Below are 288,358 nucleotides of genomic sequence, written 5' to 3'. Positions count from 1 at the left end.
CCTCATAGGTTTCACCATTATTAACCACACAGTTTTTAATATGTTGACTCACCATGTTTACTTAATTAAACTTCATCTTATGGCGTAATACTCATAAAATCATAAGCTCTAGGTATTTATTACATTATTCCATATATGAAAATAAATATATATCCCTAATATTAAAAGATTTATTGTTTGAAATACTACCAAAACTCATTTCTTATGCCACCAGTGCAAACCAAACTTTGGAAACCATTGGATTACATATTTAAAGTGAAGGCTTGTTAGTTCACTGCTTTTAAAAGTCTGATTCACTCCGTCTTCCTGTATATATACCCCAGACTATGTAATTTTGCTCTTGCTGTGACCAGAATCCTGTCCAGAACATAATCCCTGTCCAGAACATAATCCATGCCCTTAGGCTTGGCCATGTGATTTGCTTTGAGTAGTGGGATGTCAGCAAAGACGTTGCAAGTGGAAAACAGCAGGCCAGGACTAGGGTGCATCAAGTGAGGTACGTAGGGTGCAACATTTAAGGGAGTCTTACTCTCAGGGTTCTGTGATTAGAGGCCTAAATATAAACTGCTGGACTTTTCTTTTGCATTTTTTCAAGATATGAAAAGAATATAGCAACTGGTCCCAGGAGAAAATATGAGACATATGTGGAGTATAGCTCCTTTACTAAGGGGGCATTAGATAAGTTCAGGCAAAACTAGGGCCCCCAGCCAACAAGTACAAGCATGAACAAGCCAGCCAAGATCAGCCAATCCCCAGCCAACTCTCAGCAGACCCACTAGATGCATAAACTGGAATAATAAATGAATAACATTTTAGCCAATGAAACTGGTAGTGTTTGTGATGCAGTAATTAAAATAAATGCCCACCAACCCAGGAATGGATTAACAAGCTGTGGTATATGTATACCATGGAATACTATTCAGCCATTAAAAAAAATGGAGACTTTACATCCTTCGTATTAACCTGGATGGAAGTGGAAGACATTATTCTTAGTAAAGCATCACAAAAATGGAGAAGCATGAATCCTATGTACTCAATCTTGATATGAGGACAATTAATGACAATTAAGGTTATGGGGGGGGGGAGCAGAAAGAGGGATGGAGGGAGGAGGGTGGGGCCTTAGTGTGTGTCACATTTTATGGGGGCAAGACATGATTGCAAGAGGGACTTTACCTAACAATTGCAATCAGTGTAACTGGCTTATTGTACCCTCAATGAATCCCCAACAATAAAAAAAAAAAAAAAAAAAAAAAAAAAAATTAGATATTTTCAGTTCTATAGTTTGAACTCATCAAAGGGAAAGCTATATTAAGTCTATGCTCAGCCAGTGCCTCATACTCAGGAGATGCTAACCAAAAAAGGTTAATGATTGATGCTATTATGTCATGTGGATGATTGTCAACAAAAGTCATGCAAATCCCCACATCAGGGCACTTGTACTTGCTGTTCATTTTACCTGGAAAACCTTTCCCTTGATATCCACACAGCTCTTTCTCTCACCTCCTTTTAGTTTTCTACTAAAATACTGTCTCTTTAGATGTCTTTCCTGTGATAGGCACACTATTTAAATTATCAATCACTAACCAACCTTATCACTTTGCCTGTGGTCCTTATTCTGGGATAAGAATGCTGTTATTCAACTTATTTCATATGTTGTTTGATACCCAAACTTCTGTGAATGATAGTGGAGTAGTCTTTGTTTTCTAATAATCCTTTAAACGCTATACATGCGTGATGTCATTATGTCACTGATTACACCTTGTCAGATAGGTGTAATCTCGTTGTGAAAAATAAAACACTGAAGCTCAAAACAGCACTATAATTTTATATGGTAACACAGCTAAAAACTGCCACCTCCTCAGCCTAAATTTGTTTCTTTCTCCTCTACTAGTAAGCTGCACCTTCATTGCCACCTATAATTCCACTACCAAAATTCCACAACCCTTTTTATATTTCCATTGCTCTTTGGTCACAAATTTAATTTCATAATCCACTATTCACCTAAAATTATATCATAACAAAGATTATTATCAATTGATATTGTTATCCTTATGATAGCTCAATAAATGTAAATTATTGAGCTGCTTCCCCTCTAAAATGTATTTGCTTTTATTAATATAAAAATAAGCATGTTTATGTATATCGTCCTTTACCTCTTTTGAAATATTTCCTTTAATTAAATTATAAAACACAGGTTGTTCAGGCATATTATATATGTGTTTTATGGGTTTGATAGATATTGCCAAATTTTTTAAAATGTATTATATCAATGCATCCTGTGACAAGTAGTGAAAGTACAAATTTTTTCACAGTTCTATGACATTAAATTTAATACAGTTATTAATATTTATTTAATTACCTATATAAAGATCATTGCTATGTTTTCTCACTTGTATTTTTTATTATTTGTTTATTTACATTATTTACACATTCTTTCAGTATTTCTACCTTTGTGAATTTTGCAGTTGTGCTTTTTATGCTTCTATCCATTGTAATCTTGATCTTTCTTTTATTGATTTGTATTTTTCCAACAACTCCTTTTCCTCTGATTGGAGTTCATTTAAACAATTCCATAAACTATTGTCTCTGCTTTGCATTTTACTAAATTTAAGAAGTTATATTGAAAATTAAGGTAATTCTATAGACGGCATTGCTGACTATAATTACTTTATAAGATACAATAATTATAGGCAAAATGTTTTACATATGAGTATATCAAAGAACTTGTAATTGTTTATAAGGCTTATATTCAAAGTATCTGTCCCTGAATCTGTTAGTACTATTTTTTTTCAAGTTGACTAATTGTTAGTGAAATTATCTGCAATTTGTAAGTTAAATGAAATATATTAACATTTAATGATTTTTTTGTGAACACAACTTCAAAACATAAAATCATTTTAGAATCCATAGATTTTTTAAACAGCTAATCATCAATTGGGTTAAATACTACTGAATTATAAATTTTGTGCTTATATATTATTTTTCTAGAAGAATACTAATTTGTGAGTTAATAGTCACACGGTTTTTAAAAACTTGTGATTTTCATTTTATTCATGCTTGAGCCATTTCCAAGGATCTCTTTAAGATGCTATCTGACAGCTTCAAAGGTGTCATGATGGTAATTAACTAACTCATAAGTTAAAATAATACCAGCCCTTTGCTAAAACCTTGGATTTGAAAGTTAATTAAGCAATTAGAAGCACAGGGGAGAATCGCCAGATGATGCCTCCTGGCAGAATTAAGTCAGTAGCTAAAAATGATGAATTCTATTAATATGATGTTCAAATTTTTAAAAAATTCTCCAGCAGCCTAATGTTAAAACCAAAGCAACAATCATGAAAGCAATCTGAGAAATAAGAGATTATTATTTTGGAAGGTTTTTTTATGTATATGGAAGTATTGACAAATACTCCTGATGAAACATAAATGAGCTAGTCATATAAGTTTTCACTTGGGACTCAATTTTTAACTGCTCATTTGAGCAAATCCTTCAAAATGCAGCACCAAATTAAAAGCAAATCCAGGAGACACAGAAAGAAAAAGAAAATCTTTAGCATATGTTTGGATTGTATTAATGAACGTTTATTCTGATGTTTTCTACCTATTGGTGAATTTCCCATTTTCATATAATCCAGAGAAGATTATCCAGTCCCAAATTCTCATTTACTGCAACTGACCCTTTTCCCCTTTTCTATACATCTCTTCAATATTAGCTCTCCATACCTAACCTCGGGAAGAGTTTTGGCACAATGATTTCATCGTGCAGTGTGGCTCTAAATACCCATTTTCCAAGTTTATAGATAAACTCTTTGGGTGGAGGGGGGAAAGCATTAAAACAGGTGCACAGAGAATGCATCTATTCAAATTTGTGAAATGCACCATCTTTGGTGATGTGGGTTTGCAATGCTATGGACAAATGGCTTGGAGAGTGGAACCCAGAGGATAACCTGCCCTATCCTGTGTAGTGGCCCTAAGTGAAGAGATAAGAAATACATCTTGAGGACGGTGCTCGTGGCTCAAAGGAGTAGGGCGCCAGCCCCATTTGCCAGAGGTGGCAGGTTCAAACTCAGCCCTGGCCAAAAACTGCAAAATAAATAAATAAACAAATAAACATCTTGAACAGTTTTCTCTCTCTTTGCTATTCCTTTGAAAGGGGGTTAGATCCCTCTTATCCTTGAGGAACATAACTCTTCTCTCAGTAAATGTAACTCTAACGTAGGGTAGATGAGAAACTAGGAAAAAGTAATACTGGGCACTTAACCCTGAATCTGCTGACTCTGACCCATCCCTCTTCTAAGATACTTTTGATTCCATCTCCCAGAGACTGAGAATTTTTTTTTTGTTTTGCTTTGTTTTGTTTTTTTTCTTGTACAGACAGAGTCTCACTTTACCACCCTTGGGAGAGTGCCATGACGTCACAGGACTCACAGCAACCTCCAGCTCTTGGACTTCTGCAATTCTCCTGCCTCAGCCTCCCGAGCAGCTGGGATTACAGGCACCCGCCACAACGCCAGCTATTTTTTTGTTGCTGTTTGGCCGGGGCTGGGTTTGAACCACCCCCCTTGATATATTGGGCCAGCGCCCTACTCATTGAGCCACAGGCTGAGAATTTTTTAATGAACTTTGGTCATTGAGTCTCCACCAATCATCCACTTAGCTCACCAGGTTGAATACAACAGACCGTGCCTTTGACATGAATTTTCTCCCTGTCCTGCTTTTCAGAAATCTAAAGATGTATGTTGGCAACCAGTGTCAAAGAGTTATCATGATGGAACCTATACTTAGAGAACCTGGAAGCATTCTTCTAGAATTAAGTATCAATCGCTGATGCCCGTATTAAATGACTATACTTAGCTCGGCACTAGTCCAAACCATCTAGGAGCTATAGAGATAATCATGACAGGTTACTGAGCTCAAGTAGTTTGCAGCATAAATGCTGCCAAAGGTTCATGAAGCAATACAGTTGCAAAAAGTAGACAAAATTCAATGAGTGTGACAACGATGAAATGGAATAAAAACCTCCAATACAAGTTGAAAGTGACGCTGTTAAGGGGTAACTTTAAAGTTCCCTCCCCATATACAATATGCTCCATTTTGCAGAGTTCTCCATAGGTTTTGAAGGAAAGAGCATAGAGTAGATAATTGCATTCATGGAGAAAATGGTAAGTCAGAAACTCAGACCAGTGAATCAGAGCGTTAATTAACTAAAGTCTAACAGGTTTTGGGTATATGAAATCTCAAAAACTGGATCAAGGAAAGGCAAGTAGTGCATTGACTACCACCTATCTCCATTGGGAAGATTGCAATAGGACTCATAGCATCCTAACTGGCACCAAAAGAACCAAAAAATAAATAATAAATAAAAATTAAAATAAGTAAGACCAATTCTATAATATCTGCCTTCTAAAATCTAATTTTCAGAACCAAAGCTCTGCCTCTTTTAGGGGAAGCTTCACTTGGTGTTTCCAGTCCTATCATTTTGACAGCTAAGAATATAATTAATAACATACCTTTTTTATACCTTCAAGTTCACAAATAACTGAAATGTATGACACATGGAGGATGTGGCTTAGGTATGTGGCAAAAAGAATTTCTGATATTTCACCAATGCATTTTTATACAGATTTCTTCACCCACTTTTGACTCAGCTGGACAGCTGTAGCTCATCTCTTCACTTGCCAAAGGCAAATTCCCCCGTTTAATAACCTTACTACTATTAGAAAACAGACTAGAATGCAAACTCTCTGGATAGACAGCAGAACATGCTTAGATTCATTGCTCTATTTTCCAATCACATAAATTGCATCTAATCCTGGTGAGTACTGGATGATGGGAGAGAAGTATCAATAAATCTTATTTTAGTTCCAGTCCCTCATAACCACGTCATAGGTTAATCAAGTCCCACCTTATAGGCTAATCTGTTACAGGACCCACTGAATCTATGAGAAAGGGTATGTATTTTTTGTTAAACCTGAAGTGAGGCGAAGAGAGAGCTGGAGCAATAATAATAGATAATATCAGACCACATGCGTAGAATACTCTGACAGCTCTGTTCTGAGAACTTTCCATATATTAACTAATTTAGTCCTCAAAAAAAAAAAAACCATGAAATTGAATGATCCCCACTTTATCGATGAAAAAATGAGGTATAGAGGTGAAATAGTATCCTCAAGTTACAAAGCTAGTAACAGGCCGAACAGAGATGGAAGCCCAGGAATTACATTCAACTTTGTTCTTGTTCTCCTATCTTCCTACTCCCTTCCATGAGGAGCAGAAGACAGAAAGTGGAAAAGTGGTTTTCCAGTGTTCTCTGTCCTCTCCCATCTCCCCCACCTCTCACCCACATTGAGGCAGAAATCCCTCCACATTCTTCCAGAGGAGCAGTGAAACAATACGTTTGCTTTCCCGATCTCCATGTCTCTCCAGGCCCACAGGGCCTCCCTATCAGCTTCATCTTATGAATAATGAGTAAGGAAGTGTTGGAAGCAAGTCCTGAAAGCGTCTCTTATTCTCTGGCATCCCCGGGGAAGATGCAAACAAACCCCGTTTCTCACAGCTACTTTTTGTTGCCTGTTGGCTCATTTTTCTTCTGATTTCCGCATCCTTAGCATGTCACTATGTTTTTGAGTTGGAAATCTATCTGAAAACTTCCAAAGGAAAAGAAGAAAAGAATCAGCTGCTATTCATTGCGTATTCTCTTTCCCTTCCCTGGAAACTTGCCTTCAAAACCCACATGGTTTGAAAAAGAGCGCTCAGAGAAGGAAGAACAATGAAAATCCTAACTACATGAACCAAGAAAATGAAGTGTGAGTTTGGGAAAGCTGAGAACTGTGACCTGGGAGCTTTCTGCTGTGATGGGACCTGGGATTCTAATATCCAAAGAACAACCAAACCTTCTTCTTTTCTCCTTTTCCTATAGAGGTTTCCTCCAAAATTTGGCCCACAAATAAAATATTAATTATTTTTTACATCTAGTTTGGATTACTGCGACAGTCTAACTCTCTCTGGCTAATACTGGGCATATGAGAAGACCAATGACAGTTTATTTTAGGTAATGTGAAGGAACGTGGAAAGCCAACATCTCAGCCTAAACACACCTCCCCTAACAAACAGGAAAGAAAAGTCCTTAGCCTGGAAGACATAGTTTCCTTGCATCTCTGCTGATGCCTCCTCTGTTTCCTCGCCAGGGATGGTCTATCAATTTCTGAGCCAATGCTGGAACATTCAGAGGAGAGTGGAGGAGAGTAACTGATAATGATTAACCTTGAGCATCTGCACTCTATCAGGTAGCCTGTTAGTCATTATTCATTAGGGAAATATTATTAGCTCACTTTTTACAGGGAATGATTAAATAATGTCTGATTTACAGGAAATGGTTAAACAGAGACTAAGGCGACTGGGAATTATGCCATCCCTAGGGTGATCATACATCCTGGTTTTCAAGGGAGTCCCAGGTTACACTGACATTAATTATTATGTTAATTATTAATAACCCATCTTTTTACTCTTAAATATGACTTATAGGGCCACCTGCTCATCATTCCTATTTGTTTTGTTTTGTTTTGTTTTGAGGCAGAGTCTCACTATGTCACCCATGGTAGAGCGCCGGGCGTCACAGCTCACAGCAACCTCAAACTCTTGGGCTTAAACTACTCTCTTGCCCCAGCCCTCCAAGTAGCTGGAACTACAGGCACCTGCCTCAGTGTTCACCTGTATTTTTGTTGTTGTTGTCATTGTTGTTTAGCAGGCCTGGGCTGGGTTCGAACCCACCAGCCCCAGTGTATGTGGCTGGCGACCTAACCACTGAGATACAAGTGCCAAGCCTCATCATTCCTATTTGAACTGGAGCCCTGGGGCTCCAGAAATTCTGCTGAGTGTTCAGGCCTTTATGCCCCCTTTTTAATCTCTTACCTAAAGTCCTGTTTGCTTCCAGCCAAATATGAAATCTGATACCAAAAAATGGTGGGGGGCCTAGATGCCTCAGTAGGTACTATGATTTTTCTTCATCCTAGATTGGGCCAACTTTTAAACCTGAGCCCTGGTTTGGTAATTCTTCCAATGTTTCTGCCAGTTAGCTATCTAATTGTCAAACCTTAAAAAAATAAGAGCCTTCCTTTAACTAGTTGAACTTCTAGTAATCTTACTCAAGATCATGACCAAACCCTTGAAGAGGGATTAAAATTAGCTTCTATTGCCCTTAAACTATTTGGGGAACATTTCTTATGCACACAGGACCCTGCTGCTTTTAATTGAAGTCTGGTTTGCTGTCAGTTTCTACATCTGAATTTAGAAATATGGGGCAACATAAAGGTAAAGATCCAACAGTATCATCAGAGGGAGAAAAATCTCTGTGTGAGCTAATAGGTGCTGCGAGGTGTTAAATCTACCAAAATGCTAATGAGATCTTGGGTCTGTATGAGATCATGATCTCTAAGGAAAATATGTAACATGTTCATGCTATGCTCCTCAAAGAAACCTGAGAAACTTCTTTTCTTAAAGAGAAGAGCCTCCCTGGATGTTAAGAAGATCAAATGACATGATCAGGTGACAATTCTCCATTGAATTTACACTGTGTTATAGATATTGTGACAATGCTGGAGGTACAGAGTTTTCTGCTCTGTAGAGCAAAGTCTAATAGGGGACTGGCAAGGGCTGAATGTTTGTGTCTCCCCCAAATTCCTCTCTTAAAGCCCTACTTTCCCCACCCCCGTGATGGTATTAGCAGGCAGGCGCCTTTTAAAAATAATTAGGTTTGTATGAACTCATGAGGCTGGAGCCCCATGATGAAGTAGTGCCCTTATAAGAAGAGGGGAAAAAAAAAAAAAACAAAAAACAAGTGTTCTGTCGTGCAGCTCCTGTGGCTCAGTGGATAGGGCACCAGCCCCATATATCGAGGGTGGTGGGTTTAAACCCGGCCCCAGCCAAACTGCGACAAAAAAATAGATGGCCGTTGTGGCAGGCACCTGTAGTCCCAGCTACTCGGGAGGCTGAGGCAAGAGAATCACCTAAGCCTAAGAGCTGGAGGTTGCTGTGAGCTGTGACGCCACAGCACTCTACTAAGGGCAACAAAAAAGAGTGTTCTGTCTTTGTCATGTGATGATACAGTGAGATGCAGCTTTCTGCAGGCCGGGAAGGGGCACACACCAGGAAATTAATTTGCCTAACCTTGATCTTGTCCTTACCAGTTTTCAGAACTGTCAAAAATAATGTCTGTTGTCTTTTGTGATTGCAGCCCAGTGTGATGGACACATGGACATGGGCATTCATCTAGCAGTTACACAGATACAAAATTACAGACCATAAGAAGGGTAAAGAAGAAAATGTGCAATGTGCTTTTATTAGAGAATATCGGGGGTCCTGTGGGCAGTGCATGAGACTACTTCTCTGGGGAAGTGACAGTGAAGCTGAGCGCTGAAGAGCTGGTAATTAATAACTGGTTAAAGGAATGAAAAGCATTCCAGGCTGAGGAAAGTGTATACATGAAGATCTTAAATCAAGAAAAAGGCAATGGTTAATGATGAAGAAGAAAATCGAACCAAGGAGAGTGGCTAGAGCAAAGCAGTTTACAGACATGGGGCGGCAGTGGGAAAAGGTGGGCAGAGCAACATAACCTTTCCTGTGGAGGAGGAGCTAGCCTGACACAGCACTGATGTATGAGAGCTAAAGAAGCAGATTTTAATTTAAAATAAGGGGAAACTTCCTGAGTCAGCATTCTGAATAGTTGTGCTTCTATCTCCACAGCTATTCAAGTGCAGGCTAGATCACAACTTGGTTTGCATTTTGTAGACATAATTCAGGGTGTTGGAACTGCTGTGTTTTTAAGTCCATCTCAATAAGCAGATTTTGTGAATCACTTACTTTCATTTAAAAACAAGCTAGTTGACAAACTCTCAAAGCTGCAGATGCTGGTGTGGATGTGGAGAGAAAGGAACACTTTTAAACTGCTGGTGGGACTGCAAACTAATACAACCTTTTGGAAGGAAGTATGGAGAATCCTCAAAGAACTCAAATTAGACCTCCCATTTGATCCTCCAATCCCATTACTAGGCATCTACCCAGAAGAAAAAAAAATCATTTTATCATAAGGACATTTGCACTAGACTGTTTATCGCAGTTCAAGTTACAATTGCCCAAATGGTGAAACAACCTAAATGCCCACCAACCCAGGAATGGATTGACAAGCTGTGATATATGTGTACCATGGGATACTATTAGGCCATTAAAAAAAGATGGAGACTTTACATCCTTTTTATGAACCTGGGTTGAATTGGAACACATTTTTCTTAGTAAAGCATCACAGGAATGGAGAAACAAGAATGCAATGTACTCAATTCTAATATGAAGGCAGTAGATGAGCTAATCCAAGTTGGGGAGGCAGGAGAATGAGGGAGCAGGGAAAGGATGGAAGGGAGGGGTTTCGGGCGGATGGTGCATGGCACACCTCTTCGGGGCAGGATACAATTATAAGAGGGACTTTACCCAACAAATGCAATCATTATAACCTAATTTTTTGTACTCTCAATAAATCCCAAACAATAAAAAAATAAAATAAAATAAAAACAAGCTAGTCCTCAGGAGTAAACATCTGATAAAGGGAAATATCATATAAAATTTCCCAGAAGACAAAGGAATTTCTTGTGGTTATTTAATTTATGTATAACCCCTATACCTTGAGGATAATATCTGCTTGATTCTTTTCTGATAAGACAATTTGCCTTTCGAAAAATCTTGGCCTTGATTAGATTTACAAAGTCCCCGGAATACAGTATTTACACTTTAGAAGCTACAGGCCAATCTCGTTTTTTTTTTAATTTTCTTTTTTACATATACATGTGTTTATTAGGTTTCCCCTTTTGCCTTCACAGAATTAAAAAGGCTTAAAATTTAATAATAATAACAATGTTTAAGATAAGGACTAGAAACAAAAACCTCATAAAGAACAAATGACAATAAATACATTCAGAAAAGAAATATTAAGCAATAATAATAATAATTCAAAGAAAGTAACATTCACATTTTCAGATAAGAGTATGTCAGGCCTATCTCATTTTGTTGTCCTTCAGTTTATTGTTCTTCACAGATAATGCATGTTTATATATGGAAGGTTCATGCAACCCTGTGGTGACCAAGTATGCTGGAACCATTTTTTCAAGAGCATGTGTTCACTTTTGTCTCCATGTCACCGTTTGATAATTCTCACAATACTTCAAACTTATTCATTATTATTACATCTGTTATCGTGATCTGTGATCAGTGGTCTTTAATGTTGCTATTGTAATTATTTGGGGGTAGCACAAACTGCTCCCATACAAAAGTGATTGGTAAATGTTGTGTGTTCTGACTGATACACTGACTAGCCGTTCCTGGTCTTTCTCCCTCCCCAAAGGCTTCCTATTCCCTGAAACAAAACAATACTGAAATTAGTCCAATTACTAGCCCAACAATGTCCTCCAAGTGTTTAAGTGAAAGGAAGAGTCATGCATCTCTCACTTTAAATCAAAAACTAGAAATAATAAAGCTTTGGAAGGAAGGCATGTGATAAAATGGGCTGAAAGCCAGGCCTCTCATGCCACCCAGCCAAGCTATGAATGTAAAAGGAAAGTTCTTGGAAAAAAATTAAATTTACTACTCCAAAGAACACACACATGATAGCAAAGTGATAAGGAAGACTTATTGCTGATGCAGAGAAAGGGTTAATGATCTGGATAGAAGATCAAACCAGACACAACATCCAGAACAAAGGATGAAAGATGTAAGGAGGCTGCAGAAGGAAAGTGTGAAGTTAGCCGATCAACATCATGAGGTTCAGGGGAAAGAGCTGTCTCTGTAACATCACAGTACAGGGGGAAGCAGCGAGGGCTGATGCTGAAGCTGTACCAACTCACTTAGCAAACAGAGCTCAGGTAATTGATGAAGGTGGCGCCACCAAAAAAGGGATTTTTAATGCTATTAAAACAACTGAAAGCTATAACCCAGTTACAACCTAAGAATAGGGGGAAGGGGGAAAGGGAGGGGAGGGAGGGGAGAAGTGGGCAGAGGGAGGAGGATTGGTGGGATTACACCAGCCGTGCATCTCACAAGGGTATATGTGAAACGTAGTAAATGTGGAATGTAAATGTCTTAACACAATAACTAAGAAAATGCCAGGAAGGCTATGTTAACCAGTGTGATGAAAATGTGTCAAACGGTCTATAAAACCAGTGTATGGTGCCCCATGATCACATTAATGTACACAGCTATGATTTAATAAAAAAAAAATTTAAAAAAAAGGGACTTTACCTTAAAAAAAAAAAAAAAAAACAACAACTAGGCAGCACCTGTGGCTCAGTTGGTAGGGCGCTGGCCCCATATACCGAGGGTGGCGGGTTCAAACCCGGCCCCAGCCAAACTGCAAACAAAAAATAGCCGGGCATTGTGGCGGGTGCCTGTAATCCCAGCTACTTGAGAGGCTGAGGCAAGAGAATCGCTTAAGCCCGGGAGTTGGAGGTTGCTGTGAGCTGTGTGACGCCATGGCACTCTATCGAGGGCCATAAAGTGAGACTCTGTCTCTACAAAAAAAAAAACAAAAACAACAACAACAACTTTCTTTTCAAAGAAGTGGTCATCTAAGACTTCCATAGCCAGAGAGGGAAAGTTAATGCCTGCCTTTAAAGAAGCAATCAATGTTGAGTCAAGACCCTTGACTAGCAAAAAAGTTTACAATTCCTTGAAATCTCAGATAATTATTAGCAATTTTTATAATAAAGTAATTTTTAATTACCTTGTCTTTTTAAAAATAACATTAATGCACTTTATAGACTACGGTATAGTATGAACATAACTTTCACATTCACTAGTAAACCAAGAATTTCATGTGACTCATTTTATTGCAAAATTCGTTTTACTATGATATTTGCTTTTATTGCAGTGTTCTGGAACTGAACCTATAGTATCTCTGAGGCACACATGTATTTTATTTCTTGCTTTTCCTGTCCAGAAAAGATATCGGAAAATGGAAAATTTTGACTCATTCTGCTGATTGCCTGTGGTTAAAGTTAGCAACCTGCACGCCGATGAAGTGCAATGAGAAAACAAGAGTATCACAACATCGATATCCCTACAAAATTGTAAACACTGATTCCACTGTGGAATATCCACGTTATTCACCTAAAAATGTGGATGACCACAAGGGTTTGTAAGTCAACTCTAGATAAAATCATTCTCTCCTTCTTATTCATTCCCTTCTAATTTTGTATTTTTGAATGATCAGGCATTTCTAGAACTTTCTTTGATTGTGAATGGTATCGTGTACAGAGGAAGACTTACTACATTGCCCATTCAGTTATTTCTGTACAAGAGGATTCTTTCTTTCGCCAGAACAACAAGGAACACAAAGGAGTATTTTTTAATAAAATGGACAACAGTGGTTTGTCCTAGAATAGATATAAATACATCTCAATCTGTGGTTACAGTTAGTTTTTAAGAATCTTTATTTTTATGTATGTATGCTTCAGCTAACCCCATGCAAAAGCCCTGTGCACCTTTTATAGAAGCCTGTAAAAATTTCTTGCAAGCCAGGCTTTGGGGTTTTACAGAAACATGCCACTTTTTAAGTGCCTTCTAGCCATATGCATCTCAAACACACACACACACACACACACACACACACACACACACACACACATACACACAGACTGGCCTGAGGCCACACCAATTTATATGTAATGTCCTTATTCTTTGACCCAATAACCTCGAAATGGCTGTGGAATATTTTTTTCCTCTGACTCTGATATCATAGGTGATACAGGTTTAGATCCTGTTGAGAGAAAAGAAATATTAGTGTCTTTTCTATGCCAACATTTTTCTTCTTCATATATTGTTTTCTCCATATCTCTTTTCCTGAAAGAATGCTTTTAAAAATCTCACAAACTTTGGAATGTCCTAGCCCTTCTCAGTGATTAAATAACATCATTAAAGACCCTTCAGGTGACCTTCATTGCCTTTTCTGTTACCTTGGCTGGAAGACTGTATTGAGATCAAGCTCTAGATGAAAGTCAAACCTTCATTTAGTCAGGAAATTTTAAAAAACATTTTCTTATATTTCCAGCTCAAATGTAGGAACTGAGGATGTGATTGTAAATGGAGTTTTGCTGTTTTCAGGTAGATTGTAGGAAGAAAGCCTGGCAAGTACTAACAATGCAATGATACACAATGATAAATGCTAACCAATGGACAATATGAACAATACGTGTGCACGGAATTCTTCATCGTTTTTGGATGACAAATTCCTTTGAGAAAATGATAGGCATTTGTTACTACATAACAAATATCTTCTTGAATGTTTAGCAGCTCAAAACAATGTTAATAATCTCATCGAATCACTGAAGGTCAACAATTTGCAAGTGGCTTAGTTGGCTAGTTCTGGTTTAGGGTCTCTTATGAGATTGCAGGAAAGGTATCAGCTGGAGCTACTACTAGCTGAAAGCTTAACTGGGATGGAGAATATGCCTGCCAGGTTGCTCACTGCACATGGCTTTTGTCAGGACGCTTCAGGGATTCCCTACAGGCCGTGGCAGAAACACTCAGGGCCAGCTCCAGGGGCTTGTCCATAGGACTGATCATAACATGGCAGTTGGCTCCCCTCAAAGCAGCAATCCTGAAAGAAACAAACGAGGAGGCCATAATACTTTTTGTGACCAGTATCAGAAGTGTCACACTATTACCCATGCCGCATTCTATTGGTCATATCAATCAACCTTAATAAAATGTGGAAGAAGACTATGGAAGAGCATAAAAATCAGGAAGCAAGGGTCCTCAGAGACCATCTTGAGGTTGACTAGTACATTCTCCATAGACGTCTTTCCAGAAAAATCCACCACAGGCCCTAGGTTAAGAAAACCTTTAATAAAAGAGGACAAAAATATATGACTATGCTTGAAGCAGCTATAAAGGTTTTTACAAAGAGATTAGTTTAATCACATCCCTCCAGAAAAGTAATAATTTAGTCAGTAGGTGGAGTAGACAGGGAGATTATTCTGGAAGGTGAAACAGGAAATATATGTGTGTGTGTGTGTGTGTGTGTGTAATGTAACCCTATATTTGGGAAACCACAAATAGCCCAAATGATTAAAGCATAGAAAGAGGGAGAAATATAGGTGTGGATCAGATCATAAAAGACTTTAGAAGCCACGCTGAAGAGGATGGCTTTTGTTGTTCATTGTGGAGCTCCTGTGAAAGCATGCACAGAGCTGATCCACAAAACATAATTTGTATTTTATAAAGATTGCACTGATCATTATGTGGCATTAAAAAGCAGAGAAGTCAGCTGGGAAGCTATTAGCCCTGTATCGAGACAGGAAATGATAATGATGCGAGCTAGGGTATAAACAGTGGGGGAAAGGGAGGTCATTTCCAAGGGTTGTTTGGAGGTAAGATGTATAGGAACTGGCAATCAATTTGATGTGAGAGATGAAAGAAAATACTACATGAATGAGGCTTAGGAACTTTTGCTTTGGACAACTAGGGAAATAAGAGGAGAAGCTCTAATTGGGTAGATGAAAAAGTATGAGTTCAAGGTGTCTTTGGAACATGCAAGTAATCTACTGATAACTGTTTTCCAAAGCATCTTCACTGAAAAGTAGACATGTGAAAACTTTCAAGTATCATTTCCTCTAGTTAAATAGCCTTAGAAAACACTGTAAACATTATGCCTTAGGAGATTTAACATGCATACCAATGTATTAAGGATAAAAGGGATTCGGGGATTTTTTCTTTTTCCCAAGTAAAGAGACTCATACATTTTCAAGGTAACGTTTCCCAAATGTATTTGATAATGGAATCTTCCTTTGGCTCAATTTCTATTAACATTCTGCAAATCTGGCTTTCTGGATAATAATTTACAGTTTGTAACAATTTTGTTCGCCCAACTCATCACTAATTGTCTAACAAACTCGCCAGTAAAGACACTCCAACAAGACAGTTCATATGTCTTCTAGTTCTGCGCATAGTGAGGTTTTCAACAGCCAATTTTCATTTGAATTCACAAGGAAAATAAAAATGATTTTTATGCTGTTAGCTATTTCAGCATTTGCAGATCCGTCTATCAGAGCTAATACAAAATACGAATTTACATGCAATTATTTTGTGTTTTCAGCTACAAAATGTATCCTAGTTAAAAAAAAAATTAGCAAGCTTTTAGTGTGATAGAACAGTTATGTGCTGCTATACAACAAACATTTCTCCTCAAAGCACCATCTCATGTTGAGGTTTTCAAGTGGAAAAGACATCATGGCCCTGATGATAAGTGATATTTTAGCCAATGTTTTTCAAATGAGTGCTGCTTGGGAGAACCTGACAACAGGCTGACATCGAAGGTCTTTTTGGGGATCTGAGTCCCCATCTGGAAGCTGAGGAGAATTTTTTAGCAAGGCTGGCTATAATGCTGGAAATCCAAGATGGTTTCTGAAGCTAAAAAGAAGGTGTTTCTTCACTCATCAATAAATGCAGACACCAAAAATTGCCCCAGGGAAAATAGTATGTTTTCAACATATAGTGCTTTTTAAGCTTCATTTTCAAATTATAACCTCAAAGAACCCAGCACATTATGTGGAGAAGCAGCCCTGTGATGGAGGGCAGCTCTGCAGAGAGGTGTGACTGCAGTGAATCTCAATTCTACTCTACGACTGTGGAACTTCACAAGCGACATAAACTTGTGCTTGTTTTCTCACCTGTAAAATGAAGGTAATAACGCCTAAAACATGGGATCTTATGAAAATTCAAAGGATGACTCCCAGGAGCTTTACATGAATATAAGCTATTATCAGCAGAAAAGACAGTTCCCACCTAAAATCCAGATCACTCCCATGTAGAAAAATGATATAGATTTCACAACGGCAATAAAACAATGACAATGCTTCAGACTTGAATAATATTTTTAAGTAATTAAGAGCTTCCACATCTCTACCCCACTTTGACAATAAAGCACCCTTCTCTGTGGAGAATCGTATTAGTGAATCTGTGTCCAGCCGCTGGTGGGAGAAGGGTTAGCAGGATGAGCCAGGCAATCTCGGGACCGACAGCCATTAGTGAGAAATAACAGATGGTGTCTCAGTTTTTGCTATAGGCAAAGAGCCAAATGACATGACTAAATAGAAAGACAGCCCCAGAGGACTGTGCTTGGGCTCCTACTGAGCACGGAGCCTGAAAGGCAGGGACATTTTTAATAACCTTTCTTTGACAAGCTTAAAGCCATTTAATGCCTAAACCTGTCATACACATCTAGCTGGGAGAACAGGTCTCCGGAGAAAAACTCCCAGCACATGTGAAAAAATAAAAAAAAATTGCAAGCACACATAAAAAGAAAACATTATACAGCAAGGTCACCAAATACGAATTTTCTATTTAAATAAAAACAGCCATGGCCCCTTTCATGAATAACCTTCTAGCCCTGCTCCCCGTTCTGCATTAGATTAAATGTTGAGTTTCTGCCCAGTTATTATTCAAATAAAACAATAGGGGACCCATGCCTGCTTTAGCGGGTATTTTAGTTCAGTCTAATTAGAAGGAAGTACATTATACATTATGATGTGTTGAAAATCTACACCAAAAAAAAGAAAGAATAGAAAATGAACTCATAATTCTTTATATATTGGGTTTCACTTTTCATCACACTAAATGAAACAGCAAGTGACTGCTTTTTTTAACGGCTTTTGAAGTAAATGGAAAATAAGTAATCAATATGATTAAAAGTCTTTATCATTGTACTATTATAATGTTCAGTGCCAGTAAATGAGTAATTCTTCAAAAAAAAAATGCAGCAAATTTATTTAATAAATTGTACTTTTTTCCCAATGAATCAGCTAGTAAGAGCATTAGTGTGGACATGAATTTAATTTTCCCTTGAGTCTGTGGCTTCATCTTGTCCCAGCTGCTTCATTTTCTCCTCATCACCAAATCATTTGGTTATAATAAGTCTTTCTGCCTTACGTGTCTGTAGCTTTAAATGCATATAAGCACATTGGAAGTATTTACCTGCTGAATAGTGGTGTGAAGATTTGCAATGAAATCCTACCTTCAATGTACATCTATCAGGGGAAGGATACAGAGAAATATAGTTTGAAATAAGATTATTTTATTATTATTTAACAATATTATGTGAAAAGTAACTTATAAGGGCTCCAATGGGAAACAATCACCTTTGCAAAAGCAGTCATGATAATATTTGTTTAGTTCTGCAGATTAACTGAATTAAATAAATAGTTATATGTGTTGTTATTTCTAGAAAGTCCCAGAAGAACTGATGCCTGTTCCCTCTATATTCCTCAGGCCAAAAAAAAAAAAAAAATTCTTTCAAACAGAGAATATATGTTTACTCATAAATTCAATACATCTGTAAATTGTATGAATGAGATGCTTTTTCTTGTTCATTACAGTACCTCTATGGCGCCCCTCCACAGTTATATTCAATGACCATTTGTTGCTCTGTAATGAACTTATCTGCAAGAGTTGGATAGAACTGTATAAGCACAGTGAAAGAATGGAAGCAAATTAGAACACACTTTATCCTGGGAGTTCCAGAATAAGTTTGCAATTGAAAAACATACATCCCAATAATGGAAGGGAAAAATATTTTAGCTCATTCCCTCAGTGGGAAAATTCCTTGAAACCCTAGCTTTCACTTTCATTCCTTCTATTCCTCCCTTTTAAATGATACCTAGTGTGCCTCCTCCACTCTCCTGAGTATCCCAGGACATCCATGGTTAACCTGGTACTCCCACTTCACAATGTTTCTTTTTCTCACTTTGAGGAACCAAATGCTCACTTTGCTGATGCCACTCCTTTCTGTAAGCACTCCTGACTGTTGCCTGAACCTTATTGTTTCTGGTTGGGCTCTATAATAAATCTTTAGACAATGGGTGTGGGGCAAATGCATGGACTTCTTTTGTAGTCAGAAATACAAATGTTATTTATTTATTTATTTATTTATTTTTAAAGAAAAGGGTAGACTTTAATCTTTATTTACAGGACACTGCAAGATATGAAATTCCACATAGAAATAAGAAACCCTTTCAGAGGATAGGCTCCAGACAGTATGTATGTACAGTTCGGAACTGTTCAAGTATAGTTTTGTTGTAAAAAGTGCTGCAATTACAAACCACGTTTAAAAAGAGTTCGTAGTAGAAAGATAGTAAGACAAACTTATACCAAACGCAGTACACGACAACTTTGTGCCTCAGCTATACAATCTAAAAGTTAACAGTCCCAGGAGCCCCATCCTGAACTTGGAAGGTGCAGCCTTCAGAGCTAGTTTCTGGTACTACATTTTGATCCTCCTCTTCCTCTACAGAGAAATACTTCTCAATCAAGTTTAATGAAGCCTTGTACACTGACTCATTTTCATGGTTTTGTAGAGCTTCAATTTTGTCCAAACCTCCACATTCTCCAATCATTATACTAAGTTTCTCCGTTTCACCTAGTGTTTCAGCAGCCTGAAAGATATTTGAAATGGCATCCAGAATAACCAGAATAATTCTGGTATCTTTTGCAGTTAAGAGGTTCATCAATGGCTCTATTATGCCACAATGAATGAGGTATACAATCTGTTCAGCTGTTCCACCACTTGTATAGTTGGTCACAGCCCATACAGCTTCCTTTTGTGTCTTAAAGTCTGCCTTAGAGAGAACACCAACAGGTAATGGGACTGGTCCATGATTCACAACTTGCTGTATCTGGTCCTGACGGCCAGCTGGGATGTTTGACATTGTTCACGTAGCTTCCTTTTGAACATTAGTTTTGGGGTTGGTCAGCAGGCTGGGAAAGACAGTAAGTGCTCCTGCATCAATTACAACCTGAGTCTGTTCATCTGTCCCAGTGACAATATTCCCTATGGCTCTTAGTGCAGGAGTCACAATTGGCAATTCAGTAGCTCCCAAAAGCTTCACAAGTTGGGGCACAACTCCTGTTTTCACAACCATTTCAGTCCGTTCATTTGGACCATCAGTAAGGTAAGAAATAGCCCAGCAAGTATCTGCTAATACCTCTGGATCATCGTGATGCAGGAGACACACTAAAGTAGGAAGAATCTGCTCCACAGCATCTAGTGGGGGTGCGGGATTCTTGTTGCGACAAAGGTTTGAAAGTGTCCAGGTAAGATTACGTAAGTAACCACATGACAAAGATGACATATCAGGAATAGCTAGAAGAGCCAACAGTGGGTCAACTGCACAATACTTAATAACCAAGTCTCGGAAAACTGAACCATCACCTGCAATGTTTCCTAGAGCCCACACAGCTTGTTGACTGATACGAGCATGGGGAGACGCCAACAGAGAAATGAATGCTGGAGTAGCACCTCCATCTACCACAGCCTTAGTCTGTTCTGATGTCCCAGAAGCAATGTCAGTTAGTGCCCAAGCAGATTCAAATTGAATGGGACTACAATTAGTTCAACCCAAGAAGGACACAAATTTTGGGATCAAACCAGCTCGGATTATATTGTCGATGGGAGGCTGTTTTTCTCTAGAAGTAGTTTCCTGGCAGCCTGAGTAGCTTGGAGCTGGTTTTCCATATTGGTGCTGTTTATACCTTTGACAATGTCATCCACAGACCAATTTACAGTACCTGGTTGTTTCGGTTTTCCTGCAGTGGAGAAGTAGCATCATCAGGAAAAGAGCTTACATCTCTCCTTTTCAGCATCTGGTCATCTTTCTTAGCTTTCCTCAACTCCACATTAACTTCTATTCAGCGTCGCCTGATTTCTGTACTGTCTTTTCCCTTGTTCTTGAACCTGGTAAGTTGGGCAGCTGGTGAATTAGCATTCTCATTGGTGGACATGGCTATGAGACAAGGGAGCTAGCTGCACAGCTAGCTCAAGCTTCCACAGGAGGTGGTGCGGGACTCAGAAGATCTGAGTCGGCTGCCCTGGAAACGTCCACCGCAGCTCAGGCAGAACACGGTGTGAAATGTTATTTTTTTAAGAAGAAAATTATTCCTTCTCATGGTGAATCTTGAAACAAAAATTGTTAAGGAGCTTGTAACCAAATTGGGTTATATATACCCAGCTAATTTTTCTGTATATAAAAGTAAATATTTCAACATTAACTTAAAACATGTTAGTCCTATAAGATGCAACAACATATCCCATCCCGGGGGTTTTGAGACACATATTGCCTGCCTCCTGATGCTAAGTGGAGGGGAACCCTTTCCATATCAACTTTCTGTGTACCCTCCTCAGCAGCAAGGATTACATTATCAAAAATAACATAAGAGAAACAATGAGTATAAAAATACATGTCCCTTCTTCATTCTTTTTATGACATTCAAAATCCTAGTTGTCCTCTAGGCCTCCTCAATCTTTTTACCTCATAATTTGCTCTCTCTGTGGACCTCATACTCTCACAGTCCAGCTGAATTATAATAATGCCTTTTTTTTTTTTTTTTTTTTTTTTGCTAGAGTTTAAGTGTCTGGAGAGCAGGCAAGACCTATGTGTATTTGGTATCTATCATTATATCTCTTCATTTAACATAATGCCTAGTGATAGTGCCTAATAAAGGTGAATTTACTGATATTCAAACAAGAACCAGAGTCCACTGTCTTGTCTAGACTCTGGAGAAACTAAAGGACTAGAACATGGGCAGGTCACACCTCTGGTATCAGGTTTAAAATCTATCAGGCCTACGCATACTAAATGTAACAGTATCACTATGACAAGTCATAAACAACTAGTTTGATTCATGACAGATACTATTTATCATCTGACTCTATCTCAACATTTCTCTAGGAAAGAGCCCAAGTCTTTCTTATAACCTTGCATTAAAGCTAAAATAGTATTCAAATACAATGATGTAAGCAACTAATTATAATAAAACATCTCTATATATGGTTTTACACATATTTGTTTATCATTCACATCTATTTTCATGAGAACACTTCACAGTAAATGCTTCTTTTAATTACTAAATATTCATAGAGGCCTTACTCTATGCTGGGTACCACATCAGGAATGAATGAGAAAGAAAAATGTCCTGTTCCCACAAAGCTTATCATCCAGTGAAGGAAATGAAGAGATACAGATTGATTAAATATCTCTAAGGCAGAAAATTAAGCGCAATGATTTTGGAATTACAGAAAGCAAAAGGATTGTATGTTAGGGTCTTTTACATGTAAAAAGAATATTTATGTTCATTTTGTAATGAAAGAATATTTATGGAGAATGGTTGTTTTCTGTTACCATTAAGCTTTGTTTGGAATTGTACTTGCATTATAGACTCCTCTCCTTAGGTCCCTTTGGTCTTTTTTTAGAAAGTGGAGAATCCCAACTTGGGCTGATGATTAAATAAAATAACATGTATATAGCACTTGGCACAGTTCCTGAAACCCAGTAAACTTTTTTCTTGTTGTTTTTCTATGTGCCAAGCAATTGCCTTTAGTTTCGGTATTATCTTCGATTATAACAACTACCGAATAAAGTGGATATTATCATCATCAACCCATTTTAAAGATTATAATACTAAGTCTCAAAATTTTCAAGTAACTTGTCTAAGACTATCAAGAGACTGAAAATGATGAAGCCAAGATCTGAAATTTGGCAAGACTGAATCCAAGTATGTGCCTGCATTTCCTATGACACCCTCCTACCTTCGCTATCTCCTTACTGCTTGAGACAACCTACCTATCCCTAGATATGCACTTTTTTTTATGTCTGGATGTTTCAAGGGGGTCTGGACTTATTTCTGATTATCATATTTATGATGATTTCCTTCACTATGTGTATCCCTTCTTGACGCCCTCCATCCTTGCTGTACTTTCTCTACCTCCATAACATTTCTTCCAATCCCCTGGTACATATGAATCTCTCTCTTTATTGCCGAACTAGCCCTCTTTTGATGTTAATGCTATAATTCCTTTCCTATTAAAAGCATTACAACATAAAGTTTGGGACCAAAGTACTATAGTGAACTAGAAGAATAGCATAAAGGTTAATAGGAAAAATTTTGGACTCAGGTCACTATAAGTTCAAATCTCAGCTCTACTGCCTGTACATCTTTCTTAAATCATCTTGCCTCATTCTCTTTATCTGAAAAATGGTTATAATATAGTTACTATGAAAATTAAGTTAAGTAATGCCTTTAATTTCTTGGCATATGACTAGAATATAGTTTAAGACTAAATAAATGAAACTCCTAGTGAATATTACTATTCAGATATTTTTAGTGAAATAGCATGATAATATCTTTAATAATAAAAAATAAAATAAAGTTATACTCTCAATGCAGATAAATTCATGGCAAAATTTAAATAATATATATGTAACCAATTATTGATCTTTTATGCCACGTTTACATAAATATGAAGTTGGCTAGATCCCAAGCCATTTTTCAAGGTGGTAGGGAGGAGATTGGAAAATATGGTATCTAGCCTCCAAGATGGCTCCCAATAGAATCTGGCTGGCCTGTGTGACCCACAGAATACAACAGTTGTCATGGTGAGTGACATTCAAGGCTAGATCATTAAAAGGATAGCTTCTGCCTTGTTCTGTTGAGATTCTCACTCTGCCTCCATGTGAGAAGAAGTTCTATGGCAACATCCACAGGGTTAGAACAGCTCTCTATGACCAGCACTAACTTGTGGGGCATCAGTCATCCACCTTGAAGTATATCCTTCAGCTATCAAGCCTTCAGATATTGCAGCCCCAGCTAATACCTGACTTCAGTCTCATGACAGACCTTTAGCCATAACTGACCAATTGATCTGTTCTTTAAAACACCCTCCATGGAAACAATAAGATAAGTAAGTGATTATTATTGCTGTAGGCCACAAATGGTCTGCCACCGATGACCAATATGGAGAAAGGAAACTGATCTTATACCTCATCTCTTAGTTCAGTTTGTGAGGTTGGTTGACTTCCTATTGCATTCCTAGATAATTTACCTCTGTTTCCTGAAAAGAACCTCTATTTCCTGAAGGATCTTTGACTCAGTCAAAGATAGTCAGATATCCGATAGTGTCTCTTTACAAGTAGAAAATTTCTTATTAATATTATCATCAAATTTCTGCTAGATCTTCCTGCTAATACTTATAAGTCATTTTGATTCTTTAACTCTATTATTTATTTTTATTTTTGTTTTGATATTGTTTTAGGTAAATTGACACCATACTCTATCCACATCCTTTTCATGATCGAGTCTTTCTTGGGCCATATTTTCAGGGAGTGTATATCCCACCAGCCACCATTTTGGTCAGAGGGCCTTTTAGGAGTCCCTTGAAGTAGACGAAGGAAGGAGACAGGGCTTCCGTGTATTTTATTTCTTTGTTCATGTGATTATTCTTTCATTCCTTAGGGTCATGAGTTCTCAAGCTTTGGTCAAACAGAACTATATGGTTATTAATTGGTCTTACTTTTATTTTTTTTTTTTTTTTCTTGTTTTGTATCATATTGGTAATTCATTTAGAATGGGTTGTACAGCAGTTGTTCACATACTCGTGAACAGATAGGATGTCCAAAGGCTGAAGGGATCTGGAAAGTTCAAATAAGATGCCTAAGTGTTCTTGAATCACTAACTTTCACCTAGTTGGTCATAAACAATTAGTATAATTCAGAGAAAAATACAGGAGATGAATGATTAGAGTCGTATGACACTTTGCAAGAGTTGTTTAACCTCTCTATACCTACCATACAAATGTATAATAAGGGCAAAATTTAAAGTTTGTCTCAGATACTCCAAAATGGCACCAATTGTGAAAGGGGCTTTTCTCATGGCTAAGAATGGTACACATTTTCCCTTTAATTGCCTGTCCATATACAAGTACTTTATGTTTTATTCCTTTTAGAAAAATCACAGTCTTTTAGAAAATGCTAAGATGACTATTTCAATTAAAAGGTTGGGGATCCCTTGTAAAGCTTCGGCAGTGGTCCTAATTTTAGGTCAGTATAAATAACTAAAGGTGGGTGGCACCTGTGGCTCAGTGGGTAGGGCACCGGCCCCGTATACTGAAAGTGGTGCGTTCGAACCTGGCCCTGCCCAAACTGCAACAAAAAATAGTCAGGCATTGTGGCGCGCACCTGTAGTCCCAGCTACTTGAGAGGCTGAGGCAAGAGAATCACCTAAGTCCAAGCACTGGAGGTTGCTGTGAGCTGTGATGCCATAGCACTCTACTGAGGGTGATAAAGTGAGACTCTGGAGGCTTTACCTCTTTCATGTTTACATGGATGGAGCTGGAACATATTCTTCTTAGTAAAGTATCTCAAGAATGGAAGAAAAAGTATCCAATATACTCAGCCCTACTATGAAACTAATTTATGACTTTCACATGAAAGCTATAACCCAGTTATAACCTAAGAATAGGGGGAAAGGGGAGAGGGAGGAACGGGAGGGAGGAGGGTAGGAGGAGGGAGGGTGATTGGTGGGATTACACCTGTGGTGCATCTTACAAGGGTACATGTGAAACTTAGTAAATGTAGAATATAAATGTCTTAACACAAAAATTAAGAAAATGCCAGGAAGGCTATGTTAACCAGTGTGATGAAAATGTGTCAAACGGTCTATAAAACCAGTGTATGGTGCCCCATGATTGCATTAATATACACAGCTATGATTTAATAATAAAATAAATAAATAAGTAAGTAAAGGTGATTACAGGTTTCAAAAGTTACTATAGTTTATTGCACACGTCAAAATGTCCCTAATGCTGTGTGGTATATCCTTTGGCTAAATGATACCTATTAGTTAAAATCAGTACCACCTTTTTAAAAAACAGCATGAGTTATAGAATTTGACTTTCTAATTTCAGTTTCCAGCTTGGCCATGTACAAGCTTCATGATAAATTACTTACTTCTCTGAGTAATTACTTCTGTGTGTGTATGTGAAATGGAGATAGTCAAGGTAGCTACTTCATAGGATTTTTAAGGTTATTAAATATGGTAATATATGGTGAATACTCAGCACATTTCCCAGCACAAAGAAAACCTTAATAGTGGCTAATACTAATGTCCAAAGACATACATGGCTGCTGAGGAAAACAGGTCCTTTGTGTCGCCTTAACAATTTTTCTGGCTCACCTTTTTATAAGTAAATAGCCTGAGTTCTGCCTTTACCACTGTCATTAGATGAATACTTCCAAATAGATTCTTGTGCAGCAAGGGGTTTTAAAATGTATTTATAGTGCAATTAAGGCAACAACATCGTTTCTATTTGTAGCCCAGTTGAAGAGCATCTCAAGCCAAAGAAATCTGTCTCTTACTCTATCAGATTATTCTTTTGGAAGAAACTAACACTATATAACTAATTAGATATACCTCAAGTTTCTTCCCTACTGGATATTTGTTTCTGTCATACATCTTAAAAGGATATATTTCATCACCTTTGATGACATTGTGCTCTGGAAATTTGTTCCAGATGGTCTTTGGAGTTGATTTATTACCCTTTATAGGTTAGCAAACATATTTGAAAGCTTTTAAGTCCAAAGCTTCTGTATTAAATGAGTGGGGACTATGGAGAGTCTTCAGGTGTTTTCTTAAGAGTCAACCACCACTATTGAGTGATATTCCATCAGCAATCATGACACGTTCAATCAGGCCAGCACAAAGCCTCCAAGGGTAAGTTATCAGTGTGCTGTGTGGAATGCTGTTTGTAATATTCACCATTTCTCTCTTGTGAACACTATAACTCAAGTCCATGGCAAATGAACACACGGTCATGGTATGGTTATCATGAAAGTACATGTCATTATGTTATTAACACTGCTTATCTCCAATTTCATAAGAAGAGTTTGGTTAAACCAATGAAAATGCAATTATTTTCATACTGTTCATTCCATAATTTATGACTAGAACTTATATATGGAATTGGGAAAGGGAAATGAGATGACACACATCACTTTGATCCTATCAGTCTTTTAAACTTTTCTTCTTGTAAACTTTTAATATCATAGAAGAGTTAAAAAAAACAAAAAGAAATCCCTCATAATCCTCACTACCTACAAAACCCACATAATCCCCGTTGAGATTTATAAAAATAAAAACAATACCCGCACGTGGCTTAGAATTTCTAAGATACATTTGAAGGCCTCCACCCCCACCACCCAGTACCTCTTCCTGAAAGGAACATTGTTCACACTGTTAAGTTTCTTACATGTACATCCAGATAAAAAAAAATGCATATTCCAGCCAATACGTGGATGCTTTTATTTGAAAAGAATCTTCTTATAATTAAAGGATGACTTTTCCCCCTAATAAGTTGTTGTGGCGATCATTCACGTCGAAACAGGCATAAGTCATACCTCATTCTTTGTTAAGAACTAGTTCCTACTCCATTTTAGTCTATTTTAAGACTGTATCAAGATACATTTAACCAGTTCCATGTGGCATACACTGTGGTATAATTATTCTAAACTGAAAACAACACATTTCCCAAGAATTTATTTTTCCATTTTCTAAGACAACTGCTTAATAGTTTCTCTCTCTTCAAATATTCCTCTTTACAAACCTCATCTCATTATTCATTGAGAAAATAGAAGCTATCAAACAGGAAGGTTTGTTCTTTGCAACACACAATCTGTTACCCCACTTACATCTACACCGCTCGTTCTTTCCTCCTCCCAAAACACAAAAAGGTCCCTCTCTCTGCTGGAATTCCATTCCTCCACTTGTGCTCTGTATCATATTCCCTCTCACCCACTCAGACACAACTACAAAGTTAAAATACGTTGTAATTCAGCCCTAAAACAAGTCATGTTTCCCAGCCATTCTTCTCCCCTTACCTGCATTATCAGCCCCTCATTTTATTCTAGATCATTCCACAAAGCCATCATTCATTAATAAGCAAAACAACAAAACAAATGTTCATCTCATGTGTTATGGATTGAAATGTGTCCCCTCTTCTCCAACATTTGTATATTTAAGTTCTATTCCACAGCACCTCAAAATGGAACCTTATTTAGAAATGGGGACGTTGCAGATGTTATTAGTAAAGATGAGGTCATGGGGGAATAGGGTGGGCCCCTTACATAGGGGATGGACACACACACGCAAACACACACAGGAAGAATGCCACATAGAGAAGAAGGCAGAGATGGGAGTGATACTTCTACAAGCCAAGAACTCCAATGATTGTCAGAAACTATGGGGGAGACATGGAACCAATTCAGTCCCATATCCCTCGGGAGAAACAAACCTTGCCAACACCTTGTTATTGGACTTCCAGCCTCCAGAACTACAACACTTGATTTATGGAACTTTGTGATAGCAGCCCTAGGAAAGAAATCCAGTCACGCACCACTTAATATACTGAATAAAAATACATTCCGAGAAATGGCCTGGGAGGCAGTTTTGTCACGGGAATATCATAGAGTTTGCTTACACTAACCTAGATGGTACAGCCTGGTACACACTGGACACAGAGGCTATCTGGTTAGCCTGTTGCTTCTGGGCTGGAAATCTGCACAACGTGTTACTATACTGAATACTATAGGCAATTGCAACACAATGGTTGGTATTTGGTTAGTATTGTGTATCTAAACAAATCTAAACATAAAAAAGGTTCAGTTACAGTATGGCTTTGTGATTTTATGAAATCATCTTTCATTAGCCAAAAGGTCATTATGCTGTGTGTGACTGTATACCAGTCACCCCACCACCACCCACATCTGTCAACTGCCTGCTGTTCTCGTTCAATTTCTTGTGCCTCTATTCTCTTCAGAGTGTTTAACCTTTTTCTGAAAGTGCATTTGTGTATTTTTAGTGAACAATATAGTCACAATAGTTTTTTAAATGTTCTAATAGTATTAATAGGTTTATATTGGAAAATAACAAAACTCAACTTCACACTTGTTATCCCAGTTTCATTGCTAAAAAAAAAGTCAAATTTTAACTATTTCTGACTGTGTAAATAATGCTTTCTTAACATATCAACTATTTTGTCAAATGCATAGTAATGCGCTGAATTTTTCCATGGCTCACCCATATTAGGCAGGCATTCTGTAAGTTTTACTTTGTTTTAGAGATTTTTCTATCTGAACCTTCAAACTTATATGTCCTAAACAATTAGTTTGGAGGTCTGATAAAAACGTGGGACTTCCCTTGGCTGTTCTCCTATACTACTATGCTACTTTCCTTGTCTACCCCTTGGTTGCTATCATTTTCTCATTCTTTTGCAGAATGTTGTATTTTCTTACTCTTTTGATGTAAATTTTATAGTAGCAGCCTAAGAAGGGATGCATGAGAAAAATGTCTTGCAACCTTGTTTGAAATATCTTTATTCTTCCATCACACGCAGTTCCACACCCAGTGTGGCTGGGTGTGTTGGTAATCTCAACAAATGCTCAAAGTTTAATGGCTTAAAAACAAAAGCCATTTATTTACCCTGTGATTCTATGGTTTAGCAATTAGGGCTGGTATCAATAGGGTCCTATAGGGTTAGGCAGGGATCACTTATGTACCTTTAGTCAGCCGGAGGTCAGGTGGGGTCTCAAAGATGTAGATGGCTTTACTTGTATGACTGAAATCTTGGCTATAACACCTGCAACAATTTGGATTCTTTCCGCATAGTTTTTCATTCTTGTGCAACAGACTTCTTTCAGTGATGGTGGTCGCGGAGTTTCCATCTCCCACTCTTCTTGCATTATAGTGGCTGACTTAATATTGACCAGGGTTAGAGCAGGAAAGCACTGAAAGCTATGTGGCAGGGGGCCTTGAATTCAAGAAAAAAATTAATTTGCAGCTATTTTCCCAGTCACAACATTACATAGTCTGGCCACAGATATTCTGCATTACACATACCAATCCAATTCCAGAATTCCCAGAATCTCATCTAATGGTATTGATCTCAAAGTTCAAAATTTCATGATCTATATAATGTGTAGAAGGGACGAAGCTTTAATGCAGAGGTCTATGAACTAAAAACTGCAATTTATCTGACCCCACATTCCTAAGATACCAGGGTCAAAGAGAGAAATAGATATTCTCATCCCAGTAGGAGGCACGTAGGATCACTGCTCCATTACCATCCTAAAACCCTCTAGAGCAGAATTTGACAGGTTGCCTAGCCTGGGTCAGGAAATATCCCTTGAGTAGCATTCATCTGTTTCCCACTCAGTGGCTCTCCAGTCTTCCATGTTTTATACCTTCCTCAGAATGGTTCTCTAGTTCATTCTTCAAACATCTTGGTCCTGCACCCTGGAATCTTCATTTTTCCCTCTGAGAATTCCTTCCTTTTTCTAAGAAATATGTCTAACTTGCAACTGTGTCATTTTTTTATCCCACTCCTTCAGTTAAAATTTTGAATGCCTGGTGGCCTTTTTACAAGGACAGCAATTCCAGTCATTTTTATTTCAAGATGGTGCCAATACCCATTTCTTTAAAACTTTGTGGGCTTTCTATGTTTGCTATGTCCTCTCTATACCTCACAAGCCACATCTTTCCCTTTCCTGGCATGCTTTCTGCTCTTTTGATACATCAAGATGCTTCAAGACAATGCCTTTCAGATTCTTAGAAGTCCTTTTGTCTGGCTAAGAAGGTCAATTTAGCATTGCCTTAAATATTTCAAAGATAACAACAAACGAGAGTCACACCTTGATTTGATCGTCGTTACCAGGCCTCGTTTCACTTAAAAAATCATTTTCCAACCAGAAGATTAGAGTTTGAAAAATATTTTTTTTCCAACCCATCAACTCTCAGAACAAAGTAAAGAATTCCTTCTTTATTTCAACTCTCCATGCTGGCGCTTGATCACAGGCAACAAAAAGAAGCTACTGATTTTAAAATTCTGCCTTTGCCAAATTCAAACTTTTACTAGGCACATTTCTACCTTCCAAATCAACGTTCTTTCAGTTTGTTCTAAAGGACCATTATAACAGTTTTCATACACATGTGCCTTCTCCACAATGATCACTATTTTTTCCAGAGTTTGCCATATGACTGCAGTGCACTTTTAGTCTTTACTACCCACCCATTTTGAAAAATCAATGCCACAAGTTTTAAGTTTTCTTATGGCAGCGTTTCATTTCCAGTGCCCATTTCTACATGATTTCGGTTTACTGTGCAACAAACCACTCCATAGAGCCACAGAATTTTGCCATTGAATCTCCAGTTTCCAAAGTGCTCTGCTGAACACATCACATGCTCATTGAAGATTGGCTGAATGAAGAAATAAAATTTATACTCATGATCAATAAGAAGAAAATTGTAAGTAGAAAGGTGTTAGCCCTTCTTCCTATGAATAGAATCATACATACTTTTGAGTGTTCAAAACTCAAATGCCTACAGGGAACTAATAGGTAATACAAATGGGTGACTCTGGATAATATATAAGACAAAATCTACAAGGAAAGGTGATTCATATGTCATGGGTTTATAAAAACAGATAAAATTTAAATTGCTAATCCTAACCTGAAGTTCAAATACTTAGGTTCTCATCCAAAGATCTTATAGTACATTATAATGACTTTAATTATTACTTTTTCACAAGAGAAGATAGTTTAGAAGCAACTTTCTCTGGGTGCAATGCATTATAAAACCATCAGCAGTAATACCTAATATTAGAGATGGTTTGTTCTCTTTCAGTTACTAGGTTAATAATCTCTTATTTAATCTTTATAGCTACCTTACAAAGTAGGCATTTCTTTATAGCAGTTTACAAATGAGGAATCACAGAGTTAAATAACTTGGCCACGTGTGGTAATCAGTCCTGGGATTTAAAGCCAGATTATTCCAACTACAGAATTTAAGCTCTAAAAAATAATTACTATATAATCCCAACTCTCAAGGCCTAGTGGCTAGCTCACTCACATCCAAACCTGCATCTGTAGAGGCAATATAGCAATATGTAATTTTTAGATTGAGTATTCAGATAGACACTTCATAAATCTCGCAGTCTTACAATATGAAGGAAATGATGGTCTGTTTATAAATAGATTTTAAGGTTGTTTATTGATTATATAAAATGTTTTAACAATGTCAAACATTTTAAATAAGCAAATGCTAAGAATAAATTTTCTTCTCCACCACTGAATCCAGATCTTGGAAACAATTTTCTAACATAAAAAGTCAGTAGTTTTGAATACAGTGTTGCAGCATTTTTCTCCATCAATGTTTTCCCCTACTTTGTTTTTCTAGGAATTAATTATCCAACCTTTTCTTTAGCTCTTCATTTTTGCAGTATAATTTTTTAAAAACTTGCATTCATAGAAGTCTACAAAACATTTCTTTCTCCACCCAAGGGATTTTAAATGGGAGTTAATGTTCAAATTGATGACCCTCAGCAGGATAAAATTGCCTTCATCAAAGATTCAATGATACCTCCACACTTAAAAAGACAACCCACCACCCTCAGTTAAAAAAAAAAAAAAAAGCTATCCAATAAAAATACCTCATAACCTGAAAAATGCAAATCTTCTATCAAACCACTCAATAAAAAAGGCGGGGGGATAATAACAAGGGAAAATCCTAGAGATGGATAGGCTGCAAATTCAAAGACATGGAATCCAAATTCAGCAATGGTGAATCAACACTAGGCAATGTTCATTGCCTTGGCCAAAAACATTGGCAGGAAAAATAATTACTGTTATGAGAAAAGTATAACCTTGGGAGAAATTTTTCCAAGGGCTATGCCAAGGTCTATAATATTGCTATTATTTTCAATATAAATATATGTTCTGTAATATGGACCTAGGGTGATTTGATATTTAATTCATTAGCAATATCCCATGAATAACAGCTGAAACACAGACCCTCACAGAGCATCTAATCATGAGTTACATTTTACTTGCAACATTGGCTCTAACTAGAAGTGTCAAGTTATTAGTTTTGAGATTTTATAGACAAGTTTTAGTGGATTCATTATAGCCAAGGGATATAAATTGGTATTGGAACACCCTTACGGAATTTTCCATTGAAGCCTAACACAGGGACAACCTACATGTTAAGAGTTCACGTGTGAGGATGTACATATAAGCTTAAGATAGAAAGAGAGGGCATCTGCCTAAGAGTTCATTTATTTACTCATTCAAGGCATATTTGCCGAGTGGCTATGATATGTCATACCTGGCTCTAGACCCTGGGGATACAAACAAATAAAGGTGAGATGTGACACTTGGTCTTGTGTTAATAATGCTCTAGGGAGAGGAGTTTGGTGATACATAATTAGACCAATAAATGTATGAGACTTAAATTCTTTCAGTAGTAAGAGAAAAGAAGAAAAATAAATTAGAATGATGTGATATTAAATAATTGGTCAAAAGATGCATAGTAGCTTTCTGGAAAAGCTAATTAGAGTGAAGGTTGTGCTGCAGTCTACATGTGGAGAAATAGCCAGCCAAACATTGTCGCATAAAGTATGTTTACTTCCTTTTGAGCCACTTCTGTTTTGTGTTAGCCCTTTACCTTTCTTTCCCTGCCCCTCTATCCCATATAACCAAGGCTGTCTCCATCTGAATTTTGAAACCAAACAATGTGTGGTTCTAATTCATCCTTTCTAATTCTAATAGTTATGTGTTCTTCTGTAGCAAAGCCCTTTATCTAGACAGCAGTTTAGAAGACTGAAGGGCTCCTAGAATCTTCTAAGTATGTAACTGAAGGGCCTGGCAGCAAATTCTAACCCTGCAGTGGGGCGGAGAAGGGGGGGAAAAGGACTACAGCTTAAGAAGACCATTTTTTCCCTCTCTCTAGTTCTAAATGAGTAATTGATCTTGGGTCTTCTGCAGAATGCCAGCACATTATCTCAAAGCTACTTGTAAAATAGCAACAATTATTTTTTCAGCCAGAAAAAATAATTTTTAACAAACTTTGTAGTAACTCTTTAATTGCTGGAAAGAGAGGATTTTTACTGCAACACTACAATGTTAACTATCTCCCACCCAGATATGTTAAGGGTAATGGGAGACATAGAGGATAAAAGAGAGAAGATAAAAAGGCTAGTTAGCAGGGTGATGAAGGTGGGGCAGAGTCAGTCTTTCACCGGGGGCTGAGAGATTCTCAGCGGCCACCCCCTGGGTGAAAGTTGGCCCTGGTGCCCCAGCCACAACCAGGGAAAGCCCGCCCTCCCGAGTCTCACAGCCTCTGGGGGGGGTCAGTCCCAGATAGAGCCAGCCAATCCAACATGCACCCCTTTGTTCTCACAGCCTCCAGGTAGGGCCAGTCCCGGATAGAGCCAGCCAATCCTAAATTTCCTAAGTTACCTCAGTCCCTGCACAGGCCAACCCCCCAACTTGGTCCTGGTCCCCCCCAACCCAAAATTCATCATGCCAAAGAGTATAAAACCCACCATCATTTCTACCTTTGGGTCGTCCCCTCTCAGCAGAGTTCTGCCGGAGGTACAGCCCAAGCATGCTTGAATAAAGTCACTCCTTTGTTTTTTTTGCATGTGTGTCTGGTGATCTCTCAGTGGCGAAATTTGGTTTTAACATAGCTACCTAATTGCGTGAGTTGAAAATGCTTAAATTATATTCTTTTAGGAGTAAGATACTTTTGTCCTAGCACTGTACTAAGATATGGTAAACACAAAGTTATAGAAAATATAGAACAGATTCCTCAAGAGGTTGAGAAATAACACAAGAACTTGTATAATTAGAAGAATATTTCCATTTTTCAAATAATGAAGCATTAATGCCATGTTACCCAGGGGAAGCAAATTAATTGTAAATGCATTGTTTCACATCTGTAAATGCTCTATATATGGTACAAAGAATTTTTAATTAAAAGCAGAATCAAAATTTAATGGAAAAAATAAAGACACAAGTATTTTATTAATAGATTTGATTTGGGTATTTATGCTAAAGTAAATACTTGAGTCATGGAGTGGGATTGTTAACCTAACAGTCTAATAGTCTATCATTTTGATTCAGAAAACAGATTTATGGTTCAGATTTACATTTCAAAATGTTACGTTGGATTATCAAACTTTGCCAGTCTACAACAAAGTTGAAGTTCCTGCTTGAATAATTATTAGAGAAATAATTAAATCATGAAAAATTTAAAAATGTTCTCGAATTCCCAGAACTCATCATGGAAAGGATAATGAATAGAAGATATTTTCATTAAATATTCATATGCTTTCCTATTATGATTAAGGAAGCAATATATGTAGGAATTGAAACGTTTTTTATTTCTAGCTTTTATAATATTTTGTTGCTGACATACTCTGTACCTTTAATTTTTACAATTAAACTTCCTATCCTACTTGTTGGCCAAGTATATAAAATTTAACTTAATCATTTGACATTTAAACTTCCTCTATACTATATAAGAAAGCAATAAATGTCACAATTTCATTTTTTAATCATTAAACCACTCTTGCTTTTGTAGAGCTAGAGCAGACCATACCCTACTCTCTAGATTAGCTCATACAACATCTTTTTTTATTTATTTATTTATTTTTTTTAATTTTTTATAGTTGGGTATTCATTGAGGGTACAATAAGCACTCATACAACATCTTTTCCAGCCTTACTTTACAGTGCTTTCTTGTAGAAAAAGACTAGAAAGATTAAAATGGAATTTCTAGGGCTCCCCTGTAGCCAGAGTGCCAGGTGTGATATTGATTCTGCCAATCAGATGAACTCTGAGAGTACAGACCAGAAGCACCTGTTTATCTTACTGGTGCAGATCCAAGCGGTGGAACACAGATGCGAAGCCAACCTTTTGTAAAGGTTCTTCCTGATTCCCATATCACTGATAAGCTCTGATTTCCTGGAGCCAATGATGTGCTAGTGGCTGCATCTTCCTGACTGGATTTCAGATAAGCTGCTACAGACAGTAGTTGCTATAACAGTGTCTTGAATCACCAGTTTCCTGATTGTGGAAGTGATTTGCAGTCCTTTAGTAAGCTAGTTCTGCTGTTTATTCTAGAAGACCAAGGACTGAGCTTGCTCCTCCAGCCCTTCTAGAGATTTTGCAAGAAGGTAACAGGCTGTAGCAGAAGTAACAGGCTCCTTCTGTTCAAGGACCAGCTAGAGTCAGACTTCCAAATTGTCTAAGATGAAAGATGGAGGTGTTCTTTAAATTGGTTATTCCAAACTAAACTCTGTATTTCTGAACTTTTTTGTGAATGCAAGCAGAAATTAAATCCCAACACTGGCATATGTTTATTATTTTAGAAGTAGTAAAAAATAGTTTATCAATTGTCTTCTTTTTTTTAATTGCGAGGGAGAACATTTTATAAAAGCTTCTTAGTTAAGTTCCTACTCAATATTCTCAACTCAGTCCCTAATTTTGGTGGTGTTGATCATCGAAATTACTTCAGGGTCTGCCAAAAATTCTACTTATAAAAGGCTGTTGTGGCCCTTGTATGGAGTTTAAACTCTCAGCTTGCCTCCCATACCGGAGAAAATTCCTTGTTTTTCCCAAAAGAAAAAATATATACATACGAATTTCAGTGTCTAAATTATAGACACTGATTGAGCCTTACTTACTTCTTACTGGCTACTGGCCACAGCACTTGTATGCATGCTGTGCTGCTTGATAGGTAAACCGGGTCTTATTTCATCAGTGTAGGCCCAACCATCTCTGCTCTTTTGTCCCCTGCATATTATAGTACCATCTTTCTTCTAAGAAGAAAGATCCAGGCTCTTATTTTAGATCTCAAACCTAAGCTTAATTTCCAACAAAGCTTTTCCCAAATGCTATGTTAAGTGATACCAGACCCTTGACAAACTAATAAAGAAAAAAAAATACCTATTTTGCCATTGTTTGAATGTGCAGCTTTCCGTGGGCTTTTTGGGGCATGGAAAAGGCAAAGGTTAATTTTGTTTATAGCTCTGCTAGTAATCTGGAATTTTATGGACATATGGGAACTCACGACTTAGGCTACAAAATGGAATCAAATGGTTTTTCTGTGCCAAGATAAATATTCATACTTAACAAGATAATATTTGCAGGAATCCTTGACCTACTTAGGTAAAGATAATTTTAGAGCTGTCAGTATTCTACTTAAATCGCAAGAAAGTTAACAAAAGCAAGTATAGAAATAACTAGGACTTCATCACTTATTGAAAAAAGTAATGTTCTATTGAGTTCTCATTATTTTTTATACAATTATCCCTTTAAAATAGACGTTGTGTTTCCATTTTAAGCTGGTGAATCAAAGTGAGAACAAGTTCAGTTCCCCTACTGCTTGATAAACTGTGGTGCATACTTGATCAGTTAGGAAAGTATTGTAAACAAAGGCTAAAATGCTGAAGTCCTGAAGTCCTCCTTTAAAACAGCAATTTGAGTGTATGATCCAAGGTCAGATACTCTGTTCATTAGTTGCTTTAAAATATATATTAGATACACACACGCATGCACTCAGCAAGTTTAGACTTTTCTGGGTGGGAGACTTTTCTGCTCATTTTATGTTTTACTCCATGATTTACAATGATTTGCTAAAACTGGCTGACAATCTTCATCTATTTAATTGGTTGACTCATTTGGATCCAATTTGGCTATAAACACCTTAAAGGTAGATATCAATTTTATTACTTCTACCTAACATCAAGCTTGCCCCAATAAAATTCCAATGAAAGCATGTGGAATGAATGAATGGTCTGTCAATTTAATTTTCTTCCAGGTTACTAACATCAATAGTTCTAGCCGGTGCTTCTCAAGCTAATGTAAATATATGATCATCTGAGGATTTTATTAAAATTCAGATTCTGATGGAGGATCTAGGGTGAAGTTCTAGATCCTACTTTTATTGTAATTCTCTAGGTGATTGAGATGCTGCTGTTCCTTGGACCATATTTTCAGAACTAAGGTCTAGATTACTCTCCAAGATTTTATTTTTGTGAGGCAATGCCACATAGTCGTGAAAACCATGAACCGGAGTCAGAGAAACATGACTCCTACACATAGTAAACAAGTAAACACAGGAAAATTACTTAATCTCTCTGTGCCTTCATTTCTTTATATAAGGAATGCTGATAATACTAGGATCCTTTCATGTAAGTATCATGATATTAAATGGAATAATATATAAAAAATATTTAGCACAGTCCCCAGTATTTGGCAATCATTCATGATGTTTATTCCCTTCTTTTGCCTGGGACTAATGTTCAAAGAACTCTGTACATGAGGTTACACCTCAAGCCTAATCTTCCCAAATTGGATTCTCCTACAGAAACTGACAGCAAATGCAAGAGGGAGACTTGTGACGTAGGGTTGAGTAAGAAAGGGACACCCATGACAAAGAGACTCGGACATACCAGATAGTAATGTGGGGTGTATTAGTAAAAATGGCAGCTTTTATGTAAGCTACAGGAGAAAAAGTGTCTAAAGAAGAGCATATAAAAAGCCAACCATATCTCGTGAAAATGGAAAACATGTCCAGAATATATGAAACGTTATTTTAAATGTTTCTATTTGCTATGTCTTTGGTCACCTAGCCCAGAAGAATGATCTCTCATGGCTAAATGGTTTAGTAAAAACACTGTTGTGGAGGAAACCAGTAAGTGTAAAAAGCTGGTTAGAGAAGGAAGGAAGCCCAGGAAGGGAGACAGGTGCAGAGGTGTGCTCAGGCAAAGGGTTGCAGAGGGAAACTTCCACACAACAGTCAGAGCAGCACTGCAGTGTTAAGTTTTCCTCAATATTGTCTTGACTTGAGGAAAAGCAGCTGTCATTTTATTCATCAGTTGCAGGCTACCCCAGAACACTGGGGAAGCCATAAATTGAAATCTCTGCACCCCTTTAATTCTCCGCAAGTGCTAGCAAAGCAGTCCCTGGAACTCAAAAGTGATTTTCCAAAAAATAGTCACAGATATTAGATAAACCATACAGAAAGAAAATAGAAGACAAAAAAAATGATAACTGCTTGATAGTAAAATATCAAATTACAAGGGCGACCATAATGTTTACACCTTCCCAGGACAACTGTTAACAATGAAAGTAGTCAGGAAGGAATCTGTGACTGTTCAGTGCCTGTGAATTCTTATTGTGAGCCATTGAACAGAAAGGCCAATGTTTCCTGAAAGCAGGGTGATTATTCCTCTTGACCCCTTTGTTTGGCTTTATTTTCTCACTCTCTCCTTCCTTCCTTCCTTCCTTCCTTCCTTCCTTCCTTCCTTCCTTCCTTCCTTCCTTCCTTCCTTCCTTCTTCCTCCCTCCCTCCCTCCCTCCCTCCTTCCTTCCTTCCTTCCTTCCTTCCTTCCTTCCTTCCTTCCTTCCTTCCTTCCTTCCTTCCTTCCTTCCTTCCTTCCTTCCTTCCTTCCTTCCTTCCTTCCTTCCTTCCTTCCTTCCTCTTCAGCAGCAGAACTGGTGAAAACAAGCAAGATAGGGGAAGTGTTATTAAGCATGACCGCTATAAAGAGACACTGAAATGAAGACAAGCTACAGTCAAGTTGCTCAAAATCTTGCATTGTAGACCAGAGAGGAAAACCTCTAAAAACCACATGCTACAATGAAGGAATGTACTGAACCCAAAATATGGCTAATCTATATAATTTTTAAAAATTGTTTGCCCTTTTTGTTTGTATTCACAATTTCTGAAATGAATAAATCATCACAAAAGATGTACACCTGAATCAATGACATGATAAATCATGCCCAAATAGCTAGGCAAATGTGTATGTCATAACTTGACTGCAGAAACGCAGCAGCTGAACAAAGAAAGATGTTTCTTAGGGTAAAAGTAAACTAAAATGTTCTTTTAATTCAAGTGCTGACATCTAGTTCTACATTTCACGTGGCACACAAACTGAATCTGAAGAGAAGAACTGAAAACACTTGAATATACTTTTTATACTTATTACTAAAAATGCTGAAACAGGAAGAAAAGAGAGGATTACTTTTTCCCAGGGACAAGAAATATAGACCATTTTTCCTTGCAATTTTTAAAGCCCAATTATATGAGACAGTGTTAGATTAACCCTCAGACAGCTGAAGCATAAAATATCAACAAACCCAAATATGTATGTGTGTTTAAAATTAATGGACTCATTTTTAAGTAAAGATTTTATATACAAGAAAAACATATAAGAAATGATCGGGAGAAGTAACTTCCTTTTCATTGGGTTACTTAATACTTAAGAAATAAAAAGTACTTCAAAACAGAACCAAAACTAAAAAATTTTAGGAAGAAATTTAACAAAAAATGTTCAGAGGCTGTAAAGGAATAAGTCAAATGACATAACGCAAAAGATAAAATAATTAAATAACATAAAGAACATGAACATCTTTGAATAAAAAAAGAGACTGACAATTTTCCCAGATGGGGAGATTCAAACTTTACAAAGATATTGGCCACAAATTAAGATCAAATTCAAAACATCCAATCATAAATACTAATATGAAACCACTAGAGAAACAACTAAATACCCACACCACCCACATGAAAGGAAAACAAAATTCAAGTCAGGAGAGGGGGAGGAGAAAGAGAAGAGAGTGGAGGAGGAAGGGGGATCCGTAAACTTCACCTCGTGGGCACAATGTAAGGGTCTACAGCACACCCCCTGGGTGAAGGCCTCAGCTACAACTTGAACTTTGTGTGGCAAATGCAAACATTGTAACCTAATCATTTGTAGCCTCCTATTAATCTGCAATTGAAAAACAAATCCAATGATAAAGCCATTACAATCTAAAACTGTCACTTGAAGTAGAAAATAATGTGACAGAATAACTAAAAAAAACCTTGATCAAATAGTAACCAGATGTCAAGTCATATTGTAAATATACACAAATTAAAACAGTGGTTTTGGTGAAGTATTCAATTGGTAAAACAGAAAAGAATCTAAAAACAGTTTGTGGGGATATCAGTATATGAAAAGTTAACATTACAAATTGGTCGAAAAATATTCAGCCTTTCAAAAGAATTAAAACCTGTTATTTGTGATAACATGGATGAACCTGGAGGTTCAGGCACAGAAGCAGAAATACTACGTGACCTCGCTTACATACAGAGTGTAAAAAATTTGAAATCATAGAAACAGAGAGTTAAATGGTGGTTACCAGGGGCTGGGACAAGGGGAATTAGGGAGATATTGGTCAATAGAAACTATTTCAGTTATACTAGATAAATAAATTCAAAAGTTCGATTGTACATCATGCTAACTATAGTTAATAATAAGACATTATATACTTGACAATTTCAAAGTGAAGCTTTAAGTTTTCCCACCACTTACCTTAGTCAATTTAATTTAGTTTGACTAAATCAAGCTAATTAGTATATGCATAATCTCACATCTTATCATTGTGAGATAATATTATTATACTATATTATACTAATTAGCTTAATTTAGTCATTTAAGAAGGTACACATTTATCAAACATATATATGTTGTATACTATAAATACACAATTTTTACTTGTCCGTTAAAAATAAATAAAACAATGGAAGAGGATTTATATTGTAGCATTTTAATAGCAACAAAATAGAAACCTAAAAAAACATTACATATATAATGATCCATCACATTTCAGAATAAGATACAGCTCTTAGAAGTCAGGTCTAGATGAACAAAGATACAGCTCTTAGAAGTCAGGTCTAGATGAACAAAGATTGAATTATTTCCAAGATGTATAATTAAATAAAAAAAAAGTTTCTGAATAATATGTATGATTTATAGCTTTCTTTAAAAATCTCTTCTGTTTAAAAGGATACATTGTTCCATTTTGTCGGTAGAGGCTGGAGGAGGAGGTCGGGAAGGAGATATCGGGTGGTCAGCAGCCAGCTCGTCGCTACTTGTGGGCCTCGTTCGATCCGTGCCTCGTTTCTCCCTGGAAAGGGAGGGAGGCTTCGACATTGAAAGGAAGCCGCCGCCTCCGTAGTCCGAGCCTGGAGTCACTAGGGCTTCTCTCAAACTTGTGTGCTGAGGAGACTCAGATGTTGGCCTCAGCTCCTAGGCTGAACTCAGCAGATCAGCCCATGAAAACTTCTGTATTGAGACAAAGGAAAGGATCCTTCAGAAAGCAACACCTATTATCCTGGGCTTGGCAGCAAGGAAGAGGACAGGTAGTGGAAATCCTACAATCGGGAAAGCGGACTGAAAGGTGACAAGGAAGCTGAAGATGGGTGGTGGAGAAAGGTATAACATTCCAGCCCCTCCATCTAGAAATGTTAGTAAGAACCAACAACAGATTAATAGACAGAAGACCAAGGATCAGAATTCTCAGATGAAGATTGTTCATAAGAAAAAAGAAAGAGGACATGGTTATAACTCATCAGCAGCTGCATGGCAAGCCATGCAAAATGGGGGGAAGAACAAAAATTTTCCAAATAATCAAAATTGGAACTCTAGCTTATCAAGTCCCAGCTTACTTTTTAAATCTCAAGCTAATCAAAACTATGCTGGAGCCAAATTTAGTGAGCCACCATCACCAAGTGTTCTTCCCAAACCTCCAAGCCACTGGGTTCCTGTTTCCTTCAATCCTTCAGATAAGGAAATAATGACATTTCAACTTAAAACCTTACTTAAAGTACAAGTATAAAATAAGATAAAGTACTGTTGCTTATGGATATAGTCAACTGGTCTGAAACAGATTGACTAGGGAATCCTTTTGTGCAGAACTAATTATAAGTGAAAAGTATATTTAGACTTCATCTCATTTGCTCTACGTGTTGTGAGCACTGTGATGTAATAGTAGCAGCTTAAAGAAATTAATGATTGTATTTGGTAATATTCTCAACTGAGTATCTTATAAGTGAAACTATTCAAGTTTAGATTTGGGGAATGGTAAAGGAATCAGCTTTTTCTATTGTTGGGGGAAAAACAGTAATTTAAGATTATCATTCATGGGTCTCAGTAGATTTATGTGTTGAGTTAGCGACTAAGATGATAAGCATCTAGCTAAGACAGAGATTGAAAACTAGTTGAACATTTCAAAGTTAAATATACTAGAAACAACCACACCAGTAATAAAATCTGATGCACTGCCAAAAGAAAATGTGAATTTTTCTTAATAGTTGCATTTTACTAAATTGTACAGTGGTGAATGTGGAAAGGGTACTTGAGGTTTATTAGAATAAGGCACAGTATACCTCAGTGGCCCTAATTTTGAATGCAAATGGTGAGGTGTGTACCAACAAATGCACCAAAACAATTTTTTTTATAGAAGCAGTGTTTAATGGTAGCTTTTAAAATACATTTTTGTATTAGAGCACTGCATATGCTATTCAGACAGTGATCTGGCCTTGTCATCCCTGTAATGCCTCCGTAAAGTGGGGAGTTGTATAATGTGAAAGTTTTAAGTACCTAGGGAAGAAAAGAGCCATGTAAATACATGTAATAAACTTACAGCATATGTAAAGTTTTCTCAGCCTTTATCCTACAAAAATAGAATTATTTTAGTATGAATTTGCTAAATATAAGACCATGGACTGTTTTTATACTATGGCCTGATTTTAAAGGTCCAAAGTAATTTGTTTTTAAAGTTTACCTTTGTGCTGAAGTGCCAGTGTGTATGTTGATTGATTTGGTTGTGAGCTATATTTCAAAGTTACAGCCTCATGTAATAAGTTCTATATAATTAAAAAGATTTAAGCTGCTAAAACATTTTTAAGAGGTGAAATGCAGTATGGGCTTATTTTTTCCCCCTTAAGTCCAAAGATTAACCATTAAAGGTCCCCCCCCCCAAAAAAAAAAGAACCTTTAAAGATTCATTGCTTTTGCCAATTCTTACAACCTATAATAAAAAGATTGGTTAGTGTAAGGTACCATTGGGTGTTTGTTGGTTCAAAGTAAGTGCAACCCAGGGGACTGCTTTTGCAAAAGTTGTCATCTCTTGCGTAATACTTTGATAGCCTTGTTTTACCAACTGTTCAGGGGTAAAGGCTAAGTTTAACAGTTTAACCCAATAACAAGTTAAAACCGCAGGTCAGTTAAATTTGAATTATAAAAATCCTATTTCCTAATTTGGTACCTTTGTTTGGGTGTTTATAACCAGAATGGCTGTTGTAGTTCTCCAACTAAATTTATATGAAATAATACTGCCCAATTTAAATATTGGTATCTTAAATTCTATATAGTACCTAATGTATAGAAAACAAATTTGAAGCATGAAATTTAAAAATAAAATTGTTTTTTCTCCCCCCCCCCAAAAAAATAAATAAAAGGATACATCCCTAGTCATTAAAAGTAATTACCTCTAAAAAATGAAGAGAGTCTTGGTGTAAGTCACAGCCATGTGAAGAGGCATTTCATGATTTTTGTACTCTATAGGAGTTTAAATAATTTTTTTAATTAAAAAAATGAAAATGTTAGGAATATTTCCTGAGTTCTGAAAGCTGGGGACATACATTAAGTCACTATGAAATGTGCCAGTCTCTGAAATTCTGGCATAGCCACACTGAGATTCTGCAAATGCAACAGGGGCTAGAAAGGGAGAGGGACGACCCTTAGCCGAGGGCACCACAAGCAGAGACGTCAACTATCTTCGCTGGCACGTGGGGCCGTCCCATTACAAATGTGCTTTTTCAGCTAAAGGAATAAATTTCCTTTCAAACGAAAAAGCAAAAACAAAAGGACAGTCATGAACTCTGTAATACTTAAATGATAAAATGTGATAACTCTGGCATACTATATAGACTGCATTTTACATAAAAAAGGAAAATGTGGAGCCAATATAAATAAATCAAGTTTTACAAGTAATTTCTTTTTTTTTTTTTTTTTATTTATTTTTTTTTATTGTTGGGGATTCATTGAGGGTACAATAAGCCAGTTACACTGATTGCAATTGTTAGGTAAAGTCCCTCTTGCAATCATGTCTTGCCCCCATAAAATGTGACACACACTAAGGCCCCACCCACCTCCCTCCTTCCCTCTTTCTGTTTCCCCCCCATAACCTTAATTGTCATTAATTGTCCTCATATCAAGATTGAGTACATAGGATTCATGCTTCTCCATTTTTGTGATGCTTTACTAAGAATAATGTCTTCCACTTCCATCCAGGTTAATACGAAGGATTCCCATTCGATCCTGCAATCCCATTACTGGGCATCTACCCAGAAGGAAAAAAATCCTTTTATCATAAGGACACTTGTACTAGACTGTTTATTGCAGCTCAATTTACCATTGCCAAAATGTGGAAACAGCCTAAATGCCCACCAACCCAGGAATGGATTAACAAGCTGTGGTATATGTATACCATGGAATACTATTCAGCCATTAAAAAAAATGGAGACTTTACAAGTAATTTCTAATTGACTGCCTCATAGGGATCTACCAGAGGAGCCTACACTTAAACCTTATAAACACACACACAAAAATAACTAAATCAGCAGGACGGACCTCTTTATTTCAATAAAAGAACCATATGGTAGGTAAAAATTAAAAGAATCACTTCACCAATGTTGCTCTGAACTCCTGTCCTGGCTCATTGTGGCTGCATCACATCATCAAGGTTGTATGACGGCATAAAATAGTCATTACTAAGGGATCAGTAGGATGAATGAGCAGAGAGACTTTATTTTACTGGGACCATTTGATCATCTCTACACAGAAATATTTCTAATGAAAAGTTATAGGCAAGCCATAAGAACTATCTGATGTATATTTCCCTGATCCTTCATCCCAGTGGCATCAGCGGAGATTAATAACCATGGATTGAGGCCTAACGTGGTGTCAGAACCCTTTCCAACTCAGCAATTCAGGCAGTTTCTATCAAGCAAATAGAATTATTACCAATCTAGGTGAAAGGAAAAAACCATCAGTTTTCTATTTAAAACTTTCTATTACAATACCTCTTGCAGATCAAGATGTTGGGCACTGATGTTTATTTTACAAGTTTCATAGTTTTGATAATTTTAATATTTTAATTTTGATAGATTATGAAAGTAATAAGAGAATCAGATTCCATAGAAATTACTTTCATTGTAATTCTGATGGGATTTTTTATTCCACTTACTATTCTATGAGTTAAATAGAATTTAAAAATTCAGTGACTAACCTAGTATCACTCAGGGCTCTAGACTGAAAAACAAAACCTAAGAAATCTGTTACATTTTGTTTTTAAAATAGTTTTTTTCTTTTCTTTTTTTTTATTGTTAAATCATAGCTGTGTACATTAGTGCAATCGCCTGTACCCATTCTAAGATGCACCATAGATGTGGCCCCACCTATTAGCCTCCCTCCACCAAAACCTCCCCCCTTCCTTCCCCTTCCTTGGCCCTTTCCCCATAGTCTTGTGCTATAGTTGGGTTATAGTCTTCACGTGAAAGCTATAATTTAGCTTCATAGTAGGGCTGAGTACATTGGATACTTTTTCTTCCATTCCAGAGATACTTTGCTAAGAAGAATATGTTCCAGCTCCATCCATGTAAACATGAAAGATGTAAAGTCTCCATCTTTCTTTAAGGCTGCATAATATTCCGTGCTATATATGTACCACAATTTGCTAGTCCATTCGTGGGTCGATGGGCACTTGGGCTTCTTCCATGACTTAGCAATTATGAATTGGGCTGCAATAAACATTCTGGTACAGATGTCTTTGTTATATTGTGACTTTTGGTCTTCTGGGTATAAACCTAGTAAAGGAATTATAGGATCGAATGGCAGGTCTATTTTTGGGTCTCTAAGTATTCTCCAAACATCCTTCCAGAAGGAACGTATTAGTGGGCATTCCCACCAGAAGTGTAGAAGTGTGCCCTTTCCTCCACATCCACGCCAACATTTCTGGTTTTGGGATTTTGTTATGTGGGCTACTCTTACTGGGGTTAGGTGATATCTCAGAGTAGTTTTGATTTGCATTTCTCTGATGATTAAGGATGATGAGCTTTTTATCATGTGTTTGTAGATCTTGCGTCGGTCTTCTTTAGAGAAGTTTCTCTTCAAGTCCCTTGGCCACCCTGGCATGGGGTCACATGTTCTTTTCTTGTTAATACGTTTGAGTTCTCTGTGGATTCTGGTTATTAGACCTTTATCGGAGGTATAACCTGTAAATATTTTCTCCCATTCTGAGGGCTGTCTGCTTGCTTTACTCACTATGTTCTTGGCTGTGCAGAAGCTTTTTAGTTTGATCAGGTCCCAGTAGTGTATTTTTGATACTGCTTCAATTGCCTGGGGAGTCCTTCTCATAAAATATTCACCCAGGCCCATTCCTTCAAGAGTTTTCCCTGCACTTTCTTCAGGAATTTTTATAGTTTCATGTTTTAAGTTTAAATCTTTAATCCAGTGAGAGTCTATCTTAGTTAATGGTGAAAGGTGTGGGTCCAGTTTCAATCTTCTAAAGGTTGCCAGCCAGTTCACCCAGCACCATTTGTTAAATAGGGAATCTTTTCCCCAGTGAATGTTTTTAATTGGCTTGTCAAAGATCAGATAACGGTAAGTAGCTGGATCCATCTCTTGGTTCTCTATTCTGTTCCAGACATCTACTTCTTTGCTTTTGTGCCAGTACCATGCTGTTTTGATCACTATGGATTTATAGTACAGTCTCAGCTCTGGTAGAGTGATCCCTCCTGCTTTGTTTTTATTGCTCAGTAATGTTTTGGCTATTCGAGGTTTTTTCTGATTCCATATAAAATGAAGTATTATTTTTTCAAAATCTTTAAAGTATGACAATGGAGCTTTAAAAGGAATTGCATTAAAATTATATATTGCTTTGGGCAGTATGGACATTTTAACAATGTTGATTCTTCCCAGCCATGAGCATGGTATGCTTTTCCATCTGTTAACATCTTCAGCTATTTCTTTTCTTAGATTTTCACAGTTCTCTTTGTAGAGATCTTTCACATCCTTTGTTAGGTATACTCCCAAATATTTCATCTTCTTTGGCCCTACTGTGAAAGGAATAGAGTCCTTGACTGTTTGTTCGGCTTGGTTACTGTTGGTATATATAAAGGCTACAGATTTATGGGTGTTGATTTTGTAGCCTGAGACATTGCTATATTCCTTGATCACTTCTAAAAGTTTTGTGGTAGAATCCCTAGTGTTTTCCAGATATATGATCATATCATCTGCAAAGAGAGTGAAAGTTTGATCTCTTCTGACCCTATGTGGATACCCTTGATCGCCTTTTCTTCCCTAATTGCAATGACTACAATTTCCATTACAATGTTAAGGAGCAATGGAGACAATGGGCAACCTTGCCTGGTTCCTGATCTAAGTGGAAATGATTTCAATTTAACTCCATTCAATACTATATTGGGACAGTAACTGAGATAACGCCGGAAAGGCTATGTTAACCACTGTGATAAAAATGTGTCAAATGGTTTATGAAGTGAGTGTATGATGCCCCATAATCATATCATTGTATACAGTTATGATTTAATAAAAAAATTAAAAAAAAAATACTATATTGGCTGTGGGTTTGCTGTAGATGGCCTCTATTAGTTTAAGAAATGTCCCTTCTATACCAATTTTCTTAAGTGCTCTGATCATGAAGGGATGCTGGATATTATCAAAAGCTTTTTCTGCATCAATTGAAAGAATCATATGGTCTTTATTTTTAAGTTTGTTTATGTGTTGAATTACATTTATAAATTCACATATATTGAACCAGCCTTGAGACCCTGGGATAAATCTTGGTTATGGTGTATAATTTTTTTGATGTGTTGTTGGATTCTGTTTGTTAGGATCTTATTGAGTATTTTAGCATCTAGATTCATTAGTGATATTGGTCTATAATTTTCTTTTCTTGTTGGGTCTTTCCCTGGTTCAGGGATCAAGGTGATGTTTACTTCGTAGAATGTGCTGGGTAATATTCCTTCTTTTTCTATATTTTGGAAGAGGTTTAGTAGTATAGGTATTAGTTCTTCTTTAAAAGTTTGGTAGAATTCCAACGTAAAGCCATCTGGTCCTGGGCTTTTCTTTTTAGGGAGATTTTGTATAGTTGATGGTATTTCAGACTTGATATAGGCCTGTTCAACATTTCCACTTCGTTCAGGCTAAGTCTTGGTAGGTGGCATGCTTCCAGGTATTGGTGGATTTCTTTCAGATTTTCATATTTCTGAGAGTAGAGTTTTTGTAGTATTCATTAAGGATTTTTTGAATTTCTGAGGGGTCTGTTGTTATTTCATCATTACCATTTCTGATTGATGAAATTAGAGATTTTACTCTTTTTTTCCTGGTTAGGTTGGCCAAAGGCTTATCTATTTTATTGATCTTTTCAAAAAACCAGCTTTTGGATTTATTGATCTGTTGTATAATTCTTTTGTTTTCAATTTCATTTAATTCTGCTCTGATTTTGGTTATTTCTTTTCTTCTGCTGGGTTTGGATTTGGAGTGTTCTTCCTTCTCCAGTTGCTTGAGATGTTCCATTAAGTTATTAACTTCCTCTCTTTCCGTTTTCTTAAGGAAGGGTTGCAGTGCTATAAATTTCCCTCTTAAGAATGCCTTTGCAGTATCCCAGAGGTTCTGGTAGTTCATGCCTTGATTTTTGTTTAGTTCCAAAAATTTGGTGATTTCCTTCTCAATCTCGTCTATAACCCATCTATCCTTCAGCATAAGGTTGTTTAGTTTCCATGTTCTTGTATGGGTATGCAGGTTCCTGTTGTTATTGAGTTCAACTTTTATTCCATGATGGTCTGAGAAGATGCAAGGAATAATTTCTATTTTTTTTAATTTGCTGAGGTCAGATTTGTGGCCTAGGATGTGGTCAATTTTGGAGTATGTTCCACGGGCTGATGAGAAGAATGTGTATTCAGTTTTTTGGGGATGAAATGTTCTGTAGATGTCTGTTAAGTCCAGATGTTGAATGGTTGAGTTTAAATCTATAATTTCTTTGCTTAGGTTCTTTTTGGAGGATCTATCCAGCACTGCTAAAGGGATGTTAAAATCTCCAACTAGTATGGAAGTGGAGGAAATTGAGTTGCTCATGTCTGTTAGAGTTTCTCTTATAAATTGAGGTGTGTTCTGGTTGGGTGCATAAATATTAATAATAGAGATCTCATCATATTGAGTATTACCTTTAGCAAATATGAAGTGTCCATCCTTATCCTTAATTATTTTGTTTGGTTTAAAGCCTATTGCATCTGCGAACAGGATTGAAACACCTGCTTTTTTCTGCTTTCCATTTGCCTGGAATATAGATGACCATCCCTTCACCTTGAGTCTATACTTGTCTTTTAATGTAAGATGAGATCCTTGTAGGCAGCAGATATCTGGCTTGAATTTTTGTATCCAGTCAGCCAACCTGTGCCTCTTTAGAGGACAGTTTAAACCATTCACATTAATTGAGAGTACTGATAAGCCTTTGGAGAGTCCAGTGGACATTTTTAATCCTTTTGCGACTGTGGAAGTTGGAATTTGATCAAGATTTTCTGGATGAGTTTACTTTTGTGGTGGAGGATTACGCTGGTCTTTATGGAGGATAGGTCTGAGAATATCCTGGAGAGCTGGTTTAGTTGTGGCAAATTTATTCAACATGTGAATGTCATTGAAGTATTTAATTTCTCCGTCATAAATGAAGCTCAGTTTTGCTGGGTACAGGATCCTGGGTTGAAAGTTATTTTGTTTTAGGAGATTAAAAGTCGATGACCATCCTCTTCTAGCTTGAAAGTTTTCAGCAGAGAGTTCTGCAGTTATTCTGATATTCTTCCCCTTGTAGGTAATGGTTTTCTTTCGTCTGGCAGCTTTCAGAATTTTCTCCTTCATGTTAACTTTAGTGAAATTGATTATGATGTGTCTGGGGGATGTCTTCTTTGGGTTGAGTCGTGCTGGAGTTCTGAAACTGTCTGCTATCTGAATTTCGGACTCTCTTGCCATGTCTGGAAAGTTCTCCTTCATAATCTCATGGAGAAGAGACTCTGTTCCTTGTGAAGCCACTTTGTCACTTTCAGGGATCCCTATAAGACAAATATTGGTTTTCTTCAAATTATCCGAGAGCTCTCTGAGAGAGTGGTCTGTTTTTGCTCTCCATTTCTCTTCTTCTTTGAGGGTTTGGGAGCGTTCGAAAGCTTTGTCTCTGATGTCAGAAATCCTATCTTCTGCTTGCTCCATTCTGTTACTGAGGGATTCTACTGTGTTTTTCAGATCTTTGAAGGATGCAACTTGTCTCAATGTGTCGAAATCTTTGGTCATTTGGTCTTTGAATCTGTTGAATTCTTGAGATAACTTTTGGAATTCTAATTCAATCTTATTTGCTATCCAGATCCTGAATTCAATTTCTGACATCTCAGCTATTTGTTTGTGCATGGGGTCTTGTGCTGTTTCTGCCCCATTGATCCTTGGGGGAGTTGATCTACTCTGATTATTCATATTGCCAGAGTTTTTCTGTTGATTTCGCCTCATGATTGATTGTTTTTCACCATTGTCTCTGGCCGTCCTCAGAGCTGGGGAGGTGTCTCTCCAAGATTAGACCCCAGTGGGATCACTCTATTGTTGCTGAATCTTTGTAGGGAGTGACCCTGTGTAGTTCCTCTGGGGCTGCTCTAGCTAGGGAGTTCTGGTTGTGGAAGCAGCTCCGGTTCGTGACACACCCGGATCCAGCAACAGGGCTGGGGGTGGTGCGCATGGTTCTGGGAGTGCCAGGCACCCAGTGACTTTGGCACAGACAGCCCAAGGCTCCAGAAGTCTCTGGCCAGGAGAAGAGCTCTGCAAGAGGCAGGGAGGACTGCAAAGGTCACGCAGCTACCAGAGTCCCTGTCCAGAATGGGCTAGTGTGGAAGCTGGGTGGACACAGGAGGGAGGACGCAGGGTTGCGTGGCTCCTGCAGTTCCTGGTCAGAGAATGTGGAGGCACAGTGGGTGCAGGTCACCGGTCGGGGATTGTTGCACAGCTCTTATGGAGGTCTGGGCGGTGCCAAGCCCAGGAGTTTGAGGTTGCAATGAGCTGTGACGTCACGGCACTCTACCCAGGGCAACAGCCCAAGGCTCCAGTGTGCCAAAACCGTCTCACTCTGCCCCTAAGGATTAAGGCTGTAAGGCAGCTCAGTCCCTGCCTTTAGGCTGCTCAGTCAGTAGGTTGCTTTTACCCGCCCAATCCTTGCTCTGAGACTCTGAGGGTGGAGCTTGCTGGGACAGTTCTTTCACAATGGCTTCCTGCGCCCAGCTCAGTGGCTCAGTCTAGGGCCCCAGACAATGCCCAAAGTTCTCCACACTCCTGCTCAAGCTCTCCCCAAGGCAGTTCAACTGAGTGCCAAGTCTAAGAACACCGAAACAGTTCACAGGCAAGGCCTTTCTGGTTTGCAGTCTCACTGCTGCTTATACTTACGGTTGCCGGCATGATTAGGTCGATCGAACAAACACAACCACTTGCCAGTTTTCCACTGTTTTGTCTTCCTCTTGGGGCCCAGAAGTCCCTTGCTGGCTCCCTGTATCCTCAAAGGGATGATTATAGGCAGATCCCACTGGCCAGAGATGCCTGGAGTCTTGTTTCCCCAGACTTGCTGTTCCTTGTTGCAGGGAAGCTGTTACTCAGCCGCCATCTTTAATCTCCTTAAAATAGTTTTGATTTATATTTTCAAAGGTAGAATGATCTTTTTCTCACTCTATTGAAACTATAATTACTGAATATTTGCCATAGAAGATGTTATATTAATACTTTACAAAGCGCTTCACAAAGAAACATTATTTGCAAATGCTTCAAAACAAAAGCTATGAGGGTGGCGCCTGTGGCTCAAAGGAGTAGGGCACCGGCCCCATATGCCGGAGGTGGCGGGGTAAAACCCAGCCCCGGCCAAAAACTGCAAAAAAAAAAGCTACATTTAGTATGATGTTTTTGCCTCTTCTTGCTTTTGTCATTTTAATGCTAGCCCTTGGGCCATTATCACAGAATTTGTGCTTGCTTTTTTTCTTATTTTCAATACTTATAGAGATTAAAAAAAAAAAAAGATAAAAACTTTAGTACATTGTATTTATAATTTCTGCAAAATATGTTAATGGGTAGGATTTTATGAAAGGGAACAAAAAGGAATAAATACTTAGAAAATATATAACTTAGGCTCCTGGCTACATTTCCATTGTCAAAATTAATTATTTTTCAAGTTCCACTAACTCACTTGGTTTTAAGCTTCACAGTTATAAGTGAAAGAAATTTCTTTCTTTATTTTTTATGAAATAACCAACTCAAATTTTGTAGTTGTTGGAACTTAAGATAGTTTGTTGGCACAGTTTTTGTAAACTAAAAATCTTTTTTTTGTGTGTTTTTTTTGTCCGGGGCTGGGTTTGAACCTGCCACCTATGGCATATGGAACCGGGGCCCTACTCCTTGAGCCACAGGTGCCACCCAATCTTTTTTCTTAAATTTCAGGTTAATGTGTGGGTACAAACAACTAGGTTACAATGTTTGCATTTCTTAGGTAAAAAGCCCTTCTTGTACTTGTGGCCCGCATCCAAGAGGTGTGCCATATACCCTTACATTGTGCCCTTTAGGTGAGAGCACACCAAAAAAAATCTTAAACTATCTAGTAAAAGTGTTTATCTTATACATTTGCTAATTTATTATCATGATCAGACACAGCAGGAGTTATGGTAGCTTGTCGATTGGCTGAATGAAGAACTAGATACGTGAATGACAAAATGACTTTACAAAGTGTAGTTCTTTTGATAGATAGATACTATAGATTGAGGTAGATGTTTGCAGTCATTTAATTTAAAAGATGGGTAAGTATAGCACATTGTTCATTGATATGTCAAATGTATTACATGCACTTATTAAGCAAGCTAATGATCCAGTCATTCCTCTCTTTTCATTCTCTATTGCCAAAATAGATTCCCAGAAGTACGGAGACTCTTGTTTTATTACTAAATGAAACCCTACTAGTAAAAGTTAATTGTAAATAAACTCTAGAAGGGGCTAACTTTATTTACTTGGTGTAAATTTGCATACTTGCATGTTCAAGGTGACATGGAAATGGTGAACATTTCCACAAATGGCTTCATGTAGTTAAGGAACAGAGTAATTGTAAGACTTGTCTCTAGTAAGTAGTACTTCAGATACTCCCCTTCAGCCACCTCTTTATTCTGGGAATTAAGACGTAGCCAGAATTTTGTGTTGACCACAGTCACACTCAATATTGAATCATAATGATGAATGGTTTGCATGGTTCCGCCACAAAGCTGTTTTGGTCATTAAAATATGAAGAGATTGGACAAGTGATATGCATGACTGGAAATTTGGGACCAAATGTTTTATTAAATTCTACACTCCTACACACTCACTAGACACGTTATCATCTCTCACATTGTCACTTTTCTAGAATAACATACATAACAATGAGTACATAACTCTAGAGCAAAATGTTAGTAAAACCAGACTCTGAGGTTTGTTAATTATATTGTAAAATTAAGATACAAAGTCCAAATAATCTATTATGTTAGATGTATTTTAATATTCACTCAAGTATCACTTTATTGGGTATCATTTACATTGCTGAACTGTCTTGATACTCTTTCCAAGAGTAGTAAGTACGCCAGGAGAACTATTAAACCAATGCAGTAGAAATCCACCATCATTAATTTAAGTAAAAATCTTTATAAACACCACAGTTTAAAAGATAGCATATCAATCTACAGAAAGGTGCTTCACATCTAAACTATTTATCACATTTAAATGATACATAGTTTAAATTTAAGTGTATATATCACCAAGGGACCAGAAAGTCAATCATTACTTCTTCTGCAAATGGCCGAAGGACAATACGATTTGATATAATTCAGTTATTGTTTATTGTTAACTGAATATATTCTAAGAAAATTACATAAAATACTACATTATATTTACTGCGAGATTTTTACTTATGGAATTTTACTTATGGAGATTTTACTTCAGGAATATGCCACTGTATCATGTCTGGAAACCAAAACAGACAAATAGCTTATATTTCAAAGTTCTCAGGTTATTTTACCACAGCCATTTCATAGAAACCATAAAATTATCAGAGTAATCACAATGCAGAAATCATTCCTGTGAGCAAAAAGAAATATATCTGAGAAAGTGTTACCTATCCATTACAAAAAACAAATATAAATATATTGAATCACACAAAGGAGAATGACCAGATTAGGAAATTCATCATTAAAACCAACCCATCTGTCCCTAACAATACTAGTGCCTGAGATGTTCTGAACAAAAAATTATCAGTCTTATTTTAGAGAATTATAACATTTTCTTTCTGTGTATCTTTTACTTCTACATATGTTTATTTACTTTATATGTGTCTGTGTGTTTATTTCATATCTGTCTTCTCCATTAGTCTATAATTTCACTCAGGTCCCTAATACATATCCAGCCTAATCAAGATTTAAGTCCCCTATATTATCTGTTAATAAAATTAAAATTTTCTCCCAAACAGAAATTAATGATGTATACTAGCATGTTAAATGTTCTGACTAGCTCATAAGAAAATAAAATGATATCATTTTTAAATCCTATGTTCCAAGTTATCATCCTTTGAAATTAGTGTTCATAGAATTCATTTTGGGAAATTGAAATATTATGCTAATTGCAGCCTTTCAAATCTGACAATTAGTGTAGCCAATAGTAAGTAAAAACGTAAGAAAAGGAAAAATGACTATGAGGATAATCATACAAATTAAAATATATGTTTAAAGCAAAACTTATTTTTTAATCTACTTTCAAATTAAGCAAGCTGTGCTGATATGGTTGCTATATACTAATTTAGTTATTTGAATCAATGCACATATTGCTATGTTTATATGCTCTTATATTATCTTTTCTTTCTTTCTCTCTTTCTCTCTCTCTTTCTTTCGTTCCAAGATAGGGTCTTTATAGCCCGGGCTGGCCTAGAACACCTGCCCTCAAAGGATCTCCTTTCTGTGTAGCTGAGATTACTGACTAAAATGTACACTTTCAATTTTTATGGAGACCCTGACACAGGTTCAATCTTCTAGACTTTGAGCTAAATCTATTAAATATTATATGCATACTCTTTTGTATTCCAATTTTCTATATCTGCATATGTTTTATACATGCTTTCTGTGTACAGCTAAATCTATGAACAGTAATGGATATATTTATTTGTAAGTTAAGGTAAAATTCTAGTAATTTCTTAGTAATAAAGCAAAATATTGTTTCAATGTTTTATCAAAATTTATTCAGGGGGTATGTCAGTCAAATGGGTATATCTTCCAAAGATAGGAACAAATCATTTCCTGAAAACAAATAAATGTAAAGTAAAATTTAATTTTAAAGTAATTCTTTATATCTTTGATAAAATAATCTCATATTCCTTTCTACTTATGTGAAAAATATTCTACATGTGGAAAATGTCTTCTGTATTTTAATAAGAATAATTTACTTCTCTCTGCATTGTGAAGCATCTCAGAATAAATTACATTTTCTATTCTTTCATTTTTGCATAACTTTTAAGAAAATGTAAGTTAATGAAGAACTCCTCCTTAAATAATCCTTGTACACAGAAGTCTCAGCAGATATTAATTTTTATCTTCCCATATTTTATAAATTTAGCATGATAATTCATTTAACATCAACATGATCAAGAACATATATTTCGCGGCACCTGTGGCTCAGTCGATAAGGCACCGGCCCCATATACCGAGGGTGGCGGGTTCAAACCCGGCCCCGGCTGAACTGCAACCAAAAAATAGCCGGGCGTTGTGGCGGCGCCTGTAGTCCCAGCTACTTGGGAGGCTGAGGCAAGAGAATCGCTTAAGCCTAGGAGTTGGAGGTTGCTGTGAGCTGTGTGAGGCCACGGCACTCTACCGAGGGCCATAAAGTGGGACTCTGTCTCTACAAAAAAAAAAGAACATATATTTCTGTTCACGACCTAGAATTTTATCAGGACATTTCAATTTGAATTAATCTCTCCTTTCTTACATTATTACATGTGTTCTTTACTACTCTACTTTAAAATTATTGATACTACCTTCTTCATCAAAATGGAAATTTATGGCAGTACGAGAAACTCAAAATGTTCCAATTGCATTGCTAGGTATTGAACTAGGATGAAATATCTGAATAATTTTCCTTTACCGCTCCCAATGTCAGTTCCTTGACATTTTACATTGAAACTAATTTCTTAAAAATTGATACATACTGCACCATTATTTCAAAAATATGTGTTCAATTATCTTTTATTATGATAATGGTTTTGGCAATAGTTTTCTTCTTTAATTAAAAATTCAGAGATTCTCTTTTATAAGTTAAACTGAAAATAAATGAAAACATTAGTGTATGTAACAAAAATAAGTAAACTTTCTACAAATAAGTTGAAACTATAATTGACTCTTAGCTATTTTATCTGTTCTTAGATTACTGTCTGTACCTTCCATTGGAGTTATTCTTGTATATTGCATATGTAATTTTAGAATATCACTAAATGAGTAAGAGTCATATAGTCTAGAGCTGGGCTGTACAGTTGCCATTAGCTACATACGGCTATATTAATTTAACGTAATTAAAATTAATTTTAACGAAAATAACACTTCATTTTCTCAACTGCAGTAGCATATTTCAAGCACTCAAGAGTCACACGTGGCTACCACATTGGAAAGTACAGATTACATGTGTTACATCATATTTGCTTTAGAACATTTCATCATAAAAGTTTTAGAGTTGAGAGGAAAGTAATTGAAAGAACTGGAAGGAATGTTTTCTAAAGTAATAATGTTGTGTATAAATAATTCAATTTTTTATCTCCTCAATATTTCAGTGACAAAAGGAGCCATTAAGTAATAGGTAATATTTTATGCACTTTTCTCATAGATGTGACATGGAGGTGATGACTTCCCTATGTTTCTTTAGAGAACGTCATACTTTGAATTCATTGTGTACTATGCCACTGATTTCTAAGATTTTATCACTCTTGTATACACAAACATTTCACTGTGGTTGAAAATCTAATTTTTCAACTTACTTAATGTAAAGTAAATTACTTTTTGTGATAACTTGCTGCCAGAGAACGGGAACCTGGATTAGATAAAGCTTACTGATAACGAATGGTTGTATCACGAGAAAAAAATATTAGGATACCAAGTGCTTTCTCTCCTGTAATTTAATAGGAAAACTTCCTGCCAAGGTCTGAAAATCCTTTTAGTTTCACGAGTTCTCTCTTTCCAGATGGTCTTCTTGGTGATTATTTCATACCTTCTTTCTTGAGAACTCACTTCCTCCTCTTCATTCTCACATAGGGTGGGTAATTGTGTAGTGCTTCCCTGAGATCAAGGTCATTTACCCCTATATAACTCCTTTACAATACAGTTTGCTTCCACACACTCATGTCTATCACTCTCTTCTGCTATTGCTCTCTGAGATGAAGGAAAGCCTATGTTCTACTCCAGAATAACTTCCCTCCCCATTGTTTTTGAATTCTATCCACTCTTATTCCTTCCCTAATGTCTTGAATGTCTCCTTTTTGATTCCTTCTTGTATCAGTTAGAATTACACGGTGGCAAACAACAGAGTTTGTCCTTGGTCAATATATGAAAAAGAGCATTTCTTGGAAGAATTAAAGAAATAGTTAAAAAACAAACAAAAACCGGAAAGGCCTAAGGAACCAAAAAGGCTCTAAAGATCCAGACAATGAGCTCAAATCTGTCAGAACATCAAGATTAAGGTGAATTGGCTCCCATCACTTTTGCTCATATTTTAACCCAGAAGATAGCAGAGCCTGAACAAGAGCCCCCATGACACATGAAGTTTACTAGGCTACGCAAAAGCATAAATCCAGCGTGTAGGAGGTGGGTTGGTGGAGAGAGAACTACTTTATACAATCAGTGAACATGACCAACAATCATCCAGCTCGTAGTCCTCTATCTGGGCTACAAAGAAACTATGAAATATTTTGTCAGTGATAAAATTTGTCTATGGCTTTCCCAAGAATATTAGCATAGTAATCTTTACATAGATGAAACAACCTTTGTTTTTATGACTTAATCAATGCCTTGTACTTTTTTAAGTGTTCACCAAATCATCTGTTCAAAGTGGAAAGCATAATGTCTGTTTCTGTATTCTCCTATTTAGGCTCAGACTATGTAGAAAACACTGGAAAACTACTTCCGTGTTTAATAAATCTTGCTATTGAAACTTTATTAAATAAAAAATACATTCTAATAATTATTAAACTGGTGTCTTAGTAGGTTCAGGTTGTTACAATCAAATTCCTTATTCTGAGTATTTTTTTTTTTTAAATGTTTTTTTTTTTTGTAGAGACAGAGTCTCACTTTATGGCCCTCGGTACAGTGCGGTGGCCTCACACAGCTCACAGCAACCTCCAACTCCTGGGCTTAAGCGATTCTCTTGCCTCAGCCTCCCGAGTAGCTGGGACCACAGGCTCCCGCCACAACGCCTGGCTATTTTTTGGTTGCAGTTTGGCCGGGGCTGGGTTTGAACCCGCCACCCTCGGTATATGGGGCCGGCGCCCTACTCACTGAGCCACAGGCGCCGCCCTTATTCTGAGTATTTTATAAACAACAAACAGAAGCTGTGAGGCAGATCTGGTACTTAGTTTGTACGGGCATTAATCCCATTAATGAGGGCTCCATCTTCATGATCTACTCTCCTCCCCTAAGGTCGCACCTCCTAATACCATCACCTTTGGAATTATAATTTTGATATATGAATTTAAGGTGTGAGAGATATTCAGACCATAGCTGACAAATGGTAACAAGGTTATTGCAACTGGGGAGAAAGATTAGGCTCAATTCTTAACACAGCAAACACAGCTGGAAATTTATAGCCAAGGAGAAGAGTAAGGGAATCAGTGGTGGAAATTTATTAATAGGAGCCATCAGGGGTAGAGATTCTTGCTAAAGGGAGGCCAAAGACATACGATGCGAATGATAAACTTGATCTGAGATCAAGGGTGATCAGCTGTTAAGGGTAGGGAGTGACTTAGTGGGATTCTTTGCTAAGACTGAGTTGGGCAGGCCAAAGATAGGAGTGGGGGTTGATGTAAGTTAAAAGAGGGCTCCAAGAAGCCTGACTAAAATTTGGTCAGTGAGAGAGTCTTTTAAACTCCAAGTCAGACAGTTTAAGTTATTATTATATTTCTCTCTGATATGGTATGTGTTTGGGAAAAGAGAGAGGGAGAGAAGGAGAAAACCATGGCTGGCTGTGAATTCAGTGAATGGCAATATCATGGGTTTTTTCTTTTATTTCTCCCGGACTTCTTACAGTTATTTTCAGGACTTCTTATAGTTAAAGCTTAGCATCATTTCTCGTTTGAAATAGTCTTAGGAAAAGATTGTGGGGAAAAACTCTCAAATATTTTCTCTTCAAAATGCTATACGTTCCCATTTAACATGATAAATTATGTTAATGAGCAAATTACCCTCTGTGTGTAATTCTGTCTCCAAGAAGCCATTGTAAAACAAATATTTTTACTTACATCAGATATTCAGGATAGAATATTTAAAACATAGCAAACAGATCTATATTTACTCAGTTTAATGTAAAATAGGACAATGGAATAATTATTGCACTCTCTTTTATTACTTTCTTCTAACCCAAATACTGTGTATCTTTTTTTTTTTTTTGTATTTTTTCATAGCTAGGACATCAAAAAAGGTCGGATATTATTTGATAACTAATAGGTAATGTTAACCAATATGTTAACATTGGTTAACAAGTTTAGTAGTTTCAAAGCAGACAAGTCAGTAGTTTCCAATTTCAAAGTAGACAAGTCAGTAGTTTCCAATTTCTAGTTGCAGAAAGATGACAATTATTTCTGTATTTCTATCAATCTTTCTCAAAAGTATGTTTGAAAGGAATTTGGTTGGGCATCTCTATGTCAAAACTACTGACAACTCATTTTAAATTAACAGATCTAATTATAAACAAAGTATGTCACTCCTTCCAACCTTTAAAAAGGAAAACAACTGTAGCTAAATAAGCAAATTATAGGTTCAAAAAGCTAATTAGATGGAATTGCATACAGCAACACACGTACATTTTTTTGTTTATAGTTTAGCCAATTGTCTTTTTCATCTGGCTCCACTCATCTCATGCCTTCTGTTGTTACGCCTTCTGTTCACTCTCATAGAAGGCATAAATCAATTCCACGGGATCTACAGGTCCACATTTAAAATTCACCAAACCAATGCCCCACTGTTGAGAATAAAATGGATTTGTCTAGTCACTTTGGCGATGGTTACCAAAGTGATTAGATGAAGTAAATTTTATTGAAATTAAAATTCAATGGAGGGATTCAACAGCACAATGAAGAGGGCAGAGGAAATAGTCAGTGAGCTTCATGATAGAACAGTAGGAAATACCCAAACTGGAAGAGAAAATCATAGAACAGTAAGAAATATCCAAACGGAGAGAGAAAATCGGCTAGGAGTGGAGGAGTCAGACTCAGAAACAAAAACTCATGGACCTGTAGGACTAAAACAAAAGATCTAACACCATGTCTTTGGAATCTAGGAAGGAGAAGAGAAAGAGAGGGGAGCTGAAGAAATATTCCTAAGAAATAATGACTGACGTTTTTCTAAATTTGGCAAATGACATAAGCTTACTGATTCAAAAGGATGAGCCAGCTCTAAATGGGACAAAGTCATAGAAATCCACATCAAGACACATCAAAATCAAACTTCTAGAAACTACACATAAAGAAAAACCCTTAAGTAGTTAAAGAAAAATGAGATTTTACCTATAGAAGAAAATTAATTCAAATGATAGACTTGTCATCAGAAACCATGGGTGCCAGAAAGAAATAGTACAACATTTTCAAATACCAAAAGAAAAGAAATATCAGCCTCAAATTCTATATCTGGAAAAATTAGTATTCAAAAATCATGACCTTGTCAGGTGAAAGAAAGATAATGTCACGAACAGACCTACCCTAAATGATGGCTAACATTAGTTTTTTAAAAATGTTTAATTATTTTATTGAAAGAATATATAATTATTATCCTCATCCAAATTGTATAAATGACAACATGGAAGATTAATGAAAAATTTTATCCAATGTTGTTCAGAGATAGTGTTATATGATAAAGAATAAGTCCTCATGAAAGAAAATTAATTTAAAAAGTCTTTAAATCTATTTCCTCTTTTTGTCTCCTTAGCTACCTTTTAGTTCCCACAACATAAAAAAAGTGCCTTTTTGAACCTTCTTTGACTCTTGAAGAGAATTTTAAAATGCCTTTTAATTGTGTTATTATAGTAGTAAGTATAATATTCTATTCATAGAACAAGATTATAAATATGCACATAATACCTTTAACAAATTGCAGAAACCATATTCTCCAAATATCCTGCCTTGGCTAACACCTATAATGACAAACAGTGAAATCACTCTGAATCTACAGGGGCCAATTTGCTGGTGCACAGCGCAAGGTTCAGTGCTTTCCAGCTATAATTAGAAAAAGTGCCTGCTGTTGATTGGTTCTGGTTACTATAGTAATTCCATATACAACCTATCTCTGCTGACTAGTGAACTATGTCGTGTATCTTCTGTAAATTGCTCTTGTTAGTCACTTGTAATTTATTTTATGTTTTCAACAACAATTTCAAACTTGCAGTGTCAGAAACACATGTTTTTGCAATTGTTGGAAAAACGGACCAGAGAATATGCATCTCCAATCTCCCCTCACTTTGCGCTATTGATGTTTATGTATGCTACTGAATATTTTTGTAAATCATCAAAGAGTAAGGACATGGTTTTATGTTTTTCTATCTTAAAAATATCATATAGAAAACATGGTTTTATGTTTTTCTATTTTAAAAATATCATATAGAAAACATACTCCCTTTCTGCCAAGAATATTTATTATAAAATTATGAGATCCCTTTATTTCTAGAAGAGGTTACGAAACAATTTATAATCTGCATTGACTTTTCTATTAGGTATTTTGATAGACAACTTATTAATGAAAGATTATTTAAAATTAGGTATTTTGACAGTCAATTCATTAGCAAAATATTATTTGAATTGTGGATTCAGATTCAGTTACCATTTTTAAGGTACCTAATGTCCCTGGGATTAACAAATACTTTTTATACATTCTTTTTCAAGGGTACATCTGCGTTCTTTGAAAGGTGACAGCACACTGTTTTCTTATTCCATCTTGCCATCAATGCTCATACATACATGCATAGCCTCACACAGAGTATCTTCCAAAAAATATTGATATTATGTCAGATTCTTGGTATATAAATGAATATTTTAACAGCTATCCCATAGCTGTTCACTGTTGTCATCCCATAGAGCTTTGAACAATTATAGAAAGTAAAAATCCAATATTGATCTGTACATATATCTTTCCTTTATATATCACTTTCTAGATGTACTTTCTTTTAAAAAATGAGAAATTTGGTCTATACTGTAAGAATATATAAGCTATATAAATTGATTTGTGCTCATTTTAGGGAATTAATCATACCCTGATTTATGCTAGGTAATCAAATGTTTACCGAATGAATGAGTAAAAATTTGCAACATTAACGTAAAATTTAAAGCTTGAGTGTAAAGTGAGAAAGCTTTTGTTTATAACAATGAACAAATAACCTTACCTTTATAATAAATTTACTTTAAACATCCAGGCACAAAACACAATTTTAAATAAATCCATAAATATTCAGAAATTATCAGAAGCCTCATTTGGAGACTGATAATATTTGTATTATATATCAACATGAAATATAAACTTCTTATTCATTTAAAATTCCTGTGCTTGTACCTTTGAGTCACTGCATATAAAAAAATGCTAAGATTTAAGAGCTGCTCATTTATGAAATAAAAGGATATAACTGCAATGGGCCTTTAAAACACTGTAAGCTTTTCTGAACCTAGATATTAAGAGTAATGAAGCTCCAAGAGACAGTTGTATACCCATTAATTATTGCAATGCTTCAAGCTGCTTTCCCTTAGGCCCACCATATTTCTAAGGCAAAAGGGCATTCTAAACCCACTGCGACAATTAGCATCTAATAAATGATGGTACTGCCACACTTCTAATGTACTGATTGATTATCTCCAATTAGTTCCTGAGAGAAATCAATGGTTCCTTCCTAGAGCATTTACATTAATTAATTTACGTTAATAATGAACAGCCTATATCTACAATTTTTTTTGGGGGGGGGGTGAAGATAGGCCCTTTTATTTAGAACTGGTTTCTACTTCAGAGCTTTGTTGTATTATTTCAGAGCTCCAAAAATGTACAAAAGAGCTATAAAAATCAAGTAAAAATGAAACATTTAACCACAGCAACTAAATCTTGACATTGATGGATGCTGTTGAACCAGCTCAAATGACACAAAGAAGCTTTGGAAGATTTTTCAAGATTGTTGAATTGCAGCTTGAAAATGTTACCATATATGGGCACCCCCCTGTACTCTTTTTATTGGGATATACTACTTGTAGCCACTACTAAAATTATTTATTTTACCTAGAAATATGACCTAAAGGACAATGCTCTCATTAAATGTTTACTCCATTCCTATTCAATAATTACTGAATGTGTATGACTTATAGTGTGAAGGGCTTGGGTGTTTAATAAGCAAAACAGAAACAGTCATGCCCTACTCACTGGGCTTATGGTTCAGTGGAAAAGACAAACCAAAATGAAAAACAAAACTATAAATAATAGAGAAATATCAGAAGTAAATAGCAGGGTAAAATATATTTAAACAGAGATATTACAGTGAGAGGATAAAATTAAGCTGAGAGGTAGGAGACCTGGGTGAGAACATTATTGGCTGAAGGAATATTGTAAGCACAGGTGGTAAGACAGAAAAAAAGCTCTGCTTATTCCAAGAACTAAAACAACTCCTGTGTTTGGGGAGTGTGTGGACAGGAGGCTGGCAAGATATAAGTGAGAAGATGAGCGTGTTAAGATAAATAGAGCATGCCTTAACCTCAGAAGACAAGGAAAGAAAAATGGCCTTTATTTAAAGTGTAAGATTGATGAGCAGGTGAGTGAGATCATAAAACTGGCTTCATAGGGCAGCACCTGTGGCTCAGTGGGTAGGGCACCAGCCCCATATATCGAGGGTGGTGGGTTCAAATCCGGCCCCGGCCAAACTGCAACAAAAACATAGCTGGGCATTGTGGCGGGCGCCTGTAGTCCCAGCTACTCGGGAAGCTGAGGCAAGAGAATCACCTAAGTCCAGGAGTTAGAGGTTGCTGTGAGTTGTGTGACGCCACGGCACTCTACTGAGGGTGACAAAGTGAGACTGCCTCTACAAAAAAACAAAAAAACAAACAACAAAAAAAACTGGCTTCATAAAGCTACTTTACTCATTCATATAACCATTTGGCAAATACTTTTCGAGCTTTCACTTTGTGCTAAAAAATGTTCTAAACTCTCGATGTATATTAGTGAACAAAGTACTCCCTCTAAGAGAAGCTGATGTACTATGGAGTGAGGCAGAAAACAAATATTCATCAAAAAGTAATAAACATAATAAAAAAGTGAATAATAAATTAATAGCTGATGAAATAAATTTCTATGGAAAAAGAAAGGACGGAAGAGCAGTACAAGTAGGGCAATGAAGGAGACCTGTGGGGAAAGTGGGCAGGGTCTGGCGGTCAGAAAAATCACTGTAGTAAATGGAATGCTCAGAATGAGCCTTAGAGGAGGGAGCGTTCAGTGAGCGCTTGAAGTAGGTATAGAGAATTAGCTGAGCAGATAATGGAGGGAAGAGTTGTAGGCAAAGAGAACAGATCTAAGGCATGACCAGGCCTGGCATTTTGTAAGAGCAGCAAGGAGGGCAGTGTGCCTTGAACCGAGGGAGAGAGTGAAAGAGTAGGAAGAAAAACAGAGAGGTGACAGGGACGGTGCTGAGCAGAAAAAGCCTTGTAGGCCATCAGGAGGACTCTTAGTAAAATGAGAAGCCAACTCAGAATTTTAAAGAAATGACTAACACGATTTGTTTTAAAAATTGATCTAACTGCATTGTTCTGAATAGATAATAGAGAGTCCAAGATGAAGGCAAGAAGATCTGATTAAAATGCTATTGCAAATTAGAGCAAAAATGAGGTTCTACTACACGTACCTATTAGAATGGCCAAAATCCAGCACATTAACGACACCAAATTCTGGCAAGTACGTGGAATGACAGAGACTCTCATTCATTGTTGGTGGGAATGCAAAATGGTACAGCCACTTTGGAAGACAGTTTAGCATTTTTTAAGAGCTTGCTTTGTAATCGTCGAAAGTAAACCAGATATCCTTCAGTAGGTGAGTGAGTAGGCAAACTGTGCTAATCCAGAGAATGGAATTTTTTTCAGCACTAAAAAGAAATGAGCTATCAAGCCATGAAAACACATGGGGGAATGTTCTGTGCATATAACTAAGTCAGGGAAGCCAATTTGAAAATACTACATGCTATCTGATGCCAGTGACAAACATACGGAAATGGAAAAGCTACAGAGAAAGACCAGGGTTTCCAGGGTCAGGGTGGAGAGGTGTGATTAGATGATGCATAGAGAATCTTTAGGGCAGTGAAACTGCTCTGTAAGCTGCTACAATGGAAGCTACATGTTGTTACACATTTGTCTAATCCCATAGAATGTCCAACACCAGGAGTGAACCTAATGTTAACTATAGACTTCTGATGATAATGTGTCATTGTAGGTTCAATTCTAATAAACATACCATTTTGAGAGGAAGTCTATGCAGGTGTGGGGTAAGGGGCAGGGGAAATATGCTCAGTTTTGCTATGAATCTAAAACTGTTAAAAAATAAATACTATATAAAAAATAAAGGCATTGAAGTAATCCAAGTAAGAGATGATGATGGCTCAGACCAAAGGGTTAGCAATGGAAACATTAAGAAGCGGACAAATTTTAGATATATTTGTAATGTTGAACTAATAAGTCCATCAGTTTGGATGCACAAGAAATGACAGAAAGGAATCAAGAATGACTCCAAGATTTTCAGCCTGAGGTAAGTGAAAGGATGGAATTGCCAATAACAGAGATGGAGCAGGAGGTAGATCAAGTAGGTTTGGCACATGTTGAGTTTGAGGTCTCCAAAAGGAGGTCTTTGGAATGAAGTTGGACAAATAGGCAACGGTCCCCAATCTTTTTGGCACTAGGGACCAGTTTCATGGAAGACAATTTTCCACAGACCTGGTGGGTGGGTGAGGGGATGGCTTCAAGATGATTCAAGTGCATTACATTTACTGTACATTTTATATTATTATTACATTGTAATTTCTAACAAAATAATTAAAAAAATAACCATAGGGAAGGATAAATGGGAGCCCTGAGCTTGTTTTCCTGCAACTAGGTGTTCCATCCTGTATTTGCAGCTGCCTTAGCTCCACCTCAGATCATTAGGCATTAGATTTTCCTAATGAGTGCAGAGCCTAGATCCCTCTGATGTGAGTTTACAGGGGGGTTCATGAGAATCTAATGCCACCACTGCTCTGACAGGAGGCATAGCTCAGGCAGCCATGCAAGCAAGTGATATGGAGATGTAAATACAGACGAAGCTTCACTTGCTCACTTCCTGCTGTGTGGACACTTTCTAACACACTTGTGCTGGTTAATGGCCCAGGCCCGGAGTGGGTAGAGGGTAGGAGGTGGGTTGTGTTTGTGGATATTTGAGAAAGATGCTGAGTGGGAGAAAAATATGAGTCTCTGATACACAGATGAAGTAAAAGTCATGGATAGGCTAAGATTATCAAAAAAGTTCGTGTATATAGAAAAGAGAGTGAGCCTTGGGGCACTCCAATATCAAGAGTTCATAGACAGGAGAAAGATATTTTAAAGGAGTGACAATAAAGGTAGAAGAAAACCAAGAGAGGGAAGTATCCTGGAAGCCAAATGGAGGAACTGTAACAAGAAGAAAGGAATCATTAACTGTATCAAATTTTTTCTGTTTGGTTAATCAAGGTAAGATCTGAGAACTGACCATTGGATTAGGCCTAACGTGTAACACACTAGGCCTCCTTGAAAAGGCACGTTTGGTTGGAATGGTGAGGTTAGTTGGAAAGTCCAGATAGAAATAATCGTAAGAGAAAAGAAAGCAAGTAAGTGAAGAGGGTGTCTAGTATGTAAAATGAGGAGAGTTCCACTTGCTTTCTTTTTGTCTCAGGTGATAGAAATAGCAGCAGATCTGTACACTGGAGATGTAAGGGAGAGAGAAGGGAATTGCTAGAGCCATGATCTTGAGTAGGCGAGAAGAAGTGGGATTTTGGTGATTGTGAATTGAACTGTGGCAAACGTTCTCGTGCAAATGTATAGTGACCAAAACAGCATGATATTAGCACAAAAATAGAGACATGGATCTATGGAATAGAATAGAGAACCTAGAGATGAAAGCAGCTGCAAATCACCATCTGATCTTTGATAAACCAAACAAAAGCATACTCTGAAGAAAAGAATCCCTATTTAATAAATGGTGCCAGGAGAACTGGTTAGCCACATGTAGAAGATAGAAACTAGACCTCATCTCTCACCACTTACAAAAATTGACTCACACTGGATAGAAGATTTAAATTTAATATGCAAAACAGTAAAGACTCTAGAATAAAGTGTGATGAAAACTTGATATCGGCCTAGTAAAAGATTTTATGTTGCAAAGCCATTTGAATATTTGGATACAGCATGGAGGTCTGTAGTTTTAATTGATACTCTAAACAATTATCAGTCATCTGTGACCTTTAGGGCACCTTGAATTGGGTTAGGTAGGAGAAGGTAGATTTACAGCAATAAATGGTTGAAAAGCACTCTTTTAGCACTGGCTAAAATGAAATATTATACCTGACTCAATTTATATAATGTGTGACATACCAATAGTGATTATTAAGTATGCACTTAAAAAAATGTTAAACATAAAATCATGGTAAACATATAATAAAATCTTTTTTAGATACTTGACTTGAGCATATAGAAAGTAAATGTATTGATTTCCTAAACAAAAGGAAAATGTCTTAGGGAATGTCCTGAGTGGATGGTTGAAAATATGTGGAGAATGTACAGGTCCAATACAGTTTACCTCTGTGGCTCAGGAAATATTTCCAAACTAAGCAATGTAAATAAACGTCATTATAGTTTGAACCTCTTTACTTTAATAAACAAAATAAGAATAAACTTTAGGCCCTAGATCCATTTTTAGGAACATTTCTTCTTCAAATCACCAAATTGCTTTATTTTATAGACTTTCCCCTTTGAAAATAACTTGAGTTAGCAATGTGTAAATTTTAAAGCTAAAAGGACTTTTTCTGAAAAACTTCATGAGTTCCTACATGCGAATATAAATTGTGTTTGCACACTTGCGTGCAATTACTTTTTAAATGCTGCAGTAAAAAGTTAAAAAAAAGAAAAAGAAAGAAAAGTATACTTTGGGAGAATTACTTTCAACAGGTGCATACCAATCTGAGGGGTCAGAGACTGTAAAGTAGGGATATTTTCCAGGTTTCTACTTACTGAGAAATGCATGGGGAATAAGCAGGGTTCCATGGAGAATTTTAGAATTGTTTTGGACAAGTTCAATCTGACAGACAATCAAATGGTGATATTGGTCCTGATGCTCTGGGCTATAGATGTAAATTATGCAATTGACAGCCCCATTGGTAGATTTAAAACCAAGGAAATAGATAAGATCACATGGGATGAGAACTATACAGAGAAAAGTTATTAACTTCTGAGAAATCTCTAACATTTAAAGGTGAGGTGAGTCTGGGTGCCTGTAGCATGTTGGTTACAGTGCCAGCCACATACACCGAGGCGGGCAGGTTCACTGGTGGGTTTGAACCCAGCCTGGGCCAGCTGAACAACAATGACAACTGCAACAAAAAAATACCCGGGCATCGTGGCAGGCACCTGTAGTTCCAGCTACTTGGGAGGCTGAGGTAAGAGAATAGCTTAAGCCCAGGAATTAGAGGTTGCTGGGAGCTGTGACACCACAGTACTTTACTGAGGGCATGACAGTGAGACTCTGCCTCAAAAAAAGAAAGTGGGTGGGGGATAGGGGGTGAGGAGCCAGAAAAGCAGACTTTGCAAAAGCAGATGGAGCGGTAAGAAGGTGGCTCATGCATATAACCCTAGCACTCTGGGAGGCCGAGGCAGGTGGATTACCTGTGCTGACAGATTTGAGACCAGCCTGAGCAAGAGTGAGACCACATCTCTAAAAATAGCCCAGTGTTGTGGTGGGCACCTGTAGTTCCAGCTACTTGGGAGTCTGAGACAAGAAAATCACTTGAGTCTAAGTGTTTGAGGTTGTTGTGAGCTATGACACCACAGCACTCTATGGAGGGCAACAAAGTGAGACTCTGTCTCAAAAGAAAGAAATTATGAGAATAGAATTTCAAGTCCAGTTTCACGATGCTGGGGTGGTCAACAGTATCTTATGCTGCTGAGAGGTCAAATACCTGGAAACTAGAAAATTGAGTGTCCTTTGAATTTGGCATAATGGAGATGATTGGTGAGCTTGACAAGTCTTACTTCAGAGGAATGTTGATGCAGAAGTTAAGCTGTTAACAAGAAGTTAAGCTGGTGTAGCCATAGAACAATAAGGGTTTCCATTCTACCAAACAGTGCTAGCTATTACATAGGGCCCAGTTGCTATAAAACAAATAGATTCTCAATAAAACATACTATTAATGCTTTGTTGAGATTTCAGGAAATAAAGGAAATTTCCAAACCACCCCTTCATATCTATCTATGTATCTCCAACAGAGGGAAATATGAGTAATATGAAAATAAGATTTGAAAAATATGCTTTGGACAAGCCACAGGTAGGAAAACTGAAGCCGAAACTCTTTCATTAAACCAAAGTGGTCTTAAGGTAGGGAGGTTCCCTACTTCTGGCAGAAGCAATTAAAAATGCTCTGTGGCAAAGAATACACTTTATTTTTAGTTTTAATATAATTTTATTTGATTGACACATCAAAGATTTACATACTTTTAGGGTACATGTGATATTTTAATATATTCATATGTTTAATAATCAAATCAGGATAATCGAAATAGCCATCATTCTAAACATTTATCATTTCTTTATGAAACACTTATTCTGTATTAGCTATCTGAAACACACAATAGATTATTTACTCTAGCTACTTTACTGATTTATTGAAAACTATACCTTATTTCTTCTAACTATATTTTTGTGTCTATCAATCAACCTCCCTTCCTTCCTCCCTCCTCCTGCCTCTGGTAACTACCAATCTGCTTTCTAGTTTTATGAGATCCATATTCTTTGCTCCTTCATATTAGTAAAAATGTTAATAATATTTGTCTTTCTGTGGTGGGCTTACACCCTATTTATACTTGCAGGTTTCCAAAATTAAGATAAAATATATAGGAATTCAAAATAACAAATTATCGAATATGTAAAGACACAAACCATCATGACTATCAACAGAACCAGTTTTGATCCCCAGGGACTTCAGATTTTGAAATGATTAATAGACTATCAAATAACAATAATAAAAAATAAAAATGAAAGGATAAAAAAATAAGCGTGAAATATGAAATTGCCAAAACATAAAGAAATAATAGATACTTGAGGTGAGGGACATCCTAATTACCCTAATATCACTACGCATTGTATGCTTGTGTCAAAATATCATATGTACCCCATAAAAATGTAGTTGTGAATCCAAAATAATTAAAAATTAAAAACAATTAAAAATGATGAAGCACACTTGGAAGGAAAAAACATGTAAAACATTTAGAAGAAAAAACATGTTACAATTTAAAACTTAACCAATGATTTAAACATTAGACAGATCTGATAAAAGTATGAAGACCATACCAATAAAATACAAGATTATATCATCAATAATAGGTGATGTTGATAAGATATCCCTAAGAGTGACTTGGATAAAAATGAAGTGTATTTCTCTCCTAACAGGACAAGCTAGGCAGGTGGGCTCTGTTCTGTCATTCTGAACACGTGACTTCACAGTGATTTTATCTTTGGGTCTACCAGAATTGCTCCATGGCAACTGTTTCAGTCATCCTTAGCCATATGGATGGCTACTAGTGAGCACTGATTTTTCAGTCCCTTAAAAGGGAGAAGCAGAGCATTTAAGGCAAATAATTTTGTATTTCTCAGGTCTGAATCATAAGTTGCACAGATCACTTCTGCTTACCCACAAGTAGCCAAAATCTAACATTGCAGCCATACCTAACTGCAGGAGAAATTAGGAAATGTAATGAGTGGCTATTTCCTACTAAAACCTGGGAGTAGGATATTATTACTAAAATGAAGATGGGGGATATGGATGCTGGTAGATAAGAGCAGTTACCACAGCAGCATAGAGTGATGTGGAGATGCAAAGTAGGAAAGAGAGGTTACGTGTTATAAGAGAATGAGAAGGTCTAACATAGGCCTGATCAGAGTCACACGAAAAGGTAGAAGAACACTGGGGAAAAATGGCTGGAAATTTTCCAGAAGCAACAAAAACACAAATACACAAATAATGAAACACAACATAAAATAAGCAGGAAAAGGGGAGAAATTCACAATTAGATCCACCATAGTGACTTCAGATACTGAAGTAGGTACTATCTTAAAAGAAATCAGAAAGAAGCTACCACTTAAAAAAGAACTACAAGTAGACTGATAATAGCTTTCTTAACATCAACAATGGAAACCAGAAAAAAAGTATCTTTAACATGTTAATCTGGAATCATAGACCCAGTAAATCTACCTTCCATCAACAGGGAAAAGATGTAAGATATTTGCATATGTCCAGATAAAAACTGAAAGTGTACAAGCAAGAGACTTTCTCCAAAGAAATTTCTAAAAAAGAAAAAAAAGAACAGTATCTAAACTGACAACATCCGAAGTGAAATCATATGAAACTAAATGGAAATAGTTAAGAAGGTAGATAAATAAAAATGCAATTGTGTATATATAATATTATTAGTGTTCTAATTTGTGGATTTTTTTCCTTCAAAGAGCAAAACTACAAAACTGGATAACAACTTGTGATTTTGGAGATAAGAGATCAGAGTTACTTTCCTAAGTAAGGTCCACTGTATTGTTAGAAAAGGAGGTGAAGGCTATGTTAATTAATAGGACGTAAGTACTCCAATTTGTACAAATAATCAACACATTGACTCCCATAATGGCATAAATGTATGCATGATCTATGTACAAATGACTTAATAAAAAAATACTAATTTTTAGACATATTTAAGTTAAATATGATAAAAGTTTTGACAGTAGAAGATTAGGCATGGAACATAGCATCCCAACTAGGTGAAGGGGAAATAGAGGAAGTTGGAGAAGTGAAACATTGAGAAATCAAGACAAATAGAAAGCACAAATTAGGATAACAGAAAAAAAGTCAACACTATTAATAATGAAAATAGAAAAAAATACTTTAAAGCAGAAAAGCAATTCACTATAAATAATAATTTCAATTAAGATGATATAATTCTCTATTTGTGTGTCATAAAATTGCTCAAATTGCATAAAATAATAATTGATAAAATTTCCTGAAAATCATAGTGGGAGATTTTTCAATACTGAAGCCTCATTTAATATGATAAGGAAAAAAAAAAACCCACAAAATAAACATTTCTAGATTTTATCAAGTATTTTCCTACGTATAGTCTTTCTCTCACATTTTTCTCTCCCATCCTATATATAGATTCCTAGTGATATAATAAGATTACCATATTCAATAGCATCTTTTCAAGTCCTTAGCAGTGTGCAAAATAAGAGAAAGCATACAGGGTAAGACTCTAATGCTATTAATCGTTTCATTTATTCAAACATTAGAACCTACCACACGCCAGACACTTAAGCAGTTGCCAAAATAATAATAAAGCTTTTACTTTACTCTCATGTTGCTTTTGTGTGTACCTCTGGGCATTTTACTTATTTAGTTTGTGTTCCTAAGAATACTGTATCAATATGAAGATTATGTATGTAATAAATGTATCATGGACCTTAAATATGAGGTTAGTAAATGGTAAGTATAAAAATGTATTTTAAAAAGTCTATATATGATTATTTTTGAAATCATAGTGTGAGATATAAGTATAGAGAAAAAGTTCACAAACTGTTATTTTCTAAAACTAAAACTAATATTAAGACTTGCCATGGTAGAATTCTTTATTAGATCGTTTCTTAAAAAGGGACTGTCATGTAACATGTAAGAAGGAATTGACTTTATTCTTGCATTAATAACAAATGGAATCTAAAAGATGGTATACATGGATTAAAACTAGAAAAAGGAATCAGACCACAGAAATGAGAGTTTTACAGTGTTCACTCAAGATTATCTGGAAAGGTGTATTTATTGGTGTAATAATAGTTTACCTCTAAGTTCTACTACAGAATGAAATATTATACAAGATTACACATTTTTTTGCTCGAATTCCATTCTGGAATTAGAAAGGAACTTTTTGATAATCAAAAATATGTCTTCCATAAAAATCTTGAATGTAACCTGAATGTAAACAAAAACATCCTATCACGGGGAAATTTTATCTCCCTAATAAAAATGAATAATTCACTCTTAATTTTGGTTACTGGGAATCACTTTACCAGTTGTGGAGCAACTGGGTAAACTAACAAAGTTAGGCTGTTACACACAAATACTATAAACTGTCTCCATAGGGCAGCCACCAAGGGAAAAATAAGTAAATTTAAGTATTTTAGTTTAAACACTTAACATAAGGCAAATGTAACACTAAGTGATTGTGATTTATTAACCTAGTTAAGGAAAGAAGCAACACTAAAACCTGCATCTTCTAATTCAGAAATGTGATTTTCTTTTTTTACCATCGAATGCTAAATTGATATCCAAAGACAGACATGGTATATATCTGGATTTATCATGTTTTAAATATTTTGTCGTGTGAGTCAATATTATGTAGTCTTTTACTTTGATATAATAAGAATCTGCAGAAATGAGGAACAAACTTTCAGAATAACACAAGTTCAATGCATGTTGAGGCTGGTTAACTGGTGACAATACTAGGTTAACAAGGCCAAAGTCCAGGGTTTAAACTCCAAATAGACCAGCTTTCCAAACCAACATTTCTGACACCATCACATAGTGCTGGTCCAAGAAAACTCTTCACTTATGGGGGGGGGGGGGAGGGGACTTAAAAAAATAAATCATACTGTTAGAAAAAGGGTATCTTTTCTTTGAAAAGCAGATGTTTTCATCATACTTAGAGGCCTTTCAAAAGCGAACTAATGCTAATGGCACGGCTTTAAAATAGAACTTTCAATATGTCACCTCCTCTGCCAGAAAATCTATGGTACTACAAACCAAGTACTTTGCATATTTATTATTATATAACAAATCACTCAAAATTAGCATCTAAAACAATAATACTTGCGACACATGATGGCACACAAGACTTGGGGAGAAATACAAAATTTTCATTTTGTAAACTATTCAGGTACTTAATAAGAGCGCTGCCCATTGAGAACTGGGGCCTGGACTGAGACCTAAAACTTGTCTTTTCCTAAATGCAGTATCACGCACCACTTTGAAGGGCTAACAACAGGTCTGTCCAGATGCTAAGACCAGCGACTTCGAAATCTCCATCCTGAGCCTTACAAGATTTTAGGACAGTTAGAACTTCATCTTTCAGAGGTGGAGGGGCCTGACAGAGGCTTTGAAACCTATCATACAGCTCCTCCCAGGGCGCATCTTGGGATTCAGCTCCAACCCAAATGCCTTTTTGAAGGTCATAGTGCAGATGTCGACCCCAGTCTGTGAGCAGACCCAGATAGACACGAGAGAGCGTTGGGTGACGGCTTGCCACCAAAGTTAAGACGCCAGCTGGGAGGTGACGGCAAAAGACAGCCATGATTTCCGATTTCCCCAGAAGCCAGCGGACTAGCTCTTGACTCCCCTCTCCAGGTGTTTTGGGGCTGCCCTGCTCCCACACTTCTTCTCCGGGCCGCGGAGGCCCAGGGGGCTGCAACAGCGCCGCCGCTATCACCTTCAGGAAGTTGTTCTGGGGCAAGCGCTCCCACAAGCTGTTGAGAAGCCTGCTGGGCCCCTCCGCTTCGGACAACCCCACCTCCTGCAGACGCTCCAGCAGCAGCTCCGCCTGGGTCTTCATTAGAGAGTCCTCGGGAAGATTCGGGTTCTCTTTATAGCCATAGAAGCGCAGCATGTGCACGGCTGACCGGCGGCGGGCGAGGCAGGCCAGGCGGTCTTGGAACGTCTCAGCGTCCGGGACGCCCGAGCCCGGAAGTAGCTGCTGCAGCAGGTGGTGACGAGCGGCGTCTCCGAGGTCTCGGTTCTCCAGCAGGCGCAGAAACAGCAGGATGTCACAGTGTTCGAGGGCCTGGAAGTTCGTCAACCCCGGGACTGGACCCGGCCCACAGCCACCCTCCTGCTTCCATTGGTCGCACAGCCGCCGCTGCAGAGCGGTGCGGACGCGGCCATGGAGAACAAAGCGCCGGTGGACGTGGCGCAGGTAGCGAGCCCACTGCAGGGCCCTGCGCACGGTGACAGGGTCCCAGGTGCTGACATGGGTAGTGCGCGAGACCGCCAGAACCTCAGAAAAGCGCTCCAGGTGCTGCAGGAGCAGTTCCATGGGGCTCGCCGAGACCAACTTCCGCTTTCGACTTGGAGACGGCGACTCGCTGAGTGTGGATAGGAGGAGCCGTGAGATGGTACGCCTCTTCACAGTGCTATTGGTCAACGCGAATGTCAATCTCATAGCGGTTTTCCGGGTTTTTGGATTCTGGGAAACTTAAACTAGAGTAAGTCTGGACCGTTTTACTCTTGCGACTTAGTAGGGAAGTTCCCGGTGGAGGAAGATCATAGGGTATCTTGGCGAGATTCCCCAGAGCCATATACAAGATACTGCTAGCCCTGAACATCTTCACACATCTTTTCGCTTTGGAAATATCCCTAAATAGAAATTTTCTGAGCTTTGCCTAAAAGGGGACTCTGTATCCAGAGACATGTGAGGGAAAGTTATTAAATTAAATTTTAAGAATAATTTAATTTGGGTCACTGACCTCCTATTAAGGCCAGGCACTGTTCTAAATTCTAGCCCTTCACATTGACAATCCATTATTAGAACTGAAGCACAGATTAAATGAAACAAAAAGTAAATTGAAAGATTAATACTTCTTAAAATTTGCAAAAGAACTTAAGATCTTATTTTAAAATTCCACTTTTTGTCTTTGTAATTTCTGTGGCAAGATAGCTTAGTTGACTGTAACTTAAGACAGAAATCATTTCAAAATCAATGAACTAAAGGAAATGGCATTTGAAAATATATAGCAATGACAATTGTTTGTCTAAAGACGATAGAAAGAAAGAAGGGATGGGAAGAAGGGCCCATCTCTTGAAAGTCATCTAGATTATCCACGCATTGATTGGTTTAACAAATATTTATTTTCCAACTCCTAGGAGTTGTCTACAAAACCAGAACAATAGTTAACTTACTAAAGTTAAAGATTTAATAACTCATTTAAGCTGATTTATTTCCAATTGTAAAAACTTTAGTAAAAAATTCCTAGAATTATTCAAAAGATGTTTTATTTTACAAAAAGGGAAGAGAAAATTGGAAGCAAGGAGAGTCATTCTTCATTTATTAAAGTGAGCATTCCCGTACCTTTCAGAAAATAAAGCACTGGGCATCATACTGTTACTCAGTTTTATTACTGATTTTTATCAGTTACCCCAAACTCTTATTTAGTCCTGAAATAGTTATTTTACCCATGGATACCATGAATCTTAAAATCCTTTAGCTTGGTTACTAGAAACTTAGAATCAATTGAACAGCCTACTCTTAGAAAATGGATAGGCATCACTAATTCGTTCTTTATTCTTGTTTTGAACACGTGGTGTCACATAGCATGGAGTGCTATGGATTTTGTGGTAAATAAAATAAATGCAGTCCTTGTTCTAAAGTTCCTCTACCATTTAAGAGAGACATTAGACTAATAACCTCAAATGTGGTAGAAGATAAAAATGGAGTAGTGTCATTAAGTCTAAAGTGATAGGGAAGGCCTCTTTAAGAAACTGACTTTTCAACTGAAAGTTCAAATTTGAGTATTGAGCAACGCTTTCAAGGCCACAGCAACCAGTAATTATTTTTGTAGGTATCTGAGTGAGTTGAAAAAATCAGATCCATTCAAGGAAATGAAAACTATTTGAAAAAGCTTCACTTCAGGGCAGAGATGAAAGTATATGACAAGAATTGTAGATTCCTGTACAATCTAGAATCTACAATTACACTCTTGTAATTCTTGTAGATTAACATCTCTGGCTTTATAACTGCCTACTTCACTATTTAAAATTTTATTTTATTTTAAATCCTTCCTAGATCATAATGTGTACCTTCCTACATATTTCTGGTTAGCTAATTTTCATTACATGAACACAATATCTACAAAATTTTGCCCTTTAGAAGAAAGAAAAGCTTGGGGGTTGGAACTTCTCAGTATTCCATTTAATTAAACAAAGTTCAAGGAGCATTTATTAAGTTCCTACTATCAGCAAAATACTAAGGACTGAAAGATGATAATGGCATGGTTCCTTATTTTAAGAAACCTACATTCTCGAAGCAGGGATGGGGAAAGTCACAAGAACTATTACAATCAAATGAGATTTTATGTATTTAAAAAAATTTAAAAATGATACCATGAGAGACTAGATGCAAACTGAAAGGAAAGTTCTAGGAAGAAGGTAGTTGGTTTAGGCCTTGGAGTATTTGAACAGTGATGGGACAAAGGAAAATCTAAGTGAGAGAAATGACATTAAGAGAGCAGGAATGTGTGTACTACATGCTGTGAATACCAGGACCAATTTCCCAGTTCTTGGTTAAGATCCCTGAATTTCTAGGATACAGTAAATTAGGACACAAAGTGAAAGGTTAAATTTCAGGAGATTTTTATTCCAATAAGATATCATTCAAACCATAAGAGTTAAGGAAAATAAACAAAGATTAGTAAAGACGTTTTCACGAAACCTATCTCATAGGATCCTAGTGAGAATTAAATGAGCCATTAAGTGTAAAATACCAGAGTGGATTTTGGATATTGGGGCTGTCTTTTAATAACCATTCTACCACCCCCACCCCAACCAACATTGTCTAAATACCATGCAATCTGGAATACTGACCAAAGTTCAGATCAATGGGTGGGGTCTGATAATTTTGAGCCAATCATGTTAATCCCCCCTTGTCTTAACTCAGTAATTAATTTAGGCACCCAGCCTTTAACCCTATCCATGCGTAACATTCCCTAGTGGCAGATATTTGTTCTGAAATGACCAGATGAATTAATTCTAATTAATTAGGCCTAGAGGAGTCAGAGGAAACTTTTCTTACTTTCTTAAGAGTCAATAGATGAACATTGACTAATGTGAATAGCTAGCATGAGAGTGTACACGCTGAATATTAGGTGTACTTACTGACTTCTGTCTCTTGATATTATATTTTATTTATTTATTTTATTTATTAATTTTTTTTAGAAACAGAGTCTCACTCTGTTGCCCTCAGTAGAGTGCTGTGGCATCACAGCTCACAGCAACCTTCAGCTCTTGGGCTTAAGCGATTCTCTTGCCTCAGCCTCCTGAGTAGCTGGGACTACAGGTACCCGCCACAACGCCTGGCTATTTTTTTGTTGTTGTTGCAGTTTGGCAGGGGCCAGATTTGAACCCGCTACCTGGCACCCTACTCACTGAGCCACAGGAGCCGCCCATTATATGCTTTTATTTATTTATTTTTATTAAATCATAACTGTATATATTAATGCATTTATGGGGTACAATGTGCTGGTTTTATATACAATTTCGGATACAACAAACTGGTTAACATAGCCTTCACCGCACTTTCTTAATTATTGTGTTAAGACATTAAATCTATACTTAATAGATTTGACATGTAACCTTGTAAAATCTATACTTAATAGATTTTAAATTTTATAGATTAAACCTATACTTAATAGATTTGACATGTACCCTTGTAAAATGCACCATGGTTGTGGTTCCACCGATTACCCTCCATCCACCCATCCTCTCCCCACTTCACCCCTCCCCCTTCTCTTCCTCCTTCATCTTGGGCTGTAGTTGAGTTACAGAGTTCATACGGAAGTGTGGGTGATTATATATTGGTTTCATAGTAGGGCTGAGTACATTGGATACTTTTTCTTCCATTTTTGAGATACTTTACTAAGAAGAATATGTTCCAGCCCATCCATGTAAACATAAAAGAGGTAAAGTCTTCATCTTTTTTAAGACTGCATAATATTGATATTATTATGTTTGTTTGACACCCAAAGCTACCACAGACATCTCCTTTCCAGAGCCAACACAATCTCCGAATCTGAAGAAAAATTGGATTATGACAAATCTTAAACTAAGCTTATTTAGAATTATGAAACCCTTTTATTATATATTCTATATTCCAAATTACTTTTTCTTTTTGCCATTTTCAGGTTTACTTTCTATTGCTTTCAGCTAAATTCGACCAACTAATACCAGCCCTTTATACTCAATAAATACTAGCTACTGTTACTATTAATGTTATATAAGTTTCTGAAGTACACATATTTCCATGTTTTCTCCTAATTCTACTCCTTCAAATGTAAAAAAAGCAAATACCAACATCTCTATGGGCAGTAATAGAGGAAATTTTATCAAAGATGTAGCTTGCTACTGCAACGTTTATTCTTAGTTCTGAGAAGTTTCTAATGAAATGGAATATTAAGACTTGAAAATTGAGTTCATTTCATTCCCTATTTTGGTGTAATCTTTATTTTAAGAAATGTGAGAAATTATAAGACACTATACAACTGAGAGACCAGTGAAAACAAATTATTCTGATATCCCTTCATTTTACTCTGAGTGAGATTATATTCATACACTACCACATAATTTTAGCCATCTGCTTCATGAAATATTTTTCCATGTGGAAAAGCAGAACTAGACTCCACATCTTCAAGCAGGGCAGACACAGAGGACTTTTTTCCTCATCTAGGAATCTGTTTCATGGGAAGAGAGAAGAAGTGTTTTAACATTTTTGCAAGTAACTCCAAGTACTAATATTATGGGTAGCTTTATAGTTGAAACCAACTCCTTTACGTCACTCAAGTCAGAGGTCTGATAATCCAAAGGTAGTTCTCTCTATATTCTTTAGTAGAAACAGTAAGTACTGAGCTGGCACATCAGCTACAGAAATTTCTTATATAAAGTTTGCAAACGTTGTATTTGCCATTTTTGTGGCAACGCAAATGATGTTTCTTATAGCAGTGTATATTGCTATGCTTTGAATGTCCTGTTCAAAAAGAACTCTTGCTGAAATTTAATTGCCAATATAGTCATATTGGAAGGTGGGGGATTTTTAACAGGTGATTAGGTCATGAGGCTTCTTCTTCATGAATGGATTCATGTCATTATCGGAAAGTGGCTCCTTATCTCAGGAGTAGTTTTCAGACAAAAGTGACATATGTGATTCAATTTCCTCTCTCTTACCTTCTTTCATCATATGATGACGTCTGCCATGTTTTGAAGCAGCAAGGCACCTTACCTCAGACTTCCCAACCTCCAGACAATGAGTCAAATAAAATGAGCCAAATAAATCTCCTTTCTTTTCAAATTACCCAGTCTGTGGTATTCTGTTACAGCAGCAGAAAATGGGCTAAGACATAAATCTTAGTACATTTACTTCAGTAAAATCACAAGTTCTTCAGTTCATTATTTTCCCTTACAAAAGAGGAAATTCACCAAATGACTTATAACAGAGAACCTTAGGCATGTACAGGGGAATCTACAAGTACATTTCTAGTCTTGTGTCATATGACATTATAACTAGTCCCTGATTAAAGTGTAGAACTTCATATGAAATCTTAAAGATATTAAATTCATATAGCATAAGGGAAAACACACTACGTTAACGTCCCACACTTTTAGCATTGTTTAAGACTATAACAGACTATAACCAAACCAGTATTTTTCTGGATCGCGAACTTTCTCATCAGTGTGCAGTAGAATCGGGATCCAGCTGTATCCACGGGGATATTGATCACCCATGGTTTGGAATTTATGGGAGAGATCCAAGAGGTGAAAGTCATTATTGAGATGGAGAAAGGTCTGATAGTCCACCCTGTGGTCTTACTTATCACTTGGGCATCTACTTACTGGCCAGAGTATGTGTACATTATGACCCATCCTGGACAAGAGGCCTATGAAATAAGTGTAAGAGTTCCAGATGTTTAAGAAAGGCGGAGAAGAGCCTAATGAATTCAGAGCAAAGTAGTAGATGAGGAATTAAAGGAGGGGTCTCCATGCGGACGTGGAGGCCAATGATAAATACAATGTTTCTCACAAAACAGATACTACTTTCTAGTTTCATTGGATGTGACTCTAAGAGGCCTTAAAGCCAGCAGCAGAAAAACTATTTAACAATGCATCTGAACACCAGAGCTTCATCAACATTTTGAAACCTATGATAGGAAAAACTTTGTTTGAATTTGAAATTTATTTGTGTCAGAGTAATGCTTAACATTATTTTCCCATTATAAGGGAAAGAAGAGCTTTTATTGAAATTGAATTTTATTTTTTATAAATTTCGAATGGCTTTATAACCATTTTCACAAATTACATTTGTGAAGCAAGCTTAATTTTTGCCTTGAAAAATTCAGGTTTGTCAGGAATAGTCACATAAATTTAATATTGAAAATCACCTCTATTCACACAGTCATACAAAGAATCATGCGAACAATTTTTTTCCATGAAGTGTTTTGCATATTCCTTCCAAATCCTCTTAGTTGATTGCTTTATGCTATGAGATGAAAAAACTGGAAAACACTGTTCTGACTGGGTATTCTAACTCAATTAGCTCAGTAAAAGGGGCAAAAGAAAGACATTTTGATCCAAATTAGTCTGCCTTCAATTCAGTTCCCGTAAATAGGCCTGGGAGAAAGTAAGTTAGGTAGTTATTCTCCAATTGTCCTTCCCACTTTACGTCATCAATTTCTTCCTCCTCCCCACCCCTGCTCTGTGCAGACAAATGGCCTAACTTATACTGACTGCTTGCTTGAACCTTGTTCCCTTGCCCTCCAGCTTTCTATTGAATTCTCCAAGGAAGGCATAGGAAAGCAATCAGAGGCCGAAGAGAGAGATACAGGATTTTTCTTCCTCCACTTACAGCTCAAGTGCCAGGATTCTAGTTCTGTCCTCTAGAAGTTTATCAGTCCTCTCTGAACTTGAAGTAACATATATTACTCTCTGCAGCCCTCGGAACTTCCCACTGTTGCTAATCCCTGGAGGTCCTAACGTACCTTGTTGATTCCCTTGACTTCATCCACACTGCTAACGTACCTTGTTGATTCCCTTGACTTCATCCACACTGCTATAAATATTTCTCTATCAAATTGTCTTCAAAATCCCTGCTAAGTGTGTCCTTGTTTCCCGCCAGGACCTTGACTGACATAGTTGCCTGAATTCTCAGCCACCCTTATAATTAATATAAGTCTGTGAGTGATAGTATCAATCAGCATGTGTACAGGGACTGAGTGGTGAGTAGTCTAACACAGCGATTTCCAAATACCTGTCATTGGCATATTCTGGTGCCAATCTGTGACAAAGCCGTCATTGTTACAGTATTAAAAGAAAAATACATGATGGAACAATGTGTGGTGGATTCATAAACATAATTGATTAACATGAAGGGAAAAAAACTTTCCTTTATATTGTGGGAAGTGGTAGAAATGCTTGCAGATGGGTCCAGATTGTGAAGACTTTAAAATACTTAGCTAATGAATTATGTCTGTGTTCAACTGAAATTCCAATTTTATTGAGATTTTGAAACACAAGAGCAATAAGATTGTATCTATTATAAAGCAATGTAGAAAACTGATTGTAACCAGATAGAACGACTGATCAGAGATGGAGGTCCACTGGAAAAATACTGAAATAGTTTTGGTGAGCAAGAAAATGAATGGTCTCCTATGGCAGTGACAGAGGAGACAGGAAGGAGAAGTCTTGAGAGGGTGGTGTTAAAATTTGAAAATTCTTTCTGAAGAAGGATAAATAGGTCTTAATGGAGAGAAGAATCAAAGATTATTCTGCAGTTTCTCATTTAAGTGATTGGGTGAAGTCTCTTTACCTTTGGAATGGAATTAATAGAGATTTGGACTGCTGCCAGTAATTGGGGAAAAGGAAACAAAATGCACAGCAGAACATTGGCTCAGCGGAAATTCTCAGAAATGTGTTTTTCAGACCCAGACGACTGCCATTCCTCACACTCCTTAGGACCCTCTGGATAAGCCTGTTAGATAATAGACTAGATAAGTAGTGAATGCTACCGTATTCACAAGACATCGGGAAGACATCGTGCGCGCCCTCTCTCTCTGTCAGCAAACAATAAAAGTTCAAGCCTAATTTTATTTTATTTTGCCAGCATCTTGGACTTATGTTAACATTGACACATCTGAGAATTTATACAGAATGTAAAGAAAATTAGTTATATCCACTAAAATAATGATTTTATGTTTTTTTTTAATTGTTAAATCATAGCTGTGTACATTAGTGCATCAAGAGGTACAGTGTGCTGGTTTCATATACAATCTGAAATATTCTCATCAAACTGTTCAATGTAGCCTTCATGGCATTTTCTTAGTTATTGTAGGTAGACATTTGTATTCTGCCTTTAGTAAGTTTCACCTGTACCCATTCTAAGATGCACCACAGGTGTGGCCCCACCCATCACCCTCCCACCACCCTAACCTCCCCCCTCCCTTCCCCTTCCTTGGCCCTTTCCTCATAGTTTTGTGCTATAGTTGGGTTATAGCCTTCATTGGATACATTTTTCTTCCATTCCTGAGATACTTTGCTAAGAAGAATATGTTCCAGCTCCATCCATGTAAACATGAAAAAGGTAAAGTCATCTTTCTTTAAGGCTGCATAATATTCCATGGTATACATGTACCACAGTTTACTAGTCCATTCCTGGGTCGATGGGCACTTGGGCTTCTTCCATGATTTAGCAATTATGAATTGGGCTGCAATAAACATTCTGGTACAGATGTCTTTGTTATATTGTGATTTTTGGTCTTCTGGGTATAAACCTAGTAAAGGAATTATAGGATCGAATGGCAGGTCTATTTTTAGGTCTCTAACTATTCTCCAAACATCCTTCCAGAAGGAACATATTAGTGTGCATTCCCACAAGCAGTGTAGAAGTGTGCCCTTTTCTCCACATCCATGCCAACATCTCTGGTTTTGGGATTTTCTTATGTGGGCTACTCTTACTGGGGTTAGGTGATCTCTCAAAGTAGTTTTGATTTGCATTTCTCTGATGATTAAGGATGATGAGCTTTTTTCCATGTGTTTGTAGATCGTGTATCTGTCTTCTTTAGAGAAGTTTCTCTTCAAGTCCCTGCACCCCTGAGATGGGATCAAGTGTTCTTTTCTTGCTAATATCGGAGGTATAAGCTGCAAATATTTTCTCCCATTCTGAGGGCTGTCTGCTTGCTTTACTTACTATGATTTTGGCTGTGCAGAAGCTTTTTAGTTTGATCAGGTCCCAGTAGTGTATTTTTGGTACTGCTTCAATTGCCTGGGAGTCCTCCTCATAAAATATTCACCCAGGCCTATTCCTTCAAGAGTTTTCCCTGCATTTTCTTCAAGTGTTTTTATAGTTTCATGTCTTAAGTTTAAATCTTTTATCCAGTGAGAGTCTATCTTCGTTAATGGTGAAATGTGTGGGTCCAGTTTCAATCTTCTACAAGTTGCCAGCCAGTTCACCCAGCACCATTTGTTAAATAGGGAATCTTTTCCCCACTGAATGTTTTTAATTGGCTTGTCAAAGATCAAATAATGGTAAGTAGCTGTATTCATCTCTTGGTTCTCTATTCTGTTCCTGACATCTACTTCTCTGTTTTTGTGCCAGTACCATGCTGTTTTGATCACTATCAATTTATAGCACAGTCTCAGGTCTGGTAGCGTGATTCCTCCAGCTTTGTTTTTATTGCTGATTAATGTTTTGGCTATTAGAGTTTTTTTCTGATTCCATATAAAATGAAGTATTATTTTTTCAAGATCTTTAAAATATGATAATGGAGCTTTAATAGGAATTGCATTAACATTATATATTCCTTTGGGTAGTATAGACATTTTAACAATGTTGATTCTTCCCAGCCACGAGCATCATATGTTTTTCCATTTGTTAACATCTTCAGCTATTTCTTTTCTTAAAGTTTCATAGTTCTCTTTGTAGAGATATTTCTCATACTTTGTTAGGTATACTCCCAAATATTTCATCTTCTTTGGCACTACTGTAAAAGGAATAGAGTCCTTGACTGTTTTTTTGGCTTGGTTATTGTTGATATATATAAAGGCTACAGATTGATGGGTGTTGATTTTGTAACCTGAGACATTGCTATATTCCTTGATCACTTCTAAAAGTTTTGTAGTAGAATCCCTAGTGTTTTCCAGATATATGATCATATCATCTGTGAAGAGTGAAAGTTTGATCTCTTCTGACCCTATGTGGATACCCTTGATCGCCATTTCTTCCCTAATTGTAATGGCTAAAACTTCCATTACAATGTTAAAGAGCAATGGAGACAATGGGCAACCTTGCCTGGTTCTTGTTCTAAGTGGAAATGATTTCAATTTAACTCCATTCAGTACGATATTGGCTGTGGGTTTGCTGTAGATGGCCTCTATTAGTTTAAGAAATGTCCCTTCTATACCAATTTTCTTAAGTGTTCTGATCATGAAGGGATGCTGGATATTATCGAAAGCTTTTTCTGCATCAACTGAAAGAATCATATGGTCCTTATTTTTTAGTTTGTTTATGTGCTGAATTACATTTATAGATTTATGTATATTGAACCAGACTTGAGACCCTGGAATAAATCCCACTTGGTCGTGGTGTATAATTTTTTTGATGTGTTGTTGGATTCTGTTTGTTAGGATCTTATTGATTATTTTTTCATCTATATTCATTAGTGATATTGGTCTATAATTTTCTTTTCTTGTTGGATCTTTCCCTGGTTTGGGAATCAAGGTGATGTTTGCTTCCTAGAATGTGTTGGGTAATACTCCTTTTTTTCCTACATTTTGGAAGAGGTTTAGTAATATAGGTACTAGTTCTTCTTGAAAGGTTTGGTAGAATTCTGATGTGAAGCCATCTGGTCCTGGACTTTTACTTTTAGGTAGATTTTGTATAGTTGATGGTATTTCAGAACTTGATATAGGCCTGTTCAACATTTCCACTTCATTCTGGCTGAGTCTTGGTAGATGGCGTACTTCCAGGTATTGGTCTATTTCTTTCAGATTTTCATATTTGTGAGAGTAGAGTTTCTTGTAGTATTCATTAAGGATTTTTTGAATTTCTGAGGGGTCTGTTGTTATTTCATCATTACCATTTCTGATTGATGAAATTAGAGATTTTACTCTTTTTTTCCTGGTTAGGTTGGCCAAAGGTTTATCTATTTTATTGATCTTTTCAAAAAACCAACTTTTGGATTTATTGATCTGTTATATAATTCTTTTGTTTTCAATTTCATTTAATTCTGCTCTGATTTTGGTTATTTCTTTTCTTCTGCTGGGTTTCGGGTTGGAGTGTTCTTCCTTCTCCAGTTGCTTGAGATGTCCCATTAAGTTATTAACTTCCTCTTTCCGTTTTCTTGAGGAAGGCTTGCAGTGCTATAAATTTCCCTGTTAAGACTGCCTTTGCAGTATCCCAGAGGTTCTGGTAATTTGTGTCTTGATTGTTGTTTTGTTCCAAAAATTTGGTGATTTCCTTCTTAATCTCATCTATAACCCATCTATCCTTTAGCATAATGTTGTTTAGCTTCCATGTTTTTGTATGGGTGTGCAGGTTCCTGTTGTTATTGAGTTCAACTTTTATTCCATGATGGTCTGAGAAGATGCAAGGAATGATTAGTATTTTTTTAAATTTGCTGAGGTTAGATTTGTGGCCTAGGATGTGGTCGATTTTGGAGTATGTTTCATGGGCTGATGAGAAGAATGTGTATTCAGTTTTGTTGGGATGAAATGTTCTGTAGATGTCTGTTCAGTCCAGATGTTGAATGGTTAAGTTTAAATCTAAAATTTCTTTGTTTAACTTCTTTTTGGGGGGATCTACCCAGCACTGCTTAAGTGGTGTTAAAATCTCCAACTACTATGGAACTGGAGAAAATCAAGTTGCTCATGTCTGTTAGAGTTTCTTTTATAAATTGAGGTGTGTTCTGGTTGGGTGCATAAATATTATTAATTAAGATCTTATTATATTGAGTATTACCTTTAGCAAATATGAAGTGTCCATACTTATCCTTCCTTATTTCGGTTGGTTTAAAGCCTATTGCTTCTGCGAATAGAATTGTAATGCCTGCTATTTTCTGCTTTACATTTGCCTGGAGTATAGATCACCATCCCTTCACTTTAAGTCTATATTTGTCTTTTAATGTAAGATATAATTCTTGTATACAGCAGATATCTGGCTTGAGTTTTGTGTCCCGTCAGCCAACCTGTGCCTCTTTAGAGGACAATTTAAACCATTCACATTAATTGAGATAAGCCTTTTGAGAGTCCGGTGGACATTTTTAATCCTTTTGCGACTGTGGAAGTTGGAATTTGATCAAAATTTTCTGGGTGGGTTTATTTTTGTAGTGGAGGATTACGCTGGTCTTTCTGGAGGATAGGTCTCAGAATATCCTGGAGAACTGGTTTAGTTATGGCAAATTTCTTTAACATGTGAATGTCATTGAAGTATTTAATTTCTCTGTCATAAATGAAACTCAGTTTAGCTGGGTACAGGATCCTGGATTGAGAGTTATTTTGTTTTAGGAGATTAAAAGTCGATGACCATCCTCTTCTAGCTTGAAAGGTTTCAGCAGAGAGATCTGCAGTTATTCTACTATTCTTGCCCTTGTAGGTGATGGTTTTCTTTCATCTCCCTGCTTTCAGGATTTTCTCCTTCATATTAACTTTAGTGAAATTGATTATGATGTGTCTGGGGGATGTCTTATTTGGGTTGAGTTGTGCTGGAGTTCTGAAACTGTCTGCTATCTGAATTTCAGAATCTCTTGGCATGTCTGGAAAGTTCTCCTTTATAATCTCATGGAGAAGAGACTCTACCTTGTGAAGGCATTTCATTGCTTCCCGGGATCCCTATAAGACAAATACTGGTTTTCTTCAAATTATCCCAGAGCTCTCTGAGAGAGTGACTGTTTTTGCCCTCCATTTCTCTTCCTTTTTGAGAGTTTGGTAGTGTTCAAAAGCTTTGTCTTCAATGTCAGAAATCCTTTCTTCTGCTTGTTCCATTCTGTTACTGAGGGATTCTACTGTGTTTCTCAGATCTTTGAGGGCTGCAACTTCTTGTCTCAATCTGTCAAAATCTTTGGTCATTTGGTCTTCAAATTCATTGAATTCTTTTTTTTTTTTGTAGAGAGAGAGTCTCACTTTACCGCCCTCAGTAGAGTGCCATGACGTCACACAGCTCACAGCAACCTCCAAGCTTTTGGGCTTATGCGATTCTCTTGCCTCAGCCTCCCGAGCAGCTGGGACTACAGGCGCCCGCCACAACGCCCGGCCACCATCTTTGATTTCCCTTAAATGATTTTATGTTTTGACTAAATTATGTTTAATAGATATATAAGAACGTGTAACCTTATCCGTAGATTATTCTAGACCTATTGCATGGAGGCATCGTTTGGTCAAGCTCAGAAAAGAAAAGAACATTAAAAGAATGGCATGACTAATTTCTCTATAGCCTTTTATTCTCTAACTCTGTACTTGGAATCCTTCAATGATTTCTTACTGCTCACTGCCTAGAGTTGAGAGTTCTATGTATGTTTTTATTTTTATTTTTTGGCTTCACTTTATCTCTTTGCTTTGTTTTCCAACATTTTTCTAAAGGACTTTATATAATTATGGTTTGGTTTAAATAAATTAATAATGGTAAAATCATTAAAAAGCCTTCATGATTATTTGTTTGGTTTCCTTAATTCATGGGATTTAAAGGTAGACAGACTTGGTTCAAATCCTACCAGAAGACATCTTGATTGCATGATAAATGAGTTATTAGAAAACATGGATTAAATTATGCAAAAGGAAGAATTTAAACAAGAAGTCCCCCTTCCTTAAATAAATTCTAGTTCAATTCTGAGAATTAGAGATTTTTTTTTTTTTTTTAATTTGGCCGGGGCTGGGTTTGAACCCGCCACCTCCGGCATATGGGACCGGTGCCCTACCCGCTGAGCCACAGGCGCCGCCCAGAATTAGAGATTTTTAACTTGATACCTCTTGGATTCCTTTTTCAGAAACCACTTAAATACTTGAATTAATCCAATTGGAAGAGGATCCTCTGACATTTATCATTTTTATATTTTTTCCACTGCATGAACATCTGTTTTGATAAAAATCTATGGAAAAGGAACAATGAGATTTATACTGACATATATTATTTTGAAAGTATATATCAATACACAAGTTACAGACAAATGCTCTGCAGTATATATGTGTGTATCTGTATAGAAGTAGTTAAGAACAGGAATATATTTGAACTAAATAATTGAACTGAATTTATTTTTAAAATTTTATTTCCTTTTAAAATCAATGATTTTCTTTTAAATGTTCAAAGCACAAAGAAAAAAAAATATGAATTGGGTCCTGCCTTTACCTTTCAATTAGAAGTTGGATTTCATGCATGACAGCTATGTAATAAAGTCTGGATTTCTTTATTTTTATCCAACAGTTATCAGTATATTACTATATAAGTACCTGCCAGGAAGAAGTTTTTTTTCTGTTTCAATAACTTTTTAAGTGTCTGTTGTTCCCATTTTCAAGTCTCCAAAACTTTTATGTGAATTCTTTCAGCACATTTTTTTCATTATTGCACAACCTTCTTTTTTTTCTGGATGGCTGAAGTTTCCAGACATATAACCTAAAATGTCCTAAGAGAGTTAATATATATTTTTAAAAAGCTAAGGAAATGGAAAGCAAAGAAAAATATGCATGCATATTATGTGTATATAGATATATAAACACGTTTTTAATTTCCTTTAAAAGATAATGGATGAATCTAATTTTCATTATTATTCTCACTTAGTAGCAAATGTGGTGAAAAGGTATTAAGAAACATTCTTGTTTTTAATCACTTCCAGACCTAATCTGCGTTCTTAGATTGGACTAGTCTGTTAATATCATTAATGTCAAGGAGTGTTTTCCCTAGAGCCTCTGAGCATTTCAAAATAAACTGGCTGAAATAAGCAAAATAAATGATTAAAACAAAATTCATGTTTTGTTGGAATGTCAAAATTCTTTCTGATATTGTTTTTTATCAGTTAAATGCCAAATTTTAAGTATAGAAGAAAGTTTTATGGGGAATATTCCATCAGACTTGAGAAAACACTTCACCTAAGGGGCGAAAGATATTTGAAGTGAAAATTGCTGTTCCTGGTATTTTTTCCCTTTATTCTTTGCAATAGTTTAATGAATATTGTAATTTCCCATGTATTGCATGTCATAACTTAAATAAAGCCAGTGGGTGACAGTTCCTCTTTCTTGTAATCTCAGAATATGGTATGCCTTCACCTTTCTTCTAGCCAATATAATTTTAGTATCTATCATTTGTTTTATTGATGCTGTAGGAGGAGAGTAGCATCACTGTGAATAGGATGTACAATAGGTTGTACCCGGTTTCGTTTGAAGACGTTTTATTCCATGGCCAATTCTGCACGTCAAAAAATGCCAAGAGTTTAGAACAGCACACAATTATTGAGGGAATTGTAGGGTAGAAAGAGGACAGTAGAGATAATAATAAAGGAAAGATTTAAAAAAAAAAAACATGAGCAGGTTAAATATCAATAGGAAATAATTGAGAAAATTTTCAAAGTTGTTATCCCAAATAACAATATGGTCAAAATATTACAACATTCAGAGATTATAGGACATTAGATAATTCTAAATAGTAAAGAATGTCAAATTATACTATAAAAAATTTTGTTAGTCAAAATTATAAATTTTGAGTTGTAACATTCTTCACTTTTTCTAGTTTAAGTCAAGGTTTCTGTTCTTGTTGTTCTTAGTTGTAAAAAGCAATGTTTATTTTATTTACTTAGTAATAAGATGCAATTTAGTGTTCCTGTTTTCTGTCTAAGCAGAAAAATATCTGCAGTTCTGAATAATGAGAAATTACTAAAGTGAACACTAAGTTCTTCTCTAGCTTTCTGAAGTAACGATTTTAATTATTTTGTTTATAGATTTTAGCAGAAAGGAAAAAAGTGGAGCTTAATTTAATTTCAACAGAATGACTAATGTCTGTACAGTGTGCTTTAGGATCAATTTACCTTTTATTGCCTACATTGGCTGCCACATTTTTTCTCATTCTGCTCTGGGTTTTAGAGTTTAGAGTGCACTAAATCTAGCACTTGAGTTCTAGTAGTCCAAGTATTTTCATCTTTAAATCTAGCTATATGTTTCTTAATGTTATAATCTCCCTAGGTATATAACCAAAGAACATTAACCATGAGTATTCATCTGATATCCAAATAATAGGATATTGGAAGAACTTCTGACACAGAATTGAGGGAAATGTGCAATTGAAACTTCCAAAAGAAAAAAGTCTGTTTTGAGAAAGGCAGGGTATTTTGGAAACAGCCATGAACATTTGACTGTGTTAAATTGTGTCTGTAGGGCAGGTTGTTTGGAAGGTAATCCCAAGAAAACAAAAACCTGCCTCATACATCATGTACCATAAATGGCTGAGTTAAATACTGAGACGCTGATGGACTTGCTTTCTAATTCTCAAAATTTCTTCTCTCCCTTTCTTCCTTCTTTCTCCTTCTGTTTCTTTCTTTCTTTCCATTTTATTTGCCTTTTGTACACTCATCTGTTTTTATCTGTGCTCAGAATAAGGCTTACCAACTTTGCATGATACAAATATTCTCACACATAAGGAGTTGGAAAAAAGGAAGTTAATAATATTTACTGTTGTGTAGGATCTCCAAGCAGCAACAAATATATATTGGCTTTATTTTATAATGTTTCTTACAAAAATACTCTAACTTCACTAAATTGATCCAATTTTTTTTTTTCAGGTTTTGCCCAGGTTTTGAAGCTACCGGCATTTGGGGCCAGCGCCCTACTCCTTTGAGCCACAGGTGCTGCCCAATTGATCCCATTTCTATCACAGAATAGTCTTACTCTTTCCTTCCTCAACTGATTTGTGCCTAATGTTTCTTGCATCTGGAATCATAGTTTTCCTTGCTGCTTCCCATGAATCACTTCCTTCTATGCTACAATGCCCAAATCAAATCCCATTTAATTCAAATATTGCATACTGATTTTTACTTTTTATCATCCAAATGTTTTATGACATGACCCCACTGAATCTATCACCAAGCTGGACATATTTCTGTCCCTAGGATCCAGGAAGGATCTCTGAAACAAAAAAATAGCCCGGCGTTGTGGCAGGCGCCTGTAGTCCCAGCTGCTCAGGAGACTGAGGCAAGAGAATCGCGTAAGCCCAAGAGTTGGAGGTTGCTGTGAGCCATGTGACGCCATGGCACTCTACCCGAGGGCGGTACAGTGAGACTCTGTCTCTACAAAAAATAAAAAAAAATCCCCACATTACAATCTTGAAATATTAAAATACTGAATGTTGAAATCCTAAAAGCCAAATTCTGGGGAAGGGATTAGTTCATTTTTAGTTGTATGTGGGATAGTTTCATCTTGTTTGTAGCATTATATCAGGTGGCACTCTTACCTTGTTACTGTCTTTATTTGGAAATTAAGTATAGTTTAGGGAGATTCCTCTGGATGTCAAGTTAACAAGGGGTGGACTTGTGACCTTAATTTAGGTGTCAACTGGATTAAGGGATGCCAGGAAACCTGGGAAAACATTATTTCAGGTGTGTCTGTAAGGGTGTTTCCAAAGGAGATTAGCGTGTGAACCTGAGTGGACTAGACGGGGAGTATCTTCCCTCCACATCGGCAGGCACTGTCCAACCAGCTAGGGGCCTAGAAAGAGCAAATACAGAAGGTGGATTGGTCTCTCTCTGAGAGCTGGGACAGACTTTTCTTCTGTTGACTTGGACATCAGAAATTTGACTCCATGAAATACATTATTACAACCCTGACTTTGCAAGTAGGTATTGTGTGTGTACATGGTGTTAAAACTTCTTCAGTACATGCAGAGATTCCCTTTTTGTACATCTGCACTTGTGAAAGATAAAATTTATTGAGATCTCGGCTTTGGGGGCAGCTGCATAGGCAGTGGTGACACACCACAGTTTTTCATCAATCTTGTCAAGAAACTTAGGTCATTTGGCACAAAACTGGGTGCACATTGCTGCTAAGCATAGTGATGTGCACTTACATATTTCGCTTTTTGATTTCTTTGTGAATATGATTCCTCTGCTCATAACTGTTATACTTGTGCAGCTGCAAAAATATGTGTGTTAATCCTGCCCATTTTATTGTGAGAAGTGGCCTATGAGACATTCTGTTACATTTTTATATATTTCCCAAATAAATATCCTTTAAAAACTGTAATAAATATATTTTACAGTTCTAACTACTTTTTCCAGAATTACATATTCAGGATTTCACTCTTTTGAGATTTCAACATTTGGGATATGGCATTTAAGATTGTGCCTTTTGGGATTACGTTTGGGGATTATGATTGATTCCCCTGCCGCAGGAGACCCCTTGACTTCCTTGAACATTTGATTTGCAGCATTCCCCTGCCTCAGGGGCTTTGCACTGACTGTTCTTTCATCCAAAATGTTCTTAGGCATCTGCATAGCACACTTTATTTCCTAAGGATCTCTGCTCAGATGTCACTTGATTGATGTGGCCTTCCATGACATCCACCATCTCGCAGCACTCCCTGACCCTTACCCCCATTAATTGATGTACATAGCACACTTATTACCACCTGGTATATTATGTATTAGCTTTATTGATTTATTGACTTAATTGCTGTCTCATTCAAATATAAGTTCTTCATTTAGTAATATATAAGTTCTACAAAGTTAGGGACTTTGTCTCCTTTGGAAAGAATGAAGCACATCCTATTTTAATAATTTATTGCTTGTAGAAATACAGAAAATGAAATAGAGTAAGGCAAATATGTTTTTTGAAAAGAGATTCTTCTTGCTGTTCTACTCAAATGTGTGTAGGGAGCTGTAAGAACAGGGATGCGGTAATGAATGGCTGTACTTGTACGTAAGATTAGTTGAGCAGTCATAGGTCTTATGCATTCACAGGTGAAGCAGGTTGTGCAGACCAGCTACTCTGGTAACCTCAGTCATCCTGCTTTATTTAAAATAAGATACAACACAAACCCTTGCTAGTTTTTTTTTTTTTTTTCTTGTTTTCACATAATCCAGTTTAGTTTTATTCTAGGGTCTTAATTTGCACGGCAAATGAGGAAACTTACATTGCTGAGAGTAATAACATGTATGAGTGTTTAAATCAGCACCAAGGCTTCTTGTCTCCTGTTCCCTTGAAGGTGAATTTTACACGTCAAATGGACTGGGCCATGGTGTTTCCACATAAGTGGTCCAATGTTAGTCTGGGTGCTTGAATGAAGGTGTTTTAGATGAGATTAATATTTAAATTTAGTAGATTGGCGAAACTAGATGCCCTCTTTAATGTGAGTGGGCCTCATTCACTAGTTGACTTTTAATTTTTCTGAGGGCAAGACATGATTGCAAGAGGGACTTTACCTAACAAATGCAATCAGTGTAACCTGGCTTATTGTACCCTCAATGAATCCCCAACAATAAAAAAAAAAAAAAAAGTGACCTGTTTCATGTAAGAGAGAATTCCTTCTGCCTGACGGCCTACAAACCAGGCATTGACTTACTCCTGACCTTGGACTCAACCTGAAACTTTGGCTTTTTCTGTGTCTTGAGCCTGCCAGCCTTTGGACTAGGATAGTACTATGCTATTTGCCATCTCTGGCTTGCTGACTCACACTGAATATCATGAGACTTGCCAGCTTCATAACTGCATGAACAAATTCCTTATTATAAATCTCTTCTTTCACATACAAACATAAATGACACACACACACACACACACGAGACATATACACATGGACCTTCTGTACTGTTTCTTTGGAGAACCACAACCATTACACCTCCTTGTCAAGGTAAGAAAAGACATGTTAAACCTCCCTTATTCCAGGCCAATTTTGAGAATATTCTATGAAAATCTTACCTATGCTGCAGAATAGATATGAGAGACTTGGTAAAATCTTTAAAACTATTCTTCCTTTTAGACTGAGAGCTCCTCCAGAGCAAGGTGTGCAAATCCGTGTTTCCATAACAGGTACCTAGCAGGGAAGAAGCAGAGAAGGCTGCAGAATGAATGAATGAATGAACCAATCATGAAGCCCCTTGGTGTTTAAAAGAGAGTAAAATGGGAAGACGGGGGTAGAAGAGGAGAGGACGGTTGTGTAGAGTACTCTGATCTCTTGTAGTTGTAATCAGGGTAATGTCCTTATCTCAGGAGATTGTTGTTATCAGTCAATAAGATGGTTTGGGTGGCCAGCTGATAATAAAATATACAACATTCATTTCAAACTTGATATATGTCAGACACTAAACTAAATATTTTGCATGTATTGTCTTATATAACTCTCAAGACATGCCTGTGAAAGAGTGGTGTTTGTTAATCCCATTTACAGATGGGCAAACTAATATTTTAAAAGAGTAAGTAATATGCCCATAATTTTTAGCAAACAAGTGAAGAGACTAGAACTTGAACCTGATTTTGTCTGTCTCCAAATCTGGACTCCTAATTATTATGCTAATTGTAGTGACTATTATTAGTACAATTTAGTATGCCTGTTTTTGATGGATTCAGTAGGTATGATAGCTGCTGAAACTTCTTGCACATGGCTCTAGAAGCAAAGTATCCACTGTGATCACAGAAGGGTGGCAACACTTCCTTCTTAGAGAAAAGCCCCAATGACCCTGACCCTGTCCTTCACTGCTCTCTGACTTTAAGCTTGTGCTACCCTTCCGTGACAGGCCAGCTGGTCTACGAATTTCATACTGTGAAAACCTTTGATGAGATCATTTTAAGAGTCATTTCTGTATCTACTTTATATAAACAAGGCGTTTGCAAAGATTTCTTATTTGTGAAATGCTTAATAGTTTCAAAAAAGGAAATTTCAGCAAGTTTTTTCATCCTTTAATAAAGTAATTATAAATCTGTCAATATTAGTATCCTTAAAAATAAATGAATTACTGAACCAATGTCTACCTGTAAGAGTCGCAGGAAACCTGGTGATAAAATCTCATTTATGATGTAAATTGTTCTAACCACAAAGATGCAAAATTAGCAACTGGTGTGACCTTTACGGAGGATTTCCATTTAGTTCCTGTGTGATGAGCACAGCCCTCCTTCCCGTGACTCTTCATTGCCCACTCACACCCTCTTTTCTTCTTCAGATATTCACAGGTCAATGGTTCATATATTTATCTAATATTTAGTAACCTGAGATTTAGTATTATTACAAAGACTTGAAGTATAAGGATGAATAACCTATTACCTGCTCTCTCGACTCACAGTTTAAATGAGATAAATGCATACGCAAATAACCTTGATACTATGTTATAAATGAGAAATAAAAGAAATGGTCATGTACTTAAAGTACTGAACATAGAGACATAAGATTTATCTCTTAACCAGAGAGGGAGAAAGTGAAAAAAGAAAAGCTCAATTTAGTTAGCATGAGCAAAGGCATGGAGATACGAAGGTGTAAGAGGCTTGGGAAATTGTGACAACACGTCATGTCAAGTCTGCAAATGACAATAGATGCATGCTTTATAATTTATAATAAAACCACCTGTTCCCTGAGACCCTACCTCAATTTGTACTGATTTCCTCCTTAGTTAAGTTTCCTTATAGTCATGAAACAAAAAAAATTCTCCAATTTCTTTTAAATTAAGTAGCATAGAAGAGGTTAGGATAAAGTTATGTAGGAAAATATCAGAGTGTAATAAATAAGTAAGGTAAGCACTGTTTTTTGAAATATGTTTTCTTATGTGTGTCTGAGTGTGTTTTTATTTGTCTGTTCTATACTGTACTTTCATTGTGGGTCACAATCTAAAAAATTTGAAAGCCACTGCAGTAGTAATATTTTCTATTACTTTTCATTGCACTCATTTTGTATTGGTTATGATTAAACCTTGAGTCGAAATGAACCTTGGCTTTTAATGAAGTGACAAGTGACATAGACTGACCTCATTTATAAGCCTGGCAAACAGACCAGCATCTGGTTTAGTGAACTCTAGTTACATTTTACCAGATGAAATGATTCTAGGCTGGGAATGAAACCATCATTTGTAAGATTATTTTCACATTATTATTTTTTTTTCATTCTGAGTTCCAAACTACTAGAGATAATATATAAAAATATAACCAATTAGTAGTAAAATTCCTATGATACTAGTTTCTTTTCTATAATAATGAAGTCATTCATTCAGCAATTATTTATTGAGTGCCTACTATCTGCCTGATGATGATATTCACTGTGTTAGACAGTGATGGAAAAGACAGGCGAAGTTATTAAAATAAAAATATTTTACATTGAACATTTGTATTACATTTGAGCCTCTCGAAATAACAGGTTCTTTTTTTTTTTTTTTTAAGACTTAGAAGCAAATCACAAAAATGCAGGAAAAATTAAGGGAAAGAAAAATAAAAGAAAGTATGTTTAAAAACCCAACTCCTATTTAAACAAGGCAGTCACACAACAGAATGTATTTAAATATAGGATATTTAAAACTAGATGAGACAAATTGTATATTTCATAAAATGAGTTTATTCCTTATGGAAAAAAATTTTTTTAAATGCTCACAAAATAACACATATTTTGCCAAAATATGAGACTCGCACAGTAGGGAATGAGTATCTTAAGTCACTGTTGTGTTGTACTTACGAAGTTTCAAGTTCTCCACTGAGAGTAAAGCAATAGATTTTTGAAATTGCATATCAAATGGAGAGTGGACCTTGAAGTTTTCATATGAAATTTCTTTCATTTATTCTGTGTAGTTTTATATATGAATAGTGGATGAATAGTGGTAAAAAGTAATAGAATTTATCATTGAAAATTTCAGAAAACAATCCGTTTTTATTCCTAACACTCTCTGTAATTACCATGCGAGGATTTATAAAATTCATTCTTTTTGCCTTATGACATTTATAAACAATATTATAATATACATCATGATATATAGGTTGAGGACCTATATCATGGACTAAGATGCTAGGTAGGGAAAGATAAACATATTTTACCTCACTGATGAACTATTTTAATAAAATGTAAATAAATGTTCTAGCTTATTAGATCATTTCATATATTTTTTCACTATCATTGCACGTTTTCATACTGCTTTCCATATCATTATTTTTACTTGCCTACAAGGTTATTGCTTGCCATCTTTAACTGCCCTTTGAAGCTTTAAGAATATAAAGTTGCTTGGTCTCCTTTGGAAATTTAACTTACTTTAACTCAGTGTCTATTTCCATGTTGTTACATTTTTTTCAAAGTAAAATTTGTTACATGTTTTTCAAAAACAACCTCTAAGCTCAATCATCTATGAAAAGTAGCTTCACTTTTCTGAATAAGTCAGTACTGTACCTATAATTTGCATTTGGGAGCAGGAAAAGAGAGAAAGGGTGGGTAAACCATTGATGAGGAAAATGTATTTTATTGTTCATATTTAAACATTAAAAAATTTTTATTTCAGGCCAGGCATGGTGGCCCAAGCCTGTAATTCCAGCACTCTGGGAGATGGAGGCGGGTGGATTGCTTGAGAGTTGGAGGCAGCTTGAGCAAGAGAGAGAGAGAGAGAGCGAGAGAGACCCTGTCTCTAAAAAAAAAAAAAGAAAAAAAAGCCAGGCATTGTGGCGGGCGCCTGTATTCCCAGCTTCTGGGAGGCTGAGGCAAGAGGATGGCTTGAGCCCAAAAGAGTTTGAGGTTGCTGTGAGCTATGATGCCACAGCACTCTACCCAGGGTGATGAGGTGAGACTCTGTCTCAAAATGAAAATCAAAAAACCAGAAAACAAACAAACAAAATTTTACTTGATAAATGAGACCATTTATATTCAAGACAACGTTGAAGGTTTAAAACACATACAATGACCCAGTAACTTTTAATATTAAAGTCCTTGAACTGTGATAATTTGAAAAGAAAAACTAAATTGTTTTCTTCAAATCTGGCTTGCCTTTTCTTTTCTGTGGCATCAAGTTTCAATTTTCAAATGTATTAGACTTTTCTCATCTTATTATGTGAAGCATTTACTTCCTTTATCTTCACACCAGATAACTTCTAGTTAAGTCAGCTGGGCTATGGTTTCCTAACGTGAACAGTTTGGGTTGAGTCAAAAGCAAGGTAAGAAAATTCTTGGACAAAAGATCATCTTTGACAAACATATCACTGAGTGATTTAAATACATATATAGAAATATTGATTTTGAAAAACACAAGGTAAACATCAAAAGGGAATTACTACATATTATGAAAATACAAATAAAAATACTGTCTCATAGAAATCCTTTGTATGCCTTTATCTCTTGTCACTAAAAAAAAAAAAAAAAGAAAGAGATAATCAGCATAACTCTTCTCAGTGGTTCTCAACCTTCCTAACACCAAGACCCTTTAATACAGTTCCTTAAGTTGTGGTGACCCCCACACGTGAGGAGCGGTGTCTCGGTTCCTAAGACCATCGGAAATATGTGTTTTCCGATGGTCTTCGGCGGCCCCTGTGAAAGGGGAAAGGGTCGTTCAACCCCCAAAGGGGTCGCAACCCACAGGTTGAGAACCGCTGCTTTAGATGTTAAAGGAAGAAAAAGCATGTTCTATATTTATCCTGGTATTTTTCTTTTGGCTTTTTCTAAAAGGAAAGAGATTCTCATATCATGCAGAATTTAAGACTACCCAGATAAAATAGGCACAACAGAGGGAATAATTTTGAGCAATTATGCTTCTCCAACACCTTTGTAAACCTTTGTATTTTCCCAATATTATAAATATATTTAAATATACATAAATATAATATTGGTATAATTGATATATAATATCGATATATAATATGATATATATTTAAATATATTATATTTATAATATTGATATATTGATTTATAATATTGAGCAAAGTAATAAAAAGCAACATGTAAGGCAATTTTTGTTGATGCAGGGACAATCCTAAAGCCAGTTTGGGAAAATACAAAGACAACATATTTATATGTTGATTTTGAAAATATGTCTTTCAATATTTATAATATTGAACAATGTGACAAGTATTTATATCTGGGGAGGAATAAGACATAAGATATTCAGAGCTCAAGGTGCTAAATTTGTTGATCTCATTACATATGCTGAAAATGCCTAAATTAACATTTATTGACTAAAGTTTTGATCATAAAAAATTTTCAAGGATCTTTGACCTTTTACTTAAATTGTATAGGTTCAGACGTGCAAAATACTTGGTTGAGACTGTAGGTAAAGTCAGATCTAGTAAAGTTTTGAAAACTTGTGTTATTCAGATTCATTTGCTCAAATTCATCACCAATTACTTTTCTATACTTTATTGTTATTTATGTCTACCCAATAATGATGTTTCTCCTTAAAATGAGAAATGGATTGTTTTTTCTTTCTTTGGAGAAGCCAAGGAGGACTACGTAGTTAAGAGCCACAACATCAAACTGAACTAAAATAAAAAGATCACTGTTTAATGCCTCCCTTTCAATCTGTTTTCTCATTATCATGATTTGTTTTGCCACTGCAAGCAAATAATTGATGCCATTTCTGGATGTTCGAATAACCACTTTCAGATGAAAGCAATAATAACTGCAAAATTAATTTTTCGAATTATATCTAAAATTATCTGCATCACTTTGCTATTGTGGACCTACAGGTAGTTTTTACAGGAGGGGGTTTGGGTAACTCATCATTTAAAAAAATGATACCCAGGAGAGGGTCAGAATACTTGTGCCACTGCCACCATAAACATTGGATGGAAACATACATGAAACTGAAAAACATGAGAATGAAAACTAAGCAAAAAGTGTCACATATTTTATTTACCCTCCAGGGGAAATGGTAACTTAAGGCAATTAGTAGACAGCAAGAGGCCACTGTATATTAGAGGTGAAACATCTAATATACAGGGAAACATCTGACTACTGCATGGAAGACTTTTCATCTCAAAATACATGTACTAATAAACAACAGTTGGAGAAAATTGTCTCTGACATTCAACATAACTGAGGCTTAGAGAAGGAAGGGTGGAATTGTATTTCCTTTTGAAAAGCAAAAACAGCCGGGAGTGCAGCTTCTTCTAAAATCTGACATTTAAAGAGAATTGTAAGACATCAAAATGTTCATTTTGGAACGAAGAGTAGCTGAAGTTACTGGAAAGCTCACGCCTCTGTCTGCAAAATCACTGGCCAGAAAAGCAGAACTTTTCCAACACCCAATTTTAATATTGTGCTAAAGCCATTGACTCTGTTAAAACCCTGGAGTTAAATATGATCCCCTCCCCACCCTCCCCACCCGCTTCCTTTGTCTCTTAGGTTAGCGTTTGGGGGACAAGAAGGGGGCTGGAGCTTGGCCCCAAGCTCGGAATTGCTGCCAAGGGCTTGTAATACAATCTCTCCCCGTTTGAAGGGTAAATCAGTGTCAATTGCGTTTGCCGTCCACCAAAAAAAGTAAGCATTTTACTTCCGTTCGGTCTATGCAGACTGATGAAATGTAGGAAATCTGTTTCTGGCAGGGAGAAAAAATCGTTTTCCCAAACAGCACCGAGAGGAGCCATCAGAGAAGTATGAAGAGGGGCAGCGGGGCTGCAGTCGCTGCCGCTGCCGCCCGGCTGGTGGGGTGCGGGGACCAGCTGCTGCAGGACCTGCGCCTGGAAGGGGCTGGCCCGGAGCAGCGGCAGGAGCTCGATTCAGAGCCCGGGCGCCTCTGAGAGCCGCCAGCAGCCCAGCTCTGCACGCAGGGTGAGCAAGGAGGGCTGCCCACTTCCCGGTCAAGCCACCGCCGCGCGCGCGCTCTGCAGCCGGGGACTGCGGGAGCCCCTGCCTCCCTGCTACACCGGGGCGGCGGGGGAGGGGAGAGCTCGCTAAAAATAACCTCATGGAGGAGGTGGAGAAGGGTGAAGAGCTGCGGACAGTTGGAGAGACTCTGGCCTTAAGAGTGGGTAGTCGCTGCAGTGGTTGACTTTCTGAGTCCCTGGGAACAACCGGGTGTTTCTCGTCCCTATTGTGGACCAGCCCAAAAGACCGCAGCGCGTAAGCCCTCGGGGGCGGCTCAGCCAACCAGGGACAGAGTGAGGCTCTCTAACTAACGCTTCGATTGTAATGCGCGCATAGGCATTGGCGCACCAGGGTCTGCAATGCATGCTCAGCCTTGCCTGCTGTGGGGGTGGGGGACAGGCAGCGCGAATAGTCTTAACGGACTGATCCTGAATGTTTTCCTTGACTCAGGGAAGCCAGCCTGTGTGGAAAGAGCGCTGCACGTGTGATCTGGGATGACACTCACTGTTCTGGGTTGATGGGTTTGACAGATTTGAACTTAATGTGAATAAACAAACGCTAGCCTGTGTTTCAGCACTTTGGGGGAAGATTTTGCATAGTATTGTTCTTTTTGATCCAGTCCGGAGATAAGACTAGAATCTGAATTTGGGGAGCAGAGGAGCCAATTTGGCTTTGGAGGCATTAGTTTTGCAGGAGAAATCCCGTAAACTCAGTGTGGAAAATTGCCATTAACTTAACCCAGACATGAGAAGTAAGTTTCTATTGTCTCAAAGGGAGAAGGAGAAATAAAACAGAACAAACACCCCCCCCCCCAAAAAAAAGAGGGTTAACAGATTGTTTTCTGCATTCCAGCACCATTGGAAGCGAGGGAGGGTTGCTCAGTTCTCCCCCCCCTTAACCTTTTTGAAGTCAATCTTTACCCTCTCCACTTTCATCTTCATTCTCTCACCTTTTTTCAGCTTTATCTTCTTACAATCAAGTTTGCAAAACTTTACTTTTAAATTTACACCCCCGCCCCCCGCCCCAATAGCTAAATCAATTGTACATGGGAGGTCTCATGCAGGGGAAATATGATCTGCATGTACACAGCAACAATCACCGGGCAGGCTAGTGTTAAAATAAAGCCTGGGACAAGTTGGATGTGCCAGTCAGGGAGGAAATCCACCTTTCCTTCCCACCTGTCCCCTGGGATTCACAGAGGCAAAGCAAAGAACAAACCCTTCTGCTCATTGCTGCTCTCCCCCAACCACTTAGCAGTGTGGACGCTGATTCTCTGTGGCTGGGCGCTGATTTGCCCCAGCCTGTCTTTGAAATTGATCAATGAGCGCCTGCTCAAGGAATGCTTCCTTCTAATTGCCCAGAAGGTGGTGGCTGTGGTGGTCCTCTCCAACATGGGCATGCAGGTTTTGACTGCTTAAAAGAAGGTAAGGAACAGTCCCAGACGAGGCATGGGACAGTGTGTCTTTGAAGGCACATTGGAACATTTGCACAGAGCTGGCCAAGTGGCCTGTTAGACAGTATGGTAACTAGAATTTCAGCCTGTATGCTACTGAAGTTTGGCCTTCTTTCTTTATTGCTAAACACCACTCTTTAGTGATGTGGACTGTGCTTTACTGGGAAATAAAGTTCCCTTGATTGAAAGTTCAAGGGAACTTTGATTGAAAACAAATGACGAAACGATAACAACTTTCTTTTTTGACAGGGAGACTCTTGTTTAAAACTGCAGGGCATGTTGTAATGTTGTTTTGGTATTTTTGTGGTATTGATATTGGGGCCCAAAAGAGATCCAACTGTTCCTTTTAATTTCTCCTGAGCAACCATCAGGGTATTTCATTCAAGTTTTTTTCCTGACCAGAGAAAAAAAGTGGAGTGAAAGTAGAAAATATCTTTTGCCAAACGAGTGAGACACTTGTATAATTTTCTGTATTAAAAGTTTTCAGAGTCAGTTTGTGTGAGTTTTTACTAATTTTTTCCCCTTACATGAGACCATCATATATATATGTGTGTATATATATATATATATATATATAATTTCAACAGAATGTAGAACTGTGCTATCTAGGAACTATCTTATAATTAAATGCATCTTGGCATTATGATCCCAGAAAACCAAAATCTTCTCATGAATTAGGAATTATCTGGTCAACTTATATGAAATTTTTAAGTCCTTAAATAGTCTAATTGATTAATAACTATCAAATGGCTTTTGAGAGCCCCAACTATGGCCCCTTGACCAAACCCAACTTTACAGAATCCTTTATTAAAAGGATTTTGTTTTGTAAAATTTGAATTCAATCAAAAGATCATACTCAAGGATCCAGAAGAACCCCAAGGCTACAGGTTCCCCAATCCTGACTCAAACTTTGTTCCAAGCTAACCTGGTAGTGTTTTAAAACGTTGCTAAATTGTTTGGAAGAAAGGTTTAGTAGGAGTAAAAATTAACAACTTGGAAAAAAATGCCTAATTTCATGAAAATACAGAAAAATCAATTCACATTCAGTTTTTCTGGTCATAATTTGAGAAGGAATTTTTATTGTATGCAGATCATCACTTTATTCAAAACAAATTATCATTGGGCTTTGGGATAGGAAAGAGATGCCTAGAAGACAATATTATTGCAAAGTTGGGCACCAGGAGAGCTGAGCAGGACACCTTTAATTACTCAGACTAAATAGTCTTATTACTTTGGGCAAAATATCTTCATTGGCTACCATTCCCTTTTTAACAATGAAGAATTGGACTAGATAGATCTTCTAAGTTTTCAAAAAGATTTTATTATGTGACTAGATAAACTAGCCTTGAGTGTTATTTTGTTTTGTTTGTGGGTACCTTTTATTTATGAATAAGTTACTTTCTGAGCCAAAGGTGGAGGTTCCATTAAGGATATGAAATTACCTTTCTGATGAAATTATGGATTACATTTTTTCTGAGTAGACATTCAGATTGAGATTTTTCATTCATGACATTGGTAGAAAATACTGTTGCCTTCCCTAGAAATATCATTGGTTAGTGAAAATGAATCACAAAGGAGTGAAGAACTCACAATGGTGAAAGAGTCATCTAGAGCCATCCTGGCTGGTTTCTTCTTTGAGCTTAGCTTGAAAGACAGCATTGTCTCTTTCCAGATTTTTGATCACTCAGTTTGGAGCCTTGTTTGTTTTTAATTTAAAAAAATAATGTTACTGACTTTGCTAACTTTGTCTCTGTGTTCTTTGATGTCCTTGACATACAACTGAATGGAGGAGAGATGAATGCTACAAATGAGAGCAGAGGTCACCTTTAGGGACGGGGCTTGTGACTGTGGCTTGATTAGGACTCATTGTGTTTAGTGGCCACAGTTGACTTCTTATGTGTGGGGGAGGAGGGGGGAGGTAGTGACAGTGTCTTACGTTTCTTTTGAGAGGTATAGCATTTTCCAATGTTAATAGTTTATGATCTTTAACCGGTTAATCAGCATCTTGGAGGATGCACTTCTTTCAATATGAAGAAAACTTTGAATTTTCTATCATCAATGGTATTGTATCATTAATATTTTTATCTTTTTGCACTTCTGCCCCTTGACCTTTGTCATAATGATTTAGAGTTCTATATAATATTCCTATTTTGACACAGAATTGCTTTTCTCTTTAAGATAAGTCAGTGGAAGTTTTAGTTTGGGGCATTTCTGATGTTGAAGATTTACATTTTAACTAATATGAAACAGGTTGAATATAAAATATATGCCAAGCTCCGGCACAAGTGTTTAATACTCTTTAAGATGTTAGTCTCCACTGTGCAGAGTGGAGAACTCAGATAAAAGAGAAAAGTCATATGATTACAGTTGAAAAAGCTCCTTAATGGGTAAGCAGTGGTGACATTTTTTGACCCTGGACTTCTAATTCTAATTCCAACATTATAGCCATTAGTCAGGCTTCTTAGTGGAATCTCCAAGTAGATAGCAGTGATAAGTTTTCATCATTTTATTTTTGCTTTTATTACTAATTTATTTTCTATGTAATATTTCAGTACTTTTTCTCTAACTTGTCAGCAAAGTCTAGACATAAGCCAGAACTCATTGTGGTCACAATTAAAGCACACCTCTAGGTGGCATGGAAGAATACTTTTTCTTCTGAGTCAAACCGATGATGTCTTCAGCTGGGATTCTGGAACAACCAACTAGACAGTCTTCAAACATGTGATATTTTACTTGTGGAGTCATTAATTTTTTTTCTTCTTCTCCTGGGCTAGTTCAATTCTCATCATATTCATAATTGTTATTCCAGAATCCCTTCTACTATGGAAAGAAAGAAAAATACATGTACACACACAGTCTTTGAAGGATTTTGTATTAAATTTCTGCATGTTTTTCTCTTTAAGTTTTATTTTTCTGAATACCAAGCCTTCTGGGCTGAGTTATCCACTTTTAGTTATCTACCCAGAAAGTTTGGAGGAGCCGTAGAAGCCTTTTCAGTCTTCATGCCTCTCTCTAAAGTGTTTGACTTTAATGTTTACCAAGGTTATCAAGCTTTTTAAATATTTTGATTGTACAAATTTTGTTGGAAATGTTTTAAAGTATTTAGAAATATTACAAAAAATGTTTTTTTCTCTCTAACCTAATATTTTGCTTCCAGTCTAGTGAATCATTCATCATTTCATGTCCCATCTTCAAAAATTACCCCTAGCATCTCTTGTAATTTTGAAAATTTTTGAGTGAGTTCAAAAGAACAGAAGTGATCTGTTAGTTTGTTCTTCAGAATGAATTTAACTCATCTAGGTTGATCAAACATTTATTACAAATTCTAAGAAGGGTATAATTCCATAGTGGTCTCTTTTTTTTCTGGATAATATAAATTTATTTGCCCTTCCTTCATTATAATTTCTTCAAATGCAAACTACTTTACCTTAGGGTAAATCCTCCATATTCCAAATTTTGTTTCATGTTCATGTCTGAGCCAAATCTAAACCCAAGACCTGCAGGTAGTGACTTTTAGCTAAGCTATGGAATCATGCTCAGTTAGGTGCTGATTTGAAATATGAGAAAGGATCAGGAGAAACTGGATTGGCAATCCTAATTCTATTCAGAAGGGACTTAAACAGAAGAGTCCCAGTCCATGGCTGTGTCTTTAGGTTTCTATACATTTGTCATACATTTAATTTCTATAGCATGTCAGTTACCCACTCAGCCTTCTTTCTGTCACTTTTGCCTCTTGAGAAAATGTCACTGTATTTTTGCTTTTTACTAAAATACAAAGTGGCAAAAAAAATTGCTTAATTATTCTTATTGCTTTTGCTGAATGATCATCTGTAAATATTAGAAGATAGTTTGAGTTACATTGCTGGCAGTACACAGGACAGATTCCATGAGAAATAAATCTGCCACTGTCAAGGGAGATAAAAAACTTCACTGTTCAGTAGAAGTGTTGAGGGGACGGATTGTGTCCCTCTGGCGCACTGAAATTGTTATGTGCCATTAGGCTTACTGTAAACTATCCCTTGATGAATTCTTTGCTGGACAATGAGCTTAAGAATCTGAGGTGTCTTCTTGCTTTTTACAGAGCAAAGAGGACTCTGATGCTTAAATGGAAGTTGCAGAGCACATAATAGGGTGTAGGTAAAGTTACTGAACGACAACATCTCACTTTCAGGAAAGTAGTGGGAGAGATTGTGTCTTGAGAAGAAAGACATTTTAGAGGTAACTCTTTTAAGATTTCAATTAGTTATTTAAGTGTATAAATCATGTTGTTAAACATTATGACTTTATTATTGCAATGTTTGTTTCTGAGACTGGCTGGCCTATGGAACTTCTAACTAGGTACAGGGAGATGTTTTGTTCCCCTAGAATTTGACATATGTTTAAAAGAACTTGGGCTGAACAGTGTTTTAGGTTTTTGCTGTTTAATCACAGAATTTGGAGAAAACTTTAAGACTTATGTGCATAATATTATTAATTATGAAAGAATAAACAATGATAGTATTCTGATTCCTATACTGACAGTTCAATGACATATGACAAGGTTCACATTTGTACTGGTTGGCTAGATAGATATATAGAAAATGTTTTCAAATAAAATGATATTTTTTTCAAAAAATTACTCAGAAGAGTAATTGAATCCTAAATGAAATTATTTCAAATTGTATATTTAGTGATACTTTTTAGGTGTTTACTCACACTTCCAACAGTCTTTTCTAATAGTACAGAAAAATATTAGGGAGATGGTCATCTTTTGCATTTTTCTAAACATGAATATCTTTTTTTATTAAAGAAATTAGCTCAGGCTATGTGAATTAGGATTTGAGATTATATGGAAATGAATACTATGCAAGTTTCAAAAACATATAACCCAAAAGAGAATATAAAACATATCGATAGCTTTAGAATATCACAAATATTGAAATAGAGCTGAAAACTCTATGATATGGGCCTTACTTCTTGCCCATTACAACTATTTTCATTGTCATATAGTCGTAACACATTTGGTTATTTCATAAGCATATTTGCATACACACATGTGTCCTACATGTTGGGACACATTATTACTTTGTGACATTTCCTGCTTCTATGTTATCTGTAGGCTCAGGTGCTACAAATAATGTATTCAAAAGTGCTATATTCCAAGGCCAATTATATTTTCAGATACCTTTTCTACAATCCAAATAGGAGGCCATGCTACTTGTAAGATGATACGGTTAATGAAATTATCTCTTGTTTTATAGATATACTATATTTAAATACTTGTAGTCGAAAGATGCCTGCAAATAAAAACAAGTTTGTAAAACAGATAAAGTGGAAAGATTCAAAGCAAGAAAAAGGAAGCAGTAGAGAACAATTAAAAACGTCTAGCAGCATTTATCAAATTACAAATTACAAATTTTATTGATAACCCAAGTACAACTCTTGGGTTATCAATATGGGTTTTGATTATTCTACTTTGTATAAAGATGTTTCTTTATGGAGAGAGTATTGATAGTGGAGTGTGAAGACTCAGGTTCAAGACTAATTCTGCCGTGATCTAGCTGTAGGATCTTGGTGAAGTCACTTAACCTCTCTGGTTTTTGTTTTTGCTTTTGTTTTTTTTGGCTGTAAAAGAGAAATGTGGTAGAGACACTTTTCATGTGCCTTCTCCCCTGTCTCCCTCTCAATTTTCTAAACTGTGAGTCTGTAAATTCTTGGCCTTCTCCAAAGAACCATATACTGTGCTTGATCTCTCAGGCAATGGTCTTCATGACCATGTGTTTATACTCAGTTGTGCCAATACTGTCATTGCTACTGTTCAATCCGAAAATCCTATGGAAATCTATAGTTATAAATGTTAACCTAAACAATGAGAATTAGCAAATTGAATGCTAACATTTCAACTCAACCACTTTTTATTGTGTTAAATGAAACTTCTTGCTTGGGAAGCTGGCTCTTTCCAAATACGTTATCTCATATAAGCTTTGAACTTATTGTTTGATTTTCTATTTGACCTTTGATTGCTGTTCTTTCCTACCAAGTGGTTGGCCCAAAGTGAGAGGGCCAGTGGAGATAAAGCAAATAGTGTCTCACGGGGTTTAATAATTAATAAACTGACCTGTCACCAAAAGACCCAGGGATCTGCTTCATAACTGTGTCATAACGGCAGGATTTTAATGAAAGAAGCCTGTACATAAAGAAATTGTTCTTTTCTTTCCAAAATAGGTATTAGAAGTGGATAAATAATGTGCACTGCTCTGAACCCAAAGGTACGCGGTGGACCTGGCCTCTCTGATATGCATCAGTATAGCCAGTGGCTGGCCAGCAGACATGAAGCTAATTTGCTGCCAATGAAAGAAGATCTGGCCTTGTGGTTAACCAATCTATTAGGTAAGGTTATAAGATCTCGTTTTGTGAGAAAAGATAGCAGTTTTTTGTTTTTTGTTTTTCTTTTTCCTCCTGTAGTGTCCTACACCTAAGCATGTGAGAGCACTTTGGAAAGAAAGACTTCCATTATGTGGATTTTATATCTGGGAAACCTGAAATGTGGAAAATTTAAATGAATTTGCCACTGTCTCTCCCCTTCACCGTGCTTGGTAATTCCAGTAACAGGCATGAAAGGTGGGAATCTGTGGTCAAATTGCATCTTCCATCTATATGGCTGGGCTGATTTATTTTGGGCTTGCTTTTCGTGCGACTGTCCAATTTGACCTTTTTTTTTGACTTTGGACACAGGGTACATTCCCTGTGAAATCTGGCTTCTAATACTGGATTTCTTTGCCCTACTTTTATAGCACACCTTCGAAAACTGCTGAATATCCATACTCAGCAACAAAAGCATCCATCGTTTGCCCAGAGGAACTGACTAGAGTCCTCCAACCTTGAACTAAAATTTTTCTTTCCAATTTGCTTTTGTTTTTAAGCTCCAGTCTAGCAGTTTTGTGGCTGAGAAAAAGGCTACCTCCTGCGAAAACTGCCTTCCTTTTTGTTTCTGTTGTGTGGCCCAATGGTAATAGGATAAAATTCCAACCATGTGCAGAATGGAATCATACATTTAATGTATCACATATCGTGGCACTGTTTCATTAACAGTTTTTGTCAGACAATAAAATTGATTTAAGACCTGAGGAACCCCCCCCCCCATAGAGTTTATAAGATGTAAGATTCGAATATTGAGCAAACATGAATTTGTATGGAACTTTATCATTTGAAGAAGACATTTCACCAACACTATTTTCTTATTTAAGGACATAGTCAAGATAAGCCCATTATCTTCACTTTCTAGCTAATGGAATTGAAGAGCTTAGTGAGATACACTTTGTCCATCAGAAATTTGAGCAAGGTTTATTGGGGTCTTAACACATTTTAGCAGATGTTTTCCTTGCTTACCGTGGCTTTGAAGTTTTGCATGGCTTTTGTATTTATTTTCCAGTCTTTATTCTATGGTTTCTTTATCCTATGTTTCCTTTTTCTTCATTGTGTGCACAATTTTGGCAGCCGGTTGAGGTCTAACCAAGGCTACTGAATATGAGTATGCAAGTGCTAACCTTCACAAGGGTGCTCAGCCAAGGGATACTGAGGTCAGAAATAAGATACTTCCCAGCAAGACCTTTCACCCTACTGTGGAGATGTAACCACTAGGAGAAAGGGACTACCATTTTCTGGTAATTCATCCATATAATGGCCTATTTTTTATCTCCATTAGATACAGGGCTTTAGTTGTTAGCCTAATCAAAAGGATTTCTTCCCTTTCTTTTGTCATTTTTGGAATTCCCTAATAAATGTTAAATAAGTAGCTTATCAACTTTGAACTGTTTATTTTTAGATATGGACAATCACAGGTACGGCAGTAGAGAAGAGAAGTAAAGAGCACAGGCTCTAGAAATAGACTTGTGTCTGCTGTGTCTGCAGCCCAGCTCCCCCACTCATTAGCAAGGTGATCTCAGTACTTACCCTGTCTGGCCTCATTTTCTTCATCTATACACTGGGAGTAATTGTAGTATCTACCTAATAGAGTTGCTGTGGGAAAAAAATGATTAAAGTATGTATAGTACTGATAACAGTGCCAGGCATATAGAAAATAATATATAGGTTGTTAATATTCCATTTATATATTTCAGTGAAACTTTGAACTTGATTTTGTGCATAAGTTCATTCATTTATCTAAAAAGTATTAGAGTGTGCAGCAGCATAAGGTGTTGGTAAAAGAATGAATGCTGGAATAAGAGTGCTTCCATTGAAATACCTGTTTTATCATTTACTGTGTGATATGGGGAAAATGTCTTTTTGTACTATGCCTCGGTTTTATAATCTATAAAGTAAGTACAATAAAAGAACAAAAATTGTTAGGATTGTTGGAGATTTTAATGCAGTCATGATTTTTAGAGCAAGGTAAGAATCAGGGTAAGGATTATTACCTGGCAGGTAATAATCAAGCAATAGATAATAACTATTATGATTATTGTGCTCCAGACACACCTTGTTAGGCACTGAAGGGTAGAGGGATGAATAAGGAATAGACACAGTACTTCTTTCAAAGCTTGGAGTAGAGTCACAAAGAAATTCATTGTCTAAGTAATTACATATAGAATGCATTAGCTGGACTTGTTGAAAATACGTTGTAATTAGAATGCACATCAAAGAGTTGTGAGTAAAGCAAGGGGTAGGGGGTGGGGAGAACTTAGACTTAGACCAAGAACTAAAGAAGGGACTAGTAGCTAGCCAAACAAAGCATGGGATAAGAACCTCCAGGAGAGGGAAGGAATGAGCCTGGTACATTGGAAGAACTGAAAAAAAAAAGGCTAGTGGTAGCACAGAAACAGGGTGAGAATTTCATGAGACTTGTAGATCATATACAGCTTTGAAGATCATATTAAAGAGCTTATAATTTATGATGTGATCAATGAGAAACTATTGAGGTGTTCTAGGCACTGGAAGAGTTTGATTAGCGGGTAGCCTGATATTACAGGTGTGTTCCAAAGTCCCAGGACTTGTCATCAAAGGCATTTTATTTAGTGAGTGTGATCATTTACGAGCAACGTGATCAGTCTGAGCAGCCCAAGACGGCCTCAGAGAATAGAGAGTCAGTGTGTGTAATGGAAAGATCCTTGGACTAAAAGTCAGGAGACCTGGCTCCTAAGGGGGTGTCAGGAGACCTGGCTTCTAGTTCTGGCTCTGCCACTTAGTAGGAAACTTGCCCAAATTCACTCGGCTATCTTTTCTGGGCTCAGTGTCCTCAACTATAAAATGAAGAGGTTGGAATAAATGATCTCTAATGTCCTTTCCAGCTCCAAAAGTCTAAGTTTCCAAGAAATTCATCTCTTGAAACCCAGTTCAAGGCAGTTGAGGTCATCAATATGTGTAAACAAGGAGAAGAATATTTACATAAATGAGTGACCTTTCTTTTGAAGGTTAAGACTTTTTTGATGTTAGTTGTAACACAGATGCAACAGATGACTTGTGAAATTTTCTCAGGCAAGAAATCCTGAAAGACTCTCAAGACACAGAAAAATATAACCTTTGAATTGACTTGATTCATTCAAAATAAATAGATAATAGACTTTAAGTGAATAACCCTTGTGGCAACGTGGAAAGTAGACCAATAATTTGAGATTATTTTAAGTAGTAAGGAGGGAAGGAATAAATGTATGGTTATGTTAGAATGTATTTTTCTTACACGTAGATATATGTAGTATTCACATATTTTGAAAATTAAGTCATTAAAGCAAATTAAAAATTATTTATTACTGTCCATTTTGTCATCTCAGAAATACTTATAGATTTTGTATGCATCTTTCTTCCAACTGATGATTTTTATCTACTTGAAAAGTTAGAGATGTATTGAAAAGAGTTTCAGAATTGATCCTGTCTCTATATAAAATACCTGAATTCTTAGATACAGAAATTTATGTAACTAAATTAAAGGTGTTGATTAAGTTTTGCTATTATGATATAAGGCCATACTTGAGGAAAGATTTTTCTGTTTCCTGTTTAATTATCTAAAATGTAACTTTTCCTCTATCATGTTTTCCAAAAGGAGTATTAATGATACTCTAAATTCCTATATTTCTGATCCTACTATGAAACATCGGTTGAAAATCTAATTTCTTCTTAAAGAACACTGAATTCAGGCTGGGCATGGTGGCTCACCCCAGTAATCCTAACACTCTGGGAAATTGAGGTAGGAGGATCCCTTGAGCTCAGGAGTTTCAGACCAGCCTAAGCAAGAGAAGACCCTCCCTCCACTAAAAATAGAAAAGTTAGCCAGGTAAGGTGGTATGTGCCTGTCGTTCCAGTTAAGGAGGCTGAGGCAGGAGGATCTCTTGAACCTAGGAGTTTGAGGCTGCTATGAGCTATGATGATGCCACTGTACTCTAGCCTGGGTGACAGAGGAAAAACTATCTAAAAAAAATTACTCAATTCATATTCAGACTTTTTGATGGATAAAAATGATTTGATGAAGAAAGTGATTTTAAAGGCTTATAAACCAATATTTACACTCATGCCACATTTCTAGGTAGTATAGTGTAGTTTACAGGTTGTATGTACCTAATTGGTAACAACAATTTAAATTCTTAGGCACAGAATTCAAGCAGTAATAGCAAACTTTTAGGCTGCCTAAAATTTTTATATTAGAATATAAAATGCCAGTTATTATGTGATGAATTAACTAGTTAAGGTGAACAAATGCTTATGGTAGTTGAGATTTGTTTAAGGGGTAGCACCTTGCTACGAATTCATGAGAAAATCATCATATGATAATTACCGACTACTCAGATATTCTTGAATATATCTACGGACTTATAGAAAATATTCATTGTAGTCCTACTATGAATAATATGAATTATGAATAATAGCTGGTATCATGGAGTAGTTTTATGATAAACAGTCAGAAAAGAGAGTAAAAAGCCATGAAGATACCATCAGCCTTCTTTATAAAAAGGTCTTTGGCCATTGTCCTTTGTAGGCATTAAATATACACATTTCATCTTTATTTTAGGTCTCTGTCTTGTTGCCTTTGCTCATTTGTTGTTGAATGGTATCCTTAAGTCATATTAGAACATCAAATGCTTATACAAATAAAATTGTAATTGTCACTGTGAGCAAGCAGAATGTTATTAACAATCCTACATTATAAATCTGGAGCAGTAGATGACGCCTATAATCCTAGCACATTGGGAGGCCAAGGAGGGTGGATCACCTGAGTTCATACCAGCCTGAGCAAGAGTGAGAACTTATCTCTACTGAAAATAGAAAAAGTTAGCCAGGCGTGGTTGTGGGTGCCTGTAGTTTCAGCTACTCAGGAGGCTGAGGCAAGAGGATCATCTGAGCCCAAGAGTTTGGAGTTGCTGTGTGCTATGATGCCACAACACCCTACCCAGGGCGACAGAGTGAGACTTTGTATAAAAAAAAAAAAACCCAGATTATATGAACCATCTATAATTCAAATAGATTAGGTAAATCCTACTATGTATTAATTTTATGATTGTTAATAGATTTTTGAAGATTGTTTTTGGCTTGGCTTTGAAATGGGTATACCACACACATTTATTTCACTTGTACTTTTTAATAATCATTTGAGAAGGAAAATTTACTTTTATTTTCAATTAGTATTTGTCTAATAACACCATGTAACATGGGGATATGATTTTAGAGAGGATGATAGTTATTAATCTTCAAAGAAATTGACCTAGTTCTTAATGATCATGGTTCCTTAGCAGATGGGTATATGTGTTTGATTTTGTAGGAACTTTGTATAGATCCTAAGATATATTACAAATTAAGTTGTGCTGAATTGATTTTACTTATATTTAGAAAATAAATTATGACAGTTTACGTCATGGTAAATTTCCCTTTCTCTGACATTTCCACATTCATTAAAAAAATTCAGTTGTTTTTTAATATAACCAAGATATAATGTTTCCATTGTTTTCATTTATTTCAGGAGAATGATATATTTTCAGCATTAAAATGTTAAGCACTTATTAGGACTACTGGTGGTAAACATAATTGCTATCTAATGACTTTGGAACAGCTTTTTTTGTTTGTTTGTTTTCCTTAAAACCTTTCACCGGATACTTACCTTGCAAGGTTTTCATATTTTTGGTATGGTCAATAAAAATTCCTTAGGAAAGCTGGTATCTTGTGCTAGTTCAAAAATTTAAATAATCAAGATTATGTTTACAACTTGACACCTTTCAAAGCAGTTAGTGCCTAATTTTTTTACCTGATTTTTCCAGAACAGCTTTGTCTTTTTTTTTTTTGACAAAAATACAAGGTGAAAACTAGTAAATCAATATAGAACAGGTGCTGGTCTAGGGTTTCTGCATATAATGAATCATTTTCTACCTCACAAACCTCAAATTTCAGTTTCAAATCTGAATAATTTAATTTAAATTATTAATTTAATTTAATAATTTTATTTAAAATAACAAATAAGTTATGTTGAGTTCTCCACTTGGGGAAATTGATTGAAACTGAGAGGTGCAGTGAGGATGGGAGTAGAGTTTGATACTATCTGGATCTTATTTACGGATTAAAAATATATAAACTTTCTTCAGTAAATCAAGCCAGATTCCATAATGTGCCTTTATGATACCGTAAATTATCGTCTAATCTGCATGGTAGAGAGACATGAGTTTTCTAAAAATACTGTCTTCAACTAAGCCCTTCTTTTCTTAAAAAGGTTTCTGTATTTTTGAGAAAAATACAACTGCAATTTATAGGGAGACTCCATTGCTATAGGAAATAATGATTTGGGTCTTCAGCAAATATTTAAGTAGACAAGCATAGTGGCTACAGCATAGATGTGGATCTAGAAGTGAGTTAAAAAAAAAGATTTCTCTATGTGCTATGTGACCTTGGGCATATGACCTAATGTACACATCTCAGTTTTATTACCTGTAAAATGGTTACAATCGTATAATAGGACCTTTCTCACAGTCTTATGAGTTTAAATATATGAATACACATAAAGTGCTTAGAACAGTGCCTGGCATATAACAAAAACTCAAATGTTAAACATGATTATTAGGAATCTTTAGGAATGTGTTGGTCATTTAAATTCCTCAATTTAAAACATTCCTTTTTCAGCAATATGGAAGGTAAGCCTTTATGAAAATTATGGCAAATATACTTCTGACAGGAATGCACTGACATGTATAAACATGGGTCTTGATTTTAGTTGCCTAATACAAGATTTCAGGCAAATGTTTATTTCCGGTCATTGAGCCTTAATATTTTAAGGGGAAGTGACTAACTGCAATATTTAATCAAGCTTCCTAAACTTTATCTATGAGCAGATTGTTTGTTAATCATGGCTGATTTGGTGGTGCGAAGATCAAAATTCACAACTAAGAACTCAGGAATGAAAGAAACGTATTATTTCTACTTGAGGATAATCTAAATTAACCTTCAATCCAGTAGTCTTTACAATATGGTACCAGTTAGTACTCTAAGATGACTTAATCATAACCATCCCTTGCCCATCTTTCTCTAAACACATCAAAAACACTGAAAGGGTGGGGTTGGGTGAAGAAATGATTCTCAGGGGCAGTGCCTATGACTCAAAGGAGTAGGGCACTGGCCCCATATGCTGGAGGGAGGTGGTGGGTTCAAACCCAACCCGAGCCAAAAACTCTAAAAAAAAAAAAAAAAAAAAAAGAAATGATTCTTGGATTCAAAGATCCCGTTACTTCTTGTGTGTAGAATCTGACATTTTAAATCGCTACACCATTGAGATTAAAGACAATTCAATTCTGTTCAACAAATATTTAGCTTTGTGTGAACTTCACTGAGAAACTATAATTAGTTTTTTATAACCAATTCTTCCAGTTTGCCATAGTTAAATTAAACTGTTTTATTCTGTAGTCTCTCTCTAAATGTATAGGTATAAAATTTTAAGTACTGTTGGTAATATTAGTGCAATAAGGAGTGAGATAATATAAAATCTCATAAAAATCATAGCTGATTTCTATATAGTATATTGAAATGAATATTTAATAATTCTCAATTGTTGGATGGAAAATACATTATACATGAAGAGTTTTTTAAAAACTTCTCAGTCTTGCAATTTTTTTATTTGAGGCAGTAAATTTCAACTATAAACTATGTAAAAGTCTGTTTTAGCAAAAAAAAAAAAATCAGAGTCTCACCTTTCTCAGCTATAAAATACACAGAATTGAAAGCTGACACCTAATATATTTTTCATTAGATACAGATGTTCAGTGTAAAATTCTTTCTTCAAGTATTCATGAAAAGCAGGATAACTAAAAGTCTTCAGGTATAATGCATAAAAACTAAAAATATACCTTTTGGTAAATTGCAAATGACTTTTTAATGAAAGCCACTTTTCTTTTTATGATTTATAAGTTCTTTTAAGTTTATTGTGATCATCTTGTCACTTAAATTTATGAGTGGAATCTTCAAATTGCCATGGAACTCAATGGAATAAGACTACCTAAAGATCTCTTACAAATGTGGAAAATTGTTTAAGCAATTTGTAAAGGAATAATCCAACAACTTAAAGCTTACCTTCTTGAAATTTAAACACATTTGAAAAAATTATAATATAAAAAACCCATTTGTAATATTTATTTTTCATACCTGTTTGCAAATTAACTTTCTTATTTGTGAAGAATGCAGGATAAACTCTGTTATATTGGCTTTTTGTAGCTTGAGACTGCTACTTTAATTTCTGAATTGAGTTTAGCTGAATACAATTTTGAAATAAAAGTAGTTTTGTGCAGGCTACTTGTGTGGTGCATACTTAGAGTTACCGATGTTTTTCCACCTGCAGAAATCATTATCCTAATTGGGGGCTAAAATGTGAACTATCCAGTAGGGAAAAAAAGAATGACATTAAAAAAAGTAATTCTTTTTCTCTTTTTACCCATCCTTCCCTCCAATGGGGGAAAATCATTTTAAACAGATGTTTCTTAAAATCCAAATATATTACATATTGCAAGCTTTAACTCGCAAATAGTTTATATGTCTCTTCAGTTGGATTATATTTAAGTATTCATTTAATTGAGCTACATGCATTTTTTCTTTATTTTTGGAGTTCGATGTAAAAATATATATTTTTTCTTTTATTTTAGATTAATATTAGGGTATATACGATTTGGTTACATTGTTTTGTTTACAAGGTAAAGGTCAAGTTGTAGCATCCCACGTACTCAATACTAGTTGAAATTTGTAAATTAACAACAAGTGCACATGGAAGAGAAAAACTCAATTAAATTTGAGAAGGTGGGAGGGAAGAGGAGGTTTGATAAGTTCTCACCTAATGGTTATATTGCCTGAATAAAGGTCACAGGTGCATTTTTCTTAAGATAACAGATAAGTCTGTGAGAGTCTCAGTATAAAGTTTTAAAATACTTTCTCAATTTTTTTTTTGCTTTTAACTTAACTGCATTTTACAAAAATAACACCTAATGTTTCCTCAAAATGTTCCAGTAGTTTATTTCTTCATTTGTTAATTCACACGCTCACTAAACACATGTGCTAGCTGTCTGCTATATGAATAATATTATGCTTACCTTTGTAGGAGAAAAAAATATGTGTATATCTCAAGAGTTTTATAACATTTTGGAGAAGACAAGAGCTTTATATAACACCTGTTACTATGAGTAGAAGAAAATATTTGTAAGTGCCAAAATAAGTGATGTTTATGAGTATGACAATGGAGAATGGAGGTCCAGGTGCACTGAGAGAATCTCTTTCTGGGACTACTTTGTCACCCTCAGTAGAGTGCTGTGGTGTCACCGCTCACAGCAACCTCAAACTCTTGGGCTTACGTGATTCTCTTGCCTCAGACTCCCAAGATTCTCTTGTCCCAGCCTCCCAAAGACCTCATCTCAAAAAATAGCTACAGGTGCCCACCACAACCCCCGGCTATTTTTCGAGACGAGGTCTTTGCTCTTGCTCAGGCTGGTCTCAAACCCACGAGCTCAGGCAATCCACCCGCCTCAGTCTCCCAAGTGCTAGGATTACAGGCATGAGCCACCATGCCCGGTGCTGGCCATAATATTAAAGTTGCCAATGGTGGTTAATTGTATTGTTCTATTTTAAATTGAAGAAAAAGGCATGGTGTTCTTGTAATCAGACATAGGATAAACTCAAGATACCAGGCCTACTTTATGTCTGCCTTATGGGTTAGAGTAATTGAATGGGCCACTGAGGATGAGAATGGAATGAATCAGAGGCCAGATGGGATTATCACTGGTGAAGCCTGTTACATGAACTGCTTGGTCTTCATTTGCCTTATTACTAAGTGATGAAAAGTTTCACCCAGGGCATCATTTTATCACCTTTTATGTGCAATAAAATGTTTATGCAGTTAGAACTACATTATGAAAATACAAAATGTTGAGATTCTTGCAACCAAAAGAAAACATGTAAATCCAAAGAAACAGTTCTTCCCAGTAAGTTTCTATTCCAGATACGTAACTCAGCTAGAATAGAAATTTTGGTGATAAAAATTATGTCAAGTGTATTCTTTAGTGTGAATCTGACATTTGCGTTAGGAAATGACTATGCCTTGATAATGCTTCATTTTGTTGTTTCAGGGAAGGAGATTACAGCAGAGACTTTTATGGAGAAGTTGGATAATGGTGCCTTGCTTTGTCAACTTGCAGAAACTATGCAGGAGAAATTTAAAGAGAGCATGGATGCTAACAAGCCCACAAAGGTAAAAAAGATGCCAGAGTGTAAATCATTGCTTGGTAGAAGATTACATTTATAGTTGTCTATGAGTTGAGTGTATTTTGAGAGCTTGTTGTGAATGGATGCATCCAATCCAGGTCTACAGGAACAGTAAAGCACAGTGGGTGTTTTTTAATTAGGCATCATGTTATTTGGACTCTAATTACAGAAATTACATCATCATTTTTGTAAGTCTAATTAAAAGCTTATGGAAAATGATGCTATTAAAAGACTATCTTGTATAAACTGTATGAATCTGATGTATTGATTAAAACGTAGGAGATAAATATTTGTATCATCAGGTACTGAACAAATCTAGTCAAGAAAGAGTTACTGAATAGGTCTTTGTTTTCAAAAATATTGTGGAAGAATATTAGAATAATATATCTGGAGTGTAAATTTTTGTCTGTTTTAAATAAGTAGTAGCATCGAGCTAATTAACGTTGGATATATTATTTTATTTCTGATTGCTCAGATTTCTCTTCTGCAAATTCATTCTAATATTCTTTCCTAGTTATTATAAACACCTGACAAAAGAAGGATGTTTGCTACTTTTAGAGGAAAACAAAATAGATGATACTTTAAAAATTTTTAATAGAGAATGCAAAGAAATTAAAAAAATCAGTTTAAAATAATGTTGAAGACAGTTAATGCAGAAAGCAACTGTTAAACTATTTCTGCAACTCTGACAAAAAAGGCTAAAAGTGATGCTTTTGTTTGTGTGTATCAGGATTGTACTTAGTTTTGGGATTTTATGTATCACTCTGTACAATATTATATGATATACAAAGCCTCACCCTTACTTTTTAAGTCTTAAGGGCAGCTCTGTGAATGTATTAATTCAGTGGCTTTGTAACTTTGCTGCACATTGGAATTACTTGAGCACCTTAAAAAAAAAAAAAATGGGGCGGTGCCTGTGAATCGAGGAGTAGGGCGTCGGCCCCATATGCCGGAGGTGGCAGGTTCATATGCCCCAGCCAAAAACTGCAAAAAAAAAAAAAAAGTGCTATGCCCTGGATCCTATCATCGAACATTCTGATTTAATTATCATGAAGGAGACATGGAAATTGGAATTTTTAAAAAGCCCCCCGGGTGATTCTAATGTGCAACCAAGTTTGGTAACCACTGGATTATTTTTTAGTTTCTCCATGGAATGGATACAGAGTCTTGAGCGATTAAATTGACCTCCTAGTTAAGTGACCAAGTCAGACTTGACATAGACATCTTTGTTCAAAGTCTAGTGCTGTCATTCTGGCTCACTCTGGGTAACACACACGTGAAGAGACACGATGAAATGCTGCATGTCAAGGTCAACGCTAGGACACCAGTTCTTCTATAATTTCCACTGTAGTGTCACTGGCCACTGCTTCAGTGTCTTGGTGAAAAAACAATGCCTGGGTGGCTCAGTGATTAGGGTGCTGGCTCCATATACTGAGGGTGGCGGGTTCGAACTGCAACAAAAAAAATAGCCAGGCATTGTGGCCGGCCCTTGTAGTCCCAGCTACTTGAGAGGCTGAGGCAAGAGAATTGCCTAAGTCCAAGAGCTGGAGGTTGCTGTGAGCTGTGATGCCACAGTACTCTACTGAGGGCGACAAAGTGAGACTCTGTCTCAAAAAAAATAATAATAAAAATAATGCCTGATAGGAGACCAATTTGTATAGAAAGTTTACTATAAAACAATTAGTGGAAGGAAAGAAAATTACTGTGCCACACCTGTCTTGAGAGCATCACCTTCCTTCGTCTGGCACTGGTGCTGAAACCTGTACTTATATTGTTTGTATTGCTCGTTGTTGAGGACAGAGAGCTCACTGCCTCGTTAAGATCAGCAGACTCCTTCACAGTAATAAAGATGAAACAGTTCTGTTAAGGCTAGTGTACAGTCTTCTGGTTTGAGTTTGTTTAGAAAGCCTTCACTTTGTTGTTTGCTTGTTTTGGGCCAAGGTCTTGCTCTGCCGCCACGGCTAGAATGCAGTGCAACCTCAGATTCTTTGGCTCAAGGGATCCTGCTGCCTCAGCCACCCAAGTAGCTGGGACTACAAGGGCATGCACTGCCATGACTGGATATATATATATATATATATATATTTTTGTGTGTGTGTGTGTGTGCGTGTGTGGAGGGTCTTCCTCTTGCTCAATCTGGTCTTGAACTCCTCACCTCAACCAGTCCTCCTCAGTCTCTCAAAATTCTAGGATCATAGGCCTGGCCAAGTTTTTGCTTTTAAAAACAAAATCAAAGACCCCCAAATAGAACTGTCATTATTAGACTGTCAAGGGTAATGCAGCCTCAAAGCATTAGCCCATAGTTCAAAGACGTGGATATTATGTGCATTATCCTTGCATTCTAGTTTTATTGTTTATTTTTATTTTTACTTTGAGACAGAGTCTTGCTCTGTCATCCTGGATAAAGTACAGTAGTGTCATCATAGCTTGCTATAACCTCGAACTTCTGGGCTCAAGAGATCCTCCTACCTCACTTTCCCTCGTAGCTGAGACTACAGGCACATGCCACCATACCTGGATAATTTTTTTCTACTTTTTGTCCTTTCTGAATTGGACACTTCGGAGCATTAGTTTTCTTATCTGTATGTCAAGATTAATAATTATGTATATACACCTTCAATAGATCATTGCACAAAAATGCTCTTGATGAATATTTTCTTTTCCCTGTGTAAAAATTAAGAGATCCTGATGGGAATTTTAGATTAACTAGAAGAAAATACTTTATAAATGCTCATAGTTAGAATGAAAGCTGCTATTTGCCAATATATATATACATTTTTCCAAAATCTCTATAATAATATGTAATATTGAGAATATTTATGGGTCAGAATTTTTAGAGCTACTTTCCTTTTGAAATATTTATTTCAATATTATATAATTTTTATAATAAAACTATAAGTTATAAAAGAAACTAAGGGAATTTTCCTTTCAAAGTCAGGTGAATTGCAGTAAGATTTGTTAAACTTGAAATACTTCCTTGACCCTAAGCTATTTTGTTTAATTGAATACAAAGCTAAAATTTAACTGATTGTGATAAATATATTTTGGTATGAAAACTTAACTTTGTTATTTGAACAAGTATATGTTTAAAAATATCCACTGTGAACTCACTCTTCATGCTCAAAAAATCAAGTTTCATGTAAGTTAGAAGCTGACATGATTGCTTTTGACTGAATTGCCTTCTGGGTCCTTGGCAGCATTTACATATTTCACAACTAATTGCCCGTGTTATTCAGCTGAAATTAATAAAGCATATGCCGGTGGCACCTGTGGCTCAAAGGAGTAAGGCGCAGGCCCCATATGCCGGAGGTGGCAGGTTCAAACCCAGCCCTGGCCAAAATAACAATAATAATAATAATAATAATAGCATATGCCTTACTATGTATAAAATCCTAACAGGCTAGCTTTTTTACTTCTTGGAAGAACTTTTTTTTTAATTAAAAAGCTAAATGGTCAGTGTGTTTATGGATGTTATTGTTTGTCAATATAATTTTGTCAAATTAATAGTTTTCTGTCCATTTTTTATTCATAAACAAAGAGGATGTAAGAGATCGTATAATTTATTATTGTTAAATGTAAACTTAAACAATAATGGAATCACTAAGACCCAGGTAGTTAGGATTACAGGAACTATTACACACAGGAAAAAAAGAGGAGGCTTTTAAATTGGATATGAATAATCTGGGGTGACAATCTTGTCTCCTTTTGTGGGTGTGCATGCCTGCCTATGTGTGTGTTTACAACCATGTTCCACCTTGGTGTTTGGAAGTTTGGAACAATCACGGAGCAGTCAGGTGAGTCAGCCAATTCCTTCTTTGAGTCAGTGAGACTATGTATGTGTTGAAATGGAATTACTTTTAAAATTACCATCAGTGAGACTTGATCCCATCCAAAGCTGTGTCCCAGGAAACCCCTTGGTAATTTTTTTCTAACAGCTTAAATCTCATCTCCTCATTGTTAGGGCGATGTTTTTTATTTTTCCTGATTTGATAGTTAATTTGAGGATTTTACAGCTGTACAAACATAGTTGAGTGACTAGGTTATGCCTGGTACGTATGAAGTATGTCTGTGAGAAGAATGATTTAAGTACTATTAATATTTGAAAGTAAATTTTAATGAATGTGTGACACAGTTTACGTAGTTGATGTTTTAGATATAAATGCCGGACTCTTGTATATTCTGCTGTGGTTTGATAAGGTACTCTGAATTGAAATAAATTCTGTTCTGTGATTCTTTCTTTCGAGGCATCAATAGATCAATATAAAAATAGTCTCTCTGTTATGTAAGCTCTAAGGAGTTAATTTCTCACTTAGTGTGGGAGCGATTTAGAGACTTCCAGGAGTTAGGCAGTAGTTGGATGGAAGCATTTGAGACCCATGGACCTAAGTTTAATATACAATTTGATTTAATTAGTTTATATGTACCAAAATATTATAAATTTACTATAACTATAAATCTCAACATTCTTTTGGAACTGAGGACCTTTAAAGGCAACAATGGAAGTGAAACTGATCTTTTCAATGTTCTATTAGGAAGAGAAAACTCAAGCAAATGACACGTCTCTGATTAGATTTTATGCCTTTTAACTCTTTAGTTTCCTGACTCAAAATTGGCATCTCTAATCAAGACAGGATAATGCTACATTTATGCATAAACTTTCACTTCCTGATCCAAACAATGACCCCCGTGCAAATTCCTTCTTATTGTATATTTCCCTGTTCCTTTTTCTACCAATCGTAACTTTTCAATTCATGTAGAAGACTCTCTCAACCATGGGGTGTCAACCTGGGGCAAGACATTTAAAGGGTTTAGTCTCTTTTTCTGCTAACATTTCTTTTCATCTGTTTCATTTATTTTGAGAGTCTCTGGCTCAGACGTAAGAGTTTCTCTGGGTTCAGAGCTTCTTTTGGCTTCAAAAAACCCTGGGTGGTTAGATCACGTTTGAAGCAGACGAAGAAAAGACAGAGAAAGAGAGAGGGGGGAAACAAAAACCAAAAACAAGCACTTCTGTTACTTAGTAGAATGCTACATTATGCCCCAAGGAAGGAACTGAACATTCGCCATCTAAATGTAGAATCCAGTCCTTGTTCAGGGGAAAGAACATCCTAGTCAGATAGAATGCCTACAATACATTTGCCCATCAAGAATACCTAGTTCTCCGAACTAAAAGATAAAATGCCTCAGGAAGTTGTTTTGTAACATCTGGAAATAAAATAAGATGTAAGGATTATAGAGTTTTTCCCCTCAAAAGAAAAAAAATCAACAACACTTTTTGTTTAGAGAACATCTTATCAAGATTAAATTCAGAGAAATCCAGAGATTTGTATTTACTGATGATAACTCTGATAAGAGGAAGTATGAGAGAAGTAGTAATTTTTTTATGTGTGTGAAAAGAAAAAAACAATCTGGTATTTATCTAGAGTCATTCATTTCTGGGTATAGAACTAGAATGATTTATTATAAAAGAGTAAGTTCTAAAATGGAAATATAAAGCCAAAGTTAAAACATCAGAGAGTAAATCATGATGACGTGAGGAAAACATAGGTAGAATGATGTGGAAAAAAGTGATTTTTGATAGGCTTGTTGTTTCCTGGGGCTAAGGGATAAAGAAAAAAAAAGTAGAAAAGTTAGTGGTACAAATCATATCCTTATACAAAACAGTATAAAATATCCTCAAGCTTTAAATAGACTAAATTATGTCCCAGCATAAAGTTGAATTTCCTTTTCATTATTTTTCCAAGGCCTTGACTAGCTGGCCAAATCTTTCCCCTCTAGATCAGAGACAATAAAATGTCTTGTTCAGTTTATTTTTCACTGAGAGGTTTCAGTTCCATACCATCTCATAAATAGATGTCTAAATGGGGGTTTGATGTCATAGCAATACGTGTTGGTGTATCAAATGGAATAGTAAGAATAATCTGTAAGAGAGTCTCACTTTTGTTTCTCACCATAGTCAGCAGGTCCCGGAGACTCAATAATGGGGGATGTGTGCAGACTGAGGGGAAAAAAGCAGCAGTATGGAAACCATGGGCGCGAAAGGACATGAGTGTTGCACTCATGGAATGTTCGTAAATCTACAGGGCTAATTGAGCTAATCTCATATATGGCACTTCCACTAAAGTAGCTCTAAACACAATCAAAAATATGGGCAAGTGGATCACACGGCACTAAGTACTAAGTCCATGACAAACAACGCAAGTTTTATGGTCACTGGTGTCCCATGTTAGAGTTCTGTCTCCATCGGCCAACAATAGCAAGCTAGGAACATTTGCCTGGTATCCTTTCCCAGAAGGTAATGTTCCTAGAACTAGGCTCAGAAACTCCACTTACTTGCCAGGGCCCCCTTCCCGTGTTTTCATGAGAAATGCAGGTGTTTTATGAAGCTATGTAGTTTTTCCAATATTACGGCTCTCCAATGTCAAATTAGGAAAATACCATCTATAGCAAAGGAATTTGACGCCCTGTGGGATGTCGAAGTATCCACAGTCCCTGTTGGTTATGTCACAGAGTTAGAGTTGTGTGCAGGACAGGAGGATTTCTGTTATTTCTACCAAACATATGCAAACTGAGTCTGGATGTTTTTATTTATCAGATTTAAGAAAATTGCATTTTCCCGGACTGACATATGAATGTCAAATACGAGGACATTGACACTACAGCAACAAAACAAAACACATCTGTAACAGCAATCATGAGAAAAGGCATTAGTTTATTCTCATTTTCTTGCTGTTTTCCAGGTCTCATTGATCTTTTATATTGGCTCTGACTGAATGGAGATTTGAAAGAAATCATTTTCCTTGTGATCTTCAGGTCATAGATAATAGTGTGAATCTGTGACTTTTTGATAGGTCTTTTTCTATAGGTAACTTTTTTTTTGGCTGGGGCTGGGTTTGAACCCGCCACCTCTGGTATATGGGGCCGGGGCCCTACTCCTTTGAGCCACAGATGCTGCCCAATAGGTAACTTTTTTGTATTGCTATTATTACACAGATTCTTATGTGTCAGGGATATGAATGACAGTTATAGAGAATATCCATGCAAATTTTTCATTAAAAAAATTATAAATATAACCTGTGTTGTACTCAAAAGTATAATAGTCATAGTGTGGAGTGGACATAAGTCAAACTTCTACCTGTTATTTGATCCCCAGGAGGTATTTTTTTTTCCTAAATGCACAGGAAGCAGTTCAGGTCCCTTCAATGAAGATAAGAAAGAAGCTTTACAGGAAAGACTTGAGGTCATTGCTGCCTTTATTTCGTGAGATTTGGGTCCATAAATTGTCTCTGGTATGGGAATGGAGTGATCAGAATATTCTCTCATTGTTTGGGTTTTTTTATTATATAAAAGAAGAAATTAGGGAGTTGACTCTCAATTTACATCTGAGTACACGTGATTAATAAACTATAATCCGATGTCCAGTGGTTTAGGTCGTTCTGAAAGACCTAATCAGCCTGGTGTGTGTCCCGGCCACCACGTCTACCCGGCCTCTGGAAACAGAGTACCACCACGTGTCCCTGCCACTGTGAGAATCGCCGTTCCCATTAAAATGGAGAAGCTTCTGTTAATAACAGCTTCTGTCCTTTACTGGAGTAAAATGAGACAATACATTTAGGAAGTTTTTTTCACTCACTTACTCTTTAAGTCTTACTGAAACATGGAATCTCTGGGGCTCCACTGAGTGTCTATTCAAAGGTTTGCTTAGGTGAGCTGTACATCATAAATTGCAGCACTTCTTCAAGTTTTCAATTCCTTTATATTAAAGCAAGTGATTTCTGGCCTTATAGTGTCATATAGGGTGGGCAAACATCAGATCTAGGTTTGTATTTGCAAATGCTTATATGAACACCATGTATTATTATGTCGAGCATTCTTTACTCAAAATTGTAATAATCACAATAAATATTTAAAATACTATGTTCATTATGAAGAGCCTTTCCTCACCTCACCATTTATTTGTTTGTTTATTTCTTTCTTTCAGGTTAATATAAAGATGCAAACAACTAGGTTACAGTATTTGCATTTGTTAGGTAGAGTTCCTCTTGGACTTGTGTCCCGAGCAGAGGCAAATTTAGGATCATCCCTGGCTACCCATGCTAGCCTGTTGAATTCAAAACATCTTGTTAGTGTTGTCAGAGTAAATTAATTCTGCTGAACCTAAAATTTCATCCTGCTCTCCTCACCCTAGCACCCTCGAAATCTATTACATAGATCAAGAAAAATCCTACCACAGTACATTAGTGGCATTTAACATTTTAAACGTATGTTGCAGCTGAATAACTCGTTGGCCAGAAATTCTCAAATCTTGCTGTGAGATTAACTTAAATCCACCCTGAGCCAGGCTACAATATTTTGGCACCTGGTAGAGGCTGTCAGCTCTGGCTTAAAACATGGGTTCTTTATTCTGTGGCTGCCTGAGATTTTAAGAATAGAGCCATTGTTCCGGGAATATCCATGTTCATTAATATTCTTTTTTTTTAGCCTGGTCCAGGAAAATAGCAGGAGTGGGGGAATCCACAATGTACCTTCCTTATACACGGCAGGGAGTGCTTGCTTGATCTCTCAACTTTCCCTTCTTCTTCATGTCTCCTTCCCTCCCACAAATTAAGAATTTTAAGTCTTTCTCATTTGAGAACAAGACCTGGCAAACGGATAGGATACATGTGTGAGCAAAGCACAGGAAGCAATACCAACTACAAGTCATATTCTTATCTAACTTCCTTGTACCACAGCTACTCTGTGGAAAATTCTTCCACATCCAGCTCATAAATGAAAGAATCTTGATAGGTCTTCCCAAATGTGACAACAGAATTTTTATAAATTTCATAATTTATGGTATTCACCAATAGTTATGAGGCTGACAGAGATTTTTTTCTAAAAAATTAGTCAAAAATTTGTTCTAGTTAATTTGTTCTATATATTTTAAAGTTATTTAATTTATTATTTAAAAATTTGATCTAGAGGTCATATTCTAGTATGATTTCTGTTCTTCCAGTGCAAATACTTGTCCATGGTTTGTGAAAAGGTGATCAAAATGCATAAAACCAAAACTTTCAGGAAAGTTGAAGTAGGGTTCCACCAGGCAGTTAATTAATAAAACTATTACATTGTTTTCCTGTGTTTTCTGATGGTTCTTTGAGTTACTAATTTCTTATGCTTTGTTATAGTCAGTAAATATTTAGTTGCATATCTAATTTTTATTCATATTTATGTATCTCTTTTATGAAGAGAGCCCCCCCAAAAAGCATAAGCTTAAGACCCCATGAAAAACAGCTTTTTCCATCCCCTAGCACAGGCTGCTGGTTTTCCACCCCCAGTTGTGTTCCAGGATCAGTCTCAACACTAATTCCAAATACTACATGTGTTTCTGAGTCCTAGTAGCTGAACTTTACTCTCCAGTACTAAATAAATAAAAACAAAATCTGGCTAACATAAGCAAAAATATAATTTATTGGAAAGATAAAGGGTTTCTCTTAGGAAAAAGAAATTTGAAGGAAATTAAACTCAGGCTTGGAGGGCCTAAGAATGAGACGATTTCCAAGGGTTATGTAGCGTAATTACATGGACAGTCATTTTAGTTTGTCACTGTCAGAATTAATAATTTCAAAAATTTTTTAAAGAGGGCAGCTGAACAGATGTGGTTAATTGTGTGGACTCAGCAGCCAGAACACCCAAACTTACATCATAACTTTATAGTTTACTGACTTTGGAAAGTTACTTCTCTGTGCCTTAGTTTTCTTTTTTGTAAACTGTAGATACCAATAATAACAGCACCTACCTTATTGTTGTGAGTACTAAGTAAGTTCATATATACAAGCACTGACTAGTACCTCATATGAGTGTTCATTAACATTTACCTGTTAACTTTATTACATCATTCTTCCCAAGATTAGAATGTCAGCAAGCTGGAGCTGATAAACAGCCAACCCATCTGACCAGGACACACTGTCATATCTTGATTGACGGTTGCTCAGACTAAATAATAAAATGAGAGAAAGATTGATTTCCTGAGCAAAATGAGTATGTTCTTATCTAACAAAAGGAACAAGGATCCTGGATGTGTAGGGATGTCTCTGATCATCTCTACTGTCTTTTGGTAGAACTGCACTCCGTCTTTACAGTTTCCCATCTGTACATTATCCCCCCACACACACGGTATTGTTATACTCAGTTGTTTCTCATTGTTTATCCCTTTGCTAGCCTCATTTTTTATTTTTTTTTTTAAAGAGACAGCATTTGGGCAGCGCCTGTGGCTCAGTGAGTAGGGCGCCAGCCCCATATGCCGAGGGCGGAGGGTTCAAACCCAGCCCCGGCCAAACTGCAACAAAAACATAGCCGGGCGTTGTGGCGGGTGCCTGCGGTCCCAGCTGCTCGGGAGGCTGAGGCAAGAGAATCGCTTAAGCCCATGAGTTGGAGGTTGCTGTGAGCCGTGTAAGGCCACGGCACTCTACCGAGGGCCATAAAGTGAGACTCTGTCTCTACAAAAAAAAAAAATAAATAAATAAATAAATAAAAAAAAAAAGAGAGACAGCATTTTACTCTGTCACCCAAACTGGAGTGCAGTAGAATGCACTTAGCTCACTGCTGCTTTGAACTCCTAGACTCAAGTAATCATCCCACTTCAGCTTTCCAAGTAGCTAGGACTATAGGCATGCACCACATGCTCAGTTAATTATTATTATTATTTATTTATTTTTTTTTGTTGTTTGTTTGTTTTGTAGAGACAGGCTTTCACTGTGCTACCCAGGCTGATCTCCAATTCTGGGCTTCAAGACATTCTCCCATCTCAGCCTCCCAAAATCTGAGATTACAGGCATTAGCCACTGTGCCCAGCTAAACTCTAAGATTCTTGAGGACATGGGATGTGCTTTATTTATCTGTGGCAGTGTCTGGCATATAGATGCACAGCGTATGTGTTTTTGGAAGAATGAATGAATTAATGAATATCCCAATACCAAGTATAGGTATTTACTTTTAGGTCCAGAATGCAGTTATCTAGCTGGGGTTTAGAGTTTTAGCAATCCTGGATTTTTAATCTTGAGGATTTTTACTCTCAATAAATTTGAAATTCCTCCCTCTGCTAGTTTTGTTTTGCTAAAGAGTCTTTGATGTTAAAGATCATGAGGAACAAAGCTGACTTTTAGTAATGCAGAAGACACCATTGGAGAATTTTAGGGTTGTACAGGGAGAGAACAAGTATCTGAGGACATTAAAAATACTGACAAAAGACTGACAAAGTAAAAGATAATTCATATTTAAACTAGTTAGTAAAAAGTGAATCCTAGAGGAAGTTGATCATTTAATTAATTCTAGATGTTATTATACAGTTACATGATGCAGATTATTTGAGTTCAGAGCATTACTGAAAGGTAATAAGGTTGATATAAATGAGCGCATTAATATCCAAGTGGTTCATTCAGTTTGAGGATTATTTTTCAAGGCCTATTCATACCATTTGCCAAAGGTCCAATAAAATTCGAATCAGACAAGTGATAACTAGTGGCCTTATAAATGCTCACCATTGAGAATTACAAAAGAGAATAATTGTAGGGCCTTTCATGCACTAGGCTCTTCAGAGATGCTTTTGGCCTGAAATAAAGTGTTGTTACAGTAATTAAGGGTTGTCTTTCAATTACCAAAGGACCCATAAAGATGAAATCATTGTTGTTATTTTACTTTTGCATCTTTTCCCCAATAACCGCCCCTTTTGCCCAGTAAAATAGTTGGTGAGTGAAATGGGAATTTAAGAGCCTTTGTTTCTTCTCAGCCCCTAATTAGCCATCTTACCAAGGCACTGTTAAACAACCATGGTAAGGCTGCAGTTACTGTAAAACTGCAGGAGAGCATACAATTACAGTACAATGCACGATAAAGACCACTATTAGTTTTCTGAAAATGTGTTATTTTATTAACCAATGGGTAAACTCCCATAGGAGATAAAAATCATGGAGTACAGCAATTTCATCATTTTATTCACCTTTAATAACAATAATAGTACAAAATTACAAGTATTTTGTGGTAATTGGTTCTACTTCTATATGTTAGTTTAAAATTTGACACAAATTTGTTGACATGTGTTGGTCCTGAGAAAGATAGGTGTGATTTAAAGATAGTGTGCTCTGAAGGAATTTCCTTTCTAATTGGGAGTAATATGATATATGTAGTAATAAAAAGCTTGTGAGATCAAGCTTACAAAATGGAAAAAATAAATTGGTTGCAAGTGGTGGCAAGTCTTAAATAAGAGAAAGACAATGTTTTATTATATAACTGAATTTAAAGTGGAAGTTAAAAGATAAAATAGTATACACTAAAAGTTGTCACACTTAAAATTTAGCATATCTCAGCTTCCTAAATCAAAAGGAATATTAACTGAAAGTAAAAAATATCTACTTCATAATACATACGTGCTTATATTGGCAGCACTGTACAAACAACTTGGTAAGGTTCCATAACTTTGTTATATCTGTGTCTGAATAGTCGTGTTCATGTATCTGAATAGTCATGTCCATGTCAATGAGTGGCAGTGTCTTGCTGACTGGTGTTCATTATCATTGCATGTTTATGTGTCCCACCGTGAGAATGTCAGAGCTTGAATTAGAGCAATGAAAAACCTTAGTAAATTTCTTGTTGAACTTGGCAAGAGTGGAAGTGAAATCAGGGACATGTTAGTCCAAGTTTATGGGAATTATGCCATGAAGAAAATGCCAGTGTATAAATGGATTAAATGTTTTTCTGGGGGGAGAGAGTCACTGATGAAGAAAGGTCAAGGTGGCTAATAATGAGCAGAACTGGTGAAAACATTGCAAAAAATTGTCAAATTGTATTTCAAAATCATCAGCTGACTATGAGAAGCACAGGAAAATCTTCACTGAAAACCTTGGCCAGGAACTCATGGAACTTGCATCATGACACTGCACTGGTTCACACAGCACTGTCTGTGAGGGAGTATTCAGCCAGTAAACAAATAACAGCCTTGGAACGCTCGCCCTACTCACCTGATCTAGAAAAATGACTTCTTACCTGAAGTAAGGGAAATATTGAAAGGAAAACTTTTTGATAACATTCAGGACGTCAAAGTTAATACAATGATGGCTCTGATGGACATTTCCAAAAGAGTTCCAAAATGGCTTTGAAGGGGGGACCGGGTACTGGCATCAGTGCATAGTTCTCAAGGGGAATAATTTGAAGGTGACTCTAGTGATATTCAGCAATCAAGTACATGGCAATTTTTCTCGGACGAGTTCAGAAACTTAATTGTCAAACCTCAGCTATATAGAGTGGACATAAAGTTCATTTGTAATTTACTATGTTAAGCTATTTTAAATTGCACACTAACTTTGTGTCTACCCTGTATATACAGCGTACATTGCAGGGCCCAAGGTACATATAGATGAGGTTATTACAATAATTTTTAAGTGAGTTTTAATTTGACCATTCTGACTGCTCATACGTTATTTTATTGTTTGCCCTTTTTTATTATCACAAGGTTAAAATATAAATTATTCTCGATTGATTTTCCTCAATGAATCATAGAAGAAATTCTCTCTCTCTCTTATTATGGAACTCTTCTGTGGATATCAAAAGAGGCTAGTGACTAAGAAGTTGGGCTGAGTTTCTTTGCAAAAATTATTTAAAATAGTTTGAGGTTTGCAAAAATTATTTGAAATAGTATGAGGTTTGTCAAAGTATCTATAAATGGAGGTAAACATTGTATAAAACTATATTTGGAGCTTTTACACACTTAAAATTATATGGACAAGAATGTTGGTCCCAGTCAAATGGAAAGTGACGATGTGGAAAACGTGGAATTAGCCTTTGTGAAAAGCATTCACATTTGAGATGCCTTTCTCTTTATGTGCTAAGAAGCAAATGGCAAAAGTAAGAATTATTTCAGAATTTCCCTTAAAGTATAAAAAGGTAAACCATAATCTACTATTGTCAAGTTTGTCTTCCTTCTTCCTGTTGTAGGCCAGTAGCTGCTAACCTTTTTATATAAGCAAGAACAAGTCATTATTTCTCCAAATCCTAAAATTCTCTTTATACTGGGGTGTGCTTCTGATAAGGTCATCATGCTGAGCTGTGAGGGAGGGTGTAACGAGCCCTCTTCCTTACTGTAATTCTGAGAATCCCTGAAGTCCACAGCAAAGAGAAGCGATGAGCAAAGACTGGGGGAGAGCATCTAATCGAGAAACTTGCCTAGATTTCAGAGGCAGTAAATTATGTGAATCTGCCCCTGAAAGACCCCTCCTCAAAATTATTTTTTTCCTTTCAAAAGCTTAAGCCATGAACTATTGTTTGGCACTGTAAATCATGACTGCAATCAAGGCATACAAGACATAAATATAAAGTATTTAAATTGAGATTCCAGAAAGTATAATAATAATAATAATAAATGAACAAATTGGCTCAGTGCCCAAGCACAGTGGTTACGGCACCAGCCACATACACCAAGGGTGGTGGGTTTGAACCCAGCCTGGGCCACCTAAACGACCGCAACAAGAAAATATCTGGGCATTATGGTGGGTGACTGTAGTCCCAGCTACTTGGGAGGCTGAGGCAAGAGAATCGGTCAAGCCCAAAAGAGTTTGAGGTTGCTGTGAGCTGTGATGCAACAGCATTCTACCGAGGGCAACATAGTGAGACTCTGTCTCAAAAACAAACAAAAAATGAACAAATTCTGGATTTAAAAAGGGAAGTTCATATGCACACACACGTGCGCACATTTTTCACCTGCAGGCATTTCCAGTACCAGTTGAATATTGTTCCTTGAACACAAAAGTAAACCTGACCAAATTTTTCCCCAGCGACATCATCTCTTGCACTTATGGGCTCACTTGCGGCATTTCAACTCATGCAGACACACCAGCAAGACTAGACTGTAACCCGAGTGTCCCTGAGGGACTGTTTTCATGATATTTGATAGCACTAGCTGTGGCCACTGCTTTCAAAGTACTGTGGATATAGACTACTATACTTTCTACTACTATTACTTTGACATATCAAGAAAAGTCACTCCGACCATATGGAAATGGAAAACTAATTATTTTAAAATGAGCTGTTACTAAATATGTTTGAGAAATCCAAATCATTTGAATAAATCAATAGTGAATATATAGGCTATTTCTTAAAGGAGAACATTCATAGGTCTTATAATAAAAGTCTTTCGGGAAACAAAAATTATGGAAAAATGTTACTTTTTCCTTTAAAATGTCTGCAGATTGCTAGGTCATTTAAAATGTGAAGTGCTCACCATCTCTCTGTGTGTGTGTGGTCCAAGGGTTGTGGTACTGGTCCATTCCAGAGTGACGGCATAATGTTTTTTAAATGAGGTCATTGAGGTTAGAGTATGTAGACCTCTTTCAACTGTATCTTAAGCTTTCAGGGACTGATCGTATGAATGGCTTCTGTTGTTTTACTTAGCAGCTGAAAGTGCATTACATACCATGCGTGAAGCCTTCTAGTATGTGTTTTGTTTATATTCCTTTGCTGGTCATATTTAATTTCACACAAGCATGGGTTGCTTGACTAATGGATGCTTACCAGCATTACCATGCTATATAAGAAATAAAAAAAGTAGGAATTTTTTTTTTTACATTTTGAAGCAAAAAAAAAAAAATCCAAACAGTTCAGTAAACAATTGTTAAAAAAGAATTAAACCTTTGAAGTGAAAAGGAAAAAAAGAACTGTAAAATAGTCGGTTTTGTACTAGAGGTTATAAAAGATGTGAGGCAAGTAAATCATAGACTTTCTTTTCAGATGAGAAATACTTAACTGTTTTTACACCATTTCTTTTGGTGGTGGGGTGAAACCTGTAGATCCCTTTTTATAATGGTGTTTTAAATACCTAAAATAAAACAAATAGGATTACAAATACTAGTCCTCTTCCATACTATTTAAAGAATAGAAAATAAAAGAAACCAATTTTATTGAAGTGCAGTTATTATAATACTAAAATAAACACTGAAACGCTACTTTTAAAAAAATTAATCTTGCCTTGGTTCTAATAAGCCCTGAAGTTTGAAAGTAAAGGAGAGATAGAGGTACCATCTGTAATGTGAAATAAAAAAGTGAGTGGAATTGCTGGCTCCAAGTCAGGGAGATGACTTGCTTCTCACTTTCCTCAGGTATCTGCTCAAACACCATCTTTTGGCTGATGCCTTCCATGAGTAACCTGTATAAAGTATCCTTCAATATTTAGTTATTGAGAAGTCTAATAAATAATAGATATTTATAGATATTCATAGATATTTATTAAGTGCTAACTGTTTACGAGATGCTGATACATAAAACAAGAGTAAAGCTTTACTGTCTCTTCTCAAAGAGCTTATAGTCCAATTAAGCAAATAAAATATTAACACATAAAAATACAGATACCAATGGTAAGTGCTAAATAAATCGTACATACCAATTATTTTCAACTTTTACTTCACCACAGCATACACTGATAACACCCAATCAATTATTCAAGAGATATGTATTGAACACCTAAAATATACAGGGCAAGGAACTGAATATGTTTCTTAACCTTGTGGATTGACAGGAAAGAATATTGTGAAGCTAATAATCCAAAATGAAGCAGACGGTGAGTTTCAACTGTCATGGGTAAATATGAGAGGTTCAAGTACAGGAGCAACTTTAAAAGGAGAACCTAAACTAGCCATGTGGAGATAATATCTTAAATTATTTTGAAGTGGAGTGGGAATTAAGCAGACAGATTAAGTTCCAAATACAGGAAGTAGCATGTGTGAAAGCCCCTAGACGTGGAGGTGCACGATGGCTCTGATAAACTGAAGGAAGTGAACATGCCTGGGTACTGGCAGGTGACACAGGAGTGTGAAGAGGTGAGATGACAGCGAATGTTGGATGTGGACATTTATCCTAACAACTACATTGTGCTGTTGAAGTATTTTAAACAGAAGTACAATAGTTTATGTAAAAATGAAGATAGTAGCAGTGTAGAGCATGGAATGGAAAGGCCAGGTGAAAATGAGGTGGAATTAGTGGCCCCAGCTAGGAAGCTGTTACCCAAATCAGGTGTGAGAAAATGGCCACTTCGTCTAGGCTGGTGGCAGTGGAATAGCAAAGAAGTAGATGATTTTGACATCTGTTGAGATCTGGCAGAGTTGGCAGGACTTGGCAGTAAATTGGATAGAATGGGCAAGGGAGATTGATCCACCGTTTCCTACATGAGGAAATGGGTGGATAGAGGTGCTGTATTTTGCAATTGGAAAAGCCAAGGAAGAGGAGGATTGGGAAAGATCATAGGTTTCTATGCACATATGCAATATACTCTTAACGGGAAGGGGGTACTCCAGACATAACCTCAAATTTTACTTGACATAGTCCTTAAAATTTACTTCAGTTGTAAACTATTAAGATTATACGTTTTTAAATCATACATGTCTCTGGACTTAACTCACAGCTGACCTAGACACACCATTCTATATTGACTTCTGATGATATTCACAGCTGACTCTATAAAACTTCAGGAAAAAAATCAGATTTTCTGAATGCTTGGGGAAGTTTGCATCATCTAGACCTGGTGCAAACAAGTGGGCAGAGAGAAATTTATGTCAAGTACAAGCAAATATGAGGGATAGTGAATAGTACAACATAGTTATGTGCAGAGAATATGGAGGGAACTTTTGATATGAGGACTGGTGAAGCTTACAATCCTCAGAGATGTAAGACTGAGGCATTTGAACCTTGTTTTGTAGGCATTGAGCTAAAGAATGAGGGTATTCAATCTAATAAGATCAATGTTATGGTAATGGTACAGATTGGGTTAGAGAAATTGAGGCTGGAGACAGGGGAAGCATTTTGTAAAGTGTCTGTATTGGTTTAGACCTGAGGTGTTTGAGGGTCTGGGTAAGGATGTCAGTACTGTGTTGAAAGGGGCAGGATGATTGAAGAGAAGTTTACTGGAAAATAATGAGAATTGATTTGGTTACTTACTGGACACAAAAGGAAGGGTTGAGGAAAGAATCAAAGCTACTATGATTTTAGGAGTCTGAGAAACTGCGGTGATAAAGGGACAAAATAAAAGCAAACTCTGGTTTGGGGTAAATAAGACTTGATCGATACCTCATATGGCCTAATATGTAGATTGGAGTGATGGATTTTTTTTTATTGTTTCAGGTTAATGATGGTTATTTTTGAGATTGTGTTTATGTGTTTTAGGGATCATAAAAGTCCTCAAGGGTTTCACTGCTGCCCAGAGTGAATTTTACTTCAATTTGTTTAAATTTCTTTTGCTTCAATTTTCTAACAAACACATATTTAAAATTTCACTATGTGCCAGGAAGTATTTCAAAAACTTCCCATCTAAACTCATAGAACCTTTGCAGCAACCCACACAGGGGTGCACAACCTTTCCTTTTTTTTTTTTTCTATTGCTGGAAATTGGAAGAAGAGTCATCTTGGGGAACACATTAAATACACAAACTCGAAGGAAAATTGATCAGCAAAAAAAGGGTCCATGCAATACTTTTCATGATATTTGACACCACAGCGAAGCAAAAAAAAAAAAAAAAAAAATTCTCACAAAAATCATCAGGCAGCCACTGGCCACAGGTTGGCCACCCCTGATTGTAGATACTATTATTGTGCCACTTCAAAGATGAAAATAATTTGCCCAAAATCAGAAAACTAGTACTTGAAAATCCAGGATTCAAACTCAGGCAGTCTAGTCCCAAATGTTGTGCATATAATCACACTGCTCTGCTGTCTCTATCCTCAAAGCACTGAGAAGTCATTGAAGATTTTTAAATAGATGTTCAATCGAATTTGCTTTTTGAAAACTGCACTTTGATTTGAGTGTGATCAGAGGTGAAAACACATCATGGTAATGAAAAAAGTTAGAAGATGGAGAAAAACAAACTAATGAAATCATCACACAAATGTAAAGCATTTTTCTTAATTTTTTATTTTTCCTATATATATCTGGATGAGCTTGTAATTACAGGGACAAAGATACAGCTAAAATTTGTCAATTTGGTTGATGTACTATAATTAATAATTTCTAATACTGCTGTGGTGGATCTGAGGGAATGGCAGATCTGCTATCCAAAACTCCTTTCTGTGAGAAATCTTTCATACTCCATTTTATTTTTCACTCTTCCAGTCTTGCTCCCCTGGCTGTGATATAGAGGTTTTCCAAATGGAGGAGGCAGAGGAATAAAAATTTTTACTTTTCCCTTCAATCTATCTTTGACAACAGTGACATAATTATTTTTCCAAAGAATACAATATGATTGAGTTGCTTCTTACGTTATGACGTTAAAATCTTTTGTTCACTCTTATAAATACTGAGATTATAAATTGGCAACCACAAGCCTCTGCCTATATATCCAGTTGTTCACAGTTGGGGTTTTTGGGTGGGTGCAGTGGCTCACACCTGTAATCCAACACTATGGGAGGCTGAGGCCATGGATTGCTTGAGCTTGGCAGTTCAAGACAAGCCTGAGCAAAAGCATGATCCCATCTCTACTAAAACCAGAAACAAAACAAAACTAGCTGTCCGTAGTGGCATACATCAATAGTCCCAGCTACTGAGGAGGTTGAGGCAAGAAGATTGTTCAAATTGAGAAGTTATTGTGAACTATGATGCCACAGCACTCTACCCAGGGTGACTGAGTGAGACTCTGTATTAAAAAAAAAAAAAGAAAATTGGGGTTTTCACATTAAATCATTTGGATTTCCTGATTTTTCTGAAAAGTGGGAAAAGTCAATAATATTGGGATTTTACTTCTTTATGGCAGCTAGGTGTTAGAACTAAATTTGGCTGCCCATGCCAGACATGACATGAGCTCTTCAATATTTTACAGTCACCCCATTCCGTGTAGTCCCTGGAGCTGCCACGCCAGTCTTTCATTTGATCTGCCTGGCCTCTTCTGAGCCTTTGAGTTTAACAATCCTGATTGTGATTACTATATTAGTAAACTGGTCAGACATAAGATGCTGTAGGGATCCTGCCCCAGTCCACTCTCCTAGTCTTAACTCCTTGGAGTTTGTAGCCATTCATAACATCCCTGCTTCCCAAACCTCTGACAGGTTCACTTTCTGAAATGCACTTCCCTCCATATTAGCCTGGTGAATTCTCTGAGAATCAATTCTGTAAGTGGCTGTTCCTTTGAAAGGCTTTCCCATACTGATGCCCAATCAACCCCTCTGCAGAGTTAAACAAAGACCCTTAAAGTTCCCAAAGAACTAAATTTAAACCACTACTTACACTTCTACTGTAATTCTTACCATATGATGTGATTTTTTTAAGTCTGGTCTGTTTTTTAACATGACACAGAGTCTCCAGAAAATACTCCTGACCTTTTTAGTCTTTCAGTCCCCAGTGCCTGGTGTTACAACTGGTGCAGAGTTGCAGTTTAATGATGATTGGTTACATCGGATCAGCTCACTTCTATTTAAAATTGTTAAGTAGCTGAATTTTAAAGTGTAGAACTCAACTTTTGGAAATTTAAAAAAGCTAATCACAGTCTACTCATATGTAAACCAGTAGTTGGGAGAAAAGAAGCTTTTCATAGGAGCATAACATTTTGATATTAATTCCCAACCATGTGGATGTATATATATATGTATATCATAAATACACACTCACAGACACATATATATTAGGTATAATGTATATAAAATGAAAGGAATGTATTTGTCAAACTTCCTATATTTCTCCTTTATGAAGAAGCATTTGGTGCTTCTTAAACTATACATGAGATATTAATTTTTTGTAGATTTTATGTTTTAGTTTTAGTAAAATATAGTTGGCAAAAATTATATATATATTTATGGTATATAACATGAAGTTTTGATATATATAAATATGAAATGATTCAATTGAGGTAATTAAAATATCCATCACTTTATGTATTTTTTGTGATGAGAACACTTAAAATCTCTCTTAGCAGTTTTCCTCACATGGTTGCTAACATTTTTTATTTTAATGGCCATCCTCATGATTCTAGAGGAAAAAAGATATGCCAAAATCATGCTGTGAGAAACCATTCTTAAATTTTTTTAGTTATGTGAATTTTTTATATTATAGCATGAAGATTATGCCACAATTTTGATATAAGACCTCTCCTCTCTCACGTGGAATTTATCTTGAAGAGGGAAGAAAGAGAGAGTGTCCATTTTGGATTCAAGCTTAGTACATTCAGTTGCTTCTGTATTAAATTATAGCTTATTGCTAGAGGTGCGAGGTCTTATTGGAGAGTCACTAGGAGCGGGTCAGGGTACCAGAAAGGTTTGTTCTCTCTTTAAAGACATTTTCGTAATTTTGATTTTAAAGATTATGTTTTCATTATTTCCAAGGTCATTTGGTAGTTATATTTAGATACCTTGATGCTGTGAATGTTCAATGTAATACTTTCATTGAAAGAGATTATTTTTCAATAAAATATATAGTTAGTAAAAGTAGCAAGGGAATACAAGTGGAAACATTAATTCCATCAGGGAAAGAGTGACTTTATTGCGTGCATATTTGAACAGTGCATTCTATGTACCCTTTGGAAAAGGAAAAATATTAGTTCCTGGCAAGTGCCCCATCTTTTATGTATCTCTTCTGTTTTATATCTGAAATGTCTATTTGATACAGTCAAGGGGAATAATGTCACTAAAACTTTTGAGAAGAATGAATTATTTTAAACCACTAGTATTAAATTTTCAGTTCACAGGACACAGAGAACTACAGATGTCATTTTCCCAGTCTTTTTTTTTATTGCTGGCTTGACTAGGTAAAAGGGAACACATCCTTCTTTATTTTAAAGAAACCTGACCAAAATTTGGGGAAATAAATCAAATGCTGAAATATATAATATAAAGATCAAGGCATTGGTGAACTATCGTAGAATAGCTGCAAGTGTATGGGCATGAGGGATAATGATTTGAATTCAACTAGGTCTGAGCTCAATTTCTTTATCTAAAATGATACTCTCGCCTACCTAGTTCACGGTGGTTTTTTGAGAAATAAATAAGACAATCTATATGAAAGTAACTTATGTTTTCTGAGAAATAAATAAGACACTCTATGTGAAAGTAGCATGCTGAGAGCATGTTAGGTTCTCAAAATATTAGTTCCGTCAATTGTTACCTCAGCAAAAGTTTCAGAAAACTGTAAGTCCTTACCTTAGACATGACGGCAGTGGAATACTAAATAAGATCCTCATTCTCCAGATATAGATTATTATAACATTGTAAATGGAATTAGTTGCTACTTTTGAAGCTATGGCATCCACAAAACCATAATTAGGACACATTTACTTTGGACACTGAAGCAGATAAGTAAAATCTTTGAGTGACCAACACACTTGAATGTCTTAGTAACAACCCTAGTGAGACTACTGGATTTGAGGGGAGTTGAGAGGCATGGAGAGGTTGGGAAGGAAGGTAGTCAGATGGTCAAATGTCAGACTCTATAAAACGCTAAATAATGGTTGTCTTTCCCATCTATGAATATGCTGTCTAAATAATGGTTACTGGCCATGTGTGGCGATATAAATTTAATTTGATAAACAAAATACGTTCTTCAAACACAACACAGTTCAAATGCTTAATAGCCACTTGGGACTCGTTTCCATATTGGTTAACATTGATACAGAAAGTTTCCATTATTATAGGAAGTTCTATTAGAAAACTCTTCTATGCAGTAAAAGCTGACGTTCAAGTAAAAGCTGAAGATAGGAAGAAGTAAATGGTCTGCCAGTCTTTTTTTTTAATTCTTGTACGCTTAATGGAGAGACGGCAATGTTGGCAACAGAGTAAGAGAAAAGGAAATCTTAGGTAGTTCGTTAGGTCTTTACTTGCTTTCATGACCTTTATTGAACACTTACTAATAAATTTCAATGATATTATTGAGTTTTCATTCCTATCCACATAGCCACTATGTGCTATGTGAGGTGTGCACTGTTTTTCGTGTTCGTTGTACACAAGAGGATCCTGAGATGCAGATTTTATATAAATTTCCCAAGATATCATAGCATGAAGGTGATATACCTGTGTCTGAACTCAGGCAGTTGGACTTTTGAGCCCCAGCTAGTGAGTAACCTGAGACACAGGGGATTGAATTCAAAGCCTTTAGAAGAAAAATTGAATTCATTTGTTGCATCCAGTCTTGGTTGTTGTGTGAAGACAATAAGGGACACACTTTCAGAATCCTTAACTCTCATAGGTTAATTAGTCAATCTGTAGGTATTTTAGGGACTATAAGTGCATATCTTGGGTTAACCCCACTGATAGATACAGGGGTAACCAGTAGAGTCAAGATATGAATTTAATATTCATTCTATGCACTGCTTGCACATGAACCCAATCATTTATTGGTAGTAATTTCTCATTTAACTATTGAATTCTACACCATGAAGGCTGATGTAAAAGACCAAGACTCTTGCTAGGGAGTGAGTAACCTTAAATTTCTATATCATTAGTTCAGCCTAATTGTCTTCTACTCATAATTTCATATTCAGTCACTTTAAAAACAACATTGAAGGTACTTCTTAATTTTTTGGTTATAGTTTTTGGCACTTAATGAGGGGAATTTATGTATACTTAAGCTGTAAGCATATGAATATTGAAGGCCCTGTAAAAATATCCCCTGTGGATGTCAAAACATGTTCCTTATGGATGTAAGAACACAAATACAGACTATTTGGTCCTGTTCTCGAGTTGATTGTGATCCAGTTTGAGGGAACAAGTCTTACCATTTTCCTTCATCCACCAATCAGTTTTTGAGGACACAGTACATATAATGGCATTTTCTGGTAAACCTTTCTTTATTAAAAGTAAAAGTATAATTTAAATGCTGTAGGAATTGAGAATTGAACAGTAAAGAAAAAACCAACAGGAGAAACCTATCGGGTGAGCTATGTGTGGAGGTTCTCTTTCGAATTTCCACTGAACAGAGATTAGTTATATGTGACGGAGGTTATAGACACTTTGTGTGAGGGTCCATGAATCATTTGGAATTATAGGTTGACTTTTAAAAAATCTATCAAGTAAAATGTTTTATCTGGATGGCAACTGGAAGCTTCCATTCACACTGTTTACTATTTCCCAGTCTTCAGCTTAATCTAACAGCTCCAAAGCAGAAACAAATACCTCATAAGTTGCCTACATCCCAAGTGGTTAGGTCATTGTTACTGGTGAATTCCTCTGCATTGGGAATCCCCAAGTCGTGAAGTATCAATAGCCAGCTTTCATTTTATTTATCTTGAAATAATTTTCATGTCTTTCAATTTGATTGCATTGAATTTTAAGTTAATATTTAGACTGTGGTATATGATGCATAAATGACTTTTTAAAGACTACAAGCTTGTGTGGTAAAAATATTGTTTTCAACCTGGGTGGCTATTCTTGTAAGTTTTTTAAGAGTGGGCTCGAATAATTTTTAATAGAGTTGCTACTTGTGAATGGATATTCTTTCAAAATGTGCCCCTTGGTAGATTATCAAATCCATCTCTTGCTTCTCCAGTGCCATGTGGATATTTTATTTCTTTTTGCCACACAGATTAGCCATCTGATGCCCTTTAGCACACTCTTAGCTGTGTCGAGTATTTTATGGTTCCTAGAGTATAGTTTCTGTGTGTAAACTCCATCAGTGGTTTGAAGTGGGTTCATAAGTCCTCTCCCGCCCAAAGGACATAGCTGGTAGGTTTAAAGTGGCTCAGTGTTTAGAGACCTATTTATGGTCTTTTCTTAAAGATGATTTTGGCTTTATTTACATCATAAAGTTTTATAGTCACCTATTAGAGATTTTTACTTTTAGAAAATCCTTTCTATAAAAGCTTTTGGTTGACATAATGTACCTATTTTTATTTTTTAATTCAAAAATATGGAGAAAATATAAAACTCACTGAAAATCCTACTATTTCTTTTGGAATTATATAAAATAAGAAGTGATACTCTATGCATCAATCCATCCCCTTTCTCAAAGGTAATTGCTGTCATTTTGATATATGTCCTTCTTGAGCTATTCCTAAATTTAGATTCCATAAATACATAAATATTTGTATGCATATCACAACATATTTATATTCAATTTAACTTTATGTATGACCATCTATATTAAATATGATGTGTATATTCACACTAATGTGTATGTGTATATACACATCATAAAGTGAAATCATGATACAAATAGTGTTTAAAATTTGTTTTGGCTAAGAGTATAGTATGAGCATATTTTTGGTTCCACATGTATATGTTTGTCTTATTCTTTACATATGATGGCATAGAGTTTCACTATTTATATAGGTTATTCCCCTTGTCCTCTGGGCATACTTTTATTTCTAATTTTCATATTCAGTGTTGTAACAAATATACTTGTGCATGTATTTTAAGCGCTAATGCAATTATATCTGTGTAAGAAACTTCTAGAAGTGAAATGCTAGATCTAAGGATATACACATTTTGATTTTAATAAATACTAACTAATGTTTATGAATATTTTACAAATAACACATATCATGCAATTTCTGATTGTTGTATAACCCATGTAGGAAAGCATTCTTTTTAAACCTGTTTTGATATCAGGATCAAATTAGTTAGGCGACACTGCTACATACGTAACCCTATATATGATTTACTTAAATAGTGCCAGTATTATATAGCAGTGTAAATATTTGGATATTTATGTAAAAACATTGATTATGTCTACTCTAAATCAAATTCAGTCTGCAACAAAGAGAAGGATTTTTGAAATTAGACAGGGCCAGCATTTCTTTTTTTTTGAGAAAGAGTCAAGCTATGTCACCTCAGCTAGAGTATAGTGGTTTCATCATAGCTCACAGCAACCTAAAACTCTTAGACTCATGGGATCCTCTTAGTAGCTGAGACTACAGGCACGCAGCAGCATGTCCAGTGAATTTTATTTTTTTATTTTTAGTAGAGGTGGCATCTTGCTTTTGCTCAGGATGTTCCCAAACCTCTGAGCTCAAGGGATCTTCCCACTGTGGCCTCTCAGAGTGCTAAGATTACAGGCATGAGCTTTGCACCTGGCTCTATTTTATTTTATTTTATTTTTATATCTATTCTTTTAAACGAGATCAGAAGTACACAACTTTTTGGTATATTTGCTAGTTCACAGTCAATAGAGGATATACCCTGTGTACATTTAGATCACAAAATGCTTCTCCCTTGATCCTTTTTGCTCTTTAAGGCAAAGTTCTTTGCAGTTAGGATCATCCAAATACATCCATAGTTGACCACTTCCCTACATTGACTCCCTCAAGTTGACCTAATTTTCATAAACCCGTCATGCCCTACACGTACGAAGACCTAGCTCTTTATGTTGACTAGTTTGTTACAGTCCCTTGGGTGGTCCACTTACAGAGGTTCTATTTGGCTTAGTCTTTCACATCACATGGAATCACATAGTTCCATGGAATGCCATGGAAATGCCAGGTTATAGTCTATTCAATAAATTTTTTAAATTTACAGTGCCTAGTATGGTGCTATGGGAGATTTCCTGGCTGTAATTTTATGAGATGTGGTTTATAGGAATGTCTCTTCAGGTTCACACCCTTCCTTATCTTAACCACTTTATCCCAAAAGAGAAATACTCAATGTGCAGAATATCTTTCCAGGTCAAATAGCAGAGTTCAGACCAGAATTATGTTTTATTCTATAGTATAACTATGCCCTATGGTTTAAAGGAAAGTATTCTGGAAGAAAGACTACTGAATGTTATGGTTAAAAGATTTGTACATTCATCCTCTCTTGGTATTGGTAATTGAGGCTTGTGATGTCAAATGCTTATTTCTTTTGACTTATGTTTGTGTACTTTTTATGATGTGTGTATACGTGTAAGAATGCAGGTGTCGGTGTTACACATATATCACATCCTACATTTGTGTTTCTCTCATTTCTCTTTCACAAGTAAGAAATAAATTTAGAAATGCTGTATGATAAATACTGATAGAATGCTTAGGTGATAATAAAGGCCAAAATAATAATAATAATAATAGTAATAATAATAATAATTATAGAAGAGAGAAAGAAGAGGCCACCTGAGACAGGAAAGCGACTTACATATATTTACTAGTTTACCCAGAAGTCAGGGACCTGTGCCGGCAGGTACAAATTGTGTCCTAATGCCTGGTAAGTTCTATGGTATTGCATTTCTTGTCTTTAGTTTGTCACAAACTTACCTATTGACAGGAAGTTATTCCAAAGCATTTTATTGTAAATATACATGTGTTTTTAATGTGTGACTGTGAAGACGTGGTCAAATATTCCACCAGAGTGAATTTCTTTATTTTTTAGACTCTACCACTGAAGAAGATTCCATGCAAAGCCAGTGCACCCTCGGGCTCCTTTTTCGCTCGAGACAATACAGCAAATTTCTTATCCTGGTGCCGAGATTTAGGGGTGGATGAAACATGTCTATTTGAATCAGAAGGTTTGGGTATGTATTTCCTTCAGAATTTTAGCAGATAGAATACTCAAATTATCTTTTGTCTTGGTCAGTATAGCCAGCAAAAGTTCTTTGTGTGAAGTCTTTCCACAGATTATTAACAGAAGAAATCTGAGTTTATTGTCAACTTGAAAGGTTACTGTAAACTTGATCCCTTGAAGACAGAAAAATGCATATATCTTTTTTCTATTGATCACCTCAGGGATAAAAAGAGAAGTAGCACAATTCTTTCCAAATTAAAAGTAAGGGCCATTAGGTACAAAATTAGTAGGGCATTTGGGAAAACACAGGGCTAAATTTTATCACCAGACTTTACTCTAAATTAGAAGGTAGCTAGCCATGGAGAATACTATTTTCTTTTCAGCTCAGTGTGAAAACACTATCACCCAACAATCAGCTCCATCTTTTTTGAAACCGAATTACTTCATTTATTTATCTGTTTTTGAGTGAGTTAAAAATCAGACCTGCAAGCAAGATTGAGATAATTGAAGGTGTTGAAATAAGAGACAGATTCCTTAATGTCCAGGCCCACTCAGATTACTACAGTTTGTTTTGTTTCTGATTGAATGTTGGCAAATCCACTTCTAGATCATAGAGTAAACTTCTTATATTGTTGGGAAAAAACATACACTGGAGTGTTCAGTGTTTCAACAACACTTGATACTCCAGGATTACATGTTCAAAACTCCTATATAGTTGCCACCACAGGACAACTCTGATGTGGAGAATATTAGAATTATTGAAAATGGAATCAGGTAAAGAAAGGAGACATTAGGGAGGGAAAGCTTTGGTTCTTTTGCTCAAGGCTTAAGAAATGCAGTTTATAAGATCACATAATACTGTTAACATCAAAGGAAGCTGGGCATCCTTTGAAAAGAACATGTATACAAATTACCTTCCCAACAAAGTAACCATTGCTCCTAGGCTTCACAAAACAATGTTCCCCCATGGACTCTAGAAAACGGGTGAGAACACGTAAGATCTCACTCATTTTATGTGCTTAAGAAAATTTGTTATTTGTTCCAAGAGGAGTTGATGTGATATAGAAAATAATGCCTCCAGATTTCCAAGAATTCTCTCAGCAAAAGTAACAATAATGTGATTTCAGACTGAGAAAACAGCCAGGGGTGTCCAACCTGTGGCCGTCAGGCCACATGCTGATTTTGTGAGGATGGTTTTGCTTATCTGTGGTGTCAGAGATATAACTAAAAGTACATACACAATTCTTTTTAGCTGTTCAGATTTCCTTGGTGTTGGTAAATTTACTGTGTGGCCCAAGACAACTCTTCCAGCATGCAACTCAGACACCTCTGGTAGACCTGAAAATGATACCCCAAATAGTTGTGCCATAAGTATGCTCTCGGAATGATAATTACATAAATGGACTTTGATTGTTCTTACCATTTCCTCATGTGTGTGCTAGATAGATGATGCCTATTTCTCAGTCCCTGGTAATTTTACAAATAGCTTTTAACTTTCAGGTTTGCAGGAAATTACATGAGCTGAGGATTATACAAAGGGTGTGTGAGGAATTATATGCAAACACTAATCTTGTAAATGTCCATTAATATATTTAGGTATGTAATCGGATCCTAGTTACAAGGAGTACACACTGCACGTGTTAATGGTTAACATCACAATCGAAAATTCTGTAGTTCACCTTAATTGTCAAAGAACCACTATATGGGGAAACTGCTTTATTATTAATTTGTTCATTGTACAGCTTTTTATTAAAGAAGCATTTTTTTTCCTGCAATTACTAAGTGGGTTGCTAAAAACTATGAATGTAACTATGATCTGGTCTCAATTTTCTCACAGTCCATGAGTTCTTTTGTTACTTAAACTAATAAAATTTTCCACTGGACACCAAGAGGAACCAATCTAATACTAAATGTTCTCTGCCAGAAATACCACTGTAGCTCAAGGTTGTAGTGTGTATTTAATGCACGTTGCTTATTTTAATGGCTTTTAAAAACCACAAATAATTATAAATATATTTTCAAAGAATAAGTAATACATTTTATCCTAAAACTATAAAGTCTAAAGCAATTTATATAATGACCCTGGTATATAAATACATACTCTGTAGCATTATAAAATTAAATCAAAAACTTCTAGATGGCCTACTTCTTCAAAGTGTTTGATTAAAAAATCCTGGCATTATAAAAAGAAACTCCATGATAATTTATATATTATATATATAACTACGAGTATTTTGTTAAAAAAAACTTTAACGTTTATTATCTTCTGTATTACAACTTAACTTATAACTTGTAATTAAAATTTATTCATATATTCAAGAAGGTTTAAGAGGACCAATTTGTAACCTCCGTACCAAACTAAATAAAATGATTAGGCTTTTTAGTTGGCTGCTCAATGGGAAGATAAATTTGAAATCTCTGCTGCTCAGAATAGGACCTGAGGTGATATATAATAGGCTCTGGGGCGCAGTGGAAGGGGGCCAATATTATAGCATTGACTTTAGGATTAAGTCAGAGAAAGGAAACAGCTGTGCCCATCGATGTTAACGGTAATCAAGAGGAAGGACAATGAGAAGTTCCATTTCCGCAAGTGGGATCCTCTCTCCTTGGATTTTTCTTATTATTCACTGTGGGTGAGGAAGTGGTTGAGCCACTGCTGATGGCCTTGGATTCTGTACTTGCCGAATTGACTTTCTTCAACAATAACACTGTGTACTCTGCTTGATGTCTTTTCACACTTCACTTTTGAAAGGGAATGTAGGGCAAGGTTTTTTTTTTTTTTTTCTTTTAACCTCAAGATTTCATTTCAATAGCTCACAAGATGAAGAACCTCCTTTGTGTCCTAGTGTTTTGAACAGCAAATAAAATGAAAAGATGCCCTGATGAAGGGGGGAAATGAGTTTGAATGAATGATAAAGGAGATAGCTGCACTGAGCGTGCATGAAGAGGCTTCTGTTTTTAGCTATTCAAAGGTCTTTGCCTGCATAAAGCATCCTTATCTTTGGGGCAACTGATACGCTACCCTCTGTTCCAGGGCTTTCTGTACAATTATTTGTCAGAGGATCTTGATTCACAGCTCAATCTGTCCTCTTTCCACAACAGCTAATGACTAGAAATCTCAGTGGATACAGAAAGATGTGCTAGGGATGAACTGGGCAGTATGGATAGCAACTAATTCCTCATGCTTCTTTCATGCTTCCCACCTTTTTTATTCTTGGCAGATAAGTTCCCATCCCACGTACAGGTTATCACCTACAATTTATGATCTATGATATTCTTGAGGGATTTTTTTTTTTATTTTGTGAAATGTCAATTCTTAGATTGCACGTTTCAAAAACGAACCAGTGAAAAAAGGATAAAGGTCATGAAGAACTATGTCAAGACATAAAAATGTTGGCTACCCATCACAAGAATGGAGAAGCATGAATCCTATGTACTCAATTTTGATATGAGGACAATTAATGACAATTAAGGTTATGGGGGGGAGGAAAAGCAGAAAGAGGGACGGAGAGAGGGGGTGGGGCCTTGGTGTGTGTCACACTTCATGGGGGCAAGACATGATTGCAAGAGGGACTTTACCTAACAATTGCAATCAGTGTAACCTGGCTTATTGTACCCTCAATGAATCCCCAACGATAAAAAAAAAAAAAGTTGGCTACCTTAGTGATAAGGTAAATGTGAACAAAAACTAAGAAAAACTAGAAAAATTAAGAAAAGTACATATTTAGCATTGGTGAGTAATTAAGCAGTATCTTTTATGCATTGCTGAAGAAAAGGAAAATATGTATGCTTTCTTTGGAGGATAACTTGACATTATTATTATTATTTTTTTTATTGTTGGGGATTCATTGAGGGTACAATAAGCCAGGTTACACTGATTGCATTTGTTAGGTAAAGTCCCTCTTAAAACCGTGTCCTGCCCCCGAAAGGTGTGGCGCACACCAAGGCCCCCCCTTCCCTCTCTCTGCTTTTCCTTTCCCCCCAACTCCTTCTTTCTCTCTCTGCTCTCCCCTTTCCCCACCCTCACTCCCACCGTGACATTATTTGTCATTAATTGTCCTCATATTCAAATTGAGTACATAGGATTCACGCTTCTCCATTCTTGTGATGCTATACTAAGAATAATGTCTTCCACTTCCATCCAGGTTAATACGAAGGATGTAGTCTCCATATTTTTTAATAGCTGAATAGTATTCCATGGTGTACATATACCACAGCTTGTTAATCCATTCCTGGGTTGGTGGGCATTTAGGCTGTTTCCACATTTTGGCGATTGTAAATTGAGCTGCAATAAACAGTCTAGTACAAGTGTCCTTATGATAAAAGAATTTCTTTCCTTCTGGGTAGATGCCCAGTAATGGGATTGCAGGATCAAATGGGAGGTCTAGCTTGAGTGCTTTGAGGTTTCTCCATACTTCCTTCCAAAAAGGTTATACTGGATTGTAGTCCCACCAGCAGTGTAAAAGTGTTCCCTTCTCTCCACATCCACGCCAGCATCTTCAGTTTTGAGATTTTGTGATGTGGGCCATTCTCGCTGGGGTTATATGGTGGTTTTGATTTGCATTTCTCTAATAGATAGGGATGATGAACATTTTTCATATGTTTGTTAGACATTTGTCTGTCTTCATTAAGAAGGTTCTATTCATGTCTCTTGCCCGGTATATGGGATTGTTGGCTTTTTTCATGTGGATTAATTTGAGTTCTCTATAGATCCTAGTTTAAAAGCTTTTGTCTGATTCTAAATGTGCAAATATCCTTTCCCGTTGTGTAGGTCGTCTATTTACTTTGGTTGTTGTCTCCTTAGCTGTACAGAAGCTTTTCAGTTTAATGAAGTCCCATTTGTTTGTTTTGTTGTTGTTGCAATTGCCAAGGCAGTCTTCTTCATGAAGTCTTTCCCCAGACCAATATCTTCCAGTGTTTTTCCTATGCTTTCTTTGAGAATTTTTATTGTTTCATGCCTTAAATTTAAGTCCTTTATCCATCTTGAATCAATTTTTGTGAGTGGGGAAAGGTGTGGGTCCAGTTTCAGTCTTTTACATGTGGACATCCAGGTCTCCCAACACCATTTATTGAATAGGGAGTCTTTCCCCCAAAGTATGTTCTTGTTTGGTTTATTGAAGATTAGGTGCTTATAAGATGTTAGTTTCATTTCCTGGTTTTCTATTCAATTGCAAGTGTCTATGTCTCTATTTTTGTGCCAGTACCATGCTGTTTTGACTACTATGGCTTTGTAGTATAGCCTAGAATCTGGTATGGTGATGCTCCCAGCATTATTTTTATTATTAAGAACTGCCTTAGCTATACGTTTTTGTTTTTTTTTCCTCTGGTTCCATACAAAATGCAGAATCATTGTATCCAAATCTTGAAAGTACAATGTTGGCATTTTAATAGGAATGGCATTGAATAGCTAGATTGCTTTGGGAAGTATAGACATTTTAACAATGTTGATTCTTCCCATCCATGAGCATGGTATGTTCTTCCATTTGTTAATATCCAAATATTTGCTATTTCCTTTCTGAGGATTTCATAATTTTCTTTATAGAGGTCCTTCACCTCCTTCGTTAGGTATATTCCTATGTATTTCATATCCTTTGAAACTATGGTGAAGGGAGTTGTGTCCTTAATTAGCTTCTCATCTTGACTGTTATTGGCATATATACTGATTTGTGGACATTGATTTTATATCTTGAAACATTACTGTATTTTTTGACAATTTCTAGGAGGCTTGTGGTTGAGTCTTTGGGATTCTCTAAGTATAAGATCATGTCATCAGCAAAGAGGGAGAGTTTGACCTCCTCTGCTTCCATTTGGATTCCCTTTATTTCCTTGTCTTGCCTAAATGTATTGGCAAGAACTTCCAGCACTATGTTGAATAGGAAAGGTGACAGAGGACAACCTTGTCTGGTTCCAGTTCTAAGAGGAAAAGCTTTCAGTTTTACTCCATTCAGTAAAATATTAGCTATGGATTTGTCATAGATAGCTTCAATCTGTTTCAGAAATGTGCCACCCATGCCTATACTCTTCAGTGTTCTAATTAGAAAAGGATGCTGGATTTTATCGAATGCTTTTGCTGCATCTATTGAGAGGATCATATGATCTTTATTTTTGCCTCTGTTAATATGGTGGATAACATTTATGGACTTGCATATGTTAAACCATCCTTGCGTCCCTGGGATGAAGCCTACTTGATCATGATGAATGACTTTTTTGATGATAAGCTGTAATCTATTGGCTAGGATTTTGTTGACAATTTTTGCATCTATATTCATGAGTGAAATTGGTCTGAAATTCTCCTTTTGGTTGGGTCTTTTCCTGGTTTTGGTATCAGGGTGATGTTTGCTTCATAGAACATGTTCGGGAAGATTCCTTCCTCCTCAATTTTTTGGAATAATTTCTGCAGTACAGGAATAAGCTCTTCCTTGAAGGTTTGATAGAATTCTGGTGTAAAGCCATCTGGACCAGGGCATTTTTTTTGGTTGGAAGCTTTTTTATTGTTTCTTTAATCTCAGTGCTTGAAATTGGTCTGTTCAGAGCTCTATTTCTTCCTGGCTAAGGCTAGGGAGAGGGTGTGATTCCAAACATTGACTCATTTCCTTCACATTGTCAAATTTCTGGGCATAGAGTTTCTGGTAGTATTCAGAGATGATCTCTTCTATCTCTGTGGGATCAATTGTTATTTCCCCTTTATCATTTCTGATTGAGGTTACTAGAGATTTTACTTATTTATTTCTAGTTAGTCTGGCCAATAGTTTATCTATTTTGTTTATTTTTTCAAAAAACCAACTCCCTGTTTTATTAATTTTCTGAATGATTCTTTTGTTTTCAATTTCATTGATCTCTGATTTGATTTTGGATATTTCTTTTCTTCTATTGGGTTTAGGCTTAGATTGTTTTTCTTTTTCCAATTCCATAAGATGGCTTGTGAGTTTGTTGAGGCACTCTCTTTCTGTTTTTTTGAATGTAGGCATCTAAAGAGATGAATTTTCCTCTCAAAATTGCTTTTGCAGTATCCCACAGGTTTTGGTAGCTTGTGTCTTCATTGTTATTATGTTCAAGGAAGTTAATGATTTCCTGTTTTATTTCTTCCTGCACCCATCTGTTATTCAACAAAAGGTTGTTTAATTTCCATGCCTTTGTGTGAGGTTGAACGTTTTTTTGGAGTTGAGTTCCACCTTTAGTGCCTTGTGGTCTGAGAAGATACAAGGTAAAATTTCAATTCTATAGATTCTGTTGATGTTTGTTTTGTGTCCTAGGACGTGATGAATTTTGGAGAATGTTCCATGGGGTGATGAGAAGAATGTATATTCTTTATCTTTGGGATGGAGTGTTCTATATGCGTCTATCAAGCACAGTTGTTCTAGCGTCTCATTTAAATCTCTTATATCTTTGTTTAATTTCTGTTTAGAGGATCTGTCTAGCTCTGTAAGAGGAGTGTTAAAGTCCCCTGTTATTATGGTATTGTCAGATATCATATTGCTGAGACTGAGTAAGGTCTTTTTCATGAATCTGGGAGCATTTAAATTGGGTGCATAAATATTTAGAATCGAAACGTCTTCTTGTTGTATTTTTCCCTTGACCAATATAAAGCGACCATCTTTGTCTTTTTTGACTTTAGTTGCTTTAAATCCACATGTATCTGAAAATAAGATTGCAATTCCTCTTTTCTTCTGAATTCCATTTGCCTGAAAATTTGTCTTCCAATCCTTAACTCAGAGTGTTACTTTGTCTTTTGAAGCCAGGTGTGTTTCTTGCAGCCAGCAAATGGTTGGCTTGTGTTTTGTAATCTAATCAGCCAATCAATTTCTCTTCAGTGGGGAATTTAAGCCCTTAACATTTATTGAGATAATTCATAAGTATGGTAGTATTCTATTCATCTTATTTTGTGAGAGTCCATTGCTTAGTTTTATCTTTTGCATCAGTGTGGAAGTTAGGTTGTGTCCTTTAGTTTCCAAGTTCTTACTTTGTTGCTGATCCATTGTGATGGTCAGTGTGTAGAACAGGTTGAAATATTTCCTGTAGAGCTGGTCTTGTTGTGGCGAATTTCCTCAATGTTTGTATATTCGTAAATGATTTGATTTCTCCATCAATTTTAAAGCTTAGCTTAGCGGGCTAGAGAATTCTGGGCTGGAAATTGTTTTGTTTAAGTAGACTAAAGGTAGATGACCATTGTCTTCTTGCCTGGAAAGTTTCATTAGAGAAGTCTGCAGTCACTCTGATGGATTTGCCCCTGTAGGTCAACTGGTGCTTACTCCTGGCAGCTTGCAGAATCTTTTCTTTTGTCTTGACTTTGGACAGGTTCATCACAATGTGTCTTGGAGAAGTTTGGTTAGAGTTGAGGCTACCTGAGGTCCAATTCCCTCTGAAAGCAGTGTGTCAGAATCTTTGGTGATATTTGGGAAATTTTCATGTATAATATTCTCTATTATGGCTTGCATTCCTCTTGGGCATTCTTTTTCCCTTCTGGGATTCCTATAACTCGTATGTTGGAACACTTCATAAAGTCCCATAATTCTGACACTGTATGTTCTGCTTTTTCTCTCTTCTTTTCTGCCTCTTTAACTATCTGAGTTATCTCAAGAACTTTGTGTTCTACCTCCAAAATTCTTTCTTCTGCGTGGTCTAACCTGTTGCTGATACTTTCCATTGCATCTTTAAGTTTCCTAATTGACTGCTTCAGTTCTTTCAGCTCCACTATATCCTTTCTATATTCTTCATATCGTTCATCTCTTATTTGATTCTGTTTTTGGATTTCCTTTTGGTTATTTTCCACTTTATTAGCAGTTTCCTTCATTATTTCCATCATTTCCTTCCTTGTTTTTATCATGTGTATTCTAAATTCCCTTTCTGTCATTCCTATCATTTCTTTATAGGTGGACTCCTCCACAGTAGCTACCTCATGGTCCCTTGGTGGGGTTGCTCTGGATTGGTTCTTCATGTTGCCTGGAGTTTTCTGCTGATTCTTCCTCATGAGTGATTTCTTTTATCTGTTCCCTTTCCCTTATTTTCCTTTCACTTCTTCTTGCTCTTTAAGTTCCCATGCCTGTGGACTAAGGTTTCGATGGGTCCTTTTGGTACAGGACCAGAAGGATGAGAAGGTTGAAGAGCAAGAAGGGATAAAAGAAAGAAAAAAGAAAGAAAGAAAAAGAAAGGAGGAAAGAAAGAAAAGAAAAGAAAGGGGGTGGGTGGGTAAAAGGGAATATTGACAAAAAGAAGAGAGGCACAGAAAGCGGAAGACAGCAATATAGGTGTACAGTAGGGTACTTGACACAACCTTAAGAAAAAAAAAACAACTTCTGGGGGTGCCCAGTTGGGTGGGTCCCTTGAGCTCAGCAGCTCTTTGCTAACCTGATCGGACATAGTACCACACCTCCACCAAGTAGAGAGGAAAGACAAAAATGCTATATATCAAACCAAAACAAGCAAACAGAAAACTTTATGGGATAAAATTGGGTGAAAAAACAAATAATAGGAGTAGAAACACTAGCAAAAATGAAGTTCCAATTATTGAAAAAGGCAGCAATGGGAAATTGTATTTAAACTAGAAAAATGGAGAAAGAAAAGTAAGAAAAAAAAAGAAAAGAACAAATCTGTACAGAAAAGGTTGAAATTAAAAAACAAAACAACAACATAATAAATAAACAAACAAACAAAAACCCCAAACAAAGCAGTATTTATATCTTGTTGAATATTGTCTGGGCAACAGGTGGTCTTCTGGGGTATGAGATGTTAATCACAATGCTGATATGACTGGAGGCCTCCACTGATTTCTCAAACCCCACAGGGTGGAGACCCTAAATCTCTCTTCAGCCCTCTTAAAAGGCACTTTAACCTTCTAAACTTAGCTAAGCAGAAGCTTTCCCAGGAAAGTGCTTGTGGCTGGGATCACTGCTAAAGTGGCTATCTACTTACACAGTGTGCCAAAACTGGTCTCATTCTGCCCCTGAGGGTTAAGGCTGTAAGGCAGCTCAGTTCCTGCCTTTAGGCTGCTCAGTCACTAGGTTACTAGCTCCCACTGATCCTTGGTCTGGGACCCTGAGAGCAGAGCTTTCCGGGGCAGTTCTCTCACAATGGCTCCCTGCTCCCCCAAACACTATTAGCTCCACCCAGCCCAGTGGCTCAATCTGGGGCCCTAGATAACGCCCAAAGTTTTCCTCACTCCTGATCAAGCTCTCTCCAAGGCAGTTGAACTGAGTGCCAAGTCCAAAAACACCAAAACAGTTCACAGGTAAGGCCTTTCCAGTTTGCAGTCTTGCTGCTGTTGTGCTTACAGCTGCTGGCAGGATTAGACCAATTGAACACACGCAACCACTTGCCAGTTTTCCACTGTTTTTGTCCTCCTCTTGGGGTGCAGAAGTCTCTTGCTGACTCCCTGTATCCCCAAAGGGATGATTATAGGCAGATCCCACCAGCAAGAGATGCCAGGAGTCTTATCCCCCCAGACTCATGGTGCCCAGTTCCAGGGAAGCTGCTACTCGGCCGCCATCTTGCTCTCACCTCATAACTTGACAATATTTATCAAAGACCTCAGAAGTGTTTATATACTTGGATTAAATTGTTCTTCTTCAGTATTTTTTCAGATGGAAATTAGTAGAGTTAGGCACAAGAATATACCTTGAAATATTTTTTTAAATAAATATAACCAGAATCTATGATTTTTGATAGTAGGTTAAACAGATGTAGTCACCCATCGATAACCAATGAAAAATAATATTTTTTAAACTAAGCATATGGAAAAATAGAATACTGTGATGCATATGGAATACTGGAAACATGAAGTCATGTATTTATATCCAATATAGAGCAATAAACTTCCATATTCAGAATGAGAAAAGCAGTGATTTAGTTGTGATATTTCTTCAATTATTTATTAATGAACTTTAAGGTAATAAATAGTTATGGAGTGTACAATTTTTTTTTCATAGTAAAATGCAATTGGCCCAATTGGGATACAGAATAATTTATTGATATAAAATTTTCACATCATCATATCATAAAGGAGGTTAAACTGATGCTGCGAGTGAGTAAGGAATGGAATAGTGCATAGTGATGGAGAGCATAGATTATTGCATGCTCTCTAGAGCATATTCTAACCTAGGGGTCTACATGCAGTGCTCACCCTGACCCCTTCTGTTCAAATGACATTTACAGATAAGTCAGTGTTGGGAGGAGATTTCCTTTTACTTGACTCTGATTTATTAAGATCAATAATTGGTTTTATTCAATTCCTTAAAAAATATTTAGGATTGTGCTTCAATTTTAAAAGGTGGGCATAATTATTTCCTTGAATTTGAAAGTATGCCATTGGATAGTCTTAAAATAGTACCACCATAACTGCTTTCAAAGTGATGAACTTCTTTTAAGTGTGAAGTTCAAAAGATAGCCAGAAGGCTCAAGGTTTCCAAAGCATTTTTTGTTTTCAGTTTCACAGAGATGTAAAAGTTATTAGACTATGTGAATAATTAACAGTTAATTTAATGATTTTTTAAATGTTAATTTAAATCATTCCACCACATTCTAAACTCTGAATGTTTTCATATGGCTCATTTTTACTGTTTAATTTTTTTTTTATTAAATCATAGCTGTGTACATTAATGCAATCATGGGGTACCATACACTGGTTTTACATACCATTTGACATATTTTCATCACACTGATTAACATAGCCTTCCTGGAATTTTCTTAGTTATTGTGTTAAGACATTTATATTCTACATTTAGTAAGTTTCACATGTACTACTGTTTAAACTAAGATCAGAAATCTATAATTTATTTTCAAGCTTATACAAAGTCATAAAATTGATGTTTTTATGTATTTTTTCCTAAGATACTTCAAGTAATTAACCATTTTCTTCAATTAGTGATAGCCTTATTGATGCAGTTTACCATTTATAATTTATGATGGCACACTTATTTAGAAAACCTCAAGTTAATTCAATTCTTTCCAGAGCTTTGCTTATTTTGCTTTAATGTATATATTTTGCTCAGCTGGGTGATGAAATAAAAGGGATTGGGGAAATTGTTTGAAAATACACACGTTTTTGCTTGCTATAATTGTATCAATATAATATGTTATTGAATAATTATAGGATTTGGAGGCCACTGACTTTTCTTCATCTATTTCTCTGAGAATGAATCTACTGAACAAGAAAAGAAAGGGTTTGCTCTCTGCTGCGTAGCATGTCAATGTGTGTGATTCCTTTGAGTGCAACTTTTAAAAAATTTTCTACTTCGTGTTGGTGTTTGCTGTGTGGAACTGTCTTCTTTTGATGCATCACTCTAATGGGCACAGTTTTGCAAAATACTTTGCTCTATAGAACACCAGTCAGCGTTGTGCTCCAGAAGCAAACATTAGCTAACTGTAGTATTGGTCTGATGTTACACAAAAGTGAAAAGGATTGTGTGTGGATTTTCGAACATCAACGTTTTCTATTTTGCACTTTAAAGTCACTGTTGCATCAGAAAAAGAATCTCTGCCTGCCTTCTAGTGTTTGGTGAATTGTTCCTTGTTCCTGTTCCTGTTCCTGTGCTTGTTCTGGTTTTTGTCTATATTGAGGACTATAAGACATTTTTAAGGGAAAAAAAGAAGCCATATTACTATTTATTATTCATGTTAATGTAGGATAAAAATTTCAGGATACCTATTCAGCTGAGTTGTTGATATTCATCTTATTTCTTTCCCAGTATCATTTTTAAGACTTTTTAAAAAACATCTTTTTGTTTTATGAAGTACTTTATTAACATCTCAATTTACCTTTTTTTCTTTTTTTTAACTCAGAAAACCCTGTGTAAATCTAGTCATTCACCTTGTGCCAGGGAAAGGGTAAGATAGAACAATGTTGGAATTGATTCTGAGAACCAGTGTCTCCCTGGAACGATCGGTTCATCAAGAACTTGGTGGAGCCAGGGTCAAAGTAGGAAAGCAGACTACTTTCTACCTTTTCTAGACTCAAATTTGCACTCTACCAACATTTAACAGTTGTAGGCTTGATTACGGGTAGCTATTCAGTGCACGTACAATACCATAACTACTCTCCCAATGCCGTTATTTATAAATAAGAAGCTGAGACTTCAAGAACAACTAAATCACTTGCCCAATATTACACAGCTCCTCCATAGCCCAGCCAGAATTGAAGACAGCTCCATTCACCTCTAAACATCATGAACCACGTTACGGAAAGTTATGCTTTATTTGAGTTAATTTGAGATGTATGTGAGATTCCTTCAAGAAGAAGGAATAATAAAAACTAAAGATATAAACCAACTTCAAAACCTCTTGTGATTACTGTTCTGAATGGTAGTACCTTAATCCATTAATTTAACATGAGTGTTGGCTGATGGAGAAAGAAAGGTCCCTTCTTCCAGCTTAGGAGAAAAAGTAAGTAACAACATTCTCTTCTAAAGAGCTTTTATTACTAATGAGATTATGAATGGATAGTCCCCATCTATATAATTTATATAGGTGTGATATAAATTATATTTTAGATCATTCTAAGAAATTTTGGGTCTCAGACACTCAGCATTAATGATCTTGTGACATTCTTCTGTGTTCGCTTTTCCCTATTCTTAGCCTCAGATCAACTTCACAGCCCTGAAATTGCTATCTCAAATCGTTATGTTCATTTACGCTCACAGATTTCAGAGTGTGTCTTACTTGCGGTGACATGATATAGGGAGAACTTTGTAACTATCCCTTTATAGGGCAAGCAGGAAAGTTCTTTTATATCATATAGTTCATGGCAGAAAAGAAATGCTCATAATATTCATTAAGGGTCAATCCTAGGTACATATTATTTTTCTTCCATTCATCATTGTCATTACCCCTGTTTTCCATCACATTTGTAAGACACCTTTCACGTATCAAAGTGCATTTAAATATTTTTAGGAAAATAGCTGCGGAAATTATAACTGATGTTTATAATAATTATCTCAATGTGTTATACAGCACTCATCAAACTTTAATGTACATACTCACCACCTGGAAAGCTTAAATGCAGTTTCTAACAAGTAGGGCCGGGCACAGTAATTTGGTGGAACAAGCTCCCATGTGACACAGCACTGCTGGTTTGTGGACAACACGTAGCAAGGGATTAACATTTGGTTTTTACCATGTACCAAGTGCTCTAAACCATATAATTGGCTTATAAGGTTAAGAGCAAGTAGAAGGCATGACGTCTGTTTCAGAGATGAGGTAATTAGGCAACCTCACGTAGAACCCAATTCTTGTGACTTACACTTTACCATGTCTTCTACTAACCCACCCACCTTGTTTAGAACCTTTTCTCAATTCTGAGAAGGCAGGCGGTCAGTAATTTCTGACATTTTTACAATAAACAACATTTAGCCAAAATAGAATCGTTTTAAATCTCCCTCCTAAATAAAACGTTAAAAAGCAGTTTTCTTCAAAATTACCATGAATTTTGTAGTCTCTAGCTGTATAGAAACCAAATAGCCAACACAATTTTTCATGCTTTCATTTCTCTGCCCATCTGTTAAAAGTTAATAGACTTAGTTAAACTATACATTCACAGTCTAATGCATTTTATCCTTGCAGAGTCTGTGACATTGAAACTCTACCCTTGCGTTAGTGGAAGGCCTCCTTTTCTATTCTTGTAGCGAGCAGCAGCATTCCATCTGACATTTGAGGCCCATGAGATTTTTTTTTATAGAATCTAGGTTATGAGTTGCTGGCCACATATTTTTGAATGGAAATCTGTGTTACTTTTCCCAGAGGTGTTTTGTTATTCTTTTCATTGAAATGGTTTTGATTATTTAAAAAGAAGCCTCCAATGATAAAATCTTTCACATAATCATCACCATTGACTAGAGAACTTTTTGTTTGTTTTAGAGAGAAATGTTCAGAGGGAAGAAACCAATAGCAATTTCCTTTTCTGCCTCTTAGGTCAAAGCAAAATGCTGTATTAATGTAACAGTGATAAAGTGGGAAAAATTTAGTATAAATTTCAGTAGAAGTAGAAGTTTCTTTTGAAAATACAAATGAGTAAGTATGTTCAGAAGGAATAGTACACGTGACTCAGTGCAAGGCCTATCGAAGGCCTATTGTTCAAACACAGTATGATAAAATTGAATGTCTAATGATCCTCACAAAAGATGTGCATTCAATTATTTGATTTCTAAAGTATGCCGTACATAATTAACATAGATAATAGGTTAAAAATTGACTCAGTTGAATTATTTTATTTTCAGAGATGGTGATAATTAATGGCAAGATGTTTGGTATTTTAAAAAATAACATATGTTGGCTGGGTGCCTGTAGCTCAGCGGTTAGGGCACCAGCCACATACCCCAGCTGGGTTCGAATCCAGCCCAGGCCTGCCAAACAGCAATGATAACTACAACTAAAAAGTAACTGGGCATTGTGGCAGGCACCTGTAGTCCCACCTAGTTGGGAGGCTGAGGCAAGAGAATCGCTTAAGCCCAAGACTTCATGGTTGCTGTGAACTGTGAGGCCAGGGCACAATAATGAGGGCAACATTGTAAGACTCTGTCTCAAAAAGAAAAAAGAAAAAAAAAATATGTCAAAATGTAATTGTTACTTAAACTTTATACTCAGAACAAACCTGTAATAGGTACAGGATATATCCTTTACATCTGTCTATATCTTCTGGCCAAATTGACCAACTTAAACTGAAATTTAATTGAATTTAGAATTAACTACCTCTGACACAGTACAATTAATAAAATATTTAAAATAAAATATTTAGTAAAATATTTAAAATATTTGATGGCTTAGTGTAACCGATGGGAGAAAAAAGCAAATTAATGTTATGGACTAAATAAAGATCATCTTTAAAGCAATAACAAAAATAATGAAGGAAACAAATTTAGGGCAGGTAGTTCATATTTGCAAAATACAAGTATAACAATAAATATTACTTGGCTTAATTTCACAAAAATATTGCGAGATAGGCACCATTGTTTTCCCTCAGAAAACAGATATTTCATGAAGTAATCTTCTGAAATAACACAATTGGTAAATGTTAGTGCTCATGCTTTCATCCTGAGCTTTGTGGCTTGAGTCACACAGTCACTAAATCCTTTCCATCTATTCACTTTACTACAGAACTACAAAAGTTTTAGTCATTATTCCTTTGGTTCATTGTACACAATCACCATCACCTCCCCCATGACACTGTCATCGTCCTCCACGTCATGAGGTATCATAGTTACTGAGGCCTTGCTCTGTATGCTATGCACCTTTATAGATTCGTTCATTGCTTACTGCTCACCAAATTTTGATTTTTTTTTTGGGGGGGGGGTCATTAGGCAACAAGCATGATGTGCCTGATAGTTGAAAAGGTATCAACATATGAGACAAGTATATTTGAAACAATCGTATTACTTATAAAAGACAACATTCCTAAGAAAACTTGAAAGTAAAGCCTTATTTTTCTGTTAGCATTCTCCTAAAAAAATGATGCTGGGGAAGAGATTTATTTGTAAATTCTATCGCCTGATTCTAAGAACAGAAATAACAATCATGCATTTACTTTACCAAATTGATTTTCTGATGAGTCCATAGTAGACTCAACATTTGAATTTTAGCTTTTAAATTGACAGACGAGAAAAGCAAAAAGATGCGCAATGGTGATTCTGGCTCCTGATCAAATTGTCTTCATTATGTAACTCACATTGTTTAGAAAAAACTTGACCTTCCATAAAATAGATCTATTCATATACTATCCTTATATAGTCCTCAAAATAGGTACAATAAGTTTGTTAAATAACCATTTTAATTGTGTTAGCTATTTTCATCACGGCCTATTGACTGCAAATTGATAGAATTTGGTCAGTTCACTAATAATTTTCATATTTTGACACTTTTTCATCACAAAAAAAATGTATACAAATGTCTTGGGACATTAGCCACTTGCTTCCCATAGCTTTTACTTAAGATAAGGACATTCGCAGGAACTTAAAAGTTTTCCTCCCCTCAGTTTTTATGTAGTCTTTTCTCCCACTCAAAAATCCTGTTGTTATTTTATACCGTACTCATGGTAAATAAATAAAAGTCTGAATCAGAAAAAACATGATCTAGACAAAATGATTTTTACTTTTGTGATGATTGTTACTATTCTCTGGTTGAAATTTTGCTTATGTGATGTTACAGTCCCTATGTTACTTTGCGCTGAAGTTGATTAAATATATCAAACTTCCTGAAGTTGGTATCATTCTAGCTCCAGTCAGCTAGTGGTACATTGGAAATTGGGGGTAATAAACATATTTATTTTAAGGACCTTTAATTAATGGTAATTGAAGCTTCCCTAAATAAGGCTTTGTGACAATTCACTAATGATCATATGAATCTGAAATTTATATTCCTAAGAATGGAAATATTCTATGATGAAGGAATTTCATAATTGACTACATTAGATTAGAATTTATCTAAAAAAACTTTAAAAGTGATATTTTTATAACCAAATAGTAATAAATTAGCATGTCTGATTAAAGCCAAATGAAATCATATACATTTATAATCCAGTAAAAGTGTTTTTTTTTCTATTTATTATGCATTGTCCACAAATTCCATTATTGTGTCAGTGGCGGAAATATTGCCACTATCATAATCTGTGAAGGGAGAAGTTAGAGTAGCGTATTTATGTTAAGTGAATAGAATAATACTGGAAAAATGGAATTATTACAAATTATATGTTTAAGAATTAAAGTAATATTGCTATTTCATTAAACTTTATAATAAGTAATCAATCAATAAGCTAGTATTTTCTTTTATTAAGATATTGCGTCTATTTAAAGACTGTTCTCAATGCAATTTTTCCTCAGTATTACTTCTTATTTTTACTCAGTGCTGAACATAACATTTTAATAATCTCCAAGTTTTGGTTGAAAAAGAGAGTGGTATGCTCACCTACATGTTCCGCTGGTAGGCTTAACAAAAGCAAGTATGATTTTTCAACATTACTGAATAATGTGCTTAAACTATTAGTAAAACATGGGCAGCACCTGTGGCTCAAAGGAGTAGGGCGCTGGCCCCATATGCTGGAGGTGGCGGGTTCAAACCCAGCCCTGGCCCCCAAAAAACTATTAGTAAAACAGGTTCACTGATTAATCAGATTCTATTAGAACAGAAATATCAGTTCAAAGAACAGTCTTCTAATTTTCTTGTTTGATGGGTGAACCTGGCCCTTCTTAAAGTGGTATTTAATAAGATTTGTTTAGGAGAGGACATAAAATGTCATTGTCTCACTTGACCTTTGTCTTTGTTTAGAAGATAACAAAGGATGATGGTATATAATTTTTATGCTTATCATTGTGTTATTTTTGCTAAAATCACTGGTGAAGTTAGACCTCAGATATTTTAAAGGTTAGTTCTTGCTCTGGGGTCTTGTGTACAGTGAATCTTTAAAAAATCTTTTGGCTTGGTGCCCGTAGTTCAGTGGTCAGGGTGCTGGCCACATACACCGAGGCAGGCGGGTGAATCAGCCCGGGCCCACTAAACAACAATGACAACTGCAACCAAAAAATAGCTGGGCGTTGTGGCGGGTGCCTGTAGTCCTAGCTGTTTGGGAGGCTGAGGCAAGAGAATCACTTAAGCCCAAGAGTTTGAGGTTGCTGTGAGCTGTGATGCCACAGCACTTTATCAAAGGTGACATAATGAGACTCTGTCTCAAAAAAAAAGTAAAAAAATATTTATCAATTCTTTATATTTATCAGAATTACAAATACGTATGTATCTAGAATTGATTTATTAATATTAACTAATTGAAGAAAATACATTCAGGGTGAGGTTTACTCAGGATGAGAGTTCCTGAAGCTGGTAGCTCTTGGGCGGGGCCAGAGTCTTAACTACTTTAAACTTTTAGTAGAGTTTAGGTGTGTTGAAGAACAGATAGGCACTATGAATGTCAGAAGAAAGACTAGCTCATTTACTGGGAGCGTGAGAGATGGAGGTCATTGGCAAGCCTGTTCACTGTTGATCTGCGTTACAAGCCCTCTTTTGTAACAGTGTTCACCTTCATCTTGTCTTTCAGTCCTGCATAAGCAACCCAGAGAAGTGTGTCTCTGTTTGCTGGAGCTTGGCCGGATTGCAGCCAGGTAGGTCAAACTATTGCGAGTCTGTTAAGACACAGACTATGGCAGCAGCCAAGCAACAGAAAAGCTTGCAGGCTTCTCCCTGCTGATCTCTAACCTGGATATTGAAAAGCTACCCATTCAAATATGATATATGAACAGGTTGAGAGCGGTGTATCAAACCAAAAGCATGTTACCAGTATTCTTAACATCATGGTCTTGTTGTCAAAACACTATGTCTGAGCATTTGCTAATATCCTTTAATCAAATACATTTTCCTGTCAAACCTTTCTTGGGAAAAAGGAGATGTTCTAGTACATGAAGTTTTAAGTGACAGTTACTCTATCTTTGGTGAAAAATGTCTTCCTATATTTTCTCTCTTCTTTTCCTCCTTTACTTCCTTGATTTCTGTTTGTTTTAATAATTTTTGGTCTGATTTTTGTTCCTTCCTCTTATTCCCCCATTCAACACCTCATCCGTCAGCTCTTTTAGTTCCCAATTCTCAGTGGGGAGATAACTTTTAAAAGTTTTTAAATTATTTTCTGTATTTGTACTAAAGACAGAAAATGTTACCCTTGTATAGATAGAGATTTGGAACTTGTTTTTTATCCCTTTACGATAAGGAAAAGCAAGAAGTAATTGCAGAAATCATAGCTACACAGGTAGAGGTAGGAACTTCGTTAGCTAAGCCAACTTGGTTTGGTTTTACACTTTCCCATTTATCATCTTGCAAGCCTTTAGGCGGGGCTTTTGATAGCTCTGTGAAGCCCAGAGAGTGAGAAATGAAGATGTCTTAATACAGATTACAAATTTAGAATTAATTAGAAGCTTCCTTTTGATCCATGTGCTGGTAGTTTAGGGTTGAGACCAGAAGAACAACTAAGATTAGAAAAAGAGCTAGTGCTGCCTTTATATCCTCAAATAGAGAATTTATGAGAAAATATAAAAAAGGAAAATCCAAGGTGAGTACATCAGCAGATGACAATGTGACTAAAAAACGTTCTGGCAATGAACAGACAGACCATTTGGGGATCCAGTAGAAAATTAATCAGATGATGTGATCAAACAATGTAACCTCAAATTCTTCAAATCACCATAGCCAATATAATCTCAATGAATTGTGTATTGTGTATCAGGTATGAATTTTCTTTTTCCACAGTAATTGGGTGTGAGAAGGGTCCATTTAATGTTTTTTTTTGAGACAGAGTCTCACTTTGTCACCCTCAGTAGGGTGCTGTGGTGTCACAGATCACAGCAACCTCCAGCTCTTGGGTTTAGGCAATTCTCTTGCTTCAGACTCCTGAGTAGCTGGGACTACAGGCACCTGTCACAGGTAACTGCCTGTTACAGTTTAGCTGGGGCCGGGTTTGAACCTGCCACCATCGGTATTTGGGGCTGGTGCCCTACTGACTGAGCCACAGGCACCGCCCTTAATGTGCTTTTTTAATTCAAAATAAATACTACTAGATTTTACTCAATGTAGAGGAAAAAAAATCAATTAGAGACATTTGGAGATTTTTTTTCTGTTACCCCATACATTTGCAGATAATTGTGTGAAGGCCCCTGGGGAAGAGCCCTCTAGGCTTTGGTCTTCTCTGGTGTCTACTGCTTGAGTGCAGATCAAGCTTGTGGTGTCTGATTATTACCTAGGGCTCCGTGGCCTTTAGTGCTGCCGTATTCTTGGGCAGGGAGGAAGACAGAGGTGTTGTTGGCACAGGTACACCTTTGGGTAAAATGAATACCAAGGACCCAGCAGCTTTCCCTTAAGAAAGAAGTTAAACATACAGAGGGCAGGAAAACACACAAATTGTTATAAATGAACTGCTGCCGCCAACACGCTCAAGTAAAAGAAACATGGGAGTTCTTAACAAAAGAACAGGCAAAAATCTTTTTGTGTTGCTTGTTTTCATTATACCACTAGAGTTGTCTAAAATGAGAAATTCCATTTTGTTGCTCAAATCATCTAAACACCTGCATCCAATAAACAGCTTCTATATGTTGTGGCATAGGGGTCAATCAAGAAAGTGGCACTTTTTTTAGAATGAGTTGAGATTTTCATTTTCCTCCTGTTTAGTTTATAGTATTTTCATGTTTTCTGATTTTTTATTTTATGTTTTATTATTATACTTTGATTACGTGACTGCTGTGATTCAGCATTCTACTGAAATGAACATTTTAACTATGAACTGGTCATCACAGGAGAAGATCAGCTAGCCAATGACAAAATGCTTGTAAAAAATCACCTTTTCTCCAGCTCTGAATCTGCTATAAATTTTTTTTACTAAATTATCTTTTAATTTGTTTTATTCCTTGTGGCACAAGGAATAAAACAAATTAAAAGCCTTGGTTAACAAAAGGGAATCGTAATAGTCTAATCAATACCAAGGTGCAGCGTCATATGACGAGTTTCCCACACTCAAAATATTTTGAATTTGTGATTCTGGGCTGTTCTGTTTCTGATCATGCCTATAACCATGTGGCCTGATAAGAGCAGTGATTATGCACATTACAAAAAATTCAGTTACTGATTTTACCAAAAGTTTGTAAACTTAGCCTTTTATCCTCTTTACCCACTCAGGTGGTGTGAAGTATCATATACTTTCAAGAAAAAATGCTAATAGAGAATTAATGGTGTTATTTTTGTTGCTGTGAGCAGCATTATTAAACATCTGAATACCAACTGGAGAGATTGAACATTTAAGTATGAATGTCTGTTTAAATTTCTCTTGGTATGCATTGATGATTTATTTTGGTGGAAGTTCATTAGCACTTTACATACAGAAACTCAATAACCCACATCTCATTACCTAACTTGTGTTGAAGCATATTAGTTGAGAGAAAAAATGGAAATGAATTTCATCAATCCAATTTTACTCCTAAATTCCATTTTAGATACATTAAACTTATATCTAAATACTTACATTTGTGTTTCTTCCTTTCCCCATTCCTCTGTGGAAGATTACACAAATTAATGAGTTAAAACAGCTTTATCCAAAACTAGAAGTGATTTGGAGAGAGCTCTCCGTAATTACAAGATTACTCTGCACACACTGCAGATGAGTTTTGACCATAATAAAATCACAACTACAGTTTTGTGTGGTGGAGACTTTTTTTGATCACAGTTACATGGTCCAACTACAGTTTTGTGTGGTGGAGACTTATTTTGATCACAGTTACATGGTCCTTTCTTATGTTTGATTCCAAACATTTACTTCCCCAAATTGCATAAATGTCATTTTAAAAGCATCAACATAATTTCAGAAATGATTCCCAGAGAGTTTCTGATTTTCTGCTGTGTTTTTCTGTCTCAGGACTTAGTGAGACCTTTCGGGAGCTGTGGGCTTTTCTGAATTCTGTGATGGGAGAATGAGACCACTTATGTTGGTTCTCATGGGTAAAACTTTCTTTTATTTCAACTAAATAGAGTTGTCATCACTGAAGAGTGAAATCCCTCTGCTAATAGATCAGAAATATGTCCGTTTCTGAATGCAAAATATGTGTTTGTCTCATAAAAAGCAAAGCACTCAGGAAAAGGAAGTTAATAAAACCCCAAAGATATTTTTCATGAAAATACTTTGATATTGATTCCTGAAAAAAAAAAATATTGTGAATTCAACACATTTACAGATTGTGCAGTTAAGATTATTTTTATGATAATAAAAAACTTCAGATATTTTGGTTTTGGGCTATAATCAATAATCAACATCATAATGGAGATTTTTATGATTTATATTTTTTAGTACCTTTTTGATTTGGAACAATTGTGACCATTCGAAAGAAATACTTTGTGAACATTTTTTTTACATCTCCCATTACAATCTATGGTCTTATAAAAGGCAAGGTTAGTAAAAAGAAAAAAAAAATCTTAGATAAAAATTAATTGACTCATTCTATCCAAAGCACTTGAACTAACTGCTAAGAATATCATATACTTTGACACGGTTGAAATTTCTTTCCAAATCTATCTTATCTTTTAATTGTTTTAAAACAGAAGATAAGTGGGGAAAAGTTATCTTGCATAAATCTATAAACATACCTTAACAAGGAAGCATTTCTCTTATTTGACTATAAAATTTGTTCCTCTACTCCTCCTACAATAGGCTCCAGATGTCTTTTGTTTGAAAATTATAGTCTATTAAGTGATTTGAGTACAATTTCTAGTTCAGGGCTCAGTTTTTGGATTCAGTTACTTCATCTAGATCAATCCCAAAAGCTGTGTCAGGCTGCTAGGAAAATGGGAATCCATTCTCAGACTTTCCTCATAAAGTCGTTAGAAAGAGTCCTTTCCTGAGGGTGGCGGGTTCAAACCCAGTCCCGATTGAACTGCAACCAAATAATAGCCGGGCAGGCGTTGTGGCGGGCACCTGTAGTCCCAGCTGCTCGGGAGGCTGAGGCAGGAGAATCGTGGAATCCCAAGAGCTGGAGGTTGCGGTGAGTCCTGTGACATCATGGCACTTTACCGAAGGCGGTGAAGTGAGACTCTGTCTTTACAAAAAAAAGAAAGAGTCCTTTCCTAGCACTTTGATATTTTTTTAAACAATAATAATAATAATAATAAATGGCAATAAAAATGTTGCCCTTTAAATGTTCACTCTAGTTTCATATCACTAGGGTACAGGTATGAGGACTGATTTTAGTCAATCAACCTATTTGGTCTCTTAAGTTTTCAGTTTGAGAACAGCTACCCGCTTCTACTCTATTTTTTAATCCGTTCATTCATTTTTATTTTCTTTCTTTTTTTTATAGTTTTGATAACTAGAAAATCTAGCTACTTCTAAAACTCTAAAGTCTTGTAGTTGGAAACGAATAGAAAACAGTATACGTTTGTGAAAACCTCACAGACAAAATAGAAATCTGAAGTGCTGTAGAGTTAACTGTGGAAACCAGAATGAAGCAGCCTTTTGGAGAACACACTGAAAAGACATATTTGATGACTAAGTTGGCTTGCAGGTGTTGGCCCCCAACCCAAGGGGGACTTTTTGATTTACGGCCTGTTGACATCGCCAGACAGACAGGAAGCCAATGAGTCCTGTTAAGTGTACATTTCTGGACTGGCTGACTATACCTTAGCGGTTTGAAGTATTCAAAAGCCAACATCAGCAGAAATTTGGGACTTAGTGCTGACTTTCTGTGTTCAGTGGCATAGCTCATTTCAGGATTCCCATTCCACGTGTGACTTTGGTACCAATTTTATGCAGACCTAGTCTGCTGTGTTTGTATTGGCCATGTAGCCGAGCTTGTTGTTACTCTAATAACATATTCCACTTTGTAAAAAAAAAAAAAATTATGCAATGTGTTCTTGAAAGGTGGCATGAATCCATCTACAATTACAAATGAAGTCATATTTTCTAATTGAGCTCCAATATACTTTCAAATATGATGTTTTCACTTATGATTGACTTTTAATTGGCTGCGACTTCTAGTTAGGTTCCTCTGGCCTCACTACCAAGTTTATATTATTCTCTGAAGAACATTAAATGTAACCAAATTTTCTATTTGATAGAGCTAAGAATCCAAAAAGTCCAGAGAGATTAAAAAGGATCACCTGCCCAAGTTCATCTGGTGAGTTAGCAGCAAAGCTAGAGGTATAACTTGGTGTGCTAACCTCCACGACTGAGATGTTTCTGATAATCTATAATTCTAACACTTTTTTTAAAGAATACCTATAAAAAATTATTTTGTAACATATAAGTAGTAATAATACTACTTTATATCTTTTTTTTTTTTTTTTTGCAGTTTTGGCTGGGGCCGGGCTTGAACCCACCACCCCCAGTATATGGGGCTGGCACCCTACTCCTTGAGCCACAGGCCCCACCCTGTACTTTATATGTTAATAACACCTTACTTTTGAGGCTAATGTGATCTCATTTGGTGGAATAATACATTAAAGAAATCCAAAACTTTGGCAGCAGTGCCTCAGTGCTAGTTTTCTGGTTGTGCAAGCCTTAATGTGTCAATTAATATTTGAACAGCAATCTCAGATCTGGTACCATGGTCAGACCCTACTGGACATGTATACTATTTTGATTCCTTCTAACAATATTAAAGCATAGCCATTAAAATTTCCATAAAATTTGAAAGTGGCACATGAAATACGTTAAACATCATCTTTGTAACCATGAAGGTACATGATGACAGACGTGCTTACTGTCTTTAACTGAACTCCCAAGTTAAGTCAAATAACCACCTAGTTATAAGGAAGGTGAGTCCAGGTCAGGGTCCTCAGAGATGGCTCCCTGTAAGCAGTGTCCTCCTTGGAAGAAGAGCTCGGTTTATTCTGAGATTTACTAATGTGATAAATCCCTTCATCTATTTAGAAAGGAGTGGGGAATGAAGCACAGAAATCCAGAATTGGATTTCTACTTGAGACCCCAGTACAGAATAAAACATCAAGAGCAGGGAAATTGCTTACCCCTAGAAGTGTGTGCTGAACATATGTGTCAAAGTGTCAGTTCAAGTAACGAGCCATTAGAACAGGGCAATAACCTACTGTTTTCATTTGATGATGTTTTAATATACTATTCAATCAAAGGTACTAAAGGTATTGTCAACACAATCTCTGCCTGTAGATTATTTACTTTGTAGATTATCCATAACCTCTTTTTTAATCTCCAAGTGACTTTTTTCTCTCCTTTCTAACAGGCAGGGAAAAATGGTGTTTACACTGAAATCAGAAAACCTGCATTTAAGTCTTTACCCTGCTTCTAGTTAATTATATACCTTCTTTCTCTACATCTGTGTTTTTATCTGTAAAAATTAAAGTGGTAACTCAATGATCCCCAAATTCTTCACTAATCTCAAATTCTAGAATTATCTTCAGCCTTCCCTATGTCGGCACAGTTTATATCTAGGAAATTAAACCTAATTTTATATTTAGCTTAAGAAAATTATGATTATGAGAAATAGCTGATAGCAACTCCATCTCTCCGTTTAAACTTTTATGGCATTTACTATATATATTTTACAACACACTTTGTATATATATATTGTTATTCTTTAGTACCTTAAAATACATAGACTTTAATAATTCTAAATTATTTCTCTGTTTCCTCTCTGCTTATTTTCTTTCCCAGGAATAAGATATGTGTTTTTATTTTGCTGTTCCTAAGAGCATAACTTATGATGCTGGGACTAGAGTGCATGGTTCTAGAACTATTTCAAACTTGACTCTGACACTGATTTTATGTCTGTTTTAACAAGCTTGCATTCAAAACAGCCTTAATGTCATTAAAGCTGATAAATGGAAAAGCTGAAGATCAAATTTTAATGGTTCTATATGTTTTTGATTCATTAATGTATTACATTGAGTATTTTTATGTATGTATTTATTTTTATTTATTTTTATGTTATTTATAGTATGGTACAGATGCATTCATATATGCACACATATACAAGCACAACTTTTCTATATATTTCTCCCCGCTTCAAAGGCCAAAAGTTTAAGAACTTAGCATTTTAATGCCAGAAATGTGGATTTTGTTTTTGAAAGTCAGCAATGTACTGCTAAAGGTTCATAATCAACTGTAACACAGGACAATTTTATGTTATGCATATGTAACGACAGTGCATCTCTTAAAAGGTATGGTGTGGAGCCTCCTGGTTTGATAAAATTGGAAAAAGAGATTGAACAAGAAGAAACACTGTCTGCTCCTTCTCCTTCCCCTTCTCCTACATCAAAATCTTCTGGCAAAAAGAGTACAGGAAACTTACTGGACGATGCAGTAAGTAAAATGCGTCAGACGCCACGCTAAACACATTCCGTACAATGTCATATCTGTGGGACCTTTACCTATTTCAATTTCTTTGATATACGTTTTAAACCTCAGTGGGAACATGTTTACGTAGTCCTGCAATTCATTGTGAGCATCAAAACCAAGCCAGTCTTTTAAAATAAAATGTCACTTAGCTCTGCTGAGTATTATCTAAAATTTTTGGATAACAAATCAACTTCCTCAAACTTGTATTTGAAAACACAAACCTCCTTGTTACTGGACCACAAGAGTCCTCCTTTCACAGATAAGAACCCTGAGGTGAAAGATCTTGAGAACTGTTAAGGAAGGGAAAGGAAACATCCCCAGAGAAGACAACCGGCTTTATGGACCACCGGCTTTCAGACAGGGTCGATCATTGCATTTCATATGTTCTGTGTCTCAAAGGCAGGTTCCAGACTGAGGAAATGGGAACACAGAAGTTGAGTAAGCTGCTCAAGGGAAATGAGGAGAAGGGAGGGGAAGGCAGGGGAGATCCTTGAGTCACGGTTTTTGGCAGTTAGGAACAATTTTAATGATATAACCACAGTGAGAAGTTTCTGGATTTAACAGCAAACAGGGTGACTTAAAACTCTCAGGCTACTCAGTTGTCTAGTAAGTAGTTACAGGTTATGATAATTGGTTACTGGATTATGTGTATGCCTACCCCACCATACACATACATTTTAAGCACAAATGTAAAAAAATATTAATAAAAAAGAGAAATCACAGGTGACTGGGGTGTTGTTTATACAAAGTCTGCACTTACGGAATTGTATTTGCTTATGAATTTTATAGAAAATAATAAGACCGGGGGCATTAGAATGACATGGGTCTCACATGCCTTGGGAGAGTTCTTAGAAACTAGCACTAACCACAGCACCAGCCGTAAAAATAGGCGGGAGGAAAGAGGACTGCTGGTTTGATTAGTTTCATAGCTGAGTTTTTATCTCTGTAGAGCAGTGATTTTCACCCAGTGTGTGCTGTGGCACCCTGGCCTGCCAGGAGAGGATCTTAAAAACTGCTGTGACAGTTTGTAAAGCTCATCAATTAAATTATTTTCAAAAGAAATTCAAAGCACATTAAGTATATTCTTTTTAAAACTCTTTTTTATGATCAACATTAATTTAAGTGTGCCATGGAAGTTTAACTATAGGTTTAAGTGTGCCGTGAGATAAAGTTTGGAAAACCCGGCTTATAGAATCTAAACAGAAAAGGGCTAGAGAAAAGGCCAATTGATGCTATCAGATATGGAATAAAAGATTTATCCATCTTTTTTCCATGTGAAACTATAAACCATATTGCAGCTATAGATGAGCAGATATATAACAATGTGTCAGATGGATTAAAACTGCTGTTTGTGTTAAGAGCGCTACCTTGAACTTAGCCCCTAAAATGATATCTTGGCCAACACCAACTTAATTGAGTTTCTTTTGGGTAATCTATTCCCTCAGGACATAGAAAATAGGCAATACATTTTCATTTAATGCCACCTAAATGGATTTTAAAATCATAGACTTTTTTTAAGGGTTGGTCAGATACCTGATTTTTGTAATATTTCCTTTTTTTTTTTTTTTTTTTTTAGTTTGTAAGCAAATTGAATAACCTTTAATAGTAGATTATGGTGCATTGCTTATATCTTGATGAGAACAATTTTTCTTCTTTCTGAATCACACTTTTTGATTAGACTTATTTTAGGCTCAGGAGTTCCTGTGGTCTATCTCTTATAAATGCATTTTTCTGGGGTTACTATACATACTTTCAGCTATCTCCTCCATTCGTTTTTTATGCCTTATTTATAGTCAGGTCCCAGATCACCAAGGAGTATCTGGCCAATATTTCCCTTAACCTCTTATTAAATGAATGATAAGAATTCAAAGAATTAATACAGTGCTCAAATTATGAGATCTCTTCCTGGCAGTAGACACTGTTGACCACTCCATTCTGGAAATGTTTCTACCAATATCACTGTTACCAGCATGATCTAACTAAATGCAGTTTAGATTCTGTTAAAGTTATATACAGCTCCCTAAAACATCCAGAGTAAAGCCCAGACACATTGGTATGTCACGTTTGACACCCATATCTGGCCCATGGTGCGTTTTCCAGCTCTTTTGTCCTCTGGATTAATCTCTGAGTTTTTTTTTTTTTTTTTGCAGTTTTTGGCCAGGGCTGGGTTTGAACCTGCCACCTCCAGCATATGGGGCCAGCTCCCTACTCCTTTGAGCCACAGGCGCTGCCCTAATCTCTGAATTTTTTTCATAGCCGTTGTTTCTTTCTTCATTTTCTGCCGAATCATATTTTAAATCTACTTTTAATAACCTTTTCTTCTTTTAAAATTCAGATTATGTTACCTCCTATGTAAAATTTCCTTGGCACCTCTCCTCCCAGGTAAAATGACAAATTACTCCTTCGTGCCTCAAGTATTTGTATGTATTCAATGGGGCATTTGCATTTTGGGACACAATCCATTCCTCTCAAGGTGCAGGCTTTGTTCTCAAAGACAAGGATGATGCTTTATTAATCTACATCTATCAAGTACCATGTCTATTGGATAAATTATCAATGTAGGTAATTAAAAAGTTTAAAAAATCTTATTCTGTATCTAGAACAACTTTGTGCTCTGGAAATGCATGAACTTTTAAGTTCTGCTGTACCTTTGTAGGAGGAGGAGATAAGGCCAGTTGAAGTTGTTTATATTCAGAATTTGGGAGAAGTGGCTCTAAAGGTTCTCTTTGTTTCCCAGTTTGTCTTCTATCTGTCTGTTCTTTATTTTTGAGAAGGGGACAAGAAAGGGGAAAGGTGGTGAAACAATCACAAAAAGCGTTTGGGAAAATTTTTAACCAATAGTTTTCAGAAAAAAAGAAAAAGAGATAGGGTTCATTCCATATACTGGCAAGGCAGTCAGCACACGGATGGTGGTTCTCGCCTGCTCCACCTGCTACTCTCAGCTGGAGACACAGAGGGAGTTTGGAGGAGCTTGCACCTTCATGAAGCTTACAAGAGTTTGGGAACATCACCATCTGTTTAGTCGAGGGGTTTTAACTGAATTTAGAAAATATAGTACACAGTGGATATTTCTGTATATTTACCAGCTGGAATATCATGTTCTACATGACTTTAAACCAGCATTTTTCAAGTAATATTTAATCCAACACATCTCCAGATGTTCCAGGGGGAAAAGAATTTCATGGATAGGTTAGTTTGAGAAATAGAAGGTACAATGTCCCCACCTCAAGTTTGGCAATACACTTTGGCATATCAAAGGCTCTGGTGAGTTCCTTACACAATCTGGCTTAATCTGAGATTTTCCAAACTTAGTTAAGCACAGAAGTCTTTTACAGTCACCTTGATTCTACATTGGGGAAAACTTCATTGAACTTTTTGCATTATGTGTAAATGATGGTTTTTCACTGAAGTGTTTTATTTCAGGAACAGTGGAGCAGACAGAATAGTCATTTGAGCCTCACTAATGGTTTAGATCGGAATTCATGTGTCTAATATAAAAAGGAAGTGGTTCCTATGGCACCTGCATCACTTTCCATGAAGCATATATAGCATTTGGGAGTTGAAATTGACGTACCCCAACATGTATTTTAGAATAGGGGTATACAATAGAGATTGCTTGCAAAGTTCCTGTGTGTAGGTAATAAAATTGGCTATTTATACTGTGGTGAAGCAATTATCTACACCCACAAAAAAGAAAGGGAAAGGAGCAGGAGAAAGAAAGAGAAAAGGAACAAAATAGAAGAAGATGAAAAGTAAAGAAAGAGAAGCAGACGTGTCTTGAGATGTGATATTCCAGTGAACAGTTTGAGCAGTAACTGCCAGTTTTGAGATGTTCAATGTTTCCTCACATTTCTTTGTTTGCTAGGGGAATAGCAGAGAATAAAACAAAAAGCAAAAAAACAAGAAACAGGTGACCTTTTATGTGAATAATATCTCCGACCTTCTTTAATCAAGATATCATGAAAGAAACACAGTGGAGTGTATTCAGGTTAATTTATTCTGTAGATGTCCTGATAGAGCGATTCAGCCGTGGTAAAACAGTGGGGTCCGGTTTAGTGCTCCGCGTTACCGTCCCTCATGCTGGGCTGGTTCCCACACAATGAGTTGAACGCAGTTCTGAGAAGGCATTCTTCCTTTCTTCCTCTTCTCCATCAACTTCCTCGGTCTGGGGATGAGAGAGAGTGTAGTTCTGAGCCATCAGGCTCCTCTTGAAATCCCATTTCAGCAGAAAGCTGGCTGGGATCCTTGGCCCCAAACAGAACACCTGCCGGCTGACTTATCCCAAGGTAATGTCATCAGTCACTGTTTACTTGACACTATTTCCACTGCCCACAGCCTGGCCTGTCTCTTCCATTTCTGCTTCCTCCTCTCACACAACTACTTTTTTTAAAAGCCCTTGATTTGTAAAATCCAAGTCCATTTTCAAAGCTAGGAAAGCATGAGAGAAGGGCAGGCCACTTGAGAAAATGTTTCCTGTATTTTACTTCATTTGATACCAACAGTTTCTGTGTTTTGTCTGAGAGCACTGAAAGACGGAAACGTTTTCCATACAGACTGGTGATTGCTGTGTCTAGCGGAAGAACCACTTGCACACCAATTAACTATTTGCTCAGTTACTATGTGGCAGCAAAATGGTTCCGGGAATGATCCTCCTAAAAGTTCTTGCCTCGGGCCACGTGCTTTTGTGACACTGTCTGTCTGATTTTCCTGTGGATGAACAAAACCTCCCTCCCAATCCTTCTTCCCTCCTCCTCCCTTCCTTGGTTCTTGATTTTTTTTCTTGGAAGCCCTTATTTGTAGTGATAAGGAAACTGTACCACTTCTAGGAATGACATATTTAGATACACACCTACTTATATTTTAAACACATTTTATAAACAAGCAGAGAAAGAGATGCACATAGGAAACACATAGAGACATATTCATTGGTCCCCTGACCCCCACCCTAGAATGGGGTTCTGCATTATGGGAATGGAACAGCATCATCATTAGCCAAATTTAATGCTTCTTGTTTTATTATAACCATCCTGTGCAGGAATAAGCTTTCAAAAAATCTCCACGGGATGGGCGCTGTGTCTCACACCTATAATCCTAGGACTCTGGGAGACCAAGGCCGGTGGATTGCTTGCGTTCAGGAGTTTTAGGTCTGGTCTCTACTAAAAATGGAATAAACTACCTGGATGTTGTGGTGCGTGCCTGTAGTCCCAGCTTCTCAAGAAGCTGAGGCAAGAGAATCAGACGAAACCAGCTGTTTGGGGTTGCTGTGAGCTATGATGCCAGGGCACTATACCTGGAGCACGGAATAAGACTCTGTCCAAGAAAACCCAAAATCTCTAGGGACAGAACTCTGTTGTCTATTAATACTGAGGTCTGAGGTGGATGTATCTATGAACCAAGGGTTATATGATAGGAAAAGCTCAGAATTCAAAGTCATGAGCCTAATCATTAACTTAAGGTTAGACAGCTTCCTCATTTTTCTTTATTTTAGAAGGCATCTCTAAGGTTTTGAATCCAGTCCTATTCTGTTTCACTCATGTCTCTCTGTACCTTGTTTAGATCCATGTTCTTATTCATTTATTTAGTCAATATGCACTTATTGACTTCTTTTTCTTTACCCTTAAGTTATTGTCATTTTAAAATATAATGAACAATTATCTTACCCCTCAAGTAACTCAATCTAGCAAAGAGGCATTAAGGTTAACCAATAACTGAGATCCAATATGCTGTAATAAAAATAAGTGCCAAGAGTTGTAGTTTTATATCTTGGCAAAATTAGGGATGGCAGGAGGAACTGATGAAAATGTGTATTTTAAATTTGTTTCTCTCATCATTTACTCCCCAAAATACTGTTTGTTCTTTTTGTATATATCTTCATCGAGGCATAATTATATAGTTCTTAAGATAAATTTTGTTTCAGTATTTCTCCACCTTTTCTAGTTTTCCCTCAGTTGTGCTGAGCTTTCACACTTTCGGAAACTCTCCATTCTAGGGAAACCCAGTTGTTTATTGTCAACATGCAGATTGGTTCATGTGTTATACTCCTTACATGGTTTTTACTTAGCAGAAGGCTGACTGAAGTCAGACCTTGAATTATTTGAAAGAACAATTAAATTTCTTTTGTGACATAACTCTATGACCAAGACATGTTCGTGGAAGGATTTGGGTGAGGAAAATCCAGGCCAATTTCTTCAGAGTCTGTGTTCTATCCAGCTCCTCAAGTTTTCTGTTTCTTCCATGGAAACTTTTCCTCAAGACACAAGAGATTATTGTTTTGGGTTGGTTGGTTCGTTAAAAAGCAGACAGTTATGAAACATAAAACGACAGGTTCCCAGTCAAGGAAAACATAATATTATTCCTAAAATCATGGACTAGTATATTACCTTCCAATAATCACAACTATTTATAAGCATTGTTCATGTATTTTTGAAGAGTGGATGGAAAAATGGAGATAAAAATCTGATATTCAGACACAGATTTCATAATACACACAGAAGTCATAAAGTATGGTAACAGAAGTAGGATTTGGAATGTGGGAAAAAGAATTTCAGGGTGCAACTTGTGAAAGAGACTTGATCTGTTAGAGAATATCTTAGAGTTCAAAATAAGATGCAACAATGGTCTTATTTAAAAAAATTATTCTCATTTATTCTGAAACTGGATAAAATTAATATAATTTAAACTATACTAAAAAAACATACTCTGTGTTAACACATTCTATTATAGTTTAGTATACAGATATTTCACGTGCATTGTATTCCAGTTCTCAATAGATTTATTTTGACAGTCCAACGTGGATGGTCTTTTTTAACTCTCCATTAATTGAAAACCTAGCTCGTTATTCATTATTTCTTCAGTGCCAGTTGATTTCCTTACTATTATTCCGCACGTCCTCAGTGTTATTATCCAACTTATGCTGTGATGTAACCAATGGCCTTCACAAGATGTCTTTAGAAGTAGAACCTTACCATTAACTACTTAGGATTTAGTGTCATATCCCTGTGCTCACGTCACGTCCATAGATACAGATCAAGTTTAAAATCGTTAATGGTCCAGGGACCTCAGAGCTTTTGAAAAAAATTAACCTAAAGGAAACTTGATAAAGAAGAATGAACGTGCCTGCTCTCCTATTTCAGGTGAAACGAATTTCTGAAGATCCTCCTTGCAAATGCCCAAATAAGTTCTGTGTGGAGCGACTCTCTCAAGGAAGATACCGAGTGGGAGAAAAGATCCTCTTCATTAGGGTAAAGTTATACTTTCACTTGTTATCTTGTTCTGTAGGGGACTATTCAGAATTTGAGTTGGGGGTTACAATGAATTATGATAGGTAACTAAACAGCATAGCTTTATGGTGCTTACAGTTGGACTAACACTGCAAGGTAGGAATACTTTTTAAAGAATACATTATAATGTCCTACTGAGGACTAAAGAAATAGACCTACCTTTTTCTTTAGGATAAGCACCCCAACAAGATCACAGAGATCAAAGACAGTAAAGGTGCTTTTCACTTGTGATTTGCTTTACAATAATCAAACGAATTTAACCTCTCAAAATGTGACATTTGCTAAGATGAAGAATTCTTTTTAAAAATAAGAAAACGGGAAAAGTAGCACTGATATAATACTAGAAACTTACATTCAATCATAAAAGTATCTTTCTGTCTTATATTTTAGTCATTTCTTAAAGAACAGGGGTTCAGATTTTTAAAAAAATGTATTCTCCCATTTTATTAAGTTAAAAATGTCTTCTTATTTTATAGAATAGAATGATTTGACTCTACATCGAGTACCATCAATACACATTCTCACACTGTTGAAGTCAGTGATGGACCAGTAGAAATGTTGTCAGCATGAAGTTTTTTTAATTTTCACTTTTGACTGAAACTTATTGTATGACAGTTCTTTTTATAAGTTGTGGCAATAAGTATTTGAGATAATTTGGCCTTAACTCTAATGTCCATCATTTTGTATTTTAACCTAATTTTAGCTCAGTGTTCACTGATTTTTTTTTCTAATTTCCAGGAAATCAATATTCTGCTTTGAAATGGCAACAAATGGGGATATAATAATATCTTATTATTATTAGACATTTGAGAACAAATTTTGGGTGAATGACCTCACTAGGAAACAGGTGCTGGGCGGTTTATTGCTTTTTTGTTCTTTATTGCAGGAAAACAAATTTGTTTTAGTCATTCTGTCTGCTTTTACTATAATACATTAAATGAAAGTGATTTAAATTTTACCAGGTTGACCATTCTCATTGAGAATCAGTCTCCTTTAGACTGTGAGACCCTTAAGTTTAGAATCAAAACACAGCGATCTGTTTATTTAAATAATTATACCTTATATAATAGAAGCTTTAATAAAACATATGACTAATAAAGTAGGCAAATTTCCATCTAACGTAACCTTTAAGCAAAATATATATTACATGTATTTGTGTTCAGTTTTCCATATTTAATCATTTGTTAAAGAAATTAATGCTTATATTTGTGAATAGCACAAATTTGTATAGTATTTAGTATATGAGTTTTTTATGTTCTATTTTTCTTTTCATAAAATGTTTTTCTCTAAATATATTCATATATTATTCACAAATAAAATGAGATTTGCTTTATTGAAAATTTCAGCAAGTTTTCTTAGTGATAGGATTTAAATTTAATATCAATTAATGCATCAGGGCATGTTGTGCGCACGTGATTTCCTACTTCCAGTGTCCTATGTAAGCTACCAGTAAGAGAGTTAACTGTGATGTAATTATTCACTGACTGGCCCAGAAAATTGTGGCAGTGTGCTATTGTGTGTTTTAAATCATTTACTTTCTTTATTTTTGCAAATTTACCTTAAAAAAATTTTTTTTTGAAACGGAATTTCACTCTATCACCCCAGCTAGAGTACAGTGGTGTGATCATAGCTCACTGCAACTTCAAACTCCTGGACTCAAGCTATCCTCCTACCTCAGCCTCCCAGGTAGCTGAGACCACAGGTGCTCACTGCCAAATGGACTTTTTTCTATTTTTAGTAGAGATGGGGGTCTCACTCTTCTTCTAGCTGGTCTCAATCCCCTGACCTCAAGTCATCCTCCCACCTCAGCCTCCCAGAGCGCTAAGATTACAGCTGTGAGCCACAGCATCCTGCCCAATTTTACCATTTTTATAACATATTCCCTTGAAATTAACCCCTCTAAAGAAACTTAAGTTTTTATAAAAGGAAAATTTCTATCACTCCCTAACTTGGAAACCCAAACTATTTTTTAAAAAGGAAAATATTCATGAACACATATTGATTGAAATTCTTATTCCTTGGCTTGCTAAGAGTTCATTTCCACTTTAATGGAGTAAAGTGTTTCTAAAAAGGCTCCTCTGCTTGTCTCTGGTTATCTCTAGAGGCTTAGTAATCAGAATTTCACAAGCTGGTCATATGTCCTTTGCATATGACATGTTTTTTTCCTGCCTCCTCCTCTACATTAAATGGATGAACTAACTTGATGTATACCCACTTTTCCTAGTACTTTTGGTTTGTGTATGGTAGGGACTATATTTAACTGTTTGTCGCTTTGCTCTCACTCTTTGAAAGGGACTGGTGATTATTACAAAATCTCAGAGGCATTTAATTGATTTTCAAATAGTCATCTTGTTCTCAGTGCTAATATTTTAACTGAGGTGGTTTCTTTGAACACCTGCATTAAGAAGTAAAGTGCCTATAGTCAAGTTCACACATACACTTAATGAATGACCATCTCAGTGTCTTCTTTACAGGTCCCTATTTCTTAAGTTTCCATTTTTAACATGGCAATATTTTAAACTGTGTCACATCTTTGCTGAGGGTACCTAATATTTACTTGACTGCATTTACATATAGTATATTAATATATGAAACATATGTACAGTGAAATATCCATGGTCTCTTAGCATGTGTCCCCCAGTTATCTATCTATCTTAAAAGCATAAATGTGTTCAAATGGTCATAATGAACCTGTCTAACACAAAGAACAATTCAGGGTCAATGGAGGCTATTAAGACTGTTGACTTCGGGCGGCGCCTGTGGCTCAGTCAGTAAGGCCCCGGCCCCATATACCTAGGGTGGCAGGTTCAAACCCGGCCCCGGCTGAGCTGCAACCAAAAAATAGCTGGGCATTGTGGCGGGCGCCTGTAGTCCCAGCTACTCGGGAGGCTGAGGCAAGAGAATTGCTTAAGCCCAGGATTTGGAGGTTGCCGTGAGCTGTGTGATGCCATGGCACTCTACCCGAGGGCCATAAAGTGACACTCTGTCTCTACAAAAAAAAAAAAAAAAAAAAAAAAGACTGTCGACTTCATTCTTTCCTTAAGATAACACAGTTACCAAAACACTAACTCAGAAAGAATTATCCCTTAGAAAGTCAAAAATACCAGACTGTCTTAACAAGCCTATATCTAACACATTTACTCTTGAGTGACTCTTTTCAACGTGAGCTAGATGAACAATTTCGTTGCCAACCGCCTGCCAATGTTTTTTGACAACGCCTCACCACTTTACTTATATATGGTTTTATAATTTTGTGCATCTATGAACATATCTTCATTTTATACATTTAAACAAATACAATAACAACAAATAAGAATTACAAGTAGTATAAAAGTGTGTGCAGATTTCATGGCCAGGGCCACATTTCTCTGAAGAAGGTCTTCCCTAAGCACATGTCTTACCTCTGGATTTCTAGAAACCAGTGTATGGGTAGATACTTCACACATGTAGTTATCTAATGTGTACATATGCACAGGCAGTCCCCAACTTACAAACATCAGACTGACGTGCAAGTCCCACTTACAAATGGAGGCTATTACAGGTAATAGGTAAATGTACCTGTTTCAATTTACATACAAATTCAGCTTAAGAAGAAAGCTACAGAATGTATCTTATTCACAAACAGGGGACTGATGTACATGCATCTCTATACTTATGTAGATATGTTTATATATCTCCATTTGAAGATCTGGGATTAACATCTACGCAGGTAAAAAGAAACCTTTATACAAGGAAAAACCTCTGAGATTTTTAACTACGGTTTTTAGTTATATAGCCTAATAATCTCTTGACACATGGGAATTTTCTTTTTACTAACATATCAACATCAATTTCTCAAAGCCAGATTTTTACCCTGTACTGGATTTTTCCCCTTTACCCTTCCAATGAGTAGTATTTTTTAAATTATCATATGCAGCTAATTTGTGTCTGTATTTGTGCAGGTGGAAATATACTCTCCTCGAAGCTATAAATATTTCAGTTATTTTCCAATGGCTTTTGAATTTGGACGGTGATGATAAAAACTTACAGTAAGAGAGATTTGAATTATTCCCACTCAGCTACAATATATATCTTTGAAATGTAAATAGATGTATCTAGGTACAAATATTTTGATTTCAGGGAAGAGAAGTAAGAATTTTTTGTGGTCGTTTTGTTCATTCGATCAGTTGGTATCTATCTAAGTTTCACACACCAAATAGTTGGCAATACAAATCTGAATGAGCTTGGAAAAATGGATTTCAGAAATATGTCTTAGATACAATAAAAATGTCTATGTTGTTTGATTTATCAGCCCCAATTTGATGACTATGTTCTGTGCAATTACTCCAACAGTGATTTTGAAAGTGATACCCAGATGTGCAATATCAGTACCATCTGGGTAACTTATTAAAAATGAAAATTCTTAGGCTTCCCCACACCCACTGGATCAAACTTTGAGGGTGAGGCTTAGCTATCTGTGTTTTAACAAACTCTCTAGGTGTTTTTGATGTGCATGCAAGTATGAAAGCTAATATTTAGAAATGACTATATGTAGAAAGAGATTTTTTTTTGCACCAACAACACAATTGGAAGTCATCTGCATGTCTGATCATGGAAGAATATTAAGGTACAAAAAATGATAATTTTGAAGACTTCTGTGCAATAATGGTAGAAAATGCTCACAATTTAATATTAAGTGGAAAAATAGGCGTTTAAATTTATATTTACATATAAAATAGCTTTGCATAGAAATGCTACATGATTATTAATATGATTAAGGCTTGAAGAAAATAGGAATATTTGAAAACAGATTTTAATTGTTGAGGGCACAGAGTTTTGAATGATTTTTTCTGTTTGGTATTTATTTCTGATGATATTAAAAAATATTAAGCCTTAAGAGAAACCAGCAACCAAATATAGTTACAGATTTGAGACTAGAAATAAAAAGTCCTCTGGAAGTTGTCAGATTAAGCAGCAGACTGCTCATTTGAATGGTCCTTTTGCTAAGTTTCCCTTCTCTGGAAAGGAAGAAGAAGGTTTATTGGAGCCATAATGTCATTTAGACTAGAGAAGATTTTGCATTTTGTTTGAATTTACTTGTAACATAGTTGTCCTTGGAGGAAGATTTTACCTTTTCCTATTTTTCATTACTATTTTATCTCTCCACTTTGAAAACTCACACTGTTGAAAATTAGCACTAGGGAACATGTGGACGTTCATCTACTACCTGGGTAATGTGCTTTCTCTTTGCAGATTCCATTAGTGAACCACATGTACTGTGTTTTCTCTCTGCTAACATTAAGTCTCCAAATATTGATTGTTCCATTCCTTTAGATATCAGATTTTAGCGATTTGAAAATACATAATACGATAAACTGATTTGTGCTAATGCATGAGATGTGTGCACATTGCTTTGATGTAGAACATCCATGGAGTTAGAGCTTCACACTTAACTAAGTTACTCTAATGTTCTGTTACTACAACTTCCTAGCAAAATAGCAGCTGGTGTGATCAGATGATGTGAAATGGCTGTTCTTTGCCTACTTTGGCCACTAATGCGATGAATATTTTTTACCTTAATTACAACATTGTACTTTAGGATTGTTCAAAGTACATCTCAAAGAATAATAATCCCGTAAGATGTACAAAGTTATTTTTTATAAAGAAAAAAAGATATGGTAGAAGTTAAAACAGTCTTCTTTAGTAACTTAATAGTTACTAATAATTGAGTTTGTTAGCTTCTACCTGAACACTTGACATATCTCTTAATAACTTCCCATTTCAGGGATGGAAGATACTGTTGCCCATTTCCCGTTTGCATGCGAGGAAGCTGAGACACAGGGGTTGAGTAATTTCTCAAAGTTATAAGATAATGATCATTGGTGTGTGTGAGGATCAAACCTGGCAGTCTGACTCTTAAATATGCACCCCTTACTGATTTCTTTACTGGGAATTTTTTGAAGGGCTCAACATACTAATGTGATCTGTAAGCTTCTAGACGGAAATGGAATACATTGCATTTTCCAGAAGCATTTAATCATAGAAATGGTCCACTTCCCATCCTTCTTTTCCTCCTGGAAGCATCATCCCATCCTGGGAGGTTATGAAAATAACCTTTGGGAAAGACATTATCAATTGAATAAATTTGAACAAGTTGTGATATAGAATTACACTGAAATGAAAGCTCTCCACATCTTGCCACAATTAAAGTCTATGTATTTTAAGGTACTAAAGAATATTGAATTTGTTCTCATTTTTTATTTCAAATGCTATTTGGAAATGATTTTCAAGAACATGACTGGAAAACCTTTAAAGGAAAGGCAATTAAAATCTAGTAAGGAACAATTTGTGCCAGCCATTGTATCAAGTAATTTATGTATTGTCTCACAGAATCCTCCCTGCTATATAGTTAGGAAATTGTTTTTATCCTTTTGTTATGGGTGAAAAAATAAAATCTTAGGGAGTTTAATTTGTCAAGTAGTATGGTAAATAAAGTTCAAGCCCTGACTCTCAAGCTTACAACATATTTCACTCCAAGCTTCCTCATGTGCATGTCATTAAACACAGATCTTTTATTCACAAAAGCTCATCCTCTAAAAATTATCTATACCTCTTTCCTGTACACAGGTATTTAAGCCTCATTTATAGTCAAGTATTCCTTAAACCATTTATACTTTAAAAATATTCAGAAATACAAAGGTCATTACAAATGCATAATCAATAGTGCCTAATGTAAAGAAATGGGCATAACATATTCATCTGACTGTATTATAATAGTGATAATCTATGGGTATTTACTAGATGTTTACTAGATGCCAGGCACTGCTCAAAATGCTTCATCCATTTGTCTCATTTAATAGGCAAAACTAATTAGAATTATACATATTATAATATACACTGTTCTCTTTCCTAATATATTTTTAGTAGATGTCAGAAGACAATTCTCCCATATTGCCAGTATAATCTTATGGTGTTGTCTCTTGCTAATTCTAGATATTTTTAAAGTAGATTAATGCTGTTTCAAGACATTTTCATAGCAGAACTTCACAGTTGGGTAAAAACATATGAGATTTTTTACTTACAAACTAATGGTTTAAGGGCATTTTTCTAGTTTAAGAAAGGGGAGTACTTGAGAGCCCAAAGAAAAGACCATGAATAATTTAAGAAGTTAGCAAGGAGACCTGATTGTTGTGGAGTTACCTTCTTGGTACTACTTTTACATTAAATCATCATAGATCAATAGACAAGTCGCACACACTGTTATTGACTGTGCAATTTCTTCTTTACCATAAAAATTCTTCAGGATTATGCCTGGGTGGTAAAAATCAACTCACTGAAACAAACCAAGCAAAAGAGAGGCACCAGGGCTCTGTTGCTATGGCAACTGAACTCTGCAGCATCTTCTGGGACTTGCTCTAAGAGGAGGTCCGACGATAGTGAGAGATATTCTGTTCTTTCCTGTACTTATGACACATCTGATTTATCGTGAGTAAAAAGTTGCACGATTTAAATTGCACACCTCTGGTCATGGAAAGGGGGCTGTTGTGTAAAAATGCAAAAGCATTGTTAGCAAGTGATAAGGAAATTAAAACTTCCATTTATCTTAGTAAAACCATGCCTGCAGTGGCCAGTACTCAGTAGCTGAGGGTCAAAAATTTATTTTTGACAATAAAATATGAATCCTTTCTATAATTAAGCAATTTTTGAGTACAATGATTATGTTTTCAAAACTATATAATGGTTTATATTTGTTTCTAAAGGAAAAAAATCTGGTCGTCTTTCTTCTGGGGTATATATAATCTCAGACATTTAGAGTGCTCTAATCCATGGTGAGAGAAAAATGACTGCTATTCATTATGTGAAAATTTCCAAACTCTGCCATATTCTTAGCCCACCTTCCTCAAAGTGGAGCACTAATTCAGAAAAAAACAAGAAATAGCATTTAAAATATATCTATATGTTTTAATTTCGGTTTTTAAATTCTTTTTGTTATAATGGTTCTGCTCCATGAAGGACAATCTCATTTGTCATTTGATGATGTTCACTGAGGCTGGACATAATTTACACTTTGGTAAAAACATTTCTCAAAGGACTTTACAAAATTAATAAATCCTATTAACCTGTTGTCTCTGAGAAGGCCTATGTCTTAAATAAGAACAAAATATGTGATGACTAGCCCTTGCTGTGAAGAATTCAGTTTTATGTGCTATTGCCTTTCTGAGCATTATTCTTTGAGGTTAGAAATCCTCAAGTATAAAAAATTTAAATTGTATTTCGTCCAAGATTGCAGCCCAACACTATATCCAGTTGACACCTCTTTTAAAAGAAAGAAAAAAGTAATATTTGGCATTTATTACAGGAATGGAAAAAATAGCTAATATTATCTGGACAATTCTCTGTATTCTTATTTAAGCTTGGGAATTCATTTCCCCTTCCACTGACCTGTTACAAGGTATGTCATTCTTGTGATACTTCACTTAGGAGAATGGTTTCCTGTTCCATCTGGGTTGTACATATTTGGAAGTAAAACTCAGTGGAAATCAAGCAGGTGGGAGGGATGAGGAGGAGTGGGTAAGATCGGACTTGACGGGTATAGTGCACACTAACTCCGTGATGGGAACACTTACAACTGTGACTCAAATTGTGCAAAAGCAATTCGTGTAGTCAAAACATTTGTACCATCCTGATAATCTGAAAGAAAATCTGAGAAAAAAGATGTGTCAATTGTAAAAAGAATATATATATGCGAGCTCAAAACCAAAAATCATTATTCCCTGAAAATTTGCCTCTTTTGACCCTTAGCAATGTTTAGGATTTTAACTTGCCTACTGTCACCTGACCAGACAAGCATTCGTTACTGCTCCTCAATTAGTAAGTTTACCATGCCTTCAAAGTTGTGCAATGCATGTGACTTTACTTCAACTTGAATGATTTTATTTAGCCATTATGCTGCATCTAGAATTAATGTGAAAATTTTCTCACTAGCCACAAATCAAAAGTATTTAATTAAGGAAACATTGGAATATTTAATGACTTCACTGAATAAATACACCGCTCCAATGATCTGCATTCTCCATTTCTGCATTGCTGTAGATGTCCAGCTATTAAGATAAATTTTGTCAAATATATATAGATGTCTGACATAGTGCTGTTTTGTATTATGTCCAGTATGAGAAAATTGAATTAGTCCAATAATTTGGCTTGTTTCTTAATTTTTTATTTTTTTGAGACAGAGTCTCATTCTGTTGCCTAGGCTATAGTGCAGTGGCATCAGCCTAGCTCACAGCAACCACAAACTCCTGGGTTTAAGCAGTCATCCTGCCTCAGCCTCCCTAGTAGCTGGGACAATAGGCAACTGCCACAATTCCTGGCTGATTTTTCTATTTTTAGTAGATAGGAGATCTCTTTCTTGCTCAGGGTGGTCTAGAACTACTGAGCTCCAGGGACCCTCCCATTTTGGCTCACAGTGTGCTAGTATTAAGGCATGAGTCACAGGCCTAGCCTAATTTGGCATTTTAATTGATTTTAAAAGGTGTTGTTTTTCTGTGCCTGAAATTTAAATCCCTAGTCAAGAATTTGGGGAGAAAATAATCTTTTTTCTACATTCACATATATATGAATGCTTTAGATAGTTAATGACTTATCAAAAATCACACAGCTAGTAACTGTCCAAACATTTATTGGAATTTAATGTTATCTGTTTTCAGAGCCCACAATTTTAAACACATGCTATTCATTTCATTTTAGACTAGTCTTTTGGCATGTCATGGTGCAAATATTACTGCTCAACCTTTTGAAATCTATTGGTAATGGACCTTCTCTGCATGTGTATCTCTCTCCTAATTAGCTTATTCCTGTGCCTGTGAGCTTTGGCAAATAATAAAGTTTAATAGCTAGTCATTATTGGAGAGACAGAAAAGTACATCAAGGAAATATTTTGCAAAATAACAACAAAAATTAAAAAAAAATAGAAAACCCAACAGGAATGGTTTTTGTGATGTTTCATATATTACTTCATTTTCTTTTCAAGAAATTGACCATAACTGAAAAGTCTCCTAAAAGCAAGATTTATTCTAGAAGTGAAGAAACTTAGGAATATTTGCAATTTCCTACAATTATAAATTTTTATTTATAATTGGACTTTACTTGGTTAAGATTAAATCCTGTTCATTTGATTAGGTATGGAAGGATTTTCTGAGCATGTTCCGGTGGGAGGTAAAATTATTGTTTTGTACCTTTTTATACTTTTATTATTGGATCTAAATTAAACTTAGGACCAGTGCAAACTGGACACTTGGGCACAGCAACTACTGCTTTGAAAGCAAGTTCCCTAAAATTGGTTGCCAAGTATTTTTAAATAATACTTTTTTAAAACTATTTTTACCTTGATACTTGATGACAGTAGAGGAATTTACTTTAATATGGTTTGTGATGCACTTTTACTTATACATTATCCCATTTTAGTTTCATTAGCACTGTGTGAACATTAGTTAACACATCTTATTGAGGAGGAAACTGCAGCTAATAGAGATTTAGTAATTTTCCTAAGCTAATGCAGCTAGCAAGTACTTGATCTGGGATAAATGACATAATAACAGATTTGTATCTAAATTCCATATTTTAAATGTCACACATTTCCCTTTGAAGTTTTTCTTTTTAAACTTGTAGTTAAAACACATAGTTTTTTACTATGTTTTTTATTTAGAGAGCATTTCCCTTAAATGATAAAATATCTATTACCTTGCAATATTAACTTACAAAGATTCTAAGATTTTCCTTTTCCTTCCTTTTATAGTTTCCCCCAACAAAAGTTTTTCTTAGTTTATATGTTCTGGACTGAAATAAATGATTTTTTGCAAAAGGTAAAGAAATCAAATAGTCATACACAATGTGTTGTGTCCTTGAATAATTGATGAGTCTTTTAGCCACCAAAGAAAAAACTGGGAAATAGCTGTCGTATAAATTATATATAGTTCCCCCATGAGCTCAAATTGCATGAACACAATACAGCCAGATTCATTTAAAAATATACAACACAAATGTGGCCATTTGGAATTGTGTTGAATACAGTCAAGCCTGGTAGAAATGCTGCCATCAGCTTGACGATAATAAGTTAGACTCATTTAGTGCTGTTGTAGTCATGAAATTAGTGAGATTCGTCTCCACAGAAGCTCATTTTGAAGCTTGCTCTGTTTCTTTTCTTTTTTTTTTTTTTTTTTGACATTTCGAATTTCAGCTTTTCTTATAAAGACGCAGGTGTTGGTCTTGAGCCCTTCACCTAAACTGCCAGGCCTTCCGTTGCAAGAGCTTTAATGATGCTTATCCATTTTTAGTTCCCTGGATTGGTGTGTTCCAATTTTATTTCCATTTGAAGCTTGGTGTACACTATTTTATGACAGTCTGCCCTTGTCTGCCGTGTTATTGGAAGCATGCTTAGATCTTAAGGAGCCATTTATGCAGATTCGGAGAGAAGCAAGTATTCGGGTTGAATATTGGCCTGAGAATGTATCCTCTAATTTTTTTTATAATGGATTATTGGATGTTAATAAAAAGAAAAAAGCCATAAAGTTATTTACTAGTATTTTCCCTATTTCCTAAAAGAACACCAGCAAGAAGAAATCGCTGTGTCAAGTCATTGCTTGTCTCCTAATTATGGCTTTCTTTTATATCACTATCTTTCACATGCTAGCTTCTCATTCCCAGAGCACCGTACTCAACCCCTTGTCCTTCTGTTGTTAATTATGGAAGAAGGCGTTCTTTAGCTCTAAGTTCATAAAATATAGTTTGTGTTACGAACAAGTTTTATTTTCTTTTAGCTTTTTATAGACAAGTTTTAAAATCTCCATGGGGAAAAAAATTCATAATTATTTGAGACATCACCACAAAATGGACATCCTAATCCTTTTTAGTTAAAAAAACAGAACGAAAACTAATTCATCTAATGTTCTATTTGTTCCCTTTCCCAGAAAATTATATTTTGGTTAATAGTCTCATTAACTGCACCCATGGGCCATTTGTCCTATCTTTCCTACAATTCAGCATCATGTATAAAAGTGACAGAGATAATCAGATAGTCTGAAGCCTTGTTTAAGAGAAGATAAAAGGCAGGCCTTCTTTCAACTTTGTCTTCTAACGTTTGCTTTAGGCATAAAGGTCTTCAGGAATTTGTGGCTCAGTGAGTAGGGCACCGGCCCCATATACCGAGGGTGGTGGGATCAAACCCAGCCCCGGCTGAACTGCAACCAAAAAATAGCCGGGCGTTGTGGCGGGGGCCTGTAGTCCCAGCTGCTTGGGAGGCTGAGGCAGGAGAATCACGGAAGCCCAAGAGCTAGAGGTTTCTGTGAGTCCTGTGACGTCATGGCACTCTACCGAAGGCAGTAAAGTGAGACTCTGTCTCTACAAAAAAAAAAAAAAAGGAATTCCATTCTAAAACTACATTACCAGGGATTCCAGAGGAGCCTGAATTTGAACATCTTAGCACCAAGGATGTGAACAGGATCATCCCCCATGCACACCATCTATAGATCTCACAGAGAACAGACGGCAGCTGGAGGAAAGGGGAAGATGAAATATTCTAAGGATAAAAAGGAAGATAGCTTTGACTAATAAACTAAGAAATGACAGCTGTATTACTATTGAACTATGAAAAGGGAAACAAAAGTTTTCCAAATATGACTTTGTTACCCTGATGCTAAGGCTCAAAATCTGAAACATCCTTTGATTCGTTGTGATAGCCTTTCTACAAATTACCTTTCTGACAAATCTGTCTCCTTGTGAGTTTAGAATCTCTAATCTAATCATAAATTAATTTCTCTAGTTGTAAGATTAGAATGCTGCATAAATGCATTGTAATTAATAATAGAAGAAAGTGGTAAAGTAGAAAAAAGTGATTCCCATATCTCATAAATTTCTGAGGGTAAATATAACGATAGGGCCTGGACATGAAACAAAGGGCCGACACCAGCGAGCTTACTGGGTTGCGGGGAAGTGAATACAGGATACTAGGGTATTTCCTCAAAGTAGGAAATTTCATACTGAAAATAAAGATGTTACTTACTTAATTTTCCCTAGGACTTTATTACACATTCTCTAGAGTCAGGCTGGTATGTTTCTCTTACAGAACTGAGATACAGAGTTGATATCTGTTTTCTTAGCGAAGTTGTTTCCTTATGTGTATCTTTTTTTTGCAACAGGAGAACAAAGGACCTCAGAAGAAAAATATTTCAAATACAATATTTATGTTTCAAAATGTCAACAGCCAGCTAGTCTGTGATTCCCAGACTGTACAAGCCTCACGTATCATTTAATGCACATTACTCTGCAATAAAATTTTCCTTCCCTACAGGATGTGAAAAAATATGAGATAGTTATTCTCATTATAAGCTAAAAAAACAGTTTCATTTTGTCACACAGGATCAAAGTTTTCATTTTTAGGTGATGTTAATGCATCTTTCTGCGTTGGAAAGCTTTTTATGGACTTCATCTTCTTGTTTCAGTAGGGTCTTCATGGTTGTGACTATGTCTCCACAGCCAAAGCTAAGCAGACATTTAAGGTAATTACTTAGAAAATTAAGGGGAAAATATCTCCACTTTGCTTTCCCTGTGGAGCCTTGGCCTGCAATCAAATAGGGGATGTTGGGCACCCAAAGTTAATATTTTGTCCTTTTTCTTTTCTTAAGTGAGGTACTAAAACGCTGTTTCTTCTTTGATTTTCCCGTACCACTTTGTAAAAATGGCAATTGGGGTATATATATTGGGGGTGGATGGACAGTAGTAACCTAGTATATGTCTTTTTTGTAGCATAATTCCAATGATACAGTGAGTTCATTCACTTCCAAAATTATTAAAATTATTTTGGTCTGGCCTGAGATGAGCTTCTGCATGCAATATTATCTTGGTCTTGACTTTCAAATATTTGAAGTATATACTTGTGGATAAAAGTAAAGTGCCATATGATTTCAGAATGTCTCCATTCTATTCCTATTGCACAAATTGCCCTTTGTGGTCGAACACAAATGGAACCTCATGGACCTCTCACACGTGTCTGCTCCTGACACCATACGTAACCTCCAGACATATCAGTAGTGTTTTAACACATCAGTACAATAAATGTTAAAGGGAACAGAAATGGGGCAGGCTTATAATTCGAAGTACCAATGTGGCCAAGGCACATAGGAAGATTAGCTTATTTTTAGATTTTAAATATTAGTATTTATGATCTAGAAAGCAGAGCTTACTTGAGAAAGTCTTGTCAGTTATACATAAATAGAAAATAATTTTAAGAGAAACCTCATTTTATAAATTGTACTTCAAACAGGATCAACGTATCTTGAAATTATGTACATTATGAAAATTAGTTTAGATTTCTAGAAGAATGTGGTTAAATTCTTCCCTTTTCCAGCATTTATACCTTTCTTCATTCAACACATTTATAAGGGTGTGCCATGTTAAAGAACCATGAGAAATCTTGATAAAATTTCTCTGTAACCTCTGTTTCTTCATAAAGATTATGTTTCAGGTTGTAAATATTGGTCAGGTACCATTTAATCATTATATCAATTCAATATAATTTAATCAATTATCTCCATTCATAGATGACAAGCTGAAGAAAGAAATGAGTGCCTGAAAATTCACTTCTAAAATTTCAACAGATCCAAATGTTATAGAACATAAGAATGTGTGACTGAGTTGGGTGACAGAAACGCAAAGCATAACTTGGCTTAGACCTGTTGAAAGATATGGCATTGAGAACTCTGAAACAAGTTAGTATTAAATGAAAATAAAATCTAAATCTGTGGAGCTAATCTGACTATGACAGCTTTGATCCTCATTCATCACCAAAGTCAACTGAACCCCTGTTGCTGGCTCCTGTTACATTTCCCTTTTCATTATTCAGGTGTCACTTGGTTAAAGAGAAAGATGTCACCGGACGGGTTTTCTTTGTTCAGAGAGAGACAGAGTATTTGTGTTCTATTCAATACTTAAATTGCCACACCTCTCCTTGTGTCTTATAAAAGTAATTTTTTTCTCTTTTCATCCATGTTTTTTAATAGGTCATGTATATTGACCTAAAAAGACAGGTATATAGTTTTCTAAAATCCCTCATCACAATTCTTCATATTTTCTAAAGAAAAGAAAATCTCTGAGGTTAGTGTTAGTTCAGTAGGCATTATGGATTTTGTACTGGAGGTTTATAATGGAGCTAGAATTTTTTTTTTTTCTTTTGAGGCAGCTCAGTTCTCCTTAGAGCAGACTAAAAACTGTGCACATTTTCCTTCTCTTCCTTTCTCTGCCTTCCCTCTTTTCTCAGAGAAGATATGTAGAGAAAGAGGGGATAAACTACCAAGGTTTGGGGGTGGCATCCCCATTTGATGCCTTGTCTTTCTTTCTAATGAATATGGACATAGAACGGTATAGTCGTCATTGTCCTAAAGGAAGTAAAATACACTGAAGTCAAGAGCATGACTTGCTTCCTGTGTTGCTCAGAGACCCCAGAACGCTCAAAGAAAGAATTTAGAGCTGACAGCTACATCAGTTGGCTCTTTGGGGTCCTAAAACGATCAGAGGGCTCTCAGTAATCACATCAGGGCCATCTCTCCTTTCACTGTTTGGACCCAGAAAGTTCTAGGAGAGTGCTACAAGCTTCAGGCTTTGTTGTACCAATGGCTGAGATACCTGAAGGCCAGAGAGAGCTACACAGTGCCAGCTTTCTAATTCTTCCGGAAGTTGGAAGAATAACTTCTGGGAGTTGCAGTCTTTTCCTTAAGGTCTTCTTATTGCTCTTTCACACAGTTTCCCAGAAGAAGAAGCTCAATTCTCTGCTCTTCTGACTTTTGCTGTTCAGGTTTGTCAAACTGTCTTCATGCCTAAGTCTCATTACCCAACTTTATGGTCAGTTTTCAGTTTTCCCTGCCTCATTTAAACACTTTTTTTTACGGATGTGACTTTAAGTCATCTTTGCTTCTTATGTCCAATGCCACAATCAGTCTCAATCCCTTCTATTTCAGCCACCTGTGTGTCTTACCCCGGAATTGGCTATTCTTGGGGATTGTTTAGGGATTACCTTTTATCTGCTTTGGTTTTCATTTCTTAGGTCAATTTATTTCACTTGAACATCATTCCAAGATGCCATTTCTCGATCCCCTTCCCATAGTAGGTTATAAAAAAAGGGTGTCAAACATTATTTTAATCATTAAGATTCCAACAGTTTCCAGATAACTGGAGGCTAGTGAGTGATGTGTTGATATCCTAAAATGTTTCCACCCACTATATGCTACCTGGAAATTCCCAGTTAAATATATAAAAGCTCCATTTTTATTTCATATGCAATTTTATATTCAGTGGTCTCCAAATTTATTTACTCTATTAGAAGTATTTCTCCAACATAACTCAGGACTTCCTCAAATTACTAGATGCTGGAGCTGTACAAGTGGCTTATGTTTAACCATGTTCTCTTTCTGATTTTCTTAAAGGCAAAGGCTTTTAAAATAAGGCATATCTTTGATTAAAGTATATATAGTATACCACACTTTGTTTAAAATAATAATTCTTAGATTTTGGGGGGTGTTGGTAGAAAGCATTTGAAAATTAATCTAGGAACTGAGAGTTGAATTATAAGAAAGAGTATGTAAAGCAGTACTTGATACATGCGCTTTTAGAGTTGAGGTCATGTTTGAGGGAACATACGCTTAACATCAAAGTTGAGCTAGATATCTATGTCTCATCAAAGTTTCATGTGATACATTACTTTGGGTTAGATTTGAGGATGAAGTTCTTAGCATGGTTTTTATCTGTCATGAGGTTTTTCTATTAATTTGGACTTCAAGAGTCAGGAAGGGTTATTAGGAGAAACTAAAGGCTGAGATGAGACTCAAGGAATGAGTAGATGTTGGTCAAACAAACAAGAAGGGAAAGTTTTCCAACCAGAATCAGAAGGGAAACAGAAACAAAGGCCCAGAAGCAACAGAGCAGATGAGAGGAAGACAGAGGGAGACAGGATCAAAACGATGGAAATCCAGTCTTCAGAGCAGAGGACGAGGGGTGGGGTGCGTAATGAGAGGCTGGTGTAGCCAGGGAGACATGAAGCCAACCAGACTCATGGAACAACTATATTAGGAGATAGATTGTTTTGGTTTTCTCCTGAAGGCAATAAGAATAGTCTGGATAATTTTTAGAAGGAAGAAGATGTAAGTAGATTCCATTTGAAATTACATAGGCTACAGTGCAGAGAATGAATTGGAAGTGTGTAAAAATGGAGGAATATTATCCCACCATATTGGCTTGGAGAGTGAGAGGGTTGTGAGAGTGGCAGCTAGCCTGGAGACATCTTTCATAAATATTCCATATGTATATTGTTGTCAAGGTGAGACTTTCTAACTTAGCACATGGGTTATTTAAAATTGAAGTACTGTTAAGTTCTTCTCGTCCCTTAAACAATAACAGAAAAGCAACATGTTAGTTTTGGCTTGTTCTGACGTATCTGCCTGGCATGGAGAACTTGGCTGGGCTTCAATATGTCAGAATTTCCACTTGTTAATAAATGGTTTCTTTGGTGAGAATTTCACATAGAATAAAATTGTAGGCTACTCATCAAAACTAAAAGAGAATGAAGGGAAAGAGTGTTTTTATGTTTTACAACCATAGCACCATTAAAAAAATAAAAACTTCTGGGAAACATCACTTGATGAGAGTCAAATAAATTCACAGAAAGGCACAAACTGGCTCTCCTATCAACAAGTTTAAAAAATTTTGTTACCCTACACTCTTATTCTCCAGATGTTACTCAGATTCTCAGTTCCAGGTCTGCCTGGTGATTCAGTACACGTTTTGTTTAGCATAGCAGACCTATAAAAAGTACAGTGCTTTGCCCCCAGTAAGCCTTGCAGCGAGACCAAGGTATTTATGTTAAAACTGTTTCTTGGGCCAAGATTCCTCTCCACAGTATTTTTTGGCCATTGACAATTTTTTTTTTTAACATGAGTTCATTCCAAAATGCCCAGAAAACAATGATTCCAGATGTGCAGTTGGAGTTCAGACCTTTGGGTAGATGTTAATCTGATTTATCCATCTCCTGTTAAATCTGTGAGTTGTCAGTAACAGGTAGTAAGCAATCACCATGTGCCTGGTGCTGGACTCATGGATCAAACAGTGAACAAAACAAATCGCTTTATATTCTAGGAGATAGATAATAAACACATAAACCAAGAGTCGAATAGTAAAAGGCCAGACATAATTATTTAAGCTTTGGGAGAAAGACTTTATTATTTTAGGTACAGTAGGTAATGAATTAGCTTGCACCTTATTTATAAAAATAGGATGTGAACCAGATGTGTTCATTGGGCCATAGTTTGATGACTCTGCTATAAATCATTAAATAAGTAAGCTTGTCTTTTGTACTATTATAATAGGAAAGAAGCTAGAACAGGATAATGGAGAAGGAAGATGTACTGGAGTAGTTGGGAAGGACTTTCTGATGATTGGGTTAAATATATGTCTAAGTCAACGGTTCTCAATCTGTGAGTCGTGACCCATGGGAACTGTATTAAAGGGTCGCGGCATTAGGAAGGTTGAGAACCACTGGTCTAAGTGATTAATAAGCAAGTTGTCACTATTGTCTACCTTTATCTTAAAATTAAATGTAAAACTACAAAAAGTAAGGTATAGATTATAAATTCATGGAAGGATCCCTATAGAACACACTGACATGTAGAGAGACTCAATAATTCTTGCATTGCTGTTGAAAAGTTTCAAATAACAACTTCCAGTAAAGCCCCAGCCTTCGTTAATTCATACTTTCTTCTGAATTTCCATGGCTTTTATTAAATGGTAATACTCACTTAGCACTAAGAAAATGTAACACATTTCTTATGTGTACTTTCCCAAAGTGTATGGACAGTGTTTTGTGATAGTTTCTGTCCTAGCTGCCCATTTTGGCATTCTCCCATACTTGGCACATGATAACGATTAGATTACCATCTCATGAAGAATAGAAAAAGTTATAAGACGGTGCAGCCAGGAGTCCAACAAAAAGTGGATCAGACTGAGAATTTGCTTTCACAGTGCATCAATGCAGGGTAACTTGGCTATACATAAAATATTAACTGGAGGAAGAGGAGGGGCACACTTCTGAACATCAGGTGGTTCGCTCTGATTAGATCTGCAGAGCTAGCTGCTTTATGTGAACTGTAGTTGTTAAATCCTGATCCATGCAACAAATTAGAGACTAGAAGTTTTTCAATAATACGATGGGTTGTTTGGGTCATTTTGTTAAACCACATGGAATAATCCATCAGACAATAGATGTTGCCTCTTATAAAAAGCTGGTCAGAAGTCCTGGCTGCAGAGCTCAAAGATCCAGGTGGAAAGAGATGCAACAATGAGAAAAATAAGACGAAATGAAAGGTGGTGTGAGATGGATCAGACTCCAGATTAATTCATTTGACAAACATTTGTTCAGTACTTACGATAAGCTGCACACTATGTTAGGCAGTGATGAATTTAGATGGCATACATTAGATTTATCTAGAAAGCTTTCACAGGGAAGGTGGAAACTCAATAGTGTTTTTAGAAATATATGGGATTTGAATGAGAGAAATTCAGGAGAATAATAGAGTAAGCAACCCAGAGGAATAGGAAGAACTCAAGAGATCTTTGAACAGTGAGTGGGCCAGTTTGGCTAGAGATTATGTAGAAAATTCAAGTAGGGAATAATGTGAGAAAAAAAGGTTTGGTGGGGCAACTGTGAAGCCTTTGAATGTAAAGCCCCCACCCCCTGTCCCAGCCCAAATGGCATTTTAACCCAAAGGCATTGGGCAACAATTTGAGGTATTGAGTAATAGAATGGTAAATGGATGTTTAAGGCAATTAATATGGCAGAAGTTTATATGTAGAATTATAAGAAGAGCAGAAAGAAACTAAAGGCAATGATGCCAAATAAGAAGTTTCTCCAATCATTCATATACTACACACGTGATCTTTCACTAACATGGTAGAGAGAATGAAAAAATAATGGATAATGTGCGTATTTTGAGGATAGGCTTGAGTGGGTATTAATGGAATGGAAGGAAGAAGTAAAGACCAAAATAGAATTTTGAAAATGATGGTTTCTTAATAGAAGTTACTCTTCCCCTAGGGGAAAAAATAATTAGTTGAGAAGAAACATTTATAGCTTAAAAGAGTTTCTGAGGTCAAGTCATTCTGTTATCAACTCAATAAAGTTATTTAAAATCTCTGTGACTCATCTGTAATAGGAATTATAATACTCATTTTTAGAGGGCTGATTATTCATTCATTTCAGCAGATATTTCATAAATTATTTTTCAATTCCTGGAAATAGAATGGTGTATAAGAAAAGGTCTCAGGGCGGCGCCTGTGGCTCAGTGAGTAGGGCGCCGGCCCCATATGTCGAGGGTGGCGGGTTCAAACCCAGCCCCGTCCAAACTGCAACAAAAAAATAGCCGGGCGTTGTGGTGGGCGCCTGTAGTCCCAGCTACTCGGGAGGCTGAGGCAAGAGAATCGCGTAAGCCCAGGAGTTGGAGGTTGCTGTGAGCCGTGTGACGCCAGGGCACTCTACCCGAGGGCGGTACAGTGAGACTCTGTCTCTACGAAAAAAAAAAAGAAAAGGTCTCTGCCTTTAAAGAGTTTATTTTCTAGCGGAGACAGATTCTTTTCTAGTAGGCAAAAAATATGCAAGGTAATTTTGAGTTCTGATAAATGTTAGAAGGAAACATTTGAGTAATGTAGAGAAATGGGATTCAGAAGTGGTTTCTTTGGGTAAAGCTCTAAGAGATGGCTTCTTCAAGGAGATGTTATTTGAAGTGACACCTTGAAGGATGAGAAGTACCTAGGCTGGGAAGACCAAGGAAAGCATTTCTGAGGTGACAGGAAGGGCAAGGGCAAGGCTTGGCTTATCTGGGGAACAGTGGAGCTGATTTCTTAGCTTATGCACGAGCATTTCTGAGAAATGGGACCATTTTAGCCTTGCCTACCTATCATGATAGTACTCCATTGTCAGACTGTGAGTGTAAATTACAGCAGATTCAAAACAACCACCTGCCCTCTGGTGCCCTCTGAGGCTTATTTGATCCTGTTAATAATCTTTTCCCAAATGCCAGGGTGGATGACCAGAGTATGGCTTGCGCGTTTGTCCTGGGGCATATGCGTTACTATTTTTTTATGTAGGAAACAGACCAAAGCCATATCCGAGAAGGCAGCTTCTGTCAGAGAGGAGGAATCTGTTTATTTATTTATTTTTGTAAATGAGAAGGGGTAGAGACAGAAGGGAACAAGAAGTGTTCTGTTGAGAGGAATGACTTGCATATTTTAGTCGGTCTATTCATTCTTATAAAACTAGGGCAAAACAATGATCCCATTAAGTGGTATCTTTTTTTTTTTTCACTGTAGCATTTTTTTTTTCTTTTTTCAGGGGAAATAAAAAAGAAAAACACTAGAATCAGGGAATCCTTTGATTCTGTGGTGTGGGTTTGAATGCTATCTCTTCACCCACAAGAAAATTCTGAAAAATGGACCCTGGAATTTTTTTCTTTAGAATCCTAGTTGTCTCTCTAATTTTGTGCTGATTGCCCTAGTTTCAAAGGTGATGGGGAGACAGTAGAGAATCGCGTGAGAATTTTGGAGCTGCGCCCGGCTCCACACCTGTGTCCACCCTCGCCTTTGTCCTGCGGCAGCCACCTTGGTCTTCTCTTCTTTCAGCACACTTTGTTCTTTTCTGCTCAGGAGCCTTTGGAAAGACGGTTCTTTCTGAAATCTCTCTACCCGTTGCCTTATATCTCATTTTTTATTTTCTTTGGCTTTTACTTCTAATTTCCTGCCCTCTAACAAACCTTTCTTCCTCCCTAAATTGGACTATGGTTAGCTGAGGTTTTCCTGTTAAGGGATACTGCTCCCAAGCACCCTGTTCTTCTCTTTCGAGACGTTTATAACACAATCTGTCTTTGCTGTGTTTTCTTCCATTCTTCACTATTCCAGACTGTAGGGTCAATTTATATTGGAGTCTGGTTGCTGGCATTCTCTCCCCTGTGCAATATACTCGGCAGTATATTTCCTGCCATATAAGAGCGGCTTAATAAACATTTGTCAAGTGGATTGAGCTAGAATAAACAGGCATTGTTTAAACATGATGGAGGATTTTTAGAAGTTGAGGAACTCTGAAACAAAGGTAGATAACAATAATTTCCTAAGAGTTAAGATTAGTTGTAACAGAAATTGGAAAAAAAAAAAAAGTGGCAGTTCCTTAAAGAAGGTGAGTTTATTTCTCCATCATGAAAGTCCAAACCTGGTTTGATGACTCTGTTCGTCAGAGTCCTCAGGGTCTCTATCCCTCCAGCTCCATCGTCTGCCATCACTGGTGGAGGGTCTCACACATATGGTTTAATGTGGTTCTGGGTGTCAGGCAAAAAGATGGAGGTAAGGAGGGAAAGTGTGTGTGCCACTTAAAGAAAGGTCCTAGAAGCTGTCACTCCTCTCACGTCTGACTGATTGTAGCTTAGACTTGTGCTCACATACTTGTGTATAGCTGCAGCAGAGACTAAGAACATAGCTTTTATTGGGGGCAGCTCTGTGCCCAATCAAGTTCCTGCTGCTCTAGAGGAAAGGAAATACTGAGAGGCCGAGGTCCTTACAGGAGGTCAGGGTGAACATCAGAATGATTAGGACCACTTGGCAAATCATCAAACATTACTTGAGCCTTCAATTTAAGTCTTTGATTCTGTAATTTGTAATAAAAGCTAGACGGGCAAGAATTACTGATATTAAAGTTAGGTAGCCCATGTGTTACTTAGTAACATTCTGAGAAATGTGTAGGTAGGCCATTTCAGCACTGAGAGGACGTCTCAGACTACACCGACAGAAACCTGGAAGGCGCAGCTACTACACACCTAGGCTAATATAGTCCGTAAACCACAAGTCTGTGTAGCCTGCTACTGTATGGAATACCGTAGGCAACTATAAGGTAATGGGAAGTATTTGTTTATCTAAGAATATCCAAGCATAGACAAGATGCAGTAAAAATATGACATAAAAACTTTAAAAATGGTATACCCACATAGGGCATTTCCAGATGAGAAGTTGTTCTGGGTAAGTCAGTGAAGAGAATGGTGAATTAATGTGAAGACCTAAAATATTCCTGCCTAGTACTATAGACTTCATAAACACTGCACTCTTAGGCTACGCTAAATTTATTGCAATTTTTCTTCAATAATAAATTAACTTTGGCTCACTGTAACTTTTTACTTAATAGTTTTAATTTTTTAAAAATGACTGACTCTTTTGTAATAGCTTAAAACACAAATAGCTAAACAAATATGTTTTCTTCATATCCTTATTCTATAGTATTTTTCTATTATTAATTTTTTTTCCTTTTTAAACTTTTTTTCTAAGAAACTAAAGCATAAATATACATATTAGTCTAGGCCTCCTCAGGGCAAAGATCATCAAGACATCTAGGGGAACAGGACTGTCTTAGCTTCATTGTAATCTTATGGACTATCATTGTATGTGTGCACCACATTGACTGAGACTCTGCAGTACATGACTGTGTTCTTTGGAACAGTGCTTTTTGGTTTTGCTTTGGTATTTTTAGGAATACGATAAGATGCATGCAAGTTAAAGGTGGTTTTTAGAAAGAATAACATGTATCCCTGTAGAAATGTATTGACTTTGAAGCAGCTTAATTCGAACTTGGATTCAACATTCAATTCAATCACCTATGTATTTAACTTTCAAAAACCATGATAAAAATAAAGAAATAAAGAATAAAAAGATAGTTTAATAGCACCTTATGTTTTTTCAATGCCTGACCATTTTATAGATCCCTCTGAATTAGGGTATATGACTATACAACATCCCCTCCCAAAGCTAAGTAGATTTACAGATGAGAAATAAACAGCCCAGACTAGAGGCAGACAACTTAGATGTGATAGACTCAAGACTGAACCATGCTCAGGTTATGTTATTAAGCGTAAGTTCTTCCTCCTATTCCCAAAGGCGCATCAAGACCTGGTAAGGAAATAGAAAGAGATGTTGATGAGAAAAGATGCCTCTCCTGATCCCCTTTCAGATAAAGCATGCAGTCCAGAAAGGGAGTGTGCATTATGATATTTACAGGAATAGCTCATTTTCTTAACTGTAGTTCTTAGAGAAATTGCATATGGGATATTGCCTAATTACCGTAGCAAAAACAGAAGTACAGAGTGATAGGCTATGCTGGCCTTTGCAAACCAGAGACAGCCCCCACACACTACAGGATGTCGACCTGTAGTCTGTATTCTGGCGTCCCTTAGCAACCAAGGGTAGATTCCTTTGTATTCTGAGCTATTTCCCGAGGTAAGAGCAACCCACAGAAGGCCCTGCAGAACTAGGCCTTGTGTAGAGCTAGATGAAATGAAATTCAAAGGTATCAAAAACCTTTCTAACAGAATACCAATCGCCTGGCACATGTTCCCAGCTCTGCTACTGGGGAAGGTCATGTGTGAGTGCAGCTGCCACTTGGCTTGATTCAGAAATTTTCACTCACAGGTTTTAATTAAAATTTCCAGCAAGCTCCATCTATCATTCCTCTTTTGTAATTTTTCTTTCTCAGAGAAAAAAGCTCAGTGCTCATTACCTCTGACATGGTTACAGGGCCTTTGTTTCTATAGGAGACGACGCATAGATTTTCATTGTGAACCTTAATGGAGAGCAAATCATAATAGTTGGTCTGTGCTTTGAACTAAGTACCTGTGAGTAAACCCCCTGAGGTTTATTATTTAACTCAGTGTAATATAATTAAAAAATCCAAAAAAGAACATCAGTGAGAATTATTTTAATAATACTTTAATACTATGTATAACAAAAGAGTTACCCCCTTAGGCAGTCTAGATCCCTAGGCCTTATGCTTGTAGAAATAGGGATTCACAGGTTAATTTATGTATCTCAGAAAGCACAATGGAACTCGTACCTTTACTGATGAGGAGGGTGAAGGAGCTCCCCCAAACATCAGGCGTTAGGCCAAATTTGTATAAGAATTGTTTATTAGCCTTCGTCAGTTTATGTTCTGCAAGTTACGTATGTTTTTGATTAACTGAAATGAAGACTAATTGTTTTTTAATGAATAGTCTTTGCTGATAAGTTCTTTCAGCATGATGTGTTAAAAAAAGAAGGCAGATTTTTGGAGTAAATGTAGGATAGAACGCTGGTGTTATTTTGTCACTTAGAGTATGTTAGGCAACTACGGTGAAAATGAATTCCCTTGTCTGTATAGAGGAGATTAGTAGCACCTATGACAGATTTGTTGTGAGGACTAGAGAGGTTACCGAGGTCGTAACTGGCACAGAGCAGCCTCTTAATGGTGAGAAATCCGGAATGGTTATTATTGTCATCATCATCATCATTATTCTTAGTCCTTCAAAACATGGGGCTTAAGAGATAGACAAAGGGATCCCTTAGTTGTGAAGCAACTGTTTGGAAGTTCAGCAATGTTAAGATTAAGCTGATATGTGGTTGCGAGTTTATTACAAAGCCCTCTTGGTCAAGTTGTGATAACTTGTCAGGATTCCTTGTCTTAAACTGTGGAAAGGAAAGCCTTGGCTTGATGATACTAAGGTGCCAGTCAAGCTAACTAAGTCTAAGGCCCTTCTAGCAGATGGTTTGTGTTCCTCACCTTCGACTCCTCTCCTGAGCTCTGCCAGGCAGAGTGCTGTATGGTCAGTCACTGATCTGCGTGTCCGCGTTTCCTTATCCCCCAAACGGGTATAGAAATACCTGCCTTCCCGGTGATTGTAACGAGCCGGCAATTGGGCCCACTGCTCCCACCGTAAATGGCTGCTGATCACTCTAAGGCAGTGGTTTTCAACCTTCCTAATGCTGTGATCCTTTCATAGGTTCCTCATGTTGTGGTGACCCCCAACTATAAAATTATTTTCATTGCAACGAACATGAGGAACCCTATGAAAGGGTCACAGCATTAGGAGGGTTGAGAACCACTGCTCTGAGGGCCTCAGTCAGCCCTGCCCACAGGCCAGGTGTCCCGATTTCTCTCCCTCATGGCCACACACCTATGTACCCACTTTGATGACAGTAGGAGCCATCAAACCTCATCCTGCACACCTGTCCTCCTGCCTCTTCTGTATCCTTTATGTATCTTCCACATCCATATAAAGACATTTAACTTTTATTTCTGAGACATCCCTTTTGTGCTTCTACCTGTTTTTCTCAGTTCATTGTTTCCTCCAATGGCAAGTCTAAGGTGCCGGTGTAGATCCATTTGCTGACCTCTTTGCCTCTCCTGGCAGGGCCACAGAAGGCTCCAGTAAACTTGACACAGGAAAAATCCTGCGACTAAATTGCAACCTCTTCACTCTCAGAGGACAAACAAAGGAAAAAAAGAAAAAACTCTCGAGTTCCTCTGTCACGCTCTAAGTGCTCTATTCCTAGGGTTCCCAAGTGCTGAGAACAGCTTGTTTGGCCTAGATGAGTTGTGGGGTTTTTGTCAGCGAATCCCAACCTACTCAGGGTGTCTCAGACTTTTACTTTGCATCATTGCCAAAGGGAACAAAACAAAACAACAATGATCACAAAACCCCCACAGCACTCAGGAAACGCACCTTTACATCCTGCATGGAACTAGAAGATGGTGGCACAATGCATTGGGTACCTCGCCACCTCCTCTTTTTCTGTTCCTCCTGGGTGAACGAATAGCCTGTCCCCTCTCACACTCCCACCCGTCTCCCTGATTCACTCTGACACATTATTCTCAGTGGAAACTGCCTCTCCTTACTCCTGACGCAGACTTACTGTACAGAGCTGTGCTTAACCAGGAAGTGCCAGATGGCGCTGAATCACCAGCTGCTTAATAGTATTATGTACAGAATGGAACGATGTTCATGCTGATTAAAGGACTTTGCTGATGTCATGGAAATCAGGGAATGCCCCAGTCACCTCTGCAATTGTGCCTCGAATGTTTGTATAGATTACAAGTTTTGTGGTGCGTGTGTGGGTGGGGTGGGGGAGACTCGGCAAGTTTGTTTCTACCTTTACTTTTGTTACTGTATCTGCAACATTTGGGGGTTTTTGATTTTCATCTGAGCTGTTTCATCTGCACTTCCTGAAGATGTGGACCATGTGGGGACCTGAAATTGATTCTGAGCATGAAGGATTGCAGTACACTCAAGGCAGACTTCTTGGATAAACTCTTTAAAAGGACTTAGTTTTTCCGGGGGAGTTTTAATTAAAAACCAAAGCAAACTCTCCACCCTCTTCCTCTTTTATCTTTTTGAAGACAAATTCTGCTTCCTAATTATATCTCATAGTTCTGTTAAAATAATCACAAGCTCATCAGAGTTTCTTTTCTGAAAACAGATCTTTATTTACATGTGTTGAATATTTTAAGAAGATTATGAAAAGGAACTTCATCTGAGCTGTCACAATCAATCTTTATTATTTTGAAAACAATTAGCCAGATAGAAACGCTGATAGAAATGACCAAGAGTGTCTTAAAGTAGGTTCTGAAGATTGACCAGTAAGATCAACGACATATCTCATTACCTACCAAGGCATCCTAAGTTTGTCCATGTACTCAGTTACGGGTAAATGTGCATTTATCCACTTATCTACCCAGAATGAAGTTATCTCCATTATGTGTAAATATTATTGTTCAGTAATAGTCATTTAGACTTAATATTGATAATAAATCATATCAGAAGATATATCTTACACATTTTGCTGAGTTTATAAGAGATAATAATGTAGTGTTGAAATAATTCTATCTACCATTGTCTTCTGTGAATGTCAGCCTGGTGTGAGTATAGAAAAAAATAAATGCCTGCCTGTCAAGGAAGTCATTGATCACAAAAGGTATAGCTACAAGTGGGTGGGGCATTTCTTTTTTCATATTCTTTTTTTTTTTTTTGAGACAGAGTCTCACTATGTCACCCTCAGTAGAGTGCTGTGGCGTCACAGCTCACACCAACCTCAAACTCTTGGGCTTAAGCGATTCTCTTGCCTCCGCCTCCCAAGTAGCTGGGACTACAGGCGCCCGCCATTTCTTTGTTGTTGCCCGGATATTTTTTTGTTTTTGTTGCAGTTGTTTAGCTGGCTTGGGCCGGGTTCGAACCCACCACCCTCCGTGTATGTGTCTGGCACTGTAACCATTCTATGGGCGCTGAGCCTGGGGCATTTTCAATGTTGATGAACTACATACTTGTATCTCCTGTCATGCCAAACATCGCACAATCTTTTCCAGTGCTGCTTGGTATTTTCAGTTTTTATCTCTGAAGACTTATCAAAAAGGATGAGAAAAGCTTCTACAACCACTCGAATCCCCCTCACAGTCACCATCCTATAGACGCTCAACAGTGGCTTAAGATTAGACTTATCTGGAAAATTTTAAGAGAACTACTCCCCGTTACACATTCTGATTTTATTTGCCTAACGTGAGGCTTGATCGTCCAGATTTTAACAGGCATCCCCGTAATTATTTTCTTTTTCCTCACTACCGTGAAATGGGTGCAAATTATTATTACAGTTGATATGATCTGTTTATTGATCACTTGTCTATGTTTAATGAGAGACAATAGACATTAATAAGATGAGATTCCTGCTCTCAGAAAGCTTGCAGATGGAGAGCTTTCTCAAATATATGACACAAATTCAGGTTCTGTAGCTCATCACACGGAGCGACCCTGGCCAAATTGCTCAACCTCTCTATAGCCTTGGCAATTAAATTGCAAAGAAAGAAAGCTAATACCTTCCTCATAAGGTGGTTAAAAGTGTTAAATGAGATAAAGTGCTGAAGAGACAGCAACTAATTTGTTATTATATCTACATCATTGTTATAAATTTCATGTACATAATTTATATAGAATATATATGCAATTATGTACATATATGTGGTTATATGTACATAAGTACCATCTGTGTATAAATATATAAATACATACATGCATGCATATTAAACATGTATTATTCTGAAACGTAGATTTATTCTGGAAAGAAAAAAATAGCTTAATAGTCTTGAGCCTGGTAAATACATAGGAGACACTGGTGAGAAATGCTGGGGTGAGGGAATAGGTTTGCTTCTTTTGTTCCAAATAGAATTTAGGCCAGGCAGCACTGAATTGGACTTGAGAATAAACCCATGTACTTATGTGCTGCTGCCACCTGGTGCTTAGATTCAATAACTGCAATTCTGCCATGCCTTTCTTTAGAACAAGGTTGGAAAACAGCTTGTTGTGTGGTCAGTCCATTTGAAACAGATGTTAAATAAGGTTGGGATCTGTCTGTGGAAATGTGTGTGTTCCCCTTCCCTTTTAGAGCATATAATATTGAATAGCTGGCTGGCTCGAGCAGCATTGTGTACTGGCTTCTTGTTGGTTGAGTGGCTCAGCTTCAAAGCATCACAGTGCCTCTGCAACATGCAATGGCATAGATTCTCCTAAGTCTGTATTTCAGTATTTCAGCTGAAGATGTTGCTACTCTGTAGGAAAAAGGAACATTGCTGCCACATAGACTCTATTTTTAATGTCATTATTCCTCTGGTTATGTATTATACTGTGAGTCTTGGGTGTTAATTAATTTCAAGGTAGTAAAAGGGACAGAAAAAGGAGAGGTAGGAGAAATAAAAAATTATCATTGAGACTAGAAGATTTTTTTTTTTCTGTTTGCAGGAAAGGTTTCAGGAGGATGTCATCTCTTAGTATGAACAGTCATATGATAGGCAAACCGAGTTCTTCTAATTTGGCTTAGCTCAGTGGAGGAAATATTTCCTTGCTGGGGAGATGGGACTTTCCTGTTGTCGGAGGCTTCAGAGCATCCCTGAGCTTCACTTGCCAGATACCCTTCCTTCCCACCCACAGTTGTCAGAACCAAAAAGATCTTCAGAAATTGGCAAATATACCACGGTTGAGAACTATTGATATAAAAGACGGTTGCCCACTGTGATAATTACATATAAAAAGAGATTTTAATAATTTTTAATTAGTCTACCATTTGTACTAATTGGGAATAAAGCTTGTATGATGCCTAGTGAATTGTCAGCAAATTCAATCAATTCATTCCTTCATTTATTCCCTCTTTCAAATATTTGGTAAGGACAGTATCTTATTATATTAAAAATAAGTGGCCGGGGGTGGCGCCTGTGGCTGAAGGAGTAAGGTGCTGGCTCTATATACTGTGGGTGGAAGGTTCAAGCCCAGCCCCGGCAAAAACTAAAAAATAATAATAAAATAAAATAAATACAAAAATAAGTGGCCTGAGCTCTCGTCTCTGCTACTTAGTAAATTTATGATTAACTAAGTTAATATCTGTGTTCTATTTTATTCATCTAAAATTGGAGATAACGATTGTCTCTACTTCATAAAATTAGTGTGAAAATTAAATGTGATATTCCATTTAAAGTCCTTAACATCATGTCTACCAATTAGTAGTCACTCAGTAATTTTCTGATAAACATTTTAATGGCTCTGTGTGCCAGGGATTATGGCCATCGATTGGGCCCTAATGTTGGTTTACCATGATTTTACCAACGTTGATTAGAATTAAAGTAGAGAAATTTCAATAAAATTATGTATAATTACTTTCTTCACTATTATGTGACAGAAAAGCATAAGATCTAGTAAGTGTCATTTTATTTGATATTGATACTAATTTGATGGAGACACTTTTAGGGAGCTAATTCCAGGACAATATTTAATCAGTGAAGTAGACAAAAATTAATTTCCTCGGGCAGTTTGATGGCTCCTAAATTTTAAAATTGTTCATCATGTTTTTCAAATTAATTAGCCAAAATTATTATTTTTTTTTACTTCTGAATGCTGAATTGTAAAATGAAGAACTTCATTTAGAGCGAAGGTTCATTATAGCACGTGAACAATGAGGCAATACTTTTCTGACTTGGTGTGAGACATAGGCCTGGTTCTCAGGGCCTGTTCTAAGGCTACTCTAAAGAGGGGAGATGTTTGACAAGCCAGTTTTTCATCCATGTCTCACTTTTCTCCATTGTCAAATAGGTTATGTGTATCCTGCCTGTTCTATCTACTTCATATTAAGTCAGAGGGGATCGCAGGATCCCCTCCGGTAAGTTAGTGGTGCATTCTGGAAAGGGGATAACATAAATCTGGTGGGAAATGAGATAAGAATGAGATCACCGTAACACCACCAGAAAGTCACTGTGAGCCGCAACACTCCACCCCACCACTCCTCGTTAGCCTGGACCCCTGCAGTAGCTACTCATTCCTTCTTTATAGGTCATCACCACAGGGCAGCTAGAATGAACTTGAGAAAGTATAAACCTTTTATTCCTCTCCTCAGATCCTCTAAAAGGTGCCGCATTGAATTTAGAGACCAGAATCCTTCAGTGGCCCCCGGGGGCTCCTGACGGGCTTCTGTGGTGACACAGACCCTTTGCTTTCTTCATGATTATCACTGGGATATGCTTCCGTGGCTCCTCCAGGGAACCAGGAGTGCCTCACATCAGGGTTTTAGCCCAGCTTGATTCCTGTGGCTGGAATGCTCTTCACCACCTGCTGCTGCGCCAACTGCTTCTGTCAGTTTAAGGCATGTGCCCATCTTTTAAGGCTCAGCACAAAGGGCTCCTCTGCCAGGAAGTCTGCCTGGACTTCCCTACACTGTCCGTTTTCCTTTGGATCTGTTTGAATTGCATTTAGTTGCACATAAGAGAAACCTGAATCAATAGTGGTTTACACATCACACGGTGTGAGGTTCAGAGATCACGATGTTCAGGGAACATCGACCCTGACCCCCTCTAGGACATGGGATCATTCTGTCTTGTTCTTTGCTGCCCTTTTCTGTAAAGACTTCATATTCACATTTCTCCCCTCACACTCATGGGATGGCTGCTTGCAAGCTGGAATCGTCCTGTCTGAGTTTGAGTCAGAAAGGGTGGAAGTAAGTGGTGCCAGTCATGGGGTTCTTTCAGACGTTTCCTTACTTGTAAGCAAATCTCAGGAAGTAACTTTTCAGATTTCCCTGCCTCTGAAATAAAACTACAGAGATTGAGAATGGCCATTGAATGGCGACTGAGTCCGTGAACTTGAATTGAACGTGTTTTTTTTGAATCTTTAATGCCCCTGACGTTCATCACATTTGCCTTCACGAGGGCAGGAAAATGTTGGGCTTATTCCATATGATGTCCCCAGCAGTTAGGATATTATCCTTTAAGGAGTACTTGCTTAGCAAATTTCTTTTGAAAGAATGAATAAAGTGTACAAAGAACCCAGCGTCGGCACACTAGAAGGTAAAACGTTGAATAAGAGTCTGTATTCACAGTAAGTATTTTTATATCTCCATCCTTCTACAAAAAATAACACTAATAAATCCTTATGAAAGAATTTCTAAGAGAGTGATTCAGAGGAGGGATGAATGGTATCTGAGTGAGAGATAGAAGGCTAGGAAAACCCTGAAAGTGTCTATAAAGGAGTAGATTTGGGATGGCTTTCTGTGTGTCGTCAGGGAGAACATATTCTATTTGGGGAAAAATGACAACATTTGGGAAACCGTGAAAAATATAGTTTGGGGCCTGAGTGAGGCAGGAATATGTGGAGAAGAAAGTTGAAAAATTTGATTTCAGGCCCTCTTTTTAAAACCTAGAATACATTGAAGTTTTTCTAGGAAAAGGCAAGTTTGGTCTTGTAGCAGTGTGTATAGAGGCCCTGAAAAAAAAAAAAAGGCAGATAAACTGGAAAGAGTGATTGCTTATTAAGAAAAGATAACAAGGGCAGAGCCTGTGGCTCAAAGGAGTAGGCCGCTGGTCCCATATGCCGGAGGTGTTGGGTTCAAACCCAGCCCTGGCCAAAAACTGCAAAAAAAAAAAAAAAAAAGAAAGAAAAGATAACAAGGTTCTGATAACCGAGTGGCAGCAGTGAGAATGTATGGACTGATTGGTGAGATATCAGAAATTAAAGCCAAGTGCTCAGTGGGCGGTTGGTTCCTCTGCTTTTCGGTCTCGTTTTGTATCTGTTCTGCTCTTCTCTTGTTCAAAGCCATATGTTCTGAAACATTCCCCCAAACTTTCTTTAGTACTGACTGTGATTTCCTCTAGCCCAAAAACAAACTCTTTCAAATTCTGAGGTCCCCATAAACATGTGGTCGTGCATACAGGACCATAGAGATTTTACAATAAGGCATTGAAAATAATGTTCATATGAAGTAATTTTGTCTTATCTCCTGTAAAGTAGATGGGATAACTCACACAGTTATGGGAGGTGAGGGTGCAAGAGAAAGATCACTTCAACGTGTTTCTTTCTCTTTAATAGTTTACCTCTTTCCTAGACACAGAGTGAGTTACACCATTGCCAGCTGTGTCTCCCAGGACCTACACTCCAGAGAAGGGGATGATTTCATGCTGCCAAAAATGGAGAATTTTCCATTAGCAAGTTAAGAATGGACCTGTATATGAGGCACTGACGTGAACAACATATCCTGGAGCTTTAGCAGAATTGGAAATAAAACATTCAGAAATGTAGGGTAGACTTGTCAAAGAAAAGTGGAGATCGGTGTTCCTCCAACATCATTATTTAGCTTAAAATAAAAGGAACACAGGAAGGTGTTTATCAGAAAACATGTGGTTTCTCATTAATGTGGAGAAAGATAACTATGCAGGGAAGTTCCTGAAATGTGTGAAAATATCTGTACGAACAGAAACGTATTGTCACGTGCAGTAGCTACATGGTAGATTGATGGAGGAAAGAGGAAGTGGTCAAGGGACCCACGTAGCTAAGGATTTGTACCAGGAGATTTGTCATAAAAAAAATACAAATCATTTGAGAGAGATGGACTAACCAAACAAATACAAAGTAATTCCAGTATGTCTGGAAGGCCTTAGATGGACAAAAAGAAAAAAAAGACACGAGGATGGGGATGGATGTCTACATATTTATATAGATAACTTTATATAAACTATTTCTCTACTTGTATGCATATAGCCTAGCATGCCTGGAACCTTCACTCATACACCCACATGAGAGAATTTTGAAAATTATGAGCAGAATTATATAAATGAAAGAATAAAACTTAGAAAAGAGTTAAGTGGAATTTTTGGAGGCAAAAGTAATTTAAAAGCAAAGAAAGTCGACTCAGCGCCCGGGCTCAGTGAGTAGGGCACTAGCCACATACACTGAAGGTGGCAGGTTCGAGCCAGGCCCGGGCCTGCTAAACAACAGTGACAATTGCAACCAAAAAATGGCTGGGCATTGTGGCAGGTGCCTGTAGTTCCAGCTACACGGGAGGCTGAGGCAAGATAATTGGTAAAGCCCAAGAGTTTGAGGTTGCTGTGAGCTGTGCTGTGCTGACACCACAGCACTCTATCGAGGTAAACATAGTGAGATTCTGTCTCAAAAAAAAAAAACAAAAAAAAAAGAGCAAAGAAAGTCACCCTGGGAGTTTTAGAAGTTCCTGTTGAAAAGGAGGTTAAATTTCAGCACTCAGTAGTAACTTCCTATGTTACTAGTTATGTGTGGCTTTTATAAACAGTTTGTGTCATTTTCCCTATGGGGACCTCTGGGTGGCCCCGTGGAACAATAGGCTCATTTGTAAGCATATGACCAGCTCTGAAGCCAGGGTGGATAGGCACAGTCAGTGATGAATTGTCTAATTCTTCTGAACTTCATCTTTAAGAAGTCTAAACAGTTTGGAGGGGGCGGAGCAAGATGGCAGCCGAGTAACAGCTTCCTTGCATCTGGGCACCGTGAGTCTGGGGAGATAGGACTCCAGGCATCTCTGGCTGGTGGGAACTGCCTATCATCACTCCTATGAGGATACAGGGAGTCAGCGAGAGACTTCTGGACCCCAAGAGGAGGACTAAAACAGTGGAAAACCGGCAAGTGGTCGCGTGTGTTCAACCCGTCTAAACCCGCCCACAACTGTAAGTTCAGTAGCAGCGAGACTGCAAACCAGAAAGGCCTTACCTGTGAACTCTTTTGATGTCCTTGGACTTGGCACTGAGTTGAACTGCCTTGGGGAAGGCCTGAGTGGGAGTGCGGAGAACTTTGGCCGTTGTCTAGGGCCCCAGTCTGAGCCGCTGAGCCAGACGGAGCTAATAGTGTTTGGCGGTGGGTCACACGGATCCATTGTCAGTGATCTGCCCCGGCAAGCTCCGCCCTCAGGGTCACAGAGCTAGAAACGGGTGGGAGCTGGTAACCCAGCAACCAAGTAGCCTAAGGGTGGGGTCTGAGCCGCCTTGCAGCCCTAACCCTCAGGGGCAGAGTGAGACTGGTTTTGGCACACTGAGTAAGTGGATAGCCACTTCAGCAGCGATTCCAGCGAGAAAGCTGGGAAAGCTTCTGCTCAGCAAGTTTACAAGTTCAAAGTGCCTTTTAAGTGGGCTGAAGAGAGATTTAGGGTGTCTACCTGCTGGGGTTTGAGAAATCGGCAGCCTCCAGTCGTATCGGAACTGTGACTAACATCCCATACCCCAAAAGACCACGTGTTGCCCAGACAATATTCATCAACATATACAAACTGCTTTGTTTTTGGTTGTGTATTTTTTTTTCTTTTTTTTTTTGTTTGGTTGGGTTTTTTTGTTTGTTTATTTTGACGTTGTTGATGTTCTTTTGTTTCTTAATTTCAATCTTTTCCATACAGATCCCTTTTTCTTTCTCAATTTTTCTAGTTTAATTATAATTTCCCATTGCTGCCTTTTTTAATAACTACAACTTCATTTTTGCTAGTGTTTCTACCGCTATCACTTGGTTTTTCACCCAATTTTATTGCCATAAAGTTTTCTGTTTGCTTGTTTTGGTTTGAGTTATAGCATTTTTGTCTTTCCTCTCTACTTGGTGGAGGTGGGGTACTGTGTCTGACCAGGTTAGCAAAGAGCTGCTGACCTCAAGGGAACCACCCAACTGGGCACCCAACCCCCAGAAGGTGGGGTTTTTTAAGGTTGTGTCAAAGTACCCTACTGTACACCTATATTGCCCTGTCTCCCTCTTTCTGTGCCTCTCTTCTTTTTGTCAATATTCCTTATCCCTACCCCCTCTCCTTTCTCTATCTTTCTTTTTTTTCTTATCACTCGGTCCTCCTTTCTTTCATCCCTTTTTTGCTCTTCAACCTTCTCACCTTTCTGGTCCTGTAACCCTTAGTCCACAGGCACGAGAACTTAAAGAGCAAGAGGAAGTGAAAGGAAAATTAGGGCAAGGAAACAGATAAAAGAAATCACTCATGAGGAAGAATCAGCAGAAAACTCCAGGCAACATGAAGAACCAGTCCAGAACAACCCCGCCAAGGGACCATGAGGTAGCTACTGCAGAGGATTCCACCTATACAGAAATGTTAGGAATGACAGAAAGGGAATTTAGAATACACATGTTGAAAACAATGAAAGAAATGATGGAAACAATGAAGGAAACTGCTAATAAAGTGGAAAATAACCAAAAGGAAATCCAAAAACAGAATCAAATCAGAGATGAACGATATGAAGAATATAAAAAGGATATAACAGAGCTGAAGGAAATGAAACAGTCAATCAGGGAACTTAAAGATGCAATGGAAAGTATCAGCAACAGGTTAGACCATGCAGAAGAAAGAATTTCAGAGGTAGAAGACAAAGTTTTTGAGATAACTCAGATAGTAAAAGAGGCAGAAAAGAAGAGAGAGAAAGCAGAACGTTCACTGTCAGAATTATGGGACTTTATGAAACGTTCCAACATACGAGTTATAGGAATTCCAGAAGGGGAAGAAGAATGCCCCAGAGGAATGGAAGCCATACTAGAGAATATTATAAAAGAAAATTTCCCAAACATCACCAAAGATTCTGACACACTGCTTTCAGAGGGCTATCGGACCCCAGGTCGCCTCAACTCTAACCGAGCTTCTCCAAGACACATTGTGATGAACCTGTCCAAAGTCAAGACAAAAGAAAAGATTCTGCAAGCTGCCAGGAGTAAGCGCCAGTTGACCTACAGGGGCAAATCCATCAGAGTGACCTCAGACTTCTCTAATGAAACTTTCCAAGCAAGAAGACAATGGTCATCTACCTTTAATCTACTTAAACAGAACAATTTTCAGCCCAGAATTCTGTACCCTGCTAAGCTAAGCTTCAAAATTGATGGAGAAATCAAATCATTTACGGATATACAAACATTGAGGAAATTCACCACAACAAGACCAGCTCTACAGGGAATACTTCAACCTGTTCTGCACACTGACCACCACAATGGATCAGCAGCAAAGTAAGAACTCAGAAATCAAAGGACAGAACCTAACCTCCACACTGATGCAAAAGATAAAACTAAGCAATGGACTCTCACCAAATAAGACGAATAGAATACTACCACACTTATCAATTATCTCCATAAATGTTAATGGCTTGAATTCCCCACTGAAGAGACATAGATTGGCTGACTGGATTAAAAAACACAAGCCATCCATTTGCTGTCTGCAAGAAACACACCTGGCTTCAAAAGACAAATTAAAGCTCCGAGTCAAGGGTTGGAAGACAATTTTTCAGGCAAATGGAATTCAGAAGAAAAGAGGAGTTGCAATCTTATTTTCAGATACATGTGGATTTAAAGCAACTAAAGTCAAAAAAGACAAAGATGGTCACTTTATATTGGTCAAGGGAAAACTACAACAAGAAGACATTTCAATTCTAAATATCTATGCACCAAATTTAAATGCTCCCAGATTCTTGAAACAGACCTTACTCAGTCTGAGCAATATGATATCTGATAATACCATCATAACAGGGGACTTTAACACACCTCTTACAGAGCTGGACAGATCCTCTAAACAGAAATTAAACAAAGATATAAGAGATTTAAATGAGACCCTAGAACAATTATGCTTGATAGACGCATATAGAACACTCCACCCCAAAGATAAAGAATATACATTCTTCTCATCACCCCATGGAACATTCTCCAAAATTGATCATATCCTGGGACACAAAACAAATATCAACAGAATCAAAAGAATTGAAATTTTACCTTGTATCTTTTCAGACCATAAGGCACTAAAGGTGGAACTCAACTCTAACAAAAATGCTCGACCCTATCCAAAGGCATGGAAATTAAACAATCTTCTGTTGAATAACAGATGGGTGCAGGAAGAAATCAAACAGGAAATCACTAACTTCCTTAAGCATAACAACAATGAAGACACAAGCTACCAAAACCTGTGGGATACTGCAAAAGCAGTTTTGAGAGGAAAATTCATCGCTTTAGATGCCTACATTCGAAAAACAGACAGAGAGCACATCAACAATCTCACAAGAGACCTTATGGAATTGGAAAAAGAAGAACAATCTAAGCCTAAACTCAGTAGAAGAAAAGAAATCTCCAAAATCAAATCAGAGATCAATGAAATTGAAAACAAAAGAATCATTCAGAAAATTAATGAAACAAGGAGTTGGTTTTTTGAAAAAATAAATAAAATAGATAAACCATTAGCCAGACTAACTAGAAATAGAAAAGTAAAATCTCTAGTAACCTCAATCAGAAATGATAAAGGGGAAATAACAACTGATCCCACAGAGATACAAGAGATCATCTCTGAATACTACCAGAAACTGTATGCCCAGAAATTTGACAATGTGAAGGAAATGGATCAATATTTGGAATCACACCCTCTCCCTAGACTTGGCCAGGAAGAAATAGACCTCCTGAACAGACCAATTTCAAGCACTGAGATCAAAGAAACAATAAAAAAGCTTCCAACTAAAAAATGCCCTGGTCCAGATGGCTTCACTCCAGAATTCTATCAAACCTTCAAGGAAGAGCTTATTCCTGTACTGCAGAAATTATTCCAAAAAATTGAGGAAGAAGGAATCTTCCCCAACACATTCTATGAAGCAAACATCACCCTGATACCAAAACCAGGAAAAGACCCAAACAAAAAGGAGAATTTCAGACCAATCTCACTCATGAATATAGATGGAAAAATTCTCAACAAAATCCTAGCCAATAGATTACAGCTTATCATCAAAAAAGTCATTCATCATGATCAAGCAGGCTTCATCCCAGGGATGCAAGGCTGGTTCAACATACGCAAGTCCATAAACGTTATCCACCATATTAACAGAGGCAAAAATAAAGATCACATGATCCTCTCAATAGATGCAGAAAAAGCATTTGATAAAATCCAGCATCCTTTTCTAATTAGAACACTGAAGAGTATAGGCATAGGTGGCACATTTCTAAAACTGATTGAAGCTATCTATGACAAACCCACAGCCAATATTTTACTGAATGGAGTAAAACTGAAAGCTTTTCCTCTTAGAACTGGAACCAGACAAGGTTGTCCTCTGTCACCTTTACTATTCAACATAGTGCTGGAAGTTCTAGCCAATACAATTAGGCAAGACAAGGAAATCAAGGGAATCCAAATGGGAGCAGAGGAGGTCAAACTCTCCCTCTTTGCTGACGACATGATCTTATACTTAGAGAACCCCAAAGACTCAACCACAAGACTCCTAGAAGTCATCAAAAAATACAGTAATGTTTCAGGATATAAAATCAATGTCCACAAGTCAGTAGCCTTTGTATACACCAATAACAGTCAAGAGGAGAAGCTAATTAAGGACACAACTCCCTTCACCATAGTTTCAAAGAAAATGAAATACCTAGGAATATACCTAACGAAGGAGGTGAAGGACCTCTATAAAGAAAACTATGAAATCCTCAGAAAGGAAACAGCAGAGGATATTAACAAATGGAAGAACATACCATGCTCATGGATGGGAAGAATCAACATTGTTAAAATGTCTATACTTCCCAAAGCAATCTACCTATTCAATGCCATTCCTATCAAAGTACCTACATCGTACTTTCAAGATTTGGAAAAAATGATTCTGCGTTTTGTATGGAACCGGAAAAAACCCCGTATAGCTAAGGCAGTTCTTAGTAACAAAAATAAAGCTGGGGGCATCAGCATACCAGATTTTAGTCTGTACTACAAAGCCATAGTGCTCAAGACAGCATGGTACTGGCACAAAAACAGAGACATAGACACTTGGAATCGAATTGAACACCAAGAAATGAAACTAACATCTTACAACCACCTAATCTTCGATAAACCAAACAAGAACTTACCTTGGGGGAAAGACTCCCTATTCAATAAATGGTGTTGGGAGAACTGGATGTCTGCGTGTAAAAGACTGAAACTGGACCCACACCTTTCCCCACTCACAAAAATTGATTCAAGATGGATAAAGGACTTAAATTTAAGGCACGAAACAATAAAAATCCTCAAAGAAAGCATAGGAAAAACACTGGAAGATATTGGCCTGGGGGAAGACTTCATGAAGAAGACTGCCATGGCAATTGCAACAACAACAAAAATAAACAAATGGGACTTCATTAAACTGAAAAGCTTCTGTACAGCTAAGGTGACGATAACCAAAGCAAAGAGACAACCCACACAATGGGAAAGGATATTTGCATATTTTCAATCAGACAAAAGCTTGATAACCAGGATCTATAGAGAACTCAAATTAATACACATGAAAAAAGCCAACAATCCCTTATATCAATGGGCAAGAGACATGAATAGAACTTTCTCTAAAGACGACAGACGAATGGCTAACAAACACATGAAAAAATGTTCATCATCTCTATATATTAGAGAAATGCAAATCAAAACATCCCTGAGATACCATCTAACCCCAGAGAGAATGGCCCACATCACAAAATCTCAAAACTGCAGATGCTGGCGTGGATGTGGAGAGAAGGGAACACTTTTACACTGCTGGTGGGACTGCAAACTAGTACAACCTTTCTGGAAGGAAGTATGGAGAAACCTCAAAGCACTCAACCTAGACCTCCCATTCGATCCTGCAATCCCATTACTGGGCATCTACCCAGAAGGAAAAAAATCCTTTTATCATAAGGACACTTGTACTAGACTGTTTATTGCAGCTCAATTTACAATCGCCAAAATGTGGAAACAGCCTAAATGCCCACCAACCCAGGAATGGATTAACAAGCTGTGGTATATGTATACCATGGAATACTATTCAGCCATTAAAAAAAATGGAGACTTTACATCCTTCGTATTAACCTGGATGGAAGTGGAAGACATTATTCTTAGTAAAGCATCACAAGAATGGAGAAGCATGAATCCTATGTACTCAATCTTGATATGAGGACAATTAATGACAATTAAGGTTATGGGGGGGTGCAGAAAGAGGGATGGAGGGAGGGGGGTGGGGCCTTAGTGTGTGTCACACTTTATGGGGGCAAGACATGATTGCAAGAGGGACTTTACCTAACAATTGCAATCAGTGTAACTGGCTTATTGTACCCTCAATGAATCCCCAACAATAAAAAAAAAAAAAAAAAAAAAAAAAAAAAGAAGTCTAAACAGTTTGGAAGTAAGCTCCAGGCTTTACCTACTCATACTGGAAAATGAATGGTGGTATCAGAATATTCAGTTAAAAAAAAAAAAAACTTTGGAATGCAAAAGAGGTCAAACTATTAAAAGAGGTAGCAAAGATCATTGCTGTGTGGAAGATAAAAACAAAGAATTACAAAAGGCCATGTATACAAAAGTGACTATATAACTATTGTTAAATAGGATTGGTTTAGAATTTTCTTCTATGTTTGTGAGCTCTGTAGATAGCATGAAAACTGTGTGATCATTAAAATTTTGAAAGAATTCAAAAGTTAGTATAGTCTGGGCTGAAAATAATTAAGAAATATAGAGTTAGAAGTTAGAAAATCATGAGCATAATTATAGTAGGAATGAGGTTAGAAGTCAGTTTGTGTCTCCAAAAGATTTTTGGAGGCAATTATTATTACGGAGAACAGAATAGTCATCAAGTTATGGAAAGTGTGGAGAGAAATAGAAAGCACCCCAGGCATCATGATCTTACAAGTTTCAGGAAGAGAAATACTACAGCTTACAATTATTTGTGAGTCAGAAGTATCTGGTAGGAAAAAGGAGATAAAACATGGGGAAACAATACAAACAGCAAAGCTTTGAGTTCCTAAGTACATATCAGGGCCTTGTCTGAGGCTATTATGATAGCTTTGGTGATGGGAGAAATTAAAATAGTGTATACTAGGAAAATGGTTTTAAAAGTAACAGTAAAGGATAAAACGAAATGGTCTAAAAAAGGATTCCGTAACCATAAAGTACTATTAAAATGTTAGGAAATGGACTGGAGGGTATGGCTAGATTGGGCCTAAGGTCTGAGTTCTCTCTTCCATTATTTGTTACTCCTGAAGTATAGTAAGGAAAATAAAGGTAATCATTAATGTAGCAGTGATTCAGGTAAAGTTGCATCTTTATACAGTGAAGTGTCTGAGAGGAGGCCATCTAGTCTGCAAAAGAATAACAAGGCTTTATAGTAATAGAACAATTTCCTTGGTTAAGAAATTTTTTTCTTACGTAGATGTCATAGACATTTTATTTCTTTCTGTTTGCTTTTGTTTAAGTAGAAGAGCTGGGTATTTAAAATTTAATTTTACTTTTTGATAAGGAAATACATGTGTATATTTGCATTGTTAATAAAATGGTGCCATAAGATTTATGCCCCCAAACAAGAAGCCTGCAGCATCCCATCTAAGGCCTTTCCCCTTTCTTTCTCCTGACCTCTCCCCAGAGGCAGAACCAGTTTCATCTTGTATTTATCATGAAAGTTTCTAATTTACATAATCATATTGTCCTTTCTTAGTTTTTTTTTTTTATTTCAAAATACCAAGGGGGTACAAATGTTTTTGTTATATGGATAGCTTTTATAATATTTACGTCAGGGCTATAAGTATGCCCACTACCCTAATAATATTTATTGTACCTGCATTGTACGTGGATAAGCACACTAGGCATCTAGCTGTGTAGAATCACCCAATAGATATAAAACTTACAACTTACAGAAAACAGTAGTACCTGTGGAAAAATAAAACAAAGCAGTGGGGTCTTACCCAATATGATGAACAGAACAGCATCTCACATATGAATCCTATCACTCAATATTAGTGGTCTGAATGCTCTACTCAAAAGACATAGCTGGCTGAATGGATGAAAAAATAAAAGCCGAGTGTCTCTTATCTCCAGGAAACACATCTAACCACAAGTACTCACACAGACTCCAGGTGAAGGGAATAACATTCCTCACAAATGGAAACCAAAAGAGAGAAGATGTGTCGCTATTCTCACGTCAGACACAATTGTCTTTGAGTCAACAATGGTACAGAAAGGTGAAGATGATTATTGTATATTGACAAAGTAAGCAATTCAACAAGAAGACACGGCATCCTAAATACATACACAGATGCACGTTCACAGCAGCTCCCAGATTCACAAAGCAAATTCTACTAGATCTGAGCAAAGAAATAAACAGTAGCATCATAATTGTTGGGCACTTCAACAGCCCACTGACAGAACTGGACAGATCGTTGAAGCCTAAAATAAAGAAAGAAATGCTTTTCTCTCCTAGTTTTTAAGTTTTAGGCATTTTCTGTGGTGTACTCATAAATCCAGGGTAGGGGAGTAGGAAAACGGAGCCGTTTTAGACTCCTGCCTCTTCCTATTCCCTCAATGTCATTAGTCCTGCCACAAAATGGGTCAAGTCACTATGCGGTATTTACTTTATAATAACCATGCAAATATTGCAGTGTGCCATGGCTACTTCTCTTTTTTTTTTTTTCCTTAAACAATTTCTCTTCTCCTTAAGGTAAATAATGTCTATTTTGTTTTCCTAATCAAAGGACTGATCCCCTTGGAAAATGGGAAAACCCATCATAATAGTGTCACAAGCAAACTCCCCAGTTAATTGATCGGTTTCATTTCCAGCCCCTCCATGTGCCTCCTCTCCCCAAGTCTGTCCCTCACTGCCATCCGGGGACCTTTTTAACTTGCTCTTCTCTTGGTTCCCCAATTTCCTGGATCACAGTCTTCTCTGAGTTACCCATGTGTTTTCTAGGGTCTCCCTGTGAGAAAGCCTATAATCCCTCTTTCATCCAACATATGTTTATTTGACATCTCTTATGAAACAGGCAGTGTTATAGAGAATAAGAATAGACCAGGCAACAAAGCAGAGGATCCCTGACTTTCTTGAGTTTATATTTGTGTATGTGTGTGTGCATGTGTGAGTGTGCATGTTTGTGTGTGTGTGCGTGCGTTCTTGTGTGTGTGTGTATGAGTGTGTGCATTTGTGTGTGTGTACGCATGTTTGTGGGTGTGTGTGTGTGCGCATGTGTGTAGGGTTGCTAGATAAAATGCAGAGTTCTCAGACGCATTTGTATGAGTATGTTGCAAATATCGTAGTGTTTGTTATTTATCCAAAATTCCAATTTGACTGGCTGTCCTTTATTTTTATTTATTTTTTATTTTTATTTTTGTAGAGACAGAGTCTCACTGTACCGCCCTCGGGTAGAGTGCCGTGGCCTCACACGGCTCACAGCAACCTCTAACTCTTGGGCTTACGTGATCCTCCTGCCTCAGCCTCCCAAGCAGCTGGGACTACAGGCGCCTGCCACAACGCCCGGCTATTTTTTTTTTTTATTGCAGTTTGGCCGGGGCTGGGTTTGAACCTGCCACCCTCGGCATATGGGGCCGGCGCCCTACTCACTGAGCCACAGGCGCCGCCCGGCTGTCCTTTATTTTTATATGCTACGTCCGACCACTCTGGCTGGGAGGGATTAGGCTGTACAGAGAGAAACACACGGTAAGTAAACAGACAGTTTTTTAGAAAGTGAAAAAAGTCATGCCGGGGTGCAGAAGGCAAAGTAGGGCAGGGTAAGGTGGGTCGGGGTTCCAGGAGGCAGGATTACAATTTTGGAAGCGTGGCGAGGGTAAACCTCGTGGAGAAGCTAAGATGTGGGTATAAGCAAGGGCATGAAGGAGGCAAGGACTTAGCCCGCATTTATCTTAGGACATGATTCCGGACAGAAAGGACACCAGCGTGGGCCTGAGGGTTTGCGAAATAGCACGGAGACCCACACGGATGTCACAGCGCATGAGGGACGCAGCGGCAGGACGTGAAGTCCGGGGAGGAAAGCAGCCCGGATCACCCAGGAAACCCAGGCCACTGAGCAGACTCTGCTGCTCTCTCCCAGGGCCAGGAGGAGCCGAGGTGGGTTCTGAGCAGAGTGATGGCCTGAGGCAGCTTCTGCTCTAACAAGATCACTACGATGCTCACCTGAGGGGCAAAGTCAAAAAAGCTGGAAGGCCAATCTGAAAGTTATCACGGGTCAGGCGAGGGGAACTTGGACTAAGCAGACAGCAGTGGAGGTGGTGAGAACAGATTGGACCCTGGATGAAGTTCTCCTTTTAACATTTCACCGTGAAAATTTCCAAACATACGTTGAAGTTACTGCCCATATAACTGATTTCTGAGTTGTGCAGCAAACATTTCACTGTATTTGCTTCATCATTTATCGTTTCACCTCTTCATCCCGTGGCTGCATCACCTCTCAGTCGGAAACTTCTCTGATGCAGTTTCTGTAGAGCTGAGCCTTCAGTCTCCTGCGTGATGGCGAAGTCGCTGGCCTGGGAAATACAGGGTGGAGGCAGAGGCATTCCGGGGGCTAGCCAATTTACAACTGTCAGTTTACAGCCTGTTCCTTTTACAGCTGCACTTCTCTCCTCGCTGAAGGGAGCTACCTGGTGTTCTAAAACCTAAACGTTCGGTGCCTTCAGGGCACGGGTTAGCCGGCTGCTCCTTCTGGCACCTGCCATTTCAGTCCCTTTGTTCCACCTCTCTCAGTCTTAGGGAGTCCCAACTCGTTTCCCTGTTTTCTGTCATCTAAAAATGTGTTGATCTTTCTTGTCATTTTATCCTCTTGATTTCCCTTTGCCCTGTGGCTTGATAACATTTTTATTTTTTGCCTTTCATTGGACTGGGGCTTTGAAAAGAAAAAGATTTATGTTTTCAAATACTTTGTCAATGGAAACAAGAAGGGAGTATTTAATAATAATTAATTAATCTTCCATTTTAATGGTTCTACCAATATACGAAAGATACATTGCAATCAGTGGCGGCATAATTGTTTTTCAGGTTGTTACTTTACAAGACTCAGGAAAGCACTTCAAGACTTTGGAAAGCGTTGCTGTACATCAGCATTGTACGGTGTCAGACTTTAGGTCTCTGGGTGCTTCTGCCAGGTGGTGTTTGGATGTTGGCATTAGAGATTTGAAGAGATACTGAAACTCAAATCGGGTCAAGCAAATGTGACCCTGTTGGCTTAGTGGAAGCAATGTTTATTCTTTGCCCCTTCGAGCCCAGCTTCCCTTCTCTGAGGAGCTGTTACATCTTTGGGGTGGAAAAATTTGAGTTTCACTCTGGTATAGACCAGCTACAAATCCTCCTGTTAGCACCAACATGTTCCCCCTCGTTGCTTTCACTATGCTGATTGTTCTATAAAATATTTACTATGACTCTGCCTTCCCCATCTGAAATGGTGCCAGGCACTGGTAATTAGGTTGCAGCTAAGGCTCCTTAATTTCCTTTGGTGCAGAGCTGGGAAAATGGAGGCCTTACATAACACGCAGAGGAGAACTGACTGGGCGGCTGGCCTAAGTGCTCCCACACCTACCTCTGAGTAGATGTAAACGGAGCTCTTCACCAGTCGTCTGCTTGCCTTTCTTCTCCTGTGTGCTTCCAGAAAGAAGCTACTGCAATGCATTTGTCTCTAAAATGAGCCTCTAGAGGAAAATAACAATAGCAGGCCAGGAATTTTTTTTTTTTTTTTTTTCTGTCCAGCCCCAGTAGTCAGAATATGTTTGACTCAAGGCTCTGATCTTGTTGGGGGACTGGCTCTCACTATTCAAGGCACTTGTAACAGTTCATGCTCCAAATGAGGGTTTGAGGATTACATTCCCTCTGCAGTATAATTTATTACTTAAGGCAATGAATCTCACAACGGCGTCAGAAGACTGGAGTGCTGTGTGTCCATGAGCTACCCACTTAACCCCTCTGAGGCTGTGTTTCTCCTTCCAGATAATGGTAACAGTAATACCAGCTTGCCAATAGTTGTGATAATAAAATGAAAGGAAATCAGAGGAAGAGCTTTGCAGACTGTCAGGGTCTTAATATGATTTTGCTCTAGAATATGGGCCCACGGGTTAGGCACTTTGGGTGCACTTTCCACATTTTTGTATGGGTAAAACAATCAGGTTCAAATTCAAGTAAATTGTTACAAGTATGTATCAAGCAACTCCTTTGTTCTGAGTTTGGAATTTGTGCAGAGATGGAGAACATGATCCAATGGGGACATCATAATGGCAATGTGTTTTCCTAAAGGAAAGCGGTGTTGCCCTTGGAAGGAGTTTGAGTAAGAATTCAGATACAGTAACCTTTGGCAAAGTCCATTTGGGGGTTATATAGCTGAATGGAAACGAGCAGTGTCTGAATTCTGAAAGGCTCAGGACCAAATCTAAACTTTGTCACTTCATGGCTAGGTGGCCTTGGGAAATTCACTCAATCCCTCTGAGCTGCGGTTTTCTCCTCTGTAAATGTGGATGTGATGCAGACCCCTAGGGTTGCTCCCTGGATTAAATGAGATAAAGTATTTAAGGACTCTGTCACCAACAGTGTTACAACAGCAACATTATTATTTTGAAGTTATAATAGGCTATTATTAAGTTCATACCATATTCCAGGCATTGTTGCTACATGCTATTTATCAATACCTATTTAAATAATTATGAGATTGAGGAATTATTGTAGTAACTCTTTTAGACATGAGTAACTGAGCCAAAGAGAGATTAGGTCAATTTCTTAGGGTCATAGAGTAAGTTGGTGGTAGCTGCAACTAGTCACTGTCAGGTAAAGACAGATGGTAGCTTCTGCTCAATTTACTGTTATTTACCTCTCTGAAGTTTTAGCTAGGAAAGGATATAGTAAACTAAAGGACTATTAGAAATTAAAAATGAGATAATAAATATAAAAAATGCTTATAAACAATAAAGTACAAAATCCAGAAGCTTTCTTTCTGGGGTTGTGATTAACCATTCGCAATTTCACATAGCTAGAGAGGTTAAATCGTATTCCCAACCTTTAGCAAACTTTTGAATTACCATGTATTGCTTGCAGTGCCTCAGTTTACCTTGCTAACAGGTGACCTTATCATGGCAAACTATCCATTGAACACCTGCATTCTTACTTCCCCATGTGTTAGGGTACCTCAGGCAGGCAGCTGAATTCCTAGTCACCCGATTTTGAGCATATGCCATTTCAGAATAGTATTAGACAATAACAGAATCTGTTGCCCCTAAATTAATTTAACACTCTTCCTCCGGAGAGCAGATGCCTGCATTCTAAAACCAATATTTTCACTCATGTTATTATGGCTTGTAAAAACACACACTGAACAGGGCTGACAAGGAGGTTTGGGGAAGCATATTATATCCCAGGAGGCTGAACGGAACTGAATTTAGGTGGGTTGTCTCTTCTCGGTGTATATGGTTGCCTCTTAAAAGGACGGCTCCAGTGGAGAGCAGCCTGGGCAGAAACGTGAGCCTCTACGGCCCATTAAGTGGGAAGGGGCTTAATGAGACCCGGAGTTAGGCTGAGTGACTCATAGCCCTTAAGCATTAGAATAAAAAAAGGAAAGAGAGAAAAGGAAAAAAAAAATGTTATGAAGCAGTTTATGACTCCTGAGAGCCATGTTTTATTATGTTTTTTTTTTTTTAAATGTATTCCGGGTGTAATGAGGATTTGTGGAGGAAGATCAGGCATAAAATAATATCCTTAATTCATGCTGAATTCAGTCATATTTTGTCTTCTCTTTCTCCTTTCCCTGTCTCCACGTACTGGTTCTTTCCTGATCCTCAGCACAACCTCCCTCTTCACCCTCCCTCTTTTCTTACGTGATTCTTGTTACAGCTTCGTTTTTTCACCTGACATTTTTCAAAGAGTTTCTCTACACAGAGATTAGGGTAGATTATAATTCATACCTGGATGTTTTCAGACTCCCCTTCTAAGTAAAGGCAGAAATCATTTCACTTGCTACTCTACTTTCATAAAGAATACATAGATGTTTCGCAAAGCCAATGATGTTTACAATGGGACATTAATATTAACCTTTTTTTTTTTACTTCTTTAGTAAGCATTTATTTAATATTTCTCTAATAAACATTTAATGAGTTTTGTGTGCCTGGCACTATGCTAGGTCCTTGGAGTATGAAACTTAGCTAGGAATAATCTTGCCTGGCACACACAAAACTTTTATTGAATGACCAAAGGAAGGGGCCCGTTTTAATTTGGTGAATATAGTCCAGTTCTCCGCATGTAGAAAAGCATGGACCATCCTGGGGATTTGAAGGAGTTCAGAATATTTGTGATGTAGGTAATTTGCAGATGGGGCTTGGGCATAAATACGTAGGGCCACCGTGGAACAGAGTTATGTAGTGTGCACACTGCACAATCACATGTGGTAATTCCGGCACAGTGAGAAAGAAGGTGGGAAAGGAACATAATGACTTTACCATAAAGTGCTTTATGTGGCAGGTTAATTATTCCTGTTGGGTGCATGGGGGGGGAGGGGTAGTGTTAAGACCAAATTCCGCCACTGAGAGATCACCAGACACACATGCAAAAAACAAAGGAGTGACTTTATTCAAGCATGCCCAGGGTGTACCACTGGCAGGACTCTGCTCAGAGGAGGATGACCCTGAGGCAGAAATGATGGCAGGTTTTATACTCTGGCGTGATGCATTTTGGGTTTCCAGGGGGTGGGGGAGGGGACCGGGACTAAGCTGGGGGGTTGGTTGGTGCAGGGACGAGGTAACTTAGGAGGTTTAGGATTGGCTGGCTCTATCTGGGACTGGCCCTACCTGGAGGCTGTGAGAACGAAGGAGTGCATGTTGGATTGGCTGGCTCTATCTGGGACTGACCCCTCCCCGAGGCTGTGAGACTCGGGAGGGCGGGCCCTCACTAGCTGTGGCTGGGGCACCAGGGCCAACTTTCACCCAGGGGGTGGCCGCTGAGAATCTCTCAGCCCCTGGTGAAAGACTGACTGCCTCCCCCCCTCCTCACCCTGCTAACTAGCCTTTTTCTCTTCTCTCTCTCTTATATCCCCCATGTCTCCCACTGCCCTTAACATCTCTGGGTGGGAGTTAGTTAACATTGTAGTGTAAATAACCCACTTGCAGTTAAAACCCTCTCCTTCCAGCAATTAGAGTTACTACAAAGTTTGTTAAAAACTATTTTTTCTGGCTGCAAAAAAAAAAAAAAGAAAGAAAGAAAGAAAGAAAACCTGTGGTTGCTATGTTACAAACATAAGGTGCTGGCATTCGGCAGAAGACCCAAGGTCAATTACTCATTCAGAACTAGAGAAAAAAAATGGTCCTCTTTAAACTGCGGCCGCTTGCATTGCATTCCGTATGCCACATTTCCCCCCACCCCACCGCGGGTTAAGATTCGGCACTGGGCTCTTCAGTAGATGTAGGAGAAAAGATAACTGAATTGCTGTCAAATTATCCAAGTTATATATTTCTTCCTCCTATCCTGGGAATGCAGATTCTGCTGCACTCTCTCCCCGCCATCACTGCTTTTTCAGAATCTTTGCACACTGTTAATTTACTGTGATACTAAGAATGGGTCATATTTCTCATTCGGGCTGGAGCTAAGAATGTCTGAAAGACACTACAGACATTGAGAACCACTCACAGGTTTTAATGTAAGGCCGTAGCATGATGACACTGTTTTTTGTTTGGTTTTTTTTTTTCATGCAAAAGATCACTGAGGCAGGCAGTAGAGGGCAGATTAGTGAAGAGTGAGAGAAGAGGAGGCACCCCCTCCTCAGGTCTAATGACACCCCTGCACAGAGCACTTGACCAGCAGTTCTCCAGGCCACCAACACGAGATTAAAGTCAGAATGAGACAGATCTGTCATTGTCATCCAGAGAGGGTGAAGACATCTGGTGTGATTTCACAGACAGACCTTCAAAAAAGTTACGTTGAGAAATTAAATAAAAGCTATCGAATATGAATAGGATGTTTTAAACTTTAAATTCTCCTCATTTAGAACATACTTCCTGTTGTTTTCTTTTTTTTAGCATTTTTGCTTGTTTGTTGATTACTTATTTATTTATTTTTTTATTAAATCATAGCTGTGTACATTAATGCAATCGGGGTACAATGTGCTGGTTTTATATACAATTCGAAATATTTTCATCAAACATAGCCTTCACAGCACTTTCTTAGTTATTGTGTTAAGACATTTATATTCTGCATTTAGTAAGTTTTACCTGTACCCTTCTAAGATGCACTGTAAATTATAGCTAAGCTGTACAGAGCTTGGTCACCTTAAAAAACAATTATCAATAAATTCTTACTATTTCTCTGGCTCTCCTATGTGACCTTTTTTTTTTTCATTTAGTGAAACTGGGATTTTCTGTGATCTACTTAAATATAGGATTTTTCTTTGTCAGTGAAAAGTGAGTTGATCATTTCTATTTCTAAACATTAATTAATTATTATTTTAATAATATTATTATTAAAGAATATTATATAATATAATAATATAATATAATTATATATAATATTAATATGTTATATTATATAATATATTATTTATAATAATTATGCATTATATAATATGTTAGAATATATAATAATATAATTATTATTCTAATAATTATAATTAATTATTATTAATTCTAAACATTAATTAATATTACTGTTCCCAAGAAGAAGAAAAAAATAATCTTTTTAAGCTTTAGGTTCTTAACTGCACATAATGTGATTCTAGCCTGATTCTCCAATCTACATTATTAGAAGAAGAAAAACAAACAAATAATAATAAACAAAACTCCTTTCTGAAATCCTGGTATCACATATAAGAAACAGATTACCAGAGCACTTACTGCTGTAATGATCTCCCCACGATTTGAAGAAATTATTGATTGATCATTTCTATAATTTATGAGATTTCCATTATGTACTAAGTTAATATAGGAGAATTAACTTACTTCCTTTCATCTTATTTTTTCCCTTTGAACTAAGTATCTGGATGAGCTATGGATAGTTTTTTTTTTTCCCCTTTAATGTTAGGAAAATAAAATTAAAATTGATATGACAAAGCAGGCATTAGAACACATTGTAGTCTCATAAAATGTACATTCAGTTCAGTAAAACAAAGATAGTGACTTATCAGACATGATATACGCACTTATGGTGATTCACTTGCCTTTAAGTATTAGATTAATTTTTAGAATGATAATATGAGCAATAATAGAGCTCTTCAGTTGCAAGGGCATATCCTAGATTAGGAAGAAAGGAGATGTGATTTCTAGCCTGGCTTTGGTAAGGCGTTTGTGTGACCCTCTCCTGACTACTGCTAATGACCTCAGTGTATCTTCTCTATTTCCACAGGAAATTTTGTAGATTACTTTGCACATAGTAGGTGTTCTAATAGTATAGGACTCTGTATCACCTGAAGAAGAAATTTTGATTTTACTGGTGCATATGAAGAGGCGTTTTAAGGAAACGTGACAAGCATCATAATCAGACAAACTCATCAGACGAAATGTTCTTGATTAATATGGAAGTGTTTCTTCCTATTTCTGAGATAAATTATTTAAAAAGTGCAATTTTGTGGCATAGGGATTCTTACCTCAGGACGAGCAAGATTCTTATCTCCTGTCAGTGATAGGAGAAAGGAAGAGGGCAGGCCTGGTGGCGCACCTGTCATCCTAGCCACTCATTCCTGCAATCCTAGCCATGCGTTAAGGCAGAGACAGGTGGATTACTTGAGCTCAGGAATTTGAGACCAGCCTGAGCATGAATGAGACACCGTCTCTACTAAAAATAGAAAAACCAGCAGGGTGTTGTAGCAGGTATCTGTGGTCCCAGCTACTTGGGAGACTGAGACAAGAGTTTGAGGTTGCTGTGAATGCTGATGAGGCCACAGCACTCTATTCAGGGTGACAGAGTGAGACTCTGCCCCTCCCTCCAAAAAAGAAAGAAAGGTAGAAAGAAAATGTTTGCAACACCCTGGTTAGGGTTATAAAACTTCATTAAGGCCACTGAGCCAAATGTTGAGATAAGAGTTTGATTACTATTTTATTTATTTATTTTTTTTTTCTTTTCAGAATTGAGAAATGTTGCCTAAGTCAGTAACAGATCTCCTTCCCTTTGAGGCACAGTGAGGAAAGAGGCCAGTTGCAGAACATGGTAATAGCCACAAGACCTAACAGGCAGAAATTACTACTGTGCAACAAATAGTGTTAGAAGGAATGTGTAGCTTGAGAAGAAATACAGCAAACAACAGCATAGGCCTAGCTAGTCAACATTAAATACAGGCTTGTGGCCCATAATGACATTTCAGTCCATAAGGGTGATTCTGTAAGAAAATAACACTGGTATTTACTGTGCCATTTTTATGTTTAGATACAGAAAGACCAGTCATTGTGTGATACTTGTCTGCAGTACTCAGCACAGCATCAGAGCCTGCACGGGCTGCTGTACCAGACAGGTTGTGTAAGCACAGGCTGTGATGTCTGCACCAGGGCAAATGGCCTGCCATGTGTGGCTTAGATCATAGTCCCCCTGTTAAGTGATACATCACTGCATTCAACTGACGTGCGCTTCCTGTCAAGAGTGTTACCTTTTGGAATGGAAAACACAAAGTTTAACCAGGTGAAGCATCCAAATGAAGGAGCACTAGGATCATACACGGAACAGAGCATCAAAGCCTGACCCTACTTACGCCAACAGAGACCTTGCTACGAATGGATTCTGCCCTGTTACTTACACTTGAAACCTGCTTATTTTTTGAAATAACTAGGACCACTAAAGGGTAATCTTCTGAAATTAAATGTAATGTTTATTTAGGGCTTATTAGAACATAGCAGAATCCATCATTTTAAATGAGCACAGTTGCTCCGCTTAAGCTACTTAACTACAATTTCTTGTATTAATGATGTCTTGTCTGTACTAAATTATCACTGGTGAGTAGCGAAGCCTGTGTGAAATCCTAAATCTGGGCATGCTCTATAATATGAGGTATGATGTAATGGAAGGAAAGATTGGTCGTGCACTCTTCTTCCAGTTGCTTACCTTCTTTTTTCTTCTTTGTTAACCCCTTGTAATTCAAGTAATTATAGTAATATTTTTTCTTTTTTTACTAGTGCTTAACTTCTAGGAGCATCCGTTTTTCTATCTATGAAATTGAAGTAATGCTGATAATAACATCATAGGTTAGGCAAAGTCAGTACACCCATGGGAGTAGAAGTGGAAAGGAGCATATGATTATAGTGTTGACACTATTCTGAGTTTGCAACATGTGAGATTCCAAAAATGAGAAATACATTGTCTCTCTTTCCAGAGAGTTCACATATTATGCAAGGGGGCATAGCCATGAATCGGCAATTAAAATGTAGCAAGGCGCACGAAACAGTGAAAACACATGTAAAGTAAACATCACTCAGTAAGGAGGAGTTCACTGCTCTGGGGAGGGAGCTGGCCATGGAAATTGTCCCAAATGGAAGTGATGTTTGACCATGGGGAAGAGGCAAGGGCTAGAGTTAAAGAACAGAAAGGATAGAATCCTTTGGAACTAAGGTAGGAGAAATGGAAGCTATGAAGGAGGAAGGGAGGGAATAATGAGGTAGGTGGCAGGCAGCCAGGTGAGAGAGACTTGTCCTGGGTCATCCAGAGGGAAGGGTGTTTCATGGAAGGAGTGCTCCATATCCTCAGATACTCCACTTGAGAGGGTGATCAAGTAAGAAAGATTGAGGATCCTCCACTGGATTTGATACTTTTAGAAGCCATCTGGTTCCCTTTCCCCATATAGTCAGTTAAGAGGTAGAGGGCAGAAACATTGTGTACTGTGGGTTGTATGGTAATTAAGTTAGAAGTGATGATATGAATTACAAACTTAACTACTAAGAGGCTCAGATGTAAGGACAAGGTGTGAGAGCAAGAGTGGGAGTTAACGGGGATTGGAGCATAGTGGGAAGAATTGACCTTGGATAGGAGGACCTCTTGCTGAGGTGAAAAGGTGAGGAAAACCATAAATATGGCTTCAGACACATCAGCCGTAGAGGTACCAAGAGAGAGGACACGTGCTAGATGAAGGTAGAGCCATCAGTAGGCTGATGAGGATAGGAATGGGTAATGCACTTGAGCATATAGAGAGGAAAAGCAAATGGAGTTAACAAAACAAGTAAATGAATGACGAATTAATTGCAATTGGTCTAAAGCCACTAATTCTTAAGACGGAATGAGTCTTGGATCAAGTGTGTCATCTGCCTTCTAAATTAGCTCAGCAGCTCTGCTGTAAGAGCTCATTGTAATGTAGGTGTTAAGAGGAAGGGAGGAAAGAGTTCAGAATAATTTGGTTTATAGCAGGTTAGTTTGTCTTTACATTAAGGGTAGGGATTTTGTTTATGGAGATGGGAGGGTATTAAATTATCTATGTTTCTGAGACTATTCACATACCAAAATAAAATAACATAAAACAAAAAGCTTGGAATTTAAATCTCTATTGTCAGAATTATAACCGTCTAAGATCCCAATGTCTTTTTTTAAGGACTTCATATATGAATCACTTTCTATTTATTTCTTCATTTATTTTTAAATTGACAGATAAAATTATATGTATTCATCATGTACCACAGAATGCTTTGAAGTATAAGCACATTGTGGAAGGGTTAAATGCATCTAATTGATGAATGTATTCACTCTCACATTTATCATTTTGTTGCAAGAATATGTAATATCTTCTCTTTGCATTTTTTAAAAAACACAGTGTATCTGTCTTAACTATGCTCACCATGCTGCACAGCAGATCTCTTGAATGTATTCCTTCGATAGAACTTTAATTATAGCCCTTGACCAACATTTCCCCAGCACCTTCCCCCACCAACTTTGCAGTCTTGTGTAACCACTATTCTTCTCTCTGCTTCTATGAGATTAAATATGTGACACACATCAAGCAATATTTGTCTTTCTGTATTGGGCCTATTTCACCCATGCTGTTGGAAACAAAAGGATTTCTTTTTTTATGGCTGAATAATATTCTGTTGAGTATACATAGCACATTCTCTTTATTGATTCATCCGCTGGTGAACACTGAGGTGGATTCCATGTCTTAGGTATTGTCAATAATGCTACCATGGGAGTACAGATATCTCTCCAGCATACTAATTTCATTTCCTTTGGATATATACCCAGTATATATTGGGATTGCTGCATCATATTATCTTGCTATTATATTTTGAAGAACTTTCATATAGTTTTCCATAATGGTTCAACTAATTTACATGTCTACAAAAAGTACATAAGGGTTCCCTTTCTCCACATCCTTGTGAACACTTGTTATCTTTGGTATGACCCTAATGCCTTAATCCCACACTTGAAAGCATTGCCAAGTTTGACCAACAGCTTTTGTTTTTTGCAAATTACAGGTTACTCATCTCATGTCTGAGATTTGAGCAAGAATGTTTCAGAATTGAAAAGTCTATCTTCTTGAGTATATCCTCAGGCATGGCCACCTGTCTCACAAGGCCTTAGGGGACATGTTATTTCTAAGGTTTGCTGTGGAAAACTAGTATCAACCTAAAACTCTCCCAGCTCCCAAGAGTAGCCAAAATAAGGCATGAGGAAAGGTAATGGATTCCACAATTACCCCTTTTCAATATGAATTCAATTTTTTTCTTTGAAGATGGAGATAGTTTTTGGTTTAAGTATTATGGATAAATACATTGATCACGATGCTCAGGTCTTTGTCTAATAAGCACTCAGTGAAAGCTGTTAGAGAATTTAGGTATGAATTTTTTTAGTTTTTAATATAAATTGGGAATACAAAATTTAAAAAGCCTGGCTCTAAAGCGAGAGAGAAGTATTTAATCGTTCTGAGAATTTAAAATGACCCAAGCTTCAGAGCTGTTACTGGGTCATAGGAAAGATGAGAGAAAAAAAAACAAACAAACCTGTCCTTGCAATTATTAGGCAAACCAAACAAACCTTCCAAGGCTGAGACCTAATAGGAATCCTTCAGGAGAAAGGAACGCCTGATAATCTGATTTTAGTATTAGCAGGGTCCCAATTCTTAAGGTGTCCATAAAATGTTTTATAGGAAGTTATATCTGTTTCTAAAAGGGAAAATACTCTTTCTAATTTTGTGATTTTTTTTAATGTAAGTATATAATATATTATCTGTTCACTGTGTTTTTTGAAAAATTTGGTAGTGGGAGGATGGTCAGCTTACACCTTTGGAGAAAAACATCTCTCCAGTGATCACCTACAGAACTGTAATCAAAGGCAAAGGATGAAATAATCACATGAAATCACTCTAGATTCAGATTTCAAGATGAGAAAACAACAGCCCCCTCTCCCTGCCATGCAAACACACACAATCCGTCAGCAGAGCTTTTAGAGCTCAGAAAAAATACATGGGCCTTCTCTGGCTGTGGTGCTTATTAAATGAACTTCCACCTGAGGACGCCAGACTGCTAAGAGGGAAGTCACTCTCAAAAATACAACTGTGTCCATTAGCCTCCACTTACCAAGGCGTCACAGTGAACCTAGCGAAGTTGAAAAGTATTTTCTGCTAATCTTCAGCTATTGACTGCGTGTAATATTGGACCGAGATCAACATCCAGTGCAGGAAGGAAGTGGGCAGAAATTTAATTCCTGTGGTCCTCACACAGTCAGTGTGAGCTGTCTCGTGTTGGATCCACTTTGCATGAGCCTGTAGTTGCATTAGGAAATCTGTGAGCAGAATATGTGCTAAATGATTGGTACATTCCAGGCTGAAAGTGTTTCTGTCCCTGTTTCCCAGCCTTGTTTAAAAACCATTCTGACCAGCACTTCTTTCTGGCCAAAATAGCCTGTGCTCACAAGAAACCCAGTGACCTCAGGCGCTCTGCCAGGGACATTCAGAATGTCCGGAGGCAAGAGCTCTGTAATGTGCAGCGCTGGGAGGTGCCACAATTTCAACAATAGGCAAAGTGGGAGAAAGACGCAAAGTGCAGTTTTGACACTGCTCAATGAAATGTTTGTACAGTTCTATCCGAGTGACTTCTAAATAGGCAGTAGAGAAACAGAGACTTGTGGGAATGGGAATGTGCAGATCAATTATCAAATCTCTGGTAGATGTTATTCTTTAAGATTTTATTCCACAATTGTTATGAGAAAAGCAATATGCTGGAGTCCGGAAATCTGGGTCCTCAGTATCCTCACCTGTACCACGACTCGGTGCCAAGGAAAGTCAAAGTAGTTACTGGCTAAATACTAACTCTCTGTGTCTGTTTTCTATGTGTTTGTTCTCCTTGAGATTTTATTTAATGAGTAGATTCTGATTCTAAAATATCTTTAAAGACTTCTAGCTGAAAGACCACTTAATTTAAAATCTAACTTTCTAAATGAGAAAAAACACTAGAGTTACTACTAATTTAATTATTGAGTCTAATAGTTTTAATGATTGTCATTAATTACATTTAATTAATTTTCACATTACCTTTTAAGTTATCCTATTTTAAAAACAGCTTCATGTAAACCATATAAATGAGAGTTTCTTCGTTTGAGTCTATAGCGAAACTCCTAAACTCCCATGCAAAAACTTGTGGACATAGGCATATAGAAAAAGGATCCAAAACTTCCATCAAAAGCTAAATGAGAGCCGTAAGATCACAAGTCATCCCCAGTGGATGAGAGTCAAAAAGACCAGGTGTCAAACTAACACACAGCAAGAGGACTTCTAATAGATTTTATGGGCTCTCTCTTACCAGACTCCCTCTCAAAATTATATTCCCTTCCTGACATTACACTGCCTGTATGTGTGCATAAAATTATAAGCGGGAGAGGGGGGTCAACAGCATCTCCAGTCATTGTGCAACATTCCCCCTTAATTTTACACTTTCTCATATTTGAAGGAAGCCGAGGTCACATGCTTTGGCTTTCCCTGCTGACCTTCTACCACACTGATATTTTACTAAGTAGAAAGAACTGTGCATTCTTCCTTTCTTAAACCTGGAGCTCTAGATGGCTCCTGGGCCTGGAGGTAAGTTTTTTTTCTCTTTAAGATGTCATTCTAAAGTAATTGAAAAGAATAAGAGTAAAGAAAAACATAAATGTTTGGCTGCTGGAGAACACCTTGCCTTAAAGGTCTCAGACAATGACTGGGGGAGACTTCAGTTTCTTTGAATTTTCTATTTCCTTTTGAATATTCGTGTGACTGTTAACATGATAATTCAATAGCTGACCTTTCCATGATCTTTAAGTCCTAGTGGGAAGGATAAACACTAATATGAGTCCCTAGGCAGGAACTGGGGGAAGTGGTGAGGGCTGTAAGGGAACATCAGATGTCAGGAAGAAGCGTCCAGACACATTAAATAAAAGAATTATGCACAGACGCAGGCTCCCACAGCACAGCAGAGCTGGATGCTTGGAATGTTCACCCACCATCCACTTGCGTAGAAAAAAACAAGGCTTCTTTCATAAGCTGTGTGCTAACTCAGACACTGCACCAAGTAGAAAAACAACAGGGCGTGAGACAAAAACACCCAATTTCACTAGAACTGAGAGATGATTCAGGGCACTGTCAGAATTCTCAGCATTTAACGCTTTATCTCTTCTTTCCTTTCAGATGCTGCACAATAAGCATGTCATGGTCCGTGTGGGAGGAGGATGGGAAACTTTTGCAGGGTATTTGTTAAAACACGACTCCTGCCGAATGCTGCAGATCTCCCGTGTGGATGGCAAAACATCCCCCATCCAAAGCAAATCTCCAACTCTCAAGGACATGAATCCAGATAATTACTTGGTGGTCTCTGCAAATTATAAGGCTAAGAAGGAGATTAAGTGAAGCTAATTGGTCACTGCAAGGGGACTCTCATAATGGCCTGTATCCACCTCTCCAGTGTAGTCAGCTTAGTTCACTTGCTCTAAAAACTGCCTTGGAAAAAAGGGTAACAGACAGAAAAAAAAAAAAAAATGTCCACATATCGAAAACTGTTTCAAAGAGTAGCACTATTTATTTTTAATGCTTCTGTAGAATATGACCTATGAAGAGAAATTCTAAACTAAGATTTAAATTAGACAAATTATAAGCAAATTATTACTTCTCAATACGTGCACACGGTATTTAGAAGGCAAACAGTTTAGGAACACCATTAGCTAAAGATAAAAATGTATTAGGAGAAAACACTTAAGAGTTGCAGATAAGTCCAAAGAAAGTGCCTGCTTTATGTCCACGAATAAAAGCACCCCAGACATTTTTTAAATTGCAGAATTTTTAAGCTGTTTTTTTTACGAAATGACAATTAGTGTGACAATGTGCTACTTAAAATGTTGAACTGCACTATAACTAAATCCAGAGTAGTCACAGCAGGAATTCCTTACTGGAAAGGCCACTTCAGAAAAGTTTACATTCACTTGGAAGATTGCCTTAAAAGCTTATCTCTTATCTATGACCAAATCTCTGGGGTACTTTTGGAAGTTTTCAGTACAGCCCCTTAGAGAGTAGTTTATGAATAATTTCAAACATTCCTCAGCACGTGGCTGTGTTTAGAATGATGTAGTGTAATTCACATACGTAAGCTGACACACATTTATATTTTGACAAGTAAATTGTACAGTCGAATGTTCATTGATTTCATGTTATTTTAAAGCATTTTCTTATTGATGTATTTCTTTAGTTAATCCTATTTTGCTATGCTGTGTAGTAAATCCACTGTAGCTCATGATGTTACAGACTTATATATACCCTTGTATACCTGGGACATAGCTGTTTTGTATCAATAAACAGCAAAATATTGTCCTCACTGATTCAAGAATTAAAAAGATAAAATTAAAAAAAAAAGTTTGTTGTCTATACATCAATGCCTCATTCTGAAACAAAGTTAAGCTTTAAATGATATATGAGTTATAAGAAGTTAAATTATGGGCGGTGCCTGTGGCTCAGTCGGTGGGGCGCCGGCCCCATATACCGAGGGTGGCGGGTTCAAACCCGGCCCCGGCCAAACTGCAACCAAAAAATAGCCAGGCGTTGTGGCATGCACCTGTGGTCCCAGCTACTCGGGAGGCTGAGGCAAGAGAATCGCTTAGGCCCAGGAGTTGGAGGTTGCTGTGAGCTGTGTGAGGCCATGGCACTCTACCGAGGGCCATAAAGTGAGACTCTGTCTCTACAAAAAAAAAAAAAAAAAAAAAAAAGAAGTTAAATTATGGTTATATAGTACTTCTATGTTTGAGGAGTGAGTGGCGGTGGTGTCTGTTCTCCCTAGCAGAGGATTTAGTTTTTATCATAGTTAGTACCTTAAAGTGCTGCCCTGAGTACAAAAACTATAAAACTATAAGCAGGATTAATTTTTTCATTTCTTCATTTTTCGACATGAATAGAAGTATACCTTTCTTGCTGTTTCTACTTTCTACCAAATGGCCGATTTAGTCAAAGCACCAACCTGTTTACTGAGAAGTTTTGTTTTGTTTTTTCTTTTTTTTGGGGGGAGGGGCAGAGTCTCACTATGTTGCCCTGGGTAGAGTGCCATGGTGTCATAGCTCACAGCAACCTCAAGCTCTTGGGCACAAGTGATCCTCCTGCCTCAGCCTCTTGAGTAGTGAGTACTATAGGGACTTGCCACAACACCTGGCTCATTTTTTCTATTTTTAGTAGAGATAGGTTCTCACTCTTGCTGAGGCTGGTCTTGAACTCGTGAGCTCAAGCAATCTACCCACCTGAGTCTCCCACAGTGCTAGGAGTGCAGGCTTGAGCTAGGGAAGTTTTAAAATAACAGACATGGTATAATTTTGTAGTGTTGGAAGCGGTGATAATCATTCAAGAAAAAAAGTCAATGAAAACGAAAACATTAATAAAACCTAAAAATTTTTGTTGCAGATAAAGTCACCTGTACTTTAATATCTAATACCTTTTAAAATACAACATGGAATGATTACATCTTTTTGTGTGTTTTACCAAACTAATATTAACACAATTTCTATGTATAATTATTAACAGTATTTCCAACAAACCTTTCTCCTGTGTTGAAATTTTTTCCATAAACATACAAAGGAAAATTAATTTCATTAATTTTGTTCAAAAAAGTGAAGCTTAACAAAAACATTATTCTCTTTATTCCATTGGTTATCTATTGCTGCCTTAAATTGCCACAAACATGGCAGCTTAATCAGCACACATTATCATGTAGTTCTGTAGTCAGAAATCCAACCTGATCTCCCTGGGCTAAAATAAAAGTGTCGTCAAGGCTGCGTTTCCTTTCTGGAGAGTCTAGTAAAGAATTAATTTCCTTAACTCTTCTACCTTCTAGAAGCCTCCTGCATCCATTTGCTCTCAAGTTTCATGGCCCTCCATACTAAAAACCAGTAATATGGGCTTTTTCTGACCCTTCCTTCTTCACAGCTCTTTCTTTGAACACAGGTTGGAAAGGTTTTCTACCTTTAAGGATCACATGATTAGATTGGGTCCAGCTGGACAATCCACTTTAAGATCCTTAATGTGTCCAAAGCTCCAAAATACCCTTTGCCGTGTAAGACAACTTATCCACAGGTTCCAGGGGTTAGAACAGGGAAGGGAAGGCTATGGTGTTTATACCTATAATCAGATGGTGTTTTAAGTGTTGCTAAGAATGTGGCCACCACTGATGTTGGGGTCTAACTACTAACTGACCAGCACTGAGCAGGGCCCACTCACTGCCTCCTTGTTGAAGACCAGGCAGGCACTAGACTGCCATGGAATAGGTCACCTTATTCTCAGCTTGAGAAATCCAAGGAAGGATAATGGGGAGGGGGTCTCATACCAAATGAATAAAGGATTAAAAATCTTAGTCCAGAAATCTGGTCATGAAGAGAGAGGAAGCACCCTAAAATGGAAGTCCAAGGAAGTGAACAGTGAACAGGCCCCAGTCAGGAGTGAGATTGACACACTGGACAGGTGAGGCTAATTCTGAAGGTATTACCCCACCTGGTGCTATCATATTAAGTTTCTTCTGATATATGTGTGGGTGAATCCTGTGTCATCCTGACAGTATAGATGGTAAAGCTTCTTGAATCCCTGAAGCGTAAGAACTTTGTTTTAAAAACTATCCAAGATGGTGGCACCTGTGGCTCAAAGGAGTAGGATGCCGGCACCATATGCCGGAAGTGGTAGGTTCAAACCCAGCCCCCAGCCAAAAACTGCAAAAAAACAAACAAACAAACAAACAACAACAAAAAAAACTATCCAAGATGCAATGCCTGCCTCATGAATACTGGACACTTTTTCAAATGATTAATACTGACTAGATGTTGACTTCACCAAGCTGTTACAAAAAGAAACACTTAAACACTAGGTGTGTAGACTAAATCTAGTTTATGATTAATTTCTTTTCTTGGCTTCCTCTCTTTGGGTCATGTTTTGTCTTTATAGTTTCTCCAAAGCTTTGACAATCTCTCAGAGCACGAAAATCAGTTTTTCTAGACCTATAAATTAAAGTGATCAATTCTATCTCTAAAGTGTAAAATATCTTCATGGTAATCACAGAGTTACAAAAGCTTATAATCTCTTTATATACTTAAGGGCTGTAAGGCCTTAGCAACTTTAAGTAACTTCCTAAGGTCAGTTAATAGCTCTAATTTCAATGCCATTGTTTCTTAAAATTCTGATATTCTATGATTCCATCAGAGTGGAGTAAAACCGGTCAGACCCTGATTCATAGAAAATCAAAAGTGGAAAGAGTAAAAATTATATCAAATCCTCCAATTTCATAGGTGATGGCACTAGCTAATTTTTCCCGAAGTTAAACATCGAAGTTAAACACAAGTCTGAAACTCATGGTTTCAGATGCACCGTGTTCTTACAATGATCTCGTGTTGACATATCCATGTATGAAAAAGATCTTGAAAGCTCAGAGTTGGAATGAACCTTGAAGTATTTAGATTAATGACTTAACTGCTGTATTGCACTGCTATATATAACATCATGTGTTTACCTTCTTTTACAGTAATTTAAGTTATATTTTAGGTCTTTTGGGACATTTAGTTCACCATTTTCAGAAATATCCAACTGTTTTCAAAATGGTTGTACCATTTCCTCTTCCCACCAGCGGTGTATTTCCAGTTTCACTATACCCTTACCAACCAGTTATTGCCATTTTTATTGATTATGGCCACTGGAGAGAAAATGGATTGATATATTTCTGGTTTTAATTTGCATTTTTCTAATGACTAATGATGCCGAGCACCTAAGTAGTAATGTTCGCTCTATAGTTTGGCAAAATACTAGTCAAATCTTTTGTGCATTTTTAATTGGATTGTTTTATTAAGTTGTAGAAGTTCTATATATCCTGAATATAAGCTACTTATTAGATACATGATTGCGAGTATTTTCTTAGTCTGTGGTTTGCCTTTTCACTTTTTTGTTCATTTGTTTGCTTGTTTTTTGGAGACAGAGTCTCACTTTGTAACCCTCAGTAGGGTGCTGTCGCATCACAGCTCACAGCAACCTCGAACTCCTGGGCTTAAGTGATCCCCTTGCCTCAGCTTCTGAAGTAACTGGGACTACAGGCACCCGCCACACATCTGGCTATTTATTTTTATTTTTTTTGAGAGATATGGTCTTCCTCTTGCTCAGGCTGGTTGCGAACTCCTAATCTCAGGCAATCCACCTATCTCAGCCTCCCAGAGTGCTGGGATTACAGGCGTGAGCCACCGTACCTGGCCTGCCTTTTTACTTTTAATAGTGCTTTTGAAGTACAAAAGTTTTAGATTTTTAGGAAGTTCAGTTTATCATTTTTCCTATATGAATCATGTTGTTGGTGCCATATCTAAGAAATCTTTGCCTACCTCTCAGTCATAAAGAATTTTTCCTATTTTTATCTAGAAGGTTCATGGTTATAGCCCTTGTTTTCTACTGTAAGTTTGAGTGAATTTTTGTGTATTGTGTGAATTAAAGTTCAATTTTATTGGCATGTGGAAATCCAGTTTTCCCAGCAGAATTTGTTGAAAATATTTCCTTGTCAGTTTCATCCAAAATGTAAAATTTCCGATTATTCAATTATGTTTCATTGATAGGTTATCTGATCTTAGGCAATGCCACACTACCTTGACTACTGTGGCTCTATAGTACATTTTTTGGGAGTATATAAACCCTGTTTATCTTCTTTCTCCAGAATCCTTTTGCCTATCTAAATCTTGTATTTCCATATTAATTTAAGGATTATATTATCAATTTCTCTAAAAAAAGGACTGCTGGGATTTTGCTCTGAATATATTGTTCAATTTGATAACTAGCATCTTGAAAATATCTACTCTTTCAATCCATGAACATGTAATGTCTAATCTTAGCAACGTTGTGTAGGGTTTTACATCCAGAGCTGTTATTTATTTTTACCATTTTTTATTACATTTGTTTATACCCTGAAACTTCATTTTTCATTGTTTGCATATAGAAATAGATTTGACTTTCATACACTTATTTTGTATTCTGCACACTCGCCAAAATCACTATTAGTTTTGTAAGTTTTTTGTATATATATTTAAGAATTTTCTGCTAATGAAATGGTGGGTACTCTTGCAACCTCCTTTAAATATGTCTGATAATTATAATCTATCTACATCTAACAAATGTAGAAAGAGATAAGGGCATATTAGGAGTTAGGTAAAGAAGAGGAGATTAAGCTAACTCCTTGACTTCCGATTTATGGGAGAAGATAAGTTTTAGAGACATGGCCTAGAGAGAGCCAGGCTGTGTGCACAATTAATTAGTTCTATTTTGGATAAGTTTGAAGTACTTACAAAGAATGGCTCAATCCTGTTTTTATAACTACAGGACATTAACTAAAATCTCAACATAAATCAAGTGCAGTGCTATAAAAACAGCCAATGCAATTCAGGATATAACAAAAGAATCCCATCCAGCTCTGGGAATTTATGAATATTCCATTCTAATACCATAGGGTTAACACTCAGAGGGAATATTTGCAAGACAAAGATAACTAGAAGGAGAACAGGGCAATACAAAGCCATGTCAAGCAAGAAACAAAGCATGTTACTGAAACACAAACTTCCCTTTATAAATACTTCTTCAAAGTCTGCTCTATGCACAAACGCTTTGTGTATTGGTTTTTTAGGAAAAAAAAAAAAAAGAACAAAAAGTAGACCTACCACTCGATCCAGCAATCCCATTACCCAAGGAAAAGAAGTCATCAGAAAGACATCTGCACTTGAATGTTTATTGTAGCACAGTTCACATTTGCAAAGATGTGGAATCAACCCTAGTTCCCAGCAATTCATGAGCAGATTAACAAAGTGTGGTATATGTATGCAATGGAGTACTACTCAGCTATAACAAGGATGAATTAATCCCTTTTGCAGCAATTTGGATGAAACTAGAGACCATCATCCTCAGTGAAGTATTGCAAGAATGGAAAATCCACCACTTGTACTCTCTAATAAATTGTAACTGAGGAGCACACATGTGTACAGAGGGAAATACATGCCAATCAGAAATCAAGCCGGGGGGAGGGTGGAAGAGAAGGGCAAAACCCACCTAATGGTACAATGAACACAAGTCAAGTGATGCTAATAGCCCTGACTCAATCATTTGAAAAGCTATCCATGTAATAAAAAACATTTGTGCCTTCTTAGTATATTGAAATAAAAGATTGTAAGCACTAGAACTACATTAAAATTACTCCCATGTAAAAATAAAAGCACGAAAAATAAAAATTCTCTAAAATACCAAAACCAGAACCAAAAACAGGCAAGGGTTGCTTTTTTCTTCTAAGGATATAGCACAATTCTTATTAGTGAAAATAAAGTCATACTTTTGGAGAAAAAAAGGAAAATTCAGAAAGTTCATGTCCATTGTCCTGAGGTACCAAGGATAACAGAACTTTTATTATATAATAGTATTGCTTCTTTAAATAAAACAGAAATTATCATTTATAGGAAAATAAACGAGTCCACCTATTAATTCCGGGATTGTATGAACATACCAAACAGCCGGTAGCTCTGTTACTCTTCCTAATTCCAAAGACATGAAGGCATGCTTGAGGTTTCTCTAACCACTAACCCAATTTCTAGTTAAGACATAGTAAAAATAAAGTCTTGTTAAATGTAGATGGTCCAAGACAATTTTTATGCAGAAAATGTACATTTAAACTCCTAAAAGGCAATACAGAATTTATAACAAAACCATTTGTGGGAAAACTATTACATTCCAAATAAAATGGAAGGGACAACAGAATTACATACGGATGTTTAAAAAACATGCATCATGTCTCACAAAGGGGCTGCGTGGTAGCATACAACTTTTAGTTATCAGTTATAACAATAGTTAAATGATCACTATTAAGCAGTAGTTTTAGCATTTGACATCTTAACATGATAGTTACATACATTCATTTTTGTGTTTCAGGAATAGCTTAATAATTTGGCTGGGGGACTTCAGTGACATACTAAGCATAAAAATAATAGTATTTAAATTATGAATTATGGGAAATTGGCTATTTAAGGTTTTCATAGGAATTTATCTATAACTTTATAATGTCTGAGAGTATTCATATGTATTTATTAGTATTCATTTGCTATCTTATTAGGCATCCAGGCACCCCTTCTCTCTGCCCTTTCCCAACAATGTTGCTAACATTTCGGTATCACCCCTTACCACTGCAATTCATGTGGTTTTGAGGAAATCCGACCACACCCCTGGAGGCAGGCCATGGCTAGAAGGAGGAGAATATCCCATTTTTCCCAAAGCAAAATACCTCCATATTGCTGATTTTTCTACCGTAGATAAACACAGTAGTGGGGGATAAACTGCTGTAAGGCATTATCCTCTGGAAGTAAATATTTTGTTCACAATAACCCAAATTCTAATTCTTTAACATAAAGAGAAAATTGTTCTTGCTGTAGTGAAATAGGAGGAAGGATTTGTGAAATTTAGGGATCATACACTCTCGTTCATTATCTGTTCAGCTATTAATGATCTCCTTTATCCCTGTTGCCTTTAAAGAGTAAAAATTTTTTAGAAGGTCAAAAATTTTAATTCTAAAATACAATTCAATGATTTCACCATCTTTATGAACAAAATAGCCCTAATCCTGTAAAGGATAAAGAAAACTGAGCCTGTCAACCTCTCATTCCCTAACAGAGAAACTATTTTACCATGAAAAGTCAAGATACCTATTTTACGTAATTCAAACCCTTTACAATTAATAACTATAACATCCTGCAATATAAAATAAGTGAGGAAAGGTTAGGTGAGATACTGGCTCAGTTCCTTTTGTGTTATGCAAATGAGCTGGAGCTGTCTACTTAATTTACATTATCTATTGGCACTATCAGCAAATTCTAATTTAGAGCTCAGAACGTGGCCTTGTTCTTTAAAAAAATTAGCAACTTTACTAGCTAATAACCATTCTTATTTTTGGCATTATTATTTATTAAAAAAAGAAAGCAGATAAAAATCTATAAAACTCACATTCCTAATGAATGAAAATCTAAAAAGTATGACTGTGAATTGTATAGTTATCTTCTAATACATATATTTTTATGTTTGAAGTAGAACTTTTTAAATACATATATTTCTATGTCATACATTTCATATTTTCCTTAGCAATTTCACATCTGGATAAGTCTTATGATCATTCTTTAAAAAATACAAAAGTATAACAACACTTACAAAACTTGGACAAATATGTTACCGTTCATATAAACCATCCAGATTATTAGCTTAACTCATTCAATTATCACCAAGATCTTAATAGAGCTGAATGTGATATTATACAGTAGTACATCACCGGCCTTTCATTGTGTCATAATACATAATCTTAAATTCAGCAAACAAAAAATTTTATTGTAATGTAAAACACAATACGTTAATTTTATAAGCTATAGTAATAGAAAATAAATTAGAGAAAATCTAACGTTTGCTTGAAAATACTACTAACCTACAAGAATTTACAGTGTTCCTTCACATAAGCCCTTCAAATATTTAAGATTTTCCCTGATGATCAGTTTAAAGGCACTAACCCCAACAAGTTTAACCAAAAGTTTCACATACAGTGCAATAAAAACACTTACCAGATGAAGTTGTACAAAGGTAAGTAGTTAGATCATGTTATAAAGGAAGGAAATGTAATAGCAAATTTTAATAAGAGAGATGAATGCAGAATTTTTGCATGCAATGTATATGCATTCACTATTTAGGTTCATTTTTAACTACTAAAAAAAAAAAAGGCAAATTATCCACTAACTGTAGTAGAACAGACGCAGGAATATAAGTATTTAATGAAAGTTGCGGCCATTTTTAAGTTTAAAAAATAAGTGCTTTTTCGGTATTTTCAATATCTATTTAGCATTGTATGCAAGGACAATACTATTAAAACATCTGAATCTTTATTTATCCAAAGAAAGGGATTAAACTGAGGAAGTCCACTTGATTGCAGATATTAAACAGTTACTGGCACTGACTCTTCCACTCATGCTTTATGATACTGTCCACTAGAAAAAATAAAAATATACATAGAAATGTAAATTTCATTTAAAATTATATGACAATATTCCAGTGAAAAACAGACAAAAAGATTATAGAAATGCAAAATAATTTTTGCGAATATCAGCTATTAATAAAATTTTGTATTATAGTCAAAAGTCTGAAATAAGATGACAGTTTACCAAAAAATAAACACATGCTTGCTTGGGAAGTGGCAGAAATTAATAAATAACCGCTTGGCAAGGTATTTTCCTTGCTTGGGTTGAGAAAATACTCCGCTTGTTGCTTTGTTTAACCAAGTCCATCAAACCTTTTACGGGAAGTTCTGAAACAGCTTTGGGCCTGGATCACAGATATTTAACAGCTCTTGAGTAGTCTTTTCCTAGTGTATCCAAGGAATTTATTGAGTATTATATATTTTTTAAAAATCTATATTTTAAATAAGTTTCGATAATTAGGGGTTAACCACAATAATCTTGCTTTTCTTTAGGCAGGCTTTAATTCTTGTTCTTTTTACTTTCTAGAAGGGGATACAGCTGTAAAATACAATTCAGAAATTTTAAACTTTTTTTTTTTAAATCATAGGACTGTATTTTCTATAACATATCTCTATGACTGGTGTTAAAAACAACTACAGCAGGGATGCTCAATCTGATTAGATTACCTTGGTGCAGTTTCAAAAGTTCTGATGGTCAAATTCCACTTTCAGAGACTTGATTGGTACGACATGGGGCCCACTGATCAGTCTTTTCTGAAAACTCTCCCAAAGACTCAGCGCACAGCTGGGGTTGAGAACCACCACACCAGAGGTCTGCCCCACTCCTGTCCTCCTATGCCCTGTACTGACAGTGCTTTGCTCCTGACACAGTCATCACATTGACTTCTTACAGGAAGAGTGACATTCACATGCCAATCATCCTGTAAACAGACAGAGCTGGTCAGGAGACGAATACATGGAAGACTTACAGGAAAAAGAAATGTTTTCCTCATATTATGGAATCTAGTTAGGAAGAGTCTAGCTATTTCTTAGGCCAGCCCAGGGAATGGGCCAGACAGCAGTTTTTTAAAGGACCCTGTGAGAAGAGGCTTCACGGATTAAGTTATTTCTGACTTCTGTTTTCCCTTTTGTTATCCCTGAGCCACCAATTTTCATTTTTTTCTTTTTGAACTCCCAATGTCTGTGCATATGGTCCAGGGGAAAGGAGCATGACCCTTGAAGCCAGAGTGGTGGTGGAGGAGGTGATTAGGAATATTCCAAAGAAAAATGACCACATAATTAAGAAAATCCCCCTGCCACTATCCAGTGTCATGGCCCCGAAGGTCATTTTTATTAAGGGAGCCAGAAAGATTTCTTGTAAGAAAAATACCCAAAGGCAAAAAGGAACTAAATCTAACATTGGGATTGCTGTTCACTCTGAGCTCTTTTGAGGGGATGAAAAGTAATAAAAGGCCTAATTTTTTAATCTATAGGCTTCAGAGTATAGAAGCTTTAAATTTAATTAAGAAAGCCCATTTCTTTCTCAGAGTTTAAAAGCTGATGTTAAATTTATTAGGTTAGAACATGTAAAATATCTATTTTTAACTAAATGTTGATTAAAGCACCCTCTTGTGTGACCTTGCTCACTACCTCTCTTCTACTATGATACAGATCTCAACATCATCTCCAGTCCTATTGTTTAATTTTCATAGTATTTAAGATTCCTGTATGAAGTACACCTGGTGACACAGACCCTTATCCTAAGAAAACATTGAAAGAAAGAATCTATATTTCTGGTAAAGATTTGAAAGTTACCTAAAACCTATTTAATTTACACTACATCTAGTGTGTTCCATCAGGGGTTTACAAAAAAACAAACAAAAAACAAAAACAAGCAAAATGATGACAGTTATTTACTTTCCTATTGAAACCAATTATTTTATTCATTGTTAAAAGTTCACCATAAATAAAAACCAAACTTAAAAAAAATGTTCCATTCATTAAACAAAATTAAATGAAGTAAATTGTAATGGTAAAACACAGGCAGATAACTCTTATCATCTCTGCTCAGGACGCTTCTGGGTTGCCTGCCCCATAAATTAGAGTATCTATACCTGGGGTTAGTTAGTGTATGTGTAGCTTTTAAAGCAAAAAAAAAAAAAAAAAAACCTTAATTGAAAAGATAATATATCAGCTAAAAAGTGCTCATAAGTCATGGACAAATTAAATATAAATGACTGAAGCTAAGGACATTGGCCCTTTCAGAAATATACTTAAGCATTTTCCTTAAAAATGGACCAAGGATAAATGTTCCTAACACATAGAAAGATGAAATGCCTGAGGAAATGCACACCCTGATTACTGTGTTTTGATTGATTCACACTGCATGCCCGTATCAAAACATTACATCTACCCTATAAAGATATACAGCTAGTAACGTATCCATAAAAATTAAAAAGAAAAAAATGAGCCAAAAATAAAATCTAAATATCTGAACCATTACCTAGGTTTTCTTATGTGAAATAAATCCTTTATTGACCTGCTAGACTATAAATATTCCAAAGTTCAGAAACTTTGCTTAACTTGTCTACCACTATGTTCTACCTCTGTGATCCACTGGGAGTTACATGTACCACACCCACAACTATGGGTCCTATGATCCAATTTGACATTTAGGTTATTATGATAGTGAGTCACAATGGAAAGATACTCTAGGCCAGCAGCGGTTCTCAACCTGTGGATCGCGACCCCTTTGATGGTTGAATGACCCTTTCACAGGGGTTGCCTCAATACATCCTGTATATCAGATATTTACATTACGATTCATAACAATAGCAAAATTACGGTTATGAAGTAGTAACGAAAATAATTTTATGATTGGGGGTGACCACAACATGAGGAACCGTATTAAAGGGTCACGGCATTGAGAAGGTTGAGAACCACTGCTTTACACCCACACCTGTATACCCTATGGTGCAAACTCATATTTACATAATTATGATAGTGATTGACAATGGAAAGATCAAAGATCCCAAATCAATGAGTAAAAAAATTTAGTCCATAAAACCAGAATGTATCCTGTAATCCACTTTAATAAGACTGATGTGTAAATAGAGATTACAAATGATGTTTGCCAAAATGACACTTAATTTGGATGATTTTTACCTTTTTTACACTTTTCCATTTGCTTGAGTTTTTGACATATTTAAGATTAGTATGAAGTATGGAAATATTAAAATATCATGTCCATATAATCAGGAAAATGACATTATTTATATTTTAAAAAAAGAAAGCAAACCTATTCCAAGAAATGTTAAACTGACACTGCCAATTTACATCTTTCATGTTTTTAAATGACTTCAAAATGTATTTCAAGAGGAAATTATTGAATGGATTACTAAAGGTTTAAAAAATTTAAATTAAATGTAAATCTTAAGTAAATGTTAATACTTACCCTAAGTCCACCTTCTGGTGGAGGACCAGATGCAGCAATTTGTTTTTCTAATTTTTCCTTTTTCTTTTTCTTTCCTTCCACAGATTGAACATCCAAAATTCCTCGAGATGCAGCCTTCAAAAAATGTCATAAGGAGTATAGAAAACAACAAAAATCAGTATCCAGTATGAAAACTATGTTTTTTATTTGCTTTCTGCTTTTCAGGTTTTTTTGAGGGGGAAGGGATTATGGTTTTAGTTTATTTTTGGTAATAAAGAATTAGAATATTTCTACAACAGCCTTACATAAAACATACTGTCATTTCTTCATTGGGTATTTTGCAATCATTTGAAATTCTTCCCTAAACTTGTTTTCACATGTGACAATGTTTCACATGTGACATCCATTCTATCTCATGGAAGAATGCTATTAAAGGAGCTTCTCGGCCTACAGAAGATATAAGTTAATATTTATATATTAAACAATGTAATATATTGATGCATTTTACAAAAACATGGAAATTATGTTGTAAATGACTACCTTTCCATATACATGTACAGGATATGAGACACGATTTACGTTGGAGAATACCACTAGCAACCCAGATCTATAGAGAATAAAGTACTAACAAGTATCTAAGTAGGCAGGATTTTATTTCTAATCTCACCTCCTTCTGTCTTCTCTCTGCAGCCTCTGCAAGCTTTGCTCTTTTCTCTTCCTAAGGGAAATGTGTAAAAAATATGTTTTAAAATAAAAACCAAAAATCATCATGGATAAATTATGTATCTATATTTTATGGGAGCTGTAGCATTTTACAAAAATATTTAGTACTGGCCTAAAATGTCCCACAAAGGAGGCCACTTCAGAACATTTATAAAATATTTAAATTTCTGAATTTCATTTTCCTAATTGATATAACCTCCAATCAGCACAAGCTAAGGTAAATAAAAGCAATAACCTTTAAAAAAAAATTCCCGCTTTCCTTTTACCCCCCAAAATAAGGCTTGCAAGCTAATCAAGGCATAGTAAAACAACTGATGTTTAAAAATACGAGGGAAACACATGCTTTGGTACTTTCAGTTAAAAGGGAGACTGAAAACGAGCTGCTGATTTCAGGAGAGGACATGAACTAAGTGGCCTAATCTCATACATGATGGGAAGGATTGGATTAAATTTACCAGAGGTACTTTTGCATGTTGGGAAACAGTGAATATATTTATATTCTATGTGCTACTTAATTACAAAATACGTAAGGCACTACTTAGCATTTTCTTGAGACTGACATTAAGGATTTCTCTGTTTTCCATACCACAAGACATTCATTTATTCATTCATTCATTGGACAAATATTTATAGAGCACCACTACACTTTAGGAACTTCTCTAGATGCTGGGAATACAGCTGTGAAAAAAACATGCACAACTGTCGCCACTCACATGAAACTTAATTTTCGAGGGTGCCAAAGACACTCCAGTAAATAAGTATCTGTGGAGGGTAGAAAATGCTTGTGGAAATATAAAGACTAGGGTAGATAAGGAATGGGGGGAAGCTATTCCTTAAAGGTGCAATAGTAAAGGATGTATTTTATTTAGGGTGGTCAGAAAAAAACTTCACTGATAAAGTGACATCCAAGCAGTGACATCCAACAGGGACATCCAACCAAGTAACCATGTGGTTAGGGGTTATCAAGGGAAAAGCCTATATCATGGGGATGGGACAAGCGCTTTACAAAAACTGACACATTCTTAAACATCCAGACAAATAAAATAATTTAAAAGCAACAGCAGCAACAAAGAGAAGCTGAACTTCCTCACATCAAGTTCCAGGTCATTTCTACTACCTATCATCTAATGGCTGAAAAGTTGATGTACTTCCCTAAATAACCCCATTTTCTTCAACTAATTTTAAGCTTGATGGAAGAACTTAGTTTTTCTACATTAACTTTCTGTAAAGAGTACGAATGTAAAGATAAAGTTTACATAAAGCTACAAAAGAGTAAAAATGAATTACACTTTTCATATAAACCACAAATAATATTGCACTGCACAAAGCTATATTTAAAATGTATCCTTTGTTTATATGAAATTCAAATGAAACTGGGTGCCCAGTATTTTTGTTAAATACGGCAGATTTACACATTTTAGTCTGCACTCAAAACACTCATCTTTTTAAAGATTTAAACAGAAGAACGAGATGAATACTAAAAAGAAATCACTAATTAAGAGAATGTCCAATAAAGCTCAGGCGTATAAGCGCCTTTATGGAGCACCTTAAACAGTTGGTACAGACACAGGAAAATGCACATCTTCTAGAATATTAAACACTTCACAGTTCACGGAGAAAGAGAAATTTCTTTTTTGCACCGTTCTCTCCATCTACTGTTATCTGCAAGAATGTTCAATAGGACACTGTCTGCGTAAGCCAGGGTCCTACGAATTTCCAATTTTGCTAAAGTCAGCGAAAGGTAAAAACGCTAGATCCGCCTTTGGATAATTTTTTGTTGCAAAAGTCCACGGACCTACGCCAAGGCAACGGCCCGGCTGGACGCCAACGCCCACCGCACTGGGCCGCGCGTCCCCGCCGCCAGGGTCCCACCCGCGGGCTCCCAGGCCCGCGCCACCGGGGCCAACGGCCCGCCCGGGGCCTCCGGCGCGTCCTCGAGGAACAGGTGCGCGAGGCGCCGCCCAGAGGACGCCGAGAAGCGGCTCCACTCACCAGGTCCGGCGTCGGAGGCGCCGACTCTCCTGGGCAAGGAAAACACATCCCCATAAGGACGACGCCAGAAGGTCTCTAACTCGGTCCGCCCTAAACCAGGCGGCGCTAACTGCGCGGTCGGACGCGCGTCCCGGGGCTTCCACGGTCGCCCCGCCCCCACCCGGCCTCGCAGATCGGCTCCGCCCCACCCCCACCTCCTCGCGTTCTCCCCGCCCCTACCCTGCTCTGCCCAGGATCCGCCTCTCTGCGGTAACGCCCCACCTCGGGCGACTCCACTGTGTCGCCGAAGCTCGGCTCCGCACCCCGCATGGGCAAGGCCCCAATATGCACCCGCAAAGGCTCCAGCGCCCCGGCCCCGCCTGGCCCCGCCCCGGGAGCGCCGCCTATGACTACGGGTGCACCTGCTGCTGGCCGCGTGCAGGAAAACTATGGAAAAGCCTGGCTGCGGTTCACACAGCTCTTCCCTGCTAACCTTGCCTGGCCATTTGTAAACGGGTACACAACTCTGGAAAGTTTATCCTACCTCTTTTGTCAAATGAGACTCTAGCATTAAAGAATTAAAGCCAAATTAATATGGGCACACTTTGCTGCCTTCTTAGAGACGCTCAGTAATAAGCGTCAGAGGTGAGAGGGAAGAATGTCAAATCCATTATTATGTTTCTGAACCCAGTCACACGGGTTGATTTTTCCTCTGGTTTCTGGTATTTGGGATTCACTTATCCTCCAAAACCAATAATAAAATTTGGTCTATTCGAAATATTTTAATGAAATATTTCTCAAATTTTAATAAGCATAAATGTCACCTAGGCATCTGGTTAAAATTTAGTTTCTGATTTAGTACATATTGGGTGGGAGATTCCTTACTAGTAAACTCTCAGGTTCTGCTAAGGGTACTGATCTCTTCTCACGAACACTTTGTCTGTGTGTGTTCTATTAGTTATTCCAGCTTGTTGGAAAATTGTCAAACATTACAAAAAGGCAGGATTTAAAGTGACAGTTAACATCTCAGAAACCACTGTTAAAATTTTGATGTATGTTTCACAGGTTAATTTTTAATAGATTTGTAATTTACATATATGCACTAATTTTAAATTTACAGTCTGTTGAATCTTAAGGAACGTATGTATCCATGTAGTAACTACTATATTCCAGCTGTGCAGAATTTCCATCACCCATAAAACGTCTCGTATACCCACTCCCATTCAATACTCCCATTTCATACTGTGATGAGGAAACCACTCTGTTTAATGTCACTGTAGTCTTTAAAAAGTTTCACATAAATGGAGTATACTGTATATAAGTTCTGTATAGGGGACAATCGATTTGAGATTCTTTCATGTTGTTGTATAAAAAGGTGGATACTTCCTTAACACTGAGTGTTATTACATTTTGTGGACCTTTGTAAGGGTAAATACAAATCTATAAAGAAAGTAAATTTTCTTTATCTACCCTTTTCTTTTTAGCATTCATTGTGTTTAGAAAACTTCAAATTGTAAGTGCTATCTCTGTCTCATTGAGATGTATGAAAATGTTTTAATAGCCTTAATAAACTTCTTGTCAGTTTTATACCCTCAGAATATCTTTTGAGGGCTAAGTAAACCGTCTCTTAGAAGTGGAAATAACCAGAAGAGTGGGACCTGTCCCCTGTTTCAATGAAAATCTATGGCTCCAGGCTGTAGCTTTCTGCTTGTCTAAAATATTATTCTCTCCTTTACCTAAAGACAATGAACATGTGTTAGTGAATTATATCTTCTAGGCTATACGTATAAATTAATGAGATTTCTTTTTCACTGCAATCTCTTTAGCAGATTGCCACTGATACAAACTACAGTTTAATGCTTATTTAAAAATAAAAATATTTGTCTTTGCCTTTGTGGAGAGGTTTTCTGCATCACTGAAGATTTTTTAAACTATTATTAATATGATTTCCATGATTTAATTATTTCCCAACACTTCCTATGGTCTGTTTATTAATTTTCCTATTAATGGGTATTTGGGTTGTTTCCAATTATTTTTCCGTTATGAATATATGTTCTTGTATAAGTCTTTATGTGGACACATATTTTTATTAGTCTTAGGAAAATGCGGGTATTGAATTGCTGATTCAAATGGTAACATTATACGAAGCTGCTAAACTTCTAACTAGGAATGTATTTTACATACCTATGAGGTATCTGAGTTTATCCCACGTTATTGTCAAACTTTGTATTTTCTGTTTTTGCAATTTTAGTCATTCTAATAGGTCCATACTGACATTTTATTTTGGTTTTATTCTTAAATAAATTTCATTGAAATAAAAAATACAACACATCCATGTTAGGTGTATGGTAGGCCCCCCATCCATGGTTTTGCTTTCCACAGTTTCAGTTATCTGTGATCAACTTCAGCCCAAAACATTAAATGAACATTTCCAGAAATAAACAATTCATGAGTCTTTAAGTTGCACATCTTTCAGAGTAGCTTATAAAAATCTCACACAGTCCTGTTTTATCTCATCCAACATGTGGATCTTCCCTTTGCCCAGCGTTATCTACCCTGTGTAAGCCACGCACCTGTTATCCACTTAGAAGCCAGGTGTGTTATCAGAGATTGTCTGTCACAGTATCACAGTGCTTGTCTCCAAATCTATTTTACTTAATAATGGCCCCAATGTGCAAGAGTAATGATGGTACCACATTATTATCATTGTTCCCTTTTATTATTATGAATTATCGTTAAGCTCTTATTATACCTAATTTATAAATTATCTCATGTGCAAATGGGAGTCTTCAGAATGAAGGTCCTAAAGAAACAGGGGAACTTGTCTATTTTTATGTTTAGGTTCAACAGAGTACAGACAGTCATGTAAAGCTATGACTGGATAAAACCCAAGCTACGTGGAAAAACCCAGCAAGGCCCATCTGCCTGACTTCTTCTTGGCTTCTCTGAGTGTGCATTCCTTCCTTCTGGGTGGGGGGCAGTGTCCTTTCCAGAAAGGAGGTCTTCTAGCCTACAGTCAAACAAGGCAGATCAGATAATTACTTTGTGGTCAGTTTTTATGAAGAATAATTTAAGTTTTGTGACTGGCTTTGAGAGATCAAAGGAGAATGTCATTATGATCCAATTTGGGGAAAAAGGGTTCTAATTTCTATGGCTAGACTTAGGGAAGAATGGGGCTGAGAAGCAAGAGGGCAGGAGAGCGTCAGAGAACCTCTGCTGCGGAGGCCTTCATCTGGGGGCACTGTTTTTCTGAGCCCTATCACCCTAATGTTTTCCTTAGCTTGACAACTTTAGGTAAGTTTCTTCCTAAATATTGGCCTCTGACCTTCCTATTTTTAGACCACCTATTTTTAAAACTAGCAATTTTAAATTCGCTCTCTGTTCCTTTAATAAGATATAAATCTAGTCATTTACCAGTTTTTTTTTTTTTTTTTTTTTTTTATTGTTGGGGATTCATTGAGGGTACAATAAGTCAGTTACACTGATTGCAATTGTTAGGTAAAGTCCCTCTTGCAATCATGTCTTGCCCCCATAAAGTGTGACACACACTAAGGCCCCACCCTCCTCCCTCCATCCCTCTTTCTGCTTCCCCCCCCATAAACTTAATTGTCATTAATTGTCCTCATATCAAGATTGAGTACATAGGATTCATGCTTCTCCATTCTTGTGATGCTTTACTAAGAATAATGTCTTCCACTTCCATCCAGGTTAATACGAAGGATGTAAAGTCTCCATTTTTTTTAATAGCTGAATAGTATTCCATGGTATACATATACCACAGCTTGTTAATCCATTCCTGGGTTGGTGGGCATTTAGGCTGTTTCCACATTTTGGCAATGGTAAATTGAGCTGCCATAAACAGTCTAGTACAAGTGTCCTTATGATAAAAGGATTTTTTTCCTTCTGGGTAGATGCCCAGTAATGGGATTGCAGGATCGAATGGGAGGTCTAGGTTGAGTGCTTTGAGGTTTCTCCATACTTCCTTCCAGAAAGGTTGTACTAGTTTGCAGTCCCACCAGCAGTGTAAAAGTGTTCCCTTCTCTCCACATCCACGCCAGCATCTACAGTTTTGAGATTTTGTGATGTGGGCCATTCTCACTGGGGTTAGATGATATCTGAGGGTTGTTTTGATTTGCATTTCTCTAATATATAGAGATGATGAACATTTTTTCATGTGTTTGTTAGCCATTCGTCAATCAGACAAAAGCTTGATAACCAGGATCTATAGAGAACTCAAATTAATCCACATGAAAAAAGCCAACAATCCCTTATATCAATGGGCAAGAGACATGAATAGAACTTTCTCTAAAGATGACAGACGAATGGCTAACAAACATTTACCAGTTTTACACCCTTTCTCCAGGACCTGGGTGTCATCTCTTTGAAATGCACTAGTTAATAAAGATAGCACCCTGAGAGCTTAGGAGCCTAACTTCCCTAAGCACCAATCAGCAAATCCAGATGGTCAATAATATTGGCCAACCTCCTCCCCTAATGTCTTACTGCACTTTTCTACTGGGTCTCCTCAGGGCTTAAAAACTCTCCTGCCTTCTATTTCAGTGAAATAAAATCTTCTCCCTCTCCCCTGTTACAATAGTCTTGAGTAAGGTCTCCTCTTCCTATTTAACTCTGGCAGGTGCAGATTTTCTCTGGCATTACTTCTGCTTTTAATGATTGTACATACTCATGTAAACAGCATAAAAAAGGTAATTTCTTTTTATTACCCCCCCCAAGCTTACCTTGTGTCACTTTAACAACCCACAAACCTACAACTCCACCCTAGCCCAAGACAAATGCTGATTTGCTTTCTATTCCTATAGATTGACTATTTTTGTAGCGATTATATAAATAGAATTACATGTATGTCTAATCTAGTTCCTTTCTTGCTATATACATTTTGAAATTCATCAATATTATTGTATAGATTATTTTTTTAATAATATTCCATTTTAATAGATACATCACATTTCAAAAGTCAGTTTACCTAATGTATGGATGCATGGGCTGTTTTCATTTTCAGGCTTTTATAAACAGTGCTCTAAAATGGTGTTATGCGATTATTTGTGTCAACAAGTTTCTTTGATATCTCTTGATTGAATGCTCAGAATAGTGTAACGGAGTCATATTTAAAATGTATGAACAATAGTTCTGGATTCTTTTTAAATTATAGGGCCTGTACTGTTTCCGTTCACATCAGAAACATTAGACAGTACTAATTGTTTCTCATCCAAACGATCACTTGGTATAGTCAGTCTTTAATTTTACCAATTCAGGTGGCTGTATAGTGCTATTAATTTGTACTTCCAACATTTTCATCTACTAATTGCTGTTTGTCTGTCTTCTCTTCTGTTATTTCAATTGTTTTATTCATTCATTTGTTTTTTACACCCTTTGGTTAAGTGCTAATTTTTGAAATACTTTCTGGATGCAAGTACTTTGCCAGATATGGGTATTATAAATGTTTCTTCCCAGTTTTGACTTTTCTTCATTTTCTTAATGTTTACTTTTAAATAAGTTTTAAGTTAAAAAATCAAATTTTTTATCCATGGGTTTTTATAATTGCATTATTATATGTTTATGAATATAGCTATAGAATTGCATATTTCTAAAAAAAGGTCTATCAGCTATTTTACATTAACTTCTGTTTATGTGGCGAAATAAAGTTTAATGGTTATATTTTTCCAAAAGGACAATCAGTTGTTAAAGCGTGCTTTTTAAAAACAACTGTCCTTTCCTCCATCGAATAATTGTGTCACCTTTGCTTGAAAATAAATTTACCAAATACACATGGGGCTATTTGTAGACTCTCAATGTGTGCGAATTGCTTTGTGTGTATTCTTATGCCCTTACCGCACTGCCTAAACCTTCATGTAAGCTATGCTTTAAATTCGATAGACTCCGTCCTTCAGTTTTGTTCTTTTACATAATTGTTTTAGCTGTTCTAGGACTTTGGAGTTTCTGTATAAATTTAAGAATAAACTTTTCAATTTCCACACAACACACACACCCCCCTAAAGCCTGCAAGTATTTTGATTGGGATTGCATTGTACCTATAAATCAAGGTTTTGATAATGTATTAGCCATATCAATTTACTTAGGTCTTCTTTCCCTCAGTTAAATTTTGTCACTTTTAGTGAATGTCTTGCACATATGTCATTAAATTTAGTTCAATGTGTACCATGTTTTCCCCCATTCCTATTTTTGACTTTTACTAGTATAGTATCTAAAATCCCTTGACCTTGTTAAATGTGTATTGGTTGCATTCGTTTTGTCGATTTCTTAGGCTTTATTAACACATCATAGATGAGTGTACCGTCTGCCAAACGGAGACACTTCCTTTTCCATACCTGTGCCTCTTATCTGTCGTTAGTGCTTTATCCAGCCTACTAGGTTAGTACTAGTACAATGTTGAATGGAAGATGTAAGAGCAGTTTCCAATTGTAGAAGAAAAATACCAAAACTTTGAACATTAACTATGATGTTAGTAGCAGATATTTTATAGATTTAGATGCTCATTAGCAAGTTGAGAAAACTCCATTCTACTTGAAATTATTTTCTACCAAGAATCTTTTGAAATGCTTTTTCTGCATTTATTGATTTCAGAATGTCAAACTCATTCTGTATCCCTGGGATAAACCTACTTGGTCATGTGTATTATGATTTTTATATATTGCTACATTCAGTTTGTTAATATGTATTTTTAAAATAAAATTGAGTCTCTTTCCTAAGGTTATTAGTTTGTAATGTTTTCATCTGGTTTTTGATATCAGGTTAATGCTGGCTTCTGTATAAGTTCTATTTTCTTACTTTCTGTAATTTCTTCCCCTTAAGATCAACCATTACTTATTCAATCAACTATTGGGTCTTGCTAATCATTTTCAGTTTTCAGTAGTGTGGTATAATACTTTAGTGAAGTATTGCAGACCATGAGTTTCTGTACCAGATGGTGTAACTACTCAGGCCCTGTTCGTAGTGTGAGTATGGCCAGGATTTTCTGCTAGAATCTGTGGTGTGTGTTTTTTCCATTTGATTTTTAGCTGACACATAATTATTGTATATATTTATAGGATACAGGGTTATATGTTGACACATGTATAAGATATGTAATTTTAAAACTTATATAATGTGTGTTTTCTGTATTCTTAATATGCCGGCATCTGGGATTTTGTAAACCCAGGGAGGAATTGCCTATTTCAAGGTTAGTAAATTCCTAGAGATAGTAAACAATTTGTCCAGAGGGCAAACCTTTGACATACAGACCAACCATTCAGCCTGTCCTCTCACTCACTTCCTTTTTTCAAGTTCCTATACTCCGGCACATTATCTTTCTGGCCTAAATCACCCCAGGGCAGGTAGTTAACAACTAGGAACAAGTTACAGCCCAGAGCACACTGAAATTGTTCAAACTATTCAATCCTAAAGGTCTTAAGCTCCCTTACCTTGCTCTCCCATTCCTTCCCAGGAAAACCTTAATGAAGTTCATTCTCTCTCTCTTTCTCTCTCTCTCTCTCTCTCTCTCTCTCTCTCTCCCTTTCAAAATCTTTCCACCTGATCACCTAGCTTCTTTCCCTCCCTGTGTGCCATGACATGCCTCCTGGTTCTTGGCTACTGTGTCTATAATAAAAACCTCTTTCTTCACCACATTCACATGTTTGCAGGTACTAGCATATCTTATTAAAACAAATCTCAGACACATTTTAAAACGTGACTTAGGACGCATTCCTTCTTCCTCTATTTTATGAAAAAGTTCATGTAAGATTGGTTTAAAATTTCCTAAATCTTTGATAGAAATCACTAGTGTACCCATTGAGGACTGGACAATCCCTTATAGGAAGATTTTCAATTCTATTTTCTTACATATAGAGATGTTCTACTTTAATCCCCTCTTTAAGTAGCTAACGGCTAGTTGTATGGTTTCTTTCATTTGTGATCATTCCGTCTAATAAATACATCTTAACAAAGTTTACTAAATTAATCTTTAAGAATACAATTTAAACTTTCATTTATTTTTTTCTAGTGTTTGTTTCTAATTCATTCATTCTTTTTTTTTTTTTCTTTATTGATTGGAATACACTGAGGGGACAGAGAATTAGGTTGCACTGATTGCATTTGTTAGGGAAAGTCCCTCTTGTAACTGAGTTTCATTATTTCTAGTTATATTTTCATAATTCCTTTCTTCTATTTACTTTGGGTTAATTTGCTCTTTTTCCTATTTTCATAATATATAAGACAAAATTGATTTTAGGTTTTTTTTCTCATCAAGAAGAGCTATACATTTTTCTGCAAGCACTTTATTCACAAATAAAAAATGTAATTTGTACTGCATTTTTATTCATTACAAAATATTTTCTAATTTCCATTACAATTGCTTCTTTACATTGTTTACATCCTTAATTTTCAAATGTTAGCAGTTCTCCTGATGTTTCTTCATTATTTGCATTGTGATCAACGAACATATTTTGTATCATTCTTTTAATGGCATTTTTGAATAAAACTTACCTTTTTCCTTCAGTTTTGAAAAATATTTTTGCTTTACTTAACACTTTACATTGTCTGTTTTTGTTTTATCTTATTCCCCCCATTCTTTTATTCCTAAAAATTCCTCAGAATTATTGATGTGTGTTCACTGTTTTATGGCTTAGAATGTACAATGAGGTTCGTGGCTTTCTCGTTGTTTCTCCACATTGTGCCCCTTCTCCGTGCTCCTTTTTTCTTTCTTGAAAAAATTGATTATGAGGAAATTTGGGAAGGTTTGGTCTATATCTTGCTTGATATTCTTTAAGCTTTCAGGTCTGTGGGTTTAGTTTTCATCAAATTTAGAAAAGTCTTGAAATGTTTTTTGTTCGTTCCCATGTCCCCCCATCCTGGCACATGCTATTATTCAATGTTAGACCAGTTGATGTGGTCTTGGGGATCAGTGAGCACTAATTATTTTTCCAATCTTCTGTTCGCTTCAGTTCAGATTGTTTTTTTTTTTTTTTATTGTTGGGGATTCATTGAGGGTACAATAAGCCAGTTACACTGATTGCAATTGTTAGGTAAAGTCCCTCTTGCAATCATGTCTTGCCCCCATAAAGTGTGACACACTAAGGCCCCACCCTCCTCCCTCCATCCCTCTTTCTGCTTCCCCCCCCCATAAACTTAATTGTCATTAATTGTCCTCATATCAAGATTGAGTACATAGGATTCATGATTCTCCATTCTTGTGATGCTTTACTAAGAATAATGTCTTCCACTTCCATCCAGGTTAATACGAAGGATGTAAAGTCTCCATTTTTTTTAATAGCTGAATAGTATTCCATGGTATACATATACCACAGCTTGTTAATCCATTCCTGGGTTGGTGGGCATTTAGGCTGTTTCCACATTTTGGCAATGGTAAATTGAGCTGCAATAAACAGTCTAGTACAAGTGTCCTTATGATAAAAGGATTTTTTTCCTTCTGGGTAGATGCCCAGTAATGGGATTGCGGGATCGAATGGGAGGTCTAGGTTGAGTGCTTTGAGGTTTCTCCATACTTCCTTCCAGAAAGGTTGTACTAGTTTGCAGTCCCACCAGCAGTGTAAAAGTGTTCCCTTCTCTCCACATCCACGCCAGCATCTGCAGTTTTGAGATTTTGTGATAAAGCTGGGGGCATCAGCATACCAGATTTTAGTCTGTACTACAAAGCCATAGTGGTCAAGACAACATGGTACTGGCACAAAAACAAAGACCTAGACACTTGGAATCGAATTGAACACCAAGAAATGAAACTAACATCTTATAACCACCTAATCTTTGATAAACCAAACAAGAACTTACCTTGGGGGAAAGACTCCCTATTCAATAAATGGTGTTGGGAGAACTGGATGTCTACATGTAAAAGACTGAAACTGGACCCACACCTTTCCCCACTCACAAAAATTGATTCAAGATGGATAAAGGACTTAAATTTAAGGCATGAAACAATAAAAATCCTCAAAGAAAGCATAGGAAAAACACTGGAAGATATTGGCCTGGGGGAAGACTTCATGAAGAAGACTGCCATGGCAATGGCAACAACAACAAAAATAAACAAATGGGCAGTTCAGATTGTTTTTATGAACGTATCCATTATATCTTCCATTTCAGTTCATTTCCTTTTATGCATTTACTATGCTATCAATCTCATTTAGTGAATTTTTGAATTTCAGATATTTTCAGTTCTAAAAATTCCATTTACTTCTTAATTTTATTTCTTTCCTTATGTTCATGTTTTTCTTAAAATACTCATAGTTAACATATTTGTGTGTTCAAATTACTTTTTCTAATTGTTCTGTTTCTATTGATTTGGTTGGCCCCCAGTTTTGCCTTGTATTTTCCTGCTTTTAGCATGCCAGCATTTTATTGGATACTAGACATGATATATGTCAAGAATGTGAATTTTTTAATATTTCTTTGAAGTGTTGCCCTTTGTTCTGGTGGGAAGTTACTTGCAGGCAATTCCAATTATTTCAAACTTACTTTTAAGCACCCTTATGCCCGGCCTAGAGTCACACTGTGTTCTGGAGATAATTTAGTTCTATGACTAACACCTGACTCTTCTGGCCGCTCTACGAAATGCCCTGTTTCATAAACAAGGATTTTCCATGTTGGCTGGTCAATGCCTACCTACTTTGCAAGTGTGAAACGGAGGATTGTTCAGCTTACAGCTAACCAATCCTCCACTACCTGGCCTTGTGGAGAAGCCAAATAGAGTAAACGTTTTGACCTTGCTGAGTTCCACCTGGTGGATATGCAGTTTCCCATTCAGCAAAGGCTCAGTGCAACCAATATGCAGATATACAAAGTTCTTTGAATAGTTCCTTACCTGGAACCCTTGCCTATAATTTCCAGGTATCATATTTCCTGAATTTTTATTTCTGTTAATCAACTTATTTTCAACTCAGGAAAATGGCTATGCTCTACTTATGATCCCTTTCCCTGCACCATGTTCTGTAGTGCTCCTACACACACTTACTTAATAATTACGGGACTCATCTTGTTTTTTTCTGTTATCTCAAGAATCATTGACTTTTGTTCAATTTCTAGAAAGCCATTATTTTAAATATTTCGTCCTGTTTTCTAGTTGCTAACTCTGAGAGTATAATGCTGGCTCTTCCACACCTCCAGTAAAAGAACTCCTCATAGCACATTTTAAATTACATTTTAAAGAATACCTGCCATTCCCCATATATAGTATTTATGCTAATCCAATAGTTTATAATTCTTTATTTTTTTACTTTGCAATTTCGGATTAATGTGAGGGTACAATTACATTACAATGTTTGCACTTGTTAGGAAGAGTCCCTGTTGTAGAGTCCTAAACCCAGAAAGTGTGCCATATACCCTTCCATTGTGCCCATAATTCTTTAATTTAGAAAATAATTATAATAATTCCATTTGTATGTTAGAAACTATTTATGTAATTAAGCCAGCATTTTAGAGATAGATATGACTATCATTTATTCATACAGAAAAGTAAATTTTAGTTCAGTATTCAAATTTTACCTTAAATTGAAATTTTATTTACAGTGTAGATTATCACACTAGCAACACATAACACACAGTATCAACCCACCATACTCTCTTCTGGAACTGTTTAAATAATTGAAACATTTTGTTTAAACCAAGTCATTATAAATATACAGAAGAGTAAATCTGTTTTTACTTTATGATTAAAGCATAATTATAAATATCTACATAAGTCAGGAATTCATCTGAACCACTTTAAATGTGAGAATAAGATTTTAATAGCCTACCTACACTATTCATTACTATTTGTTGAAAAGCAGTGAATCTCAAATTTACCACGGAAAGAAAGTGGTAGGGAGACATGGTATTTCATAAAATTTTAGAGCCTGTATCTTGGATATTCAATGCCTGTAGTGTGTTTATTTTGCTGGAACGGCAGAGTATTGTATTTGTTTTCCAGATGAAGTCAAATCATGATCTGTCACTTGATGTTAGAGATTCGCATATATTGGCCTGGAACATGGTTTCTTTCATCTGGACTCCACTTTATCAAACTGACCACTAGACAAGATTAAAACACAAAAGAAAAAAAAAGAAATTTAATTAAAATTTAAATAAGAAAGCTTATACATGCTATATTATTATTTAGAAAAGCTCTCCAGCAGCACCTTTTTAAAAAGGACTATAAAAACAATCCTGAAAAGCTAGAAATAACCTTAAAGTAAGGTCATATTCAGAGAGAAGCCAGGTAGGAAAAGCATTATTATCAAATATATCAAGACATGTATACAATGTAAAGCAATTCTCTAAGAGTCTCAAAACCAATACTAAAAACAAGAAAAATTGGTACAAACCCAAGATACCAGTTTGGAGAAAGATCAAAGTCATTTCTAAACATAAAGGAAATGGCAGAGACATTAAACATAGGATTTCTCTTTTCCAAGTCTTATGTTCTCTGAGCATCTGAGAAAGCTTATTCTAGTCATCTCAAGATGGAACACAGACCTAAATGTATAACCCAACACTGTAAAATCTCTAGAAGATGATGTAGTAGAGAATCTACATGGCCTTGAATTTGGCAATAACTTTCCAGACATATTTTAAAAAGCATGATCCATGAGAGAAATGGTTTATAAATTAGTTCTCATTAAAATTTAAAACTCTGTTCTGGGAGAACAGTTAAAAGAATGAAAAGATGGATCACAGGCCGGGAGAAAATGTTTGCAGAACACATAGCTAATAAAAGGATGGTATCCAGAACATACCAATAACTCTCAAAACACAAAAAGAAAATAGACACCTGATCAAAAAATGAGCAGACACCTTGTGAAAGAGTGAATGCATTTGTCTACACCACTAGAACTGCACAGGGCAAAAAGAGAACCTGAATGTAAACTATGGACTATAGTTGATAATAATGTATTGAAAGTAGTTCATCAATTGTAATAAATGTATCATGATACAAGATGTCAATGAGAGACTCTTGGGGACAGATGAGAGGAAGTATATGGGAACTCTCTGCACTTTTCTGCTCATTTTTTTTTTCTGTATAGCTAAAACTTCTCAAAAATATAGCCTACTAAATAAAATAAAAAGGAGCAGAATAGCATTTTGAGAGTGATGGATATGCTCATTATCTTGGTTGTGGTTGACTTATTTCATGGGCAGACACATAGTAAAACAAAAAATATACTTTAAATATATGCAGTTTATTCTATGTCAATTTTACTGCAATGAGGTTTATAAAATAACTCATTATATATATACATATATACAATATATATATATAGTCTAAAAGGCCATTTTCATGACTGAAAAGAAACTGATTTAGCTGTCACATTCATTTCACCTTTTCAATGATCTTTTAATTTTCCCTTTGGAAAGTGGATATGATGGCTGTAGATATAGAAACCATTTCAAAACCATGAGAATAAAAGCCATGTGTTAAATATGGAAGATCAGAAAGTCAGAGGAACTTTCCTTGATGACTTTTGAACCCCCCCGTATCAGGCACTGAATACCTAGATCAGGAATTTTTGTTTGAGGAAAAAAAATGTATCTTATTTGGTTAAGCCACTGTGCAGTTGGGTGTCTGTTATAAATAGCTAAAGTTTTCAATTCCTAACCAATATAGCTATTCCTTAATTGTGCTTATAAAATATTTCCAAAAGGAAAAACCAATAAAAACTTAATTATTGGAAGTATAACTTGCCCCAAATCTTTCTATAGGTCATCTGATTCAGATCTAAAGATTGCCCAAATAAGACCACAGGCTGAAAGAGGAATGGATGAAGAAAATATGAAAATTTACCCTGAAGAAAAGCCTAAAATTGGAGGAAAGTAAAATTTATTCTCAAATATCTAAAGTACTTTCAAATGGAAGGTCCGTGGCATTTATGGCTAGCTACAAAAGATATAATTAATACTAAATGCAAAAAACTAATTGATGAAATATGATTGTTATTATATGCTAGAACTTTTAAATCCTTGTCAAGGTATCAACAGATGAAATAAATTGTGATTGATGTTGAGAGTTTCTTGATGTTGCAAGTGTTTAAACCTAAACTTAACAATTATTTTCCAAGAGACTTTGTTATTTATTTTTCAAATGTTGTGATCCAAGAGATTTAACTGAATAACCTTGGCAGTCAGCTAACATACGGCAAAGCAAGAACTGAAATCCAGAACCAACTAGTTTCAAACATAGCATTGTTTTCATTAATACCTCCAGGATAACTGCAAAGAAGATTTTAATAATAGATGAGAACTGGTTTGGAGGATATTTAAAACTAGAATTATAAATTTCTCAAACTAAAAGGTAAAAAAAAATAAAGCAAATATTACGTAAGTTAACAATGAAGTCGTCACTTACATTTAAGGATCAGTTCATTTCAATGAAACCTCTGTACTTACTAGCAGTCCCGGATCTTGAACGGGGTTGGGGTTTGCAAACTGTTTACTCAATCTCCTTTTCTCTCTCTTTAGGTTTTTCATGTACTGAATACGTTTATCAGCAAGCTTTAGGAAAATTACAGAAAGAAAACAAATCATACTCTTTATAAAATATAAGGGTTAACATGCTGATTCATTTTTGATATGTCTCAGTAAAAAATGTGATAAACACAATCAATGCATATGACTTACAGATCTACCTAGGATGATGAAAAAAACACTTTCTTTTACATATGTGGTTTATAGGCAGACAAAAACGCGGGGTATGAGCAGGGTTTTCAACTGAGACTCTTAACCAGGGTTCCTCAAACTCCACATGAGGCGGTGTGATTGTATTTGTTCCCGTTTTGTTTTGTTTTTTTTACTTCAAAATAAGATATGTGCAGTGTGCAGAGGAATTTGTTCATGTATTTTTTTAAACTATAGTCCGGCCCTCCAATGGACTGAGGGATAGTGAACTGGCCCTCTGTTTAAAAGTTTGAGAACCTCTGCTAACTGTTGATTACTATGCACATTTAGACAGATCCAGACTCATGGATACATATGTTTACTTTTACTTTAAAGGTAATATTTGTTAGCAACACCTGGAGACTTTCTTTATTATAACAATTCTTTCTCCTTAAATGTTGCAGGTCACACACAATTTTTTATGTCACCATCACAAGGCATTTACAAAGTAGCAGAGACCTCGTGGATGAAATTAAGTATTTTGAAGGTAATGAAATACAGTATTAGATAGAGAGGAAATGGATAACAAGAACTTCTTTGTCTGCTGCCAGGGGGAGTACAAATTGGTACAATTGCCTTGAAAACAATGTAGCATTCCTTTATAACAATGAAAAATTTATCCTCCCAATGATCCAACCATTCTACTCCTGTCTAAATGATCAAGTGAACCTCTAGTGCATGTGCAAAGAAAGCATGTTCTAGAATGCGTGGGTAGCTCTGCTAATCATAGGGAAATGATTAATAAAATGTTATACTTTCCACAACAAAATATTAAGCAACAGTGAAAATAAAGGGACTATAACTATAGCAATACAGATCAATTTTAGGAAACAAAATTGAGAAGAAAGCGTTCATCATACGCTTACACTTATAGAGGCATATATTTAACAGACTGTACTATTAAAGAAGAGGAAGAGATCGATAAAATTAAAAGTCAAGATTGTGGTTGCATTTGGGAGAGATAACGTAGGTAGATTAGGTAAACTTTCCCTAGCTGGATTCAAGGACATTCATCATGTTTTCATTCTTAACGTGGAGATACATTTTATTATTCTGATTTAAAAAGGATATATGCTAAATATTTGAACATGTGTCAACTATTACATTAAAAAACAAGAATATAAGCCGTTTAGTTTACCCTAGTTAAGACCCATTTCAATGGCAGTCTCAAGGTTCCAGAGTCCTAGGAAAGGTACCCCAGAAGTATCTGGCTAATCAAGGTTTTATCATGTTACAATCATTAATAGAAAATAACAAATTAAAAGCACGATGTTTAAACAACTTGAATGTTTAATGTTTTATTTAACATTACCTGCTGTTCAGTGATCTCTGCAGGATGTAGCCTTCTTGGTCTTTCCTGCATAATATGCAAAATTTAAAAACACAGCCACGTAAAAATCATGAGAAAGCAGATAAATCAGTTACTATAATAGAAATCCAATATTTTTATTTGTGTATTTTATAAGCATTTATTTATGTATTCTATAAGCATTGTTTCAACTGCAAGAGGTAAGATCAGAACTTAAGAACATCTACGTAAAAATTGGGGTGGAGGGCGGAGGCAGCCTCATGTGCAAAAAGAACAAGCTTTAAACCACTTTGCAGGAACAAGCGGAGTATGAGATCTCTGATAGAGGGGAAAGGTGTACAAGAAATCCGCAGATCGTGTTTCTGCTGGAAAGAGACTTAATTGGTGCCTCTTCATCCTTCCTGAAAGGATCCAGCACCCCACAGGCTAGATGTGGCTTATAAAGCAGCGGAAACCTGGTTTGGTTTTCCTCAAGTACAAGGGAGCTTTTGCAGTTTATGACGTTCCCACCGCTTCCCCTTTCAAATTGTACCTTATATAGTTCTCCCTTCCTTCATTTTAATCCAGTTTTTTTTTTTTTTAACCCAAAGACCCCAAAGCAATCTCGTCCACAGCTGAATATTTAGCTCCCTCCTTCTGTAACTCCACCCCCCACCCCGCCCTTCTCAGGGCGTTTCAAGGAACAGCTCATCAACCGTGCCTGCTCCCCAGAAAGCTCTGGGCGGGGCTGCTCCTCAGCGCAGGTCGGGCCAACAGCCCAGCAGCTCCTCTGTCAACTTCATCTGGGGTTTCCCACCCGGCTGCACCAAACCACTTGCGCGACAGCTGGAAGGGCAGGCGCGTGGCTAAGGATGCCGTGACCTACAGGGCAAAACCCCGGGCAGGCAGGCAGAGGCGAGGGCCAGGCCGCAGCGCACTCACTGGGATGACTTGGGAAGGCTCGGTTTCCCCGCAGCATAGGCACATGCTTCAGGGCTGCAGGGCTCCCCGGGCGCCTACTTCCCGACCCAGACCAGGTGACTGTGGGGCGCACGCTGCGCGCCCCTCAAACCTCGCCTCGCCCCACCCATCACAATTCTCTTTATTCCCCTCCCGGGTGCCCCGCCCTTTCCCTTAGCTGCCTCTAGTCCCAGAGCAAGGCCTCTAGCTGTGCTCAGAGTGTCCTACAATTATGGCTGTCAGATTGCCTTAATTTCCCATATCTTATTCCTCTCGCTTAGAAAAACACTTAATACCAGTTTTCCATCTTCTCTAGGGCTTAGCGCTGCTCTTTAGAAAGCGCCCTTCATTTCTTCACATATCTAGCCTTGATTCCAGGGACTCTCGCTTCCGTCTGTGGGTGGTCAGGGTTCTCAATTCCATCACCTCATTGTTGTCCCATAGTGGGCCAACCAAACTGTCCGCTGTTCATCTAGTTGTACCAGGCTGAGATCCATCTAATGACTTCAGATGTAACCTGGGTCCTCCACGCTGCCCACCACTTTGATGTTGCACTGGCTCTTTTTCATGTGCTGCAATCTTCCTTTCAATCTGCCTCCCCTCTATTACATTCTCTGAATCCACCTTCTCCAGAAGTAGGACAAACCTCGCTTCATGCACTAATACCGGAAAACGTACGGAGCTTATTTGATGCACAGGACTGTTAGGTGAATGTAAATATATTAAGTGATCAATTCCTTGAACCACTCAAGGAATGGTTAAGTGCAAGATTATTATTACTGAGAAACAAGGCACTGACATATTAAATTACTTAGTAAGAGGGTGAGCCGGAATTTAAATCCAGAGTTGACGCCCCCCACCCCCAGCAGGTGCTCTTATGGTGTACCTCTGCTACCAATTACTTTTTAAGCATATGAAAATGATCCACACCCTTCCCATTTGCAGCTGTGACTGTAGCTGCCTCAATTTCTTACCACCTATTAGCCTGTAACCTTGTCTAATTTGCATTATCCTTTCCACTGTAATCATGTTGAAAAAGAAAGATTTGGGGTCCCTCCTCTGTCTCAAATATTTCTATTTCTGTTTCCATGCCATTCCCCAACTAGGAGACACTCAACGATCTTGCTGTACAGATTGTTTCCTCATTAACTTGTCTATATTGCCTCTTTCCTTTAAGCATTTAAATACTGTATGTTCAAATCTCCCCCTCTTCAAACAAATAAACCAACCTCCTATGAATACAACAATTAATTGTATCTATTGTCCATGGAAAGAATTGTCTGTCCTTTCCATCTCCTGTTCCTTACATTCAGCATAATACTTGGCTTACTTCAACCTACTTCAACCCTCTCTATGCCTCTGATACTTGTCTCAAAATGGATGAAAATATTTTAATCTGTATATAAAACCAGCACTCTGTACTTCATGATTGCATTATTGTACACAGCTATGATTTAATACAAAATAAAAAAAATGGTCACTAATGATAGTTGTGCAGAAGTCAATGGGCCCTTTTAACTTTGCATAGTGTTAGAAACTACTGAGAAGGCTCTGGGACAAATTAAGCTTAGAAAAATTAAGTAATAATGTCAAAGTACAGTGTTTGAAACCACTGACCACTTCGTTTTTGAAGCTCTTCTCTCTGGGAACAAGGCTTAGAAAAATGATGTGTTCTTGTTAGGTCTGTTGGAGGATAAACAGGTGGCAAGGAAGCAGCTAAGGGAGAGGAGCTAGAACCAGATTAAAGCTAGAAACCAAGCTAACGACAGTAAGGAGCTGTTAGACTTTTCCCTGACGTGGAGCTTGTTGCCATCTAATTAGCATGGCATGGAGAGTTTTCATGAAGGATTCTAAGAACACCCATGTGTAGTCAGGAAACTGTTATGCTTAGTATAACCTAACATGCTAAGTAATCTGTTATATAAACACAACCTGTCCGTCACTCCAAAGGCTGGAAACAGTAACCAATCATGCCAGGAGAATAATGGGACACGCTAGTGAATGTATAAAAGACAATCAAATTTTGAGTCTTTCTCCACTCCCTGACCATGACTTGTCTCTTCCTTTGAGATGTACTTTCACTTTGCGATAAATGTGTGATTAGTTTTTGTCTGTGATCACTCCATGATTGGCTCAACTTGTTACTGGTACTCATTCTCCCCACTGGAACTGGGGCCCCAGGGGACATCCAGATGGACCTAACAATCTTGTTCATCATCACAAACCAGGAATTGATGTAACATGTTGTATTTTTTCTAATATACAACATTGTCTCAAGAACATATGGTTTTGAAACTTACTATTACATCTATTGCTAGGTAAAATAAACACAAAATGAATAAATTAAATTATTGTCCTTGGAGAAATTCAGACAAATTAGCAACCATGAAGAGGTAGAACAGTATGTTGTGAGCTTCAACAATACACATGTTGTGGAGATATTCAGGAGTGTATCTTGATATTCAAGAGAATTCTCTCTCAAGGTGGACCCAAGAAACATTCTCAGCAGAGTATCCAGGGTACCCGGTAGCTAATGAAAAAGCACTCCTGACAGAAGCAGCAGCATGTCCAAATGGCAGGGACTATGGATTAGTATTATGGGACTATGGATTAGTATCATGGGACCATGGATCAGTATCATGGGACTATGGGTCAGTATCATAGGACTATGGATCAGTTTGATAAATAGGTCACTATTGTTAAATGTTACCACTTTTTCTTCATCTCATCTCATTGTCTTTCCTCGTCCCTTACTTTGTAAAAAAAAAAAAAAAAATCAAAAGGGCTGAAGTTGAAATGAAACAACAATTAGCTGGAATCAGGCACTATGAGATGACCATAATTAAAACATTTCAGAGCCACGTGTGTGAAATTTATTAGAAAGTGGTCGGTGGAACCTGCTTGAGTTCAAATCCTGTTTTAGCCACTAGAAAACTCTTGTGACCCTGGCCAGTTAGTTGCCTTGCATGAGCCTCAATTACTTTTTCTATATCTATAAAATGGTAGTGATAATATTTAACAACATAAAGTAGAGATAAACATTAGAAATAAAATAAGTAAACAACAGGATTCAGTATATATTAGCTAGTAGTTACTCAGTAGTGATAGTTATATTTCATTAAATGAAAGGACCCATAGACATCATCCAGCCCAGTCTCTTGTTTGACACTTTAAATCCCCTTGGCAATATCTTAATTTAGTGGTGGTCCAGCTTCTTTTTGATTCAGTCAATGGACAGGAAATTCACTCTTGCCCATTCAATTTTTTGGGCATGCCTAATTATTGGAACCTTTTCACCTACACTGATTTGAAACATGCCAATCTATTATTAGTCCATGTTATATCCTCAAGGTCCTCACAGTAAAAGCATTCTCTTTACATGCTGATGGGGCAGAGGGAAAGCGTGGCATTGTCAGAATCCAGAAGGTCAAAATTATAAGTGCGTTCTTCACCTGCATGGAGTTCCAGCCTTCATTGTACCTGTTAGTTGTGAATTTATCCTTTCTCTCCAGCCCCTGCCCACACGCTTGCTTTCTGTTGAACTTTGCTAACAAATCTATGCATGGGTGTTTATCGACTAGTCTAATGTAATAGTGAGCAATATGGTGGTTGTTTTTCCCTCCCTATGATATTTCATTTAGAAGAATGGTCTCTAGTTCTATCCAGATTATTACAAAAGGTATTAGTTCACTCTGCAGTGAACTAACGTGCCCGCTCTATTATAAGATCAAGTCTTCCCTCAAAATTATTCCTCAGAAAAGGTGAGTGGCTGTATATCAGATCTCTTGTGAAGTCTCTATTTCAGAGCTCTTCCTTAATTCCTTTACTTTAAAAAATAAAGTTTTTCAGGAAAACCTATTAGTTGGAAATGGTCTTATTGCATGCTAGCTTTGAATACTTACTGGGGTCACCTAGCTGAATCAGTAAATCAGTAAAAATGAAATAAAGAAATTTATTATTTATCTCTTAGAATATAACTCCACATTTGGGCATTCTGAACCCCATTTTAAAGAAGATTTTTAAACAGAATAACTAGTAATTAACAGAATAGTTGATACTGATATTCCTAGTCCGATAGTGGCTACACCGTGGAAATCCTGAATACACACCTAAAGGGCAAATGGAAAAGCAAAACTGCTCTAATATTTTGTGAATGAGTGCATAGGCTTTGTATGAGTTCCCAATAACATGTAAAAGCATAAAACTGGAATTTTAAAAGGGGTGTATTTAGAGGCACTGAGATAGAGATGAAAATACGCCTTTGAATACTGCTCCATGTGGCAAAAAGCGGCTGTCGGGATGATTAAGACAGTGATGTTGAAAATGTAAGCAAAGGGTTGGCCAAAACTATTTAATGAAATGTGGTCATCGAGGCAGAATTCGATCTCAGACCCCGTAGACAGAAGAGGGAACCAGTCTCTATTACTCTAGCTGTCCTGATGGGTATAGGGGTGGCGGCCGGAGTAGGAACAGGAACGGCTGTGCTTGTCCAGACCCCACAGTATCTCGAAGAACTGAGAGCAGCTGTAGATGAGGACCTAAAAGCCATAGAACAATCGATCACAAAACTAGAAGAGTCACTAACATCCTTATCAGAAGTAGTATTGCAGAATAGACGGGGACTCGATCTCCTGTTCCTAAAAGATGGAGGGTTATGCGCTACACTAAGAGAAGAATGCTGTTTCTATGTAGATCACTCTGGTATGGTAAAAGACTCCATGTCTAAACTCAGGGAGAGACTAGAAAAAAGACAACGAGATCGGGAGGCCCATCAAGGATGGTTTGAAAGTTGGTACAGCCTTAATGGGCAGAGAGAAAAGATATATCTCAACTTTGCCAAGGCCACTTTTGATGCCATTTCCAAGACCTACAGCTATCTCACTCCTGATCTCTGGAAAGAGACAGTGTTCACCAAGTCTCCTTACCAAGAATTCACTGACCATCTTGTCAAGACCCACACCAGAGTCTCTGTGCAGAGGACCCAGGCTCCAGCTGTGGCTACAACATAGGGTTTTTATGCAATAATAAAGTGAATTGAGTCTGTGAAAAAAAAAAAAAAAAAAAAAGAAAGTTGGTACAGCCGATCACCTTGGTTCACCACTCTCGTTTCCAGTTTAATAGGCCCTCTTATTATACTGCTTCTAATTCTTACCTTTGGGCCCTACATTCTCAACCGTATAGTCACCTTCGTCCGGGAGAGAGTGAGTGCTGTACAAGTATTAATGCTCAGACAGCATTACCAGTCTCTCTGCCGAGACGATAGCCATGAGAATGAATACATAGAGCCAGAAGTTCCATGATTAGAACTTCCCAAAAAAAACAAATGGGGGAATGAAAGAAAATATTACCATGAGAATGTGGCCACTTCTCGCTCCCTACCATAGGAATGTGACCTTTTGTAACTGTTCCAGGAGATAGCCCCAGGAGCTTAAGTAAATATTTGACTGTTAGTCTTGTCTTAAGACAGTTGAATAGTGAAGTAGAGTTCTCCTTATCTAGTTAGAATCCCAGGTGTGTGTATTCTCTCTTTCTCCTTTATCAGAGTCCCTGGCATGTCTGCTATTCCCGCCTACTTTGTAGTTTTTGTCTTTATAAGCTTGTAAAAAACTGCTGTGGGGGACTTGATTTCTCGGCTCCTAAAAGAGTTGTGAATCAAGTCCCCGTATACAGGAATAAAAATCCTCTTGCGTTTTTGCATCAAGAGAAGACTCTTGCGGTTGATTGGGGTGGTCAGAGCTCCGGGCTGAGTGGGGGGTTCTGCCCCAAGTCTTTCAATGGAAATAAGTATTATAATATTTCTAAACAAATGTAACATTTTCATGTAGTAGTAAAATGTAAGCTTAAGTATGGATGTGTAATAAATTATTTCATGTAGGCATTTAGGTATTTCCGCTACATCTTGGAAAGTTTAAATAGTCAAGCTGACAACAGACCTTTGGAATATTTGCACCGCAAATGGTCAGTTTCTTTGTTAGAACATTTTATCTTTGTATCAGTCCAGTGTTACAATTAAAAATCTTTGCAAATGCCTGCAAACACACTCTCTTACTAGAAAAGAACTACTCCTGCTATTAGCAGCACACAGACACACGCATTTGAAAGAATAATGCAATATATTTTCTTAAGTCCCCCAGTGTCTACCCTGACTTACTTTTTCTTACGTACAGTCAACCTAGAGAGTCACATAGGAGCCTGTTTGTTCTGGTTACTCATTTATGTTCTGACTTACCAAGTCAAGTTATAAAATCCTGGGCTTTTGTTTCATCCCAAAAGGCAGATCTGCACACAAAGGAGCAAGCCTGGGTCTGCAGAAGTTTCTGAATAAAGCATCTACAAAACAAAAAAGACCCAACAAACAAAAAATACTTTTTTTGCTAATGGTGGTGAATTTACATTCTTAAAAGAAAATGATTCTGTTCCCATCAAGGATGATTTAGAAGGATAAAAAAATACTCTTGCATAATTTCTATCTGAAGAAATATCTAAAGGTGATAATCCTTTCATGTTTTCTCCAAGAATTGATATAAATCTAAAAAGCAAATATTGGTGTATTATTTAGCTAGAGTGACAATTAATTGGAAAAAACATTCCTGAATTTCAGAATCTAACATTGACTTTTAGGCAACTATCAAAACGAAGGTAAAAAGAATGAATAATAGTCACATTTTATGATTGCTGAGCACTTAACTTTTAATCTGAATAGGACACAGTTTAAATGGATCAATACTGGTTGCATTTTTATTGGACAGAATGCACTTACAGTAATTGCTTATTGTGGCTCTGTGCCTGTGGCTCAAGCGGCTAAGGCGCCAGCCACATACACCCGAGCTGGCAGGTTCAAATCCAGCCCAGGCCTGCCAAATAACAATGATGGGTGCAACCAAAATATAGCTGGGTGCTGTGGCGGGTGCCTGTAGTCCCAGCTACTTGGGAGGTGGAGGCAGGGGAATCGCTTGAGCTCAGGAGTTGGAGGTTGCTGTGAGCTGTGATGCCACAGCACTCTACCCAGGGCAACAGCTTGAGGCTCTGTCTCAAAAAAAAAAAAAAAAAAAATTGCTTATTGAAAGGACTTTGGTGTTAAGATCTGTATGGTAAGTCATAGGTCTCTGTTACTACATTCTTCTATGTTTACACTATATTATGTGAATTTACAGGGCCAAAAAAAGAATTCATTGAAAGCTCTTCTTGTTTTTTGGTCTTAAGTTTATTTATGTTGTACTTATAGGAATAAAGCACAATGCAATCTACTTTTAGGACAAAAATAAATTTACAGTTAGGTTTTAGTGATGGAGAGAGCTCGTCTTAGAGAATTTACAGTTCTTAAAATCTCAAGTCTTGGGCATGAGAAGGGTGTATGCCAAACCTGTCATTCTGTGTAATAGCAAATCATTATACCAAGTTTGTAGAGGTAATATCTTTCTTCCTTCATATGTTCTCTAGCTTTCGTTATCAAACACTTTTCTACACTAAGTCGCTATTTTGATTATTTTAAAAAAGAGAAAAGGGGCTGGGAGCAGTGGCTCATGCCTGTAATCCTAGCACTTGGGAGGCCAAGGTGGGTGGATCGCTTGAGCTTATGAGTTTGAGATGAGCCTGAGCAAAAGCGAGACCCCATCTCTACTAAAAATAGAAAAACTAAGGCAAAAGGATCGCTCGAGCCCAAGAGTTGGAGGTTGCTGTGAGCTATGATGTCACAGCATTCTACCCAGAGCAATAGCTTAAGACTCTGTCTCAAAAAAGCAAAATAAAAAACAGAAAAGTCATGATATAGGATGAGAGATTGGAAATGTATTTAAATAGCACACAGACCTCTTTGTTAAGTAAAAAAAGAGAAAGAAATCTTATTAAGATATGCTTATGTTTACTGAAGCATCATGTTTTAAGATATTCTGCATCTAGCTTATCTTAGATATTTGTTAGTGTGCCAAAGCTGCATAAGGTATTAATATTTAACATCACTGAAATGAGTTGCTGTTCTGATTCTTTATACAATCATGACAACAGTGAGAGTTGGATTAGTATGCCAAAGAAAACATTTTTTAGATAGCAGGAACTGAAAAATTAGACGGGAAATGATCTCTCTTTATATTGACGTATAAAATAACTCCACTTTTTTTTTTACAAAGACACAAAAGATAAATGCAGTATTATTTGACAAAAAATGTTTTCTTTCAAGTATCTATCATGTGACAAATACAGATGTTAGTGATCACTATACAGATACTTCAACTTAAGTTACTTTGTCATAACAATGAGTTATAGTGCCTTGGGAAATAACAAAACCCTTGGAAAACACCCCAACTCTCCTCTGTGTGTTAGAATTGACACATAGAAACAGATTACTATGGCAAACAACATTTAATTATATAGAACACATACTGTATTTAAGGAACTCTCCGTGCAAGGGTTGATTTGTTCAACAGTATGGCATTTATACAGCACGTTTATGAACCATATAAACTTTGGGAAGGGTAAATCTCCATTTCCTAGTGGGTAAAACGGAGGCTAACATTATATTTTATAACTGTAAGATTTTAGGAATAATCTATTTAAGTATGCTCAAATATTAGTTTGTTTTCCTCTTAAACTATTTTGGGAATAGTTTCTTATGTAGCTAAGATTTGGATGGGAACATAATAACAGGAAATAGAACATTATTCACCAAAGGTATTTATTAAAAATCCTTCAGAATATCATGTGCTAATAATTTAGGGTGATTCTTAGCATAGCTGCTTTGCAAATATCAAATTGTTTTTCTAGAGTGATTAGAAGTCATGCTCTTATAGTGTAGTCATCTGTTAATAATTTCCCTTCTCTTCACGGTACATGTTCGTTTTCAGAGAAAAAATTCCAGCAGATGGAGCCAAAATTATAATACTGTACTTAGCTTTGTAAAAAAATTTCCAAGGTGGTGGGTAGGGAAACGAAAGTTATTATTTAGCCATAAGGTGGTGCTAGAGGACCAATCTTTCAAACCACGTCTGCACCTGAAAAAAGACAGCTTCAATTTTATTGAATCCTAGCATTCACAATCTGTGTATGATAGACAACATTGAAATTCTTTAACATTTCCAAATTTAAACTTTAAATGCATAACTTTTACCATCAAAAAAATCTGAATTATCTCATTAAAGAAAGACTTTTCTACTCTAATTTGTATCACTCATAATCTTTGCAATGAAAAAATTAACAGACTACAGTATTTTAATTTTACTGCTTCCATATCTTCATATGTTTGAAGATTAAACTATTTTTTAAAATGCACTTGTCATACACCTCTAAGCATTTATCATCCACCCTGAATCCTCTGCTTTTTTCCTTCAATTGCTCCATTAAATTTCTTGTAGGTAGATGTCACTCAATTAGGAGATCTGGAAACCCTGAAGACCTACTCTAAAATATCCAAATCAGAAGAAAAATGTATCAAAATATTTCTTTTATAGTACTTCATGGTCATTTCTAAGACACTGTTCAATTTTAATTTCCCTGTATGTCCTGTTGCCAATAATCAAGTCTTTAATTACTTTAAAACAATCAGAAACACAAATTTGAACAGATGCAGAACTTTGTACAAACTTTTGTATCAGAAGGAACACTTTTTTCCAAAAATTGTTGTCAGATGATCCAATTCCAAATACTTGCCTATTAAATATCTCTCTAATGCATTCATTTTTTAGCAGCTACACTAATTACCCCCTTCATCCCTTAGTCTTGGCTACTGGTTCAATTTAATAGTTTCCAATTGAGTGATTTACATTCCTTCTGTTTTGTGTCATGACATTAGAGCATTATACACATTTATAACAGGTCTCACTCTGCCACGTGGGCTAGAGTGCAGTGGCATCACTATAGTTCATTGCATCCACAATCTCATGGGCTCAAGTGATCCTCCTGCCTCAGCCTCACAAGTAGCTGGACTGATAGGTGGGTACCACCACGCCCAGATAATTTATTCTATTTTTAGTAGAAACAGGATCTCTTGCTCAGGCTTGTCTTGAACTCCTGGCCTCAAGTAATCCTCCTGCTTCAACCTCCCAAAGTGGTAGGACTACAGGTGCAAACCACCACACCTTGTCTAGAGTAGTATTAGGTCAATGCACATATGATCATTTTACTCCTACTCTTAAAAGCCTGCAGGAACTTTCTACTTCTCTTAACACTCAAACTTTAAGGAGATTGCAAAGACATGTCTCAGACGTTCTGTCCATGTGTTTTCTTGGCCTTGTCACATGACCTTTCACAGACTATGATCCCTTCACCTAGAGATCTTCTACCTGGTCTTCGAATCAGCAAATCCATTCTTCCACACCGTTTTCCCCAAAATAAGACATCCTCCGAAAATAAGACCTACTTACAGGAAAGATAAGACGTCCCCTGAAAATAAGACCTAGCGCATCTTTGGGAGCACACCTTAATATAAGACACTGTCTTATTTTCAGGGAAACAGGGTATTTCTCCATCTAGATGCCTCAGATATTCTTCAGATCAGAACTAAACATTACTTTCTCAGGGAAGCCTACTACATCGCCAAGGTCAGGGTCTCTGTTATGTGCCTCCACAGCACTGTGTAACCCTCTTTGAATTGGGCATGATTTATGATGCTAAATTGATCACCATCTTTTGGCCCAAACTCTAGCAGAAGATCCATGAGGACAGAAGCATATTGACCTTTCTCACTTCTGTATTCCTAGTGATTATCTTACTCAACATGTGTCAAGTTCTCAATTAAATATTAGTAGACACAATGAATGAACAACAACAAAAAAATAGTGGTGAGTACAAAAATTGATCCAAAGGATTCATAATATTTCTTGCTGGCAAGATGTTTACCCTTAACAGAAAGCCCTGGATGCAGATGAAAGAGGGATGGAGCTTATTTTTTTGTGTTTTCAAAAGGAAAATCTAAGACCAAAAGCTCACACAAAGAATAAAACCCAGGATTTCATTTTTTATTTTAGTTTACTTCTTTTTTCTTTTGAGAAAGAAACTCTTTCTGTCACCCTGGGTAGAGTGGCGTGACATCATAGCTCACAGCAAGCTCAAACTCTCCAGCTTGAGCAAGCCTCTTGCCTCAGCCTCCCCAGTAGCTGAGACTATAGGCACTCCACCACTACTCTAGACTAGTTTTCTAATTTTAGTAAAGATGGGGTCTTATTCTTGTTCAAGTTGGTTTTGAACTCCTTAGCTCAAGCAATCCATCTAATTTGGCTTCCCAGAGTGCTAGGATTAGAGGCATGAGCCCCTGAGTCTGGCCATAACCCAAGATTTTAAGAAACTGAGTATCTAAAAAGAAAACAAACTTCTATGCTATGTGGAGAATTCCCTGTAGCTAGACATCCTCAAGTATAAGATGGTGGTCCACTTGGGTATACCAGAAGTCCCATGGAACAAGTGGGTAAACTTCAAAGTCCCCTTGAATTTTGAGATTCTGTGGAGGTATGATTTGTTAAAAGTATTATCTCAGTATTTGCTGCCATGTTGAATACATTCAGAGGCCAATGCTGAGTGTGGTGGGGGTTCCTCCTTAGAGTTCTTGCAATTTCGTTTCATTGTGTTTAGGACTTTAAAGGGCATATGATTTCCTAACACCACCTTCACCACTCATTTCAGCTGAAGTTCATATTGCCAAATTCTTTTTGCTGTACACTGAGACAAAAATGTAACTAGGATTTTTTTTCAGGTGAATTATTTTCTCAATAACTAAAATGATCTATTTTAACTATGGTTTTGGTGTAACTTACTGAATTACCAATAACATTTGCTGATAAAATTTTAGGAACACATCTGAATTTTGGATCCATAAAACATATTTAATTTGCTTTTGGGGGGTGGACTACTTCTGTGTTTTGAATATATTAATTTTCTCTGTTTTATCCATAAACAAAAGTGGCTAATAAGGTGTTTCATGAACCTATTTTTTGTCTACTCCAAGAAAAAGGGTTAAGATCCTTATACTCAATATACCAGCTCCTGACTTTTGTACCTCAGTCCAGATTTTGTAGATATAAATAAAAATATAAATTCACCCTTAGGTCTCATATATTAATCATTCTTAACATCTTTTGATACATGACAAATGAAACTTGAAGAGTTTTTTCACAGTTAATTCACAAGTACAGAAAAATATACACTGCCTCATTTTTTTTAAGAGTCCAAATTAGAAAATACTCATAAAATTGATCAGTAGAATCAACTACATACACAAAGTGGGTCCTAGTAGAGTCATTGAAAAGAAAGAGGTAGTCTAATGTAAACTGACATGGAAATATGCCCACGAAATATTGTTAAGATGAAGTATCACGTAGCAAACAGTACATTGTCCATAGTGAGTTCCCATTTTTTAAAAAGTAAAGTAATGGAAATGCATTAAAGAAATGTCAGAAGGTCTTTATCCAAACTGGTATCTGTCATTATTTCTGAACAGTTGCAATTGTGATTCATCTGTTTAAAACAGATCATAGATGATGGACGGCTACAAGGATGAGGATTGGAAATTTCCTTGTTACCTATTTGATACACTCTGTATCACAGGTCACTCCACCCCCCCCACACGTTCATTTACTTTTTAAAAATAAACCTGACAAAGAAACAAAATAATAAAATCTATAATCTTTGTTCTATAAGAAGAAATGAATCACAACAAAACAAAAAGGTAGATAATTTTAACTTCCAAAGTACGCTGTCAGAATTCAGAGTTCCATGGCTAAAGAATACTAATGAAATCATACATAAAGATTAGATAGATTAGATTATATAAACATGCACTTCCAAATCACCCTTGCTTTTGTTCTTACCTGATCAAGGAGAAACTCTAGACTTCTGAAAACTCTGTTTCCTCTCCAAATGTCCTGATCCCAGAGATGTCTTGCAGTTCGCTGGGTTTTGTCTTGTCATGTTAGACATAACAGATTTTTTTTTTTTTTTGCACAAACTGCCATTGCCTTTATGAGCCCTGTGGACCTGGTGGGAAATGTCAGTGCTCTCTGCTGATGTGCTGGGTGCCACAGTATCTCCCAGTTAAACCCGAATAAATGAGAAAGGAGACACAGGCAAAGCAAATGCATAAATGTAAGAATGAACAAGGGCCATTTCTGGGAATAATAAAGATATTAGCTTGCTTTAAATAAGGAATAAGTTGAAGAGGAATACATATATACTTACGACCGCAATATAATCAAATAGAGGACAGGTAAGTAAGATTGAATGCTGAATGCTGAAATTGTTTCAAGTATTTTAAGTAGAAAGGAATTTAATACAAGATATTAGGTGCTTGTACTATCATTAAAGGGATTGAATAAACAAGTTCTGTTCCAGACTTTCTGGGCTGATTCCCAGAATAAGACAGACCTGATCCACAGGAACAGTGACTCCGTCTGAGGCACCTGCTACTGCTGGTGTGACAACTACCTTTCACGTTGCCAGATATTAGGATGCTGGACTAGGAAGTCACCCTGTGGCTTCACACCCACAAAAACAGAACATGGACACTGGAATGCAGTGGCAGGAAAGTTTCACATTTCTAAATTGCCAGCAGGAAAAGCCAAGAACTGCGAAGACATGTTCTGTCTTCATTATGCCTCCGAGATTACTCTCAAGTGCTGGCAGTACCTATTTTGCATCCAGAACACAAGCTGCAAGATGAGGGGAATTTGGATGAGTCTTTCCATATCCTCTGCATGGAGAAAATGTGGAATATAGATGGAGAGTCAAAGTGTTTTCCACAAACAGGGAAGCTCCAGTTAGTAAAAAGAAAAATATCATTCATAATATAATCATCCAGA

At 36.8% G+C, this 288,358-nt stretch overlaps 5 protein-coding genes and 1 pseudogene across 18 annotated transcripts; 2 read left to right on the top strand and 4 right to left on the bottom strand.

Moving 5' to 3' along the window:
- Window positions 1-19,223: 19,223 nt before the first annotated feature.
- Window positions 19,224-20,811, bottom strand: LOC128565490 (importin subunit alpha-1-like; annotated as a pseudogene).
- A 20,738-nt stretch (window positions 20,812-41,549) lies between these two features.
- Window positions 41,550-43,960, top strand: LOC128564993 (proline-rich nuclear receptor coactivator 2-like). Its single transcript, XM_053561149.1, has one exon. It carries the CDS (start codon window positions 41,946-41,948, stop codon window positions 42,363-42,365), a length of 420 nt encoding a protein of 139 aa, XP_053417124.1. The 5' UTR covers window positions 41,550-41,945; the 3' UTR covers window positions 42,366-43,960.
- A 26,584-nt stretch (window positions 43,961-70,544) lies between these two features.
- On the bottom strand, window positions 70,545-77,031 carry FANCF (FA complementation group F). The gene has a single exon (XM_053560888.1). The coding sequence runs from the start codon at window positions 76,338-76,340 to the stop codon at window positions 75,141-75,143; it is 1,200 nt and encodes a 399-aa protein (XP_053416863.1). The 5' UTR covers window positions 76,341-77,031; the 3' UTR covers window positions 70,545-75,140.
- Window positions 77,032-102,289: 25,258 nt separating this feature from the next.
- GAS2 (growth arrest specific 2) lies at window positions 102,290-242,941 on the top strand. 14 transcript variants are annotated; one of them, XM_053560875.1, is made up of 9 exons: window positions 102,431-102,614; window positions 110,308-110,472; window positions 120,651-120,772; window positions 148,051-148,192; window positions 167,189-167,252; window positions 174,808-174,949; window positions 182,119-182,226; window positions 195,744-195,797; window positions 241,731-242,941. In XM_053560875.1, the coding sequence occupies exons 2-9, from the start codon at window positions 110,328-110,330 to the stop codon at window positions 241,947-241,949; spliced, it is 996 nt and encodes a 331-aa protein (XP_053416850.1). In that variant the 5' UTR covers window positions 102,431-102,614; window positions 110,308-110,327; the 3' UTR covers window positions 241,950-242,941. The 14 variants fall into 14 exon arrangements, with proteins under 14 accessions (XP_053416856.1, XP_053416857.1, XP_053416850.1 ...); XM_053560876.1 differs by lacking the exon at window positions 102,431-102,614 and adding an exon at window positions 102,666-102,810; XM_053560874.1 differs by lacking the exon at window positions 102,431-102,614 and adding an exon at window positions 102,792-102,905.
- A 6,013-nt stretch (window positions 242,942-248,954) lies between these two features.
- SVIP (small VCP interacting protein) lies at window positions 248,955-257,843 on the bottom strand. The gene is made up of 4 exons (XM_053560872.1): window positions 257,699-257,843; window positions 255,651-255,701; window positions 255,005-255,118; window positions 248,955-251,581 (listed from the first exon to the last, which is right to left on the bottom strand). The coding sequence occupies exons 1-4, from the start codon at window positions 257,750-257,752 to the stop codon at window positions 251,567-251,569; spliced, it is 234 nt and encodes a 77-aa protein (XP_053416847.1). The 5' UTR covers window positions 257,753-257,843; the 3' UTR covers window positions 248,955-251,566.
- An 11,491-nt stretch (window positions 257,844-269,334) lies between these two features.
- Window positions 269,335-274,604, bottom strand: CCDC179 (coiled-coil domain containing 179). Its single transcript, XM_053562062.1, has 4 exons — window positions 274,560-274,604; window positions 273,642-273,686; window positions 272,063-272,167; window positions 269,335-269,710 (listed from the first exon to the last, which is right to left on the bottom strand). Exons 1-4 carry the CDS (start codon window positions 274,602-274,604, stop codon window positions 269,699-269,701), a joined length of 207 nt encoding a protein of 68 aa, XP_053418037.1. The 3' UTR covers window positions 269,335-269,698.
- Between the last annotated feature and the right edge of the window lie 13,754 nt (window positions 274,605-288,358).

The sequence above is a fragment of the Nycticebus coucang genome, chromosome 14 (assembly GCF_027406575.1).
Source record: "Nycticebus coucang isolate mNycCou1 chromosome 14, mNycCou1.pri, whole genome shotgun sequence".
NCBI lineage: Eukaryota > Metazoa > Chordata > Mammalia > Primates > Lorisidae > Nycticebus > Nycticebus coucang.
This window is presented reverse-complemented; position numbering and strand designations above follow the sequence as displayed.

Excerpts from the sequence above, each read along its gene's own strand:
- LOC128564993 (XM_053561149.1), top strand. The coding sequence starts at position 41,946 with ATGGGTGGTGGAGAAAGGTATAACATTCCAGCCCCTCCATCTAGAAAT.
- SVIP (XM_053560872.1), bottom strand. The coding sequence starts at position 257,752 with ATGGGGATGTGTTTTCCTTGCCCAGGAGAGTCGGCGCCTCCGACGCCG. Across the intron at positions 255,702-257,698 it reads CGCCTCCGACGCCGGACCTG|GAAGAGAAAAGAGCAAAGCT; the intron begins GTGAGTGGAGCC and ends CATTTCCCTTAG. Across the intron at positions 255,119-255,650 it reads CAGAGAGAAGACAGAAGGAG|GCTGCATCTCGAGGAATTTT; the intron begins GTGAGATTAGAA and ends CATTTTTTGAAG.
- FANCF (XM_053560888.1), bottom strand. The coding sequence starts at position 76,340 with ATGAGATTGACATTCGCGTTGACCAATAGCACTGTGAAGAGGCGTACC.
- GAS2 (XM_053560875.1), top strand. The coding sequence starts at position 110,328 with ATGTGCACTGCTCTGAACCCAAAGGTACGCGGTGGACCTGGCCTCTCT. Across the intron at positions 167,253-174,807 it reads CTTGGCCGGATTGCAGCCAG|GTATGGTGTGGAGCCTCCTG; the intron begins GTAGGTCAAACT and ends ATCTCTTAAAAG. Across the intron at positions 174,950-182,118 it reads GAAACTTACTGGACGATGCA|GTGAAACGAATTTCTGAAGA; the intron begins GTAAGTAAAATG and ends CTCCTATTTCAG.
- CCDC179 (XM_053562062.1), bottom strand. The coding sequence starts at position 274,604 with ATGTGCCTATGCTGCGGGGAAACCGAGCCTTCCCAAGTCATCCCA. Across the intron at positions 273,687-274,559 it reads AGCCTTCCCAAGTCATCCCA|GAAAGACCAAGAAGGCTACA; the intron begins GTGAGTGCGCTG and ends CATATTATGCAG. Across the intron at positions 272,168-273,641 it reads CAGAGATCACTGAACAGCAG|CTTGCTGATAAACGTATTCA; the intron begins GTAATGTTAAAT and ends ATTTTCCTAAAG.